The sequence below is a fragment of the Macrosteles quadrilineatus genome, unplaced genomic scaffold (genome assembly GCF_028750875.1).
Source record: "Macrosteles quadrilineatus isolate MER2022 unplaced genomic scaffold, UCM_ALF_1.0 Scaffold_2__2_contigs__length_208266976, whole genome shotgun sequence".
Classification (NCBI taxonomy): Eukaryota; Metazoa; Arthropoda; class Insecta; order Hemiptera; family Cicadellidae; genus Macrosteles; species Macrosteles quadrilineatus.
The window spans coordinates 83,636,357-83,924,714 of NW_026542595.1; positions in this window are offsets into that span (position 1 = coordinate 83,636,357).

Here is a 288,358-nt window from a genome sequence, read left to right on the forward strand (position 1 = left end):
TGGAAGGCAAATTTTTTAACAATCTTTACCAAAATGGTGTCATAAAAAGCGTTGGAATCTCCTCTTACAATATTGATCCATACCCCATGATGATATGTTGTCTTGTCTTTTATTTATAGAGTTTCAAAAGTGTAACAATAATTTGGAATCAATTTGCAAGAAAAAATCAATATCTCAGTTAGTTCTTTTTCCAAACTAAGGTTAAACGATTTCGTTGTAATCTGGTTGAAATTTACTAGATTTTACATGACTTTCAAATATTTTTTAATATTAACTGTTTTCGTGGAATTTGGCATCAAATATTTAACAAAGCTGCCATTTTTAAACGGTTTAAGAGTTTTCATTCATATTTTGCACAAAAATATTGGTCAACAAGATAACAATTTTTTACGGAATTTCAACGCTGTAGCTCAAGCAGTTAAGGAACTATGAATGTTTTTGTAAAAATCACATACAGACAGATAGACTGAAAACGGAATGAGATAGGACACATGTTATATTACATTTTTCATTTCTTTTGACATGCTGAATAACGTGATAAAGTTTGTTCATAAGGTTGCAAGACACCCTGTATATACTATCTCAGATCCACAATATGTTGAGTAAGTTCACTTAATTTCACAGCTTTGCGGGGATACCTCGTTGCTTATCAAAGTTGAATTTGTGTAGAACTTAAAAGTATAAAATTCAATGAAATGCTATGTGTAGCTTTTTGTTGATGGTTTGCGTCGAATAGCTTATACTATGATACTCTACGATGAAGGTAATGTTCAGCTCAGACATAGACAGTTCAAAATACATTCGCGTATTCTATCTGTAAAGGTTGAAGCAAAATATTACAAACAATTCATTCGTTGTATGGCCATGATAAGAAAGGAAACAGTTAACAAATTATGAATAATGGTAGTAACCTCCTTGGTGATAAAATTGATGGATTGCGGAAAAAGTAATATTCAAAGCTGTCCGTCAACTGTCATTGCCGTTTAAATAAGGTGAGGTAATTTAATTCATTTATCAGTATCGGTCTAACCAGTTTTTGAATTCATTTCCTTAGAATATAATTTCATACTATTAGAATTAACTTGATCGTTATTACTTTACACTTACAAGGAAGAATCTATAACGGCCAGCTTTAATTAAAGTAGCTTATTTACCCCAATACTTGAAGTTAAGTTTCTCATGTCTATGGTAAATACATTATTTGAAAAATAGTTATTCTCAGCTTTAAGTTTTCAACCCGAAAGAATAATAAACAATAACTCTAGCCTTATTTATATTCACACTACAATACACCCTTGTTGTGGTTGAACCATAGATAAAACATACTCCTACTCCCTTAGTAGATTTCTCATCCTAATGGAACAGCTGAAGACAATTTTATTGTTAGTTCTGTACGGTTTATGTTAGAGGTCGTGTTTTGTTTACAATTTGTTTCCCGTTAATACAGTCATTTAAAACCTCGTTTAACCAAATAATACGATCTAATCATAAACAATAAATTGTCCCCTAGTTATTTAACCAAACAGTAAAGCACAAATCAAGAAATTAACCCTAAAATAATAGAAACAAAATTTCGTCGACACTAGCGCCAAGTGTGGCGTACATGAACTAGACATGAAAAACGAGCTTCAAAATTTACAATGGGATGAGAAGTCTACTTGTGTTGGTTAGTCTATGGTTGAACTTTCTGCGTGTAGTAAATTAAAACCATTTGGACATATAAATATGTCCAGTCAGGGAGGTGCGTGTTTCCTTACCATTCATACTACAATTAGTCACAGCCAGAGAAAAGGTAATAACGTATGTGTTTTAAGTTACACATAGTCTCCCAGGTAAAAAACATAATGTATTATAAAGTATATCAGCAATGGGTGAATTTTATTAATATTGTATTCATTTTGTACTACATTGTGTTCAGTTTCTCAATAAACCAATAAAAACTATGTAATATTTAATATGCATGCTGCTTAAATATCGAATGACACTAGCACAAAATGGGATTTGTTGGTAAGATCCTTTATACAAAAGCTGTAAGTAAATAATTACATGATTAATGCCTGCAAAAAAACTTGTCCTATATTACCTTACATAGTGGGCTTCCCTACACTGATTATAGCAAGCCAAGTAGCCAATTGCTGCATTTACTTACTTTTGCCGCACTCCAGTATTCCAACCAAACAACGCAAAACAGTTTACTTTTATTACGCAAGTAATACTTGTACGCTTAAAAATAAGTTGGCAACACTTAAAGATACGATTATGATCAGCTGGTGCAGTGTTTAACATTTCGTTTAACGCTTGGATTTAACCTAACCTATAAACGTGTTGTATAGTGTTTGAAAGTTTAATTATTATTTATAAGCTTTATCGAAACTGTAGGAAAAATATAAAATGTAACGCGAGTTCAAAGTGCCTTTGCTGCACTCGAGAATCTTTCCACACTCGCCTGCTGCGCCACTCGCCACACTCGCTTTTCACACTCGTTCGTAAACATTTCTCTCATTTGTGCAGCAAAGTGCCACTTATACTAGTTAAAAAAATAACTATTGTGGAAAAAACCTTTCAAAGTTTTCATGTTTCATATTCATCACTCCAATGGCGTATTTGTTCATCTAAAAAATATACTACAAACTGGGTTACAAAATTCTTATTCCTTGCAAGCTTCTAGTAGTTCAGTTGCACAATAAAAAAATCAAAATACGTATCAAATGGTGAAGTATTTAAGAGGTTGTTAAATACTTAAAAGTTAATTTTAAGGTTTTGATTTTATAACTTATGAAAAAATAATAAATATATTTCTGCTGCTCAATAAAATATTATATGAAATTAAAATGATTAAAAACATAACAATAAACAAAATACTCATATTGAAAATTCTTAATAACTAGTTTTTTTTCGATTTGAAGCTATTTTTGATGGTAAGACAAGTTTGAAATTTTTATTATTTTGTTGTGCCTAATATCGAGTTTTTATCAAACAACATTTTCTTTGGAAAATATTTAGAACATTTTAAATATTAATTGAATTAGAAACAAAATTTGAACAAAAAAAATTGGAAAAACGAATATTGTCATTAAAATAAAGAACAGAACATAAGCCTACATTAGAGCCTTGCCTACAGCTGATGTAGTTATTACTGTCACTTGGCGTTGTACAACAAGAGGTCATTTCCCCCCAGAAATTGACTGTTACATGATTGCCTGCTACTACAGCTGAACGGCCCTCTTGGTTTAAATTTCCTCTTGCTATTTTTAATATACTATAAGTTATCAGGTCCACATTGCAACAGCAGTGAAATGGAACAAAGTTACATATAATGACAAATTGGAAAATTTCACTTTTTTGTTTTCACTATTACAGATGACATAAATAATGACGAGAGTAGAATTTGAAATTAAAGTAATAACTGTGATAATAACGTGCTACTTGTTAATAAAAGTAAAAATGTGTTGTTCATTGTGACTTACCAACATTCAAATAATCCATCTACGTCATCATTATATCCTGAAACAGAAATACACGGTTTAGATATTACAATTAGGCTGTAGCTATTTTGAGTATTTGATAACTAAATAAGGCAACCAAACCATTGTTTTCTTAGTATTATTTACATATTTCTATTGTGTGGTAACTATAATAAAAATTACTTGGGAAGGATTGACTTTTTAATCAAATTTCAATGGGTATGAAATGTGCCATCAAGACAACAAAATTCAGCTTTTCGTATTACATACCAAAGAGAAACCTAAACATATCTGCCATTGATTAAAAATCAAACTAAGTTAAATCGTACCACTTTTTTATTTCCAATCGTTAAACACTATGTTTGGTAAAGACTCACCCATGGTGGTACAATACAACAAATCCAAACAAAGTTATCAAAGTTTAAGAATAGTTGGCAATAGGACGAAAGGATTTAATCTTAAATCAAACTAAGCTGTCGGTGTCGTAGTACCGTGTAATTTAATTGTAGCTCTTCGCTTCAAGGAGGATCTACTCATCAAGCTTCAACTGAATAACAAATCACATCAGCACCTCGAGGAGAAATACATGTTCCAGGTACGTGTTTGAAGGAAAGGATTGGGTTGTACCGTCTTGAGTAGGAATATCTGTGTTGGCTACTCTGTAATTTACAGCATATGTTGGAAATTATCAATCTAAAATCTTTAGAATTAAATCTATAATAATGTAATGTTAAAAATTCGAGTAGTACCCTAGTTAAAATAATTAGCATTGCTACCATTTCCAAATTAGTAAATTGGTAGCCATTATACTCGTAAAAGTTATAGTTGAATTGTAGTTTCTTTAAAGAAAGGTTTGTGAGGTAAGAAAGGGTTGTTGTCAACTAGGGACTCAAGTTGAAAAATAAATTATTATAAAACTCATACACCATTAAAAACATCGTTGTTAGAAGAAGTGGTTGACTGTTGGATACTGAAGTATCATCGATAGTCAAAAGTTTTATTTAAGTAAATAACACATAAGCTAGTAATGCCTGTGGTATAGTCCTCAAAACAATCTTCAAAAACATAAATTGAATGTTTTGATTAGATTTTAGTAAGTTTTATTAAACAAACCATTAAACGATTGAAAACAAGTCGTACTTGCAACCGGTGTAAACGCATTTATGTTTATATCTACCATATATACACAGAAACACACAGGTTTATGGTACAGTACCCCCGATAAATGCCATATTTGGGGAAAATTTTATGTTTTGAAATGTAACTGGGCATATATGTGTAATAGCTACATAGAATCATATAAGTACATGGTATAGCACCCCCGAAAAAAGTCATTTCTAGAAGAAGGTTTAGGTTTTGGACAAAATAAATAGGATATTACAGATTTCAAATCCGGGTTTTCTTTATGCTCCTACGTCCATTTTGGCTTTTATAACTGTAGTCCACGAACTACAGCTCACCTTAACCTATTCGCATTTATAAAGTGCTAGTGATTTGGGTAATTACGGTATTTGAACCCAAATCCTAAAGATATTCCAATTTTAATCCAGTTTGGATGACACCTAGCCTATTTTGTGCGACTAAAACACAAAAAAGTCGATACGGAACGTAAAGTGCTTAAACTAAACTCATACGGGAATATTCTTTGTTCGAGATTGAGTTTACTGGTAATCATGCTTTAAACATTCAAGTGATCTTAGTTGAACAAAATACTAAGATTTTTAGTGGTAGGTACCAAATATCTCAAAGTAATACTTAATCCAAAAACATTCTTTTATGATAACCTCAAAAGCCATTTCGACAATGGCTCTTAAAGAACTGCTGCGAAGAATTAGTTAAGTTTGTGGCTCAGTCGATAGAATCACGGACTTGGGCCAAGGCAGCGATGTCGTGGGTTTGGACCCTGGTCACTGCCACTACTGTTTATCTGAGTTCACCTTCATACTGTACCGGCTCACCCCTTGCTTTTCTGGATACGTTTCGTGCACAGATCTGTGATCCATGTGGATGGGTAAATTCAAGGTTAAAAGAGGCCACCAACCTGTTTTTAAAATAAACCACTATTAGTAAAATAAAATTGAAGAGTTAGCAAAACAGAGGATTAATAGTTGAGAATTTGAAAGAAAACCTTGGATCATAGAGAGATAAATTACTGGGGTTGACACGGGAAACGCTACAATCAGGAATCACATAAACAGGTGTAACACTATCAGGCTGGCCATTTCCCGCCAACAATAGCTGTTGTAGCCCGCCAACAGAGACGATTAATCTTGTATATCACACGACTGCTAATCTGTTTCGTTCAACGGTCTATATGTATGTAATTAATATGAAACTATTAGAATAGAAGTGTATAGAGTCAGTTGTTTTGAATAATACAATAAATTACTCAGGCATTAAAAATTAGCTGAAACTGTAACCAAACCACTATTTATGTAAATAAATTATATTTTGATGTAAAACTCGTTACAGTTTAATATTTACTTATTTGAAGAATTTTATTTATTTATTGGTGTTCGTAATCAGTAAATTTAACCATCCTAACCTGTTAAACCCAAATCATAAGTATCGTCCTTATTTATAACGACCAAATCCATCTTTGTATGGTAATCTACAAAAGAGGGTTGGAGCTATGGCTGAGTAGATATACCTACTGACTTCCTAACTAGAGGAAGGTCGCCGTTTCGAGCTGGAGTTGCTCTTTTTGAGTTCGAAACTGTAGCCGTTGACCAAACTACAACTATTTAGTATTTTTGACGTAATTGAATGTATACTTAAACAATTTTCATAGGAGTAATTTTAATGATTACTTAAGAATACTTTATATGATACCACAATAATAATGACACCCATAACTCTTGCTAGTATTAAACTTATATTAAACGATAATAAGTTTCCGATGTCTGGAGATATGTACTTATAATATATCAGGCACCCAGTTATAGCAAATGAAACAGTCCTTGTTGTTCAGGGGGTGATAACAAGAAGGCGTAAACTGATGTTGAATATAAGCCTGTTTTGGAGCTTGAATATGTACTTTTGAAACTTTCTCAGACGGACAATACCTACCTATTTAAGAACCATCGTTTTGTCTTAGTCAAATTCACAAGCTCTTCTGTTCACTACAAATAAATTCGGTCAGAACTCTGATTACTATATTGTCGTATAATAAACGTCATAATTTATGAGAATTCTTCCAACAATATTATGCGTAGTAACCATCATTGAAACTTAACATGTTTTCCCAACTGCGGTAGCTGATTCGTTTGAAAACAAATATTTAAAAAAAAACTTATAAGTATTATACAATTTTGCTTATAGATCTAATTATCCTATGAATCGACTGAAGACGGTTTAGGATATGTTTAAAATAAAATTTAATATTTGTTTCTGAAAAAAAAAAAAATGTCGGTAGTCTTTTTTAACCTTGAGTTTGGACGTGGGCTTCAGAGACCTCTCCATGGAATGTATCAATTAAAGCTAGAGGTGAACCGGAGTAGAAAGATTACTCATCTCATATATTTAAAATTGTCGGAGCCAGGTCAATACAATATCCTAGTTCCACATTCCGTCGGAAAAATAATTGCATAATTTTTATAACGAGGATATAGAAAATATACAATTATGTATAAAGTTTACAAATTAATGACCCACTTGCATAAGCACTTCACTTTTAAATACGGGTTTCTAACACAATACATAAAACAATTAGTTTATAGTGTCGTGCTGCTGGTGTTATTAAGTTAAACGCTTTCAACATGTGAGATCTTGAGAACGATAATTTTTAAACAACCAGCGATTGAGAATTAAAGTATTTGAGCAATTGAGAATGTCCAACAAGGTTCTTTGAAGGGAATTGTTTAAAATTTGTAAACTACGGTATCTTTGGTTAACTTTTATGATACAATCATTGCCAGTCTTAAAACATGAAATTATCAACGTATAGTTGATTTGGTTTAATTTTCCAATGATCGTTAATCTATACAGGGTGTCCCGGAACTCTCTACCAATATTTTAGGGCATTGTTCCTGGGTAAGAAACATATCTAAATATCATATTTAAATTGTCCGGAAGTCCTTATTTACTCAGATAGCCGCCATTTTGTTTTTTTTTCACTTATTAATTTTTTTCTGAAAATTGGTTAAACATACGAAGTTGAAACTTTGCACAAACCTTTATGACAACTAGACAAAGCTACAAAAAAATTATGACGATTTTTCAAATTCATAAAACAAAATGGCGGCTGTTTAAAATTTTGTTTCTTAAATTACTCGAAAACCGTTGATTTTACAAAGGTTTTACAAGAATAACTTTTTTAAGGCAATTTTATTACAAATCGATCGACACCTTAATCTTTAAGATCAGACGAGTATTAACTGAGATATGGCAGTTTTAGTGATACGTGACCGCCGGATATTAGTTGCAGCGCATGCTGAAAGCGGTCACGTATGACTAAATCTGCCATATGTCAGTTAATACTCGTACGATCTTAAAGATTAAGGTGTTGATCGATTTGTAATAAAATTGCATCAAAAAAATTATTCTTAGAAATTTTTTGTAAAATCAACGGTTTTCGAGTAATTTAAGAAACAAAATTTTAAACAGCCGCCATTTTGTTTTATGAATTTGAAAAATCGTCATAATTTTTTTGTAGCTTTGTCTAGTTGTCGTAAATGTTTGTGCAAAGTTTCAACTTCGTATGTTTAACCAATTTTCAGAAAAAAATTAATAAGTGAAAAAAACAAAATGGCGGCTATCTGAGTAAATAAGGACTTCCGGACAATTTAAATATGATATTTAGATATGTTTCTTACCCAGGAACAATGCCCTAAAATATTGGTAGAGAGTTCCGGGACACCCTGTATATAAAGCCAAAAGTACCCATGACTTTTGGGAAAACTACAAGTCACACCCCCATAAACCATATACTTAAAATGGTCGTCATGACGAGAAACCTTGCGCAAAACTATCCATTATGCCCTTTAAGGTCGTAATACTTTTCTATAAGGAACTTTCCGTATATTTAATGTCAAAAGTACCTCAGCTGTACTTATTTGTTTGTTATTCTTTCAATTTATTACCTTATTAAAATCAGGTGTGATTATTTGTTTAGTTCTATTAATACTTATGAAGTCAAACGGGGGATAACAGCTAGTTGAATTAATATAGATTTGAAATGTACATTAACTACCTTGACATGTGTTGCAAACCCCTGTGATGCAATCAAAGCAACTTTTCTTAACTTAGGAACATATTAACGTGTTAATTTTCATCCTTTAGAATTGACCCAACATCTTTGTACGCTAACGCAATAAGGCCAATAATATTTGTATGCCTTTCTTCTCCTTTTTCTACACTTGAAAGATAAGACTTTACTCACCTTATACATTCAAATGTACTACCTATCTACAAAAGGGGTTTACATGCAAAAGTGATTTCAAAATAATAACAAACAATAGTAGTACAACATAATATACTCGTATCCAAAATAGTTATTTATAAAGGAAAACTTTCCGAAAAAAAAACAAAAAACGGTGGTTTTAAAAATTATTTTAACAGTCCTATAAGCTTTAAAAAATATACTTTTTCTATGGAAATATAACGGTTGTAGAGCAAAAGATAACACGTTTTAGGATGCAAATTGAGCAATTAAAGCGATGTTTTCGCTACAAGACCATTCATTGTAAACAATTTGTATGGAGTTTGTAAGCTTCTTATGCCTTTGTTCCTTTGTTGTTGCTCTCAGAAAATATTATAGTCATAACTTTACGTTTATAACAAATACAAGTGTAAAAAAAAAAACGGAATCAAACATTACTAAAACATTATTAAATGTACAACATAGTAACGTATTACTGAGATACGTTAGATTTTGACTTTTATAAAATACCGCATGTATTCAAAATGTAACACTTACCTTCAGATTAAAAGTCGTAAACAATTTTGGATTCAGAAATAAACAATATTTATTGAAATTCTTTTAATAATTCTACCTACACCTTCATTTATGATTACGATCATATTTTTACCGTACAAATATTTAACTATGGTTAGCAAATAACACAAAATAAGTGTAAACAAAATTATTAATAAATACGAGTACTTATGTTCCAAGTTCATTACTAGTACATGAGTCATTATTTGTAACGATATTGATGAAAAAATAGAATTTGATGATTAGGAAAACCCTAAATAAAAAAACCCCTATAAGCTCATAATCTATGGATATGTATCGTCACTAGTAAGACGATTTAATCACTATTTTAGAATTGGAAATTTAAAAAGTTATTGAATCCCTATCCGCCAAATGACTGAAATGTGAAATAATTACTAATTAGTGTTGTTAAAATCAGTTTTATACATACATGGCAAAAGAATAAGTCCATTAGATTTATTGGTTATAAAAAAACCATTAAACAAGCAACCACAGATGCACTAATGACAAACAAGACATTGATAAGCTTTATCATCGAATGTTATCGTTATCCACATAGCATCGCGTTTGTCATGTATCATGTATTTTGATTGATGGCATCCATTTACTTGTTTAATATAGTTAAGTATATTCCCGAACAGTAAAAATAAACTGCTATTAACTTGGCTGGACAATTTTGGTTATTGAATTGGACACCCCTGATGAATAAAACGCTCGTCACCCGATATATCTTTAAATTTGTATTTGTGGTATTAATTATTTGAACACTTGTAATTACAATTCAGTAATAATATTTTGAATTATTGTATATAGTTGTAAGGTTTAAGGAGATAAATTATTTCATAACTTATTGTAATGCTCACCAATTTTCTGTTTCATGTCTAGGTTGATTATCTTTTAGATCTTACAAGTTTGCATGTAAAGTAACTGAGATAATGATGCAAGGAACGGCACGTAAATGTAATGAGACAAGTACGTGATTCTCCATAGTGAATCGTGCTTCACTCACGTTCATACTCTGCTCTCTCTGTCTTAGAACATCTAACATGGTTTCAGATCGTTGAAAAAATACAAAATTAAGTCCCTATTAGATAGAAGGACATCCAATACAAAAGGTCTTAAACAACAGATAGTCTGAAATATTTAGTTTGTTTCCAAAATTGTCTTATAGAATGTTGCAAAAAAACATTTTATTAAGGAAGCAATTCGAGTGATTTAACTGTTTTGGAAATGCTTTGAATAAATTTCAATGAATCTATCTATTCAAGTTGTTCAAGTAAAGCCTAAAAATGTTATTAATCTATTTGCCCTTTTATTCGATTAATTACTATGAACTTTTGCTTTTTATATTGCTGTCCAACAAATATTCTTGGTTATAAAACCGTAGTAAAAGTCTGTCAGATGTGTCATTGCAAAATACAGCAATTTGATCTCATTCAAAGCTGTAACATTAATTCATCGGGGTTTCATTTCAAACAGCTATGATGGAGATGGAGTGGCAAAGATTTTCAAGGGTTTTGTATAGAATTGTTACCACCAGTATTTAAAATTTAAGCCTTTTTTTATTGATGCCTAGAGATGGATAAAATCTTAAACTTAAAAGGAATACAACAAAAGTATTGTTTCTGTAGATGTTAAGTTATTGTGACAATTGCACCGTTGAGTTAAAGATGAGTTCTAAGGATTCTGATATTACATACGACAGCAAAGTAATTTAGATTCTGGTTTTCAACCTAACACTTCACAACTCAATACGTGATACAAGTGTAACACTTAAAAATAAATTACATTATAATTAAATCCTAATATAATTATTTCCAGTAACAAATACATCAAATTAACATAAATAAAAGTTATATAACAAATAAAAGAAACCTCATGATGCTAACCTCATATTGTAGCGGTCAAATGTAATTACTGGAATTGTTTGCTTTTATAGCCAATGTATTCAGAATAACAAACAAAGAGGAACAATCATTTAAACATTTAATTAAGTCCTGAGTTACAATATTGTTTCACATTTTTTTGCATGATATTATGATGTTAAGATTGTGGGTCAGATATGTTTGTCGGTTCGTCTTTGATTTGAAAATTTTTATTGAATAAATGTGTAGTTTTAAAGGTGAAAAGAGCTTAACAAATTTCGTTCCAATATCTCAAGGCGCTTCAATATGGCGGTAATTTAAAATCTTTAATGCCAAATTAAATGAAATAGCCTACGTAAATATTAAGAAAACTGTTTTCACATAAAAGATAGAGAATGTAAATCCAAATCAAATGAGACCATGTTTGTTAAAATCGGATGACAAACAACTGAGTTTTCAGTTTTTGTTTCTATATTCGGTTACGCAATTTAATAGGACCACCATTAAGAGCAATATGGAGAATTATAAGTGAGAAATGTAGCTTCCAAAATATAAGTGTATGTTTAATTTTTACGATATTATGAAGCTTCCAAAATTGAAGTTTAAAGTAAATTTATTAAGGAGAACAATGTGACAAAATGTAACACGTTTAAAATGCTAATTGAGTAATTAACGCTATGTTTTCGCAGCAAACCCATTAATTGTAAACAATTTGTTTGACTTTGTAAGCTTCTTAACACTTTGTTCTTTTTTTGCATCTCTAACTTACTGCTATCACAAAATACTGCAACTACTCTAAATATTACCACGACTAAAAAAGATTAGGCAAAATACTTGTACATTTATTATTGATTAATAATCTCAACAAGTGGAACAATTCTCATCTTTCATTATTACAATTATCTAATATTTCTTTAAATGTAGTGTGCACAGTCTTTATTAATATCTTTTATTTCTTACCAAGCCTTATCTGACAATCAATAAATTGAAAATTATGTGTCATTATTTATACAACGTATTTTGATTGACCATTACAGTTTTAACACCAAATGACCTAAAGCACATACATAATCTTAAAATAATTTAAATAATTGTTTTGTCGTCTAACAAAATATACTTGCAATTTTGCTGATTAGACCTATGCATAGGCATGAAAAAGCTATGCATAGGCACCTATATAAATAGCAGACGAATGGAATGATTCGTAAAAAAGATTTATGTTTATAAAACCTCTAAAATTTTATTCAAGCAGCAACTATTTATTCAGCGGGAATGTCCGCCAGTAAACGTTTATAGTGCATAATGCTTAAAGTTTTAATGAAGATGTTAACACGAGACTGCACTACTCTTGATGGCGTGCCGAGGCACTGTAACAATGTAAATGACATAATAAATATATTCCTCGCTTTAATAACTATTATGTAAAATATTATTTTAATGAGTAAGAACGACTTAATTGAAATGTAATGCATTTCTTCTTTTATTAAATATCAACATTATAGGCATATAAGCGTTTTTGACCTAACAGTTTTTTAATATGCTCAAATTTTAAAAATGACACCTTATCAAGTATAAAAATAAATGGTATCAGCATTCTGACACATACTTTCTTCCATAAGCTTGTCAACAACTTTTATAATGCATGGGTAAGCGGTGAGAGTAAATATGATATTTTATAGTCAAAAATCACAAAAGTTGCTACAACTTTTGAGCCATAATTGTAACAGCAATGGGGTGTTGTAATATTTTTTTGAATTATTAAGGACCATACAATATTAATTTTGATCAAAGCCAGATTTTATCCAAAAATAAGATTTTTCCGTTATTTTATGGGCTTTTATAAAAAAAATATACATAAAAAAACCAAAATTTCAAAATAATTAAAAAAACGCCTAGATGATACCATGGATTAGAACCTACACACAAAATTTCTTCGAAATCGGACACCAGATGTAGTCCCTAGATCTGTACACATCCAGACACACACACACAGACATCACTTCGAAAACCACTTTTTTTGGGTCCCCCTGGATAATGGATATATCCACTCAAAACTCAAACTCGAAAATGTTGACGAAAACAATACTTTCTCCATATACTATGGTATAGGGGGAGAAAGTAAAAAGAAGAGTGGATTTTTTCGAATGACATAAAAGTAAACTCAACGTACAAGATGTAATTTGATCTCTTAAAATAAAAATTGGTGTAGGTTAAGTGTAACCTAACGGATTTATAAATCATTCCAAGGTATTTTGATTAGAAATTTAATGTAGAATAAGTAATAAAAAAGTAATAATATGAAAGTGTGACGTGTTTTCCGGTTTACTGAAAAATAGTCAACATATTAATTAAGGTTTGCGGATGGCTCAGTGGATGCCAGGATTCGTCATCGCAGATACGAAAATAATTTTTGAGTGACTCAGACAAGATACCTAATTTCGGTAATATCTCACTATCATCATTGTCACTGTTTTAGATTGCCAATTGAGCTCTTCCAGGTTGCCTTATACAGCAACACACAAATACTGGAAGGAACGTGTTTACTTACAAAACGTTTGGTACATGGAATTTAGGTTCAGCTATGGGTGAATTTAGAATATTTACGGGATTGTCTATATCCTATCGAAATACGAAAATACGGGGTAGATATTTGTCTAATTAGAGACTAATGCTTTTCATTATGTAACAAAACGATTCTAAGTATTTAAGGAACTCATAAAACACTAAATACAAACGTTATTAACACAAACGCCCAGGTTGCTTCAGCAGCAACAAAACGATACTGGGATTGAACGAGTTAATTGTTACAAATATCGACGTTAAACGACCTACAACAAAATACACCCAGGTTGCCTCAGCGGCAACAAAACGATACTGGGATGGAACGAGTTAATAAAATGAAATATCGACGGTAAACAAAACAAAACAAAACGCACCCAGGTTGCTTCAGCAGCAACAAAACGAAACTGGGCGGAAACGAGTTAATAAAATAAAATCGGCGTTAAACAACACACAAAACAAAACATCCAGGTTGCTTCAGCAGCAACAAAACGGTACTGGAATGTAACGAGTTAATAAAATAAAATAACGACGTTAAACAACACACAATAAAATACAATTAAATTATGGACGATAAACAACACAAAACAAAACGATACTGGAATGTAACGATTTAATAGTGAATAATATCAACACTAAAACAACACACAACAAAACACAATACTCCCAGGTTGCTTCAGCAGCAACAAAACGATACTGGGAGAAAGCGAGTTAATACAACTAAATTATGGACGATAAACAACACAAAACAAAACGATACTGGAACGTAACGATTCAATAGTTAATTATCAACGTTAAACAACACACAATACGATACTGGAATGTAACGATTTAATATTTAATAATATCAACGTTAGAAAACACACAACAAAACAAAAAAACACCCAGGTTGCTTCAGCAGCAACAAAACGACACTGGGAGAAAACGAGTTAGTAAAATAAAAATATCAACGTTATACAACACACAATAAAATACACCCAGGTTGCCTCAGCGGCAACAAAACGATACTGGGATAGAACGAGTTAATAGTGATTAAAATCGGCGTTACACAACACACAATACAAAATAAACCCAGGTTGCCTCAGCGGCAACAAAACGATACTGGGCTAGAACGAGTTAATATATTTGTGAAATTGATAATTAGTTATCGTATCGAAAATAATGTAATGTATTCCTAGGTTGCTTTAGCAGCAACACGACGTTACTAGGAATCGAAGCTTCGAATGGAAACGAAATCAAAAGTCACACTCAATGCTAGTTAATTAGGCCTACCGTGCGATCAAAGATGGTTTATGGCTCCGTTATTAAGCCAGTCGAGGTTACCGTGCACGAGACGACAGTGCACGGGTCGGAGGTATGGCGTCGAATGAATCTACAAACTAGTGCAGCGGGCCTCGTCCAGACCGTGGCCAGTGCGCAGGCGCGGATCCCCTACCTCTCTTGTCGTCCCTACTCTGGCGGTAAGGACAGAGTTTGGTTGTGTGTTAGAGAGAGAGCGCCGAGGAGAGAGAGAGAGCGCGAGTGTCTGGCACTACTGTACGTTCCTGATTTGACGTGCCGACCGTCGGAAACGAAAAGCTGTAACGGTTGAGAATACACCGTTACACTCTCCGGTTACTTCGAATGAAAAAAAAAAGAAAAAGAGAAAAGAAAAAAAAAATCCGTAACTTTGTCAAAACATTTTCTTCTCTTCTAACAATAAAACAGCTTCAGATCCTTTGCGTGTGCAACGTTTTCGACATTTCGTTTAGCACCGGACAAACGGAAAATGTTTTCCCCGATTCTTGCGATAATTTCGTACGGTCCTTCATAACGGGGGGCTAATTTCCCTGCATAAGCATCAGCAGCTGAAGAGAGATGGGGTGTTTTCTTCCATACTTTTTGCCCGATCTTGAACGAAGTTGGGCGTCTCCTCAAATTATAGTACTTAGACTGTCGAGTAAATGCTTTTCTCATATTCTTCTCTACTTCTTGGAACATTTTCTGGTAACGGTCCAGGCGGTTAGCATGGAGGACGGGGGTTTCCGGATCTTCGTTTGTTGACGAAATTTCGAAGAGGGATCCATAGGTGGCTGAAGGCATCTTCAATTCTCTTCCGAGATTCAACATCGCTGGAGAATATCCAGTGGACTCATGAAAAGCGGAGTTCATGGCGAAACGCAACTCAGGTAGATGAGAATCCCAATCTCGATGATCTTCCCCAACATATTGGGATATCATTGTTTTCAAAACACGATTGAAACGCTCAGTGGGATTTTCTTGTGGAGTGTACGGCGCAGTTAGACGGTGTTCAATCTTCGCTTCTTTCAGCAGAGTTTTGAACGTTTTGGAAACGAATTGCGTGCCGTTGTCCGTTATTAACGTTTCGGGAGCTCCATATCTACATACAATGAGATCATGAAAGTTCTTCGCTACTAACTGGGCTGATGCCGTCCTTAAAGGCACTACTTCTACCCATTTAGTGTAGTTGTCTTGAATGACTAAGGCGAATCTGAATCCTCGCTTAGACCGTGGGAGAGGTCCAATTAGATCGGCAGTAACGGTTGTCCAAGGACCCTTGGGTCGGCGAAAATGCATGTGTCCCATTGGTTTGACTTGTTCAACTTTATATTGTTGACACGTTGTACATCTTCGTACGAAATCTTTGACGGTTCGCCTCCAACCAGGCCAATAATAGCGTAGACAAACCCTTTTGCAGGTTTTCAAGAAACCTAGGTGCCCTGAAGTCGGTTGCTCATGGCATTCATTTAGTACGGTTGCGATTTCTTCTTCCGTTATACATAGCTTCCACTCGGTAGTAGGGTCTTGTTCTTTAGGATGGGATCGCTTAGTAAAAAGCTTTCCATCTCGGATCATAAAGTTGGGGTGGTGATTAGGACGTTTAGCTGCTTTATCGAAATTTCGTTCGTACCAACATTGATGAGAAGATAAGGGAAGTGTATTGGTTGGGGTTACTGCATTAACTTCGAGCGAGTTAGAAGGTAACAAGTCAGCGGGATAGCGGGAAAGAGAGTCAGCAACTCGATTTTCTGCCCCTTTTCAATACTGTATTTGAAAGTCGTACTGCTGTAATTCGAGTACCCAACGTCCAAGTCTGCCGGTGGGTTCTGGTATCTTGAGAAGCCATTTTAGAGCTTGGTGGTCAGTAATGGCGGTAAAACGATAACCTTCCAAGTATGGACGAAATTTCTTGACGGCCCATACTAAGGCGAGACATTCCTTCTCGGTGACGGAAAACTTTCTCTCACTATCGGTTAGAAGGCGGCTGGCGTATGCGATAACATTCACAGTCTTATCGTGACGTTGTGTTAATGATGCTCCTAAACCTTCATTACTAGCATCAACTTCCAACACAAATGGTATGTCATATCGGGGCCTGCGAGAACTGGAGAATTGGAAAGACATGTTTTCAGTTTTTCGAACGAGTTTGCATGTTCTTCGTCCCATCTCCAAGGTTCGTTCTTCTTAGTTAGTTTGGTTAAAGATGCTGAAAGTTTAGAGAAATCCTTTACAAAACGCCTGTACCAGGAAGCCAAGCCTAAAAAGCTCCGTAAATGCTTTACTGTTTTAGGTCGGGGGAACTCCATTATTGATTTGACTTTTTCGGGATCAGTTTGAATTCCCTCGGAGTTAACAATGTGGCCCAAGTACTTAAGCTCCGTCTTACAAAATTGACACTTCTCTGGGTTAAGTTTTAAGTTCGCTTTGCGTAGACGAGTGAATACCTCTTGAAGAAGATCTAGGTGTTCAGTGAATGATTTTGAAATCAAAACTAGATCATCAAGGTATGCGAAGGCTCGTGGTTCTAGTTCCGGTCCGATAACTTTATCAAGAAGGCGTTGGAAAGTGGCTGGTGCCGAATGTAGTCCAAATGGCATTACAGTAAACTGGTACAAGCCACGTCCGGGTATCGTAAAGGCAGTGATAGGTCGGCTTTCTTTAGATAATGGCACTTGCCAGTATCCTTGTTTCAGATCAATGGTGCTGATGAAAGTTGCGTCCTTTAACTTCTCTAAAATGTAATTGATTCGGGGTAAGGGGTAGGCATCTCGCTCTGTGACACCATTTACTCGTCGAAAATCTATACAAAATCTGTATTTTCCTGAAGGCTTTTTGATTAGAACCACAGGTGAGCTCCATCCGGATTCTGAGGGTTCGATAACTCCATCTTTTAGCATAATTTCAACTTCTTCGTCAATTATTCGATGCATCGCTGGGTTTCGTGGGTAATATCGTTGCTTTATCGGTTGATCAGTTTTCAAGCGGATTACATGTTCAATAGTGTCGGTTCGTCCATCCACTTTGTCGAACAGTTCTAATTCAGATCTCAGAAAAGTTTCTAACTCCGTGTTTTCGCTATTAGTAAGAACTCTTAAGGCGGCTACATCACGAACACCAATTTGCAAATCGCCTTTACTCTTAGACTCCTTGGGAATACCTGGCGTCTTTATATCGATCAAATCAAACAACGTAATAAGGTCCATGCCTAATATAAATTCCGAGGTTGCCTGTGGTAGATAAAGAACTTTTGCTGTTTGTACCTGTCCAGCCAGTTTACATGGAAATTCAAACGCAGTACTGACTTGCACTTTGGTTCCATCAGCCAAAGCCAGCTGGAAGTTCACGTTAACAGAACTCACATGCATACGTTTTAAATGGTCATACACGGCATCACCCACTAGGGATACCATTGATCCTGTGTCGACTAAGGCAGGAAACGTCCTTCCTAATACTTCGGTGTTTAGATACGGTCTAGTGTCGGTTTTCACGTTGTTTACACTTCCATTAGTCAGTCCAAATCCTTTAATATACTCTAACCAACGTTCCCAATCTTTTGAGGTCTTTTTATTTCGCTGAGGAACAGGCGACCTCAGGGACTCTGTCCTCGCTTCTCGTTTCCCTGTCTGCAATTACACGTGGTTGTTCGAGTGTTTTCGGCTTTACAATAAAAGCATCTGAGAACTTTTGGTTTCTCGCAATCACGAAATAAATGGCCCGTTTTCGAACAATTCCAACATATCAGGTTGGTTTGTGGAGTTGGCTTTTCATACTTATGGCTGTTGGTTTGCGGTCGTTGAGAGCTTCTACCAACGTATGATTCGTTAGTTTGCGATGGGGGTTCTTGATTGAACGTCTTTGAGGCCGAACGCATCTGTTCCTTATCCGGGGTACGTTTTTGAGCATTTGGGTCATTAAATTGAGTTACTTTAGAAGTAAACCAGGTATTTGACTTTTCTTTCGGCCCATTATAGGCCGTCTCGGGTATTAACGCTTGAGCGGGACTCGGAGGAGGACGATACTCCCGTTGCGCTCGTAAATAGCTCTCATACTCTTCGGCTTGACTCATTAAACTCGGAAGGCTCTGGAAGTCCTTTCTTCGTATTATTAATTTATATTCGGGCCTCATGTTTTGATAGATACGGTCGAGCATTTCGGTTGTCGTCATCTGACCTCGTCGTCTCATCAAAGTGCTTAAGGCGGTTACGAAATCCCTAAATGGTTCTTTGAGGCCTTGAGTGCGACGTCGCACTTCTTCGTCAAGACTTAATGCGTAGCCAGGAGGAAAGAACTGAGCTTTAAAATATTCTCTAAACTCTTCTAAGTTAGTCCACCAGTGCTTCGTATTACGGAACCATAAAAGAGCAGGTCCTCGAAATATTTCCGGCAAGGCCTTTAACATATCATCGGGTTTGATATGGTACGCCTCGGTCAGTTCATCTAAGCGTTCAAGAAAGAAGATCGGGCAAAAAGTATGGAAGAAAACACCCCATCTCTCTTCAGCTGCTGATGTTTATGCAGGGAAATTAGCCCCCCGTTATGAAGGACCGTACGAAATTATCGCAAGAATCGGGGAAAATGTTTTCCCCGATTCTTGAGATAATTTCGTACGGTCCTTCATAACGGGGGGCTAATTTCCCTGCATAAGCATCAGCATATACTCGACAGTCTAAGTACTATAATTTGAGGAGACGCCCAACTTCGTTCAAGATCGGGCAAAAAGTATGGAAGAAAACACCCCATCTCTCTTCAGCTGCTGATGCTTATGCAGGGAAATTAGCCCCCCGTTATGAAGGACCGTACGAAATTATCGCAAGAATCGGGGAAAACATTTTCCGTTTGTCCGGTGCTAAACGAAATGTCGAAAACGTTGCACACGCAAAGGATCTGAAGCTGTTTTATTGTTAGAAGAGAAGAAAATGTTTTGACAAAGTTACGGATTTTTTTTTCCGGTGTATTCTACAACCGTTACAAAAGTAACGAAAAACTTTCACTAAAGATCGAATAGACAGTAAGGTAACATATCCTTGTTGATCCTTGCGTAAGGGTCTAGGTCTTTATTTTAAGAGAAGTAAGATAAGATATTAATGAAATTAATATCTTTATTGTGCGGTATAAACCATTTAAAAACAATTATATTTTAGGACTTTTATGAAAAAATAACTGCAATTAACCAAGCTGCGTACACTAAGGTTTAACATAGAAGAAAAAGTAATTTACAATTGTTTATTACGATAAGGTCAAAATTATATATTTAATTTATATGCAAAAATCTTTAATTCTATACTACTAGTAGATTTAACGCATGCAGATAACAAAAATCTATAGACGAACCCATGCTATCTCGAATATCACAATAAGTGTTGATTTATCGCTGGTAATAGTTATCCGCATGGCATCGCGTTAGTCATGCATCACAGACAATGATTGATTGCTCTCTTTTTATTATATGTAATCATTTTTTCTAATTTCAACATGGCTGTTCTATTGAGCTTTGAAGAATAATTATGAAACTTCTAGCCCCAAATACTCAGTTTAAGCTGGTATAATTGGTTATATTAGTTAATTATATAAATTATACCAACGCATAATGAAATTTTACTTAAATTAGTATTGGAGTAAAAAAGAGTTTGTAACCGGACTAGAAAGATAATCTGTCCACACGGGAGAAATTGATAGTTCTGTTTACATTGATTTTATGACGTAATGTTACTTACGTTTAAATTTATAGTGTAATTTAGTGATTTTTTTTATTTAGTGGAATAAGTTTTTGAACAAGTCTTTGAATTTGAAAGATGGTGTATGGCTTTGATTAAGGTTTTCTAACTCGAAAACGTTAAGCCTTTGGTTTTAAGTACAACCTACTAAAAGTACTTTTAATTGCAATATTTTAGTTCCAAATGCGTTATTGATGTATAGGACTATTTACAAACTTAATTTTAGATGAACGAATGAAATTAGATTATTTAAACGATTTTAGATTAAATGGAAAGGATGAAAGTAGATGACAAGCTGTTGAGACAACCCAATAACTGAGTCTTTACAAACCTGACAGTCTGACACTAAGTTGATCCTCTACAGCTTAACTCACTGTTTTTACCAGCTTAAGTCCTCTGTTAAGGTATGTGCCTCAAAATAATATAGCACGTAGAGTAAAAATATGTATTACCTTCATTGAGGTATACTGTTATTAGCATAATGTCATTTTATCAGATTATCATTATCGATTTCATTCGATAGGTTATAGACTAGACTATTGACTGCCAAAGATAACTTCATATTAAACAATAACTTTTCATTCTTAATTTAAAAAAAACTAATAGCGCAGCAAAACTGTCTATGATGAAACATAAAGGAATGTGCACAATAGACACTAAATAATCTAAAATCATAATACAATATTTTTGTCTAAATAATCCAGCAACATACGCTTATGTTATTTACAGGACAATGTGTCGTCTAAAAATATTTACTGGCCTTAACTAAGTCATCTGGTTGTTTTTTAGTATAAGATGCAAAAATCTGTACTATAGTTTCAAAATAATACAGAAATATCCAATAACAATATTATTTATAATATAACGCAGCTATTCTTATAAGGCACTCAAATGGATGTAGCATTGAACAAATCTGATTAAATAATCTGATTAAACTCAATTCAGTTAAAGTTGATTTGTTTAAGCCGTTAAAAGTAGACTGATGTTACACAATACATGTTACACTATGCAAAAGTTCCGTACTAGTTCGACCACAATTTATTGCAGAGAAACACAACTGTTGGTACTAATTGCTGTTAATTTTTAGGTATATTACAGGATGTCAGTAAATCGACAAAAATATAGCTTAAAAGTTGACATTCATTAAATACAATTTATTCGCACAAGATTCTAACAAACTATCATCAAACAGAATATACATTTGTCTTAGATATGGGTAAAATGTATGACAAGCCAAATGTATTGCAAGTGTCATGTACAATCACGCCTGGATTTCGACTGATTCATCAATCTTACTAATGACATTGAGTAACGATTATTTGGGCGTACATTTGAAGTCACTAACTATTCTGCTTATGATCGTTTTGTATATCATACCTTATTTAATCGTTGGTCATATTACAGCATATTTAGACTAACTGTCTTTAGATAGGTCATTACTTTTAAAAGCTTAAAATTATGATTTAGTGTTCATAGGTTGTGAATATGAGTGAAACAACTTGTATTACCTTATCAAACAACATTGAAAAATGTCAATGACAACGGCTAAATATATTATTATTGAATTGCACGGTTTTACTCGTATTTTAAGCCTTAAAATTTTTAACTCTGTTGGATATTTAAATTAAGTTAATGAATTAAAAAAAAAGAAGTAATTTAAGTAATAAATAAAATACTTGCAAGGTTTATTGTAAAGCGAATGACAATAAGCTCGTCTTTAGACCTCTACATTCAGAGTTGCTCATTATCTGAGCAGTATGTAGGCTAAGAGCCTGTTTACTGAAAGGCTTTGTTAACACTAGATGAGTAGTCGGCAAACTTGGTCATTGTCTTTGACACAGGCTAGACGTTGGTTAAGGCAGTGCTTCTAAAACAACCCAAGTTTCAGTATTTACTTTAAAAACATAAATACATAAACTTTTAGTTATACTGTATTCTCAATTTCAAAACTCGTTAACATCAGACAAATAAAACAAGAAGTATATTAACCAATTATTTAATTTAGTTAGTTAACCAATTATACCGAATATTAACAATTATGTAACAAAAGAAGACCATACTTAAGACTTCAAGTTTTCAACTATTAATTTAGAGTCAGTTATTGGACTTGCGATTCAATGGTCGAACACAGACACAAAGATAAGAACAAAAATTTAACCAAGCATTTCTTTTATAAGTTACCTTCCATTTACCATTTTCCTTTACAATGGAGAAGAGCATTCATTGTACGATGGTTTTATCCTCCCTGAAATTAATTATTTTTTTGTTATCTACGCATATTAAAGTTTTAAAAAATGAAATAGGTCACTACTGAGATTAAAAACATTCTTATAAGAGTTCATAATTTTTCTGTTATTTAAGACTGCTTTTTGCATACATTCAGAGTTAAAATCTAGATCTATCTGATTATTTTTTTGAAACAAATATAATCCCTTCCCTTTTTTGTTGTTGTTGGTGGTGACAATTGCAGTATATCCGGAACGTCCATTTTAAACCTCAGGTAAAAAAAAAGGAATTACAAATTTTTACATATACTTGCTTTATAACCGATACTAACGATATTAGAAATATCCTGACGAAAACATTAAAGAATTGCAGCAGCTTTTTATGAGTAAAGTAAAGCCAAAATGTCTAACTGTGATGAAGGTTTTATGTGTTCATTCTTTTTAGTAATACCATTGGATACTGTTGTATTGATATTCAAAGGTAATAAGTGAAGTGTAGCTTTCTCCTAGGAAACCATGTGGAAACAGTTGCAGTTTGACTGAGACAATCACAGTTGAGTTTGACTGTTGTAAATGTAAATGTTAGCTGGATACAGCAGAGAAAAGGGACTTGGGGTCTCATTAACCTGTTCTGTGTTGGTGTTTCACAGTCCTGGACAAATACTGTTCTCATTATGGATTACAGGTCTCTGGTTCTGAGACAAAACTTAGTAATAACATAGATAATACATAGTTTCTTAGGGTAATAATCTATTCTGGAAGTAGTGATAATTTGTAAGTAAATGCTACTTATAATGTACTTTTTTCCTTTCAAAAACTCGTCATGAAATATATATATTAAAACTGAAAAAATTATCCTATATTTGTATTACATCATATATTTTAAGTGCTACTATTTACAGTTGTTTGATTGTTTGACTTGTTTTATAGATTTCTTATCGGTAACGTATACATCTATACCACGGTTATTTCACTGAAATAACCGTGGTATACATGTTTACATGTACTGTACAAGGCTAACATTTACACAGATTCTAACTATATTTTAATGCATTCTAAAAGTAAACTTACATTTGAAATTTCGTCAGTGCCCATGGTTTTAGGATCGAGATTTTCAGTAGGTTGAAGTGTGTGATTTAGCGTGAAGACTTGTTTATATATTTAAACCTAAGGGAAGATTACATGGTATTCTATTTATATATAACTGCTGGTGCTTTACACGTGAGTATCGTAAAACAATACAAAAAATGAAATCCGATAATTTATTTGTTTAATATTTTAAAACCCTATGTATTTTCATGAGCAATTAACAGTCTTACCAAAATGCGTGCAACAGACAAACCCTTTGTGAATTAGCAATGGAAGTTGACGAGACAAAAGGGTTTATTTACACGTCACAAAACAAATGTCAAAAAATTCTGCTTCGCTGAGCTCTGCATGAGCTTTAGAGAAAACAGAACGATTTTGAAGCATCTAATTAATATATATAAATGCAGAAAATGACTCGTAAATGGTTTTTGAAGATTCTATTTAGTTTAAAAATATATAACAATATAAAGTACATCACTGCTGACCAAAGTTAAATAAGTCAATTTATAAGCCACTATAGTTTTAATAACATAACTTTTTTTCTTCCATGAGTATTATCATCAGTACTGAGTTGCAGCTCTTTAGACATAGTTCCGATAGAAAAACCTTTGCGATACTTTTTAACATTCTGGTACACATAGGATATTGAATAAATCGTAGTCTACCAAAACTTTAGGAACTTAAACCCTACAAAGGAAAAAGGAAAGCTAAGCACTATATGTGGCAAATTAAGTAAGCTATAAAGTTTCATTTAGCTGCTCATTTGTTCGCTTGAGGCGCTGTTGACAAAGAGTCAGCGTCAGTTGATGTTAAGTGGCAACCGCTCAACAGAAAGCTTTTTGTGTTATTGGGTACGGCTGAAGTGAAGGACAGTTGTTCAACGTCCATTTCGAACGAAGTACAGCGTTCAACCTCCTGATAGGTGAGGTATTAAACGTTGGTGTAATCAGCTTACAGAGAACGGGTGCTTGTGCAAGGGGAAAAAGTACTAGACGAAAAGTGAGGAACGAGTTTGAGTATCGCGTTGATATTGCTTGAGTGTCTGGAGATAGTCATATTGAACATCTCTGAACTAGTTATCGAATGAAAAAAATAGTTTAAATGTTCTTAGTTTATAACAGAAGGTTCTATTATGTTTCTTTCATTGAATACACATTTTTAAAGTTGTGGTATTCTTTTTTATCCACCCTGTATTCAGCAGATTTTAATCATAGTTAGTCCGCTAAAAGATTTTATTATTAAGACATATTTGATCCTTTTAAGTTGTAGCAAAGTACCTTAAATTTTTACTTGAATATCGAAACGTATAGTTTTCCACTTTAGATATAGCCTACTGTAATAGCACAGGGCTATTCTCGATTCCCAGTACTTTAAAACAATATCTAGTGTTATGTCTAGGTTGATTATCTCTTAGATATTACAAGTTTGCATGTAAAGTAACTGTGATAATGATGCAAGGAACGGCACGTAAATGTAATGAGGAGAGTACGTGATTCTCCATAGTGAATCGTGCTTCACTCACCGCCATACTGCTCTGTCTTAGAAACTTCTAACAGAGTTTCAGTATGGGAGAAATATCTAAATTAGTCATACCTAGCTTGTAAGTCATTCTATAAATAAGTGCAGCAAACACTACACAATCATAAACTAGTTAGTTTATTTAAAAACATGTCTAGTAGTATAACGTTTAACTACCTAGAAGAAACAAGTTGAATCAGTTCACGGCATTAATAAGGAATGGTTTTTGTTCCTAATTATTTGGCTTAGCAAGTCGCTAATAACTTTTGGTTAGCCCTAAATCTACGGAATTACTTGACAAAGCCTCGAAAGTTTCTTACTCTTAGTTAATAAGCTTATTTAATAAATGATGTTTTAAGTTACGCCCTGAAATACTGTCACATCCCTTTTTTACTCGTCCTAATTAGCCGACTTTTACGACTGAGGTGTCATTTGAAAGCTAGTAGAGGAATAAATAGTAATGAAGATGGTAATCTTCGTTATGGCTTCGCTCCCCTAGCTTGTGAATTATAGCGAATCATTTTAGTTTTTGGTGCTTTCAGAGGTCCAGGGTTGCTTACCAACTTTTGTCTAAATGGGTTTAATAAGAATTTTCATCATAAGCTAATAACCTTAATTTGATTTTAACCACAGTCAAATTGTAAACAAGAGACAGAACAGTTTACAAAAATGAATTTTAAATGGCCTTCTTTTAGATTAATTTTAAAAGTATACATTGTAAATTAGAGTTAATGATTTTGCGATTGTCTAGACACACATTTAAAATATTTTACTGTAATAAGATGGTATTTGTATTGTTTAATAGTCAATAAATATGTAGTTAACTATTTATTATACGTGGTGCTTGGTTATTATTTTTATGCATATTTACTATTATTTATTATTATGAGCTTGTACATTTCATCGTGCTATTTAACTAACATTGATATTCTAAACCCCTAGAATAAATAAAAATAGTAAGAATTACCTGATATTTCAGTCCAATTGGAACATGTTTTACTCATTAAAAGCTAAAAAATCAATTCATCAGCGCTTCATTTGAAACAGGTATGATTGAGATAGCGAATTGGTATGGTAACTATTGTCCAAGGCATGCAATGTAAAACAGCTTTTAGCTTCAGCAAAGTAGTCCACAAACCTCATGGCGATATGGTGATTTTATTTTAAGGAATAAACAACATTATGAAATTAGTGTAAAATCATACATTTTTAATTTTGTACACTACAGTACTACACACCACAGTTCACTAAAACCGTAATTGTTAATTTTTCTCAACAAAGTACCATTTTTATTACAAATAAAAGAAACTGTGATACTAACCTCATGTTGTAGCGGTCAAATGTAATTACTGGACTTGTTTGCTGTTATGGCCAATGTATTCAGAATAACAAACAAAGTGGAACAATCATTAATAAAACATTTAATTAAGGTCTGAGTAACAATACTATTTCACATTATGTTATTGATAATATTGTCAAGGATTCACATTGAACATTTGAATATCTATAATCGCATTTTAGGTGATTAAAATTAAAGCTATCTCTGACCAGTCTACGATTCAAGATTAAATGAAAAACATCTCCGTAGTTTTTCTACTTTTTCTACTCCTTTTTCTTTTTTAACTAACAATAAAATGAAGATGGAGCTTATTATGGTTTTACATAATCAAAAGTATTGCTATTTATAATAATATCGTAGATCTTGATCCCTAAAAGACGATATAACAACATTATTATATAACATTATTAACATTTGACAGCGAATATAACTAAACAATAAAATAATAGTAAAACATTTATAGGGAAAAATCTGGTTGATCTCTTAGTTGCATGAAACAAACAAAAAACATCAAAATACAGTGTGTAAATTAAGTATTGAAACAAATCTGTATTTTTAAAACAGAAATCGATAGAAATATTCTGTTTGTGGCAATAATTGTTAACAAAGGTTCCGCAATTGTTTACATCAAAAATATTTTTACCCCCCCCCCCCCCAACAGGGTAGGGGGTAGGGGATGACTTACTTTTTTCAAATAGGAACCCATATTGTGTGACCCCTCACTTTGAAGGACTTGTGAAAAGAAACACAATGAAGCAAACCCGAGGTGGATATCTCACCCCTATCCAAAATAGCAGGTATTCAAAAATTTGATTTACTGTATGTGAAAAAGCACCAATTTCACAAATAATACTAAATTAATTTTAAAAATACAGATTTGTTTCAATATTTAATTTACACACTGTATGAACTGTATAACTGTTTGAACATGTATTGGTAATGTATTATAGGTAATAACATGAGTTTTGGCTATGTACTTTTTTACCTTCATTACTTGGTAGGATGTACTCTGTATATCTTTCGATCAAAATTACAAAAGGAAGTTATTGAATTAAAAAAAATAATGATTCAATACATTGATATAAGACTCATATTTATTCCAATGTAAGTACACTAGCAGTTTTAAACGATGAGTTTACAAAACACAATCAGATTGATCAACTTACGTATTTGCGTTATCTCTAAAATTACAATACTCATTTTTCATCGTTGATTTATCGTTGGTTATGGTTATCCGCATGGCATCGATTTAGTTATGCATAACAAAATATGATTAATGGTTTTTTATGATTGCCGTCATTATTTTTTTAGTTTATCTTGCCACTTGTATTTAACATTCCAACGAATAGTGTAATTTTACTCAGGATTTCAAGAGGCTAAAATTGTTAACTGCACTGTAACTAAAACATACCTTTGTTTAATTGCATAGTGATTTAAATACGAGTATGTATTATTGTACTAAGATGAATAGTAACTGTACTAAGGAAGCAGCTATTCAGTATGTATACATAGCTAAAAGCTAATGTTATTAACACTAACATTTTCAGCGTTTATGCAGTTGTTTCAAAGTATAACACGCTTAATTATACTAATTTTGTTATTAAGATAATTGTGATCCCTTAATGACTAAGATGTTGCGAACCATCCAGATTAGGTATATTAACATTTAAATGGATTTGTTAAGTATATACAGTATAAGCCTACGTTGTATAAAATAATTTACATTTTTGAACCCAAAATTTGTTCTTCTTTCTACAAACTATACTGTGAGATAATAATTGATCGTTATTATTACTGGCCGTCTTTTTAACACGTATTTTTATATGTAAAAGTACCGATTTTACTGCCACCTAAATTATTTTTGATAACTTGGCTGTAAGCTTTTATGGTGCCAGTAATTACTTTGGTGCACTTCGTAAATGCATCTCCGTAATCACATGAATAGTTTATAGCTTGTATATTTACAAACTAACCAATGTATCTGCTGTTCGGCAATTTACACCAGAATCTGTGAAGTAAATATTCACATTAGAATTGCAACGTAACTGTCAAATGCAAGCTCTGTATCACCAGGATTAAACTCAAAAATATAAAATTAAGTTTTTTTTCGTTTCGTTCACGTAAAAGCACCATACAATTCAAAAAGTGGGTGAATGAATCGAAAAGAACAAGATGAAAGTAGATGACAAGCTGTTGAGACAACCCAATAACTGAGTCTTTACAGACCTGACAGTCTGACACTAAGTTGATCCTTCTCAGTTTAACTCACTGTTTTTATTAGCTCAAGTCTTACAGTGAGGTATTTGAATAATAGTGAAATATTTTATATTCATGCAGTATTTTTTATACAAACATGTTCTACATTGAATGAGGTAGACATGTTTTATCATCTTCATTCAATCTTATTCCGCAGGTAAGCTACTGCGGTAGTCACTGTAGGACGATATAATTCTGATGACATAAGTTCCGTGATGACAATTTTTTTTGTCATTAGTTAAATGAATTATGAATAGTTGTTAATCATTTTTGTGGCCACATTTATAAAATATCACTGTCATATTGTATTCACACGTTTTATGGGTTTCTGTGAAAATTCTAAATAAAAAATTAGAAAGTGGTTTCCAGAACATTGTCATCCAAATGTAATACATATATGATTACGTCACAGATATGTGTAAAATATATGACAAGCAAAAGTTATTGCAAGTGACATGTACAATCACGCCAGAATGACATCTAATTTATCAATCTAACTTATGATATGGAGTAACGATGACGTAGGAAACTAAGCATTTGACATCCCAAGCAATTTATATTGTAAATTCTAAGCATAATGAAATTATAGGTTGCACTTGGTGTAACTGAAATGAAATATTATTCTTATTATTTACAGTCAATATTTTATGAAGCAGTATGTAGCTAAGGTGTTATGTAAAGGAAGCTGCAGTGAGCACATCAGTAGCGATGTCTTTATCACCAGAGTTGCTCGTTACCTGAGTAGTATGTAGGCTAAGGTGTTATGTAAAGGAAGCTGCATTGAGCACATCAGTAGCGATGTCTTTATCACCAGAGTTGCTCGTTACCTGAGCAGTATGTAGGCTAAGGTGTTATGTAAAGGAAGCTGCAGTGAGCACATCAGTAGCGATGTCTTTATCACCAGAGTTGCTCGTTACCTGAGCAGTATGTAGGCTAAGGTGTTATGTAAAGGAAGCTGCATTGAGCACATCAGTAGCGATGTCTTTATCACCAGAGTTGCTCGTTACCTGAGCAGTATGTAGGCTAAGGTGTTATGTAAAGGAAGCTGCATTGAGCACATCAGTAGCGATGTCTTTATCACCAGAGTTGCTCGTTACCTGAGCAGTATGTAGCTAAGGTGTTATGTAAAGGAAGCTGCAGTGAGCACATCAGTAGCGATGTCTTTATCACCAGAGTTGCTCGTTACCTGAGTAGTATGTAGGCTAAGGTGTTATGTAAAGGAAGCTGCATTGAGCACATCAGTAGCGATGTCTTTATCACCAGAGTTGCTCGTTACCTGAGCAGTATGTAGGCTAAGGTGTTATGTAAAGGAAGCTGCAGTGAGCACATCAGTAGCGATGTCTTTATCACCAGAGTTGCTCGTTACCTGAGTAGTATGTAGGCTAAGGTGTTATGTAAAGGAAGCTGCATTGAGCACATCAGTAGCGATGTCTTTATCACCAGAGTTGCTCGTTACCTGAGCAGTATGTAGGCTAAGGTGTTATGTAAAGGAAGCTGCATTGAGCACATCAGTAGCGATGTCTTTATCACCAGAGTTGCTCGTTACCTGAGCAGTATGTAGGCTAAGGTGTTATGTAAAGGAAGCTGCAGTGAGCACATCAGTAGCGATGTCTTTATCACCAGAGTTGCTCGTTACCTGAGCAGTATGTAGGCTAAGGTGTTATGTAAAGGAAGCTGCAGTGAGCACATCAGTAGCGATGTCTTTATCACCAGAGTTGCTCGTTACCTGAGCAGTATGTAGGCTAAGGTGTTATGTAAAGGAAGCTGCATTGAGCACATCAGTAGCGATGTCTTTATCACCAGAGTTGCTCGTTACCTGAGCAGTATGTAGGCTAAGAACCTGTTTACTGACAAGGCTTTGTTAACACTAGACGAATAGTCGGCAAACTCGGCCGTGTTTGACGCGGGTCAGACATTACTTAAGTCAGTGCTTCTAAAACAACACTAAGCTTTTGCACTTACTTTACAAACATACTCAAACTCCGAGATGTGTTTTAAATTTTATTCATCAAGTACACAATTAATTGGTTAAAAACACACAGATAAACATACAATGTATTAAATTAGTGATTATGATAACTTACAAAGCTTAAACGGAAATAAACGGAAAATAAAAATATCCCCGCCACAACAAACCTTTCAGTTTTACACTTTTTACTTTCTCCCCCTATACCATAGTATATGGAGAAAGTATTGTTTTCGTCAAAATTTTCGAGTTTGAGTTTTGAGTGGATATATTCGTTTTGGGCCCCCCTGGACCCAAAAAAGTGGTTTTCGAAGTGATGTCTGTGTGTGTGGGTTTGTAGGAGGCATGAGGGAGGACGCCACGTCCACTCTGAACGGCACCACCGAGGACTTGAGCACTACCGAGGACCTAAATCAGAGTCCTCGGTAGTAGGTCCTCGCTTCCGCCGTTCTGAGTTTAGTTCTAGTTCACCTGATTCCCGCTAGATATCTCCACGATGAGTATTTGCGCTACACACAATAATCACAAATCCACACACTCTGTCGGTTGGAGATATACGGCAACCACTACAATAAACGCTCTATTAGGGTGTCATTGCTTTTTTTATTGTTTTAATTCGTTTATAACGTGTTTATACATAATCCTTGATACCCTGTATATTGTATTAAATAAATTGTTGTCCCTATAGTTGATTTATTTTGAATTACTAATATGTAATTAATTAAATTCACCGATTCCTCAACCACGTTATTTATTTCTTCAAGTATTCAAAACCGTTTTGAGAACTCCATTATCTCATTTATAATAGTCCAAAAATGTTTTACTGGAATACAATAAAGATTCCTTTTGTCTGCAATTTCTATACGATTAGAATCTAAATTGAAAGCGTAGGTTTGCAAATAGTGTGCTTATTTATTTTGCCTTGGTTCCGGTTTTTATAATTTTAGGAATTCGCGCATTTGAACATTGTGTACTTTTAAATACTATGTTAAGGGTTAACCAAATTATATCTATACTTTGGATTCACTATTAAAATTGTCTATAAATACGTTTGTGTTTGTTATTGATAGTAGTCACTGTAATCTTTGTTTGTATTGTGTGAAATTGTTTTATCATAATATTTTTATATGCATACCATATTAGCTAAATTACTAAAATTGGGGTCATATTTTGATTTGTTTAGTAATTATTTACAGTCTAGTCATATGCAAAATAATGTTTGTTTTGTAAATGCAATAGTTTTAATTTATTTTTTGAACAATGTTGGAAATGTTTAGAGACAATTTTACTGCAAAATCCTGCCTGATATACTTAGCAATGGATGACTCATAATTTTATGTCGAAAACTACACTTGTTTATGTATGCAGATATATACAGATTAGTTAGTTAATTGAATTTTCCTTGAATATGACTTTAGTATAGGTAGGCTAATAAAAATGATCAGAGTCTACGTAGCTACAGCAGGCGAACGTTATACTTTTTGTTGTTCTTAATAGTTATAGTAAAATATTGAAGATTTTTTTACTGAAACCTGGCTGTGTGGCCAATTTAGATCAGTATATATCATCCGTGACCAGACTTGATCAAGTTTGATGAACACATTTGATCATGACTGCCTAAGTGTTTGATTCAAGTTTGATCGACATTGAAGAGGTTGGTCAGAACCTGATAAATTAGTCTTGATCAACTACCCTACTTGATCAAGGGTATTCCACAACCTTGACACTGACGGGAGTGAGTAATGTAGGCCAGTCTTGAAATGAAATGAAATGAAATGAAAAATTATTTATTTAATCAGGCAAAGTTAGGGCCACATGGCCCTCTCTTACACTTAACCTGTAAAGTAGTCTTGCACCAACGTCAACGTCCGAACGTCTCTGTTGTGCATCACTCGGTATTTTTTATGTTACAATTTTTTCATCCAAGTTGTGTAAATTATTCTTTGAAGTGTTATTTCATTTTCACTAAAACAACACTAGCGTTATCAACAAATTATATTCTTTTCAAAAATCTGTGTTTTTCTTCATACCCATTAATTACCTACATTTAGCTTAATCAATAGGCCTATAACTCCAAATCAATTACGAAAATATAATTTCATGGTGCGTCTACAGTTCAGGGGTTTTAGTACAGTTTGGTCGTTTGACATCGAATAACTCATATAAGTGGCTAAACGTTTATGTTTGTAATGGGAATACATTGACAAGTTTCTAAGCTAAAATCGACTGTTTGGACTTCTCGACGTGGAAAAATCTGCAACGGGTGCCGGTTTTATTGCCTGTCAGTCAACCCCCTTCAAGACTACTGCCTTTTTCTAGCGCCAACTCTAGCTAGACGAGGTCGAACTTTGCCGATCGGAGCATCGGAGCCGACGCGTACAACCGATGAGTAACCGTGACCGAGGTGTCAAAACATATCCTCCCCCTTTTAAAAACTGAAGATCAGTGAAATATGAACTAATCTACTTAGTTTGAATATCCTATATCCTATATACAGGGTGAGTCACTACTGAGTGCATTAATTTTAACAGCTTATTCTACTCGTCTAAAGGAACAAAAAATGTACATAAACCCTTGTCTGACCTTTACCGTTTGGCTGTTATGACGTAATTTGTGATTTTTTAAATAACATGAATTTTTACTGTTAATTTGACGTTATGCCAAAGTAAACACGGCACCAAAGTAACAAATCGTCATACAGTGTTTTAAAACTTGCTTTAAAAACAAAATTTATTTTTAGTAAAAGTTTGTTTAAATTGTAAGCCTAAAGAAAGTCAGTAATATGTTTGGTATTCTATTATCCAATTAAATAAAAACTCCAAATACAATGGGTCTCAGATTCTTCCTTTTATCTATGTGATAAGCAAGCTCCCAACCATGTGTTGCTAAGATTATAGTGTTACATGGTCATAGCGTGAGTCATCACTCTAACCAACTTCCCAAATACCAACAAAAGGAGGAGGTTCTTAATTCGTTTGTGGCAATGTTTTTTTTTATGGATGTTCAACAATTTCTCTGTGATTTTTTTATTGATCAGTGTGGTTTCACCACCAAAATAACCAGGAGAGTTTGCCTTTGGTACCATAATATTTGTTTTGGTAAAAATGCTGAAAACCACAAATATTTAACATTTATTTTGTTTATATTTGTGCATAGAAGGCAATAAATAATAATAATATTCCTACAACTGTAGATTGAAACCATTTAAATGAAGCTACAGACAGTTCCTCATGAAAAAGTTGCTTCATATTGATTAATAAAAAGCCTGAATGAGCTTGTAACTGATATTAAACTATCTGATGAGCGCTTATTATGGCGTGAACATTTAATCCTAGCAAGCACTTCAACAATTGCTATTAAAAAAATAATTCACCCCCTACCCTCTACCCTATTGGGGGGTTAAACAATATTTTTTTTATGTACAAGATTGTGGAACCTTTGTTTAGAATCAATGCCACAAACAGAATATTTCTATTTATTTCGGTTTAAAAAAATACAGATTTGTTTCGTTACTTAATTTACACACTGTATATTATTAATTTGATTTACCCGTGCGCTTAGGTTATGGTTATATACAGGGTGTTGAAAATGTCTGGAACCAACATTATATCTGGTGAGTGGTTAAAGAAAAACAACTGATATTTTGTGTACGGATATACTATAGTTTTACCTATCTTTTGTTGCCTTATGCAATTTTTTACCACTTATAGGGAACGTCCTGTGGAGGATGCAGTAAAAAGTTTTAATGGAAGCCTATGGTAAATGATACATCATTTTAAAGGCCATTTTTTTCTGAGTAAGGAGCCACAAGTTTCATCTCAAAAGGACCACCCTAGCAAAAATGGCGACTGTTTGAAGTTTTTGAAAATAATTGAAAGATGTTGCTATAATTAAATAGCAATGGTTTAAATTTCAAACAGTCGCCATTTTTGCTAGGGTGGTCCTTTTGAGATGAAACTTGTGGCTCCTTACTCAGAAAAAAATGGCCTTTAAAATGATGTATCATTTACCATAGGCTTCCATTAAAACCTTTTACTGCATCCTCCAAAGGACGTTCCCTATAAGTGGGTTTTTTAAATTTCAAACAGTCGCCATTTTTGCTAGGGTGGTCCTTTTGAGATGAAACTTGTGGCTCCTTACTCAGAAAAAAATGGCCTTTAAAATGATGTATCATTTACCATAGGCTTCCATTAAAACTTTTTACTGCATCCTCCACAGGACGTTCCCTATAAGTGGTAAAAAATTGCATAAGGCACCAAAAGATAGGTAAAACCATAGTATATCCGTACACAAAATATCAGTTGTTTTTCTTTAACCACTCACCAGATATAATGTTGGTTCCAGACATTTTCAACACCCTGTATATCATATAATATGGTTGAACTGTATATATAAACTTTTTTAACAACGGCCTACCAGAAATACTATATTGAGACTGTTATTTGGAGGGGAAAATGTCAATTACCTAATTTGCTGTTTACATCATAGTCCTCTTGACATTTGACCTTCAACACACAATTTTAAGGCTGAAATAGTAATTCGAAAACTTAAAGTGAGATTCATTTTATCTAAATATAATTAAGTCTTAGGAAAGGTGGCAGGTTTAGTGTCGATTGTAGTAAGTAAGAATATTCAGTAATTTCAAATAAAACTGTTCTAGCTCACCGCTTCCTTCACGGTAGAGTTATCCTTTTCACCTGACGATAACTTAAAAATAACGATAAAAAGTGCACCATGTTTTGTTATTGGGGTAGGGTTTGAGACTATTTAATTTGAATTCTAACACACAAAAAGTTTGTTTCAATAAATAATTTAGTTTCGCCGTCTTTTTAACTCTGCAGCCTATACGGTACATTTTCGAAAGTTGAAAAACGCCAAAATAAAATTCCTCACATACTAAAAAATAAATTTTGACATACAGATCAATACAATCAATACTATTAGGGTTTACAATAAGTTCCATTAAAAATTATATTGGGATATTTTTTAGGGGTAGGAGGGAAAATGCTTTTACTCACAGAGGTCTAGCCTGTGGTGTGAGACTCCTGAATTTATCAGACTACTCACTAAAAAACCTCCTCTACTATGTTGGACACAGACCTAGAATTTTTTGTCACATTACTTCAAGTAAGGCAAACATGTGACCTAAGCCCTCAGGGCTCTCACCGTTTCTGGCATTTAGATTCTTTATGACCTACACCGCATCCCAGTCAAGGTCGAGCTTCTTGGCGCGGAGAATACCTTCGATGTAATGGACACACATGTCCAATTTTCCTCACCCTCCGTCATTATCGGTATGGCCGTGTCCACCGACAGCAGTCCTACTGACTGTTGAGCCTCCAGGCGAGGCCTTTCCCAACGCTGGCAGTGGAAAAAAGTATGTTCCACGTCATCGGGAATGCCGTATATGCAGTATATGCAATCAGGTGACTCTGTAATACAATTTCCAACTCGATTGTGCGTGATGGGGTGGAAAAGAGTGAGAAATCCATTTACCAACCGAGTATGACTAATACATGGCTAGGTGCAAACGAATAAGGAGGAATCAAGATGTCAACTACGCCTCGAGACAACTGTGAAAGTGCACGAAACTTAAATTACGGTTGGATAGCAATGTAAGCTTTGGAAAGAGAGTAATTTGAAGTTCGCAGAACACTTGTCGCCTGAGATATGTGCGGGTGTATGGATGTCAGGCGGAGCGGAGAGCGCTGAATTGTTTATATAACACCTCACAAATGAAAAGGGGTGGGTAACTGCCAAAGACAATTGTGGAACGATTTAGGCATTTATTAGAAAACTACAGGACTCCTACGACCTGAGTGACAGACGAGGAATCGGAGGCATGTTTGCGGGAGCATATGCACGTTCGTTGTGGTAAAGGCAACAGTGGCGAAAAACCATAGGTGGTTACGGTCACTGTAGCCGAAACGGAAAAAAGACAAATATATCGATGTGCTGATTCAACTGAATAAGCAGAGAAATAAGGAAGACGAAGATGAACAAAGGTATCAGCAGATGGCCTGACAAACCAAGATTAACGAACCGCGGTAAAATATTATGTGCGAATACAGTGTTGAAATCAATCAACACACAGAGAACATTACATGACTGTAACGTTTAGAAAATCTTTATGCTAGTGCAGTGATATGCTTACCAACATATATAGATATTGTTCTATAGACAGAGAATCAAGGTTAGATGGCTCCGGTTGTGGTAGGGCCAATGACGAGCTGATTGTACTAAATAAGCAACGGAATAAGAAATATAGAGGGGGAATCCCGTTGCACAAAGATGTTGTGAGGACAGAATTACACACGGCTGTTCAGGAGACGAGACAGTCCCCTTAAAAATGTATGGGATTTATTTGGGAAATTCATTCTCCTACAAGTGTGTTACTATGCCTATTTTGTCAAACACAAGGCTGTTAAAAGGACACTAAATTGTACCTATAGGTATACAAGGATGTTAAGAAAACTGTCCTCTTATCAGCACTGAATATGAATGTTGTCCCCTTAACATCATTGTGTAAATCTATACAGTGCGATTGAAAAGATCCGGAACAGAAAGGTCAAATATATTTTTGACCTTTAGAGATAAAGGAATGACACTTTGTAAATCAATCATAACTATAAATGTCTCCTTTTTCAAGCTATTATTACATTTTTCCATCTTAAGGGGGACGGCGTACGAGGGCCAAGACGAAACTCTCAAATTGCAGCATAGGTAAAGTTTGTTATAAAATTAAAGGTCTTATTTAGTAAAATACCATACCACAAACCCGAACTCAAACGTACAACCAAGTCAAAAATGCCAGCCGTTCACAAATGTCCAATCTGCCATTTTGAATCTTTGAACGCCTACCATTTTTTACTCAGCAATTGTTTTGAGCTAAGGTTTGCGGCATTGTATTCAACTAATAAATACCTTTAATGTGATGTGCATATCAACCTATGCTTACGTTTATGATTTTAAATGAAATTTAAATAAACAATTTACAAATTTAAATTTACCAATTAATTGTGGTTGTGGCGATTCTTTGTCACGATTCGAATACTAACTGAAGGGGTTTTCAATAGGAGATGGAGCAAGTTATTTAAGTAATATTAACTCGTACCAAGTACAGGAAATATTGTATTCTGTGAGGTAATAAATTATATTTTGTACAGTGCGCAATAGTCATATTAATTATTTTTCATACTCATTTTTTACCCATTTAATAAAGTTACATTTTAATATTTTGATGGCACCACCACACTAACACAAGTAGACTAGACATCCCATTGTATATTTGGTAGGTTTTTTCGTGTTTAATTCATGTTGGTGACACTGAACTTTCGTGACGAAGAAATGTTGTTACTATTATTTTAGGGTATTTTGTGATGTGTACTTTACTGTTTGGTTATATAACTAGGGTAAGAGTTATTGTTTACGATTGGATCGTTTTATTTGGTTTAACGAGGTTTTCAATGACTGAAATAACTATAAACTATTTGTAAACAAAACACTACCTCTACAGTCCACCAGACTGAACTAACACCAAAATACTTTGGCTGATCCACAAGGATAAAATATCTATGGGAGAATGTTTTATCCATGATATCACTCTGTTTAACTGAGTAGGATGAATTACTGTCGTAAACCTTGGAAATAAACGGCAATTTCGATGGGTTTCACAGATTTTTTTATAAATAAACAAACTAACTATACTTAGGCCTAATGGCAAATAACTCAACAACTGTTGGGTTTAGAGAAAAATTATAAATACTGTACAAAAAATGTGTATTTTTGGATGGACTACATTGCATATTGATATTTTACTAAAAACACACTATATTACCCACCCTGTAGCAGCAAACCTAGGTACTTATTAAACCTAATTTTATTTGTATACATTTAATAAAACATCCAATCAGTAAAATTGAAATTTGCTGAGTCTGCAGGTTAAATGTGGTGGAGTTGTTTTACTCATTATATAAAGTTAAATTTTAAGATTTTATAGTTTCACACTATTTAACTAAATGGGATGAACTGTCGTAAACCTTGATAATGACCATCAATTTTCACGGGCTTAACCTATTTTTTATCAATAAAAAAAAAAAACTAAATATACTTAATCACAAATACCGTAACTCAAAAACCGTGGTGTTTGGAGAAAAATTATAAATAACAAAAATGTGTAGTTCTAGACGGACTACATTTTGTATATTTAGATTTTTCCTGTATGTCTAATAATAAAGTCACTATAGCCAAAAGTACAGAAATATGACGCTATTTTCCAATATGGAGGCTGTAGCACAGCTTCAATTTTAGGGGACTTTTATTTAGTATGTTCAAAAGGAAGGTATACCCAACATATGTACCAAATTCCTTGCTTGTGATAATTATTTTGGGTTCAAAACCTATTTTTATTGTACTAAAATGATCAGCTGACTAACATTCAATATTTTAGATGTTATAAAAAACAAACCTTCATTCAAAGTATCTGCCTTAGAAGAGGGTTTATCGAAAAACTGATAATTTGAGGGGAAGTTTCATTTATATGAACACCTTTTATTCAAGTATGCGGTTGATAGGTTTGCGGCTTACGGTTTTTAAGTTCAGATCCTTGTAAGCTTTATACACTGTATATAGAGTTTACTGTTTGGTTTTCATACTTTACATGTTCAATAATATGAGTTCATTAAGTTCATTAAGTCATTAAGAATGTGATCTTTTATTAAAACAAAACAACTAGAGGCGAGCAATCGTTGAAGCAAATGCCTTGGGCCTCTCAGATCCATCTTATCTATGCGATAAGCAAGCTCCCAAACATGTGGGACTAGCATCTGTTGATTAGTGTTACATTTTGGTCATAGAATGCTAGAGTAAAAAACAGACATTGGACTATTTAATTATTACAGTAAAAACTTCAAAACTAATACATTTTTTAGGTTATGTCCTCTATATAAAGATCAAATTTATATTGATTGTACAGTTTTTGTTGATGTGATTTGAAAATTTTAATAAAACTATAACAAATGTTTGTTTGTTTATGTGGGAAAAAGATAGTAAACAATACTTTTTCGCTACATTACTGTGAAATCACCTGTTTTCATGTTGATCACCTGCGAAAATTCTTCATTACATTGTTTACTAATCCAACAACATTTTACGTTGTAAATTTGTTCAACTGTTTCAATTTGCAACAACCAAACCTGTACAATCAATGAGGTACTCTTTTGTATTAGTTTTAACGTGATCCTAACCTTAGTCAAGAAATATTCCAATGTCTATTTTTATTAATTTAACAAATTATTAGGCTTTATAGTGTAGCAAAAAGTAACACTTGAAAGTGGGTCATTACATTCTCAACCATAGTCAAAGTGCTCGATAAATCATGTGGTCTCAAATATGTAATGACTCACTTTCTACTCTTCTTATGAAATACTAGCTGAGTACTTGCCTTCGTACGAAATTGGCGTATAAGTATGGAATGCTTATTGCAGTTATACTCGTGCTTTGCGTTTGAATTGGGAAAGGACACGGATTCGTTCTTTAAACTTACTGTATGCCATAGTATAGCACCTCTACCATAGATATAAATAATTATTGTTCTACTACTTACTGCACCTAAACAATAGAAAAAAGTTAAGTCCTCATAACTGCCCTTTTCGCATTAGTTTGTGATGCTATTGAATATCATAGAACCAACTTGTGTAGTCAAAACAACTGAAAAATTCTTTAATTCCTTTCAAATATGATTACTCATAAGGTTAACATGGGAAACCCCAGAGCAACTGGGGTGGATCCCGAGGGCAGTTTGAAGACGTATATGTAATACAACACGGCCACTAATAGAAAATATAATATGCCATTATGTTTGTTTGTAACCTCAAATGTGATATGTATGAACACATGATCGCACTGCAGATAAAGAAGTTCATTGTCAAAGCTAGTCCACCATACCTTAACCGCTTCTAGCTAAAAAAGAAATTCAACTGTAATGACAGTTATACGAATTACCAAGGAAAATGTAAACAATAAAATCATAACATATGGTCATAACAAACCATCTAATACTGTATATGGTATATCAGTAGTTTAACGACCATGACCACGGTATATCTGATGTGCTTCAAGACCTCACTAGCGTAGTCTTATAAACCATACTTTGGTCCTCACTTATGACCACTTGAGTGTGTTGAATATACAAACTATGCACGCTGCTACTGAGGTCTCGTATTAACGTCCTCAGTAGTCAAAATGTGAGTTCGTGGGTCACACGAACTCCCAACGGCGAGACCGAGGACCTAGCGTAAGGTCCTCGGTAGCGCACGTTTTTTGGCAGTCCGCCTGAGTTCTCGATTGTTGTATCCAGGGTTTACAGGTCCTCGCTAGCGTGCAATAAATAACAAGTTTTGAAAGTTAGGTGTAGAGATTAGATTTTTTTTTACAGTGATAAGGTAATGGAGGAGATTACAAAAATATATAGAACATGGCAAATTTATATTTTATCCGTAGCTAAACCAATGGATGAAAGTTGAAGTCCTCGGTAGAGTGATAAATGCGCGCCAAGTCCTCGCTGCTGCCGTTACGGGTTTGTGTGCACACACGTCCTGAACTAGGGGGGTCCTCATACAAAGACGTGTGTGTGTGTCTGTGTGTCTGTGTGTCTGGATGTGTACAGAGCTAGAGACTACACCTGTGGTCCGATTTCGATGAAATTTGGTATGTAGGTTCTAATCCATGGTATCTCCAGGCGTTTTTTTCATTTGTTTGAAATTTTGATTTTTAATGGGGATTTTCCCATAAAAACCCATAAAAAACCGGAAAAATCGGATATTCTCAAAAATGGCCCGAACGATTTTGATAAAAATTTAGTATGTTGTAGCCCTTTAAATTCTGAACAAATCCCATTTCTGTAAAAATTACGGATCAAAAGTTATGGTAAATTATGTTATTTTCCCATAAAAATCCCATAAAATAAAGAAAAATATGATTTTAGACAAAAAAATCCGTTTTTATTTAACATAGTATGTTATGATTCTTACAATTTTGATAGTTTTTCTTATTTCTTAGAAATTTTTATTTTTAATGGGTATTTTCCCATAAAACCCCATAAAATGACGGAAAAAAAAGATTTTCCCAAAAATGGCCGGAACGATTTCGATAAAAATTTAGTATGTTATAGTCCTTTATATTCTGAACAAAATGGTACAAATCCCATCTCTGTAAAAATTACGGTTCAAAAGTTATTGTAAATTATGTTATTTCCCCATAAAAACCCCATAAAATAACGGAAAATCATATTTTCCCAATATTGGCTCGAACGATTTTGATAAAAATTTAGCATGTTATAGTCCTTTAAATTCTGAAGAAAATCTTACAAATCCCATTTCCGTATATTTACTCTCACCGCTTACACTTGATAAAGGTTGTTGACAAACTTATGGGAGAAAGTATGTGTCAGAATGCTGATACCGTTTATTTTAACTTTTACGTAACCATTAGGTGTACAACGCATCAATATACTCTTTTTAAGCTTTATGAAATATTTCATAGTGCAAGATTTCATGTTTTGGGTGGTCAAAAATGGGAAAACCAATTTTGACCATATGAAACCCCCTTTCAGTCTTGATCCCGTGGTCCAACCTTGCTTTTCGCAAACCTTTTCGAATAAAGGTTTGCACCCAATTTCATCCAATCGGACCATTTTTACCTGAATTATCGCTCTAACGGGCGTATGTATATCATTGTGTATAAATAGGTCTTATCACCCCATATTACCATAATATACCGTAGGTCCCATATTATACGACATTCGCTAAAATAAACATAATTTAAAATATTTATAATAGTTTAGTCTACTTATAAATGGCATTTTGGTAATCCTTAACTGGTTTGAACTTATTTTGTGTAGTAAGTATGCTGCTGATTTTCAAACAGTAATTGATACCAAATTCAATATTTAATAACAAATTTTATTATACAGTATTTACTACGATAATTTTCATATGACAGGGTGAGAATGCAGTATGACACATTCTCTTGCAATAAACATAAAATGGTACACATATACTCGTTAATCGTCTGGAGCTAGAAATAATGATATATGGAATATCCAGATTTAAACAAAAACAGCTGTAGCCCTTTAATTGAAATTAAAATATTTTGTTTAGGTCTACCAACTTATGATAAATGAAGCATTGACAGTACAATGCAGTTATACGGTTTCATAGTTTCAGTCTGATTTAGGCATACTCAGTGCTACATGAAGTGTAACTCAATCTTAGGAAACCATGCGGAAACAGTTTCAGTTTGACTGTTGTAAATGTAAATGTTAGCTGGATACAGCAGAGGAAAGGGACTTGGGGTCTCATTAACCTGTTCTGTGTTGGTGTTTCACAGTCCTGAACAAATACTGTTTTCATTATAAGGTGTAGGTCTTTGGCTTTCATATGAAGGCCGGTAGTATTCTTTTGAAATAGTAGTGACATTTTGTAAGTACCATACATCATAATTGTAAATTATACTCCAATTGAGTTAACCACTATTATTGAGTGAGTCGTTTCTTTAATAAAAAAACGTTTATATAACAAATATGCTGTTGCATCACATTGTTTTATATAATTTATGTGCTAATCTTAATAGTTACTTGTATATTTTACTATTTTACTTTGTCTATTTATTAGTTACTAGTCTATTAGTTTTATAGCCACAGTACGCTATGTCACATTATACCATTGCCATTTCACTGAACTAAAGTACAATTACTCTGTTATAACCCTTCTTAAAATTCATCATTTGTCTAAAATTTTAGCTGTGTAAACAAAATCCCTCCGTATTACGTGTGATAAATTGTGAATACTAATGAATATACTTCTTTTATTACAAAGGGAAGCTTACGTGATTCAAGATTAAATAACTGCGAACGTTTAAGATAAGAGTTTCGTAAATAAAAAAACGAAACAATATACAATGTAGTTGTTAATATGTTAAATCGCTTAAGGGAGTATGTGTTTTCATGAGCAAAAACCATTCATTTACCAGAACGCGTGCAACAGACAATTCTTTGTGAAATAGATCCATGACGAGACAACAGGGTATATTTACACTTCACAAAACATACGTTAAAAACTTCTGATTCGCCGAATTGTGAATGAGTTTAAGAGAAAACACAACGTTTAGGAATCATAACACTAATAGACGAATCAAGAAAAAGTTGATTATTTTTAAAATCCTATTTTTGGTTTAAGCAGGTGATACGAAATTATTAAAGAACACGACAACTGCTTGATAAAGTATGACTGAGTCAATGTTACTTGTCAATGTAAGATATTCTATAATCAATATAGATAACAGCTCTACAAAGATAAATTACAGTATAAAATATCATTGTTACTATTTATTGACATCTTAAAAGGATATAAGCAAACTCCTGTATGGTGGTGCATAACATGTTATCGTTATCTGCATGACATTGAGATTGAGTTATTCATGCATAACACTACTTATTGATGGTTTATTTTGTTTAATAAGTGTTGTTAGTCAACAAAAAAAGACTCATGAAAAATTCACTACGAAATAAAATAGAAAATTATATTTCAAAATAACAAGAGTTGGTTATTCAATGAAGATTGTAGTCAATTTAAAATAAATATGAGAGTGGAATGGAAAGGGAGTGTATTGGTTTATTTAATAAAACTCTATGAAATATTTACAATGGTTAAACAGCTAAATATTATGATTATAGAGTCATATTACACCAACCATAAAGTAAATCTGCTTTGTTACAGCTTTAATTCAACTCTGAAATTTTATTAGCTTTTAGTAAATAATCTTCTATAGAGTTAGATTGTTTGTAAACTGATTATATATCAGAATAATATCTAGTATTAGGTATAAGCTGATTAGCTCTTTCAGCTCACAGCTTTGCATGTAAAGTAACTGTGATAATGATACAAGGAACGGCACGTAAATGTAATGAGATGTGTTCGTGATCTGTAGTGGATCTACCCCACTCACGTCCTTGGAATTTAATTCTACTAACAATTATTTTCAAGCTAATAAATCATTTTATATTGTTAAGTTCTTATCTGGCGATCGTAATTTTAATATGGCAATCAGAAAATATATATTTTAATTTTAGTTTGTGTACATTTCCTAACAGTGTTTAGACTAAATTACGTTTTGGCAGGTAAGGCAACTCCTTACGTTTTCAAGTAATTAACTATTAATCTACAGTTACCTATATACTCTATTCAAACTGACCTACCTAATGATTTTCCTTTTTTACCACGCATTGATTACATTTTATATATTAAAGTCGTTTATTAGTGTATTCAAGTGGTGTTATCCACAAATGTGTTATGTTTTTTTCCTAGACCAGTGGACTCATAACATGGTTGTGTTTAGTTAAGTTTGTTACATTTAGTTGTTAAGTTAGTTACATTTTGTTTATGTATATTCTTTTTAGTGTATGCAACATATAAAATGTCATCAATTTTAGGGAAAACATAAGGTAGGTTAGGTTGGATAAGTTAGTTAGGTAAATGAAGATTAATTGTTGGTAACTTAAAAAAGCTAGGAGTTTCCTCACCTTTTAAAACCTAGTGTAGTAAAACACTAAGTGCTAAGATTAGAAGTCTATAAACTAAAATTAATATAAATACTCTCCATAATGACCTTAAAAACACATTGAAATAAGAAGTTCATTTTCCAAAGGCATTTAGTAAAATGTTCCAAAAACATTGCAACTAACCTAGTAACAGTTAAAATTAGTTTTCAAAGCTAAATTTTTTCAAAGTTCTAATGAACCTATCAATAAAACTTTACAATTATAACTGCCTAAAAAAGGGAAAGTAAGCAACAAAAGCTTAGGAGTGAATTATGTTACTTGTTGTCAAAGAAATGATCCTATGATCATTATTATAAACACATTGCACTAGTGTAGTTCTTATTCTTAAATCTGTTACATTTATAGAAAATATATAGTAATGTAAACTTTTAATACTATCTAGGTAGTGAACAAACACTTTAGCAAGCCTTTGTATCCGTAGAATCAGTGAATCAATATTCAATGCATGAAAATGTAAAAAGAAAAAAATGCCAGATGTTCGTGTCCAATTAGTGCTGTTTTTACTCATTCAAAGCTGTAGAATCGATTCAATGGGACTTCATTCAAAACAGATATGATTGCATTGGAAAACTGAAATGGCATCGATTGTCCAACCTTTGAAATAGACATTTCATGTTTTGTATTACTCAAGTATAAAGCGTAAGTTTATCAAATTTATCAATCAATCAATACAGAACTGTACTTTTTCACAAATTAATAGCGTATCTGTTCCTTACAAATCGCATTTAAAAAATCCAAAAGCTTAGTAAAACAAGCATTTGTGTATGTCTACTATTAATATTTGGATTGTTAATTGTGATGAAGTATGTCATAAAAAAATGAATACATTCCTATTAAGAAAAATTCATTCTTTATTTTTGGATTCTTTTGCGGTACCAGTACGGTAATTTATTATATCTATGAAAACTATTGCAACTATTCATATAATGTACATTCTTTTGATAACAAATTTGTTTAAAATTTAAAAACGACATTGCAGTTTAGACAAGAGCTTATTTTATTCAGACTTAATTATTATTGGACATAATTATTACTGAACCCAATTCGGGTTGAATAGATCTGCTTATGTGTTTAGGGATTACAATGTACGAGGCCTTTACAATGTATTATATGCTTTAAACTGTATAAAATATGTTAGGTCACTCAATACTTATTTCAATAAACTCTAATTATGGTGCTTTTGGTGCATGAGATTTACCTAATATTTTAATAATTCATATTGTTTTGTGTGGTTTCGGAGGGAAATTTCAAGCAGACACATTACCTTGTATAATTATAATGGTATATATATTTCATTCAGTTTACTACTGGTTTGAAAATACTAGAATTTGTAATTGTAACACGCTTCCATAAGACAAATGTAAATATTTTTTCAATTACCTAGGAACACATTTTTATATTTTGTTATTAAATTATTAACTGTTTAGATTCCTTAATTAAACAAACAAAAGTAAAATCCTAATGATATTTAGCATAAATAGTTCTCATAAAACTAGGAGATATCTTTAAAAGTGTGTTTCTAGCATAAATAGTTAACTCGCTAGTATTTCAGTTTTATTTTTATTCCAGTGAATAAATTAAGAACACATAGTTGCAGAAGAAAAACCTTTTATTTAAGTAAAGCTGTGATGTAATGCTCACATTGTTGCGGTAAAGTAATTACTGGAATTGTTTGCTGTTATAGCTAATGTACTCCGAATAGAAAACTAAGAAGCATTATTTAAACAAGTAATTAAGTTATGAGTAACAATATTATATGGCATTGCATGTAGCGTCGCTAAATGTGAGTAAATAACTAAAATCATATTGATTTCAACGTTATACGGCGTATGTTTAAAGTTAGAGTAACCTTTACCAATTTTACTGTACCGTTAAGATTAGAAGTTTAAGTAAGCGTATTACAGAATGTCCTTTCGTAGACCAATTTGTTCATGTAACTAAAACTTGTGCACCGGAAACTGAACAGTTATTTGTAAAATAGCTTTGACTTAGCAAAAACATGTTACCATTTATGGAAATCATTATGAAATAATGTATAGAATTACATTATTTCAGGACTTTTCAGTTTTGTTGTGGAAGCTGCTAGATGTTTATATTTATACTTGTTCTACAAAGGGTGAACTACATATTCGTATACCACAATTTACAATGTATCTCAAGATATTCAACTTTGATCTTCATTTTATTTCCCTGATTTTATTAAAATGTATTCCTGATTAGTTTTACTAAAATTATATCTGAACCTAAACCCATTTAACTAGCAAACAAACAGAGTAACCTATCAAAAACTTCTATAATTGTAATAAAACTCAAATGAAAATTTGCATATCTAGTATACAAATGTAATTGTTTTAGAAAATTTGCAAATCCTAGTTGAAAAATACCAACCAACTATAGTTAGTTATGACTGCGTATACAAAAGCCCCCCCCCCTCCCTTGCAGCTAGCTGCATTTTCCAGTTTTTAATTAGACTTACATATAAGGCAATACAGACTCCAAAATATTTAAGATTCTTATCATCTAAATCAATTACTTTCTTGTAAATATAAAATAAAAGCTTTAAGCATTGTATTTGGAATGTTCTATGCTGAAGTTTTAAGTGAACATTTAAATAATGAATTCACTAAAAGTAACAAGCTACAGAATGCAAATTGGGTAATTAACGCAATGTTTTGGCTGCAAGACCATTCATTGTAAACAATTTGTATGAGTCTGTAAGCTTTTTACACCCTTGTTTCTATGTTGCAACTTTAACATACTTTTATTACAAAATACTGTTTTGAAATTTGGTTTCTTTGTAGAATTGTTAAAGTAATTCGACTAATTTCCTTTTTGTTGTTGCAGATAAAATAATACTTACGAAAATTATAAATTTATAAACTTATAAATTACGAAATATTATTTTGAGTAAACAAAATACAGTAGCCAATCAATATACTTAGAGACTGGCGAAAACATAAGATAACAAAAATTAATCCTACCTTCAATAATAAATATTAATTGCTTCTCGAAAGTCTAACCACCTAGAACGTGGAACTAAGGTTAAGTTAAAATATTTCTTCAGTATCATAAATTCTATTTTGAATATTAGTTGGCAAGATTAAACAAAATCACAAGATAGAAAGAATGTTTAAAAACCAAAACCACGTGTAACTAGGATCTAGTTTACTAAGGATCAGCTAATGTTGACGTTAATATAGTTTATAAAAAAAATTCAAATAGACATGGTTGATTAATAAAAAAGGGGGAAAATAGTGCCTATTTTACCAACACCAAAAAAGGATTTAACATTTTTTATAACGTGTCCTATTTCTTTTCCCAATTCCAAAAACCCTTTTCAGTCTACCTATCAGAACTAAAAGTATATGGCTTTTATAAAATCATAAATTTGTTACTTTTAGTCTAAAAATTAAAAACCTATCTATCACTTTAAAAGTAACACATTTTTTAATTATAACAACTTTGCACTACCATCGAGCAGAAACTGGATATTCAGCTGGAATGACCGCCGGTAAACGTTTCTAGTGCATAATGCTTAAAGTTTTAATGAAGATGTTAACACGAGACTGCACTACTCTTGATGGCGTGCCGAGGCACTGTTACAATGTAAATGACATGGTAATAAATATATTCCTCGCTTTAATATAGGTCATTAAATATAATAATGTTATTTCAAATAAACAAGAAAAATTTTATATTGTTTTAACACCTTCAAGGTCTTTGAAACTACCTTATATAATACAAATTTATTAAGTGCCAAAACAATTTAATAATCGTCATTTAATAGTTTTATACCTCGTCAAAAAGTAAATGTATACATTGTATTACGTCCTGTTAGATTTTGGCAATATGTTCATCCCAAGATACTTATTCTTTAATCTAAATGTATAATAATTTCATAATTCAATCTAGTCTATAATTTAATTGAAAACAAAAACAATAGTTTTAGGTAGTTTCAATACTGTTTAAACAATATTACAAACAGCCATAAAATATTAAAAAAAAATATTGTGAGATATTTCTTTGTTTGATTCCAATTCATTAACAAAAGGACAGTAATAGGATCTAGATGTCAAAAATAGAGTTAGGGGAAATGACAAATCTATCTAAATATTAATTGGCATTTAGAGCATTGTATAATGGACCTATATTGGTGTTAAGCTTTAGAATATACAAGAGAGTATGGTCTTTAGCCTTATTGGTAACCCAAAACATGTAATTTCAATCTCGTATTAATCTAGTAAACAAATCAATATTTTGTTAAATTTAGATAACACAAACGATCAGATTGAACAACTCTCGTATTTGTGTTATCTCTTACATCACAATACGCGTTTTTCATCGTTGATTTATCGCACGTTATGATTATCAGCATTGCATCGAGTTAGTCATGCATCACAGAAGATTGATGACTTGGTTCAGACGTAATGTCATTAATATTTTGTAAATTTAACTTGACAGTCCTTTTTAAATAATTATGAAATAATTGGCGCATATATGATCCTCCTCAGCTTCACTCATTGTACTGTTTATATTTCCGAGTTCAAATAATAAATACAGGGAAAAACAATTATCTAGACAAATAATGTCATCAGCACTTGACACACTCTTGGTTTTAACCCCGGACTACAGGACATACGTCATTATACTGCAGGCCTACTGATCAAATATGTACTATCATGCCTTACACTTTTAAACATCAATGGTTTCGTGTTTTGTCTGTAAATTGTACACACATTATTTTCTTTAATAAAATAAGAAATGAATCAAGATGTAAGTTGATGAAAGACAAGCCGTTGAGACAACCCAATAACTGAGTCTTTACAGACCTGACAGTCTGACACTAAGTTGATCCTCTACAGCTTAACTCACTGTTTATAACAGCATGACTTATGCTTTAAAGTATACTGTTACACTCTACAGTAGGAAGTGATAAATTAGTAGGAAACTCTAAGACACACATCACATGGTTGTTTGCAAGGATAAACTGACAAATGTGTCATTCGCCTGTGCATTAACAGCTCGTCGTCATTACCACTTATCCTTATACTATGCGCTTGTGATTCACACGGCAAACCAAGTTTAACCATATACAAATTCAGATTGATTTGACTTGTCAAGAGTACATTTCCACCTGGTTTTTCTAAAAAACCCTTATCTTTAGAAAATACAACAATGTGATCTTTTTGATCAATTTTACGAAAAGATAACAAGTTTTCCTACAGTTACCTAGCATGTACAAGTTCTCTCACTGATTTGAGAAAGCAAAGTGGCCAATTCGCTCATGACAATGTTAACATTGTCTCTCACTAATTACTTTGTCTCACTCCAGATTTGCATCGTGAAGGCACGAAATAGTGAGCGCGTAACATGCAGACAAGGTCGTATGTGCGCGAAATACATTGGCAGCACTGGCTGTAAATCAGTTGGTCAGCTGTTGTACTGTAATGCTACTTTCACATTAAATGTCATATTGCCTCACTCGAGAGAAATTCTTACTCACGAGCCGTAGGCGAGTTTCCCTTTGCTCACTAGTTGCACAAATAACTATTCTTGTGAGGTTTTGACACTCGATTACCTTTTCAATGGTCACGTAGTTCAAAATTTAGTAGAATTAACCGTTAAGTATTGTAAGATATTTGATTGGAACAAAGGATTTCTCTCTTATGTACACTAAAGAACGCTCAACAGGAAGGGATATACAATGCTACTGCAACTCTGATTTTGCAAATGACGTTGAAGAAATTAAAAAGTATCAGTGGCTAGAGGTCTTATAGTACAACATATCACGGATGATATCATGTCGACCATCAAGGGCCAGAGGACGGCAAAAGGGATGATGCATCTCTTCAAGAGGACGTACGGAACGACTGGCATTGGAGAGCAAGTACGAATCACACAGGAACTGGGACTTTTGTAAAAGTTTATTTAATCAGTTGTGTTTGTTTGGATTTGAATTGGATTGAAGAATTGTGGGGGATTGTTGAAGATCAATTATTTACAACATATACGACCCTTAGCTTAGTATTTTAAATGCAAAATACATGTTTCATAGTTATACTCATACATTTAAATTAGGATAACTTTATAAAATTGGCTAATTTCTCTGAATGTCATCAATCACAGTATACCGGCATTATCAATCTACGGTCCAAACACAACAAATTAAATTATACATGATATATTTGTAATTAATAACAACGAATTAATTATATGTATGATATTTAACTTGCCTCTGAATGTTTAATTTTTTATAGTCTAGCACATATTAAGTGTGTGGATACCAATCTAACACCTGTACATTAAATTTATTAAAGAATGTAAAAAACACCAGAGAAATACATGCAAAAGCTAATTCAAGAAGTTTAAAATAAAAATAAACCTAGAATACAAAGTGTTTTTAGGGTTAGTGTTTCTGAAACATCTGAAGGATTTGGACGGTTATTGATTCACAACGATGATGGAAGTTGTTGTGAAATGTTTATGATAAATAAGGTTAAAGTAAAGACTTAAACCGCTATGTTTACATAGTCATGCTAGTTAGAGATTTATTGATTTAAATAAATTGCATTCAATCCAGTGTTATCATTTAATGTGTCAGCAGTTAATATTAAATTGGACTATGAGTTTACCATTTAGACTCCTTCACGTAAGTCTAATAACATGCTGCAAAGATCTATAGTAGTTTCTGACCACAGCATCTTTTACTTGGCATTCATGTCATCAACGTATCTTACGTTTTCAAAAGAAATATTATTCAAACGTATTTTATGTTTGATTGCAGTCCCAGATATTAGTGAACACATGACAAGGCTAAGGCATTGATTACATATGACGTGTACAATCACGCCTGAATGACATAGGATTTATCAATCTCACTAATGACATAGAGTAATGATGACGTATGCAATTTGACGTCACTAATTACTCTGCTTTTGTACGTTGTGATTGTCTTTGACGCAGATCGGTCATTACGTAAGTTGGTATTTGTATGTTTATGCATTCATTCGAAAAATATATAAGTATTTAAATGTAAAATAGTACTCAAGTGCGCAATCGTATTTTGGCAAATATCCAATATGGCATTTATTTTAAACCAATTCTAAACTTTTTTGTGACAATGGATACGTGTAATCTCCATACAGAGTACCCCGTGTAACCTAGTATGTTTCAAAAGAAGTTAAAAAATTTGCATTTGGATCCTGTTTTAAATGCAAATGAATAAATTGCTTGCTTCTATAAATAAGATTCATACCTGGGAGAAAAACTAATTAATTTGGTTGTACATTTAAAGAATGGTTATAATTTTTTGTCAGTTTATTTAATATCAAACTTAAAATATTACTCACTATTGTCCCGCATCCGTCACCAATCTAAAATTTATATGTCGAGTTTCTTGTAAAATACGATTGTGTGATAAGTCAAAACATGATGCGAGAAATGAAACAAAATTGGAAATTTAAAGAAAAGCTCCCATTAGGTCATTAAGTTTACTTTAAGTACTGTGTCTGTTATGTTCAGTGATATATGAAGTAACTCAATCCTAGGAAACCAGGCGGAAACAGTTTCAGTTTGACTGAGACAATCGCAGTTGAGTTTGACTGTTGTAAATGTAAATGTTAGCTGGATACAGCAGAGGAAAGGGACTTGGGGTCTCATTAACCTGTTCTGTGTTAGTGTTTCACAGTCCTGAACAAATACTGTTCTCACCATAAGTTGCAGGCCTCTCTGTCCTATATCTGAAGACAATAGTATATGATTCAAGCTAGAAATATAATTACATTATCCTTACCCTAAAATAATTATTTATAATAATAAGATAATACTATTGCAACGTTTTAAACTATTTCAAGTAGACTATTTCTTACAAGCAAGGTTGTTTTTATTTTTTAATAGTTTTATTTTATCGGCCATATGTAATTAAAACCACACATTTAAGTGTCTCTTTACTATGTATACCTGTAGAATTCCACCTCATTAAGAAAGAAAAATTCAACAAATATTTTATATTTGTTACTAATCATTCCTAGAAATAGAGATTGAACTTGAATATTGGAATTCAAGCAGAATTTCCTAGCGCCACTCATCCTACACTTATATAAACAAAACATCACATTCATACTTGGCACAAAATACCTACCTTCGTATGGTCACCATTTCAATTAAAAGTATTAAATGTTTTGAAACATCGTTTATTATTTCTAAATTAATGTAGTACTTTTAATTACTTACAAAGATGCCAGTTGTTGATTAGAAATAAGGTGTGTATTGTATAACTACTACAAACGCCTTGATAAAACACAATTTAAATAGTTTTTATCCTCATACGGATTATGATTAATAGGTTTCTTTTTATAACAAGACGTGGTTTGATCCACGTCCCAAATTAGTATTATATTACTTTAATTCTTGAGAATAATATATATTTCTAATTCCTACAATTATACATATTTTTAAATTAAATTTCTTTAAAAACTGCTGATATTTGAACAATATCGTCATAATATTCTTTAATATGTAGACATTTAACAATTGGCTATGAATACTCTTTACCAGAACGCGTGCAACAGACAAATCCTTTGTGGAACACGAATGGATGTTGACGAAACAAAGGGTTTATTTACACGTCACAAAACAAACGTCAACAACTTTTGCTTTGCTGAGCATTTCAAAAGCATTAAAGATAACACAACTTTTTGAGCCCAACATTGACGCACACTAAGAATAATGGTCTAATAATTTAGTTTACTAAAGGCAATTTTAGCCATCTTAAATGGTCGCACCATTTGTTCTTGGCAACATTGAAGTTTAGAACTATATTTTTGGGTAGGGTTCTAGTTTGGTAACAAATCTTTTAAAGCGTTACAATCACAACGACGATCCGTTGCGTTACAAAGCAAGAGGGATAGTGTAAAATAGTACCTAGTAAGAAAAGTTGTCAATCAATGATCAGTTGATTGAGACAGCGACACACACTTGATTACATTTGATTGAAAGGCGAGTAAAGAATTGAGTTTAGCTTTGTAGATTTTTAGTAACTATGAACAGCTGTTTCATTAATCTAGACAATTTTAATAAAATCCCAATGAGCAAGGTACGCTGAGTCAAGTTTGCAACCACTAAAATGCAACTGTTTAATTCATTGTGATTAGCCACCAGGTCTGTTTGTTTTATACATACCAGTTCTTTCACCCAAGCTCTGTCTCGTCTTTATCCACTGGAGAGGACAAGGCGGAACTTGGACAAATAATCTGGTAAACATAAAAATTACAGAATATTTGTATGATCGAACTGACAGTCTCCTAAATATAATACATGGCTCTTCACCAACCCTGCCATTTATTTCTTATTTACTATCGGACTGTTATCTTTTCGCACTTACTACTTTAGGCTATCTCTTTTTTCTAATCTTTGGACGACGATGAACTAAAAATAAGTTCACATATTATTTGCACTAAAATACATTACACACTATTGAAAATAAATAACTTACTTACTTACTTACTGCCATGGTCACTTGTGGCCAAGCTGGTACTTGGCCTCGCCAACACGTTGTCGGCAGTTCTCTCGGTCCTCCGAATCTTCATCTACTAGTCTCATCTATTCCTTGCAAGGACATCAAAGTAGTTTATTTATAGCCATCTTGAAAAGCTTAACAATTGTACTATATGAAAAATTACTTACAAACATATTTGTTTCCCAAACATTCAAATTAACTTAATTCAAGATAGCTACTACATTGATGTCCTTGCAAGGAATATATTTGAGTTACTGTAATATCCAATTTGTAAAGCGTGGAACAGAATGAAGAAATTTTAAAAAAGAACAAAATAATATTAATGTAAACCAATTCACAAATAATTAAAGTTTGAATCAGATGTGATCAAGGGAAAAATAAAAACATACCAAAATAGAAATAAAAATAATTTCAGTTGAATCACTTTTTTACTATCTTACTCATAACCAGAAAGGAACTTTGTTTTAATTACCAACTGGTGAGCTCAGAATTTCCTAAGACCACTTGCGTTTAGGGTTTAGCCTTCAAATCATATGTAGTGATTCTGACCTTTTTAGCCCTATAGGTAAAATCGAATTAATTTTAGGTGACCACTTCAAATAATTGTGGAGTCTTCAAAAACTAGAAATCATTCATAAAATGTAAATTAGTCCTATGAATTAGGGGCCCTATTGATTTACTTGGATTTTTCTACATTACGGAAATACATTAAGAAGTAAATCATAAGCTCACAGTCAATATTTTAAAGCTGATAATCATTCGGTATTTTACAAATATTTTCATGTTTTTTTATAACTCATCTTCCGTCCAACTTGTTGTATTTATGCCCTAATAAAAGTCTTGTCTCGTTAGTTACGGTAAACGTAATGGTTACATTCTGATTGTACCAACAGTTAATGTCCCTACCCATTAGCTACAACACAATTCTAATCTGAACAACCTCGACAGCCAACCAACTCAAGCAATCAGTGGGCCTACCCTGAACTAACTGATAAACTAACACAAACTAGTGTTATGTGTTTGCTTTTCTATGTTGCACTAATTCTAACAATCGGATAGTGATGATTTTGTTCACTAATACAGCCATTTTAAAAACCAGCATACTTATATTGTTTGGGTATAAAATTAAAATTCTATAGTTCTTTAGGTAAAGCATTTGATTAGTTTGAATAAAAATATATATTTGTTGTTTATTAAGTGAATAACAATAGGAGAAACGCCTACACGGAAGACAGTATCATTCCGATGATAACTGAAAATAAAGCACATATTACTTCATAATATAAAAAAAAAATTGATAATGAATAAATTATTATGTAATTTAGGATCAATGGATGCACTTATCAATAAGTAATCAATAAATCAATAAATAATCAATAAGCCTCCACTTGTTTTTTTAACTTGCTGGATTGGATATTTGGGTCAGCATTCCCAAATTCCATGGTTACGAGCGCGTTGTTCACATTTAAACTCATTCTCATTTTTAAAAACTCCAATTTTGTACTCGTATTTCTTTTGTTAATTGGTTCAATAAATGTTGGAGTTTTTTATTACTACTGAAACAATGAGTTAACTGTCACTCAGTATTTTATTTAAAACTGAATACATTTTGATGGTCCTTTAGTTGGAGTGGAACAACTACATGTTTTTGTGTCTGGTTCATTCAATCAAGTTCATTCATAAGAGCTTAATATAAAATTCCATGCTTTCAAACTTGAATTGTAGAAGAATGAATGTGTATTTTACAATAAGATACCATTAAGTATTTTGCTCTTATATTTAAGATAAGTGAGATTGTTTAGCCTATATAGTACGAACAAACTACTTGTTTATTTAAAACCATCGTCAGACCCATAAGCCATTTTGTGTACCTTATGATTTTGAATGCTCTAAATTAAGACATTACATTAAATATGATATAGTTAAAAGAAAATCTGAATAATATTAAAAAAATAGACTTAAAATTATAAACTCACGAGATGAATAACATTTCTACTTTCCATCAAATCTTTACTAAAGGTAGGAGATAGAAGTATAACTTAGGTTCAGTAAATATATTGGGTGGCAGTCAGTCGAGGAGGCTACATGTATTTAAAATTACCCAAGTCCTAGAGACATGGGAAGAGATGCGCCTGAGACAAAGTGCACAGCCGTTTGTTTATTCATTAAAATAAATGCATGTAAGACTGTTCCTTTTCAGTGCACACACTAAACGTGATTTTTATTATATTATGGCATATTATGGTTGGATTTAAATCAGATATTACCTTTTTTACATTTTTAATACAATCGTAAAAGATAATATTTTCCACACAGAAAAATCATAGTTTTATAAATTGTACGTTTGTTTCATTAACAATATTACATGTCGTGAACAGAGAAATAATTGATCCATCTATTAATACCAATTGTTCTATCAATATCAGTGGTTTGATTGTATCTATCTATATTATTAAAAGAATTTGTCGAACCTTTGTATTCAGCAAATCGACCTCTAAATATTTATTTTATGCGTATATTGGGTATCAATTTAAACTAAATCAATAAATAGGGTTACCTTCGTCAATCAGCTCATAGAAGTTGTAACATTGTTACGGAGCATATAGCTGACTGGAGTCCAAGTAAGCTACTTGCTCTTGTGCGGATATGTGTAATCAACAGGCCTGTTTAGTCAAAACCCCCGTTTATGTTTATGTATGTGTACGTCGCGTGTGACAGTTTGTGTTTTTGTATATTAACGACGCCACTAAGGCTGAACGTCTGATGATGGCATGGATATGCTGAAACGGCCGTAACAATGTTACAACTTCTATGAGCTGATTGACGAAGGTAACCCTATTTATTGATTTAGTTACAAGATCAGCTCAGGGGCTAAAAAATATGGATTTTAATCAATTTAAAGCTCTTATCCTCTGTATGTTTTTTTGGGTTTGGATTATATCCCGTGAATCCCTTTGTCTAAAGGCTTTTAAAATATCACAGTTTGTGATGAATTCTGTTGTCAATCATCTGAACCTTTTTAAGATTACTTTTGTTTACAATTTTGTTAACATCCATACGAAAATGAGGTTATCGTTACAATTGTTGATGTTTTAGTGAAATCGTGTAGTATACCGTGAATATTGTAATGTTATATTTGTATAAAATGTAAAGAAGAAAATGACTTGCATTAGATTTTGTGTTTTGATAGGATTTGCAATAGAAGATTGTAAATCAATTAAAATATATCACGGATTTTGCATCGACGAAGTCGCGCCGGCAGCTAGTATGTTTTAAAACAAATACATATTTTCAATACCTCTTTGGACACACGTGTAAATGTTTGCAGTCTTAGCTAAGCTTAAAACAATAGAGAGAAATGCATCAACTGCAAATGTCTGCTACTGACAATTCTATCCACATGTAGTCATGTTCAACACAAATAACTGTACCTATGGAATAGTGAAAAACAAATAATTGAGTTTTTGTTACGACTTCAGAACACTTTTTTATCAAACTTCCAAAAAAATCAGAATTGAAGGTATAAGAAATTGTAACATTCAAATTTTTCACATCAACCTTTCAAACCAATAAATCACTAATCTATACACCCAATAGAGAGGTCTTATTAAAGTGCATTAGTTTAACGGATACATCCTTCGTCAAAGAAATAAAAACTACATAAAGCTTGATTCTTTATCTTAGGATGTATCCATAAACCTAAATAACTTTTATTAGACATATAAATTAGAAGTAAATATTCGTGATTTATTGATTTGAATGGTTAAAGTGGATGTAATCTATAGGTTTTGTCATGATTCTGTGATATGACATGCTAGTTACGTTAACAGCAACATTTACACAAGGTGTGATATTGCAGTGATTGTTAGTGATTGATCGCTTTCTGCTACATGTGTTGTTGTGATTTGTCATGTTTCTGTGATATGACATGCTAGTTACGTTAACAGCAACATTTACACAAGGTGTGATATTGCAGTGATTGTTAGTGATTGATCGCTTTCTACTACATGTGTTGTTCTGTTTTGTCATGTTTCTGTGTTATGACAAGCTAGTTACGTTAACAGCAACATTTACACAAGGTGTGATATTGCAGTGATTGTTAGTGATTGATCGCTTTCTGCTACATGTGTTGTTGTGATTTGTCATGTTTCTGTGATATGACATGCTAGTTACGTTAACAGCAACATTTACACAAGGTGTGATATTGCAGTGATTGTTAGTGATTGATCGCTTTCTGTTACATGTGTTGTTGTGTTTTGTCATGTTTCTGTGTTATGACATGCTAGTTGCGTTAACAGCAACATTTACACAAGGTGTGATATTGCAGTGCTTGTTAGTGATTGATCGCTTTCTGCTACATTTGTTGTTGTGTTTTGTCATGTTTCTGTGATATGACATGCTAGTTACGTTAACAGCAACATTTACACAAGATGTGATATTGCAGTGCTTGTTAGTGATTGATCGCTTTCTGTTACATGTGTTGTTGGGTTTTGTCATGTTTCTGTGTTATGACATGCTAGTTGCGTTAACAGCAACATTTACACAAGGTGTGATATTGCAGTGCTTGTTAGTGATTGATCGCTTTCTGCTACATTTGTTGTTGTGTTTTGTCATGTGTCTGTGTTATGACAAACTAGTTACGTTAACAGCAACATTTACACAAGGTGTGATATTGCAGTGCTTGTTAGTGATTGATCGCTTTCTGTTACAGTACATGTGTTGTTGTGTTTTGTCATGTTTCTGTGTCATGACAAGCTAGTTACGTTAACAGCAACATTTACACAAGGTGTGATATTGCAGTGATTGTTAGTGATTGATCGCTTTCTACTACATGTGTTGTTCTGTTTTGTCATGTGTCTGTGTTATGACAAGCTGGTTGCGTTAACAGCAACATTTACACAAAGTGTGATATTGCAGTGCTTGTTAGTGATTCATCGCTTTCTGCTACATGTGTTGTTCTGTTTTGTCATGTGTCTGTGTTATGACAAGCTGGTTGCGTTAACAGCAACATTTACACAAAGTGTGATATTGCAGTGCTTGTTAGTGATTCATCGCTTTCTGCTACATGTGTTGTTCTGTTTTGTCATGTGTCTGTGTTATGACAAGCTGGTTGCGTTAACAGCAACATTTACACAAAGTGTGATATTGCAGTGCTTGTTAGTGATTCATCGCTTTCTGCTACATGTGTTGTTGTGTTTTGTTATGTTTCTGTGTTATGACAAGCTAGTTACGTTAACAGCAACATTTACACAAGGTGAAAAGGCTAGTGCGACGTTGCCACATCGCCCGTTGACAACACTAATTAAAGCACAAAAAATTAAAGCAAAAAAAAATATGTATAATAAGCAATATTTTCAAATCAGCTGATTATTAGATTTGGAAACACCGCACGGTTCTCATCGGTTCATTCAAAACCATGTGGTAAATAGGGTCCTCCCTCAACTGCAAACTTACGTGGTCCCGACTGTAGGTCAAGCCCCTGTCACACGGAGCTGGTTCCAGCAGCTAGTTCTCGCTGCGAGAACCAGCAGCTTTTAGTGCTAGTTCTCCAGCGCGCTAGAACTCCTGTCAGACGAAGCTGGAGAACTAGCGCTACAACTTACAATCTTTGACTATCAATAGTCAATTTTACAAGTCTGGGGATTTAATTGGATTTAACTACACACTCCGTAGGTAATAAAAATGATGTTGGTATTAGAAGTGATGTTTTGTCAATTATCAGCCATCATAGAAATAAAAAGTGCCACGAAAAAATAAAATATTAATATATAAAAACACTATTATTTTGTATCTACTACGGGCATGTAAATTACCGGTAACTAATTAAAATCGAATAAGTTGTGGTAGGCGTATAACAAAATGATTTTATCTTTCATCAACACAAAAAAAAACACATTCATCTAATTGATATATGTGAGATGTAGAAATCGTAACAACGAGAAAATTACGGCAATGTATGAAAAAACTTCTAAACGTGAAAGTTTAAATTTATTCTTGATTAGTTTAAATGTGTTAAATTCATTTAAATTCATTTATCTTATTGCGAGAACTAGCTCGATACTGTCAGACAGAGCTGGAATGGTGGTAGTGGTAGAGACTACAGCTGGGTGGTCACATGACCTGATAGTGACTCTTCAAGCGCTTGTAATATTAAACCGTTTAAAACCTCCAGCGGCTGGAGATACCAGCTCATGCGAGTGTTTCTAGCAGCTCGAGAATCAGTCACACGATGCTGGTTTTCTGCTGGTTCTAGCTGCTAGCTACTAGCGGCTCGAAAACCAGCTCCGTGTGACAGGGGCTTTACTCCTTTGTAAACTCACCTTGCATTCATTAACAGTTTAAAATACATATTTACATGTAGTTCGCTGTCCTTAAGTAAATATTAACGATAAATATGTATAGGGTGAGTTTTAAATGAGTTCCCCCCTACTTTTTTCTACATTTCAGATATCAACTCCGGACCACGTCAGATCATTGTAGAGTAGTAAGTACTTCATTTTGACTGGGTATACATTTTTGGCCGCCATCTTAGATCCACCATATTGGATACAAAGTTTTTTTTCAAATTTAAAGGTAGGGTTGTGACCCATCGTTTTAAACTAGATTTTTATGCTGAATACGATGCTGCAATCCATTTTTAAAAATCTTGATCCATTCTATTTTATAACATTATTTTTAGCCCATTTTAACATTGTGCATTTAGAAACTTAACTAAGAACATAATCGCAAAATAGTGTTAGATAAAGATAAGTATACACCACATAATATATATAAATCTTTTTCTAGCACTATTTTGCGATTATGTTCTTAGTTTCTAAATGCAACTCTGTTTCACGTGGTCCGGAGTTGATATCTTAAGAAATGTAGAAAAAAGTAGGGGGGAACTCATTTAAAACTCACCCTGTATACCTTTTTTTAATATTTTCTACGGAAAGCATTATAAAATTTACAAAAAAATATATATATACATATAATAATCACATTGAATTGTTTATCCTAGGATAAAAGGTTTTATTTTGTAAAGGAAATTTGTTCAACTATACGGTTGTATATAGACAGTTCAGTAAGCGCAAATGGACACAAAACAACTGCATTACTATTCCAATCAAACAACCTGATGATCGTGCAATACAAGATAGTAGTCTACGGAACTGTTATTACATCTCCCTACATTGGATGTTATCACCTAACTATTGCTGGACTCTACTTAAAACTCGTGTTTTATTTTATGAGATCAATGCTATTTGAAGTAGTCAAGCGACTGCGATGCCATTAAATTAAAATAATATAATTATATACTTTTATCCTAGGATAAAAGGTTTTATTTTGTAAAGGAAATTTGTTCAACTATACGGTTGTATATAGACAGTTCAGTAAGCGCAAATGGACACAAAACAACTGCATTACTATTCCAATCAAACAACCTGATGATCGTGCAATACAAGATAGTAGTCTACGGAACTGTTATTACATCTCCCTACATTGGATGTTATCACCTAACTATTGCTGGACTCTACTTAAAACTCGTGTTTTATTTTATGAGATCAATGCTATTTGAAGTAGTCAAGCGACTGCGATGCCATTAAATTAAAATAATATAATTATATACTTTTATCTTATGTTTATGACGTGTTAAAATATTGCGCTTTGGGTTAAAACGGGAATGCACCCCCAGGAAAAATAGAAAGGAAATACATATATTCATATATATAAATGAATCTCCTTTCTATTTTCCTATATACGTAAGTGTGAAATATTTTTTTATTAGATTGTAACGGAATTTGGTTCTTACGCTTTCAATGTGTCGCTTTCTTAATTGATCGCACATTTATTGATATTCGGTGTTGTTTTGTTGGTTGAAGCTTTTATAGGGGGAACTTTATACTTTTATTTTACATACTACACGATGCGTATTGAAATTAATATATAAAAAATATAGAAAACAAATGTTATCTTTTTAAGTTAAGATTACTACTAATAATAAACTTGTCATAAAAGGGTGGATTATAGAATAAAGGGGATAAAAAGGTTACAGATTTGTATAACATTTATATGACGCAATTTAGCTTTATTATCATAAAAAATGTTTAAATATTTGTAAGTGAATAATAGAAAAAGATTAATTGTAAAATGTTTCCCCCGATGGAATTGTAAACGATGAATACGTAAGTGGATGTTGAGCCTATTGTAACTGACGGATTCTGCGTACTGGAGAATAAATAAGCTTAAAAGATTATAAAACATTTGTTTACATGTCAAACACTGTCTGCTGTTGAAGCGTGACTCGCAGTTTACATTAAGTTTATATGTGTTTTGTTCATTCACTCATAATAACTCATAAGTAAACATGTTTAGAATAACTGCGTTTTTACAATGTAAAAATGTAATTTAGTTTACTAAGCATTGTAATTCAAGAGTTTCAGAAACTATTACATTTAAAACACTAACAATGGAATACTCTTCAACATTAAAAATATAAACGCTTTTAAATCGTGGTGCCGTAAATTTAACTAAACAATTCCGAATCTTTAACTATACAAAATTTACTGTTCATTGTTGTAGATTGGATGCGTGTAAATAGGTCAACTACTTATCTTGATATTTAAAATATTATTTAAACTCATATTACAATAGATCTCGTCATACAACACGTAATAAAATACACTGCAGTGAAATACATTATAAATAAAAAGTAATAACAATCAACAGGAACAGAGTTACTGCTCAGTGCCTAAGAGAGTAACTATCATTTCCCGATAGTTTGCTATGGCATGTGGATGTTCCTATTTTCTATATTTAATGTGGCTTTAAAGTTTTATTATACTTCCTTTAGATATACGAAACGTTTCCTATCCATAAGCCAATCAGGCGTTTCTATTGCAAAATTATATCGTATAGTGTATAAGATATTAAACAGTTATAAAGCCATCAAGTGGAAAAAGTCTTGTAATAACGATGATTTCCAAAATAATGTATTAATCCTTGCAAGTGTACCATATAGATATTTTATCTATTGCAATTCTTATAAACACTGTACGCTCGTCCGTTTTTCAATCTTTGATACTTGAAACTGGGTTTTACAAAGGTTTTACATAACCATCTGCTTCCAATTGTCAGTTGAAGTTGATTTCATTTTGATGGGAAACAAATGGCTCAACCGATCAGATTGACAATCCAGTTTTTGTGTACATGACAATCAGGAAATGGTAGTTTACTATATTATATGAACTTGGTTCGTTTATATTATATTTTAATTAGAACTAAGCTGTTTATCAACCGTAAGTTTATAATGCTGTTAAATCTTATAGCCAATTGTTGTCGTTGCTTACAATTTTAGAAAGTATCTTAATTTTCCAACTGTGAAAAACTGTTTTATTTATAGTGAATTTAAATAGCAATTTGTCTTGCAATTTCAAATTGATTTATGTGTATAGTGTTCCTAACAACTTTAATCTTTAATAATGTTTTGCTAAAATTATTTATATATTTCAATATCGGTATGTCAAAAAACAATTTCGTTAAAAAGATATGATGTACAATCTGAGACATATAGGCTTAATTAATCATCAAGTAAAAAGTATGGATAAAAGAAAAGTATTTGGTATTTCTTCATGGCCCCAGGTGTTAAATATGAGGAAGGGGCTATTTTATTATCTATTTAGTTCTGTTCTTTAAAAATGCACCATTAAATGATGTTTACAACTTCTACGGATTGTTCTCCTATTAGATTTTATTGACCTAATAAAAGGTTTCCATTGGTCATCACACGGATGATGGACAGAGTGAGTAAGTCATTATGAAAAATGTTAGAAAGAAAATTTCTGAAATGTAAAATTTAGGTACCAGGCAAAATTTCGGTAACGTGTTCCGTCTAGTACGTATTAGTAACTAAATACGTTTGATATTGGAAACAAATATTTACACTCATTTAAATACGAAAAACTGAAAGTGGATATACAAAAATATCCTGCATTAAATTGCACATGATGTTTGTTAAAATGGAAAATACTCTAATAGGTGAAAAATAAACAAGTTAACTGTTGTATATTATTAGGTAATCGTTATAGTTCCAGGCAGAAAAAAATATATTCAGAAAACTAAATCTATTCACACGTTTTTTTACTACCCTAAAGTCTGTTTCGTAATGCGAGTATTATTGTATTGATATTTGGTGCTATAAGTAATTAATTTTCTACCCACGTTCATAAACAGGAATAAATACTTAAATACACATTTTCTGTATTAAACATCTGTATTAAACATTTTTACACTGGAAAATAAGAACTTGTATACGCAGAATATCCTAATACGTTTTTATAAAAGAATTTTGGCATCTGACACATGCTTTGAAGTTCATGCTTGACACATGCTTGAAAGGGAGTTCAGAAAAATATGTTAAACACATGTCACAACAATCTGTGTGTTGATTTAACATGTTAAAATTCGGGTATAAAAACCAGATCGTTATCTGTTGTAAAATAGGTTTTGGTTTTTTGACATGTTTGTACAATTTTTCCAGAAAGATTTATTGTTAGCCTTTATTTTTTTTAGTGCTATATTACATAAAAAACTATTTAAATTTCGTTTTTCTATAATCCTTTAGTATTTAGGTTAAAAATAATTTTTGATGTTTTAATTTTGAACTAAAACTGCTACTTCGTAATTTATTAAGTGGCAGGTTAAAAACATCTATTTATCGAAAGGTACTTGCGTATGGGATAAACCGAACCCCTATTGACCTCTATCAATATAAATTATTGAAAACAAATTGTCCTAAGGGGGCCAGTCACAGCTCTACCTTTGTAAGCTCAAACTGCATTAACCTTACATATGAGTAGACGACGAACGTTAACCATAAAATTTTTAAAACTCATAAATTTCTTTTTCTTTCACTTAGATAAACGAAAAATATGCGTTGTTGCGTTTGTTTAGAAAACGCCATTTGTTTAAACATCTTGAAATGATTAGAGTTCGCATGCAAATTATTATATGTACTTTTGATGCAGTGATAATATTTTGAAGGTGACTGGTTCAAATAATCTATGTCTTATTGATTAATACAAGATGCTATCTTGGCCAAAACCTAAACAAATTGGTAAATTAAAAATGGTCCAAAACTGTTCTTGATCATTGTGCTTTTATTAATAAATTAAAATGATTCTGTCTAAGGAATCCATCGACTTAAGTCCGTAACAAAGTACACAATAGATTTCAACCCACAAAGCTACAAAGATTTGTAATCCCATTAGGGTTTAAATACGTCCAGTTGGGTCCCCGCTTTATTTTGTAATGCATTGTTATAATAATAAAACTAATAAGCCACCATGTTAGGTTTTTTAAAGATTTTCTTAAGTTGGATGAACCATTCTAATAACAGTTTCATTAGCTCTAAATTTCTAAAAGTCACTCTAAAAGTGGTTGAATAAGCCATAGGATATTTAACAAGGTAACAGCTCTAAAATGTAAGCAACTAAACAATCTTAGGTACAAACTATGCTTGTATGAGGAGAGAATGTTAAATATTAATCAAAACCAAACATTAGCCTACAAGATTGCAATGTACAAGTTTTTGTTGTGGAACACTGTATTTAATCAACGTTAGCCTGAGGCAGGTGAGTAAGTTTGGTGTTATGTTGTCGTCTGTTATGACAAGCTGGTTACGACGACGACGACAGCTGTGCAGGGTGTGATATTGTGCTTGTTAGAGGCTGATTATTGTCAGAGATGTATGGTTTATAAGGCAGTCAGTAGAGGCATTATATTAAAAGTTGTATTTGAAATAGGCTTAATTAAGATTTTGCACGGTTGTATCGTAGACTAACCAACAGTCTCGTGTTTTAATTATTCACCATTATCAACACACATGAATAACAGTAACAGTACCGGTAGCGAATTTTAAAACTATACTTTGAAACCAGTGTTTGAGTTATAATATTGATAAGTTCATTTTTGTTGAGGTACTTTCATAATTTCTGTTTACTATACAGTACAATGTTTTATATATTTAAATTGTATTTTATGGCATTGCCTTTTTTATTGTGAAATATTTTAATGTTTCCAATACAGTAGAAATAAAATACAGGGTGTTCATTTGAAAACTTTCCATATCTGCAGTGTGCAAAGGTAAGGCTTTTTACACTTGTTTGTTCTCATTTCCCCCTAATTTGGACATGCCAAATCCAATAAAATTATTTTCAATTTCGAAAAATGCCCCAAAAGGGCCCAATTTGGGGGGTAGGGGTGCTTTTTGAGAAATTTTCAAATGTAAACATGGGGTGTGTGATACATCAATTTAAAGGTCTAATCACCCCGACTATTTTGGTGCAATAAAAATGTAATTATCTTTAACCGTATTTACAGGGTGGGTCAAAACGTTTTAAAAAAGGACTTTGAAGTTAAGTACCGTATTACCCAAACTACTGAACGGAACAGCGCCAAATTTCTTTCCAAGCTTATTCTTGATCTACTCTTTAAGATAACTTGTAATAAGGGCATTTTCCATGTTATTTTCTCATTTTTAAAAAATCTCAAATTTTAAGAATAAAAGAAAGCTGAAAACTCAAAATTTTTAAATAGCAAGGTATGACAAATTTTATACCACGTGAAAGGTCCTTTTTTAACAAACATTTTACGCATTTAAGTTTTCTTTCTATCTCTTATCGTTTAAAAATCGCAGTAGAAAAACTGAATTTTTCATAGTAAAATTGTAACTAGTTTTCTAATAAAACAGCCAAAATTCGTCTCTAGACGCACATTTAATGGTCCATTAACTGAAGGAAACAATTCATAATTATTGATACCCTGATTAACAAACAAGTCATTACGTTTTACTTTGTGAAAAACAGGTCTTATAGCCAATGAGGACAACCTACATGTGGACCGCATTCTTTAGTACCATTGACTAGTCAATGGTAGTACTAATTTCAAAAAGTACTATTTTCTGTAGTATCTAATCGAATATGGTGTACACTTAAAAATACACTTTATTTTTACTTATTGGGCAGAACAAAAGTGTTTTAGGATAACTGCAAAGTGCTTAACAATAAATATCCAGGTAAGACCTTAAGTCATAAAACTGTAAATGATTTAGTTAAGAAATTTCTGAAACTGGCTCAGTTACCAATGAGAAAAGAACAGGATGAAGGGTCCAAGATGAACTGACACAAGTAAAAGTAGTTGATCAATTTGTAATTTATCATAATACATCGTTGAGCAAAGTGCAATGTTTTATGTTAGAAAACTAGTTATAATTTTACCATAGAAAAATCAGTTTTTCTACTACAATTTTTAAACGGTAAGAGATAGAAAGAAAACTTAAATACGTAAAATGTTTGTTAAAAAAGGACCTTTCACGTGGTATAAAATTTGTCATACCTTGCTATTTAAAAATTTTGAGTTTTCAGCTTTCTTTTATTCTTAAAATTTGAGATTTTTTAAAAATGAGAAAATAACATGGAAAATGACCTTATTACAAGTTATCTTAAAGAGTAGATCAAGAATAAGCTTGGAAAGAAATTTGGCGCTGTTCCGTTCAGTAGTTTGGGTAATACGGTACTTAACTTCAAAGTCCTTTTTTAAAACGTTTTGACCCACCCTGTAAATACGGTTAAAGATAATTACATTTTTATTGCACCAAAATAGTCGGGGTGATTAGACCTTTAAATTGATGTATCACACACCCCATGTTTACATTTGAAAATTTCTCAAAAAGCACCCCTACCCCCCAAATTGGGCCCTTTTGGGGCATTTTTCGAAATTGAAAATAATTTTATTGGATTTGGCATGTCAAAATTAGGGGGAAATGAGAACAAACAAGTGTAAAAAGCCTTACCTTTGCACACTACAGATATGGAAAGTTTTCAAATGAACACCCTGTATAATTTGTAATGTAAAAGATTTTATATTTAAGAGACACTACATGTACGTGAATAAATTGCCAAATATGTATTGAGGCGAAAAAGACATATTTTTATCAAGTTACAATGAAACAAAACATTGATTATTATTGTTTTCTCGAAACGTCGAAAGGGTCCTTCCACTGAATTGTTCGTCCAGACAAGAACAACATTCGCCCTAGTTCATATCACTAATGAAAGTTCGATGAATATACAATTTATGTAAATTACAAATTAGAAATAATGAAATAGGCTAGTCAAATAAGAATTTTTCCAGGAATTAATTCCCAGCAAGCTGGAAACGGTTTTAATACCTTCATTTGGTCCCAAATAATTGTAATCCGAGTTTGCACCCTCCTATGAGGTGAGCTTCAACTACGGCAGCCTCAAATAAATGAACATTTGGCACTTTTTTTCAGTTTTTTGCTCGTAGCTCAAAAACTATGAGTCGGATGCAAAAATCATCCTTTTAATTCAAAGAGGATTAATAATTTAGAAATAGATAATTGATAATTCCAGAACTACATACTTTCTGTTGGAATTCACATCAATATTAGATTAAATACTATGTAAGTAGGTAAAAGCTTTAAAAAACTTTAAATCAGATAGCTATTACTTTCCACACACTTTTATTTTCAATTTGAACTCACAACATTAAGCCTTTTTGAATCTTAGCAACGAAACATCAAGTACAAAGAGAATAAAATATATAACAGCTGATTACAATTATTACACTAGCTGTTTATAATAATCTGACAACTTCTAACACTATCTTTGAAAGGGACAGCACAACCGTGACTATTTCCTTCTTCATAAGAAGAACGAGTGGGGAAATACAGCTGATCAAGTATTCCCAGCTGTTTGGAGTTTTATAGTACAATATAGCATTGCTACTTGACTGTCATCAGTTACTTTGGTAGAGATGTTGTGTATACGTTGTTTACAAATAATTGTGGGCGTTTAATAATATTTGTATTCATGCAAAAACTGTTCTCTTATCTTTATAATATTAAGTCGCGTGTTTAACATGTTCAGATATGAACAATCCTGAGTGTTTAATTTGTGATTGACCGTTACATGTTGAAGCCTCAACTGTTGTGAAACAACAAGGAATAATAACATTGACAAAAAGAAGTATAGAAAAGAAGGACAACAAGCACCTTCAACTCCAAGTTCTTACGTCTATTGGCGTCCACGAAAGATGCAGGAAAGTATATTCAAAAGAGAAAATATATGACGAAGAAACCCGTATAAGGCGTAGTTCTAGAGCCGAGACTTTTGATTTTAAGAAGAGATGTGTGCTCAGTCATGCTCAAATTCAGCACCGCTTGAAGATGATGGCGTGTCCTACATACCAAACGCCTTAGAAACAGAAAAAGGTGAAGACAGTCTCTTTGGAGATGATCCCAATAAAGATGGAATTGACAATCCACCGCAGCTTGAGAGCTTTTTAGACAAAGGGCCGTCAACATCTAAGAAATTGCGAACATGAAGGCTGCCTCATTTATTGATTTGTGCCTAATTATTTATATAACTGGCTTTTAATAGCGTAATTGCCCATTAATAACTAACAATATGTTTTTTTTATTAATAAACTTATTACTGTAAACTTGAAATGTGTAATATTTTTTCTACACCTTAAATCTTTACTCGTCTTGTATAAATAATTGTTCTGATTGTTCATATCTTTTCAATGAAATATACTTTCCACTCACAAGGCACTCAAACTTAACTCCTCACATTTACACAGGATGTGCAGCCAAGAGGAAGAGAACAGTTTATGGAAACCGATTCTGAGTTTATGCAAAATGAAGTATTTCAAAATAAATGTGGTTTTGGAAAGTCGCAAAATGTACGTTTGGAAAAATTATGAAAAATATTTATTTCTAAATTAAGATATCGGCTATGCTACTGTACCAAATGTGAATATATCCATACTCATTCTACGCAGAATTTAATCCTTTTTGATATTCAAAGGAGGTTGTTTTTGTCCGGTGCGCTATTTTCGAGCAACAAGCAAAAAATTGTAAAGTACTAATTTAATTAGTTTTAGGCTGCAATAATATAAGCTCAACTCCTAGGATGGTGCAAACTCAGATTACACTTATTTGGGACAAAATGGAGGTATTAAAACGATTTCCAGCTTGCTGGGAATTAATTCCTCCAAATAAATTTTTATTTCTAATTTTACTGGCCTAAAACAAAATTAGACAAAACATTGAGTCTGTACGAAGAAAAATATATTTATAATAAGCAAAATATGAAAAACAGTTAGTGCTGATCATTACAAATCTGTTGTGTTAATGTAGTGAAAGAGATAAAAGATAAAACCACATTAACCCGCTGACACTGCAGCGCTAATCTCAAAATGAATTTTGTATTTTGGTGCGAAAAACTTTCGTTGTTTGCAAATGTAGGCCTCTGAACAAGAAACTTGTGTTATAGAATCTAGGAAAAATGTTCATTCCCACCTAACTTTACTACAGTTGATACAAATTCTTACTTAATTATTGCTTCAATAACGTTTGCTTGGTGTCCAATCTGTTAAAGGATTTGATTCCAGAAGTCCAGTTGTTTTTATACTTTATTGATAGACGAACCATGGTGGATATAATTTCTCTTATCTAAGACGATCACATATTTATTTACAGAACCAAGATAGATTTTTGATCTTATCCATCCGTATTAAACCTTTTTATAAGCGTCTCTTATATTTTAACCTAGAATCATCACCTTTGTGTTCAACAGTTTAACCTCCACAAAACGATGTTAATGGAATTTTGAACACTTTGAACTCGAACGTACTCTTATATTCAATGATTATATCATTCATATTCTGTGCATGTTTTACCACAAATATAAACATCCATATGCTGAAACTATCCTATGAGTCTTAAAGATCAATTTTGATTTGAAACGAGTATTCAATGGACCCAACACACTGTGATGATTTGTCCTTGGTGTCACCTTGTCTGCTTGAGAAGTGACTGAAATATAATTCACCTATCCCGTCAAACTATACCTGAGCCTTACACCGTATATTTTACTTGAGATTCTTCCCCCACCAGCTCTACCATGGTGAAATACATATAAGTAGCACCAGAACTAACCAAGACGGGAAAAGAACCGAATCCTTACTCTTCAATACTGTCTCCTGGCCAAAGTGACAAATCCACCAAAAAGCCCCAAAAGATTATAAATATAATAATAACGCGTTCATTTAGATGAACTCTGATATAGACTACAGAATTTGAATTAGAGCTCATTCTTACACCCATATTATGTTATTAAGTTAACCTTAAACTTCTAAATATTGACTCCCTTGCACACATTTATAATAAAAACAGATTTAGTTCTAATATATCAAATCATTAACTTAAATCCTATAATATATTTTAAAATGCACAATTGTAACAAAAAACCACTGTGACCAGGAAAGGTAATTTATTGATGACAAATTGAAACCGTGTTTTGTGCCTCGGCAAAGGCAATCTACATATCATTATACGAGCTTCAGTTTGGATCATTAGATGCTTCAATATTATTAATGTTCTTTTTATCAAATGTTTCCAATTTGCATAGAGTAATTAAATGAACTTAAATAAATTAGGCTACCTACAACATTGTTTTGATCTTACTTGATCGTTTGCAGTTCTCTTAGTAGTTACTGCAGTACTGTTATATGCCTGTACAAATCGAGTTTCCCAATAAGTCAGTTATAAATAAATAGTCAATAAGTATAACTAGAATGCTGTGAGACCTAATGAAGAACGAATTATTATCCATAGGCTTAATTAATGCTAGCCTTTGTCCGTGAAAATTTGTTGTTAAAGCTTATCACACATTTCATTTTAGTTTAAATTAGTTTTTAAGAAATATCTGTAAGTAAATAAAACTCATTCTTAGTAAAAAATATTTATCCTTTTGCAACTGTTTTGTATATATTACAATGAAAGATTGTTAATGTCAGTTTTCATTTAGGTTATATTTTTTTAGTAATAGGTCAATGAATTCATGACAATGGTCACTAGTTCTTATAACCGTACTATTGTAAGCCAAATGCATTAAAGTATAAAACCTTAAAACGTTAAATTTATATCCGATTGAATTTATATTGTAGATCATTAAAGCTATATTAGAAATTCAATATATCATTGACATAAAGGTATTTATTTGGTATAGTAGTACTTTAAGAGAAACATTAAAACTCAATGGTTCTAAGGTTCTGAAACTTGGTAGATAATGTTTCTGGATTGTGACTAAAGATAGAAAAGAGGGTTATTAAGCTTGTAAACCTATCTATGAAACACCTGTCTAAATGTCAAAGTTACTTTATTACCTTTAAAAACTCAAAATATCATTTTTATGTTATAACACAAGACTCTACAATTGTATGTAAGAAACGCATGAGTATTTAACTCTCATATCATGTGTACTCTACCCCATAAAGTTTGCATTTTTTATCTTCTTGATGAATACACCTTTATCTTTGTAATAAAAAATAAAGTTATTTTATACTCATTCCCATGCGACCGCCAGTTTTATACAAATCGCCTTTTGTATATTAAATTATTAAAAATACATTTTTACTATTTATAACTGAGCCTGCAAAAGGTTTTAATCAAATAGGGAATGCGAGTGAGGAAGACTTTGTGAGGAATTCTAAGATATGTTTGCCTAAAGTCAAAGACAACAGCCAAGTTTGCCAACTACTCAGTGTAAGATAACATAAGATGTCCAGTAAACATCTTATAGGCTTCTCACTGATGTTCTAAAACTTAGAACCTAGTAAAGAGTTAAATACAAAATACATTTGTACCCTTAGCATTAATCTACTCAGTGCTAAACTGTATTATATAACAAATGCAAAGGAATGCCGATTGTTTGACTCATTAACAAGCTGACTCATACTTCAATAGTAATGAATAGTATCTATTATACAACATTCGAGGGGCCTGAAGTAGCTCCTTTCGACACAAGCTCTGAGTTTACTTTAGGTAAGCTCAAAGTCAAGTTTCAAAATCAGAAGAAAATGTACAGCTGATTTCCTTGATTCCAGCTGATTCCTGTTGTTTCTATGAACCGTTTTATCCTTACGACACATTTAACTATTTTTGCTGCTGCTATATCTAAAAGTACATTTTATCACTAGGGCGTAAAGTGAATTTTCTGTGCCACTCCTACGATCGAGTAGCCAGTAAACCATTGACGAAGCCAAGGTCGGAAAATTAACGAGGGTTGAAAAAAGACACTTTTAGCCCGTGTGATAAACTTTGTTTTTCGTCATTGCATCAATAATCAACAAACTGAGATATAAAACGAAAATAATTGCCATTTAAAGATAACATCTCACAACGACTTCCAGCTTGTTTTCAATTTTGTTAATGCAAACAAGCAGCTATTTAGTAAGCGATTCGATCATTTCATCTATTATACTTACTTTGATTGTGTTATTGTACTTTATACAATAGATAATAAAAATTGTATTATTGGCTCAATTATACTACGCATAAGCCAAAATATTGACAAGAATGCTACAATAATCTAAAATTATACCTAATCAATAAATAACTTTGATCCATGATACAATCGAAATTTACAATTGTGTACAACAGCTGAATTTTCCACCCTATGGACTAAAAAGGCTTTTTATTCCTTAGGAAGTAAAAATGCTGCTTTAGACCAGCAAAGCATGTATAAAAAACGGCTGTTTTTACTGCAGTAAGACGAAACAGATTTTATAAACGGTTCATTACCTATAAAACCCTTTGAGGTAGAATTTTTTCCCCATTTTTCAGCGAATATAGTTTGTCATTCCAGTAATCAGGAAAATGGTGTTCGGCGACTTATACTCGCCATTTGGCCGCAGAGATAAACTTTTTTGATTTTTGATAATTTTTGTTTCTTCTTTTTTTTGGGTCAGTATAGGTAGCCATTTTTTGCAGTCGGGAAAAGGGCGGGCGGCGACCTATACTCGCCATTCGACCTCAAAGGGTTATATTGTATAGTTATAGGAGCATTTTCTTCCTACATTTTCCTCGCATTAAGACTATGTTGTCTTAAAGTAAAATCTCTAAAATAAATTGCTTTCAAATAAATTAATCCAACATCTTTTGTAGTTTATATATGTTTTTGATGACAATTCTCTCAAGCTAAAGAATTAGCAGGAGACAAACAAGCCAGTCAAACTGACGAAGACGACCAGGAAACGGCCAATTGGAAATTAACATTTTGGAAATTTCCATCTTAACTCTGATACTTCACCAGTGATCCAGAGACTAATTGTGGACCTTTGATTGAGTATATTGTAGGAAATGGAATGCAACAGAATATTCAAAATACTAACCCCAAGAAAAAATTACACATGGCTGAGCCAGGGTTAAGTTTTTTTATAGTTATTGTATTCCATATAAATTTTAGCAATATCGTTATTCATATCTATTTTACATAGCTTTATACGGCATCAACCCATTTTTTATATCTGTGTCTGTCGGTAGTAACATAATCCACGTGTTGTTACTGATTAATCACTGGTAGGCGACGTCTCTCTACAACATGCAACGTTCAACGTATTTACCTATGTACGGTAATCAAAATGTATTTAATAATAATGTTCATTTATCTAAAGAACTATTTTTGTATACAAGTGAGCTTTTTGAACATAAACATACCAACAACAACAAAACATTTAAAAGAATTATCGTTCGGGTAAAATATAAAACAGTAAAACACATAACACAACGTTATTAGATTATTCAGTGACTAATTTTAGAGTAAAAACTGTTGCATGAAAGACAGTGTTTAACTATTGTCCATTCATAAAATTTGGGCGGCTTAAGGGAAGGTTTCCTGCCCCCCCCTCATTGTTTAACTTAAACTGATCAGCTGTCTGTTGTTTCAAAGTTAAAGTGAGGCGAAGGAGGTAGAATCGCTTCTCCTCAAACCACCTAAATTTTGTGAACGGAGTGTAAAATTGGATACGTGCGTGAATATATACCCACGATTCTAGTATTTGTCTATCTACTATACAATCTTACTGTTGTTCGTAAAACAATAAATTTCTTTATCTCATCTCACTAAAGATATTGATAATACATCAATATATACTGGCTACACGTTTAGTACTAGAACAGATTCTTGACGAATTGTAACATATTAGCCTTGTATTATTTATTTTGGATAGCTAAAAAAGTCATAATACACATATATTCAGCAAATCTATTATTTAAAAATAACCTTTTTGACAAAGGCACAGTATTTTTCAATAAAAACCTTAAATTATTCATGTAAATCCACGTACGTTCACGAATACATAATACATAGGTAATAGGGTTGACTATTAATACAACTATTAATTCTACTAATTCAGTATCCAATAGTCAATGGTAATAGGTAATCGTAATAATGGACAGATAATATACATTTTCTAGTAAATTAGGTAAATGTGTGTTATAGATGTTTTGGTTAGCTGATTAAATTAATAAATAAATGTCTCCATCAATACATAAAAGTAATCACTTTGAGCTGCAAGCTGTACATAGAAATATTATTGGAATGCTGTTGAAAGCAATTTGATGGTAATATAATCCATTACGAATATCAATAAGACCAATAAATAAGAGTACCCGGAATTGATATTGAAATAATTAATTCCAGTTAGGATCAATATAGTTGAAATGACGTACAGCGTTTCATTGAATGAAACTACTATTTTTAATTGGAGCTACATTGTACAAATCAAACTAAGTAATGCTGCAATAAAATGTGCATTTAGCCTACAGAGATTATTGAGGGATATTAATTTTATTACATTTTGTATGACATCTTTGCATGTAATACTATGGTGTTGCATTAACCTTTTGTGTAATTTATTGTCAAATGTTGCTTTCTATACAGCTGTAAAATTATGTTAATTGAAATGTCTTTAGTTCAAATGTTTTAAGAAATCGCTAAGACAGCAAAGAGAATAGAATTGATTTTCTTTGTACTTTGCATGATAGTACACTAAGGTAACGAGATCATCGTGTATTCAGGTTTTTAAACAAGTACTTAAACCAGGAAAACAAAACAGTAATACAAACACAGTGACCTCATTGCATAATACAACAATGAATGAACATTCATTAACTTGAATCTAGATTTTACTATCATCAGGCTTTTGGATTTTTTTAAAGTGAAGCCCATTCTACATTTTTAATGTCTTAAATAACGTTTAATCTAAATCTACAGTTGTTAAGCAACGGAATAGAACATTTTCTCAGGTCCCCACAGCAATTACTACGAACAATGTATACATATTTTCATATCATGAAACTATAAATCAAGTTGTCTTGATTATTTACTCCAATTATGTATCTTTTACCTAATGAAATAAGAGTTTACTAATTTTTCGGTAATGATATTTTCTGGAATAGAAAACAACCAATATTGTGTATAATAGTAGTAATATAAATTAGCGAGGAAAACATAAGGCCAAAAGGCTACAGGTAGATTAAATCACCAATAGAACTCTTATTACTCTTGTTTAAAGAGGCCTTTTGTAGTTTATTAACTCTGTGACATGAAGTGCTCTCAACTGCCTTTTCAACCCTAGACTACAGTGGTCCTCTAGCTATGAGGGGGATAATTCATCTGGATTCAATTATTTCAATACTGTTTACGTTTAAAATTTCTTAAGTATGCGTCTTGTACTTGAACTTATTATTATACATATCCCATGTGGCCACAACAATTTCAATAAATTTGATGGTATAAATTTGCGATACCGCTTCTAGTTAAATTCATGAAACAGTCGAAAAATCTTGATTGAATCAATAAATGTAATAAGAACCTAATGTACATATTACACAGAGAATCACTTAAAATAAAGACAATTAATAATTTTACAGTGAACTTTAGTTTTGTACTTGTATTATTTTAATTACCAACTGTATTTTTTTCTAGTAGGTTGTTTTTTGTCAGGTATATAATTAGTTATAAGGAAGTAACTAATAAAGTTAATAATCTTAGGCGATCTAAAACATCGAAACGATTATTGGTTGATGATCGAGCACTGGAAACTGTAGATAGAATTATCAGTGTGTTCAAAAAGTTACGAAACATAAATCTATATTCAAATTAAAACATTGTTCACACATCTACTACAGACTATACACAGACTTCCCAAAAATGTGTCCGTCAAAAATAATGACTATCAAAGCTTTTTAAAAGGCCCTAATATTGGAAATAGACACTTGTGTGTCATTAAAGAAAAGTGAATGAAACAGCGCTGGCTTTATTAGACACGCCATTTATTTCCTAACAGTATGAAATGAACTGTCACTGACAGACACAATCACTGATTCCGCACAACATGTTCTCGTACACAATCATCCTTGCTGGAACTCGTAGGTTTAGTTACGGCCACAGTGTTTAATAAAGCTGATATACAGGATGTCCCAAGAAGAGATGCGTTTTATTTTATATCACTAGCCCATTTATGCACAGAAAGCTTTGCAACTCTCCACGGTTTAAAAAGTATGTTCTGAAAAGATTTCTAACATTTCCAGCTTCATAAAATTTGTAAGAATGATGAATGATGAATGATTTGAATGGAATGATAAAAACTTTACCAATTTACTTAAGTTTGTGTCACAAATAGAACTTGCTAGAACGCAGTAAACAAATCAGGTGACAATTCGAGATAGGAATCATCCTTGGAAATAATTTTGTCAAATTTCAAATATTACCTTTTGTCCCAAGTTGAAATATTCACAAAATATTTTCAAAGCTAATTCATATATTGTGCAATGTTCCAAAGATTTTGTGTTTAAATAGGATAGTAGGCTAGTATAAAATAAAACGTCTACACCTCATCGTGGAAAGCCCTGCATAAATTGTAACCATATGTTGTTTCCATTGTTATAGTATTAGCATTGTATAGTTATAGTATAACAATGTAATATTAAGAACACCCTGTTAAAGGAATTTGAACTGGTACTATTTCTATTGACCTAGTTAGCTGATTACAGACTGCTTTTTAAAAATACATCTCAAAATTATAACATTTTCTATAACCAGTCAGCAGAACTTATATAGATCAGATATTGTTAACGATCCTATGTATATCGCAGTGTATATTTCAAACAAAGGCAGATCACAAAACAAACATATTATTGGACATCTGCCAACTCACTGACATAGACAGTGGATCCCTTGATTGATTTTGTTACTTTGTGTTTGTTACGAAAATACTTCATTTACAAAAGATTGAATTTTTACGAATGATGTATATTTTTTTTCTTTTATTTCATTATTTGTATCCCAATATAATAGTGCAGATACAAACTCTTTACGGAAATAAAGAAACTTAAAATTTTGGATTAGCGTAAAAATGTATGTAAAGATGGGAATAATTCAGAATACAGGTATTTCCTAAATTTATCATTCACCAAAATGTTCACTAATTTATGAAACTAATTTTAACTCAAGCGATTGAAATCTATATGTTTTGGTATGGATAAGTAGCTTTACTAATTTACATTCATGAAATTACCAACGCAAGCCAAGTTAACATTTAAAATCTGCATAAAACGTTCTAACTTACAAAAATAAAAGAATAAACTAGAAATTCTCAACTGAAAACTTCCATATTTTTAAGATAGTTTTTGAGTTTACTAAGCCACGACAATCAAGTTTCAACTATCAAAAATAAATCGCTGCAATGATTGACAGTAGGCTATTTTTAGATAAGTATTTAAGTTGATTATGTATATAGTACATTAACAATTAAAACATAGGTTTCTCTTACTCAGATGTGCATCTTTAAAGTAATGGTAAAGAGGTGTTTTGTACATTCGTACAAATATGTCGAAGTTATATTGATTGATTTAAACTTACTCTAATAGCATTGCAGCCAGATGGTGAGTTTAATTATGAGTTTTATCTTCATTTCCCACTATTTCTAACTAAATATCTGGTAAAAAAACAAATACTCATTTCAACAGAATTTGGCCTACTTGTACACATACTCAGTAAATGAGTACACCAGTGGTAATGAGTCCAGATTATTATAAAGATTTCAACACATATTAAAATAATCAAACAAAACTGAGCACTCTATCTTCTGACTTAGTATCAGAACTCTACCATTTATGTTCACATAGTAAAATGAGGGTGGCTGATGTTTTCACAGATCGAGCAATGTCTGTGGTAAACACTGAAGCACCGTAAATCCCAAACAATAACTACTAAAGTTGGCTTGGATTTATAGCCAGATCCGGAGTCCACTATCAGATTGGTTTGGGACTGAGACTCACTTTAGTGTTCAACCACAACCGTATACTATAGGAAGTGACACGTTTTCTTATCATACTGCATGTAAGAATGTTCAAGTAGCTTTAAACTAACTGTAAAGATCGGCATATACTGTATTCATTTGAACGAAAAATTCACTATTACCTATTGGCAGTTAAATATGCAGTTAATTACATCAATAACAATGTAAATTGGAGAACTGAAAGTTGGAAACCTCCATGTTAACTGATGTGCAGCAAACTTTGCAGCAATTAAATGTTACAGTCAAATGCAGCCACCTGAAAGTTTCACATTCCAAACAGTTGTATCCTGTTAGCATCAAACGACATTGAAAAGATGATATTCATTATTTAGTCATTATACGCTCCCAGACCAGATTTATTCTGTAGTATCGAATACTTTGAGGATTTGAAATATATTTAAACTTCACAGAGACGAGTTGAAAAAAATCTTATAAAGGTTAAATATTTAAACGGTACGGGTCATGATTCTATCGATATTTTGATGGTTAGAATTTTACACTGAGTTTAGTTTGTAAGGTTGGCAGTAAAAAGAACATAATTTACAATAATACAATAATAATAATTTAGGAATCAAAAGTTTACGCTCAATATATAGTTTTATAATACTTTTAAAATTAATTACTTCTACGATAAACATTAGATTACCAACTCAGTTACACTTATTAAAAATAGATGAATTGAAAGTAAATATGGATAGAGAATAAGAGGCGCATGACTCTTAAAATATTGTTAAGCCGTGTTATTCTTGTTTTTTAAATGGTTACGTTTCAGATTGTACAAATTACAAACTTAGTTAAGAGTGGAGAAATGTTCAAGTCTCTTCAATCAATTCCACGGTGTTTAATTAACCATATAAACACAAAATATTCTAGCACAAATTGAAGTTGCGGGTTCTTGGTTTGAAACAATTCATTTAAACTTCTTAATGATACTCATGTACAATGAATAGATATTTATTTCCAAATTAGGAAATTTTTTCAGCGGACGACCAATAAGATGTACGGATATAAAAATTTGCCTCAACTCGACGTTTGTAATATGTGCCATGTTTCCAGTTGTTACAGCATATGTAAAAAGAAAAAAGACAGGTGGTATATATTTGATTATATGTTTTAATGAACAGTGATGAAAATTATAAAAAAAAATACTACCAAGTAAAATTAGTTAATATTAACATACAAATGAACATAAAAACTAGAAACCTACCTTATACTGTTCACAGGTTCCTGGCTCATTCCTGAAACATAATAATAAATTTAGAAAAATGCAACACATTATTAATAATGTTTTAATATTTTTACACATTAAAGACAATTAACAACAATTTATGTTTAACTATTTACCCTTTAAATTAGAGTTTACCCAGCTTTTCTAATAATTTAAAAAGTTATTCGTGTTAATAGTTTACTATTACGTCCTTATAATGAGTAAATTTTGTTTTATTTTACTTTTTAATTAAAAACATGACTATAAATAGCACGTGCAAAAAGGTTTGGCAACTGTAAGACGATTTTGACCCCTTTGTAACATACTATATTCTTTATATTTGGCTGAAATCATGTAATAGTTGCAGCAAAAACCTTTTGGAACAAACGTGTCTTTATCGAATCATGACGATAAAACAGCAGGTCATTACCATAAAACTATATGGTTATGACGATCTCATAGTGTTTCATGTTTATAAACTATTGCAGTCACAATTTTGTACTTACAGCGTACAATCACAGTGTGGGTAGTACTATTTATAATCTACATAGTAAAAGGAATTTTAAAATTGGTCTAGCTATACAACAAACGTTTAATTATTTGATATAACTAATTTTTATCTGTTTGCTTTCATATCTTAGCGATACAAGTATTTACACTCAAATTTACATTGTTAAATGTAACTATAATCTATTTAGGTTTAATGAAAAGTCTATCACTATTACTTTGTGATCAAGCTTCACTGTGACGTAACTGTGTGTTAGTTACTTGACCGGTGGAGAAAAGTAGTATATTACAAGAAGTATATTATTATGACAGAAGTATATTATTAAATGGAAGTTCACGTTAAAGGTTGTGGAGTAGTTGAAATTTATTCTTTGTCCAAGGCATGAAAATATTTTTGCATTTTTTACTGTAATTGAAAACCTACCACGTACCTGGGTTAATGAATCCGTAAACTAAAAGAAAACAAAGTATTGCATTTCCAAAACATTTATTTTTAAAAGAGGAGAGAGTTGTCTTGGGTTGTTTTGTAATGAGAAGTCACCGGGGTAAGCAATGATGTTACTTCCACTGGATTCCTTCGGTTGAATGTATTAATATTCAAAATGAATAAAACGTGCTTTTCAGTGTAATAACTGAATTTGTTGTTCAAGATATCTGGATTTTTTTATAACAACACAAATAGTAAATTCATACTCGTACCAGTACAAACTTGTTCATGTTTTTATTTGCTATCTAGGTATAAAAAGGAATGCAGAACTCAGTTACCACGTTATAATTACGAATGATGTAGCATATGTTTGATGTTATATATATGAGCAAGATTGAGATTTTTAAATGAAACCAGTATTTTGTTTTTTTGAAGAATTATATTTACGAAGCAATGCAATTTAGTATTTCAATTTTAGTTATATAGGAATGTGTGATTTTTTTAGACAGTAAGAAAAGATAGATTTTAATTTGATACATTTAATTTTAAATTGTAATTCGCTTGGTTCATATAAAAAAGTTTGACGCAGGAATTTTCAAGAAATCTGGTTAATCTCATATAATTACTGCTATTGCTAAAATAGATGTACATTATTATTGACGATACCAAATATGTAGTGAATAATGTAATGATATTGTTTTATCATGTAATTCAGCTATATTTGTATCTTTTATTTAGAAAACATAAAAAAATATAGACGTGTATTCAGTATTAACAATACCTGCTGTAAAAAGTAAGAAACAGCCTTTACACTGCGTGAACCTAACGTTAGAAATCAGGCATTAACAGCTAAGGAGCGGGAAATTGAAATATTATAAATGTATGGTGGCTGGCGCTGTTCTCTGTGACTTTATGGCGGGTAGAATACACCGAGGAGAATAACAAACAAAATCGTAGTTACGGCGGTAAGTAGACAGTTTTAACAATGTTTAACAATTGACCCAAAATCTTCCTCATTTTTACAAGTTTTTTTTTGACGGAATACGAAATATAATTTGGATTACTAAAATTGCTAAATTACATGTTTTTAGCTTAATTTCTCAAGGACGAAAAAGAACAGTGTGGTAGTTAGGGCCATCTTTTCTTTTATTTAGTTATTCACAAGAATGGCACACAACACATTTCACTTTATAAACACCAAAATACAAATTTTGTTTCCAATGAAAACTACTAAATCAGCTTTCATATAGGAAAATCTTTAAAACATATGTAGTATCATAAGTGATTTATTATTAGTGTGAAAATGGTGTAAGCTAAAAATATCATAAAAAGGATTGGTTTTAGCCTAAATCTGCTTTAGTACTTTTAAAAGCGGGTAGATCAACAACATATATTAATTTGTTTTTAAACGTGTTGTTTTAGATAGAAAGTGTTCAAGATCTTTAGCTTTAAAAAGCTCGGTTTTATTGATTAATATATAAAAAAATTATCCAACTTGGTATTAATGATGAAACACCGATCATATGGTGTATTATTTTTGTTGCCGCAAAATTTGAATTTAGACTCTGGGTCGACAACAAATTTGAGTGTCGTTTAAGCATTGACAATGATTCATTGTGCAAATGAGGCTAAACAAATTATAAATGAAAAATCTACAAAAAATATCAGCAATTAATTATTTTGTAAGCTATTTATACTGTAAATCTTGCTTTTGAAGGATTTTACAAGTGCAATTTAAAGTCTATGTGTAAAACTCACATAACAGCTTGAAAGGTTATAGAAGTTGATGAAAAAAGCCTTGGTTAATAGAGAAATGATTGGGACACAAGCTAATTGAAATAACCCCTTCTTTGTCACAGTAATTTCAAAATTGTGCACAATGTAAAAAGTCAAGGTTACATAAGTATTCCTTTTTTCAAACCGAAATGCTATTAATTACCTGGAAAACAAAAAACTCTGCACACCCCTCTATATAGCATTAAAGTGCACTTTTTTAGGCATCCCGATTTCACCTGAAACCAGAAAATTTTTGGGAATTTACAGTTAAAACTTTGAGCTGCCCACAAAATAGCATATTTCGGGGCTTTAAATAAAATTGGGATGCGAACAAAAAGTGCACTTTTAAGCTATATTTTTGCAAAGTTTGGTTTCCCTGGTGTAGCCCATTAAAAAGTAAATAGGGAGTGCCCATACTTTTGCCAAAACCAAAATTGATATAGATATACCAAATGAAAAAAGTCCAGAAGTTTTAGACCAACATAAAAAAAAAAACTTTAAATAATAACATTTTAAAGGTTTTGTTACTGGTGCACAGTTCGTTAAATGTAATCGTACATATGTTAGAAACTATTGTAATTAAAGCGGTTGTTTTCAATGTTAAAATTAAAGTAAGTGTTGATGCAAGGGTAATTGCCACATTGAGACTCACTGACTCGTGCAACTGTAGCAACCGCCTTTGTATGCGGCGTCCATGCTTTGTTACAAACATGCATTCTGTCCAGAGTTAACGCGAGTCTAAGATGAAAACATTGTATTCTAGACTGGGAGGTAACACCCGTGCAACAGTAACAACCGCCTTTGTATGCGGCGTCCATGCTTTGTAACAAACATTCATTCTGTCTAGAATAAACGCGAGTCTACGATAAGAACATTGTATTCTTCATTGAGCGATTCAAATAATCATCAAAACTATCGTATTCTTCAGTTAGGTAAAAAAGAAAATATTAATATTCTTTGTTAAACATGAATGACTGTTTGGAAAGTGATATGAATTCATTGTTAAATAAATACAAGTAAATCAACGTTTGATAAGAAAAATAAATATATTAGGTAGCGTTTACATGTACTAGATGGAACAGAAAAAGTGTTTTGGATAATACCGATAAGAATTTATTTGCATTTTGTGTAGCACATTTACATTTCAAAGAACTATTTACACCTAAAAAGGATTCTTTTACGTTTTACTCAACTTAAGCTGTAATATTTTTAAATATCATAACCTTTCCAAGTTTAAAATATCAAAACTCTTAAGGTATTACATTTCCTCATTAGAAACAGCCTTCTTTAAATATCTCTTTAATTGGAGCTTCCTTTTGATAAGTAAAACAAAGGGAATCCTCTTGACATTTGACATGTATCTTGACTAAGGACCTTTCTTTGGAACGATGCTTCTTAAAAATAATCTTGCTTGAAGTAACGGAATTGCCACTGATTCTTTTTTTAGACTTATCAGATGCAAACCTCCTTAAAAACTTATGCTGTTTAAATATTTATAAAAATCTAATCAAAGGCCTTGGTGAAAAAACATTATATCGCCATTATAGACGGATGTTTACCTGAAAAGAGCAAGAGCTTGTCTTAAAACTTAACAAAAATATATGTGATTCTAAACACATGAGTATATATTTAGCTTTAATCACGATGACCCATATCGTGTATGCAATGTCTCCTTCACTGAATAATTGAAACAGTTTTAAAATTTGAGTTAATTGGTGCCCTGCACCTGCATACCCTATTTTAGTCAGAGACAGATTCGCAGCACCAAATAAGTTGAAACAAATATTAATTATATTATTTAACTACTGAAAACGTTTCTACAAAAATAATAACGTTATTTTGAAAAACATATACTATTACATTAGTAATAATCAAACATCTACAGATTAACAGATTGGACGATCCTGCTCGATAATGGATAGCTAAAAAAGTATGCCATGGCTGGTAAAATTAAATATTTTCATATTTACTATATCTAAGTGCTTGCTAATTTTTTCAACTCTAAAACTTTTAGGAAACTTTCAACTTATAAAGGTTACAAAAGTAGTGTACGTATTATATATTAATTATAAATAATTTGAACTATAGCATAGCTAACCCTTAATCAAAACCTAATATATCGTTTAGTTGATTGGATAAGCTGATAAAGGCTATAAACAAATGTTTTCGACGAATTATCAAAGTAATTACTTTTACTCCGGTCAGTGCAGGGAAATAAAAAGTATAAAATAGTTTTTTAAACCTTCCTACACTGCGAAAGTGAATGAATTCAATACAGGTAATCCATTACGATTATTAGATGGACTAATAAATAAATGCATCTAGTATAAATTTAAAATGATTACCTCCAGATCTAATCAATATAAGAGATGGTTTTTCGCTAAAATTGTATTTCACAGTTTGTAACTAAAACATATATAAAGTAACACCTTTTATTAGTTAATTGAAACATGATTAAATCAGAACTGTGTGGGCATACAGTGTAATGATTTACAGTATATAGTAAAACTGCAACTGCAACCCTTGGTACCTATGTAAGGGTAATATTAAATGCAACTTCCAAAGAGTTTTATTTGTAAACAAGCTGTATCCGCGGGCTTTGCCCCGTTTAACTTCATAAGTGAGCTCGTTCCCATGGCTCAATCACGTTCTGCTTGAAGTTCGTTCGCTACGCTCACTTTTAGGTTGGAGCTCGTTCGCTGCGCTCACTTGCCTTCAGGTTAGCTCGTTCGCTACGCTAACTCGCCTCCAGGTTGAAGTTCGTTCGCTACGCTCACTCACCTTTTGGTTGCAAATTAGCTGTTGTCATAAATGTAAAAGAAATAATAGTGCTGCACCCTGTTGGTAATCCTTGTAACTTAAATGCTAGTGAACATCATAGAACAGAACCAACTTGTTTAATTGAAACAGCTGTTAAGATTCATTAATTCCATTTAAATATGAGTACTCAGAAGGTTAACATGGGAAACTCCAGAGCCAATGGGGCGGAGCCCGAGAGTCCGATCAGAATAAAAACAGCTTAGTTTTCCTATTTAATGCCTAAAGAATCAATGTACCAAATTTCAGCCTCCTAGGTAAATGGGAAGTAGGAGAATTAGTGATGAGTGAGTGAGTGAGTCAGTCAGTCAGTCAGTCAGAGAGGGCTTTGCCTTTTATATATTTAGATAATGTCAATTGAACTTCTTTCAGATATATGGTTACGGTAATAACTAACACTTTAACGTGATATCTAGTATTTGATAATGATAGCGTATGCATCAACTGGGTCCAGATAATTCGGTTAGAAAAACAATACAGTAGGCCTAATACTAGTTTGAACCCTAATTAGTATTCTAACAAAGGCTGCTCATCTTCCAAGCTTACATTAATGTATGAATGTTTGATAGGATGTCACATGTTTACTCAACTTTGCAGAAATTAAGCCAATATACCAGAGATGGGCATTGACTAATTTCATTTTGAAACTCTTCTAGTGTTAGCTAAACGCTAAGGTTGTCATGCGATTCCTATGAATACACAATTTTAAAAATACTATAAAATTATAAACCAACTGTAGGTTTATGTTGTTTAATTCAGTATTTAAGAATTAGGGTAGATAAATGTTCCTTAAAAAACAACCATAGTGAGCAATTTATTTCATTCCTTCACTATGATATGTGAATAACCTATGGGTTAAAAGTAAGTACACTTTTGAGTAAGAGTATCTTTGCAAATTAAATAATTTAGTTACGGTATTTTCAAACCAGCATCAGCGCCTCTTATACTCCATACTAGGCTACTTAAGGAATGTTTATAACTTCTTGCCTGAATAAAATAAAAATAATTTTATCTAACAGATAGGGATAAAATAAATTTGCTTCTAAATGTAAATGATGAATGTTATTACATACAACCGTACTTAAGGACCACATAGTACTTTCCCGCGGCATCTTCCCGTTGCAAATTATTGGTTAAAGTTTCTAATTCATGACTCGTAAAATCTAAAATCAAACAAGACAATTTTAATATTCAGTAGAGCGGTTGTATATAAAGGGTCGTATAAAAGGTATGATGTTGAATAGCAAAATGGCTACATGTAGAGTAGATTAGTAATACTGTAGACCTCTTATCTTAATAGACTTGATGTAGTTTAGTAACCCTATGACACATAAACCACTTTGTCTGTTGTCTCAGCTATTAACTTAAATTACCATCTTGCTGTCATTTGGAGAGTTTAACTGTTTAATATTATTTTTATTCCAACAAATTTAAAGCTCATGTTTCAGACATGTATATTATAATGTAGTATGACTCAGATGAAAAAAAGAGTTGATGCTATAGTAAATTATACAGTGTAAGTTGTTAAGTAACGCTGTATTTTAGTTATCTAGAAACTAAAACTAAATGTGGTCCAAATAATGTTGATTTATTTTTAAGATAAGTTGTTATACTGTATCTAATGACTCTAATTAATAAAAGTAAAGCTAAAAAATCATTACTTTTAACCTATTGTGTTCATAGATATTTCATGTTTAATACATAAAAATGTGAATACATCACAGTTAAAAGTTACTTAACGTTTACCACATATACAGATAATTGATTGTATTGTTTTAACAATAATATGTTCATCAAAATTTTTTGTCGCAACAGTAAATGAAACAACGCTGGCTTTATTAGATACACCATTTATTTTCCATCAGTATGAAATGAACTGTCAGTGACAGACACAATGACTGATTCCGCACAACATGTTCTCGTACACAATCTTTTTTTATGAAAGTGTTACAACTGAAAACTTAAAATAGCAAATATAAAATTTTTCTTGCGAAATAAATTACAAAATTTCACATCACAGTTACATGAAATAGTTTTATAGTAATCGGTGTTAATAGTTGTAATGATGTGAAAGTATTATTAAACTGATAAGGCGTTTTTAGAATATCTTAAGTGTTTCAAAAATACATGCAATGTTTGTGGTAAACACTGAAGCACCGTAAATCCCAAACAATAACTACTAAAGTTGGCTTGGATTTATAGCCAGATCCGGAGTCCACTATCAGATTGGTTTGGGACTAAGACTCACTTTAGTGTTCAGCTACTACCGTATACTATAGGAAGTGACACGTTTTCTTACATAATGTACTTTTTATTTGATGTATACTAAGTTTCAATCCCATTACGTATATTGTAAAAATGAATTTTATTCTTTACAGCTGCTGACGTTACCTTTTCAATTAGTTCATTGTACTGTTGAGAATTCATTAAGGTCACGTTTAATTTATTTCATCGAAATGTAAAACAAAGGGCTGAGCTTTGGGTAGGAACATCTAAGTTAGCTAATATACAACAACCTTAAAACCAATTAAATGTTACAGTCAAAGGCAAAGTACACGGACGCTGCCTGAAAGACTCACAGATTGAACAGTTGTATTAGTTAGTATCAAACAGACAGGAGGACGAGAAGATTTATTAGCTTATGAGTTTACCGAAACACTATCTGACTCCTGCTCCATGCCCTAAAGTAAAACCCCTGATAGGTAAAAATATTATTTTGAACATTTAAAAAACAAAGCTATAGAGCATTGTAAAATTAATAGTCTTATACGATTAATTAATAATTAATAATCAATTAATAATTAATAATCAATTAATAATTAATAATAAATTAATAATTAATAATCAATTAATAATTAATAATCTTTACGCAAAAACGAATCACTAGATGTCATTGCTACATTTTGTTTTAATTCAGGTAATAAGGATTTTATTAAAGATAAGAATGTCTTAGTCGCAACCTATACCTAACTGGTTATACTGAAAATTAAATACTATCGAAATCAAAGAAGTAAAACATATGAATTTTTTTATATTTCATTTTGCGTGTGTATTTTAAATTTGATCTTAATTATTGTTATAGCTACCAATAAACATCCCATATATACATATCTTATATTATTCAGGAATTACTTATAGGCCTATAGATTGTTATAGGCCTGTAACTGTAAAAGTAGCTTGTTGATACCTTAATCATTTCCTTACTCTGTACTCGTAAATTATTTGTAGAAACACCTAAAATAGATTAGCGTTGTATTTAAATGCTAAATTAATTCATCCTATTCACACGAATTATGTTTACTAGTTCCTGAATGATTCATCAAACCAAATAATAATTTATTTTACAACTCTCAAATATTTAGAATAATACCATATATTGTGTACAAAAAAATACACTAACAGTGTTAATTTAAGGGAAAAGTTTCATTTCAGAATGAAAGGTCAATGTCTAAATTGAGAAACAGAGCTTATTCCTGATTGCAAAGTGTACCACGAAATTGCATTAATATTTTATCCCTTAGATACACCTGAGTTAATAAAGTATTTGCAAAAGTTATTTTTCCACTGATTAATTTATATCCCAGCACGAATATAACGTTATTAAATTACTGACATAAAACAGTTTATGATTACCACAAACAACTACCAAGTTTCAAGCAAGCTAACAGTGCTTCATGTGTAGAAACTATAACATTCCTAATTTCTTTATTATAAATATACTTTTATAGAGTAGGTAAAGTCAGTAATAGTATACTTAGTACTAACCAATTGTGTTATGACAATGCATAAAAATTACATATTTCAATCGTTTTAAGTACTGGAATTAGTCAGTTTTACGTTTGAGTATGGGAAATTTGCTTATTGTTTGTTGTACTAAGAAAAAGAAGACTTTAGGATTGAAATACGTTTATTGGCTGAGTTATGTATACGAAAGAGTACAAAAAATGAGTTGTATTTTAAACATAGATTTACCCAATAAAGTTCAATTTTCGTCCTTGTATGTGTCTATATGATTGCAGGTTGATAATAAATGTAGGCTATACGAAAACAATTACATACAAGATATTTTTATGAATTAAATCACCAAACACCAATTACTAAATACCAAATATGATTGTGTTAAATAAAATTATAGCTACACTGGTATAAATTTGTATTTAAGTTTGAATATGTATGTATGTGAAGTTTGTTGTTGTTGATTATGTGAATATGTTTGTCCACTTGAGCAGAAAAAAACTTTATCAGTATTTGTTCCAGGGATCAAATGATCAATACGTAAACACTACAATGCCCATTTAAAATGTATTCAAAATATTTGTAAATCCTTTATATTATTATACCTGGTGATTATACCTATGAATTTTTCTTAAGTAGTATATAACTGAAAGCTATTCCCACACTTTTTTTCAATTATGCGCATGATACTATGAATTACTTCTGGGTAAGTTAAAAAATCTAACTTAAATGTATGTTTACGTATACTGTAAATAAAACATTGGTGAAGGCATATCAAGTTTTGTACATTAACATTTTTTTGAAAACACATCACGGACTGTGTTTGTTATCTCTACAACAAAAGCAAATTAAATATAAAATTTCCAAAACATTTATTTTACAGAAGAGAGTTGGTTTTGTAATGAGAAGTCACCGAGGTAAACAACGACGTTACTTCCACTGGCTTCCCTCGGTTGAATAAATTAATATGTAAAAGAAATACGTGTTTCTACAATTTAAAATCTAAAACGTACTTGATATGATCTTGATATAAAAAAATACATATTTATTAAAGGCATATATATAAATACATATTTATTGTTACTATATAGATTTATGGTTTGATCTAACAAGACTATTTCTAGTAAAATCTACTAAAGTAATCATATCATACTCTATTATCCTAAAACTACTGATCAAATCAAAGCAAGCAACAAAAATGTCACTGCATGTATTACAAGTTAAAAGACCAGACATAAACCTCAAAGAAATGATAATATCGTACATTTATGGATACTGTCGCTGTTCTCTATGACCTATAAAATTGAGTGTAAATAGGATGAAAATAAGAAAAAAATATAGGAAATTGAAAATACCATTCAATGTTGGAAGTGTTTGTTATATAAACATAAAAATACTTTTTTATCATAGTATTAAATTAAATGATTAAACTAAACTTAGTTAATTTGGTAATTTGTTTCACTATTATTACAATTAAACATTTAAATATTGGTGTTGTGTTTTTATTTTAAACTAGCTGTAACCCGCGGGCTTTGCCCCGTTTAACTTCTTAATTTTCAAGATGATCTCGTTTGCATGGCTCAATCACGTCCTGGTTGAAGTTCGTTCGCTACGCTCACTCCGGTCAGTTTGCTGACAAAGAAATGATATTGACTAGTTTCTAATGACTTTTACGTACAAACTATCTAAACAGTGTTTTGGTTTTATAAAAAAATGCTGTTGCAGAAAACCTGCACTCTGAGCGGCTGTGTTTAGTTAAATGTAAAAAGGTCAGTTTAAAGATTATTTACAATTACATCTACAGCAATACCAATATACAGCAATATCGGCTCCATAAGTAATCAAAGTTAGTGTTTCAAGGTGTTTTCAAACGATCATTCAAAGGCTCATAGCAAATCAATGGTATAAAAAGGTATTAATAGTTGTATACTAAGAGAGCAAGAAAAAGTTGAAGAAATTTGTAATGTGTGCATAAAGAATGGATCAAAATAGGTTCCTGAAAATGTGGATATATAAGTGTAATAAAGTAAAATACATGTAAAATTTTTTTTTGAACCCCGGTCTTACCACGAAGACTAAAGCAATAGTTACTTCCCTAAATGAGATCTCTCAATGGGATCAAGTTAAGTATAGTTAATACTATAATACATTTGATATGTTAAAACAACCGGGTGTAGTTTTAACGCTTAAAAAAAAACTTTACATTTATTTATAGTTTTGATTTTATGCAGCTTGTAAAAACCTGGAATAAAGCAATTAATTAATACCCGTTGCTGATCCGTCCACTTTAAAGTGCGAAAGCGCATTACAGCTAAATAAAATCGTCCTCATATAACGTAGAACATTCAAAACCTGTAATTATGCTGTAAAGCTTTACAATAACGTTACTACATTATAAAATTACTTTGAATAAGGCGTATTGTGTGACTTTAATGGTTTTACGGATGTTTTGTGATATAATCCATGTTTTACAAACTAATTTTTTGAATAAAATCAAACAATATCTAGATTCAAGTGCTTATAAAAATACTTACTTTGAAGTTACATTTTAATAATATATTATTTAGTAAGATTTTGAATTAAAGTGTAAATAAGTTTAAATTCATTTGCTGGTATATCATAAAGGTGATATTACATTCATATGTATTTTTTTACAGTTACAGTTTCATAAAAATTTCCCTCAACCTAACATGTTGTCCTTTCCCAGTATGAAAATTGAAAAAGAAATATAAGATAGTTAATAATTAAAACAATGGTTTCCTATGTTAAAATTAAAGTAAGTGTTGACGCAAGGGTAATTGCCACATTGAGACTCACTGACCCATGCAACAGTAACAACCGCCTTTGTATGTGGCGTCCATGCTTTGTTACAAACATGCATTCTGTCTAGATGATTCTAAGATAAAACTATAAAATGACAAAAGGTATAAAATTACATGATTACTGCCAGTGTGATCCTGTTAAGGATAACAGGATCACCCTGGTAGTACTCAGATAATTTTAATAGTTTGTTCTGTGGTCCAGAGACAAAACAACTCAAAATATAAGAAAATACCGGTATTCTAGACCGGGTGGTAAATATTTCATAGCTGTAACTAAATATGCAATAGTTAAAATGTGAGAAATTATTCGTATCCATGAAAATAAATGAGGGACAGTGACAGTCATAGACAAATGGGTGGACATATTTTACTGACGAAATAAATCATAACAAAAGATAAAAAATGTGAGTTTATTGGTAATCGATTTTAGCCCGCTATAAAAATGTCCCTAAAAATGTGTTTACTTTAATGGTAACAGTTAAATTAACCTAAGCTATAACTTTTTTATCCATGTTTGCCTCCTGGATTGAATAATAATAATAGGATAAATACCTTGTATACGTCCTCAATCCAAGTCGTCTTTTATAATTACTATAAATTCGGGGCCAACAGCCCCATTGTCAAATTTTCTGTCTTGTTAATTACTGTTTATAGCATTGGTCACCGTTGAAGTACACATATACACATACACTGACACACGAAACATTTATATTTACACGTAACATTGAAAAATTATACTTTTTGGCCGGCCTAAACAAAAGTGATTACATCATTGTGCGGACCGGTACACTGTGTTTCTCATTTCAGTATACCGGTCCGCACAATGATGTAATCACTTTTGTTTAGGCCGGCCAAAAAGTATAATTTTTCAATGTTACGTGTAAATATAAATGTTTCGTGTGTCAGTGTATGTGTATATGTGTACTTCAACGGTGACCAATGCTATAAACAGTAATTAACAAGACAGAAAATTTGACAATGGGGCTGTTGGCCCCGAAACTATAGTCATTATAAAAGACGACTTGGATTGAGGACGTATACAAGGTATTTAACCTATTATTATTAAGCTATAACAGTTTATTAACATTTATTAGTTTACGAACATCTTTAGGTTTTAAATATCTTCATTATAAACATTATTTTTCATGTTCTAAATTCAAACCTCCTTTTAACTAGTTAAAAATAACAATAATCTTCACTTTCATAAATCTTGATTTTTGATTATCCGTTTAAAAACATGATCTTACTTGAAGTTAAGGAGTTAGCAAAACCTCTTTTCTAAAATTTTTGTTGAATGCAAGTAATTCAAGATACTTTAAAAAATAACTGACCGAATTTCGACAAAACTTACTCATTGATTTGTTCACAGATCACCAAAACAAATTTGTTTGGAGTGGAATGTATTATGGTAACGCCTCGTGATTTAGCAAAGTGATTTAGATTTTAAGAATGCATTTAAGTTGTTCATAATGTTAATATAATTGTTATTTTGTTTGTGTACTCATCAGTTTTGGATATAAATCCGTACTAATCAGAATAATACTTATCTAAAAGTAAAAATCTAAATATATAAATTATATTCCGTCTTTTTACAGTTCTTGAAAAGGAGCTTACATTGATTGCTATATCTGAAAAAAAATAAATTTATTTAAAATAATTTCGTAAACCCTAAACATGTTTGCTTCTTTGGGCGGTTTTAGCACAGTTTTAAATTATCCAGTTTACTTTGCTCAACCGCACTTAATTACACATTCTTCAATTACAGAGACCTTGGCTGGATCAATACTTTATATGGAAATGTAATATGAGTGATCGCGGCATTATAATCTGCACAAGCCTCCAACCCAGAGTTATCAAGCTAATTATGCAAATAGCGCAGAGGGAAAATGTCTGCAATTCATTTTGACCAAAGCTGATTACCAACATATTTTTCTTCTGATAACTTTTTAATATTTAAAATTTCCCAACCATCCTGTTAATTTTGGAATTACAGTTACGGATGTAAACATTATTTTCTCTTTGTAGACTTAACAAGCTTCTATGACCGTACTTCCTAGCGGAAAAAAACTTACATACTCCTATTTCTAAGCATCCTTCATTCTTCTTACAAAGTACAACACGAAAAACAAGCTGGTTTTTTAATAACTAGATTATTATATTAAACTCTTAAAGGGAAATTACCTACATTAAATTTATTACATATTATACATATATTAAATTCATTAATGAGAATAACATGGCAACTTTGGAAGCCAGTAGAACGGAGTCCTCAAAGTGTTTCAAAACAAAGTAGTCATATGTCGATCTGTGGAACATTTCCTATATTCCTTCCAGCAGACGCACAGGCAGCACTTGCCTATGTCTGCTGTATTTCATAAAACTAATCAAATTAATTAATATAGAAATGATCTTTTCTATTCTTAGTCTTAGTTTATATTTTGTAACTGTAGGTATATTTTGTAATTAGAAGTATGTTTCTTTTCTGTATACATTATGTGTAAATAAACATATATTTCATTCATTCATGTAAAAATTCAACTCGATTAGTCAGTAGTTTTTACTTAAATTACAATGTGACATATAAAAACACACAATATAAGGTTTAGAAAAAACGTAACAAGAAACGTAAAAAAGAATTTCTGGGACAAAAATATTTTAAAAGAGCGTATATTATTTTTTACTTCTCCACAATGAACTTAAAAGTGAATTAAATCGAGTTACTATAAATTGCTATGACATTTCTGGTTACCTTTCTTTAAGATTACTAATATTTTTAAATTTTAATCAAAGATATCGGTTTTAAAACATGGGTATAATCAATTTATTTTATAACCAGTAAAGTTACAGTTTTGACTGTATAAAAGACGTAAATATCTATTAAGGAAGTTCGAGCTAATAAATGATTACGACGAAAAAGATTAAGTAGAATTTAAATTTAAAGCTACGGCCTTTTATGTACATTGTTGTGAATATATAAAACATATCCTTCATCAAGCAGATTGAGATATATCAGTTATAAGATAGTTAAAGTTGTATTTTATTTCGTTTTTAAACATTTCATATTTACTGGATTCGGAAATAATTTGCATTGTCAAATGTGAATTCCTAGTTTATACAGATGTATTATACATTCTAGCCTATTTAAAATTATAACCGTTTTCGTGTATTTCTCCACAAAAATATTATTAATTCTAATAACGGTTGTCTTTGTGTGGTTTATAATTGTAATAATTATATAAATAAAGATAAAACACGCACACGTTTTGGTTTTAAGCATAAAACCTTAAGTAATCATTTTTAATTTTGTATTTGTATATATTCTTTAATAAGAATCAAGATTACTATGCTCAATTTGAAATAAATTCTCTAAACATTAGTAATAAGGCTTATTGTACATAATATTTATTAGTGAATGATTTGGCTCGTTTAAAGTATAAATTAACCTGTTTTATATTTAGTCGGCTTAAAACTAATCGCAAATTCTGTGCATTTATTCGTTGTAACATGATCCGTGTTCTGCAACTGATTGATCACTTGTACGCGATGTCTATCTCACCATACGCATTTATATCCCTGCACAACATGCAACGGTATTTGATGCACTTAACTGATCTATTTTTGTTTGAAAACCGCCAAATGAAGAAAATTAATGTATTGGTTTAAATCTGACAAAAGCATTATGCATGGATTTGTATAATGAAATCTTCGGCAAAAGATATAAAACTTTATAAAGCAAAAATATCGCTAAAACAAAACGATGTATTTGTTTCCATGAATTTTGTTGATTATTTAACATGGATCAATTCCTTGCTTTGTAACGCATAGCGAAAAAATAATTTATTTCTTAATGTTGTATTTCATATTTCTTTGGCACGACTTTTCTACTGAACGAAATTTGGCAAGCCGTTAGATGAATGAATAAATGTAATCCGACATATAATTGAAGTAATCTCTCTGATATCGGATCAATGCAATATATATATATATATATATATATATATATATAATCCAATGTATGTATGTTTGTTTGTTTGTCCTTTATGGACTCCAAAACCGCTCGACAGACTGTAATGAAACTTTCAGGCATTATTAAGCACTATTCAAGGATGGTTTGTGTGAAGTTTGGTGCGGATTCGTCAAAAGGGCTCCGCCCCAGTGGCTCTGAGGTTTCCCATGTTAACCTTATGAGTACTCATATTTAAATGGAATTAAAGAATCTTAACAGCTAGTTCAACTAAACAATTTGATCCTGTGATGTTAAATAGCATTAAAAAGTTAATAGGTTCACCAACAGGAAGAAGCACTATTATTTTTTTAAATATATGACAACAGCCAATTTACAACCCAAAAGTGCACGTAGCGAACGAACTTCAACCTGGAGGTGAGTCAGGGTAGCGAACGAGCTAACCTAAAGGAAAGTGAGTGCAGCGAACGAGCTCCAACCTAAAGGTGAGTGAGAGTAGCGAACGAACTTCAACCAGGGCGTGATTGAGCCATGCGAACGAGCTCATCTTGAAAATGAATGAACAATTGACATAAAACCACATTAGGACAGGACAACGACTGTCGGGCCAGCTAGTAAAATATATAATAGCTAATTTCTTTATTTCTAATCTTACAGAAGTTATTGATTTTAATATGACGAAATAAATAATAATCAAATAAATTATCAGACGCAAAATTAAATTAGTTGGTATTGGGTTTTTAATTGATAGTTGGCTAAATTAAACTATTACAATTGACATAACGCCGAAATAACACTTTATATACAGTTCTATGTTAAATTCAAAGTTGAAGATTTATACTTATTAAAAACAAATTAACTCAATACAAATTTACAGGAAACTTACAGGGACTGTATTAAGTTTTTATCTGGCCCTTTTAAATTAGAATATTTTGGAAACTCAATGTAAATATAACATTAAATTATCCAACTTCAGCTAAAGCATATGTATTTACAAAGATCCTGGATCAAATATTACATAGTCAAAATAATTGTGAAAAATCTAACTCTTATGAAGATATTATATGTTTATATAGGATAAAGAAAGCTTTCTTATATCTTTCATATATCTTATATCTTATCATATATCTTACATTTGGATACTAAAAAGCTAGTTTAGTTTCAAAATAGGAAATATTGCTCCTAGATAGTTTATGAAGGGAAAGATAATACAGTTATACAAATTCAGTAATGTTACGCTTATACTATATAAGTTTATATTCATTATTAAAAAAACTATTTAAGTAAATATGGATGACCACAGCAATGTGTTGAATATTTTCGTAGCTTAAGATAGAAACAATGTCTCGATCTTTCGCTGTGAAAAAATAATTATAAATATGAATATAAGTATACTTGAGTATAAGTAATAAATTACCATATAAGAGGATTTAATTTTTTAACAATATTTAAAGTTGTTTAATAATCTGAAGACAAATTAGATAAAACCACTTTACTTTTAAGTAGTAGTGTATGTAATGAATATTCTCATATTGGAAGGCAAAATGGCCGGAGTTAAGCAGATTAGTAATAGACCTCCTACCTAAAGAGGCCTGTTGTAGTTTATTAGCTCTATGACATTAAGTGCACTCGTCCGACCTTTCAACTCTAGACTTCAATGGCTCTCTTGCTTTAAATGGGAGGATTTCTAATGAAATTATTACAATCCCGTTTCCATTCATACAAGTCCCATGCAAATTATGAAATCGTGTTCATGTATTTGTTGTTGTTGTCATATAGTTTGAGTATGCTTTATATATTCGGAAGATGATCAAATGTAATTTGGTCAAAAGTCTTGTGTTTTATGGACCTTCAAACTTTATAGTGCACCTAAGGACATGATTTATTCATAAGATAGTTAGCTATAAGAAAATTACTAATACTGTATTAGTAATCTAAAACATCAAAGCTTGCAAAATAAAATAAAAGAAACAAGATCATTTTTTGTTAAATACTGATACGAATTTTCTCTTCTTTATTGCATTTTAAATAGTTTGTAATCAAATAATTTATGTGGAAACTTAACATATTTAGAACTAAAATGTATACTACTGTGTTTAGTATAAAAAACTAATTAATTTGTTCTAATTAATTTGCCTGGTTCACAAAATTACGGCGTGAGATTTAATTTCAAAGAACAAAACAAATATTGTCGATGATCATTGTGTAACGCTTGATGAATCAGTAAATGAAACAACGCTGGCATTATTAGACACACCATTTATTTTCCATTAGTATGAAATGAACTGTCAGTGACATCCACAATGACTGATTCCGCACAACATGTTCTCGTACACAATCGTCCGGGCTGCATCTCGTTACCTTGGTAACGGCCACAAAGTCTAGTTTTACTGATAAACAACAGGGTAGAAACTATTAAAAAAAAATAGGCTCTAAATATATTTTATTTGCTTCCGGGTTACCATGATTACGTTACATTGTAATAATTCTTTCAACGTTAATCATAATAATTGTTAGATATTACATTTTAATCATATTATTTATCATAACCAATTTGTTGTTTTTCAATAAAATAATTTCGGACTGTGATATATATTAAACTATATTAACAACAAATTTTAAAATTAACACTTAATTAATATTTTAAAGTTTTTATTTTACGAGGAATATCGCTAACATCGTCAGGCACAGCACAACAATTCGGCTAAAATTGCATAATTTTATAAAAGATTGCCTTTTATATATTTAGATTGTGGTTGTCTATAAGTTTAGTTTTTTTTTATTTCCTTGTAAGAATTAGCTATGTCACGTCATTTATTCGTTTTACAAGGCATTTCTTATTTTATTTTGTGATGTGTCTGAAGATGCCAGCGAAGTTGGCGAAAGGCCTCGTAAAATAAATCTATTATAATATTAATTAAGTAATTTTTTTTTATTTATTGAAATTATATAAAAGTTCATCGTAAACATTATATCCTTAATGCTTATTACTGAACCCGAATAAGTGATAATGTTGGATGAGGTAGGTATAATTAGTGACAGGTTTGAGTTTGATCTTGTCACTGTTATTTATTCAAAGTTCACAAATATGTCAAATAACTGTCATTAAAAGAAAATTATTCACATGCTCCGATAAAAAAAAGTTTTAAAAAATCTAATGCCTTTTCGGCTTATTATTATGATCACATTGCAGTCAGCTTGGCACAATTAGATCAATACTTCACAAAAATGATAATTCTGCATGGAAAACATTAATAAATACCATTGTTTGTATCTAAATTACGTTTTGCACAAACAAATATTTAGTGGCCAAATGCTATAATAAACATAAATTAAGTACTGTTTACAGATAATGTGCATGGCGACAACGTATATTAGAAACTAAGCCAGATAACAAAACCAGCAGATTATTGGACATCTGCCAACGCACTGACATAGACAGTGGAGCCCTTGATTGATTTTGTTACTGAGTTTCGGTTAAAATGCCACATTTATGAAAAATATATCCTACCTACAATAAAAGGTTTGCATTTGATTTCATTATAAGATTCAACTCTGTCACCTCATTTATACTATTTACGAGTTATTTACTATATTACTGATTCATACTAACCTAAGATGTTTTGCTAAATACTGATTTTGTTAAATTGCTCTATAACAAAACTCGCTTAAACCATTACATAACTTAGTACTTGGTAGCCACCCTTATTAGTCAGGTCCCATTAAAAACTTCCAACGCTACTCAAGTAAATCCTAGTATTTTGACAATTTAGACTTTTAAAATTAAAGTTTAAAATATTTGCCATCATGCAAGTCAGTAACAACTTTATTTGGAAAGATTTACAATCCAACAGCGTCAAACTCTTATAACATTATTCAAACCCAACTGATACTTAGAGAAAACTGTGTAAACAAGAATTGTGAAGAGGTTGCGGCATTATCACTTAGATAAAATCCATTAGTGACTTGGCAGGGATCGAACCCGGGACCTCAGGGACTGAAGCCCCGCTCTCTAACCACTACGCCAGCTCGCTCCCCATAATCAATTTTAATAAGTTTAGTCCATTAATACGTATGCTATAGTGCAAAGTGTAATTAATAGTTCAATTCTGGACTATAGTCAACTGACTAAAGTGCAGAACAGTGTTCAGCAATCGTTAACCTACTGATTACCGACCAAGCGTCAACATTATCAGATTTCAGTAAAGCAATACAAACCATATAATATATTTTCACACTGATTAAAACTTCTTTACTTGTAATTTTTATGTTTTAGAATTCGATTTATATTACAATTTAAAAGACTTGGAATTTAAAATAAATACTACAGTCGCATGTTTTTACGAAGTGATGTTTGTGGTAAACACTCAAGCACCGTAAATCCCAAACAATAACTACTAAAGTTGGCTTGGATTTATAGCCAGATCCGGAGTCCACTATCAGATTGGTTTGGGACTGAGACTCACTTTAGTGTTCAGCTACTACCGTATACTATAGGAAGTGACACGTTTTCCTACATAGTTTGGATGTACATATATTTAAATCTAAAAACAAATGTGGTACAGTTAAGTAAATACAATTTGAAAATCATAAATTTATTTTTACTATGTTCTACATTAAATCTTTGTTCTATTTTCTACATTAATAATTTATGTTTGATTTGGAAATCAAGAAATTTAATAAATCAATAAATAAAAGAGAGTCAAAGTATTTTATTTTGACAATTTTAAAATGACTATGAGAAAATGATTTTGTCGCAATTTTTTAATTACAAGGAACATAAATGAATGAGCGTACAGAATGCACGTTTGTCTAAATCTTTATTATCCATCTCATTATTTGTTACTAGCAGAGCACCCGTCCTTCGTACGGGTTTGGCATATAAGTATAAAAAGTTTTTTTGCACTTATACTCAATATTTACGTTTGCAATGGGGGGAGGACACAGTTTGATAAAATTTGGTTTAAAAATTTACGGTATGATATAGTATAACACATCTACCACTGCCATAATGTTCTACCACTGCACCTAAACAATATAAAAAAATTATCATCAAACATTCGCACAATATCACACATTATTCATTAAATTAAAAACTCAAACCTAACTGTAAACCATCCTACTTTGACAGTTCTAATTGTGCATCACAGCTTTTTGTTGCTGCTTGGTTCAAATTAGCTGTTGTCATATATGAAAAACAAAATAATAATAGTGCTGCACCCTTTTGGGAAACCTTACAACTTTTTAATGCTATTGCATATTATAGAACCAACATGTGAAGTTGAAACAGCTGACTAAACTCTTTAATTTATTCCCTTAAATATGAATACTCATAAGGTTAACATGGGGAACTACAGAGCCACTGGGACGGAGCCCGAAAGGATTTTTGAGATAAGAATATGCTAATCGGGAATGTGAGCTATTATCATGCTAAATTTCAGCCCAATCCGTCCAGTAGTTCATTCGTGACTGAGCAACACACAAAAACACACACAAACGCACAAACTCACAAATTTTCTGATTTATAATATTAGTAAGACTATGACGATTAACGGGACTTAAATTCAGTTTAGCTCAAATAAGTCACCCTGTCTTGGGTTTACTTGGTTAATAAGTAACACATTCGACTGTATTCAACTTCGTCTATTGTGAACAATGTTGACAACTTTAACATGAGGGTAAAATATTTAGTTCTATCAGTAGTAAAAGCTAATATACAACAACCTTTGAGGCAATTAAAAGTTAGGTCAAAGGTAGAGAGCTCAGATACCTCCTGAAAGACTCTCCGATTGAACAGTTGTATTAGTTAGCATCCAACATCAAGAGGCCTTCAAGGTTTATTAGTTGTATGCATAAAATCTCTCCCTCAAAGTTAAGTTGTCTTTATCAATATCGAGTTAATCAAGATTTAAAAAGTTTGTCTTAAATAAAATAAACCGAAACAAAAACCTTTACAACTCGATATCTAATAAAAAGATATTGAAATGAAAACTTTTTAAATGTCAAGTCTAATTGCAATATTATGTTGTGAGTATGCAACATGAGTTTCAAAGAAAGACACAGGCATTGCTAAGATATATTATTTTGTTCCTTGTACGTTTTACGCTCATCCCAAATCTTTCCCAGTAAAGTTTGCAATAATATTGCGGTGCCTGATAATAGGTAATATTCTGTTAGGCAATAGTTTAAATTGACGTAGCTTGATATTGTTTACAGATTTCACATTATAATAATCTATATCTATACTATTATATAAAAATCTAATGGTGTCTGTCTGTATGTGTATTTCTAATAGGTACAAAAACTACTGAACCAACTGGGCTTAAATTTTACAAAAATATAGTTACCATACCAAGGACCATTATAGGACTATTCACACTTCGATACTGACAGTGGGCTTTGCCCCTTTGGCTTTAAAAGTTCTGAGGTGAGGATTTTAAAAGTAAATATTGATTGGTCTCCATGGTTGCAATGAGAATACTCACAATGTTTACATTTGATTTGACATTTCAATGTAAACAAGAAGAACTGTCAAATTGCATATTTCACATTTTAAGACAGCTGATCCAATGAAATTTAATATAATATATCATACAATTATGTTGTTGGTTTATTTAATCTAAAAATTAATCAAAGATCAATTATTCAAAAACTATGTCAATGATTATAGAAATAAAAAAATATTCTAAAAGCATTGCTGCGTCAACTCAGGCTGTACTTATGATTTTTAAGGTGTCTTAAGTGTTGTGAAAATAATATTATTGATATATTTTCATGGAAACAATAAGAAAATTCCAATGTATAGATGTTTTATATGAATTTGGAGTCTACTTTAAATAAATTCGAACTGCTTAACATGTGTTAGATTAACTTAACACATCTTTCACATCACATTGTTTTTTATATGTATATTTAGGTAAATTTAGTGATTGTGTTTTGCTAAACCTATGCTTAAATTAAACTAAAGAATATCACCAATAACTAAATTGTATAGCGTTGATTTAAATACTCTTATTTTATCTTAACATTGCTTTCAGTTCACATTTACTTTATTTGATAAATTTATTATTTGTGTTTTGCCACATCACTGATTAAATTAAACCAAGGAAAATATAATAAAACTAAGCAGTACACAGTGTTCTTTTGTTTCTTAAATCAATGAAATATCTGTTACTATGTTTACTTAATGGTAAGTGTGAAAATGTAAAGGCAATAGACGATGGAACTGATTAAAAGAACTGGTATGATATTAAGTTGTTTGTTGATATTTTTGTAGAGTAGAATCAGAGATGCAATGAAGCATATAGTACTGTATTTGCTATTACATTTTTTTGTCCTTGGTCCTTGATGCTTTGATAATCATATTAGTTTTGTCTGCTGTCTTTAATGCTAAATTATTTGTTTAACATTTTTTATAGTACAGATATAGTTTATTTAATATTTCAAAAGACTATTGATAAGGCACAACAATATTTCTAAAGATTTTAACAGCTGACTTAGTTTTGCTAATGGTTTTTTGTGAGTGAAGAAACTGAAGATGGAAGGATTTGTGATTTATGAATAAGAGTGAAATTAAAAAATGTTCATTCAAATTTAAAAATTAGTATTTTTGCAACTTCAAAATTGAAATTTAAAATGTCAAAAATAAAGAAAAAAATATGTAACTAAGGGAGATGAAGGTAAATCGTGTATGTGAAAGTTTTATTCAAAGATTTGGTCAGTTTTTCTCGTATCAGCCTACACAAGATTTAAAATTAGTTAAACCCAAAATGGTGGTATCCACTACTTACCAGATTTAAAAGTCATAACTTAAACGTTTCTATTAAGGCCATGAAAGTTGAATTTTGTTTCTAAAAGCATTGGTGGATGTGTAACTATATTATATGCAACAGATGTAAAGATAAAAATGTTTCTATTTTGCGCCCTCTTCCCGTTGCAAAGCACGGGTACAACAGCTAGTACTTAATACAATAAAGGTTTTCTCTGTTGCATTTATTTTTCAGCTGTTCGACTTAACAGGTTTTAATGATTGATGTGTCATTTTGAAGCTTATGAACTATTAGAGAGACAAATGTAAAAAAAAAACTTTTTCTTTTGGGGCATCACCCCCTAACGTTCGATTTATTTTGCTTTCAAGGATTCAGGGATGCTGACCAATATCATAGAAAAAAAATTAAATATAATAGACTGTCAGCCATGCGGCGGTTGCCATGGTTACTATGGTTTCTGGCGTACACCGCTGGAAGTACCATGTAGTTACGTAGCGCGTTCACCGTAACTACATGGCGCTCCCAGCGGTGTGCGCCAGAACATATGGCAACCACAGCACGGCTGACGGGCTATATTTAATTCTTGTTGTCTATGCCAATGTTCTTTAAAACGGTTCAAATGTGTATTAATAGTTGATACTTTAATTGAATTTTTAACCAAGGTCAGATCATATACAAAAGACAAAACTGTTTATGAACATGAATTTTAAAATTGTTAAGTCTTTGATAACTAACCTGATTGAGGTAGGTATATTCTTTATAGTGTACATATAATATATAAATATTTAATTTATTGTAAATTATTAATTTTATTTTCCTAACAAATGTCTTAAACAAAGATTATCTTTGAAAAGTAAAAGGTTATTGAATTTTTCGTTTTGCTTCGGAAAAAGTTGTAAATCCTATTAAAATGTGCAATTCGGGCATGGATCCTCTCATATTAGACACAATATTGTAAAAATAAACCAATGTTCTACAAACAACTTGAATAGCAAAATTTGAAACCTCCATATATTGTATTAACTAATATATGTTAAATATTGTTTAAAATTAGGCCTTGTTTATCATAAAAATTTCTATCAAAAGACTACTACATTCTAATATCGAATTATTTAATCTAATTTTAATCTTGTGAAAGTTAACAAAAATGTGTGCTTAAAAAAATTATCGATTTAAAATAAATAATCATTGCCTTTTACAATAAAAAGACTTGTGAATTAATTGTAAAACGTTCTATAATTGGTTGGCATGGTTCCACTTGAATTTGTAGAAGTTACAGACTTTGCGACAGTAATGGAACGTTCAGGTTCCATCTATCATTTTCTCGATGCTATAGGAGACCGATTGACACAGATATCCTAGCAAAAGTCTAGTTTGTGAACTACTAGTTCGAATAAGTTTAGTTTAACTTCTCTTGTACGTACTTTGTTTTTTTTTAGCTACGTTATTAAAAATCAATATTAGTTTCCTTATACAGGGTGAGTTTTAATTGTCCCCCCCCCCAAATTTTTTCTACAGTTTTTCAAATATCAATCCCAGACCACTTCCAAACTTTGTTGGGTAGTAAGTACTTCATTTTGACAAGGTGGTCATTTCCGGCCGCCATCTTGGATCCGCCATATTGGATGCAAAATATTTTTTTCAAATGTAAAGGTGGAGTTGTGACCCATCATTCCGAACTAGATTTTTACCCCGATTACAATGCCACAAACCGTTTTTAAAAATCTTGATTTATTCTAAAGTTATGAGGACTTTTTAAAACTTTATTTTTAGCCCATTTTAACATTGTGCATTTACAAACTAAGACCATAATCTCAAAATAGTGCTAGATAAGGATAAGTATACACTACCAGTCATTGTTGACTCATTTTCACTTGGTTATGGCTGATGTATTTTTTCCGGCCGCCATCTTGGATCCGCCATTTTGATATGTGATTAATATTTTTAAATATGAAGGGGGTGTTGTGACCCATTATTTCGAACTACTTTTTTAAGCTAAACTCAATGCCGCATTCTATTTTTCGTTATCAAGTTTTATTTTTGGAATATTGCAATTTTTTGTTAAAAATGTCAATATTTCTAAATCAAAATATAAAAATGAAAAATTAATCATGGAATTGAGTTCAGCTTAAAAAAGTAGTTCGAAATGATGGGTCACAACACCCCCTTCATATTTAAAAACATTAATCACATATCAAAATGGCGGATCCAAGATGGCGGCCGAAAAAAATACATCAGCCATAACCAAGTGAAAATGAGTCAACAATGACTGGTAGTGTATACTTATCCTTATCTAGCACTATTTTGAGATTATGGTATTAGTTTGTAAATGCACAATGTTAAAATGGGCTAAAAATAAAGTTTTAAAAAGTCCTCATAACTTTGGAATGAATCAAGATTTTTAAAAACGGTTTGTGACATTGTAATCGGGGTAAAAATCTAGTTCGGAATGATGGGTCACAACCCCACCTTTACATTTGAAAAAAATATTTTGCATCCAATATGTCGGATCCAAGATGGCGGCCGGAAATGACCACCTTGTCAAAATGAAGTACTTACTACCCAACAATGTTTGGAAGTGGTCTGGGATTGATATTTGAAAAAATGTAGAAAAAAGTTGGGGGGGGGGACAATTAAAACTCACTCTGTATAGTTTTTTATAGATTTTCAACAAATTAAAAATACTTTCAACACCCATTTATAAAAAGACAGATTTTTTCAGAATGATTTTGAGTGGGTTCAAAACAGCATAAATTTCAGCATTTATATATCTTTTTAAAGACGCTATATAGTCAAAGATAAATTTATCATTTGAGTATTCGTAAAATTACAAGATCAGTAACCAAAAGTTCCAGACCAATTATAAATATTAAAACACAACATACCTTACGCATGTCACTAGTTCCTGGTAAATCCCTGAAACAAACAAAAATATGTTTTGATGATGTCTAACATGACTTTAAATAACATATAACTTTATCCCATGGCAAATCGCCATTTTTCTCTCACTCTATCCATATATTAGGTTGAAATATGATTTACGAGCTGTTCACAGGCGAATGGGAATAAGTAGTGTCAGATTGCTGATACCGTTTATTTAAACTTACATTAATTAGGACATGAGTTTAACTGTTTATACTGTACTAGCTGAACCCGGCAGACGTTGTCTTGCCTTTGACTATTTTATAATTTAAGTACCGTAACGTTTAATTGTCTTATTGTATATGAAGTGCTTATAACTAAATTAAAATACGTTCGACAACTAATGAAACACATATAGTACAAAGGATAACCGATTTGTTATTATTGCTCTTATATTAATGCTAGGTTATGCTAGCTTAATTATTAATGGTTATTTTCATTCATGGTTATTAATGACAGTATTTTTAAGATGATCTCGTTCGCATGGCTCAATCACGTCCTGGTTGAAGTTCGTTCGCTACGCTCACTCACCTTTAGGTTAGAGCTCGTTCGCTACGCTCACTCACCTTTAGGTTGGAGCTCGTTCGCTGCGCTCACTTGCCTTTAGGTTAGCTCGTTCGCTACGCTCACTTGCCTTCAGGTTAGCTCGTTCACTACGCTAACTCGCCTCCAGGTTGAAGTTCGTTTGCTATGCTCACTCACCTTTTGGTTGCAAATTAGCTGTTGTCATCAATGTAAAAGAAATGATAGTGCTGCATCCTGTTGGTAATCCTTGTAACTTTAATGCTATTGAACATCATAGAACAGAACCAACTTGTTTAATTGAAACAGCTGTTAAGATTCATTAATTCCATTTCTCATAAGGTTAACATGGGAAACTCCAGAGCCACTGGGGCGGAGCCGATTGGACGGATCACGAAATTGATGGTGTATAAACCTATTCCATGAAATTCTACACGTATGTACCAAGTTTCGTGGCAATCGGTTCAGCGGTGTCTGAGTTTATCACTGCCAAACACACACACATATATATATATACTAGCTGACCCGGCGAACTTCGTATCGCCTAAGTTATAAGTTTCCCCTAAGACAGACCGATGGAAAGAAAGTACCGTTACGTTTAATTTTCAAGATGATCTCGTTCGCATCGCTCAATCACGTCCTGGTTGAAGTTCGTTCGCTACGCTCACTCACGTTTGGGTTGGAGCTCGTTCGCTACGCTCACTCACCTTTAGGTTGGAGCTCGTTCGCTGCGCTCACTTGGCTTCAGGTTAGCTCGTTCGCTACGCTAACTCGCCTCCAGGTTGAAGTTCGTTCGCTACGCTCACTCACCTTTTGGTTGCAAATTAGCTGTTGTCATAAATGTAAAAGAAATAATAGTGCTGCACCCTGTTAGTAATCCTTGTAACTTAAATGCTATTGAACATCATAGAACAGAACCAACTTGTTTAATTGAAACAGCTGTTAAGATTCATTAATTCCATTTCTCATAAGGTTAACATGGGAAACTCCAGAGCCACTGGGGCGGAGCCCTTTTAAGAATTTCGAAACGGGAAATAGTTTACGTCCGATTCGCATACCTACAGAATTTACACACCAAATTTCATAACGATCGGTGAAGTCGTTCCGGAGGAGTTTGCAGACAAACACTGTGACACGAGAATTTTATATATTAGATATATATATATATACAAACATCCACTTTTATACTTATAGATGCCATACTAGAGCCTATTTTAAGATTGTAAAGCGTATAAACTAGGTTTAAAGATATTTAATTCCGATATGTACTATATCGTTCTACATTTTTTAAGTTCTGAATGCTTAAGTTATCCAAACACAAAATTATGAAAAAAACTATTATGAAAAGGAATTATAAAACGGCAAAATTATCTTAAGGATTTTAAAATAATGTTATAAAAATACATCTATATAGAGCTTTTATTATGAAACAGTATGTGGTCACCGTAAACCACAATGCTACATGCGAACTAATATTGTTTCTGTTTGGAGACTATTGCATCATCAACTTTTTTCTTAGAAGTAAGTAGTATGTAGTCCAAACGTGGCTGCCATTTTTTACTCAATAGTTCTTAATAATTATTATCGCCAGAGACTGGGACGCCACCTTGGTGTGCATTTGAACCAAAATAAGAGCGAAAAATTAGTTTAGAATGCTGTTAGATGATCTGGTAGCTTTATTACCTTCTGCCTAAGATCAGCTGTTTCATCAGTCGGGATTATTTATTTAAAGCCCAATGACAGCTAGCTGATCCCAAATTAAAACCATCAAAAAGCCCTTGACTTTTCTCAGGATCAAACCGTCGACCTTTTAATTACTAGACGAATACTTAAACTGCTCAGCCACCCAGCCAGATCACGAAATGTCTATCACAAAGCAACTAAAGGTGTTATGTGCGTTTGATATTGCTTAAACCGCAAAAAAATAACATCGAACTGTTTGATATTGCCAATAACAAAATAAATTATTTTCTAAAACGAATCTTCCAAAGAAAATTCGGAATGACTCTCCTTGTCGTAACATTATTCGTTGGCCGAGGAGGTTTCGTTGAACAGTCACAACGTGCTCAGTTGAGTAAACTCCGACAATGAAACGCATTTTTACTTTCTCCCCCTATACAATAGTATATAGAGAAAGTATTGTTTTCGTAAAAATTTTCGAGTTTAAGTTTTGAGTGGATATATCCGTTTTGGGCCCCCCTGGACCCCAAAAAAGTGGTTTTTGAAGTGATGTCTGTGTGTGTGGATGTGTACAGAACTACAGACCACACCTGTAGTCCGACTTTGATGAAATTTGGTATGTAGGTACTAATCCATGGTATCTCCAAGTGTTTTTTTTTTAAATTTTTTTGAAATTTTAATTTTTAATGTCAATTTTTCCATAAAACCCCATAAAATAACGGAAAAATCGGATTTTCTCGAAAATGGCCCGAACGATTTTGATGAAAATTTAGTATGTTGTAGCCCTTTACATTTTGAACAAAATGGTAGAACTCCCATTTCTGTAAAATCACGGTTCAAAAGTTATTGCAAATTATGTTATTTTCCCATAAAAACTCCAAAAAATAATATAAAATAGTATTTTCGAAAGAAATCGGTTTAGATTGAAATTGGTATGTGGCAATACTTATAATTCCAAACAACATAGTGCAACCCCCCATTTCTGTAAAAATTATGGTTCAAAAGTTATTGTAACTTATGTTATTTTCCCATAAAAACCCATAAAAAAACAGAAAAATGTATTTTTTGAAGAAAAACTTATTCTGATTGAAACTTTTCTGTTATGGTCCTTATAATTTTAATCAAAATAGTGCATCCCTTCATTCCTGTTAAAATTACTGTTCAAAAGATAATGAAAGTTTTGAGATTTTACCTATTAAATACCACAGTTACTCTAATCGCTTACCCATGAAAATGGTTGTTGACAAGCTAATGGGAGAAAGTATGTGTCAGATTGCTGATACCGTTTATCTTGATTTGTACTAGCTATTTAATAAACAAGTCTACCACGTTTAACAGTATCTAAGACGAAACAGAGCAAAATAAAAAAATCTTATCAGCAATCTGACACATACATTCTCCTATCAGCTCATCAACAACCCTTATCATGGGCAAACGGTGGGAGTAGCTATACTACTATATGAGGAAAATCACCAAAGCTACAATACAATTCAAACCTGAATATTTATAGCAATGGGGGTTGTACTATTTTCTTTACAGTTAAAAGGACTATACTTAATAATTATAATCTTTTGAGTAATTTTATGTTTATCCTATTTTTCCTTTATTACGTAGGGTGTTATGGAAAACTTATTGTAAAAATTAAAATTTATAAAAATTAAAATAAAACACCTGGAGATAATATCGATTAGTACCCACATGACAAATGTCATTAAATTTTGACCACAGTTGTGGTCTTAAGCTATGTACACACATCCAGACGTACACACATAACTTCAAAAACAACGAATACACCCACCAAAAACTCTAACTAGAAAATTCTGACGAAAACAATACTTTCTCCATATAGGTACTATTTTTTTTATATATATTATTTAGTTCTATTATAAACAGGTTATGGTATCTATAACACCATCTTAAATTTCAGAATATCTTATGGAGACATCTGCTTTGATATTTACACACTTTGTTTACTTTGCCTTCCGGATAAAAACTATGCAATTACACATGTACTAAATAATGGGAAGTTATTAAGATAAGAATCATTATATCAATGAAACATACAACTGATTTATGTAGTACAGTTATGAATGACCAGGTGGCGTGACCAACTACCGTTAACTAAACTCTGCCAAGTCGTGGATTGCGACGAATAACTTAGTAAATCTAAAAACGTTGACTGCACCATCAAAACCTATAATGAGCCATTTAAAACGTGGCAAATATGTTTTTTGTGGTAGGAGGGGGTGAAAAAGTAGTTTATGTCAACATTGTTTTGATTTGTTATACCATTTACCAGAAAGAAAGTTTTAGTTCGAAAATGTTCATGATGTAGTGTATAATGTGATTTGGTTTAATCTGGATGTATGATAACTCCAAATCTTTATGTCAATTTATAAAAATGGCTGTCTCGTTGTTTGTTCTAAATTAAACAATTTTATACATGATGGTAGGCCGAAGTAAAAAACAATCCTATTTAAAATCATATATAGCACCCTTAAGTTTCTCTGAGCTATAACATATTTATGGATTATATTACCGGTTTTCAGTCAATCATTATGAGTGTATAGTGATTTTGTTTTATTTCGGCTTTAACATAAAATTTGCTACGTACTGATTTATTATTTACAAAAGTGCCTGTAAATAGCTGAATAATTCTAAACAAAATAAACAGGTTGTCAGTTGGCGGACGTAATTTCATGGTTTGAGCAAGTTAAGGAAATTACATTGTCATTTCTGGTGTAAAGTAACCTTCCACCTTTGTTATTTTTCCGTCCGGTCGTCTCAAAAGGCTTGACAGCAATCTTAGTCTGTTTAGAGAATCTTAGCACAGCATGTAGTAATATTGTTTGCAGTAAATGTATTTCTTAAATTTCATAGCGTACGGCTAATCAATTTCGGTATTTTATTTTGTACATCACTATAAGTAAAAACCGATTTATCAAACAATCTAAAAATTTGATAAAAACGTCTTTGAAGCTATAAATTGTAAGATACAAAACGGTCTAATTTGATTCACATACAATCGGATCGATAATCTAAATAATGTTTCGGTAGAACACTGCCATGGTAAATGTTTGGTTAGAACACAAAGTTTAACTTATCACTCAAATTGTTACTTTGAATTTGTTAGTTTTATATTTTCGTAACTGTTTAAGCGCACAACTATTCTTTATAATATTTTGATAAATTATTAATTTCTCAAACAAAAATCTGTTTATTAATGCAAACCATATTTCCTGTTTCCCCACCTAATAAGTGCTATAAATACCTTTTAAAGGAATTGACAATTAACTACAAATAATGTTTATTTTTACTGATTAACCTTAACATAAATTTAACTTGCGATTGATCGTATACATTTAATCTATTATGGAAACGAAAATGATGTGTAAAAGAGTAAACCATTAACATTAGGTATAAATAAATATAAATAATCAACTGAATACAACCATAATTAACCATTGTTACTGTATTTTTTTGTATTAGTTGTGTTCGTTAATCAACTATTAGATGTTATTTTTAAAATTTACTAACTCAAGCTGAGTCAGCTTCCGTACACGTACTCATCATGTGCGCGACAGGCCTGTCTTTCGTTTTTTATGTTTTAAATGTTTGTTATCGTGTTACGTGTGTGTATCAAGTTTGACGACGCCAAATCCAGTGGATGTGTGTATCTGAGGATGGCATTTTGATGCCGAAACGGCCGTAATATATACGGAAACTACGGAGCTGTGACGAGGTAATTGTACAATTATATTATAGAAATCACTAAGACAATTTGTTAAAAAAAACTTTTAGAACTATTCCATCAATACTTTGTACTCGAGTGTGTTTGTATGTTTGTAGTTGTTTTCAATGCTTTGTGTCTGTGGATTTACTAGCTTGGCACTTTCTCACGTCCTATATCATTTATAATCTAGTCAAGGGACCGAAATATTACTTCCTAATATGTAAAGCCAATAATGAATTTCACAAGAGTAAGGATCTAAATATTTATGTTTGCAGCTTGTGAAATGTGAAAGGAATTTCAGGTTAGTGCATATTTCTTGTATGTTCATCACGTTAAAAGGTTATTATGTTTTATATATTTGTCTAGTGTAATACCTTAAAATTGAGTAAGTCCAAGTGGAACCTAGTATTTTGCGATTAACTTATTCTTGAATTAATAACCCAATTAGGACTTAATTACTGTTTCCTTGTTACAGTTACTTTAGATTTATAGCTGGATTTAGAGTCCACTATCTGATTGGTGTGGGACTGAGACACACTTTACAGCTTGAGTTGCACGACCCTTTAGGTGTTGCATCAATCATAAACTCAGTGAAATGTCATACTTGCGATTATAAAATTAACAAATAAGTAATTCTAAGTCAATCAAAGAGTAACTTTTTATTTAACACTGAGTTCAAAATAAGGAGAAAATGGTCAGTAAAAATTAAATTGTCAAAAAGTTAAACATTTTGTTAATTTTAAAATTGGAAGTGGTCATTTCAAAATATTTGTTCAATGACATTTTTATCGATATAAAGCCACTATCTTTCAAAACCATAATCATAAACATGTTCGGTAACAAAGATTTGATAAAAATAGGTAATATTTATATGCTTTTTGGGTATTACCACCAATTTTTCATACAGTTGAATTAATTTTAATAATTTAATTACAGTCATTAAATATAGAGTTTTAATTGAAGCCATTCATCTCCTGAAATAATGCAAATTTAACTCTAATCCATTACTTATCAAACTGATTAGGTTATGTCCAACGATTATTATTACTTAAGCTTCATAAGTGTACGCAATATCATTATATGCAAACGGACTGCTATTTTATGCGGTTTGAAATTTACATTTATGTTATTCAGATACGTAGGAAAACAAATGGAACGGATAAAGTTTTATATGCAGTACGGGACTCATGTTTTGTGAACAAATCCCCTACTGATTGTAAAGGCAATGTTTATACTGACAAGGGGAGTTTATTTCACCAAAGTGCATACATATTTGCTAACATTAATAACCCCTGTTTGCATTTTAAATGAGCTGTGAATTAATTTTACAACTAAAAGCCTTAAACTACCATTATGCTTATTGATCAATCAACTTTGGGTTTAAATAACACTCATAATTTATAGCGAAAATATTAGTTCTAAATCTATTAAATTACTGCATTATTTGTCACATTCACTTACTTGATCACTAATACAAATTATAACTGTCTGAATTCGTGCTCGAATCTATCTTTCTATGTGGATATTTTATAGTTTATATGGTTAAAATGTACGACATATTTATGGTATTTATTTTTTTATCTGTATATCAATACTACTTTACAGGCATAATACCCATTTACAATGCAGCATTAAAGTTTAAGTCTATGCAAAAAGTCCATGCAGTCTCCTTCTTAGACGTAACAACTCAATTTACATAATATTTAATATTTATGTAACATATCACGAAATTAAGTAACAAGAACAAAACTTTTACAGTGTATGCTATTGAAAAAGAGTACAGTTTTCTGTGCATAAGCAACATGTGCGGAAGTATAGCAACACTGATCCGGAGGCTAGTCTGCACAGTCCACCAAACGCGCTGACTAACCAGAACTGCTCAGTGCCGTATAAAAACACAACACTATAACAATCATTCAGTCAGCCAACACCCACAGTACACTCCTGCGGAATAAAATCAAAGAGCAGCCAAACGATCACATAAGACTAAGTCTTAGATTATGTGATCGTTAGAGCAGCCAAACAAATCAATATCAACACACTCCGAAATAGAGTTATTCTGTTATGTCATTACGTTGACAGGTGAATTTGCAGAAACTATCGTTTTCAAAGGAATACCTTTCCTTCAGTCTGGTTGCAAGCAATGCTTGTCAGGTAAAATATATAAGGAAACAATCTAGGTGATATATTACATATTTTCCGGACTTTCTGGACATTCCGGAGTTTCGGAATGACGGAGTTTGTGGACTTATAAAAAGTATATTAAGTATACAATATTGACTATAGCATTATATCAATGGTTATATCATGATTTTATGATTTCATCACAGTGTATGTCATTAATAAAATAGATTCTTTTCACAACTATAAAGACATGCTAACGGGAAACAATTTTATGGTGTAAAAATATACAAAGATGTTTCTTTAGGGCATAGCCTATAGCGAGGCATTTCGTAGTGCGGATATTGAGTCATTCAGCTCAACTACAAATGTGTAATATTATCCTGGCTATTGCAAAGGTATAACATTCCCATGACACGACTATCGCGTTTATTTCTATAGTAGCCATTAGCCAGTTCACGGTAAAAGCTATTTTCATAACATTTTATGCGACTATTTATAAGACGTAATGAACCAGCAATTTTCTGCAGTAACATACTGACTTTGCTGTATATTATTTTAACCCTCTAACACTAAAATTTCCTCGCCAAGTGTTAAGGGAATATTAGGTATAATTGAATCTTTCATAAGACGCAACAAGTCAAAATTAAACTAGTTCTAAATTACCTATGTGCGACTAATTGCACCGATAGTAAAAGATATAACTAAATTTGTAAATAATCAACACCATAAGTACAATGAGACTAAACTTACAAGGTTATTAACACGTAAATCAAACCGAACCAGAAAGGAATCTAACATAATAACATCCCCAGTAAAATAATATAATTTCAAGGAATATTGCATTTACTAAGTAAAACGGCATTCAGTTGTAGACATCCCTCAGTATTCTAAACCCTTACTACTACTACGACTCTTCGGTGTTTTTATTTTCTATTCCTTAATTGTTTTAACATTTGATTTTTGTTTTGATATAAAAAATAAATAATACCGATAATTAAAATAACCACTGAAATTAAAGTCATATAGGATATCAAAACGGAGACTCAAATGTCAACAAAATTTTTATTTTTATTTACTTGTAGGTCACTGTTCGTCTTAGAATATACACGAGAGTCAGCCCTTCCGTTTATTATTAATTAATAATGGCTAATTAATGACTAATGCTCTTTCGAAACATTTACAAAAGGATACATTTATGTTAGCATTCATTATAAAATATAATATATATACTGTATATAGATTTAACCGCTTAAGGTGATGTATAATTTGAACATTAAATAAACTGGTAGAGATATTTTTTTAATACTAGTCTTTATAAATAATTTCATTAGTAGACGAAGATTTAATAAGCAGCTTTGGCCAAAATTGTTTGCAGACTTCAAGCATTTCACTTCTGTGATATTTGCATAATTAACTTAATAACTCTGCGACGGAGGTAGCTACAGATTACGCTACTGTGGTTATCCTTAAGGTAATGACCTAGTCTCTATAATTTATAGGCCTTTTTGTTAGGGCTTAGCTTGTATTCAGGTATTAATAAAATTACCAATTACCTAATACAGAGGCAACATTTTAGATAGATTTAGCAAGAAATACAGCATTGTTTTACGGAAAGTAAATAAAAGAAACGTCCTATAACACTTAAAACATATATTTACAATTATACTGTTACTCACAAGACGGCAAATATACAAAAAAGATGGTAAGTGGTGATCGATTTTGATTGGACCCAATAGGCGAATCCTACATTAGGTGAATAGGATTCGCCTATTGGGTCTGATGATGATTGGAGTGTCAAATAGAAATCGATCACCACTTCCAATATATATCCCACCAAGCGTAAATATATGTTTTAAGTGTTATAAGACGTTTCTTTTATTTACTTTCCGTAAATTTAATAACACGTACAATGCTGATCAAGAAGTTATGTAGCATTTTTTTGTATTTAATCAAAATCCGCCGAACTTAAGTTCTTTATTACATAATTATAAAACATTTCTGACATTGTTTTATGTTTGACTTTGGATTCAGCAATTAGAAATTGAAATTCATGAAACCTAGTATAATTCTATGAATAGGTAAAAATATAGATGGAAACATGCTTTACTTTATAAACTAAAAAACTTACGATTTATCGTAGATGTGCTAACATTAAAACCAGCTAAACAGTAAAGTTTATCCTACTAAAACTGTTTTCTAACTCTACGTTTACCATTATGCCTCACCTAAAGCTTTTCAGAGCATCTAATCCTACCTTCTATTTAATAATTTTTAAGTTGTGATTCCCCTTATATAGTAAATATATCAATCCTGTTACTGTGACGAAAACAATTAAGTTAAGGTAAAGCTAAGTGCCAACCATTATTATAGTTGAATATAAACACATCAACTTTTAAATTGGTTCTTATTTTCCCCAAAGTATTTTACATACAATAAAAGCTATAAAGAACAGTGTCAGTCACAATAAATTTGTAATATTTTAATTTCCACATCCTTAGCTGTAAATTACTGGTTTAAAACGTTGGGCACACACGGGTGTCATGCAGTATGTTTATTAAAAGTGTTACTACCATTAACACTAACATACATTACATAAATATACATATACATATATATACATATACATTAACACTAACTCTGCCTTCAAAATGATAACAAAGATTTCTTAAAACTACTGTAATCAAAATTGTAGCTGTAAAATAGAGTTTCTAAAAAGTTTCATGAAATACCAGAAACGATTTGAAAACCTTTGAAAATCTAACAATAATTTTCTTATAGCTAAACATATGTTAACTTTTGTTATGTAACTGAACTTGGAATCGCAATGCATCTTTCCGTAAATAAAACTCAACAAAAAATAAATATAAATTATAAATATATACCTACAGCTTTGTAACAGTAAAATTGATTAATTGTGGTATTAACTCTTTTTTTACAATTTACACATTTTATATACGAATTGAATAATTTTATTTATATTACTTCAGTCCTTGATTACTTGTTTTTTTACAAACAAGTTTAATTACTTGGCATATTGTTATATTCAACCGAGGGAAGCCAGTGGAAGTAACATCGTCGTTTACCCCGGTGACTTGTCATTTCAAACCAACCCAAGACAACTCTCTCCTCTTTTTAAAATATTTAGAAATTTTAATTTTAGTTTGCTTGAACTGAAATTATCCATTAACTAAGTAACCTATTATTGTGATGAAATTAGAATCCTTGAATATTACTTTAACTTGTATAAACTATGGTTTGTTACATTAATTCAAAACTAATGTCATATCGTACAATCAAACTCTTACCTAACTTCCATTAAACTTATAAATTGCTATGAATTAAATTTTAAAATTTTGTCTTTTTAGAGTGAATTCTGGTAAAATAAAGGAATGTCATTACTTCTCTTGTACTTCGTTTTACTACGGTAAATTGATTTCCACCACTACTTAACGTTCTGTTAAGTTTTTTGAAGTTGACCACTATATTGAATAAAAAAACTATTTTGTGACTACATCCTAAACCATATAGAGCCTTTAAAGCTTTCAGATTTGAACAAAATTTAATTATTCTTATCATGTAGACCTTACATTAAAAAAGTTAAATTAACTATGAGTCGGAAAACCTACCACTATATAGAAGATCTTACTTTAACTCCAAGTATTATACATTTGTAGCCATGTCATTATTAGATTATTATTGATTGAACAGTTAGAATTCATGTTTTTCGCTCCTGTGCTGTAACCTAACTAAAAAGTAGAATTTACCTTCGTTAAGCAGCTCAAATTTCGTAACTATTGCAGTCTTGCTCGAAACGAGAAAATGCCAACCAGTACCATTGGTGCGACAGGCCTGTCCGTTTTTGTAATTGTTAATCTATTGTGAATATTTGTGTGAGTTATGTCTTTAAACTCTGACATCGCTGCTTCAGTCAAGATTTCTGTCTGATGATGGCATTGTGTTACCAAAACGGCCATAATCAACAGTAACAAAATTTGAGCGTTTCGACGTGGCTAAAGCCTAATTTTTAGTAAATGAAGAATACTTAACCGACACCTGTGGAATTTCACTGCACTGTATCGTGTGATATATGAATTACTAATCCTCCTACTGACTCTCTATCTCACTATTGTTTCCTCAACACGATGAAAGCCTCATGAGAGATGCATGATTTTCAGCTGGATCTGGCTTGAGTCCCATCAATACAAAGCCCAGCTAAATCTGGGTATTTGGCAAATGGTAGACAGACACCTCGCACGTCCAACATTACTAAACCATTCGAAGATTTGCTCTGCTATACTCTGAACATTAATGCATTTTTACACAAACAACTCATACGTCACTTGAACATGGAATAAGTTATTAAACTTTTCTCTTTATACATGATCAAATCCTAACATTTTATTTTGATTAACTAGGCCAAATCAACTTATTTTTCTCTAGTATCATACTCTAAAACGGACGAGAAATATGTTTCTTTCAACTGTAAAGGATTGTTGATTTTTAAGTTCTTTTCTTCGTTTCGATTGCTGATTAAATCAAGGAAATGACACGTGCATTATAAAGCACAAACGTTAATCATAAAATTAATTATTTTATCAGTGATACGCACATATGAAATATATTTGGTTTATTTAGCTAAATTGTAATTACAATAGATGCAGACTGTTAACAATGCGATATATTGTTTACTTATGAAATTCGATATCAGTATGAGCAATAACTGAATAATATTGCAATGGAACCAACTATTTGGAATGAAAATGGATAGTTTGACTTCAAATAGTTACTGTTATTGCTAACAGAAATCAATTTGTTGCATTTACCATTCTAAACGTCCTAACCAAACAGGTTTTATTAAAGAACTACTTTCTTATACAGGGTGAGGCAATGAGAACGCCACAATTTGTTTTAGCTGTCACATGTTAATTGTTGCAATAACGAATTTACAGCTGTGCTTATAACATCCATTAAACTATGCCATTTTAGTAAATATTATGCCTGAGGCGATTAACACTGAGATTTTGATGTGGAAACCTATTTTAAAAATAGTGATTCTTGTGCAAAAACCCAGAGATTGTTTGGACCACATTCCATCCTTGGTCAACATGGCGCTGTTCCCGATTGGAAAACAATGGTGAACTGGGTAAAATTGTTTAGGATAAACGATTAAACCTAAAAAATAATGGGTGGGTGACGCAAAACTCTTTGAATACCAGCAAATGTTGAAAGAGTGCGAGTCGCAGTAACTCAAAGTCCAAAGGGATTTTCCAGGAAGCTTTTGTTGTTGAAAGCTTTACATTGGCTCCTTTTTTGGGAGGGGGGAGGGGTTGTTCTAGTAAGCTACTTGAAGTTCGAGGTTTTTCAAAGTCGTCCCACAAATTTGCTTGAACTGAAGCTAAGAATCGTCCAAAAACTAAGGTGAACCTGAAGAAATGCTGGAGGAGTATTTGATGGAGTTTTCAAATGCCTTAATACCCCCGCCGCAGCAAACCTGCAGACTTAGCGAATTTCCATTTGCCTGATTGGATTTAAACTAAAATGTCTCCTTAAAAATATCACATTTATTCCCTATTTAAACAGAATTAGTTTAATGAGTACTTAGGTTTGCTGCAACAGGGAGGGTAAAAAAGTTTTTTTTATGTATAATATTAAAAGGTGCTGTGGTTTAGTAAGAAATTAATGTATTTTCCAACTTTTATCAAAATATGTTCATAAACAAGCAAACTACAACAGTTGACTTATTGTCCTTAAGAATAACATGGGAATTTTAAAATTACAATTTTTTTGAATTTTCTCCGTAACAATTAGGCGCATAATAATGCTTCAATATACCAAATTATTTGTTTTTTAAGCTCTACAAAATGGTTTAAAAAGAAATTGTGAAACTTTGTGTTTTTAGGGTCAAAAATGGGAAAAACCTATTTTTACCCCATAAAACCCTCCATAAACCCCCGTTCCCATAGTCCGATCATGCTGGTTCGCAAACTCATTCAAGTTTATCCCGCCTTACACCTTCAAACCAAATTTGATCAAAATCGAACAAAAATTACTCAAGTTATCGTGCGGATGGACACATCTATATATATAATTCCGTAAGTCAAATTGTTGTAAAGAAATTGTGAGTGACTGGATGGCCGTAGAAGGATGGGAGGGGTCTTATTTTAAAGGTCTTGACGTGAATTTTGAGGGAAAACTATTCATTTTTCTTATTTTTTTACCATAAATTCGCAACAGAATAAAACTTTTACCATTAAAACAACATGGGGTTTAATTTGTTTACATCTTTTGAAATTAAAACAGCTGTGCCACAGATCTTGATCTTGCTATATCTTGAAACAGATCGTGCTATATCTTGAAAACAGTGATCAATACACGCATTTGGTTTACTTTTAGCCAGTCAACTATGAAATGTATACTATAATAAAACTGAAATCTTAAAGATTAATCGAAAAAAACGTCTGCATTCTTTGTTCATATTTAAATCATATAGGTCTACTCAAGTTTCATTTTTTCATGCTTTTACGTTATTGTCGTGTTAAAGGAATAAACGACTAAAATAAATATTCTGTATAAATAATCAAAGAGTCAAAATTAAATCTAACTTCTGTTTTGTTTTTATTTTTAAATCATATGTTCAAGTTTATTTTAAATGGTGTTGTTTTCTTTATATTTCTACACATTTTAAGGTTAAGGTAGTGTTAATATATACAACTAAAATAACCTATAAATGTAATTGGTTCTAAAATAGTGTATTTGCATTCCTTCGTAAGTAAATATTATTTTAGTGCAGTGAATATACAACGTAGAGTAATCATATTCGATCATACTTTTATAAAATCACCAGGGATTCAAGATGTTTTGGTATGTAGGCTGCTGGATATATATTCTTTTCATTATAAGTACTGTAATTAATATGAACGCCAGGGGTAGACCACAAAGGCGGGGAATTGTTCATAGGAATGACAGTCCCAGTGCGCGTAGGAGAGCAAGAGTAGATAATGACGAACTTAATCAAGGTATGTTACAACCCCTTTTTAGGAGACCCATGGTAGACGAGAGGAATGTAAATATTCATGATGCAGGATTACTGGACCAAGAGTGCATTCAATGTAGTGCTCTTCATTTTAGAGAAGAACTAACGGATAATCATTTTATGACATGTTGCCATAACGGACTTATTAACCTTCCTCAGCCAAAAACTAATGTAGAATTTAAAAATTTGTTTGAAGAGAGCCCACAACTGTATAAATTCATTCGACAATACAACAGTGCGATGGCTTTTGCTTATTTTTCAGCCAGTAAGAAAGATATTCCAGGAAAAGGACCATACTGTTTCAAAATTCAAGGACAGATTTATCGTTCAATCTCAGATTTGCTGCCTCAACATGATGAAGACCCCGTGTATGGCCAATTGTACATTATTGACACATCAACAGCAACAGAAATTCGTCAAAGGCGTCGAGAAAATAGTGACTTAAAACCTGAAATATTGTCAAAACTAGCTGAAATTCTATTAGAATATCTAACTTATTTGCACAAATTTACAAAAGAGCTTCGGAAGAAATGGTTGTACAAGGTGTGTTGTTATTCATATGTGTTTATTAACATATGGTGTTAGAATATTATTTGTTTAGTTTTTGTTGGTAAACATTCTGGATCTTGATTTTATTGTAAAAACTACCTAATAAAGTATTTGTCTTATTGAACTATATTTTAATTTAACTTGCGATAACACTACATGGTGGCAGCGGGTTTTTTATTGTTTTAGCAATACAGTACATAAAGATGAAAGGTTTTAGTGTTCCTTCCCCAGAACATTTTGATTTTAAAGGAGAAAACTGGTCTAAATGGAAAACCCGTTTCTTGCGCTTTCGTGCGGTATCTGGGCTCACCAATGAAGAAGAACCATATCAGGTAAACACCTTACTATATATGATGGGCGAAAAGGCCGAAAGCATATTTGAATCATTTAATTTGACATCTGAGGAAAGTAAAAGTTTCAAGACTGTTTTAACAAAATTTGATACATATTTTGCTCCTTCTAAGAATGTAATCTATGAGAGGTACATGTTTCATACTAGGGTTCAACATGAGGAAGAGCGTGTTGAAAGTTTGATTCATGATCTTCATGAGATGGCTTCTAGATGCGATTTTCCTGCTTCTTATAAAGATGAGGCTATACGAGATCAACTTGTTGTAGCGATTAGAGACAAAAGTTTATCTGAAAAACTACAAATGAATGCAGATCTAACACTTAATTCTGCTGTCTCAAATGTTAAGCAAGCCGAATCGGTTAAAATGCAACAATCATTGATGAGGTCCGGGTCTTCTGAACATGCACTAACTGCAGATAAAGTCACTTCAAGGACTTGGGGCACTAAATTTGCTCAGAAACCTCCAGTTGATTCCAATTCGTCCAGTAACAAATACTACAATCAATGCCAGTGGTGTGGTAACGCTCAACATGAACGACCAAAATGTCCTGCCCGGAATATTTTCTGTCGAAACTGTAACAGGAAGGGCCATTTTGCTAAATGTTGCCAGTTCAAAAATGTCAAGGAAATAAATTCAAATCCTCTTCAAGATGAAGTTATTAAGAATGACAAATTAGTGGGGTCTATTAATCCTCAAAAGAATCCTAAAGCAAAATGGTCAGCTGAAGTTAAACTAAATGGAGTATGTATTCAAGCTAAGATAGACACTGGAGCTGACGTTTGTGTTTTGCCCCAATCACTTTATAAGTTGAAATTTTTTATGTACCCACTAAATTCAAGTAACAAAGTTTTAATTGGGCCTAACGGATCTGTCCTTAATATCTTAGGCGTATTCGAGGGTACAATCCAGTACAAGAATCAATATTGTAAGTCTCAGTTTTATGTAATATCTGGTGCTGATAGAACCCTTTTGAGCAACGAAGTTAGTGAAAAATTAGGTCTAGTTAAAAGGATGTTTCGAGTCAACTCAACTGGTTCATTTGATCCCTTTACATCATACCCTGAACTTTTCAGCGGTCTTGGTGATACAAAAGCTCATTATAATATAAAATTAAAGCCAAACGCTGAACCGTACTCTCTCAAAGTTCCAAGGCGTGTTCCCCTACCCTATAAAGATGCTGTAAAAAAAGAACTGGATGCAATGTTGGATAAAGGTGTTATCGTGAGAGTAGACATTCCGACTGACTGGTGTTCACCTCTTGTCATTGTCCCTAAAAAGGACAATTCAATAAGACTCTGCGTGGATTTTACTAAACTTAATGAGAGTGTTAAACGAGAACTATATCCTGTGCCTTCTGTAGACTACACTCTGGGACAATTAGATGGTGCTAAGGTGTTCTCGAAACTAGATGCTAACTCGGGTTATTGGCAAATACCCATAACAGAAGAAGCTTCATATTTGACTACTTTCATCACACCTTTTGGAAGGTTCAGATTTTTACGACTTCCTTTCGGGATTTCCACTGGTTCAGAAGTATTCCAGCGTCAAATGTCTGAATCACTTGAAGGGCTTCAAGGTGTTGTTTGTCATTTCGATGACATAACTATATACGGGAAAGATATGGAAGAACACGACAAAAATTTGCATAGTGTTTTGTGTAGGCTCCAGGAAAAGGGCTGGACACTTAATAGATCAAAATGTGTGTTCCGGCATGAAAGCATCAGTTTACTAGGTCATCTTGTAACTAAAAATGGTATTAAGCCAGATCCCTCTCGTGTTGAGGCTATCCAAAAACTCAAGACGCCAACTAATGTTAAAGAACTAAGGAGAATTCTAGGTGTTGTCAATTACGTAGCCAAGTTTATTCATAATTTGTCGACCATAGTTCATCCACTACATGCTTTACTGCAAAGAAATACAGAATTTGTTTGGGGGCCTGATCAAGACGAAGCTTTGGAAAAGATTAAACTGTCATTGATGTCCGAACCGTGTCTCGCTTTATACAGCATTTCTAAAGAAACCTTCCTCTCAGCGGATTCCTCGTCATACGGTATTGGAGTTGCACTACTTCAGCTTCAAGAAGATGGAACTAAACGTCCTGTGGCCTATGCTTCGAGAAGTTTGACATCAGCCGAACGTAATTGGGCTCAAATAGAAAAAGAAGCTCTAGCAATTGCATGGGGGTGTGAACGATTTGAACTCCTCATTTTAGGGCTGCATTTGCATATTGAGACAGACCATAAGCCCTTGCTCTCCATATTCAAGATAAAGGACTTGGACAATATTACTCCCAGGCTTCAGAGAATACGACTCCGACTGATGAGATATACATATGATATTACCTACACGCCCGGTAAACAGTTGATTTTGGCTGATGCACTGTCTCGAGACACAGAGAACTCTGAAGAGGAATGGGAACTTACAGAGGAAATCCTTGCTTATATACAAAATATTGACACTATCCTACCATCTGTTTCGGATGAAAAGTTGCGAGAAATAAATCAAGAAACTATGAAAGATGAAACTCTAAAGCATGTGTCACAGTATTGTGTGAAAGGTTGGCCAGAAAAATCTAAGATTCCAGAGGATGTATTGCCCTACTGGTATCATAGAGAAGATATAAGTGAGCAAAATGGTATACTTCTCTTTGGAAGTCGTATTATAATACCAAATTCTCTAAGAGCTAATGTACTAAGAAGTATTCATGAAGGACATCAAGGCATAACAAAGTGTAGATCTTTTGCAAAATTGACTGTGTGGTGGCCTCGTCTTTCTCAACAAATCAAAGAACTAATAGAAAATTGCAAGATATGTGCTGAAAATCGCGCTACGAGAGCAGAGCCGCTGATACCAACCCCTTATCCGGACAGACCTTGGCAAATAGTGGGTGCCGATTTGCTGAAGTGCAAAGGTCACTGGTATCTCTTAATCTCAGACTATTATTCTAGGTTTATGGAAATTGCTAGACTAAATGACTTAAAAATGGGCACTATAGTAACATATACAAAGTCCATCTTCGCACGTCATGGTGTACCTGAGACAGTGAGAGCAGACTGTGGTTCTCAATTTGACTGCTGTCAATTCAAACAACTTGGTCGTGATTATGGATTTAAATTGATTACATCAAGCCCAAAATTTCCACAAAGCAACGGCTTCATCGAAGCACAAGTAAAAAACTTTAAGTACCACTTAGAAAAAAGTGATGATCTCTACAAAATGCTACTTATGTTAAGAGCAACCCCTCTAGAAAATGGGAAAAGTCCAGCGGAATTACTTTTCGGGAGAAGGATCCGCACTTATGTTCCAATAATGTCTGATCAACTAAGACCCTATCTGGTAGACGCTGAAAAGTTAAGGGAAAAGGAAGAAGCAAGAATTGATCGTCAAAAGATTTATTTTGACAAAAGACATGGAGTCAAAGAATTGCCTACTCTACCTGATGGAGCTCAAGTCCATATAAAGGACAGGAATCAAGAAGGAACTATATTAAACAAACATCCTGCACCTCGATCCTATATAATTCAAACGCAAGATGGTTGTTTGCGGAGGAACAGAAGATCACTGCAAAGATTTAGCTCTACTATGCCTTCAGACCACTCTCAACCAGCACTGCAGACCAGTCCTTCAGAACACCTCAGAAGATCAGAACCTTTCGATCATCCTGCAAGGAAATCGCAGACAAAACCCCAGACAAAACCTTTAGCGAATCTAAGAAGATCAACAAGACAATTCAAACCTACCCGGAGGTTCGATCTTTAAAGGGGAGATGTGTTGTTATTCATATGTGTTTATTAACATATGGTGTTAGAATATTATTTGTTTAGTTTTTGTTGGTAAACATTCTGGATCTTGATTTTATTGTAAAAACTACCTAATAAAGTATTTGTCTTATTGAACTATATTTTAATTTAACTTGCGATAACACTACACAAGGTGACAGTGAATTAGAACTCAGGTTTGTAGACAGGATAAATATGGATCGTCGTAGGTATAATAAGCCTACTGCAAATGGAATTGCAGGCGTCTTCAATTCATCTGAAGGCGAACCTCCAATTATTTTTTAAAATTCCAAACAGGGAAGCTTTTATTTATCCTCATTAACCACAAGACCAATGCTATCTTAGTAAACCAGTATTTATTCACAAACAATGATATGTTTGCTGCCTTTTCATGTTAAACCACTGGAGTGATTCAAATTATTTATTGAAAATGACATCAACAAAATCAAACAAACAAAGTGGTTAGGCTGGTTTTTACACAAAAGATATGGTGTAGGGATGCCTATTATGACACATAGATAATGTTAATCTGAGTTTATTTAAATACCGGAATTGCAATATGTTGTTTTACATTTGAGATTTTTAGGGACTTATGTCCCTACAAGCCACTAGTATATATATATATATAAAAATTTGAACGAATGGTGTTTTTGGCCTCTGGGGACATCAAAATAAAAAAGTAAATCGGTCCCGGGCTTAGGTCTTACCATGAGACCTACGGTAATAGCTACTTCCCTATAGGGAAATTCGCTAAAAGGAATGTCAAGTAGGACAAGGACGTCACTTGCAGGATTTTGTTCTCAATAAATAGAAAAATGACTTTGTTAAGTTAAAATGGCAAAAGATAAGCTGTGTTTTGATGTGCTATTTATATCTATAGGGTGAATATTATTGAGTTTGTACAGCTTATAAATTGGGGTGCTTTCATTGCCCCACCCTTTATAAACTATTTGTTAATTAGTAATGTATATGTGTTTTAAACCTTATTTTATAGAGCGTTTCGTAGTAAATACATTGATCTTTAGATATTACCCATTTAAGCCTAGGCATGTAAAAAACTATGATATCGGTATTTGCTAATAAAGTGTAAAAAAATACATCAAACCTCCTTTATTTGTTAAGAAGACGTTTGATGAAGAGTTTGTAACTTTGAGTTCACAGTAAACTATATCTGAATGAGTAATATATTTTTAGTCAAAATGTTTCAATACATCTGTGTAAGGGTTATCAAATGGGTTTCTTCCACTTAATTGTTCTTGGACAGCGTTTTGGGAAAGTTAGGGTAAATCATTTTTATTTATTTATTTCGACGGCAATCCCAATTTTAGAAAATAATACATTGTAAATTTAACCTACAAATAAACACACTAATAACAAAATGATAGGGAAGTTAATTATTAAATGCTGTAACCGATCCACAAGACAAAGAAATAAGAATAAAATATTATAATAACGATGTAAAATGTTTACGTGGTACGGTAAACTTTCCCTTTTCATAATCAAACCCAGACTATATAAGCTTGTTGAGTTGGTAAATTTGTTTAAAACCATATATGGAACTCATAAAATTAATTCGCGTTTTCAGTAGTCTCTAGTTACTCGCTTTTTACCTTGAAAATTAATGCTGCTCGTGAAATCTTCCAGTGTCATTCTTTAGAACCACTAGAATCGGACATGAAAATTTAATAATGTAATAATTTTATTTACAAATATCAGATATTTTTATTTTCTGATTACTCAATTTATTTTATTTTAACGACGTGCTCTAATAATATGTAAAAATATTTTTTATGAGTTTTTTTATTTTATTTAAAAATTACTTTTCGGACATATATTTGCACTTTTCATGCTCCAAATTTTGAAGGAACAGTCCCAAAAGTGGCATTACAAAATGTCAACCCCAGAAGAAAACAATTTAAATGGTGCAGGACGTTTTTTATGAAGAAATTTTTAACACACGAACTTCATCACCAGCACTATCGATCAGTGCAATAGCTACGACGTTGGCACCGGGGTATCTACAATGGCTTCTACCTTGGATACGTTGACATTCTATTAGCCCTCCTTCACCTAAGTCATTTATCTATGTCATCCGGTAATGGACTATCTTTCGCCAATACTTCTGGTAAGTCAAACCTGAATACCAAAATATAACGATTGGAAATTAATTAACAAAGCATTAGGCAGTTGTGTCTCAAAACATTTTAATGCACAGTGTTTAGTTGGTATCAGAAAATCATTCTCAGTAATTCTATCTTGCTGACTGTAAGCTTAAAAATACTTTACTTATCCTTTGCCCTATTGATAATTAATATTGATATGATTTCACTAAATAAAAGAGACTAGTGTACCTGTTGCTCAAATTGGAGTAATAGCAAAATATTTCTGGCGTGTTTTTTAAACGAATAAAAGTCATAATTTCAGATGACTTTAAAAGAGTCGATTTAAAGATTATAGCTCACGATGTACATAACAGTTTTATTTATTTATTTTATTAATTTTTTATACATGATTAGTTTTAATTGAGACCTAGACCTGTAAATTTACAACAGAAAACACTTTGAATACCATTTAATAAAACATTAAAATACACTATATTTTGCTACAGCTCTTTAACCAATAAACAAACAAAAAAACGTTAAATAAAAAAATTGCTGCTAATTTTAAGGGCTACAATGTGGTTTGTAATGGGACCCATGTTGCCTTTTGAAATTTTCGAGATAACAGCTTTTGAAACTTCAAAAAGTTTGAAAATGCGTCACATAAGTAAAAATATAGGAAAAGGGTTGAAACCCGAGTTTTTGAAAGCTCATTTAGCAATTAAAGTGTTATCAAAATTTGAACCCCCCACAAAATTCCACCTCTTTGCAGTGAAAAGTAGTTCAAAGGTCTATTTTTTGTACGTTTTTGAACACCAAATGATTTTAGATCATCAATGGTTTGCCTCGCGAGAAACTCTTAAACATAATATGGAATCAATTGATTAAGATCATCAGAAACTATAAACAAAATATTTTATAATATACATTTAAACTAAGAGGTGTAAAATATTGTTTGCACGGTAAATGTTTTACTTTATCGTTACTTTATCCTTTCTCCGTTTTTTGTAATATTTAAACCAATGGTGAAATATGTCATTTTAAACTCTTAACCATACTCGTACATTATTAATTAAGACCATAAAGAATAGTAAAAGTAATTACACTTAAAGTAAAACGTTTATTGAATTTAAGTATTGAAACAGTAAACGGAACTATATCGCAGCGTAATCGTCATTGCTGTAAACCACCAGTACATAATTAATAGAGCAAATGTTTGTGCATACATATTGCCGATTAATACATCGTATCACCATACAGCAATCGTCGCTCCTCACAATTAATCTGACTACCTTATTTAACAACAGTACTCTCGCAAAATCGCTCTTGTAAATACTTAATCTCTTTTGATAATCTTGATTGTGTTTTATAAGACATAATTTATTCTTTATTCGCTAGTAAATTCAGTAAACCTCTTACTTACAAACTGAGTCTATTGAAGGGAGACGGTTCAATGGACTTTACAAAATACAAATTAGTCCATTAGTCTAACAAGGTCCGGTGTAACCTGAGCTCACTTATTGGCTCTGTTAGTTGACCAGACCCTTAATCTTATCTCAGCTCTGCACTCTGGTACATACCGCATATACTTAATTAATAAAACTAATACTAAACATTTTCAGTAAATTTTAAACGGACCATTTCAACTATATTCATATAATAAACTTTTTTTAAGTGAACGTATACTACAAATAATTTACACCCCTTTTGATGTTTTTTTCAAAATTAATTTGTTTATTGACGTGATAATATCAGAATTTTATGTGATATTAAGTTAATACAACCAACTCTAGGACGAGCAATTCCTTCAAACATAAAGTTATTTAGTCAAACGAACTAGTCTAACACCTAACGTTTCTAACTAAGATAATTCATAATGACTAAGGTTGGATTTTTAAGTTTTAGAGAATGCTTATAGTAAAGCCCTGAAATTTTTCTGTATTAATGAACTGATTTGTACGTTAAAACACATTGCATCCCCAAAATTACAATTCATATTCTTTGTAGAGAGATGGATTTTCATTCCTTAACATATTCAAAAATTTGTATGAGTAAACTTAGCAGGCAAAAATTTGTATGAGTAAACTTGGCAGGCAAAAATTTGAGTTAACTGGAACCGGTTCTTATATTATACAAAATAAATACTTTGTATGGATTAATGAATATAAAGTAATTTGTCATAAAGTTCATATAAATATAAAATTACAATAATTATTTTAATGTTACATATAATATACATGTAATTATATTCAAAGTCTTTGAGATGAAAAGTAAATCACAGGTCTCTGACTCTATAACTATTTAGATGAACGAGATTTAGAGAACAGTTTTAATAAGGTAATTAGGCTCTATTTTTTTTTACCTACGACCGTTTTTTAAAGTAGCCGTTTCAGTACAGTTCTTAGAATTGAAAAGTATCTCATAACAGCATTGTTTACATTCATAACAGTATAGTTTTACTCATAACAACATGGGTAATGGACCAATGAGGTTCAAGGATTGAGAGAGGAGAAGCAAAATTGTAATGATTCGAAATTCAACTAATCAGCTGTTCAGGCCAATTTAATTGTTGATTGGTGCAATTAGTATTTGATACAATGTTTCGTTGCATCAATGTCAGTGACAATTAGAGGTTATAAACAAAAACATAACCTCTCTTAGAAGTTATGAGTAGTGATTTTTAGTAATTAAAACACCGTCGTAGGTAAAGTAGTGTACGGAACTCGCGTAAATAGTGTTAACGACACTCGTAGAAGTTTTTAAGGCACTCCCCAAGGCTCGTACCTTAAATTTTCTACTCGTGTCGTTAACACTATTTTTTTTCGCAATCGTTGCGTAAACTACTATAACACAGGTGTATTATGCTGTTTTAACATTCGTTATTGAATCCAAGTCTTTAAGTGGTAATTATAAGGATTAGTTTTGTTTGTTAACTAAATAAGAAGTGCACGCACAATAGAATTTTAATTATATGATAATATCCTTCATCTTAATAAATAGAGGGAGTTTTTGACTAACGTGTCATCTTAACATTTACTAGGGTAAAGAAATGAAGGTGGAAGGTTATCTAAGATTTTCACTAAAGTCCACAGCGTGAAATTAGTGCGTTCCACCGTCAACTTTGTACGTAGTGTTGTGAGTGTAAATTCTCCTCCTTAAACCATTTCCAGGCTATATCTCCATGTTTACAAAAGCATTATTTTGCAAAAATATGTCCCTCGCAAGAAAAAAACTAAGAAAAAAAAATATCCTCGTATTCATAATGATTTTATTTTTGGTGTGTTGTGGTATCCGTAGAATATAACAACATATAACTTATTAAACTAAAATGCAAGAAGGCCTAAAGTTATAATTTAGAAATAATTTTTATTAAAATGTATTAAGAGGAATATTGAATATGTTCAGGAAAATAGATCCTCCTCGTACAAAAAAAAAGGGAAAGGAAATTGTGTTTTGCATGGTTCGTGCCTCACGCCAAAAGATATTGAGGTAAGATAGGTTGTCTCAAGTTATCAACTCAAACTACATTTCACTGCAAATTACCGCTATTTTGTGCCTTATCTTTGGGAATCGGAAACATTCTTACTATATACGAATGATACATATATATATATATCTTGATTAGTATAATTTTATCAATAAACCAAATCAAACTGTTTGATGGTTCAAACCAAGATTTTATTTTTGTACAAAGGTTATTTTTTCATGAATCTCCATGGGAATGTGTAATTTTTCATTGTAAATGTTTCACGCATGTTCAAGATATATGAAACTTTGGAAAACAAATATTTACAAAACAATTTACATCCGTACATATTTTATTGCCTGGATCTCTATAACGCTCCTTTTGTTAATGCTTACGGCTATACTGCCGTACGTAGTGGTAGATTAATCCTACCAATGTATATACACTTTTATAAATGTCAAAGGACAACAATAGGGAAGATTGAATATATAACTTAACGAAAATATTAAAACTGATTAAAATATATGAATATAGACGAAGGCAAACAAAGGAAACACTCAGATATACGGGAATCTATTTCACTAAGCTCCCTTACAATCGAAATTCAACATTAAGTGAGTTTATTTATAATGTTTAGGTTTTAGAAAAACGGATTTGAAGCACTAAGCCACCTGTTTGATGTTTCCCTAATAAAACTACGACATCGGTGAACACTTAGTTTTATTTAAAAACCCAATGAGCTAACCTAGGGTTTCATAGTTGGGCCAAGTAACTAATTGTTATCAAAGTAATAATAACTTGTAATTTGTAAGGTAAATAATTAGTAACTAAGACAACAATCTTCCTACAGTATAAATAACTATTTTTGGGCGAGTAAAAGAAATTTTAACTTTATAATAAAAAGTATTAACTACTCGTTTCAATCAAACTTTCGATTACTACGGCTGTAGATTATTCTTAATTTACAGCTATATTACATGTTATGCAATCACGTTTATTTAATCTATTTCAATATAATTAATAAACAATTATTGCTTAGATTGCTGGACTATATCTCAATATTATCCTTGTAAAACAACAACATGCTTAAAGCTTCAATAATATAATTTTATTCAAGAGTTTGCTGATTGATTATGTTCCTTCAGTTATAAACGAACTACTTTAATTGCAAATTAATTGTGTATGTAAATTTAGCCATACAGATACAGACACATCTCATATCTACCATAGAGTGTTATTTAACATCTACAGGACTTGATAATGAAGAAAGATGATTTTATAAGCTACTGAAATTCAATGCGTGTAATTAAAGCGTTCTACTGTTAACTTGCACGCTTTTTTCCTACTCCAACCTTAAAAAAGTAATGGTTTTCACAAGTTTTGTTTTAAAACACACTTTATTCTGTGGCAAGCATTACACGTGGACACAAAATTAATTTATGACACGTATTTTAATTTATTTAGTTATTAGATATTTCAAATGTGTAAGTAGGAGCTTTTGAAAAAAATATCCGTTTCAAAATGTACCTAAATATGTTTCATTCAAGGATTTTCATCTTTAATGAACATATACTAATTTGGAAGATGAACCATTCTAATAAATTTAGCGTGAAAAATAAATGATTAATGTTTATACTGAAAATACTGTAGTTGATTTAGGTTGATTTGTGGTTAGCATATTGGGGTTCGGATTAGACATTATCAGTCTGTATGCTTGTGGACAGCCAATTAGGACTTGCAGACGACCCACCTGTGTCACCCCAATGCATGTGGTCGCTTTAATTAGGCTTCATGCTTGCATTACTTTGTGTGATCTACGTGATTTGTGTGTGTAAATATATGAAGGAACATTTCCGTTGTCTTAAATGGCAATTAATTAATTGTTAAATTAAAACATCGGTAAGTAGTTTTTGACTCAAAGATGTATATATAGGTAATGAGTTATATACAGGGTGCGGCAAAAGTCAGCGTACCGAAAGTGCAGCTAAACTACTGCTAGTATTAAACATAACCATAACAGTATTATTGTAAGTATCTGTAAAGAAGCTGCTCAAAGTGACCAAACTCCAATGTCTATACTCATGTACCACCTTTGCAACACTGATTTGCTAATTCTTTTACATGGTTGTGGTGTGAATATAGCATCAAAATGTTCCGTTGTGAATTCTTTTAAATGTTCTAAACTTTTAGGTTTCTCCGAAAACACGTTTTCTTTTAACAAACCCCACATACTGAATTCGCACGGAGTTATAAGTCTGGAGACCTAGCAATCAATAGTTCCTCTTCGTCCTATCCATTCCATAAAGTTAGTATTTAAACACTGATGTATACTGTAGATTGTTAATAGAACAAGAACTACACTCACCAACTCCACTTCACTTTCACAAGCGAAATACTGACAAAACAAAAAATCCTCGATAAATAATAAACTAAGGCAAAATAAAACATGATTTGACGTTAGATTAGATGAGGAGTGAAAGTAAGAGATAAAAATAGCGCGAGAGATAAATAATGACGCTCACCGGTCAGCAACGGTACGCTGACTTTTGCCGTACCCGGTATAATGAGTAATTTTCTTGTGTCAAGATTACTTGTGAAATACTGAGGTAAGATTGACGGTTTGGTCAACTAACAGAGCCAATGGCTGAGTTTAGGTTTCACCGGACCTTGTTTCACTAATGGACTAATTTGTATTTTGCAAAGTACACTGAACCTCAATCGTGGACTCACAACTTTAACAATCACTAGTTATAACCGCAAGGTTAAATGGATAGTCTGGTAGGACTAAATACTTTAATAAATAGGAAAATAACTTACAAATATGTAAGTCATAATACACGTTTTATTAGCAAGATGGAAATTTCCAAGTAATCCCAGTTAACAGAGACAATCCCCGTATAGTAACTATATATAGTAATTTGCAATACGTATGTAAATGCATTTACACAATTATCAATGTACTTGTGGTTTATAGCAATAACGATTATGCTGCGATGCAGTTCCAATTATTATGAACATCATTACTCATTTAATACACATACAATACGCGTATAATAGGCTATTTATCATTTTACCCTAGATTATTTTTTGTTTTGTGACGTTTCTGCTATTCAAAATGTTCAAGAGAATAGTGTAAGTCCAAGTGCTTCTTCCTTTGTTTAGAAAAATAGAAAAACTATGTATTGACAAGAACCAAACTGGGCACTACAGAAATTAAATAAAAACTCTTGTAAAAACCATAATACTAGGCACCATCCTTTAACAACGACCTGTATTTTGTATAATTTGAGACCCAAAGTAAGCTGTAGGTTACATATCTATTAATATAAATATTCAAAATTCGAGTAAATATGTTCGTCTTTACGTTCTAAATACAATATTTTGTACGTTCAGCTTAAAGAAAAACAATGTCAAATAGGTCAATCAGGGCAACCAATGGTTCTGAGGAGGATATAATAAACGATTGAAACTTTGATTTGGTAAGAACTGGTATGTGAATACTTATTAACAGATAAATAACCAATAAGACAACACACGTTACGTATCCCTTTCTTTTTACTTTCTCCCCCTATACCATAGTACATGGAGAAAGTATTGTTTTCGTCAAAATTTTCGAGTTTGAGTTTTGAGTGGATATATTCGTTTTGGGCCCCCCTGTACCTAAAAAAAGTGGTTTTCAAAGTGATGTCTGTGTGTGTGTGTGTGTGTGAGTGTGCGTGTGTGTTGGGGAATGATACATTGTGAGATCCGACGTATGGTTACACACCAACAACGTGAGCTCCGTTTTCAATGTGAGCTCCGACCCCCCGGAGCTCGGATTGAGAAAGCCTCTGATTCGTTGTCCTAGTGACTTCGGCATCACGGAAATACCCGAAATAGCTCGAACTAGGTCGGAGCTCATTTTACTGCTTTTTACCAAAGTGTGCGAGTGTATAGCTTCATAAAATCGACACCACGTCGCGCTACGATCGCGTTTACACTCTTTGATGCACACCAACATGGTTCCATACAGTCAATGTGAGTTCCGCTATTGTTCTGACTTCCGCTCCTCATTTAGATGTTTTCAGCGCGTTATTCTCGAATTTCTAGTGCCAGAATGCGATCCAGACTAAATCCATGTCGTGTTTATAGGCACTGAGGAGGGGGGAGGTAGCTTCGCCGTCAGCATAGCATTGTTGTAGTCTGTTGCGTTCTCCAGCTGTGTTTACCGCTGAAAATTAAATAGTCTTTAATTTATGATAAGGATAAATTACATAAACCAAAGCCTTCTCTGAGGGTATAGTAATAATTTCCCCGAGCAAAGCTTAGTACCCTGGTACTTATTTATTATTCAAGTCGCTCTACCAATTCTCCAAAACAGTAATCAATAGTCAGCCATCTTGAAACAGCTGTTCCGTCGTCTGTTCTTTAAAATGCTCAATTGTATCCACAACTAACTGTTTACATTTCATTTCAGTATTATGTTTTGTTTTTTTTTTCGGGACGTGATTTTTATTTCCTTCCCGATTGTTTGGGGTAAAACAACTAGGTTAAATTTTATTGCAGATATCAATAATATTTAAAACAAGCATCGTACTAAAAAAACAATTATGTATAAAAACTAAACAAGTAACAAGATCTGTTGTTGACTAAACAAATTTAATTTTTTGTTCAATTAACTATGAAACATAAATCTAATTATAAAACACCACATGCTAACCTTATATAGACATTTAACGTGAATACAACACGAATACAACTACATAAAAAAACTTGAGTAAAGTCTTAAGGCCTGATATATGGTTACTTGTAAAACAGCAGTAGAGTTTAATCAAGCAGGCCCAATCCTAAATATTTTAGGACATGTGCCTATCACAATGTCATTATTTTTGCATGAATTTAATCCTCAATTGTGACATCATTGTGAAGATCTCCCGTGATGACGGAGCCACCGTGACCATGTTCGCGGCGCTATATTCAGTTGTCCAGTCGTCTCAGCAGTCAACACATCTCGTAATATCGGCGCCTGATCCATAACCATAGATCTCTATATAATACAACAAATCTGTATTATATATATGTCCACAACACACCCCTCACATAACGCACGCTCGCGGCCGGATCTTCAACATGTCCCCGAATGTCCCGCGGTCAAAGCACCATCGCTTGTGAGCACGGTGCCATCATCAACATTTCCCGCGTTCACGGCACCATCGCAAACACTTCCCTCGCTGCCCACGCTCATGGCGCGATCGTCAACATGTCTCATGGTTGTGGTACCGTCGTCAACATGTCTCACGGGCGTGGCACCATCGTCAACATGTCCCTCGCTGCCTACACTCATGGCGCGATCGTCATCATGTCTCACGGTTGTGGTACCATCGTCAAAATTTCTCACGGTCGTGGCGTAATCATTGACATGTTTTGTGGTTACGATGCCATTGTCAACACGTATCGGTTATGTCGCCGGTCACGGCATTATCGTCAACATGTTTTGCGGTCATGGTACCAACGTCAACATGTCTCGTGGTTACAGTGTTATCGTCAACGTTTTTGCGGTCATGGCGTTAACCGTCAACGTATCTTGCACTCACGGTGCCATCGTTGACATGTCTCGTGGTCACGGTGCTAACTTCAACATACCTCGTGCCACAGAAAACATATTAAGAACGTTTTCTGTGCTCGTATGGTTACTTTGCCAGGATAAATATCTCCCGCGATTACGGATACATCATCGTCTCCTGGGTCCGCCGAACCATATCGTGAAATTCTCTCGCAATCACGGAAGTGTCATCATCGTCACTCGCGACGCAGCGAATCCTTATTTTACCAAAATATACTTGACTATTTTCAAAACAATAGCTTCAACTTCGTGTAGACTTTATAGCCTCCGATTTATTTTATACAACCTTGAACATGGGCGAATTTCTCTCGTTTGTATTATAACGCAATAACAGAATATGTCTTATTCTTAATTCGGGAACAAACCACGACTAGCTACCTCTAGTGAGATATAATCGTAGGCACCTGGTATAAAGTGTTCAACATATTGTTTAATCTAAGCAAACTCATAAACATTCAGTACTTGGACAGGTAAAGGAAATATGAGTGAGCAGAATACAGGAATGTCCCGTTAACACGTTATTCACACGTTACTCCAAATGGACTTCATAAGCAATTTCTTAGATTTTCCTTTGCAACAGGCCATCCCAGTTATTGCAGTGTCGGGTCACTCGGGTCAGTCCACTTTTGTGATATTGCGAGAGTGTGATTGACCTCCAATTTCCAACCTATAAATATTGTTTAGGTTTTACGTAGTAATAAATCGCAAAAAGGACAACTCTTAATTTAATCCGTATAAAACTAAGGTTCAGCTGTCGATAAAACTATTTTTTCTGAATTCTCAAAAGTGGTGGTAATTTAGGCCTAATTTGTTTGGTCATCAGTTTATAACTCATTAAAATGTTTTTATACAAAACAATCCAAATCACTGTTTTGTATGATATTGGATACGCTTTCTTCAATTCTTTGCTGCAAACGTAACTTTTCACCACATACCAATAATGTAACGAGATAACACGTCGTCTGAAAACAAATGTCAATCGGTTGATCTGTTCCTCCTACAAATTCTAACTTTACACTTATCAGCTATAAGTAATTTACAATCAGTGACGTGTTTTAGAATCTCTTGCAGTACAATTAATTTAGTGACCAATTTTACACATTCTATTGGTACCAGGACCAACTTTCTAGTTGGTCCTGCATTGGTACACTGTGTTTGAAAAAAATTATTTTCGGTCCAAAGTACAGGTACAATGTGCAAAAAAATATAATTTTATAAAGTTTATAGCAAGCCTACACAATCACAAGATTATTAAAATTTTTAACGCTTAATTACGTCAGCATATCTTAACAATGTGTAATTATATTATATTTGGTAATATTATTGCATGGAATACTTTTATATTTTATATAATATATATTTAACTTATCCAAAATACGTAAAAATGAAGCTAGCAACCATAGGAGATAAGGCCTGGATAAATCAGTACTTGACTGACTAACATTTTTAAGTTTACTGTTTGGAAATAGTCAAATAATGATTTTGAAGTCAATGACGTTATTGTAGCTCTCTGTGAACTGAAAAAGGAAAAAGGTCCGTTTTTAAAGAGTCGTTTCAGAGCCTAGTTCAGCTCATCTCTACATTCTCACCCCTATTTGTCCCTAACTTTCTTTCTTTGTCCGCATCTTTCCTTCGCTCGAAAATCTCGGTTGAACATAGCAAAAAGCGATGGAAACCGAAGATATTTGGAGCTTGAAATTTTTTACCCTACTTTTAATGTGTTATTATTATTATTAAACCCATTTAAAAAAAATTGCTGCTAACAGTTTTCCAGCAAACGCCATTTTTACCCAGAAACCAAGGTTTTAAAATTCGTAAAAAATAGCAAAGTGCCGAAAATTACCAATTTGTGGGTAAACCAAAGTAATCTAACCTAGCTTACTCTAACCTAACCTAACCTAACCCATGCTTAGATCAGCAAAGTGCCGAAAATTACTGATTTTGGGTAAACCCAGCTTAGGTTAGGTTAAGCTGAGTAGCTCAGCTAAAGGTTATAATATTAGGGAGTCCTTGGAGGCTAGTGGCCATCTTGGATAATTTCAAACAGCTGCTGAAGAGCGATTTATCGTCCAAAATATTTTTTCAAACACCAAAGTGATTATAATTTAACATCGAGTATACTGTGAGATTAGAAATGTTCTTTGTAGTTTTTTATTGTTCTCCAAGGGAGTCAATGAAAGCTAACGGCCATCTTGGATTTGTCCCCCATAAGAGCAATGTTAATTACGTTAATTTCAAACAGCAGCTGGAGAGTTATTTACAGTCCAAAAATAGTTTTTCAAACACCAGAGTGATTGTAATTTAAATATCATTTCTAGTATATTGTGAGATTAGAAATTGTCTTTGTAGTTCTTTCGTTGTTTTATGAGTTAGAACGTCTAGGCTCCAAGGACTCTTTTACACTCTTTTATTGACACTTACCAGTCAAATGTGGCGATATTAATGATTTTCACGATAACTCTTTTCACGATTTACAAACGTGTTTTTCGTGGTGAAATATGTGTTTGCTAAAAAAGTGCAAGAGGAAAAGAAGTTTGAAATGACTCGAATAATAATAAAAATATGCTACCATTAAAAGGAAAAAATATTTTTCGAGCGCTTATAACGCCGATTTCTAAAGCTTTTCTCGATTCTCAAACGTGATTTTCAGGGTGAAATAGTCGTTTCCCCCTAAAGTGCCAAAGGAAAAAGTGCTTAAAATAGAAAAAATGCGATTTAACATAAGTAGTGCAAGTTCAGTATTGCCTCCTGGATTTCACCAATCACGTATTCAGACCCTAATTCCAAAATTTAGTTAACCTTGCGCTGGATTTTGAGATAAATATTGCAAACCCACAACACCACATTTTAAGGGCAACGATGTAGTTGCTTAAGGGTCGCAAGGACCGTTCCAGTTCTCCCTTATCTTTACCGCATATCTCTCTTATCTCCAAGACTACAGACTCTGCGCAATGAAGGAGGGTCTCGTGCCTATGCCTAATCTGATGAAGAATGAGCAAGAGCAATCGTACATTTGTTTTATAATTGTGGTGTAAAACTTTTAAATTTATGTTCAAATGTTATTTAATTTCTTGTTATGTGAGTTTGAATTTAGTATGGAAGCCATTTCAGAAGAAAGTATTAAAGTAATTTGAGATGTTAAGATTATGAAGAAATGTCATTTCTTTAACAGAAATACTTAGATAACTTCTCAAAATGACTTCTAAATTGTTATTTATTTTGCTAATGCAAACAAGCATCTGTTTAGTAAATATAATTAAATTATTTCGTTTATTACGATTGTGTTAGTGTACATTACTATCGATATGTCGAACTATTGACAAGAATGCCACATTTAGCTACCCCATTCAGTTTTTCATATTTAAAAATCATATCTTACAAACAGAACTTTCCAAATTAAACATCAAAATTATCTAACTGACCTTTACCCTATAGAATCAGGAATCCCCAAAGGAAGCGTACTTGAACCATACTTCAATATACATTCCATATTACGAACCATTCCCTATACATCGGACCTACCAGAAATTGTAAACACTATGGTTGCCACATTTGCGGATGATATGACCATTTTATCTGTCCACGACAAACCGGTTCAAACTACAGCAAATTTACAGTTAAACTTGGATAAAATTTCACATTGGTTTAAAACATGGAGGTTCAAAATTAATGAAAATAAATCAGAAAATTTACCCTAAATCTGGCTACATGTCCTCCAGTATCCATGAACAATATTCACCACCATTTTATTTAGTAACAGAAATCAAATACTTGGGCATGCACTTAGATGCAAAGCTTAATTGGAAGGCACATATCTGGACTAAAAGACAATATCTAAATTTAAAATTAATTAAGCTTTTGTCTTCTTGGATCTAAATCAAAACTTAGTACACAAAATAATGTTACTTTGCAGAAAAGTTATAAAACCAATTTGGACTTATGGGATCCAACTTTGGGGATCATCAAGTACCTCAAACATTGAAATTATTCAACGATCCCAATCAAAATTGTTACGTAAAATTGTCAACGTACCTTGGTTTGTTACCAACAGAACACTTCATAATAATCTTAGAATTCGAAAAGTCAAAGAAGAAATTACAAAATCTAGTGGAAAAAGATTATCAAATTGGAAAATCATTCAAAATCGTCTTAAATACAAAACAACTTTTGCAAAACTTATGACAGCTAGCCTGACCATACTACTGGAACGAATTACACGCGGTTGGTACCAAATGAAGGATATTTTCCTGTAGATGTGATGAATCCCTTTATAAATTAAAATAGGCTCAAAAATAAACACAAGAAACGAATTTAAAATTAAAAAAATAACTTGGGACGTATGGGTTGTCATGTAGGTAACGAAATAACAACTAAATGTAAACAGAAAATGAAACCAAATAGAAGAAATTCCATTTAGGCCTACATGTCTTATTTACAGCATAGGGCATAGGGTAAATATAGATAAGTTGGAAAAATACATACTTTTGGTCAAGTTTCCGACCACAGGGCGAGCTCTCATCTGGCACTAAATTTATTGGACAACCACAACATAATTTACAGACTGAAGCTACTTACGATATTAAACCTTCCATTCAGATTCGGCTGTGTTATCAAAATTCTCTTTGTTAGCTAGTGTTGAGAGTGGTAAATCTCTATACTTTTAATGTTGTATTATTGTTAATGTATTTGCCTATTTTTCTACTTTTGAAACAGACTGTAAATTAAATAAAGTTGAAACCCGATTAAGCTACAACCCATTTAATAGTATATTTCGTACCTAGGGCCAAAAATAAGGTTTTGCCGGCTCGAGATAGTTTTTAAGTTCTCGACTTCGTTTTGATCGAGAGCTGCAAAACCATTTCGGTCCGTGGTACGAACGCTATTTTGCACCACACCCTATTGCCACTATTCACCTCTATAATAATGCACACTGATGGTCAACACAACTACAACTTTAAGGTTATGCGAAGAAATAATTCGAGGAATCAGCAAAAATAAAAATGAATAGTTGCTAGGCAACGGTGACAATAAAATAATTCTATTGCAATGCTATGGATACTGATTGTGTATTTAATATGCATTCATGTTTTAAGTAAGTAAGCGATTTTGCGGCCCTAGGGACCTGCTCGGTCCCCAAATAACGATGACAGCTGGCATGGCCAGCAAAATGTAACTTTCAGCACAGATAATATAACCCCTACTAGTAGGGGTTATATTATCTGTGCTTTCAGCCAGCAATTAACGCATGTAAAACCACTAAAACATCATCGTGTGGTGAAAAAGATTTATACATACTTTCAATACATGCGATTGCATACAATCGAAGCTCACAACTGAGTTTAAATCAGCTGATTTTCACTTCCTAGGGAGAAAAGAGTGAAAAGACCTACTTATTTAAGCTCTTTAAATACGGCTGTTTTTGCTGCAGTATGACTCAGCGTTTGCAGTATGCCGTATGCCTCAGTGTTTTAATAAATATTTTATAGTTAATTTGTCGATAGTGTAATGCAGGTTAATCTTATATAATTCATTACAATGACCAACCACCAAACCACATACTTCAGATTCAGTTAAGCCTAAAACTATTCAAAGATCCCGTGGGTGATAACATAGGTACCAAAAAGATATTTTTATAGATTTTAAGATGAAAAATTAACTGATGAAGAAGCGGATGAAGCAACAGTCTGATCTAGAGTTAAGTTTACAAGAACAGTGGGAATGAAGCTAGTAATGCCTCTCACATTGAACAGATCCAAAACTGGGTTCCTAGGCAAGACTAGCAACTTTCCGTAGAACGAAGACGAGTATTGGTGTTAGCTTCGAATTTACCATTCCCGGAGCTCACATTGAGCATACACCATACCGGAGCTCACAATGAGCATACACACTTCCGGAGCTCACATTGTGCATACACACTGCCGGAGCTCACATTGAGCATACACACTGCCGGAGCTCACATTGAGCATACACACTGCCGGAGCTCACATTGACCATACACACTTCCGGAGCTCAGGTCGACTTACATACCGGAGCTCACATTGCATTACAAAATCCAAGTTGTAAATTTTAATCAAACCTTGAGTTTTAAGTGTCCACAGTTAAGTACAAGACATCTTTTAAAAAAGTGACATATATTTTCTTTAAATAACCTCTCCTTCTACCGGAGCTCACATTACTGTGTAATACCATGGAGCTCACATTGGTTGCCAAACGCGTATGTGTGTGTGTGTGTGTGTGTGTCTGTGTGTGTGTCTGTGTGTCTGGATGTGTACAGAGCTAGGGACTACACCTGTGGTCCGATTTCGATGAAATTTGGTATGTAGGTTCTAAACCATGGTATCTCCAGGGGTTCTTTTCATTTTTTTGAAATTTTGATTTTTAATGGGGATTTTTCCATAAAAACCCATAAAAAACCGGAAAAATCTAATTTTCTTGAAAATGGCCCAAACGATTTTGATAAAAATTTAGTATGTTGTAGCCCTTTAAATTCTGAACAAAATGGTACAAATCCCATTTCTGTAAAAATTACGGTTCAAAAGTTATGGTAAATTATGTTATTTTCCCATAAAAACCCCATAAAATAACGAAAAATAGGATTTTCTAAAAAAATCCGGTTTTAATTTAACATAGTATGTTAAGGTCGTTAAAGTTTTGATAGTTTTTTCATTTTTTAAACTTTTGCTTTTTAATGGGAATTTCCCCATAAAACCCCATAAAATAACGGAAAAATAGGATTTCCCCAAAAACGGCCCGAACGATTTTGATAAAAAATTTGGTATGTTATACTCCTTTATATTCTGAACAAAATGGTACAAATCCCATTTCTGTAAAAATTATGGTTCAAAAGTTATTTTTATTTATTATAGTTATTTCATTTATCAAATGTTATTTTCCCATAAAACCCCCATAAAATAACGGAAAAATAGGATTTTACAGAAAAATGGCCCGAACGATTTTGATAAAAATTTAGTATGTAGTCCTTTAAATCCCGAACAAAATTGTACTAATCCCATTTCCGTATATTTACTTTCACAGCTTACACATGATAAAGGTTGTTGACAAACTTATGGGAGAAAGTATGTGTCAGAATGCTGATACCGTTTATTTCCTTTTTTATAATTTTTATCATTTTTTGGGTAGTGAACTTGGTCTACAATATACTACCTTAATAGGTAGGCAAAAGCTACCTACTTAATTATTGTTTAAGGTAGAGTTAAAAATAATAACCAGCAGATAAATTAAAACTAAATAACTAAACAAAAATATATATTGGGCGTGATCAAACGTTATGAAATATTAACGGAGAATAATAAAATTTAAATTCACTTCAAGAAACTAGTGCAGTTTTTTCTTTTTGTGTATTTGCAATTACACAGTTTGCTTGGTGATATAGCAGAAACAAATGATTTTTAGGAATGAAAGAATGATAAACAAAATAAGTAAATCATTTAAATACCCTCATTTTGCAAGAGAACATATGCAAAATAAGCCTATGCATTTGTGAGGAGCGACGATTGCTGTATGGTGACACAATGTATTAATCGGCAATATGTATGCACAAACATTTGCCCTATTAATTATGTACTTGTGGCTTACAGTAGTAACGATTAAGTGGCGATGTTAATACAATTAATTATGAAAACGTTTACGGTTTAAATAGCTGAAACAACGACAAAGTTATACTTTTTATTTTACCTCTGTGAGTTTATTTTGTGTGTGTAAAGACTCTCTTAAAATTCTACTGTTTTATAAGATTAAGAGTATCCTTAAAGTCAATTTATTTAGCTATTTCTTTTTTAACCACTTTAAAACATTATAATTTTAATTAAAGCCAGCTAGATTTGATTATAGCCGTTATTTGTTTAAATTATGAATTTTAAAAGGTAGTTAAAGATTATATGCAAACAAGCCTTTTACCTTTTCGTACTCGTATCAGTACGAAAAGTACTCGTATCAGACGATTGTTAAAAAAAGACTATTAAGATAAATAGAGATTTTAAGGAATTTAGATGAGATTGTGTTTTTTTTATTACGAGTCAAATAATGAAAGTGTTTATTTATATACACTTTTATCTAGTATTAAATACAATTTATTAATAACAATGTACAATTAATTAATTGGTTGGTAAAATTTATTTACGATTGCTAATAAAAACACCATTTACGTTAAGTTCAATATGAGTTAAATAATAACTTTTTCGCTACACTATTGTGAAATGACATGCTTTCGTTGCATGTTTATCACCTGCGAAATTCCATCATCACGTTGTTTACTACGGCAAAAGAATGTTTACTATGCGAAAGTAATGTTAACTATCTTTTTTGGATTTTGCCGACGTAAAAAAAAACAAAGATTTGTTATTGTTTTGTCAACAGTTTCAATTTTCAACAACCAAAACTGTACAACCAAAGTAAATATGAACTTAAAAATATAAGGCATAACCTCGAAACACTCGCACTTTAAAACATTGTCTCGAATATGTAATGACTCACTTTCTAATCTTGTTATGAAATATACTATTACTGTTGTAATTTTATTTATAGTGTTTGTTTAGACTACTTGAGGTCAAAATGTTGTCAAATAATTAACGCCAATAATTTACGCCAATTTGCCATTCATATATGTACAATATAAATAAATTGTGTATTTCAATGATAAATCGAGTGTTATGATGTCAGTGGAAAATTGTTTATTGAAATGGACTCGTCAACGTAAAAGAACAACTATCACATCCTTAGTGGCTTGTAAAATGTCTATCTACCATTTGCCAAATATCGAGATTTAGCTGGGCTTTGTATTGACGAGACTCAAGCCTGATACAGCTGACAAGCATGTATCTCTTATGAGGCTTTCATAGTGTTAAAGAAACAATAGTGATTTAGGAAGGAAAGAATCTCTCATTTTGGGTTCAAATTATTGTAGCCTATATTTTGAAAAGTAAAGTTATCTTGCTGAAGGCTATTTTAAAGGTTGTTTTTAATTTTAATTCTTTTTATAATAGGATTTGCAGTGTTTAAGCTTTAATAAACCAACACTCTGTAAGTCTAACTTTGACGAATATATTTACGGTATACTCGAAAATGGCCAAACCAAAAATTAAGGTTAGCAACTTACGGAATACATAATCATTTTGAATGGATTTATGTTTTTTTTTCATTACAGAATTATCGTAGGAATACTTAAAAGATAAATTCGTCCTCAATAATTAGTTTTTCTCAACATTCAACTAGTTTTCTCCGTGTCGTATGCCATTCTTTTGAATTCACCTACACACAATCGTGGCATGGTTAACATTTAGGCTATAATGTTAGCTCAGGTGTCCTCAACCTTGACCATGCTCTAATGACCTAACAAGTAATTCACTTGAGGTTTGAAAACAATATATTTACGATTCATAATGAAAAAGTAGCAAGTTGGATAAGTCCATATTGGGTGTATTTTGACAAAAAAAGGGATTGACACCATTGTGCCGTTGAGGGTGGGAGCCGTCGAGGTTCAAACTGTTCGTTCTGCCAAGTATCTTGGGGTCATGGTAGACAGCAAGCTTAGCTGGCGGGATCAGATCTTCCGTACAGCGGACAAGGCCGCTAGGGTGGTTTCTTCTCTTAGCCGGTTGATGGCCAATGTCGGAGGGCCTCGGTCCAGTCGTAGAAGGCTGATAATGTCTACGGTCCAGTCTGTACTCTTGTACGGTGCGGAGGTGTGGGCAGACGCACTAAATAAGGAGGCATACAGGATGCTGCTCGCCCGAATGCAGCGTCAGGCAGCACTGAGGGTAGCATGGTAGCATCTGCCTACCGAACAGTGTCCGAGCCCGTCGTCCTGGTGGTTGCTGGAGTCATCCCCGTCAAACTTTTGGCGGCGGAGAGGAAGGCAATTTACCGGCGCCGTGTGGAGGACGAGGCATGAACAGAGGAACGCACCCGCACCTACCAGCTGTGGCGGGAGGGCTGGGAACAGGAGACACGGGGACTCTGGACCAGGCGACTGATACAGCAAGTCCAACCTTGGGTTGATCGGCGGTACGGAGAGGTGGACTTCTACCTCACCCAATTTCTGACGGGACACGGCTTTTTCCGGTCGTACCTGTTCAGGATGGGAAAAACCGTGTCACCCGACTGCATATACTGCCCAGGCATTCTCGATGACGTGGAACATACATTTTTCCACTGCCAGCGCTGGGAAAGGCCCCGCCTGGAGGCTCAACAGTTAGTATGACTTCTGTCGGTGAACACAGTCATACCGATTATGACGGAGAGTGAGGACAATTGGACCTGTGTGTCACATTATATCCAGGGTATTCTCAGCGCCAAGAAGATCGACCTTGACCGGGATGAGGTGTAGGTCATTAAGAATCTAAATGCTGGAAACGGTGCGAGCCCTGAGGGCTTAGGTCACATGTTGGCCTGACTTGAAGTAATGTGACAAACAATTCCAGGTCTGTGTCCAACAGAGTAGAAGGGTTTTTTTAGTGAGTAGTCTGATAATTTTCAGGAGTCTCACACTACATGTGTGCGTAAAAGCATTTTAACCTCCTCTCCCTAAAAAAATATTGGGTGTATTAGAAATACTAAAAGCCTTTTTTTTCATGAGATCTTTTAGTATAGCCTACGAACAGCTTAAATTAGAATTTCATAGCTGTTTTAATACACATGTTATTAGTTTTGAGTAAAAAAATACAAAAGTAATACACTTTGAAGAAATTTAAATCTAGTTTTTAATTTTTTATAAAATTCGAAAGTTTAATCAATTACCGTTTAATTATATTTCCAATAGTGACAAACGAGCTGCTCCCATAATAAAGTTAAAGTGGGTAAAATCTAATGAGTTAGACAACTCATAAGTTTTCAATGCGAACGTGATGGAAATATTTACTAGTAGAAGGTTTTTTTTTACTAAGGCGAGGGATTTTCTTAGACTTTCACTCAATTTCAAAGCATGTAATTGATGCGTCTTACACTGTGCGCGTTTACATTCTGGTAACATTGTTTATTTGCAAAATTGTACGTTATGTGAAGCACATGTTTTCTAACATTTTCACACGGTTTTACAAATTCCAAATAAAATCCATACGTGAGCACTGCGCAGTTCACAATATGAAAAATATCCGTCACTTTTATGTGGAAACTACCATCCGAATTAATGGCAATCCTTTTCTGAGTTCTTAGAGAAGACTTGTGGTGGAAATGATCTGAAGGTTTTTTTTTTGTACTGTCACCTCATTAGACCAAAGATCAAAGTGGGCTGAATTATTAATTCTACGAATTTGTCTAGTTATTAAAACCAAAAATAAGGAATTGACAAGTTTCAAAAATAAATTATCTTTGGAAAAAGGGAAAGAAAATTGTGTTCCTGCGTAGGCCTAGTTCGTGCCTCACGCCAAAAGATATCGAGGTAGGATAGGTTGTCTCAAGTTATCAACTCAAACTACATTACACTGCAAATTACTGCTATTTTGTTGTGTAGCTGTAGGGCTCTAGAGCTCTCTTTAAATTTATTTAAAGTTTTGAGCCTTTTTCCTAGTTACCAAGAGTTGTTGGATGTTCAACTCCTGCTGGTTACAGCCAAAATTTACAGTTACCTAACTAATGGCTGTCTAAGTTCACCAAGGGGCTTATATGAAATTAATAGATATTAAGTTCATTTATTTGCTGAAGATGTACTCCACTTTGTACACAGACTTGATTAGTAAGAGATGATAATTATAAAATGTGTGTATGGCTATAGCTTAGCTTTAATAATATGTTGTTACAACAATTTAACTTAGATAATAACACACAGTACAACGCTAGCGGTGCAATTATTCTAATGAATATTGCCTAACGCAAACGATCAACAGAAGTAATATCATTACTAATTAACTGTTATTGTAATTGAAACAAACGCACATGTTTACACGGATGGTTAATATTGGAGGGATTTCTAAATACTTGAATGTATACTATCGTAGATATTCAAATAGTAATTCAAGTTTTTATTGTTAATGATCTCAAATCAACTATACAAATATATCTCATTTTTTACTATAACAAGTGTAGATTAGACTTAGAAAGTGGATGAGATAAAACTCTGATAGTGGCAATAGGACATTTGATGAAACTTAAATACCAGAGAAAAGAGTAAAGCATTAAGAGGTGAAAAATAAATTGTTAGTCCCGTCATCAAGAGGCATTCGATGTTCAATTATGAAAACGTTATCTCTTTACAGCAATGTTAGAATTGCCCTTGGAACGAAACCCGTTTAAAGGGTTTACTTTGAATATTTATCGTAATGTGTTAAAATTGCAGACTAAATATTTACTCATTTTTACTTTTAATAACAGCTTAATTTCAGTTACTGTTTTAATCAATAAAAACTTTAGGCGGAGTGAAGGTGACTATTTTTACAATAAGGTTAAATACCTGATAAGTCAATCATTAGGTTCTTTCATTGTTAAAAGTCGTTACAGTATAATTTGTTTACTTATGAATAAAAATATAGTATTCAAAATTGTATACATATTAATTCAAGGGAAAGGAAAGTCATTACATATCTTCGTTTACACAAAGGACAAAGATTACACAAGTGAAGCAAGCATGAAGCCTAATTAAAGCAACCACATGCATTGGCATGACACAGGCGGTCCATCTGCAAGTCCTAATTGGCTGTCCACAAACATGCAGACTGCTAATCTAATGTCTAATCCAAATCCGAATACGCTAACCAAAACTAATCGTAGTTTGAGTAACCACAATTTGAACGTATCACTGTAAAATGGGATGTCTAAAAAGATCTAAGAATAAATCCTAACTAATATTTCTAAATACGTACCGTTGAAATAAAAATGTAGGATCACATCATTTTATTTCAAAATTATATGTAATTTATATATTGTTCATATTCTTAGATTCAAGATTCAACTAACTAATATAATTATTTTTAGATAATCGTTACAGCCGTTATTTTTTATAAAACCAATAACTTACTATCCAAATTAACAAACAAACAAATATTCTGCTAATCGACTCCTGCTGATTTTTTCAACCTGCGGAGAAAAGAGCTACTTTAGACGTACGTCAGTTCGTTACGTTGAACTATTCACAAAAATGCAACAATACGCTGGAACTAGTAAAATCAATCTATGCATACTTTCGATTCATGTGTTTGATTAAAATTGAACTCTAAAAACAGCTATTTTACTCCTTAGAAACTAAAAAGGCTACTACCTAGAGAGTAAAAGAGCTACATTAGACCCGAAACGCATGTATAATTAAAACGGCTATTTTGGCTGCAGTATAACGGATTTTGTTACCATTATCCAGCAGTGTTCTCCAGATGAACAAACATTAGCACATTAGTTCAGTACACATCGCTAAAGAGCATATAATAGTGCTTCTTGATCACTGAATACAAATAGCAAGATTTCTTGAAATGTAAGAATCAAAATGAATAATTTCGAGCTCTGATATTCAGTGAAACTATCTGTATGAGTTACACAGTTTCGAGTAAAAAATAATCTACAACAAAGAATGTTTTTGTAAGAAGCAACCATGTTTACAAAAAGTTATGAATTTACAATAGGCACTATAGTATAGCGTACCTATAATTGTTGCACATAGCAGTAACAAATGCAAATGCATTTTATATCATACACATTTTAAAATGTTAAGACTACTTGTGAAAGGCTGAGGTATATTGGTGGTTTGGTCAACTAACAGAGCCAATAAGTGAGCTTAGGTTTCACTGGACCTTGTTAAACTAATGGACTAATTTGTATTTTGCAGAGTTCATTGAATTCAATAATCCCTCCAAAGATGGAATAAAAAAAACAACCGCTAACCGAAGGAGGTTTATTTGTCCTTGTGATTAGCACAAAGGTTAATAATACACAAGTATCATTATTAAGTTAACGACTGCTTAGTATAACCCAGTTAATAGGAAAATGGACAACCACTTTATAGTGACTGTATGTATTAATCTGCGTTTTGTATGCACAAACATTTATACAATCAACTATGTACTTGTGGCTTAGAGCAGTACCGAATGTGCAGCTATGAGTATTACTTATGAACATGTAAACTGGTAAGTGAAATACATTGTATTGGATCTGCTGGATAGTCTAAGAAACTTCCTCTCCATCCTGTTTCTACAGTACAAGATAAAAGTGGGTATCACTACACACTTTTGGGTTGTGAATTTGACCAAAGATGTTTATAGTTCATGTAGTTATAGTTCGGTAATGCAGAAACAGAAATAAATGTATACAACTGTACGATTTCTTATAGTAAAATACAGAAAAATTATGTACATTTGCGCGGTCCAACTTTGGAAATATTCTCTGAGAATAGCTATGGCCTAAGAATATTGAGTTTAATTTTAAATAATTGCAAATTGACAGCTCTTGCAATGAATTACAATTGCAGCGTCGAAGGCAGCTATTAAAAATCTACGTGTTTCACTATAACATTTATTGGCGACACTATGCAGAATGAACTTTGTAAATCGACTGAACACTACATTTTCAAAATTCCCGACTAAAAACATATTTTTTTATTGTTTATCGATGATTGTTTTTACAATAATTAATTTGATTTTCCAATTTTTCAGAAGTATTCGTAACAGACAGTCGATTACCGGATGACAGAGATTAACGACAGAAGTAAAAGAGGCCTAATAGAATGTCAACATGGGGTCCATTGTAGCTACGCACAGTACCAACGGAAAAGCTATGGCTTATCGATCATGCGTGTAAGGTAATTGTTGTTATCATTTAATTAAATAAGCTTATGTCATTATATTATGCGTGTATTATGGAGAGTTTAGTTTGAGTTTAAATATTTCGTATCTTCCAAATATATCCATAAAAAAGCAAACTACAAAAGTTTACTTTTAAGCTCTTCAAAATAGTCTAGAGAAAATTTGGGAAATTGTAATTTTTGAGGGTAAAAAGCGAGAAAAGTAATTTTTACCCTGTTAATCCCCCCATAAAACCCCGTTCCCAAGTTCCGAACATGCTGGTTCGCGAACTCGTTCGAATAAACGTAGGTTTACACGTTTGTACAACATTTCATCGAAATTGGATAATTTTTGCTTGAGTTATAGTGCTAACGGACGCACATATATATATGAATTTAAACGGATGGTGTTTTTGGATTCTAGGGACATCAAAATGAAAAAGTAAATCGGACCCGGGTCCAAGTCTTACTATGAGACCTACGGTAATAGATTATTCCCTAAATGGGAAATTCGCTAAAACGTAAAATTTGTAAAATTATTTTGGTTGTAATCCTTAAAGATAACTTATAACAAACTGTTTTCTTACGTTTTCGTCACCTTTAGCCAAGACACGCAGACGGTCAATCACAATAAGAGCTTGCTGTCAAGGTAATTATCTGTTGTCTGGAGTAATCAGCTGTTATTTGCAAAACACTCGTTGTTCACGTGACGAAAGATTACTATATTTTTAATTGACGAGTTTACTTAGCATATTATACATTAAAAACAGTGGTTTGGACTTTTACAACTATAATTATCTTTAAGCCATAATATATTTATAATTTTACATTCCATAAAAAGAATCACTGGTTACAAAACTACATAACAATCGAAGAAAATCTTGGCATTTTTGAGAACGAGCAGCAGAATAAAAAAAAGTACAGTAGTAAATTTTAAAATGGAGGGTAAGCAATATTTTTTAGGTCCATTATTAAATAATTTACAGCACACACCAGTTATAAAAGAACGTTTTTTATTTATACATGTTCTAAATTAACATATGCATTAATGGTTCTAAAGTGGTATAGGTACAGCGGTACTAATATATTGAAATTTTAATAGGCTATGTTAGTAGTTTAAGTAACAGCTGGTATAAATCAATAACAAAGTTGAAATCATCTCGTATAATCTAATTTCACCATTCTCTTCCTGCATTTGTAATTATACTACAGTATGCAAGTTATTCACGTATTGGGTTTGATGATGATTGGAGTGTCCAATCGAAATCGATCACCACTTACCATCTTTTTTAGCGAATTTCCCATTTAGGGAATAAGCTATTACCGTAGTACTCATGGTAAGACCTGGACGCTGGACCGATTTTTTTTTTTTGTTTTGAGGTCCCTAGAGGCCAAAAACACCATCCGTTCAAATTCATATATATATATATATATATATATATATATATGTCCGTCAGCACGATAACTCGAGCAAAAATGATCCGATTTTGATGACATTTGGTACAAACATGTAAACCTACGTTTATTCGAACGAGTTCGCGATCCAGCATGATCGGACCATGGGCACGGGGGTTTACGGGGGGTTTTATGGGGTAAAAATAGGTTTTTCCCATTTTTGACCCAAAAAACATAAAATTTAGCAATTTCTTTCCAAACCATTTTGTAGAGCTTAAAAAAACAAATAATTTAGTATATTGAAGCGTTATCATGCGCCTAATGGTTACGGAGAAAATTCAATAAAAAAATGTAAATTTAAAATTCCCATGTTATTCTTATGAAGAATAAGTAAACTGTTGTAGTTTGCTTGTTTGTGAACATATTGTGATCGAATTTGGAAAATGTTTTCATTTCTTACTAACTATTCACATTTTACAAAAAAAAAAAAAAACAGTTTTCCTACAGTTACCTAACAATGTACATGTTCTCTCACTGATTTGAGAAAGCAAAGTGGCCAATTCGCTCATCAGTGAGACAATGTTAACATTGTCTCACTCTAATTACTTTGTCTCACTCCAGATTTGCAACGTGAAGGCACGAAATAGTGAGCGCGTAACATGCAGGCAACGTCGTATGCGCGCGAAATACGTTGGCAGCACTGGCTGTAAATCAGCTGGTCAGCTGTGGTACTGTTGTATTTGTCACTTCACATTAAATGTTATATTAAAAGTTCACTTCTGTGTAAAAATAGGTTATGTTTCTTCACAAATTTATTTGTTTTATGGTAACTGTAGGAAAAGTATAATGTGCAACTCGAGTTCAAAGTACAATTGCCTCACTCGAGAAACCATTCCTCACTCGCCTACGGCTCGTGAGTAAGGATTTCTCTCGAGTGAGTCAATTGCTCACTTTTCTCACTAGTTGCACAAATAACTATTTACCCTCCCTGATGCAGCAAACCTAAGTACTTGTTAAACTAATTCTATTTAAATCAAGAATAAATGTTATATTTTTAAGTAGACATTTCAGTGCAAATCTAATCAGTCAAATGGAAATTCGCTTAGTCTGCAGGTTTGCTGCGGCGGGGGTATTTGTATATTTACCGTCTTGTGAGTAACAGTATAATGGTAAATATATGTTTTAAGTGTTATAAGACGTATCTTTTATTTACTTTCCGTAATTATACTACCACAAGAAACTTCGATGTTTTAGTAAAGGGATTCTGGTTGTCCCAAACCAATTTTCTATCCATACAGTTTTTCAATTTAATTTATAATAATTTAACAATTTTTATTTATTACACTCCAATGCTACTTTTGTTTAGCCACGTAACAGCAATATATTTTGTTGTTTCCAAAATTAATATGGGAAATAATAGTTTTATAAAAAAAAGAATTATTATATCTTGTGACTTATTTGTATTTAACCTCAACATCGATAGAAACTGTTAATACATTATTTTAACTTTAAACTCTCGAACATGTGCAAATTCTACAGACGTTGATAAGCAGTAATGTTGTACGGTATTCAATAACGGGGGCCTCTTGGTGCTGGCATATTGAGCCGTATATTGGCTAGGCATTCTGTGCATTTATTAGCCATTCACAAACATTACTACACCAATCTGAGAAACTGATTCTAACATAAAGCAATCCTCAATCATACTTTATACATGGATGAATGAATAGAATTAGAATCAAGATATGCTAAGAATATTCATGTTGGTAGTATTATGTCGCAAATAGGTTTTTAGATTTTAAAGGAATCATCGCAGTAGGTAGAATAAAGAAAAAAATTGAAATAGAAACATACTCATTACGTAGTAGTCAATCAAGATAATGTTGCATTACTTATGTTTAGTACGGTATTGAAGTTTTAAAGCCAAATAATAACAAACCACCGTTTCTGGGAAGAAAAAAAAGACTAAGTTTTTTGCTTAAGTTTGCTATACATACAACACATATTGAAAATTAAGGGGTTATGTATTATAAAGTTATGGAGAACTATATTAAAAACTGTGGTGGTGACTAAATAGAATCTATTGGAATTTTTTAAGTCTTTTATTGGCTTGTAACTTTAAAATTAACCCTGACCCTGATATGTGACCCTTTAACCTATAATGGAATTTGTTTACAAAAAATAACAAAATAATTATCTTTATGTGTTTTCATGTGCATTCTTTTCAAATGCCTCATTCTAGATTCTTTTTCGGGTTTGGATCTTTGACTATTTTTATGGTCTTGTTTTATTTCAGGTCTACGGTTAGCTCGATCATACAAAATAATACATACGACTGTGCCGTGTGTATGTGCTCAATGCTCAACGGCACTGTTTAATTTGTTGTGTGGTTGGTACTACTGGCTGCGTTCTGCTGGACGTTCATCGGCTGACATTTTGTGGCTCCCGTTTCTCAGACTTTGGGTTTGAGATTGTTCCAAGGCTACGGGGTTTTCTTCCGGAAGAGTTTTATTTTGTGAACCCTGAAGTTTTTAGTTTCATAGATCGTTTCGCAACTGCTCGGAATGGAGCATTTCTGCGAGTAGAGTTTTCATACCACGGGTAAGTTGAATTCGCCAGGCCTAGTCCTCGCTTATTTCATTTTGTTTCATTTTTCACTGTTTCACTATTGTTCAGAAATGTTTTATAGAGTCATTTTGATGTGTTTTGTACTGTTTTCTGAGAGTTTCGAGTCCACTAGATAACACAATGTGCATGCCTCGTTGAGTTAACTTGTTCAGTACAAGTGATATTAAAAGTTGAGCCAATTTTCATGTTTAAGGCTAAAAGACCAAGTTAGTAAAGTGTTAACATCATTTCTGTGTAATTTTTTGAGTCTTTTTGTGTAATTTTTGTGTTTAACTGTGAGCTGGTCTGGACCCAATCACTTTAAAAGTTTCTAGGCTAGTTATATTTTTGTTTGTGCTAGTAGCCTTTGCTAGCCTAAATTTTTGCTCTGGTCAATTACAGTAGCCTAGCCAAGATAATAACCTTTTAAATTTCCATTTCATTTGTTCTCAAACTTGTGAATAGTAAGCAAGCACATTCATGCACTTTTATTCATGTGAGATCATGTTACTATTCTTTAGAAAACCATGTTTGATTAGGCTAGACACTAGAACAGCTTTTGTAAAAATGTGGTCGCTGACTGCAGGTAAAGAGAATGTTTTACGCCCTTTTGATTTATTCAGGCCTAGTGCAAACTGAATATATGGACTCTGAGACATGTTAGCCCTAATTAGGCCAGGTCAGTGATCTATACTTTGTATCAGGGTTGGCGACTCCACCTGAAGCCTGCCACCATTAGATGCTGACTGACTTAACATGAGCATTCTCCTGGACTGCACCGCTGAGACTGATGCGCCGTGCCACTGCCAGTCCTCGCACTGCCACTGCGGTACCTGCTGATGGAATTACCTACACATCTAGGCCTACGCCCACTCCGGCCTAATGCCGTGCTGCCATGTCTGGGGAGCGGCCATCCTGTACTCGGCCCTACTTCTACTTCTGCTTCCTGGATTTCAACAAGGTTTACGGTCAGGTCAGTCCAGCCCTTTTGGAGAGTCTCATGCACCTGAAGAAATCTAACTCCACATCAACGTTTTCATTTAACTTATAAAATAAAACCTGTAATCTTTTTACCTGCAATTTTATTAATTAGGCTTTCATTCTCTAAATTTAATTTAACTTTAACTTTCATTCAAATTTTTAAATTCCATTCTTTTAATTCTGTTTCACACCCCTTGATTGAGGGTAAAATCTTTTTTCTTTCTCCCTTGACAGTTATTTTACCGCTTGGAATATATTTTTGGAATATATTTTATAGTCTTTGCGAGGCGACCACATTTGTTGATAGTGTAAATGTTTTCATGTTTGTAAATGTAAAAATTATTTATTTTAAATGTAGGCCTATTTCCTGACGCCTTGAAAATCTCCAGAGTGGTACCAGTTTTTAAAAAGGGATCTCATGATAACTTGTCTAGTTATAGACCTATAGCTATAATTCCCATTCTGGCAAAGGTGTTTGAGGCTGTTATGCTGGAACAACTGTATGAGTACTTTGAAGTGCATCACCTGCTTGTGCCTGGGCAGTACGGCTTTAGGAAGGGCAGATCCACTGTTTCGGCAGTGGACTCCCTTCTTCAGGTAGTGCTTGATTGCTTTGAAACCAAACAAAACACTTCTGTCTTGCTCTGTGATCTTTCACGAGCTTTTGACTGTGTCTCTCACCAAATTCTTCTTATGAAACTTGAAAGATATGGCCTGCAGAGTGGTGCACTCGACGTACTCAGATCTTACCTTAGCAATAGACAGCAGATAGTATGTTGGAATGGTAGAAATTCCACCCCTTTGGCAGTAAATCATGGTGTCCCTCAGGGCTCCATATTGGGCCCTTTCTTGTTTTTGGTGGCCATTAATGACCTCTACTATGAAGTGTCAGGTAACGTTATTATTTATGCAGATGACACTACCTTGTTTGCCAAAGATCCTGACTTGAAGCTCTCAAAAACCAAAGTTGAGGGTTTTCTTTCTACTGCTACTGCCTGGTTCAATGTTAACAAACTGATCCTCAATGAATCCAAGACTCAGGCAATCACCTTTAGCTTGGGAAAGTCTGCTGAGTGCACTGACCATGTAAAGCTGCTGGGCTTTACTCTGGACCCTCACCTTGACTGGGGAGATCATATTGAGTCGCTGTGCTGTAGGCTTAACAGGGTTATATTTTTATTGAGAAGACTGAGTTTTTACCTGCCAAAAGATTTTATACGTGTTGCTTACTTTGCTTTTTTTCACTCTATTATTGTCTACGGAACGAGACTCTGGGGTCACTCGCCTAAAGTCAACAAAATTCTGGTTCTGCAAAAGAAAGCGATGAGGGTACTTAGTGGAGCCCAGGATCTCGCGCACTCCAAACCACTGTTTCTCCAAAACAAAGTCATGACTGTATATAATGTATATATTTTTCAATGTCTCCTAGAAATTAAGTCCAATGAAATATACCTACCTAGAAATCAGCATGTACATAGCCATAACACTAGAAATAGGTTTGATATTTTCACTGTAAGGCACAGACTGAGTAAATCAATTAATTGTTTTCCTGTTACAGGTTGCAAGTATTTTAACCATCTGCCTCTTGAAGTGAGGCGTTTGCCTTTACAAAAATTCAAAGCCTTTCTAAATAATTGGCTCCTAGAAACACCTTTATTTGACTCTAGTGAGTTTCTTAAGACAGAGGTCCACCTGTAATTAGGTAATGCATGGTGTGTGCTTTTTTTTAACTGCTTTTTGATTTTATTTTCTCCAAATGTGCATGGTTTTAATCTGATTTATTTAACTTTTTATTTTGTATGCTATTTGACTTAAACTAAGCATGGTTTGATTTGATTGTTAACCAATCTCTGATGATGGTTTATTTTTATTTACTGAATTATGTATTGACATAGCCTATTATGTAATGTTTAATGGCCAAATAAACAATTTGAATTTGAATTTGAATTTGTGTTGTCATTGTTGGTCCTCCACCTCAGCAATATTGTACCGGAACCCCACCATTGATTTTGCGCTTCCAAGGGCTTCACCCTTTTAATCAATGGAGTTGGGAATTCGGTCACACGACCCACCGATATTGAGTTTAAGTAACAATTTATCATAGCCAATGCATTATTATATAGTTCCTACTAAACGTTTTGAAATGTATAGCATTCTCTGTTTGTTCAGTAAACAATTTCAGTATGTATATCGGAATTCCTATTTGTGAAGCAAGGCCTTTTTCATAACTCTTCTCAAACGCATGAGATTAATCACCATTCTCCTTCTCCTGTTTGCAATATGTATTGTTTAAAACCACTGCATTTTCCATTCTCTCAAATAAGACTTGTACTGAGTACAACAAAACTATGTCTACAAACACATGATTATTTTATTTGCACAAAATCTAAAGGTTCACGCTTGAATGTTAAAACAAACCCAAGCTGGGTCACGATTGCAATAGTATGTGTCCAATTTGTTTAACTTAACTTCTTCTGTTTGCATTGTTTTATTACTAGCAGCATTTCTGTTATTCGTATGACTTAGGAAAACATATTCTCCATGTTAATCTCATAACCGAGAAACAAACTTTAAGGGCTTATTGTGACTTTCAAAATCACAAACCATATTGTAAAACAACGAACAGAAGCAATTTTTTACTCCTTCGATGTTTAAATCGATAAGATATAATGATGGAGTTGCGTTTATATTATTTCTCCATAAGAAATGCACTATTACTTTGGGGGCCTGTCTATTTCCAGTACATTTTTAACAACTTCCGAAACATCAGCTACGGTTGACACTAATGATGGGTCATACGACATCGTCAGTTCTGTTTCTCATTTTATCTCCTACATCAGTTGAGTCAAAGGAGTGAGTGTCCCTCACAAAAGAGAAACTTGTCCAGAATAATGAGAACCGGAGATGTTAATGGTTCTCTCGTTCCGAGATCGAAGATAAAAATAAATGCAATATGAAAATGATTTTTCGTCCTACTTTATCAAAAACAGCCATTTTTAATGCAGGACATTATGTTTTACAATCGCTTACTATAAAGGTAAAGAAAAAATATTGTTATAATATATGTTATATATTCTCCTGTATAACGAGATGGATGTAAAATAGAGCTGCTTTGTCGCTCTCCACATTGTGATATAACAAGTTGCGTGTACATTTAGGTCGACGTGTGTCATTGTCCTGTATAACGAGATGGAGGTAGAGAGGAGCTGCTTTGTCACTCATCTCATCGTGATATAACAAGCTGCGTATACATTGTACAGGTCGACGTGTATCATTGTCCTGTATAACGAGATGGAGGTAGATATGACCTGCTTTGTCACTCATCACATTGTGATATAACAAGTTGCATGTACATTGTATAGGTCCACGTGTGTCATTGTCCTCTATAACGAAATGGAGGTAGATAGGACCTGCTTTGTCACTCTCCACATTGTGATATAACAAGTTGCATGTGCATTGTATAGGTCCACGAGTGTCATTGTCCTGTATAACGAGATGGAGGTAGATATGAGCTGCGTTGTCACTCATCACATTGTGATATAACAAGTTGCATGTACATTGTATAGGTCCACGAGTATTATTGTCCTGAATAACGAGATAGGACCTGATTTATCACTCTCCACATTGTGATATAACTAGTTGCATGTATATTGTATAGGTCCACGTGTGTCATTGTCCTGTATAACGAGATGGAGGTAGATAGGACCTGCTTTGTCACTCTCCACATTATGATATAACAAGTTGCATGTACGTTGTATAGGTCCACGAGTGTCATTGTCCTGTATAACGAGATGGAGGTCGATATGAGCTGCGTTGTCACTCATCACATTGTGATATAACAAGTTGCATTATTGTACATTGTATAGGTCCACGTGTGTCATTGTCCTGTATAACGAGATGGAGGTAGATATGCGCTGCTTTGTCACTCATCACATTGTGATATAACAAGTTGCGTGTACATTGTATAGGTCCACGAGTGTCATTGTCTGTTTAATGAGATGGAGGTAGATAGGACCTGTTTCGTCACTCTCCACATTGTTATATAACAAGTTGCATGTACATTGTATAGGTCCACGCGTGTCACTGTCCTGTATAACGAGATGGAGGTAGATAGGACCTGCTTTGTCACTCTCTACATTGTGATATTTCAAGTTGCGTGGCCACTTTGGTCGAATTACCCTCCATTTAAAAGATATTGGCAATAATATAAGTGATTTTCAGATTTATAGTGGTTTGAAAATACTGAATTATATACATTTTTGTTAAGCTTTGTACAACTAAATCTAGACTTCTACCGGACCGATTTTGTTACTTAATTCATCGTTGGAAAGCCTAATTTGTGTAGATTTGCAAATAATTATGAAAGTTTGATTTTATTACATATTTGAGGTAAAACAATAACAAATAAACAATATTACATTTAAAATGCCTTTTTTTCCAAGTTTATATTTGTAGCCAACTTTAGGCTGCCTTTTTTGAGTATTTTCCAGAAATACATAATAGTAATTTGTAGGAAATTTTATTCTTTATCAGAATATTACCTTACACTTTGGTCAAACTCCTCACCATTTCAAAGTTATTTGCAAAAACGTTAAGCAACCTCCCAATTTATAATGGTGATAAAATACTGAACTAAAGATTTTGTACAATTAAATCTACAGTTCTACCGATCCTATTTTATTAATTAATAGGTCATTGGAAAGCCTAATTCGTGTAGATTTGCAAATAATTATGAAAGTTTGAAAGTTGAGGTTGCAAGCAAGACCGTTTGACGGTCGAATCGATGATAAAGAACTCTTTTTTTTGGGTTGTTCGTGATTCACCAGTGTGCTTTAGGTAGGATTATTAAGATTGGAATCATAATCAATAGCTCAAATGAAAGCTGGTATTTCACTAAAGGTTTTTAGACCAAAACATATAGGGTAATGTAATTAGAACTGCTGGAATACATCTTTAATTGAAGTAAAGTTAAAAAATAAATACAATTATTATTATTATTATTATTATTATTATTATTATTTTTATTTTTATTTTTATTTTTTTTAATACATTAGATAAATTAATCATGATGCTTGATGACAAATATATGCTTGCATAGCTTAATTTTAAGACGAAAATTATGAAAATCAGGCTGGTAGAAGAGCCAAATGAGCTCGATAAAAAATTAACTCCCATAAGAAATGTACAGGGACGCATTTTATGCATAACTCGAAATATACGTCAAAATGAATGCGGATGATTGATGGCAAATCTGTGGTGCGTCCATACCTTTAGGCCAAAATTATAAAAATCGGTCGGGTAGAAGACCCTTAACCCGACTCAGAAAAGAAAAACCAATTATTTTTATAGATGGCAATAATTGGTTTACCAGTATGCATAATCTAAACATACGAAACATGTGTTAATAATTTAACAGCTTATTGTTATATTGCTATTTAATTTATTTTTCTTTGATTAAATGTTGTTGTTAACAATTTGCATTTGTGTTTAGAGTGAGTTACTTATGTATGCGATTCTAATGTAATGTGCTTAATCTGTACCATTAATATTAGTGAGTAAAGTGATGTATGGATTTCACAACCATTATTTTACTAGAGACTGTTGTATTTAACCACAACGGGCTTTGTTGCTAGTAATCATATAAATTATAAGTGTTGTAATATTTTGCTATGATTTTGTTCCCGATTTACGATTTACTTAGCTATTGTAATATAAGTTTCAGTATTTCTTTGCTTCTTTGCTACATTATTGTCTATAACAAATCTATACACGAATACTATTGTATAAATCCATTTAAAATAGCCTGACAATGTTATTAGGTTGTAGATTATACTATCGTCTACTCAACAAGTATTAATGTTTATAAATATTTTATACGTTTATCAATAGATCACCATTCACCCCTAGTGGTATGTTAGTGAATATGTTTGGTTTCGAATATCTCTATTTTCTGCTGTAATATATAAATTGTGTCTTTCAATTAGTATGTTTGTAAGTATACCAATTTAATAGAATAATGTAAGTTAACGATACATTATCAATGGATACTAAAACTGGTTCAATAAACATATGAATGTGATTATACCATTTTCAGTTTACACATGTTAATTCAACCTATTTAATTACTTGTTCATATACTACACTAATGGGCTGGACTTAACTCTCTTCCAATAAATGCAAATTAAAATAACACCAGAGAAACATTAAAACGCTTTTAGGGTAATACCGCTCTGTGACCCGCAAACTTCAACATCCTTCTTTATTTTCTAGTTTGCCTTCAACAGAGGCACATTTCAAATTGGTACAAACTATTCAAATACTGTTAGTTTTAAAATGTAAAATGTAAATCAAAACACGTTGGTATTTAAATCCAAGATATTTTATTCCTTTAGTCTTAAAGTAAAAGGTTTTTGTAGGAAAAAATATTTCAGCACTTATAAGTAAATGAATTTTCAGCATAAAAACATAAGTGTATATTTATAGCCTAAACTATATGAGGAATAAATTTTATTTAATGCATTACGCACATATTTTGTTTTTGTAAACATAAAAGCAACTTGATATTCAGGATTCATTGCATGTGAACTTGATTTCAACTGACAGATAAATGACGAATACATATTCAATTGCTGACCCCGTTGAGTAAAACTAATGACTTAATTGCATGCAATAGAACTAGGTTGAGTATATAAGATGAATTATTCATTACAATTTGTTAGTGTGTTTATAACAATCCACTTATACCCATTTCATGAGGCTAAGGCTTACCAACTATTAGGTAATAACTAGAGAAGATAACAGCCTAACTATTTACACCTTTTTAGGATTATAAAAAAGAATAGCAGAAATAGTGTACAGCTAATATCAGTAATGTCACAGTAATGATAGTAATGCATTACTATTTAGTGTGTTAGGTATTAATTTATTGTATGGTGTGAAAATTGTTAAAGATTTAAAATCAATTCGTTTTCAAACTATTAAAAAGCAATGTGATTTGAATGTTTAAAAGTATTTTGAAAGGTTGGTCTGTTATTGTAAAAATATGCAGCATGTTAAGAATTTGGATCTTCCAAAATCATTACGTTGATAACTTTCATGAGTAATATTTGGACTACGGTGAATTAATAATCTGCTTTTTGAAATTATTTTCGTTCTATAATTTTTGAGTTAAAACCTTTTATAATTGTCTAGTAAAGGGTTGTATTTAGTTCCTTAATGAAGAAATGCAAATTTGGACAACGCCAGAGGAAGGGTAATACCACTCTGGGACCCCTGGCCTTCTACGTGCCTCTTCCTGTTCTTGTTCACTACTCGGGTAAAGCAAAAGACAAATCAGGGCGAAAAGAATACATTGTTTAGAATAAGTGAGCAAAGTACAACTTTTGTAAACAAGATAAAAATTGTTTCAAACGACACTTTGAGCACGAAATACACATTTGATTTTTTCTGTGGTTTTACTTTTTTGGGATCTAAAAAAATATCAATTGCTCAACATACGTACATTTTCTGTCCTAAGACGCTAGGCTCGAGTGCGAGATTGTTTTTCACATTACTTCAGGCTAGACCTAGGGGTTCTGGCATTATCACTTAAAATCCATTGGCGATTTGGCGGGATTAGAACCCGGCACCTCTTAGACCGAAGTCCCGCGTTCTAACCACTTGACCAGCTCGTTCCTCTAAACGTACAACATTGAGGTAGGCCTAAGGATTTTTTGACTGAGCTGCTTTTTTTCACGAATAAACAATGCCAAAAATAAATAAATAAATGCCGTTACCAACTTCAGAATTCGGCAAAGGAAAATATTCTCCGTTTACATGCAGTTTATTTTTTCCTAAATATAACTTTATTTTTGTATTACACCAGTAGTTTTTTATTCATAAAATTTTACATGTTATAACTAGTATATTTTACATTATGTTAACATTCCTAATAGATTTTTATTCACAAAAAAATATTTTTCAAAAATTTCTTATACTCCGTTTGTTTTAGTTGCCATCTGAAGTGAAATAAATTAATGACCAAAGTAGTGTTCAAAGTAAAATACTGTATTGATAAAAAAGCTCTTTTTAAAACTCATTTGAGTGAACAAAATGCCATTTAGTACCAAACATACATTTTACTTAATAGTGCACTTCACAGAGTAAAATGCAATTATTAAGTACGAAGGGTGTAAGCTACAATCATTGTAGGTATTATTTGATAATAATTTATGGTGATCTGGTTCTTATACGATTCTATGTTGGTAATGACAAAATTAAATGTTAATACTGTATACATCGGTACATATTGTCAACCTACATTTTTCATTCCTTAACCATAACAATCATCACTTAAGTCTTTATCTCAGGGTAGGGACATCCAACCACAATAGTCTGTGATCACACCCATTGTCAACATTTTGTGGGTCAAAAGACACAAAATTAATTAATTAAGCTTATGCACAATATGATTTACAGTGACCTAAAGACGTAAATATCCCGTTATTGGCAAGTTATCACTTTAAACGCTCTTTTAAGCACGGTCAAAGTTGTTAGCAACAGACTAAGTGATAATGAGAAACAAACAGATGAAACTCGAGATCATGACTCACCTCATCGTTAGCTGAGGCCGTCTCTACGTCTTAACACTTCTGTTTACGTTGCTACTGTTAGTAAACTTCGTTGCTCTTGTATCATTGGATTGGATACAACAGCTTAAACATGTTTCGGATATTTTTTGGGAAATATAAAAAGTTTCTCTTTCGAAATGCCATTTATTCATTAATATCCGTGCATTAAAAAAATAAATATAATTGTGGAATCTCAATAACGCATTTTATGGTAAGAAATTATTATAATATCTTGTATTTCTGAGAAATATAAATGCAGTTTTTTTTTCCTTATTCGTAAATTATTCGTTAGTGTCTAGCAGAAACAATCCGTAGAATCTCTTTAGCTGTTAGTGTTACAAAATGAACTATTTAGTAGGTAAGTGTGGTGATTATTAACGGTCATGTTAACCACCAATGTCAGGGAGTGGCCTCATGATTCTAGCACCTACTTGTTATTTATTTACTTCCTGTAAGTAATAAGTTACTGTTTACTCATTTTATCATCAGACTTTTTTACGTTTTTAGAGAATCTTTTTGGATATATTTTAAATTACTAATTCTCCTTACGTTTATTCAAAGTGTTATCATAAGGATTATAATACGTTTTCAGATCCCTTAAATTATTTAGTATTTTAGAAGAATTTGTTGATTCAGATGTTTTGTAGGGTTGGTTTTTAATTCTAAGAATATGGAAATATATTAAGCATACCCCGGGGCAGTATCCAAAGAGCATGTAAATTTACGTTTTAATCAAATTTAAAACGTTCAGCTGATAAACGCATATAACGAATTTAAAAAGCCGAAAGGTGAATCACACCAAAGTAGTATCATAGACTAACCCGTATGTTTTATCTATGGTAGTATGTAGGGAAATGATAACCATTTTAAACAGTGATAAGCATGACTAACCTAAGGAAAACACATTGTCAAACGTTTTGCGTGAATTAATCTTGGTCAGACGTTGCCGTTGCGATTAAAGGCACTGTAGTGGAAAATTGAGACTTTACAGTACTGTAAAGGTTGTTTGGCTTGAATGTAATACACCGCAATTCCCTTGTAGTTCTTTTTTTTTCTTCGTGTATATACTATCGTGGAAAAAATGCATCGTTTATCTATTCATTAAAGTTTCATTTAATAATAGTTTTTTGTCGCTCAATGTAAAAAGACAGCAATAAATAACATTGTTTAAGGATTAAAAACTTAATGAAACTATATCAATCAGATGACAATTTTACTAACAAAAATCCGTTTGTTATTGAAAAATGTTACAAATAATGAAACTCATGATCGTTTCAAGTTAAAATCAATTTAGGTTAATAGTTGGGTAATCAGAGTTTGATGAGTGATCTCTTTTATTACCTAACAGGATAAAAATTTAAAGACTCTCTTTAAATATAAATATATAAAAATTGTGGTAAAACCAATAATCAATTTCTATGAGAGAAGAACGCATAAAAGAAAGGCAATGTGACTGCTCATATAGTGTCAAGTTAACATTTCAGTATGACAAAAAGTTTGATTCTGAATGTTGTTCGGAGAAAATGAACATTTTATTTTATTTAACCAGCATAACAACACACTTGAAAGTTAATTTATTCACCTGTGTAAATGATTTTCCATCTTCAAGAGGCATAATCTAATTTGTATGAAATAGAGCCAATACAGCTGTAATTGTGGCGTCGACCACTCAATTTAATAGCAGTACCCCAACTTTACTACTTTTAATTTTAAAACTATAAAAATAATTTTAGTAATATTATCTTATTTTGTAGATAATATTTAAAGATATTTAAGTATTGATTTTTGACATTATTTTTTTAAATCAATATAGATTTCGTATTTTTAATTAATAAAATCCAAACATTTTTCAGAGGCAATATAATTCAATTAATTAGTGTTTTTACCGGGAAAGTTGTGGGGTAGTTTTGATGTTTTCCATTTCTTATGTATTTTGGGTTGCTGAATCCGAATCTGAGGTTTGCCAACAAAATTTCTTGACGCAACATTGACAAAAATGAGAAAACTGGGAAAAATATTGTATTTTTTGAAGTTTTTGTCTAATAACTCAGAAACTGTCAACTTTTTGTAATTAACCTAAATTATTAAAATTAAAGTACTCAAAATGTTCTATAAAATGTACCTTTAAGATTTTATCCTTCCATGAACCGTTTAGGCTCCAGAGCCATTTAAAAATTTTAGAATTTGATATGAAATATGAACTTTTTTTCCATCTGCATCTGTGCAATACATCTTGAACAGCTGCATATTTAATATCAGCTGTTGTTATTATTTTCGTTTCGTTAAAATCAATAAATAAACTAGCCAAGTAGACCATATTTTCTATAGTTAGGCCGCTTAGATAGCGACCTGCGCGCTAATGGTAACCAATGCTAGAGGAGGATCTAAGCGGCCGAACTAGTTGTGCGTAAAATGGCTTTTGAGATGTGTTTTATTTGTGATAAAGAGGTGTAAAATGACGAAGAGAATGTGACAACACTGTGCTCGAAAAAGGGTTAAAACATTTATCGAGTCAAGCAAAAATAGGAAGGACGGTAAGCATGTCAACATTTGTAAACTATCTGTAGTAAAGGTCCATGAGAAATCTCGTAAACACTATAATAACGAGAGAATGATTGCTTCTCACTTAAAGAGGATGAAAAAAGGTACTGAACATTTACAAAGGCGTTCTTCTGAGGCACATTTTAGTTTTAAGACTCATTGCTTCCTGTGTGCCTCGTAATTACACTTGAGTTTTTGGAAGAGCAGAGGAAAAAGAGAAGAAACCACAATGTAGGATACCAAGTCCGATCTTTTAAAGCAAAGGAAACTATAACAAAGAGAGCGGTAGAACGTGGTGATGAATACGGACGATCTATAATAAACCACCGTTTACTTGTCTCAGATTTGGTTGCCTTTAGTGGTCATAATCATAGTTTGTGTTTGACAAAGCACAATCGTCTCAAGAGAAGAGAAAAAGTGGGCCATTTTCCAATGATGCGGAAGAAGTTGAATGATGTTTGGTACCATCAGGCGTCAACAAATGAACAAGAGGAAAGACTCCGAGATGTTAAGACGGCTGCTGCAATAATTGTTGAGGATATCCCTAGCCAGGTTTATGAGATAGAGCAGTACCCTCCACCTGACAGTTTTTTGGAAGGGAATGAGGGGCTTATCCCTGAAAGTCTCAGTACAATCATGGAGACAGTTGTCCTACACAAAAAAAGTGGGGACCATGATATGTGGAGGAGGAAGAGGACAGCGCTATCACACAGTATTTTAGCATTGAGGCCCAGATCATTTGTCTCATCACTTTTCGTAGGGCTGGCGGTGTTGAGAAAATTGGTTGACGTGGTTTCTTCATTGGGGCTTTGTTCGTCTAATTCTGAAGCTACTCGTATGGAAGCATCAGCAATCAATAGTGATCCACTGAAAGTTTACCAGTCATGCTTTTCACACCAGGTGTATGATAATGCTGATTGCAATGTACATACTATTGACGGATACAACACATTTCACGTCATGGGTGGAATTTCCTATATTGCACCAAAAGAAGCAGTGGTCACTAACCAATCCATCCCACGATTGAAAACTATATGATTTACTTAAGATTCAGCAAGGCAAGGGTAAACTGGTACAGTTCAAAGGTAAAGTTTATGGATAAAAAACAGTGGCAGGTGTCAGGATCTGAACCCACGACATCACTTCCTTGGACCCGAAGTCCATGGACTGGACCACCGTCTAACTTCTTTCTCTACATTTCTATATTACCTAAAAAATTATACACTTTAAAAATTATGTTGATTTTCATGACACGACCTTTCATCAGAATACTATGTTTTTGATCCTTAACTCTGTGTCACTACTCTTAAGTAATCAAGATACCTTTGTCAGCCGGTGTGTCATGCATTCCACTCAGGACGTGCCACTTAGCCCCAGGTGCAAGTAAAGGAAGCAGTAAACAGTTTATGTCTCACTGTGGAGCGCGTGTCGCCCACTCCATAGATATCTGGACCACCGATGTTTGAGAAACTTCACTTCAATAGTATTACTTCTAGTTAAATAAGAATGTTTAGCTAGTGTTATACGATGTTCTAAAAAACGGAAAACTAGGGTATGATAATGAAATATGATTTCGTTTATTAATATTCATCGGCCAAATTTTAATTTTGTAAATCCTTCAAAATGGTGATGTTTAACCTGATATATTAGTAAATGTTTGGATTTGAAACAACACTTTACATTGTATTATTCATTTAAACGCTGACGAAACCTGATTACGAATAATCTACTGAAAACTTTTTTAAATAATAAATGCGTTTGATAACTTTTGACAATATTAACATTTGAAACAGTTTCGTGAAAATAAATAGCACAGTTGTCAGAAAAATGTTTTAAAATACAAATCTGAAATGTCAAATCACAAATAAAGATAAATGGTAATTACAAAGATCATTTACTTCCATTATTTTCACAAAGTGTTATCAATCAAATTCATTAACACGATCAATGGCTTGTATTCATGATTGGGTGATCAATAATTAGTCTACGATTACGTTTATCGATTTTATGGATTTTATATCTTACTAGCTGTTTGCCCGTTCTACGTACGGGAATCTTGTAGTAAGTTGAAACCTTATATTCAGAACAGGAGTTGGTTTGCATATTTAGTGTGCATTTTTCCAGACATGCTAGCAAAACTATTACTGTATAGGAATACATATAAACCTTCGCAAATACAATATCTGACAGTTTCAAAGCCAAAACGAAAGCTACGCAATTAAATGTCACCCGATCGTGTTAGTCCATATTTTATATCTAATGATAAAAGGGATTGCTTTATAGATCTATGAGGCATAGCCCTAAGGTAGGCCTGTAATTGAAAGTTACTTTTGACACTGGTTAAAAGTAGTTAAAATCCTACCTCAACCTCACTACTGCACACTTTACTTTACTACTTTACTTTTAAAAAGCGGTTGGCGGCCTCTTTTAACCTTGCATTTGCCCGTCCACATAGACTAACCGCCCGTGTGTGGAACGTTTACAGCAAAGCAAGGCGGTATAGTACAAAGGTGAACTGGACTGATAAATTTTAGTGGCAGTGACCAGGATCCGAACCCACGACTTCGCTGCCTTGGGCCCGAAGTCCGCGACGCTACCGACTGAGCCACCGGACCGACGAACGACCGACACCGACTCACTAATTCACTTTATTCGGGTTGAAATTTTCATTAACAAAGGGGCTCTTGTCTTTTCCACGAAACACTGAGAAATAAGGACATTAATGCGTTACCAACAGACATACACACAAATAAAAAATTGAATTAGGGGATTTGCTACGCTTTAACTAAAGCAAATTACAAACCAAATAATTTTTTGAAAGTTTTGATAGTGTCATCAAATTTTATGATAATCGTCTTTAGGCCTAATCAAACTGTAAAATTGGTGTGTAAATCCGTTGGCAAATATACAAATAAGTAAATAAATACACAGTCCACAAAACATTGATACGTTATCAGCGCCAAGCTTTAAAAACTCATGATGGTTTGAAAAAAAAATCTTTCACTAATGTTTTATCATTTTTATAGCATAAACTAACATTTTGGAGTCCAGACAGAAAATGCAAAAATTATACAGTAAGAAATCAATTAAATTTAATAAGAAATAAGGTGCAGCACTGACGATAACTATAGTTGTAAATAGTTATGTGTTTGTACGTAAAAATGATTCTTAATGGTACCACCGGTAAGTAGCAGTACCAAAAACCAACGTTTACATTTAAGAAAAGAACTATAGTACTTACAACCAATTTAAACTGTCCTTCTAATCAAACTGCATTATATGTGTTAATCCGTTGGCAAATAAATAAATACACAGGCCACAAAACATGTAACATGTAACGTTAACAATATAAAGCTTTAAACACTCACTATGGTTTGCTCAAAAAAACTTTTACCTAATGTGGTGCAGTACCAAATTTATTAATATCCCTTGGTTTTTTTTTAAGTTTCCATTGTAAAAATATGTTACAACTAGTTAAAATAAAAAGGTTTTTTTCTCATCGTGTATCACCCAAACCCCTATATCCAGTCACCCTTGAACGTCATAACCATACACTTTCAAGAGTTACCTGTGATTTACTTAACCATCATTGTATACAGCCAATGCTACGCCAGACTGCCAAAACTGGTAGGTTCTGGTTCACTGCATACGGCAATTGCCTGCCAGTTAAATTATAAATATTTAACTCAGAATTTATATTTTCATTCGACAGATGGTAGATTAAATTTATGTATGACAAAAACCCTCCCTTAAAAAAAGTGTTTAAAGTTAAAATATAAAGACTTAAGCTAAATTATAGACTTAAGTTCATACCAATGCACTTCTGTGGTTATTAGTCTACTCATTATATTTACTCTTAGTGGACTGAAATAATAATACGTAAATTTATGAAGTAAGCATTATTTCCAATAAGTACGGATATGTTAAGCTCTATGTTTCTTAGTGTAACACCTAGAGTAATGCATAATATGTATAAATCACATACTTTTCGTCGTGAACTTGTTCCTTTTCAAGTTGATTAAGAATGTTATTTTACCGTACCGATAAAGCCTGGGATCGTACTTCTCATTACTTCAGGCTAGACCGAAAGGTTGCGGAAATATTACTTACGTAGATAAAATCTATTGATGATTTTGCGGGATCTGAACCTGAGGCCTCAGGGACCGAAAACCCGTGGACCGAAAACCGTGCTATACCACTAGACAAACTCGCTCACTTTGATTGTAACCACCTAAATAGTACTTGTAAATAGAACCGTCTATGCTTCGTAAGCACTTTTCTCACCTTCAGTGGCCCCGACTAGTAATCCCAGTAAGATTCATTCCGCTCATTTAACCTTTACGGCACCAATTTTGAACCTACTAGGGAGACAAATTGCTTGGACAATATTGTTGTGAATCTACCAAAGGAAGATTACAAAGTGTCAGTCAGAATTTTTTTTATCTCTGACCATCTGTCAGTGTGTCTGAACTTCTCAATCTTGAATCATAGTGTTTCATCTATAGGCCCTGTTTATAGAAGATGTTTTAACACCGCTAATAAAGAGAAATTTGTGTCGGCAGTTCTTTCATCGGATTGGTCTTCACTAGTAAGTCCTGATGCTCAAAATGGATCACAGCAGGTATTCAGACTATTTAACCACCTTCATGTGCTGACAGAAGAGTGTTTCCCTCTCAAAATAGTTCGTCTGAAGTGTTCAAATAGGAATACTGGCAAGTCAAAGTGGTTTTCAGATGAGCTGTTTGTTATGAGAGAAAATGTTGTAATGCTATTTGACAGATATAAAATATCCAATCTTGCTACTGACAGAAGGGCTTACATTTCCTGTAAGAGGGTTTATAAAAAAGCTCTTGAAACTGCTAAACTCAACCACAATGTTCAACTCATCGAGTCTTCGAGCAACAAGTGCAAGGCAGCGTGGTCACTCATCAGAGGAAGCGTTCGTAAACCAGATACCAGCCCCTCCCATAGTATTTCTCCGGATGACTTCAACAACTTCTTCATCTCTTCAGTGGAACGGACGGCGACCTCGGTGTCGGCATCAGCAGCAGCATCCAGCAGACTCGTGGGGAATAGGCCTGCCCCTCCAGCTTCATTTGTGCTCAGTGAAGTTTCATGTGATGATGTCTTCCATGTGGTGCAAAGGATGAAACCTTCTACGAGTGTCGATGCTTATGGTATGTCATCTCACCTACTTAAGATAATATTAGCACATATCCTGTTACCACTCACTGATTGTATCAACTACTGTCTGCTTTCTGGCATCTTTCCTCCAAATTTAAAGCTTTCAAAAGTTGTCCCCGTTTATAAGAAGGGCCCGAGGGACAGTCCTGGTAGTTACCGCCCTATATCTCTGGTTTCTGTTGTGGGAAAAGTGCTCGAGTCAGTTGTCAAAGTGCAATTAATGAATTATTTAGAATCGTTTGGGTTACTTTCAAATTGGCAATTTGGGTTTAGAGCCGGCAGATGCGCCACGGATGCCGTTAGGTGTCTAGTACAGTCTGTCTTAAACTCATTTGAAGGAGGAGCCCTTACTCAGGCGACCTTAGTTGACTTGAGTAAGGCATTTGATTGTGTTCCACACTCCTTACTCTTCAACAAGCTTGACTACTACGGTATTCGTGGCGCAGAGCTGGAATTTTTCAGGTCATATATGTCAGAGCGCAGACAGTTCGTTGAGATTGGAGGGATGAAGTCCTCTGTGAGGAATGTCACCTCAGGAGTTCCTCAGGGCTCGGTCCTGGGACCTGTGCTCTTCCTAATAATGATAAATGATCTGGACGATAACTTGAGCTGTAGATCCCTGATGTATGCTGATGATTCAACTTTCATAACTAGTCATTGTAGTATAAAGGAACTCACTCAATTATCTTCGTTAGTTTTGAATGACGCAAAGCACTGGTTTAATGTAAATGGGTTTAACATGAACTCAGACAAAACACAGTCAATTGTTTTTAGGCTATGTGCAATTCCCGACAATGAGAAACCAATGCCTGTAAGCGTCAACCTTTTAGGTATAGATCTAGATTGTGGTTTAACTTGGGAGAATCACATAAAAAGTGTCAGTCGTAAGTTGTCCAGAGTATTGTTTCTGATTAGGAGGCTAAGAGATTTTGTACCACCGCAGTATGTAAGATGTGCCTATTTTGCATTTTTTCAAAGCCATTTGCTGTATGGAATATTGCTGTGGGGAAATTCAACTCATATTAATAGTGTATTAAAGATTCAGAAGAAGGCAATTAGGCTTTTAACTAACTCTAGGCGGCACGCACATTGTAAACCTCTTTTTAGGTCAAAACAAATCCTTACAGTTGTAAATCTGTACATACTTGAATGTGTAATGTTTGTAACGAGCAACCCAAATCTGTTTGCACAAAGAGGTGTTTTTCATACTCATCAGACAAGAGGCAGGATGACACTTGATAGGCCCTATACTAGATTAGCAACTGTTCAGAGGAGTTTCTGCAGTGTATCTATTAAAATTGTAAACGCCCTTCCTAACACCACACATAAAGTTGTTAGAATGGCTTATGGACCATCCCTGTTATGACTTGAATGAGTTTTTTGTAGAAAGTGCCAACATGATATTCTAGTCATTATATTTATTCTGACTGTCATTATATTTATTTAGTATTAATCTTATAACTCTATGCATGTTTTTTTCTATCTATTTAACTGTACAGCTATTTATTTATTGTAGCGTCTGTGATATGCAAGCCTTTCTATTTTGTATGCTAAAATGTGACTGTGATAATGTATCGCTATTGTTTTATATATGTGTCTCTGACGAGGTCTATTGTAATCAATGATTATTTAATGACCAATAAAGTACTTGATTACTTGATTAATCATAAATAGTTTTGAACAGAAATAAACAAATGTGTTCCTTTAAGATTGATTTTAGCCCAAACAAATAAAACTGTTTGTATGTAATGATGATATAACTACCTATAAAAAATAAATATAACTACAGTATAGTAAAGGAGTAGCACAACAAAGTTTTAATTGGTCTAGACCGCAGGCGTTGGCAGTGAAGCAAGCGGTTACCAACGGAAATATAGCAAACGCTGAGCAGCTTTATTATCAAAGTACAGCATACACGATAGTAGACACTAACACAGCGTAAAGCTGCTCAGTTAGAAAAATATTTTTTACATTTTAGTCTAATTAGTTTTGTTTGCTGTATGTATATGTACACTATCCATGCACATTTCCCGGTCCAAAAGCTAACTATGGGTATAACTGTAACATATTTAGGCTAATAGAGGCCTATCAGCTTATCATCATCATGCATAACAGAAAAATTATGGTTTAAAATGATACCTAAATTCGCTTTCTTACAAATATAGAATTGACTCCACTCACCAACTGCAATTAAATAAATTAAATTCAATGAACAGTGTTTTATAGTTTAAAATATAAAAACTGTCTAATGAACAGTCTATATCTAAGGCATTTTGTCCTTTCACTTAATTCAGCAGCCAAATCCTTAAATGTAAACATATCAATGACCAAAATTGTCTAATGCCCTTTACATATTCGTTCCTTAGGCACGCCCAGAAGATAAATTTAGACTGATTAAAGTGATTTTTTACCTTCTTTAATAGCTTATAATTATATTTTTCGCACATTACTCCAAATCCTCGTGGGCGTTAGTTTGAATTCTGTGATTTGTAAGAAAAGGAAACATGTATTATGTTATAAAGGAAACATGTATTATGATGATTTTGGTATAAAGTTTTATCAGACATTCTAAGACATGTCGAACTAAGTATCCGTCTTCTGGAGGTATCAACTGATATTAGCGGAACAGTAAAGTTCACAGGGGAGGGTAATTGTGATATTTAAAACACGAATCCACCTAATATGTAATATAAAATAAACTAGAACGAGAATTAGTAAAAAAATATGAGATTTCTAAACCGTATTGTTGTATCTACTATTTGTTATTTAATAAAATATCATTGGTTTGCAGACTGCATAATGTGGGGTAGTACTTTATATATTTTAAATTTGTGTTCACCAAAAATCATATGTTATTTCAATTATTTTCCTGATGTTTTACTATAGTAAATATGAAAACATTGTTCTTATAAAAGGTTCACTTTACACCATTATAATGAAATAATTATTCTAAAACTAATTATCGATTATTAATACATGTATTTTATAGTGGCGATAGGATAGGATGGGTTTTAGAAGTAAAGAAAACAAAACCCATTACAGAACAACTTTAATATAGCAGTTATTATACAGGGTGTCCCGGAACTCTCTACCAATATTTTAGGGCATTGATCCTGGGTAAGAAACGTACCTAAATATCATATTTAAATTGCCCGGAAGTCCTTAGTTACTCACACAGCCGCCATTTTGTTTTTTTCAGTTATTAATTTTTTCTAAAGAATGGTTAAACATACGAGATGGAAACTTTGCACAAACATTTATGACAACTAGACAAAGCTGCAAAAGAATTATGAAGATTTTTCAAATTCATAAAACAAAATGGCGGCCATTTAAAATTTTCTTTCTTAAATAACTCAAAAACCATTGATTTTACAAAAATTTAAAATGGCCGCCATTTCGTTTTATGAATCTGAAAAATCGTGATAATTCTTTGGTAGCTTTGTCTAGTTGTCATAAATGTTTGTGCAAAGTTTCAATTTCGTATGTTTAACCATTCTTTAGAAAAAAATTTATAACTAAAAAAAACAAAATGGCGGCTGTGTGAGTAACTAAGGACTTCCGGACAGTTTAAATATGATATTTAGTTATGTTTCTTACCCAGGAGCAATGCCCTAAAATATTGGTAGAGAGTTCCGGGACACCCTGTATAAAACTTGTTATTCCATACAAATACACGGTTGTCGAGAAAAACTTAATTGCTAAGGTCGTTCAACTACTAAGGTGATATTTTCTTTGATCCCTGAATAATATGGTTAATGCCTGCATTACTTTAACAAAAAAATATAGTTTTAGTACGTGACTCATTTGTTAGTAGCCAAAACACCGATTGAATCTGTATATTCATTAAACCTTAAACTCTAAAATATGTGAAAATTCTACAGACTTTTATAAGCAGTAATGTTGTACGGTATTCAATAACGGAGGCCTCTTGGTGCTGGCATATTGAGCCGTATATTGGCTAAACATTCTGTGCAGTTATTAGCCATTCACAAACATTAATACGACTAACTGTGAGATTGTTTGCAACATATAGCGATACTCAATCATACTTGCATTGATAAACATTCAAAAATAGAATTAGAATATGATAGTAATATCCATATAAGTCGGTTTACGTGATAAATAGTTTTTAGCTTTTAAAGGAATCATTGCAGTTATGTTGTTCTTATAAAGAACAAAACATTGAAATAGAAACCAACTAATACGTGGTATTTGTACAATGTTACCTCAGGAAATATGTATTAGGTTATCATTGTGTTAAAGTAACAGTGTCTTAACCTACATGGTGTTTTGAAACTCTCTCCCAAAACACAGTGGTCATGTTCCTTAGGTTAAAACAAACAAAAAAACATATAAACATATGCCCTATCTCGCTTAGTTTTCCATCCGTCGGTGTGTATGTATTTTTACATGACTTCCTATAAATTTAGAACCACTTGAGGTGTCACCTTCAAACTTGGTACGTGTATGATGACTAATAGGAACTATTCTTTTGCAAAGCTTCAAGCAATTTAAAAATGGTGGCAATTTTAATTTTTCAAAGCTTAATAACTCAAAAACCATAGATTTATAAAAAGGTTACAAGAGACGAAAAGGATGGAGAATTAATTCCCTTTACAGAAATGTACAATTTGTATAGCGTCGTAACACAAATAAGGGAGAACCATTAATCTTAAGTTAAACAAAAAAAAAATGGGCAAATGCAATAAATGAGCAGTTATTACCTTTATAAAGATGAAATGTTCTCCTTTATTTGTTTTATGAACCTATAAATATTGTATATTTATGTAAAGAAAATTAAATTTCGATCCTTTTGGTCTCTTGTAAACTTTAAATCGTAAATTTTTTGGGTAAAAAAATTAAAATGAAACTTAATTTGTTGAAAAGAAATCCCTATTCGTCTTCATACACGTACCAAGTTTGAAGTTCGCACCTTAAGTCGTTTCAAAGTTATGTGAAGTTATGTATAAAATACATATACAGAAAAAGGACGGACGAAAAACGAAGCGAGATAGGACATATGTTTATATTGTATTTTTGGTATGTTTCGACTTAAGGAACATGCCCACGGAGTTTTGGGAGAGAGTTTCGAAACACCCTGTATAAGTTTTAAGTATCAGTCAATCAAAAGTCAATCAAAATGAACTATACCTTCTTGTGATAAAAACTGTATTCCTATATTCACAATAAGTATTACAAAGACCATTGTTGACGAGTCATCAGTTTCAACGTTCTTTTAAGCACGGTCAAAGTTGTTAGCAACAGACTAAGTGATAATGAGAAACAAACAGATGAAACTTGAGATCATGACTCACCTTAATCGTTAGCTGAGGCCGTTTCTACGTCTTAACACTTCTGTTTACGGTGCTACTCTTAGTAGACCTGTTAGTCAATAGCGCTTTTTACTAGGCAAGTGGAAGTGATTGTGAGAGTGGCCCTAGGATTCGAGCACCTATTATTTATATTTCATGCGTAAAAATATAGAAAATATTTTAACACACACTGGAACGATATCCAAAGCACAGGCTAATTAACTCTGTGAAGCATAATAATTTATTTGATATTGATTGCCCGATTAAAAATCTACAGCACATGCACACCGAATGGTGAAACAGACCAACATTTTAATGTGGGGAGAATATTCAGCTTTTTTAATGACATCGTATATCCCAAGATAAATAAATTGTCAAGCGTTTTGCGTGTTATAATCTCAGTCAGAGGATGCCTTTCCGAGAAAACGCATTGTAGTGGAAAATTGAGACTTGCTGTAAAGGTTTTGTGGCATGAATATGACCTTTTGCATACTGATAGTGCCTTGCAATTTATATAATCACTACCAATATTTGTTATTGGAGTAATAAAATTAAAATTCCTGTATACGAATTTATATACGTAAATAATATTCCAATTATCTTATTTTTGTCATTGTATTTTTCCAAAATATTAATCATGTCTGCTCTTAAATAATAAATAATTTTTACTTAAATCGTTAATTCCTTTTTGCAAGCAATAAAAGCTAACAGTTACTTATTTGTAAGTCAGTTAACTAGTGTAATTAGTTACTACAGTAACTAGTTGTAACTAGTGGAAATGCTCACTTCAAAATCAAAGAAGTAAAAATCTGTGTTTAGGAAAGGAATACATAATTGAATTTCAATATGACTGATGACTTCATCAGTATGTGAAATGACTACATAATGACTACATTACTTAATGTGATGATGATGATGTAGAGATATTAGTACGGAATTTACAGTTCGAAGCTGAATGTCTTTCAGCAAAAAAGAAGATTTTATTTTAATTTCCAAAAATAATAAAACATATTAACAATAAGTTATTATTTGCATTTATTAAAGATTTTAAATATTCAAGAGCCTCACTCAATCTATATGAAACTGTATCTATGTAGCCGTCACGTCCGCCGTGTCACTGAATAACTAGGCTACTTGAGGCAGCAGCCATTCTGAACATGCCACTAGGTCCGTGGTATAAGTTAGAGAAGTAGTAACAGTTTGTGTTTGATTGCGAAGCTAATGTTGACCAATCTGTAGAATAATTGTAGGCAAAACATTCTAGAGATGATACATTTTTTTAAACTTATATAAAGTTAGTTTTGGTAAGTGTGGCTTGAAATCAAAGTTTGTTACGAACAATGACAACTAATAAAATAGTTTTCGTCGTTTAATATTTACTATACTTATCTAAGATAACAAGATATGTTTACAATATAAACATAAGTAAATGTATTGAATTTAATAATAACTGACATTAAAATAAATACATTTGGGTTAACTGTAGCATTACAAAGTTTTAATTGGTCTAGACCGCAGGTAGCAGGCAGTGAAGCAAGCACTTACTAAAAGAAGTATACATACGGAATGTCTCATAACATAATTATGGTAACAGACAGCAAGTAGACTTTATAAAAACTATTGTCATCAGCTAATAGTATTAGAATTTTAAATTGGAGTAAAAAATAAATGTTTACCTCTAACATTAATGAAAGAAATGTGTGTGAGAGAGATACATAAATCGGGCAATCCCCATATAATTAAAGCTCACAAAAAAATTTAAAATTTTAGCAAATTGCTGAGACCCTGGAATTGTAGCTACATCTTTCAGTTGATAATTTCAATCTTTTGTTACATTAGCAAATCATACTCAAAATTACTTATTGTGTCCTTATTTTTTGTACACATTATCTTTTCAGTAACGTTTTTATTTAATATTTACTTATTCTTAAGGAATTATCAACCCAAAAAATTTTAATACATGTTTTACTTAGATAAATAAAATTATTGTACATCCTCAATATAATAAACTATATTGTAAACAACAGATATTGTAACAAACAAATAACAAACAAATATTGTAAACTAGCAGATTTAGAACTCTTTTTCCGCACACGGGCTTATCCCTATACGGACAATATATTTACTTATTAACATGAATCCGTGTATTGTATTGTTCAATTTCTGGAAATAGACGATTTGACTTTGACTTTGATATCTTATTTTACAAGACCAGCTCTTATTTTTCCAGAATTTCATCCTCCTTTGAGCTGAATTATCAGTAAATCCAGTGATGTTTTTAAGGGTCCAGCTTCAGAGGTGTTTTATTCCTTATCAATATAAACACTCAATTTTTTCCCCGATTACATAGGAAAACCAACTGTACCTCCTCAATAGACATGATGGTATATTTGTAAAACATATTATGCATATTCGTCAAATTAGTTTTGTAAATGTAGATTTACATTAACGATATGATTTTTAAGATTTGAATCCAGCCTCTTGTCTTAGTATATTTTGGACTATCTCATGAGTTAGATATTGTCATGAATACCAAATTACTTATGGTACCGAAAAGATAGTATTAAACATTACTACTTACATAATACATAAAGGACTCCACTCACCAACTGCAATCAAATAAATAAAGTAAATTAACTAATGAATTTGTAAGTGTTAAGAACTGCCTAATATTAATGTATTGTATTCGCATGTTGTTGTCTAATTTATTTCCGCAGCTAAACCGTAAAGTGAACATGAGACAAGTGTAACAATTTGAATTGATAACAATTATCTACTTCCCATCACATCTCCATTCCTCAAATAAACAGCTACATTCAAACTTTTTGTATTAAGTCTAATGTTTAACCCGTTGAACAATATTTTCTAAATTTTTGGGGGGTTATTGATTTTAAATCGAATGTTTTACCCGTAAACAATATACAGGGTGAATCTTCTAAGCTGTCCTAAACAGATTACAGACGAACGGCTTGACATACAGGGATGAAACAAAATTTTTCCCCACTAATTCATACCCAAGGAACAACGTAAAAATGTTTTTACCATTTTTAAAATACAGGGTGTTCAAGAAACTGGGGGTCATGGGTTCGAATCTCAGAGTTTTCAAATGTAAACATATGTCATGTTATGCATAATTTTAAAGCTCTAGACTAGACAAACAATTTAGTGAAAACAGAACTCATTTATCTTTGTCCGTTTCAAAATGGCGGCCATTTTTATATAAAATATTGATATTTACAGAATACCCTGTATCTTGAAAACCACTAAACTTATTTTCGTTATATTTGAAAATTCTTAATCCTCGTAGGTTCAGCTTTAATTTGATATACAACAAGTCAACATTTTAAAAACTAAACATTTTTTCTATGATTTTAATTCTTTTTTTAGTTGGTAGCCTTGTAAATGAAAGTTTTTAAATGGCAACATATGTAAAAGTGTGTATAATTTTGAAGGTCTTGTAAAAACAAACAACTTTTAAATTTAAACCTACCGTCTATCTTTGGTCGTTTTATAGTAATTAACCAAAAAATCCAATTGCCCATATAAAACCCATGTTAAACGTACAGTACTGAAGATTAGTGGATGGAGATACACTATTCCCATAGTACTGCGCGTTTAACATGAGTTTTATATGGGCAATTGGAGTTTTTGGTTGATTACTATAAAACGACCAAAGATAGACGGTAGGTTTAAATTTAAAAGTTGTTTGTTTTTACAAGGCCTTCAAAATTATACACACTTTTACATATGTTGCCATTTAAAAACTTTCATTTACAAGGCTACCAACTAAAAAAAGAATTAAAATCATAGAAAAAATTTTTAGTTTTTAAAATGTTGACTTGTCGTATATCAAATTAAAGCTGAACCTACGAGGATTAAGAATTTTCAAACAGAACGAAAATAAGTTTAGTGGTTTTCAAGATACAGGGTATTCTGTAAATATCAATATTTTCCATAAAAATGGCCGCCATTTTGAAACGGACAAAGATAAATGAGTTCTGTTTTCACTAAATTGTTTGTCTAGTCTAGAGCTTTAAAATTATGCATGACATGACATATGTTTACATTTGAAAACTCTGAGATTCGAACCCATGACCCCCAGTTTCTTGAACACCCTGTTTTTTAAAAATGGTAAAAACATTTTTACGTTATTCCTTGGGTATGAATTAGTGGGGAAAAGTTTTGTTTCATCTCTGTATGTCAAGCCGTTCGTCTGTAATCTGTTTAGGACAGCTTAGAAGACTCACCCTTATTTTAGTTTTCATTAATAGTATACTATTTACCTAATGTCTCAATTATCTTAAGAAATATATTTTATGATTCGTTAGAACTAAAAGTGGAATACAAATATTATTACGATTAGGCTCTAAGATTTTTTCCCAATCTACTCGAATACATTCTAAATCATATTTTATGAGAAAACACGTCTGAATATTCCAGTTTGTCTGCAACATCATAAATTATCACTAAAAGATATACATTAAACTATAAAACGGCAAAAAAAAACTTTAAGTTTCATTTTACAGTCGTAATACTCGAAGTCAACTTTTTAAACACTTTTTCTTAAATTTTTGACAACGTTAGTGAAAACACGCAGACAGTCAGACCCGCTAAGAGCTAACAAGGTAATGTGTTGTGTGGAGTATTCAGCTGTTATTCGCAAAAAACTCCTTTTTAAGAATAGGAAAACTACAATATTTACAGGTTTTATATGATAAGTAGACTCTTAATATAAATTTTATATTAAGAGTCTACTTATCATATAAAACCTAAAAAACATAGAGTGTGATTGGGGTTTATAGATGAGAAAGTTTGTTGCTTATGTAGTTATGTAGTTTTGATCTTGAAACGTTTAAACAAAACATCAGCTGTCGGACTAAATTGAAATAGCTTAGCAAAGATAATCTGCAATAATGATAAAAGAGGGTGGAAGTTTTTATAAGAAAGAATATATTTTTAAATACTTGGGTCAGGACCCAGTTCTAATTCAAATATAAGGAGAAATGTTCTTATGTCCATCGGCCCAACCGGTGATAAGCGTGTCGCAAAAGTATACGCTATCTACTCGTCTTTGTTTTGTACCTATCATCACCATACTAATAATAATATAGAGCTGAAAGTTTGTATGTTTTATTTGTTTGAGGCCCAATCACATATTACTACTGGTTGGATTGCGAAAAGATTTGGCAAGTTGTTAGGTCATAGTCCCAATTACAGGCATATTGTTATCTCAAGTCATTTTTATTTGGGCTACGGCCCTGTGGTTCACGAGCTACCCATGTCTACCTTTGTAGTATTCATAATTTAAAACAATCAACGAATCTTGACAGTTATCTCAACTAAACAAATATATTTATATGGTGTTCAATGCCATTAAGAGTATTATAAGTAAGTTACAAGGATCAAAAGTAGAGTGCAGCACTATTATTTTTTTTGAATTTTCAAAATATAAAAATCTAGAAATACTGACAACACTGAACAGAATTAAGAAACAAGTTTTACCGGAAACTCTGTACTATGGATATCCATGGATATGATACTGTTTGACTAAAGATAATGCAAAACTGTAACCGAACTAAATGGATGGAATATGATAAACATAAAAAATAACATGCTAAGCCAGGGCTAGAGATATACAAGGGCTGGCTCACTCCTTTGATGTTGGCGGCCGCCGCCTGATCCTACTTCCCCTCTCCCGCCCCTCATCAGTGACGTAGCGCTGGTACATCGGCGCGTGGCGCGACGGTAGTCTAGCACGGCAGTGCATATATGTCTCTCGGCATCTACGCGCATATTTGTAATTGTGTTTAATTGTGTTTGTGGCGTTTAATTGTTTTTGTAATAATGTAGTTTATTAATGTTATTTTTAAATCTGGTTTCGTTGAAATGGTAGGCTGTAGTGTAGCCACATGTAGAAACGACTCGAGAAAGACTGAAAATGTTATATACCACGTGTTTCCGAGAAATCCGTCACTAAGGGCTGCTTGGCGTGTTAAATGCAAACGAGCCGATAGCTTTAATGTTCAAAACGGTAGAGTGTGTAGTGAACATTTTTTAGACAGTGATTATAAAGACGATTTACAAAACAGACTTCTCGGGCTGCCTTTAAGGAAAATCCTAAAAGAAGACGCTGTGCCTTCAATTAACTTGGGAAATTTAGGTAATGTTAGCTCAAATGATAAGGAAACTAGATTAAATCAAAGATCTATTAGAAAATCTGCTCTTGAAAGGATTAACATATTAAGTCCTAAAAAATCTAGCCCCCTTGAGTTAACTCCAAGTCCCAAAAAGAGAAAGTTAGACTTAGACAGTAGTGAGCCTAATGTTGCCTCTTTCAACGGTTCTAGTTCTAATAAAAATGAAGAAATATCAGAACATCAACATTGTTCAAACTGTATTAAAAAAACTAAACAAATAGAAACCTTGTCAGTTAAGCTAAATTCACTAACAAAGAAGCTGCAGAGAACTAAACAAGAGCTCAAAGTTAATACTAATAAATTAAATAGACTTGCAAAAAGCAAAGTAGGAAAAGGTTTAACCAAAAGAAAAGATAAAAACCAGGCCTGAAAATCGATCAGATACTGAAATCATAACCTTTTATGAAAATGCCAAAAAAATCCTCACAAAAAATCAAATTGAAGCTATAATAAAAAACAAAAAAAAAACAATAAAATGGAATTCTGATGACATTTCTAGGGCAGTAATCCTTAGATCAATGAGCCAAAAATCATATGATTTTTTAAGAGAAAAATTAGGACTGCCCTTACCATCTGAATCTACCTTAAAGAGATGGTGTTCCAAGTTTCAGTGCCTTCCTGGAATGCAAAGGAATGTTTTGAAAATACTTTCTAGTAACATAAATAATTTAACCGAACTAGAAAGGAAATGTATTTTGAGTTTCGATGAAATGAATGTTGATAGTAGGCTTTCTTATCACGAAGGTTTAGACCAAGTTTTAGGTCCATTTTCAAAAGTGCAAGTTGTCATGGCCAGAGGGGTGGCTTCACCTTGGAAGCAACCTATCTATTATGAATTTGACCAAACTATGACTAAAGATGTAATGTCTGGTATCATTATGGAACTTGAATCCATTGGAATTAATGTTGTAGCTATTGTTTCCGATTTAGGAGGTTGCAACACACTCTGGAAAAGTTTTTCGGTCAATGTTGAGAAACACTATTTCGAAAACCCTTTTGACACCGACAAGAAAGTGTACGTATTTGCAGATATGCCCCACTATATTAAGTTACTGAGAAACCATTTTCTAGATGAGGGTTTAAGGTTAGAAGATGGAACTCTGCTGAATTCAGATCTCTTACTGGACATTTTAAGTAAGGATAACAGCGAGATAAGGCTTTGCCACCAACTGAAGCCTGAATTTTTAACTCTCAAGGGCAACGCTAGGCAAAAGGTTGGACCAGCCAAAGCAATTTTTTCGCACAAAGTTGCAAAAGCAATTCTAGTGTTAAGTGGAAATAAAAAGGCTGCAGATTTCTTTGATTTGATAAATAGTTTTTTCGATATTATGAACAGCAAACGCCCATTGTCTCCAATTAGGTTTATAAATTCAGCTTTTGGGATCACTGAAAATATAATGCAAGAGCAAATTGAAGTCCTTGTCAAAGTTAAGGACGCTATTGCTAGCATGAGAGTAGAGGGAAAACGAACTATTCTTCCATTCCAAAAAGGAATTCTGATTTCAATTGCGTCTTTACTTGATCTATATAATGACCAAAAATCACAAGGCATGAAATATATTATGACTTGTAGATTGACACAAGATGTCTTGGAAAGTTTTTTTAGCCAGTTACGAGGTGTAGGGCGTTTTAATGACCATCCAACTCCAACTGAAGTTTGTTATCGTTTTAGAAGATTGCTCCTTTCTAATAAGTTGCCAAAACCGTCGCCCAAATCCAACATCATGAAGGAAGATGAAGGTAAAGGAAGTACAAGTTTTACTACATCCTCGTCGTACTTGACCGCTGAGTTACTTGACTCTGTTTTTAGTAAACAAGAATGTATACTGAACCACGATGAGAACACAAATCCGGTGGTACCACTCGAAGTGGACATTGAAGATGCAGGCGTTGAGCCAAATGAAGACGAAGATCTTTTCGGACTTTCGGAGGGCATAGGAAAAAAAAGTTGGGCTGAGGAAGAATCCATTGACTACATCGCAGGTTTCATTGCCTTTAAAGTTCAGAGGTTTGATCCAAGCCTAGGAAACATTCCACGGAAACACGAGGAAGGCGTGAACAAAACGACTGTTGTTGGAGGTAAGTTAATTGATTTAATATAACAATATTTTTCATAAATCGCCTTCTGTTTTATTGTGAATATCTACGCTCTTTTTATAAAGTATTGCCAAAATACAGTATATGGTTATTAATAACCCTAATAACTTCAAATATGTAAATGATTTAAATCGAGAAAATACTAACTTTTATTTTGATGTATGGAAGTTATTAACTTAATCAACAGCTTATAATTTTCAAATAAATGGAATACATTTTCGTTTAACTTTGCTTTACTCAAATTTTCGAATTAAAAATGCAGACTATATTTTTTATTTTGTTATTTCAATGTAGTACAGTTTCGAGCGTTTTTTCAGGATATGCGAAATTAATCCACCCGAGTCAAACGACATGGTGTACGTTGGGCGATTCCTTAGACGAACCAAAACAGTCTCATCCCAGTGTAAAATCTTCAACATCATATGAAGGTAAACTTACACTAATGCCAATTACCAAATAGAAGTTTCATATTTTTTTAATAGTAATTTTTCAGTTATTATTTAGTTTAATATTTGTTTAATTTAAAATGTTAAAATGCATTTCGCTCATATTTATCTTATAGGGAATTCATTAAAACGTTTGGATCAACATATTGTTGAGGTATGTTTCTTACTATGGATAATATGTAGATTCGTCATACTCATGTTATACTGTTTTTCAGAAATGAGAAATCCTTCAGCGTGGATCAATCCCAACACAGGGGAAGGAAGGTCAACGTTGCCAATAAGTGGATCTGCAGACGACATAAATGAAACTAGTTCTAGCTGGATATCTACAATATCATATGGTGGTAATAATATGTTTTCTTATACCAAAACCGTTCGTAGATTATTCATTCTTAAATATAACACAAGTATGATATGTAAATACAGCAAAAACGTTTCAAAAAGGCCATTTAAATTTATTTATTTCTGTTTATTTATGGTCCAGAAATGATAACAACAATTAAATTATAACGTAACAACATTTATTATAGGACTGACAGAAACTTCATCTGCGTGGAGAGCCACTATAAGGTGTTTTGAGGAGGAATTCACCACAATGCACGGCGAATCATTGGATGAGAAGCCCGGAATTATCCAAAGATTCCACAATATTAAAGTCAAAATATCCAAATGTGTGTCCGGAAGCTGTCCGCCTTTATTCGAGATTAAGAACCTTTATTAGACTAAGATATTTGAACAATAAAACGTCAATATATAAGAGAAAAAATATTAAAAAGAATCAAAAGTGGATTAAATTCCGTAAGTAAATCATGTTATTTAGTAAACCACTATATTTCTTTAAAGAAGATTTTGTTTTCAGTTTTGGCAGTTTTATATTATTTACTTTTTTTTAAAGTATTGAAATATGTATAATAAAATGTAAAAGATATATTGAGATTCTTTTCCTTCCTGCAAAAGATAATAAATACTCAGTATAATGGATTCGTACACAGCCTCAATGAATTCTAAAAGGTATGAATACATAATAATAAAATAAAGTAAAAATCCATATATTACGATATGGATAGCAATACGAACACAGATATTACAAAGTAACTTAATGTATCGGATCAGTAAGTACAGTACTCTTAGCCATTGCTTTACAGTCCACTTCCACCCTTAAATATGTACAAAAGTTACTTTCTTTATTTATTAAATTTGGTGTTATCCGTAATCATATTTGAAAATCAATTACTTTTATAAAATGCAGTAATACCTAGTAAAAAATTTCCAACATAGTGCTTATTCGACACTAAATGTAAGGCAATACCAACGCTCATACATGCAAAGCTATACGGTGCCGGGAGCCCGAGGTATCGCTGTGACGTCACAGCGGCGGAGTGGAGGGGAGCCACCTGGCATCACTTTATGAGCTCGCGTGGCCTAGACTAAGCAACCAGTTGTGTCACCTAATGTGTTTGGTTTACATTGCAAAACGCTGTTTATTTCTCATGATCTATAATTTTATATTTAAACCTTCTTGGGCGAAGCCGCGAGTACAAGCTAGTATATTATAAATGTATATGTTTCTCTGCTGATTTGATTAGGTTACAATGCCAATGGATTGTTTGGTTTATCAAGAGGGATTAGAACCGTAGCATTATCCATCAGTAATATTTTAATTTTTTTATTTTATTGTAGCCTCGATTGTAGCTGTAAATACATTGTAATCTTGGAAACGTTGATAAGCAATAATGTCATACGGTATTCAATAACGGAGGTCTCTTGGTGCTGGAATATTGAGCCGTATATTGGCTAAACGTTCTATGCAGTTATTAGCCATTTACAAACATTACTACGACGAACTGTGAGATTGTTACCAGTATATAGCAATTACCAATAATTCTACTTTAGTGGTAGAAAATTCAGTGGAGAAAATTCAATGCAAATCAAAAATTAATACCGTTACCGTACTTATTATTATTGAATAGTTTTTAGTGGCGAACAGTCTATCGCGTTGAAAAGATAAATCAAAGGTACTAGAAACAACTAGAACATTCAAGTATAATATACAGGGTGTCCAGCTTTGACTATGGAAAACTTTACTAGATTATTTGAGACGTCAAAAAAAAAATACAATATTGTATTTTATTTTTTGCTTTTTTGACCTCCCGAATAATTTGGTAAAGTTTGTCCTAGTCAAAGCTGGATACTCTGTATAATTATTTTGTGATATGGAAACAGTCCCGAACGGTATTTTCATTCGTCACTTTACTTAGTAAAATATGCTAAATTAAATATCTGGTTCAATGTTTTCTTGTCATAAAACCAATTACTCACTTTTAACATTACATTTTTACAATACGTACTCTACTTGAGCTGGCAAAATACCATCTTGAATCTTATTTTCAATAAATTCCCAAAAACATTAAACCTGTTAGATAACTATGCAAAAATGCATACAAACTGATAACGAATGAAGTAAATAAAATAGATACACTAACATATGAGCTTGTTTTGTCGTTAAAGATTGTCCCACGGAAATTGAAGTTTCTATTGCGTTAAAAAAATCATAGGGTACTTTGTCAAAAGGTAAAACTACTGTTCATTTTAAATACAGCCGGGTTTAGAATCTGGGCTGGGTAGCTTAGAGTTTAAAATATGCTAGCCTTTGAGCTGTTTAGGTACCATGATCCCATCATTATATACATTCGAAATATAATTTAATGGACGAAATTCCCTGACTAAGTCTCAACCTAGCCACTGAGGATGCAAGGGTTAAGATTATTTTGATTAAAAAAAGAAAATAACCAGGTGAGGGTGACGTCATTAATATTTTATGTCAACCCGTAAACTTTATGACTAACCCTAAAACGCAACCCCTTCAACTTATAATAGAGTTTCTTTACAAATTATTAAAACTAAAATTATTTCTTTGTTTCCATATACATTTTCGTATCACAAAAGTACATAAGTCAAACAGCTTCTTATGTTTTTTCCAAAGTATTTCGAAAGGATTAAAATAAACAATAAAATACTACATCTAGCAATGGATTAAGAAGAAGGAAGTAGATTGTACGATTAGATTACCTCTCTAAAAGCGAGGGTAACAGCCTATAATCAAACTGTGTTGTGGACAGCCAATTAGAACATACATATGGACCAGTCTCGGTAACGCCCACGTCATTTGCTCGCTTTAATTCAGCGTTACTCCTTCGTCCTTTTATACTATTTATGTATCTAAGCTTTTCAGTGCACTAGAATTCTTAATGTAGCTGAATTCAATACATCTCATATAACAAAGACAAAAGAGTATATGTCTAAACATTGATTGAGACCTCTTAATTATTTTGCACTTTGAACGGCAAGAAGACTTTTGCAAATGTAAAAGATTATTCTGATCCGTAAGATAATGGTTTACTTGAAAGATTATGATGTATCTAATGAATCTAGTCGGGACTAAAACATTACGCATTTATGATTTAAATCAATCGGAGTAAGGAGGAGCTTTGATAAAGAATGTTAAGAGTTGATTGCGATATTTAAAAATAAATATTACTATTATTCCATGATACTCTTATGTTTTGTTTTTTAACCACAATCTAAATGTAAGATAAAAATTCATACTACATGTCTGTATAAATTTACAGATTGTAGTTCGTATTAATTAACTGATAACATTTCAAAAATAGCTTTAGAATATATCTTAATAATTTTGTAGTGGTACGTTCGAACTAACTAAAGAACATACATTTTGTCCTTTTTTAATTGTTATTTGTATGTTTTACATTTACTAAACAAAAAAAAATTCAATAGCATAGTCTAATGGATACATACAGGAATAACTTAACATTACAAATTACAAATTTCGTTGATGACGGTTGGTGAGCAAAACATAAAACACTCGTTTTGCTATGTGAGACATAGTATAGTATATGTTTGAATAGTTAACACGATTCCAAGAAGCGGTCTGTAAAAAAGTACAACTAGGACCATCCGGACACAATGAAAGCTTTTGTTTAGACAAGTTTTTTTCATCGTAAAAATATTTTTATGATATATCATTTTTAACAGACAGGTTTGTTGATATCGACACAAGAGAGAACCATTAACATCTCCGGTTCTCATTATTTTGGACAAGTTTCTCTTTTGTGAGGGACACTCACTCCTTTGACTCAACTGATGTAGGAGATATATAGAGAAACAGAACTGACGATGTCGTATGACCCATCATTAGTGTCAACCATAGCTGATGTTTCGGACATTCTTAAGACATTGTAAATATGTTAATAAATGTCAACAATCATGTGTAATATGTCTTAAAAATATCTTTTTAATACTTAAAGTAATATAATCTCACAGATACGTTTTTATAATAACCATTTAATATTCAATCTGTTAGCTATTATCAATAAAACCCCTTATTGTTATTCAAATAAATCAATTACAGGCTGTGTGATTTAAAGATCAATAAATATGCTTCAATATTCAAATTGAAAAAAGTTTAATTGTTATAAGCTTTAGATCAAGCTTTCTTTTGAAATGTCAACTGTGTTTTTGGCTAAATAATACAGATGTTTATGTTCAATTGAGTGTTCATAGTCAGTTACAGCTATGATAGGCTATTATGCCACTTTTAATCACATTTACAATCAAAGTTTTTTTTTCTTGTTCAATTTACCTGCTTATATCAATAATTTCTCGCTTACCTTCACTAAATTAGGCTCCAGTTAATAAGGAACCTATCATTGTGTAAAAAATTTCCAAGGTGTCTTTACTCGCAGACAGTTCCATGAAACCATGTGACCTACTCAGGCAACTAGCCACACATAACAACATGAACGGTGTTATGTGTTGCTTCGTTAACAGGAATTAAAAGTAGATATTTCATTTACGTTGTAGCGTATATTTATTTATTCATATATTGAGGTTTATGGACGAATTTTAGTTTATCATAATTTGTTTATGGGCACTATTAATTTAAAAATTAAAGCAACACGTTTTAGATTTGTGAACATCTTTTTACCGTTCAAAGTGGGGAATCTTTATGATGCTCTAAATATCATTATGACTGGTCATAATCTTTGTTAAATGTGATTTTTTACACTAAGTAATTGAGTGCACTGAAATGTTTGAACTCATAAGAAGGTTACGCTTAATTAGAGCATTGGCTTTACAGACACTGGTCTATGTCTATGCCCTGATTGGTTGTCAGCAACACAGGCTAATCATAGGCTGTTGGTCTGGCTTCTAGTATTACCATCTTATAATGTAATCTTTCTCCATAAACCTATCTATGGAAGAAATTACCTTGACTGAATCAATTATTACAAAAAAATTATATATCTGATTTTTCCGTTTTATCGAGTAGTTGCGATATCTATATACAGGGTTAGTAAAAAGTGTGGAGACCCCCTGTTATTTTTTAACGGCCCATACTAGAAAAACTAAACTCGGCACACCTTTCTGGCATGTTATGAAGTACTTTTTGGGCATAACCGTCACTTGGTGTACATCCCCAAAACGGGGGATTTTGGGGAAACTAAAAAATTTCAAATACAAAGACCCATCAAGTGACCCCACATTTTGGAGGTCCTGGTAAAAGAAAACCAACAACGCAAACTAGAGGTATTTATCTCAATCCAGTAAAAAATGGCAGCCAATTGAAATTCTCAGAAGTTTAATTTAACTTACAGCTTTCCAAGTCTGGAGACCTGCTGTAAATTTTGTAGCGGCTCACACTAGGAAAACTGAACTCTACACACCTTTTTGGCATGTTATGAAGTACTTTTAAAGCCTAATAGCCACTTGCTTACCAAACCCAAAATGGGGGATTTTGGGGGAAACTCAAAAGTTTTATATGATACGCCCCATCGAGTGACCGCTCATTTTGAAGGTCCTGGTAAACGAAAACTAACAACGCAAACTAGAGGTTTCTTTCTCAATCCAGTAAAAAATGGAAGCTGATTGAAATCTTTAGAAATTGGAAATAACTTGCAATTTTATATTCAATTAGCTTCCATATTTTACTGTGTTAAGATAGAGACCTATAGTTTGCGTTGTTACTTTTCTTTTATTATGACCTTCAAAATGAGGGGTCACTCGATGGGGCTTATCATTTAAAATTTTTGAGTTTCCCCCAAAATCCCCCATTTTGGGTTTCGGAACTAATGAGAATTTCAATTGGCTGCCATTTTTTACTGAACTGAGATAGAGACCTCTAGTTTGCGTTGTTGGTTTTCTTTTACCAGGACCTTCAAAATGAGGGGTCTCTTTTTGAAATTTTTTTAGTTTCCCCCCAATTCCCTCATTTTGGGGATGAACGCCAAGTGGCGGTTATGTCCAAAACGTACTTAATAACATGTCATAATGGTGTGTTGGTTAGTTTAGGTTTTCTAGTATGGGCCGTTAAAAAAATAACAGGGGGTCTCCATACTTTTTACTAACCCTGTATATAAAGCTCAAATACCACTGACTCATTCACTCACTCATCACGAAATCTCAAAAACCATAAGACCTAGGAACCTGAAACTTGGCAGGCATCTTCCTTTTGGGTAGTAGACGCTCACTAAGAAAGGAATTTACTCTCCGACCTATGGGGTCCACCCCTCAGGCTCCCAAAGTTACCATGTTATCCTTATGGAGAAAATAATTCCCATTTAAATAGAACTTTTGTTTATCTAAACAGATGTTTGATTTTAAATAAATCCACAAAAACATTTAAATGCTAACACATGGTTTTCAGGAATATTCTGTCAAAAAGTTAGCTGTACAATGTAAACAATGTGTTTAAAAAATGGAGTTATATTGTTTTCATGGATATGGCTGTAGAAAATGTAGAAATTGATGGAGTAGCAGTTCCTCACCGACTCATCAAGATCAAGGGGGATGGTGCTTGCTTATTCTCCTGCATATCATATTTGGTCCACGGCACGGCTTCATTAACGTTTCAAGTGAGCACAGACATTGTGCGACATGTCTCTAACAACTGGTACAGGCTGAAGCCCTACACTTTAACGACAAGTCAAGTTCCATACAATAGAAAAGAAAAATATGTTTCTGACATGTCTAAACCTAAATTCTATGGTACTCTTGGTGAACTTATGGTGGCTGCAGAGGTGTTTCCTTATAGGTTTGAGCTGTATCGTGATGGGAAACTAATAGCCTGCTGTGGAGAGGAAGTTAAGGGGGTTAAAAGACTTAAGTTCTCTGGTGATGACATGTAAGGCCACTTCGATGTACTTATTCCTTACGAGCATCCCACCAACATTGTTTCACCAATGACTTCGTCCCCCAAAACTCTTCAGCTTTCCTGTCACAAGATAGTTGCTCCGAACCTGTCCCTTTTCAAATTGGATTTTCGCAACTAAACCAATTTCAAGTTGTTTTACCTGAATCTGAACAAGTTGAGCCTAACCTTCCTGAATTTCATACTTTGAACGAATAATCTACAAAACAAGTTGAACCTAACCTTTCTGAATGTTATACTTTGAACCAAGAATCTACCTTTATTCTTAGTTCTTCTGAGTTTACTTCAACATTGAGTTCAACTCATCAATCTAAAACGTAGGAAACGTTTCACACATTCAATTCACAAAAAGCAAATTAGGAAATCGGCTTCAAAATACCGTCAAACTCACGTAGAAGTCAATAGAGAAGCTAATAAGAAATATAGGACAAACCACCCTGAAGTTAACAAAAAGGAAGTTAATAAATATAGAATGTTCCACCCTGAAATTAACAGAAAGGTGGTTAACACATATACTAATAATCACCCGGATGTCCATAGAAATGCTTCAAAAAAGTACTCAGAAAATAATCCTCAGATTAATCGTGTAGCAGTAGCAAAGTACAATGAAAGACAGTCAAGGGAAAGGTTGCAGCCATGGACAATGAAGAAACATTCGGCCTACAAGTATGACCCAAAAATTTTATATGCAAAAGACGTAACAGTCGATATCGGACAGCGATCAACTTGCAATTGGTGTCATGCTGTAAAGTGGAAGGACGAGAGCCCTGGCATGTGCTGCAGTAACGGGAAAGTCAAACTTTCCCCCTTTAAAATATGAACCCTTGCACCACCTCCTTACTCACAGACATCCTGAGGCTGAGCATTTTCTAAAAAACATTCGAAAATACAACGGTTGTTTTCAAATGACGTCATTTGGAGCAAAAGAGATTAAAGAGGGACATTTTATGCCAACATTTAAGGTACAGGGCCAGGTCTACCACAGAATAGGGAGTTTGATGCCTGGCTCACAACAGCAGCCGTCTTTCCTACAGATATATTTTGTTGGTGATGACAACCATGAAAGAGACATTCGCTGTGGTTACTTTCAAAATGTCAAGCCAGCGTTGGTGGGTCAGCTTCAGAAAATTCTTCATGAAAATAATAAGTATATCAAGGGCTTCAAAGTTGCTGTTGAGTCTGTTCCCAAAGATGTTCATGATTTCCAGGTAGTTATCAGTGCTGACCAAAAGCCTTCTAATACTCACAGTAACAAGTACATAAAATACACAGTAAAATAAGGACGTTACAACGCTCCTTCTACTAACGAAGTCGCTGTCTTGATTGTTAGCCAAGTGTTTGAAAAGCGAGACATCGTACTCCATAGCAGGGACAACAAACTGATACGAATTAGTGAGCTATATTATTGAGTAGTATTTTCAAGAGTAAGCTCATCTGACAGCCTGGTTGCCCTTCTGCCAGAAAAAAGACTAAAAATGTTGTATAAAAAGAGGTACTCAGCACAAAAAAAAAATTAACAACATCAACGTTGGTAGCCCGCATTTAACTGGAGGTGAGTTTGAGTTAGCAAAAGGCATACATTACTACTAGCTACTTAATATAAATTAAACTATTTGCAAACAATCCAATTGATTTATTTAAATTATTGTAAGAGTGAAATCCTTTAGCTTAAAGAAATTTTCAACTTTATACTTAACTTTTGCTAATTTAAGTTAGTCTCATTATGATGTATTTAAACCGTAGTGAAGCACGGGTATTTCAGCTAGATTCTAATAAATGCAATGGTAAGTTTAGGACTTAGAACACCATAATAATAAGCTTAAGTTTTTTTTAATCAATTTTCTTTTATTCCACTCTATCGACTATTGCTTTATTTTAGAAACTAAAAAGTGAAACTGAAAGGGAGAGATGTTATAATAAACAGTGCTTGTTTACTTTTCTATGTTTATATTATTAATGTTAATTTATTGTGATTTTATCTCAGTTGAATAATATACTTTTTCATCGAGTCTAATGCATTTTCAATAATTAATACACGGTATTAAAACAATACCGTAAAATGAACATAGCAAATTTAAACTTTATCACAACTAGTATCCATGGAGACATTACACTATCTTGAAGGCTCTCTCAAACGATCATCACAAACACAATTTCGAAAACAATTTTCTCTTAACAAAAGTCCCCTTTTTGAGTAGTAAACTAGAGCAGCATGAGTCGTATTCGTCCGGTGTTGGTAGGTGTGGATGTAGGGATCGCTGTAGGCTGGGTATTGGGTAAAGTATTCAAGAGACCACCTCCGCCACCTCTTGGAGGTGTCGGGGTGTTGGTTCCGCGAGTACTTGAGTCTGACATACATGTTCTTCTGACATAGGTAAAATATATTTCTAATTACAAGATTAGTACCCATATGTTTCGTTCCTACAGTTCGTTCCAACCTTCCTACAGTTTCCCTCCTCCTACACCTCCACCATCCTGGCGGTGGGGCTTGGGGGGGGGGGGGGGGTGAAGGATGGTGCTGCACGGGGAGGAGGGCCACTGAACAACAATGACGTGAGATGTGCAGCACTGGAAAAGTGGAAAAGTCCCTAAATGTGGAGAATGAGCCCTCTATAGAGGATACGTCAGCCTGGATAATTTGAAAATCTAAAAGATAGAAGAGTACAGAGATTCAAAAATCATAGGAAGAAAAGCCACGAGCATAAAAACACTTCCATTCAAAATAAAATGTTCACTAACACCGAGTCCTTGACTTAAGTGTTAAAAAATACTTTTCACCACACTATGATGATTTTGGCTGTATTACATACGTTAATTGGTGGCTGAAAGTTAAGTTTTGCTGGCCATGCCAGCTGTCATCATAATTTGGGGACCGAGCAGGTTTTTACAGGCCGGGGCCGCAAAATCAGCTGTCCGCTTACTTACTTAAAACATGAATGCATTTTAAATACACAATCAAAATCCATAGCATTGCAATAGAATTGTCTTATTGTCACCGTTGCCTAGCAACTATTTACTTTTATTTTTGCTGATTCCTCAAATTATTTCTTCACATAACCTTAAAGTTGTATAGTTGTGTTGACTATCAGTGTGCATTATTATAGTGGTGAATAGTGGTAATAGGGTATAGTGTGGTGAAAAATAGCGTTCGTACCACGGACCGAAATGGTTTTGCAGCTCTCGATCGATTTAAGTTCTCGACTTCGTCTCGAACTTAAAAACTATCTCGAGCCGGCAAAACCTTATTTTCGGCCCTAGGTACGAAATATACTATTACCTGAGACAAATTTGTTTAAGCTATCATTTTCAATTTAGTTCTTAGAATGGAAAAGATCCACTTTACAGTATTGAGATTACTATACCTACGACCATTTTTTAAAGTATATAAGAATTTATGAAAAAATTATCACCTAATAAAGTTAAGAGTTTTTAGGACAAAAATAAATAGTAAACTATTAAATCAGGTTAAAAATGAAACACTTTGATTGATTTCAATTTTTGGTTCAGAGAGTAAAGTTTTAACTTATATTTTGTGATCCTATATTTGCCGGACGAGTAAGTAAAATGGCAATAGATACTTAGAGACGGTAATAATTTTTAAGTTAAGGATTATCATGTTTGAATACGTGAAAGAACAAAATGCATGTACAACATATTAAAATTAAACATTGTTTACATTTTATGAAGATACAGTTTTTGAAGATACGGTTTATTTATTTTACTACAATTGGTGACTTCTATGTTTGTAAGTAGCAAAATTTGAAAACTAATGTGTTAAATCGTGATTATTTTCTATGCATGATGATATTGAGATTATATTAGCCTAAAAGGATTATAGCTATACCAGATGTTAGAGTTTGAATCTTTTAATGTTCTTAGGTAATGTATTTCTAAATTAACAATACTAAACGAAAATGCGAAATATACTTAACTATCTAGCCAAATTTAAATCTTTTTACTTCCATGCATGATGTACATTGATCCAACGCTTGCTATATATACTCCAGTTTTGTTAACCATCGGCTTGGCTGCTGTCGTCAGTGGTCTAGACCAATTAAAACTTTGTTGTGATACTCTGTAAAACTTTATCCATACTGTAGTCCCATTTAAGCCTATTTTTACAGCTCATTAAATTTATTTTAGTAAAACAAATTGATTTGCATTCGGCTAAGATAACATTCAAACGTTTGAATAAGAACAAGGCAGATATGGTTCCATGTATATGTACTAATTGGATGGTTGCAACCAAAGCGTTACCCTCAACAATTTTAATCAACTGGCAAAAGGACAAGTTCACGGCGCAAATGTATGTTAGTTATACAGCTATCGAATTACTTTATTTCTCTAATCTCTATTTAAGTTTGAAGATTTTCGTATTTGTTGAAACTTTTCATCAACAAATTATAATTATTACTTTCTGTTAAAGAAAATGTTATACATAATAACCAAAGAGATTGGCAGTGTGCAGTTACATCACTTTTAAGACACTGTATTTGGAACGATTATGTTAAATGTCATTTTTTTCTTTACACACTTTTTTAGAGTTTTCAATTAAATGTACCAAATCCTGTTAAATAAAGTTAATAGTACATTTAATTGTATGATACTATTAACCTGCAATAATCGATTGCAATGTACCAGTCATACTAGATTTGCTAGTGTACATTACAAATAATGGCTGGCGTAACATTGGCTTTATACAATGATAGTTGAGTATTTCACAGCCAACTCTTAGGCCTCTCACCCACTATACGATTTCAGTCGTACGACACTGTGTCGTACGATATTATTATTGTATGTGTGGTCCTCGCCCACTATACGACACTTTATCGGATAAATGACCAGTTGCTCGGTAGCCGTGGAGGAGTGAGTTTGTTGCGCAATATCTTAACAATGGTTTTTTGTCAAACAATTGATCCGTTACGTTTTGTTGCTATGTGGCTGCTGTGGCGCAGAATAAAGCGTCGTAGGATTAAGAGGAACTATAGGATTCACCTTATTAATTAAAGTAGGGAACACACAGGATAATTTCAAACTCTTTTTGATGAACTTCGGCGTGATGATAACCAGTCTTTTTAACTACTTCAGAATGTCTGCTGCGTATTTTGATGAATTACACCAGAAAATAAAAGCTACAATTGCTTACCAAAATACTAAACTGAGGAACTGCATCATTTCTAAAGTCTAGCTATTACGTTGAGGTTAGATTATATTATATATTTGATACGTGTTTGAACATGTTTTGTATTGTTTTTAAATATTAATACTATTTGTTTAAAAATATAATCTGCAAAAAGTAATACTTAGGTATTTAAGACAAACTATTGAACACAATATAATTAATAACAATGGTTATACAAAAATTAAGGAATAGTAAAAGTCGCATTGTTTTATTAATTCTTTTAAATATTTGCTTATAAGTAATGCAGTACATTAAAATAGTATGAAGAAGAAATATGAACGAACTGTCAGGAATACAGACAAGATCAAAATCACGCAAAATGTTAGCTGAAAAAGACAAAAACTAAGCGATATATCAAACATAAACAAAAAATAAACAAGTATGAATTAATTGTAAAAAGTATATGCATGATCAAAATTATGCAAAAAACTATTTAAAAAGACTAAAACACCATTTTAAATGACAAAACTTAAATTAGCGAAAGTCATGCGAAGTGAACAGTTAGAAGGCTCAGCGCGAATTAGAATTAGGACTTGGGGAGGACGCACGACATACGATAAAAATCGTATAGTGGGCGAGCGCCCATTTGATCATACACACCACTGCGAGTTAGACAGTCGTACGACAGTCGTGTATTACAGTGGCAGTGGACGACTGCATCACGACAGTTTATCGTAGTCGTGAGATTATCGTACAGTGTGCGAGCTCTCATAAGATCCAATGGTTCACTGTTAAAATGTTGTCGTTCCGACACAGTGTTGTACGACCGAAATCATATAGTGGGCGAGGGGCCTTAAACGTGTATGGTTTTGACGTTCAAGGGGGAAACACAAGTACATCACAAATTCTGACACAAACGTAGTTTTATCTAAAACATTAGGTTAAAGTTGTTAAATTTTATCCAATGTCATTTCTAAATCTGTACATTTGACATATTATTATATTTTTCTCCTATTTAATTTGTTTGAGGATGGTCAATTAATCCTTTTACAAGGTTTATTTAACTAAAACAATTCTAAATATTGATCCACACTTTTGCAGATTAATTATTAATCAGTTAATTTCGATTACAAACAATCGTTTGATAATAATTTTTAGATTAACTGAAGTAAATGGTCCTTGTAATTACCGTTAAATTGAAAAATAATTATTCGATATTTCCAAGCTATAACAATAAAACAGTATTAGTAGTTATACAATTAGGACAGTAATTTTTTTCTGGAACAGTTATTTATCTAAACCAAGTTCAACGAGTTCAAAAATAAATAAACTTAAAACTTATCAAACAAATTTATACGTAAAAACATTTTTCGGTTGATATTTTTTAATCGAGTTTTGGGTAAGCGATAAAAAGAGTTACAAACAACTTAAAATTAACTTAAAAAAGTAATATTTTGTATAAAATATAATTTTAATAAATTTTAAGGTTAAAATAGTCAGTTTTAATAAATAAGAAAATTGAGATATACCAACGAGTTTAATTACTGAAATGTGATTTGATTTTTTCAATAGGCCTATACCTAAAATTTCAGTTTTAAATATCATGTACATAGTATGAAGCTAGCAAATAAATATTTTACAACTAGAAAAATCCTATATATTAAAACGAAACAGGGTTTTTTTTATTTCACGATTCTGAATCTACCACTTGACGGATTTTCTTAATTTTTGTGTTAAAAGAAAGATAATTTTGAAAACTAGGGAATGTCGAAGCCATTATTTTAGTTTAGGGTTTCAGTTTTTTTGAAATTAAGTTTTGAAATTCAAAAAGTCTAGCAGCCGACGCTAACTGTATCCAATAGTCAATGCTAACATTCTAGACTAGCTTTTGATATAATACCATTTGCTTATCGTAACAGCTGTAAACATTCAGCGTTTGTAACACAAATTCAGCATTTGGATCAAAATGAAATGACATACGTCGGGTTGATTTATTTATACTATGTATAATGCTATAATCATTGATACATTTATTTATTTGGTAAGAGACTAAGAGGATGACATATTATTTAAATATACATAGTAAAATACTAGATGTTATAATTTATGTTTTGGAACAGTCTTTAAAATCTTGGGTTGGTTTTAGTTTAATTTAATTAGTTTCAACTAACAGCTGGAAGGATATAAAACTATTCTATGGAAATATGAGGTTATTTTATTTATCCTATGATTATGTCATTGATTATAATTGATTATATTGAGTACAAGGAAAAATGTGGTTCGGATTCCACTATAAACTGTAGGTCCCTTAGTTGCCATTAGCTGTATGGGCTATTAATTAACAGCTGTTTCTAAGGAACATGTCGGTCTTAGTCACTAACAAGACTACAAGATCGCGCCACTCATCTTCACTCATATTTGGGTTAAAATACGCACATAGTGGCGTCCCCATCTTAAATAATTGATATAATTGATTGATTGATATATAGGAAATAAGTAAGATTATTAGAGATGAGTAGACCATAGAGAAGGAAGGCCATTACTGTATACAAAAAGAGGCTGTGCCCACGAGTCTTCAAAGAAAAGCCTATGCAAATTATTTTACTACGCGATGTTTTGAGGAAAGAATAATAATATTAAAATGTTTACACGTTTTAATTAATCTTGGCAGCTTTTTGTTTACAATACATGTTTGACTGCTTAAACTTGTTTTAATAAGGCATTGAAACATTGATGTTATCAAACAAGGAGAGCATGGATGATCAGGAAAAACGAGTTTAAATTACTATCACAACCTCTGACAGGTTTTTATTCAGAGATAAACAGATGGATGAAATAGATTAAACACAATGTTATCATAGACCTAGGATACTGCAAGTAGACTTACTATCCTTTTGTGAAATCTAAAACGTTGTTTGGCGTGTAGGCGTCTAGGAGGATTAAACATTAATTAATGTTAAATGTTTAGGATTAACATTAATGTTTAATCCTCCTAGGTAGGCGTGTGTTCATGTGGGGTTACGTTTCGGTGCGCTGATGTTGGCATTTTATTTCAACTAAATATCTAATAGTTTGAATATATGAATGTATGGGTAGTTACGATGTATATAGATTCAATGAGGGTGGGTAATTGTCACGGATATTAGAACGGATAACCGTATGGATCATGGTGGAAGGAATTACGTCACTAGCCAGAGACTAGCCTACTATAGTTCGGCCGCTTAGAAAACGACCTGCGCGCTAATGCTAAACCAATGCTGGAGGAGGTCGCTTTCTAAGCGGCCGAACTATAGCATGTTTACTTTTTTAATTCCCTCTAGCAAGCTAATTTTACAAATTAATGTTATTTTACCTAAACAGCTGTTTGAAAACAAACAATCTGTTATTGTTTTTACTTTTCTTTGTTTACTTATTTACTAAGCAATTGATGCAGTGAAGTGGACTGTTAAATTTAACATAATGCATATTTATCGTGTTATTTATGTAGTTTCTTTATTTATACTTACTTGAAATTGAGTACAGTATGAGTAATTGTATTGTGGTGATAATAATTATAGAAGAGGAAGGTGATAGAAGGATGTGGAAGGGCAGAAACCTCTTAAGCTTTCAGTGGCCACTGAGGTAAGTTATGGTGAATTATAGTATGCGATAGAAGGTGGGAAATGTATGTTTTATTGTAAAATAATCAGATTTAAAATGCATATTGTATAGGCCTATAATCGGATGAAAAGTATTTGTCATGCGACATTTGTTTACAAGATGATCTTCACATTGAAACTGCCATAAAATATGTCTTTATACGTGTAAACTAGCTGTTCTGAATTATACACAGTTTAACCTATGGTTTAATTGACTACTCGATTTCCGTACGTAGGACGGGTCAACAGCTAGTTTACTATTAAAGTGAATTTTCCCAAACATTGGTTGCCCAAATATCCATAGAGTGGGTGACATACAGCCTGCATACAAACTGTTTACTGCTTCTTAAACCTTCACCAGCGGTTTAGGTATGGAATACAAGACACACCTGCTGCCAAAGAATCCTGGTTACTTAATAGTACCGACACGAAGTTGGAAATTTAAAACAAGGTGCACTAATAAAAAATATGACATCACGAAATGATCAAAATAATACAGAATCTTAGGCTGTTTAGTGAAAGATAGTGTGCCTAATGTTTGAAAAATAACTAAGTAATATTGATAATTTTCTTATAAAGTAATATGATGGTAACCTAGTATATGAAATGTGCTGTTATTAAATCAAGTGATCAACGCAACCATAACAGCTAAATTGACCTTGTTTCATATAAATTAGGTGTATAACTTCTATGGAATCAATGACGCAAATTATGGTGCTATGCTGACATGTGTCAATATGCGAAAGAAATTTTTGTTTTTCCCCAATCGACCTTTCATCACTAAACCGTCGGAATCCAAATTAAATCTTTACTTCGACACGATCACATTGTTTTATCAATACTATTAGCATGTTATTACATTTTTCTGTTAAAAAATTTGACAAGAGCCTTTAAATCTGTACCCAACCGATTATATAAGAACATTTTAATTTCTTGAACCACAGCTTTCAATTCAAATAAATCATACATATGTAATTATAACGTAAGAATTGTGATTAAGCACACTAGTATGCTAATGTTATTAATTACATATCTTGCTTATTTCGTTACTCACAACATAAGTTGGCAAGATTTTTGAAGTGCTTATATTTTGATTATATTGTAAGTGCTCTTATTACTAGTTAAAATTCAAATTAATCCCAATATAACATGTCAATAAGTTGATAAACCATATGATAATACTTAAATGAGTTGATAACATCAAAATCAAACAGTTTTATTTTGGTTTAAATCGTTTAACGCCTTATTGCTTCATCCTTTCGTATGAACAAAAATTAACCTATGTTTTAGAGAAAGAGATAATCAGCAAATAGCTTATTTTACATTGTTCTTTAGGAATACCGCAAATAAAAATAATTAACAGTATTCCATAACGCAAGGAGATTGCGAAGGATTATATTCTTGCCACAAAACCTTTACTGGAAGTCTCAATTTTCCACTACAGTGCGTCTTCTCGGGAAACCAACGTCTGACCGAGATTATTTCACGCAAAACGTTTGACATTGTATCTATTTTTGGTTATAAATTCTCATCGAGTTTAAATTTGATAACTTATCCTTGCAAAAAGAGTTAGGTTTAATTTACCTTTCCTTCGTTATGCATATGATATAGATTTTGAATAAATTAATTGATATAAAACAATTTATATTATTAGTAAGAGAAATTAGCATGCTCTTTGGATATGTCTCTAGCATATCATACATGGAAAGAGTAAAACATAAAAACATATCAAACGTATGGGTTTTGTCAAATATTTTATTTAATAAATAAATATAATAATTTTTAGTTTAAATTAAAAGCTTGCCCAAAAATATAATTTGTCCACGTATTTGGATAATATTGGTCCACATATTTCCCCTTGCAATTTTCCTTGTGATCAGATCCCTTACAATTTTATAAAATAGTAATAATACTCTGCGATTATTGTAGTTTTGCCTTTATTTTTTTTAAACAAATTGTATAATTACAAAGTATCCCTCTTACTAAAAGATATTTCATCCGGTTGAAGACTGATCTATTTTTCCTCTATTTTGTCTGCTGTTTCACTTAGTCATGAACAAGGAAAGATAAGAGGAGGACACGTAGAAAATTGCATTATTATGTTAGCTTTTGTCATAGTTTATTATGTTGTTACCTATTGCCATAGTTTATTATTGTTAAGTATAGTAAATTTATTGCTGTTAATTATTTACAATGTTGTCATTTTTTATACTTATTTACACTGATTGTTATTGTTTAATTTACTCTAATTGTTATTGTTGTTAATTATTTACACTGTTTGTTGTTATGGTTTTTAATTTATTCACAATGTTGCCATTTGAAACTTTATTCACACTGATTGTTATTGTTGATAGTTATTTACACAGGTAGTTGTTATTGTTATTAATTTATCCACAATGTTGTAACTGTTGTAATTTCAACTAACCTGTTCACCAACCACCACCACAATTTCTTACGTATCCATACAATGTTTTCTTTTGTATTTTTGTATCTTGTTGCATGTATGTCACTTGTATTATTTTGTAAAATGGCGATTACCGTCGAAATGAATAAATAAATAAATAGAAGGCTAGTGGTCTCAGAGAAGTATTACCCTAAAAGCATTTTAATGTTCCGTTTGCATTGTTGGACTTTCCATTGTTAAAACATTATTGAAGTATGTGCATAGTTCATATTAAAACTTAGGTAAGGTTTTGAAACTGAAAAATAACTTGTTAAAAGTTGTAATCTACAAATAGTTGATACTTAACTCTTTCATTGTTCAAATATTATTGATAAAAAATATCATATATTTAGTGACGTTTGAATGTTTTCAATTATTTTCAAATACAACGCGGACAATTTTTGTATATACAATGTTACATTTGAATTACATTGCTGGTTTAGAGTTTCAGAAGTAATTTATTTAAAAGCATTAATATTATTTGCTGCAATAACTAGTGTACAACAATGAAATATTGTTGTGTCGTTCAACTAATCATTGTTGTTGACTATTTTTGTTACAATTTGAAAATATATTTCTGCAGTTTAAATAGGTAGGCTTTCAACTCATCTAGTGAAACAAATCGTAACCCTACTGCTTCATTACTATGGTTAACAGTTTGTTTTGAATACAAGAGCTAATTGTGATGAATAATTCATTGTTATATTCAACCAACTACTATTGCAAGCTATTAACGTATAACATACAATTAAGTGATATCTATTTTACATTTACCTGCCAACTCAAGTAACACAAGCAATGGACCCTGAAGTGTGGTATTCTTGTTTACAGCAAAATATAAACCAGGGTTAAGTTCATGGTGTAATTTATTTACCTAATTTAGTCATCGTGCCATTAATTGATTACAAGATTTTTTGTTGGTTTTTAATATTTTCAACCATTAAAACACCTACAATTACTGACAGTTGAAGAATGTATCTACTTAACGCCTAACACATTTAGCGCCTATTTTATTTCCTACTATTTTATAATATATAAATGTTTTATATGAACTTTTTATCAACGAAAGTCCAAACAACACTTAACGATGTGATTTATGACGTTGGGGATGTCGGAAGGTGACAACAATCGTTGATAAGTACGAGCCTGTGTGGAGAGTGACAAAGCGGCTCATCTCTACCTCCATCTCGTTATACAGGACAATGACACACGTGGACCTGTACAATGTACACGCAACTTGTTATATCACAATGTGGAGAGTGACAAAGCAGCTCATCTCTACCTCCATCTCGTTATACAGGACAATGACACACGTGGACCTATACAATTTACATGCAACTTGTTATATCACGATGTGGAGAGTGACAAAGCAGCTCATCTCTACCTCCATCTCGTTATACAGGACAATGACACACGTGGACCTATACAATTTACATGCAACTTGTTATATCACGATGTGGAGAGTGACAAACTAGCTCCTGTCTACCTCCATCTCGTTATACAGGACAATAGCACACGTGGACCTATACAATGTACACGCAACTTGTTATATCACAACGTGGAGAGTGACAAAGCTGCTCATCTCTACCTCCATCTCGTTATACAGGACAATAGCACACGTGGACCTATACAATTTACATGCAACTTGTTATATCACAACGTGGAGAGTGACAAAGCTGCTCATCTCTACCTCCATCTTGTTATACAGGACAATAACGTTTTAGGACGTATTGTACATGCAACTTGTTATGTCATGTATATCTATAAATATAATAATATATGTTTATTTATTTTATTAGAAGTAAACATTTAGAATTGTTCATACTGTAATAGACTTTAAGTTAGTTGAACTTTTGTTCCACAACAGTTATAATCTAGACATAGGTTGAGCTAAAAATCATAAAACGTAGACAATCACATTTTTATTAACATAAAAATTAGAAACTAACATCTAAACTGCTACTTGAATGTTACTCTTGTATGTCCTCTAAATAAATGGCTGGTGCTGTATTGTAGCGAAACAAAATTTATCTTTTCTATAGTATAAATGAAACCAAAATATTAAAACTACAAAATAAACATTTAAAACTACAATCATAACAACGAAAGCTCTTACAATCTTTTGGTCTTCTGTATTAAAACTGAACTATTAGCGAAAATGTAGGGCTAAAAAAGCCAAATTGTTTTAAAATTATTAAAGGGATTGTTGAGTAAGCAGAAAAGTATTTTGATAAGGTGATTATTTTAAAATTTGTATTACATTGGTGCTAAGACCAAAGATTGAATATTTCCATAATATATATGGAAGAAAAAAGAAAGTAGTCTAATTTTTATAGCACAAATATTTTTATAAGTAATAATTTGTGGGTGAATATTTTTCAAGCAATTCGTTTACGTATACTGATTAGTGTTTTACTTTTAAACACCATAAAGATGCTCTTAATTTGACAAATTAAACCATCAAATTTAATGAACTACAATATACATTCAAATTATTTAGCAACTAATTATTTATTTATTCACAATGGCGATTCATCAATATAAAAAAAATTACAAAACTTGATGGCAGCAGAAAGCAATATCCAATTACTCAGTGTATTTTTTGTTTAATTTGCATGAATAATGATTGGAAAACGCAAAATTAACTATATCTAACATAAACAATGTAAAATTCTGCCTTAACAACGTAACAATCATAATCGTAATGTGATTTTTATTATTTTCCATTTATATAAGACTTATTAAGACTCTACTCTTGTGGAGAGTTTAGTAATTTCCATGCTATTTCAAAGACAGCCAAAGTTGTTAGCAACAGGCTTCATGATAATGAGAAACAAACAGATGAAACTTGAGATCATGACTCACCTCATTGTTAACTGGGGCCGTCTCTACGTCTTAACACCTCAGGTTTATACTGTAAGTAAACTTGGGCCTTGGTCTTGCTTCTTGTACCATTTCCCATCCCCTATTTACTCATACAGTCACCTCAAAAAAGTGTATCATTTAAATCTTGGAACTTTTATTTTGGCCAAAATAAGTTATCCATAAATTATGCACTTTTTGAGTAATTAAATTTCAGCTTAATTTTTACCTCTTGTTTAATTTAAACGGTCATTAACTTATAATCTGTAAATGTGTATATGTTTAAATTGCACTATTTACTAGGCAAGTATGAGAGGATTTAACGATTAGGCTAGCCACAATGCCAGAAAGTGACCTCAGAATTCCACCACCAAATATAATCATCTATACTCATTTCGTCATTAAATATTTTCTCTGAGGATTTCATGATACCTTTTATTACCTTTTAAAATAACTGATTGTCATTAATTTGTCATAAAACGCGTATAAGCTACACAGTTCATATTCCACAAAGATTTGTCGGTTACAGTTACCTAACAATGTACATGTTCTCTCGCAGATTTGAGATAGCGAAGTGGCCAATTCACTCTAATTACTTTGTCTCACTCCAGATTTGCAACGTGAAGGCACGTTTCTTTACCAATTTATTTGCTTTATGGTAACTGTAGGAAAAATATAATGTGCAGCTCGAGTGCAAAGTGCAATTGCTTCACTCGAGAAACAAACCTTATCACAAGACGTAGGCGAGTCCAACCTTACTCACTTTGCTCACTAGTAGCACAAATAACTGTTAATATGAGTAGTTTTTTTTTCAACCAACCATAATTATAATTCTGATTTGTACAATTACAGTTATACTAGTGGCTTGTAGGGGCAGTAGCCCCTATGTATATATTGTAGTAACTATTTTGTACAAATTATTAGTCCCATGGGTTACCCTACCTTGATTATCGTTTAACATTGTTTTATATTATAATATGTATAATATTTATTACATACCTGCATAATGCATTTTGAGGTCTGCTCTATAAAAAAATTACAAAGGATTTTTCATGCGGTGTGTTTATGATATAAACTTTCTAATCATAATACAACTCAGGACAATTTTCAATGATAATCTTCATGACTATTAATTAAATGAATATAAATTTCTTTGAATATAGACAAATTCACTTAGATAAAATAGATGGGGATAAATTTTTCAAATAAATGCTAATCTTTGTGAAAATTTCCCTTGTAAACTTAAACGGCATATTAGGATCTGTGGATATACGTTTTATTTTTGGCATGGAAAATATGTTCCATTTGCCTACTCCAGTAATTACTACTAACTTTAGACTTTTTCTAGTAATACCTAACACAACCAATCGTACTCCATTAACTAATCCAGACCCTAGCTTCATATTTCTAATGAGCATCACTATTGAACCAACTTTTAAAACTAATTTGTGTGGTGGCATTCCAGATCGTGCAATTAAATTTATATAGTCAATTGGTATGTTCAACCTCTTTTAAGGGTTAGTATACATATTACAGGGCATATTACATGTTACCATATGCTTTAAATAAAGTTAAACCACATGTTTTAATGTAAACAAAGCAGACATGACCTAAATTCCCATGTTATTTAAATGTAAATTATTTTATTCCGTCACAACCTTTTGGTGCATAATTAAGAAAAATGAATAATTTTCCCCAAAATTTCATGCCCAGACCTTTTAAATGAAACCCCTTCCAGCTTTCTACGCCCTCCCGTTCGCTCACAATTTCATTGTAAAATTTTGGGCTTACGGAATTAGATATATAGATTCCTGCGCAGCATTGCTCCGATACTCATTATTTACAAATATTTAGTAGTTTTAAATCATTTTTTGTGTTTTTAATACTTTGTACTACTGTTTATCTGGGTGCTTTGCGTTAGTCCTATAGCTTCGAGACACAGGTTACCTTTGGCAGCAGGTGTGTCATGCATTCCACTGAAGTTCCACTAAACCCTGGCACGGTTTAAAGAGGCAGTAAACACTTTATGTCACGATACAGAGCGTATTCCAGTCTGTAGAACTGTTAGTTGTGGACGACGAATGCTTAGGATTATTCATTTATAGTTCAATAAGAGTGATATGCTAATTTAGTAAGATTTACAGTAACCTTACGTTAGACTACATTAATTAAAGAACATAGTCTACTTTTTAAAAAGCTTTTGTATGGTACTGAAAAATTTTTAGGTTTGTTTTATAATATTTTTATGCTGTGTCAGTGTTAAAATTGATTCAATTTACTTGGGTGTTATAATTTTAACGCACATCATTCAAAAATATCATTATCCAAGGCTTGGCCTTTATCGGTTATTGTTTCATCACATGGTAATACGAGCAGACAATTTCTTGGATGATTTAAAGGAAGCTTAACATTTTGGCTAAACACGGTAATTTTCAAGAATAACTTTGACACATAAAGACCTTAAACTTAAAAAAAAATTTACAACGGATTTTAGTAAAGTAACTATTTTAAAAAGCTCGTTGTTTACTATTGATTAACACTTGGGGATAAAATTTGTCGTCGCTTTGATTGTAACCAGCCAATTATTACATGTAAATGGAACTGCCTTTAGCTCGTGAACGTCTTTCATCAGCTTCGGTAATCACAAAACAAATTATACTCTACATGTTCGGCTCGTATGGTCACATTGAACTTTAAAAATTCTACCACACGTGTTTAATTATTAGGTTTTGTAAACAATATTTGGCTTACTGAAGAAGGTTTCACAAAAGGTATCAATAAATAAATATTTTAAATCTGTTCATTAAGAGTTCTTGGTGGGAGTTAGAACATCTAAACTCCAAGGGCTCTTAACTATATCTCGTTACTAATTTTGTTTGGATACATCTTTTAATTCGTTCTCTAGAAATCAGTTGAATAATTTAATAAGTCAATGTCATTTAACCGAAACTAATTTATTGTTATATGTAACCGCTTTGTATTTTATTGACACATCGATCAACCCTCTAAATTTAATTTAATCTTGAAAACCATTCAAAGTTCTACAGACGTCAACCAACAACCATGCTGTGAGGTATTCAATAACGAAGGCCTCTTGGTGCTGGCATATTGAGCCATATGGCTAAACATTCTGTAACTCACATAAACAACTCACATTGTTCACTAGCATCCAAAGACATTATTGTGTTGAGCCAAGTTACTGTTTGCTACATATATAAATAGTCAAACTACTTCAATTCAGAGGTAAATAGACTAAAAACACAACGAACTACCATAAATATTAGTTTTTTCGTCTCAAACAGTTATTCTTTTCTTAGCGGATGATAAAGCAGCTAATAAAAAAAACAAAAAAAAGTTTCAAGATATTCTATAATTTCAGATGTTTATGAGACTGACATGACTAATGACTCATTTTTAGCTAAATATTATTACAAACCAAAAGTTATGTTATGTAAAGTCAAAACAAATTTATGGTACAAGGTCAAGCTTATGATTAATAGAAATAATTTAAAAATATTATAGCTTTTCAGAAATTAGGGTTGCTTTAATTTGAATTAAGTTTTCTACGAAAAAATGAAAAGGAAATTTAGCAATGAAATGTAGAAGACATTTCCAATAAGATAATTCCTTCAATTTGTTAAAATGACTTAATGAACACATTTCTGTATGAGTGCGTCACCAGGTGGGGGTGACGCCATTAAGGTTTTATGTCAACCTGTAAACTTTATGACTGTCCATGAAATGTAACCACTTCAACTTATAATGGCGTTTGTTTAAAAAGCAATGACAATAAATTTTTGTAAGATGTTTTCCTAGAATGGTTTTTAAATCTGTTTAAGTTAAACTAGTGCTTCAGAGTTTTAAAATATTCATTTGGTTGTATAATGAAATACCTGCCGTAACCGTTTTTCGCACGAGGAGAACAAAGAAATATTGTTGCACTCTGTTGTGTAGACTTGTTAATTTCTAAATCTATTGAACATCATGGAACCCATCTTATTTGCTTAGTTAAAACAGCTGCCTAGTTTCTTCGATTCTTTAAAAATACGAATGCCTTAAGATAAACATGGGTACCTCAAGTGACACTGGGAAAGAGCCCAAACATATTTTTGAGATAATAAAAGGGTAATATGTTAATGGGATATATGAGCTGTCATCATCCCAAATTCCAGCCTAAATTTACCAGTAGTTAATGTGTGAATGAACCCCAAACAAACGAACAACTGCTTTAAGCTTTGTGATATTAGTATGATGATAAGAATAAAAGTATTCAACTGTTCAGAAGCAAAACATCCCATTCATCCCTAATGATAATAAACACTCTTTAATGGGACAAAACCCTAATAGAATCTCTTGGTGCACTAAAATAGAGCTTTAAAGAAACCCTCTTGTCAATTCCAGAATTCTTACGGTTTGTGTTTAAGAGATGTAATGATTGGGTGGTGTTTTATATGCATAGGTAGATGAAGTCACTGAACTAAAGTCATTGAAATGCTGTAGGTCTCTTTATACATGATTTAATAGACAAATCAATGTATCAAGTTTTATTTTATTAGTATACATCTCTTTCTATAAACAATCAAGCTATTTTTTATAGGTAAAGGTAGACAGTGTCACCAACCAAAATATGTCTCTTTTGTATCATACGGACAAATCAAGGTATCGATTCTCAAAAAAACAGTTGTTAAAATATTATAGTATTTCCTTATATGGATTGGTGCCCGTAAATAGATGAAATCCCTAGAAGCCAGACAGCAACCTATGATGAGTCTGGTTTGTGGACAGCCAATCAGGACACACAGATGGACCAGGCTCTGTAGCTAATGTGGTCGCTTTAATCAAGCGTTACTCCTGCATATAATCTATGTATACTAAAATGTCAGTACACCCAACTTATTACTACGGGAAAATGTAATTGTGCAGAGATAAATTGTCTATGGCCGATTTAAACTATAAATTACTCATTTTTACTCCAAATCACAAAAGTTGCTTACAAATCTAAAACGACTCAACACTTCAAGAAAATTGTTGTATTAACAACATTACAAGTTAAAATTCACGTAGGAAATATTTAAAAATCCTAGGTTTGCGAAAAAACATGTGTTATAAAATTTAAACCCAACACGGTTAAAACATATTTCAGTAATAAAAGTGATTCTTTAAATGTTAGAACAAAACTGTATTTTTTTATCATAGAAATATGTAAACATAAACATTTTACAGATGTTTCAGATAATTGTTAATACTAGTGTACCTGTTGCTCGAATTCGAGCAATTGCAAAGCATTACAGGCGACTCAAAGATTATGGAAATACTCACGATCTACACAACAGTTAGATATAATCAAACTCTTTTGTAAATATCTTATCTTTTTTCAAAAATCTGATCTTGTTTTTTTTTTAGTGTTTTTAGTGTAAAAAAACATTATTTCTATTTCTTCTACTTCTTTTTCTATGTTTCCATTGTTTGCAAATCGGTTATTTCAATGGTTGCTCAAGAAATGTAGCACAGTGTTAATTCAGTTTTTTTTTAGCCTATATCAAATCGTCCAGGATTTCTCGCTCTTTTCCATTGTAATAATTACACCAACCCAAGTTTCGTCTACAGATGCAATATGCCAACGAATATCACCTACGTACAATCTCCAAGAAGTGGTAAAAACGGCAGAAACCAACCAATACAATAGATATAAGTTAACTCCATAAGAAATAATTTCAAAAGTTACTGTGATATTAGAATTTTCCACTGATTTGGTAATAGAACATTATATTGCAAAACATGACACGATGCAGAAGGAAATCAATTTTAAAATCAGAAAACCCCATTGCAAATACTGTACTTCATTTTGACAAATTCAATAAATCACAATTTAAATATAACAGCTGTTGCATTAAAAAGTAGTGTAGAACTATGCATATGGTCGTAATGTAAACAAATCTGAAGAGGCAACTTTAAAGGATTCTGGGGCAGAACCCCAAGGTAATTTACCTCGTTCTTCTTTTGATGGCTCATCTACATACCAAGACCTTTCTTTAGAGACCCCTACCAAGTTTCTACACCCAACCGTTCTCTCAAATTAGCTGTGACAAAAACCCCGTTTTCCTCCATAAGAATAACATGGGATGGGAATTTAAAGGCCACTGGGGCAGAGCCCCAAGGGAATTCACCATGTTTCTCTTTTGATGGTTCATCTACAGACCAAAACCTTTCTTTAGACACCTCTACCGAGTTTCTACGCCCAGCCGTTCTCTCAAATTAGCTGTGACAAAGAAAAACTGTTTCAAATTAATATATAGATTATTAATTACTAGCAGAGTACCCGTCCTTCGTACGGGATTGGCATGTAAGTATAACATGCTTAATACAGTGTTATACTCAAGCTTTGCGTTTGAAATGGGGGAGTACACAGTTTGATAACATTTGCTTCTTTAAATTTTTGGTATACTATAGTATTACACATCTAACATAGCCATAATGTTCTACCACAAACAATAGGGAAAAAATTATTAAATATTCGCAAAATATCACAAATTATTCATGAAATTAAAAACATAAACATAACTGTAAACAGACAGTTCTCATTGCATTTTTTGTTGCTGCTTAAAATTAGTTCAAATTAGCTGTTTTCATAAATAAAATAAAAATAGTGCTGCACTCTGTTGGTAAATCTTATAACTTTTAATGCTTTTGCATGTAATAGAACCAACCTTTTTAGTTGAAACAGCTGACTAAATTCTTTAATTCCATTTAAATATGAGTACTCATAAGGTTAACATGGGGAACTACAGAGCCACTGGGGCGGAGCCCGAAAGGATTTTTGAGATAAGAATATGCCTATATGTTAATCGGGAACGTGAGCTATCATCATGCCAAATTTCAGTCCAATCCGTCCAGTAATTTATGCGTGATTGAACTTCAAAGAAACAAACACACAAACTTTCACATTTATAATATTAGTAAGATAAGCTAGGTATAATTGAAATATATTACAACGGTTGAATTAGTTTTAACTGTAATATTCTTCAAACTAGTGTTATTCGTACGTTTATAATTTACGAAACTAAAATACTTATAATGTCAATAAGGCATGTAAATATACAACAATCATTTATGGTATTTTTATATGTCTAGACTTTCATTCCGGTATGTTTTTATTTCGTGATGGCATTTTCAATGTTAATTTTTTTTTGTTAGCTACTAATCACATAAATAAAATTATGCACAATTTACTAAAAAGAAGTACTTGATATGTTGTTACCAGAGGCTGAAGGTGAGTTTTGATGTAAACTCGAAATATACCTCCATACTTTTTTAGTAAATTGTGTATAATTTTATTTATGTGATGAGTAGTCAACAAACCAAGATTAACATGTCTAGACTTTGCACGATCTTGGCCAGAAAACACATAATACTGTACATTTTGTTACGTGTGACATAGCACAGTAATGTGTGTGTATGTGTAATTGGAAACAGGATTCCAAGGAACGGTCTCTGATTAGGGACTACTAGGACCATCCAGACGCAGTCTCAAGCACCTTTGTAACTGGATTTAGGAAGTGATTTGTGAGAACTACAACCAACGGAACAGTAGTAATGTAACATCAAATTTGTAAGCATGTACAATTTGGATGTAATCCAAATGAAATAACGATTCTTAAAACTATAAACGCGAAACGATTCCGAAGTTATTATTTTACAGTTTGTTGTTAATGACATATTGTTTCAGTTGATTTAAGGTGGATTACAAATAATAAGTAAATAAATATAAGTATAGATTTTTGACCTGAACCTGATTCTATTTTTAAGGGCAAAGAATGACATAATAATTACAGTAAACATATCTGAGAAATGTATAGTTGAAAAAATCTGGAGTAGCTAAATTAAAAAAGCAAAAAATAGAAGAAGTGAAAACAGCCATCTAGGCCTAAAATATCTGTTGGTTTTTACAATCTTTAAAGAAGTAGACATAAAAAGTGGAACATAATTCCTTCATTTTAAGCTCACTTAAATTGTGTTCAAATTGTTTCTTTTTTATATTTTCAAGTGATAAAAAAATCCAACAAAGATTTAATTTACCTTAAACATTTGAACATGTGTTATGTGTATGCTGTTAGCATACATTAAAAATATCTTTCAAGCTTGTTATTTATTCTTCCTCGATTAAGCAAGATTATAGTTGTCGAGCCTACAACATTGTCAGTTATATTTCTCATTATATCTCCTGCTTGAGTGAGATGAGTCAAAAAGAGTGAGCGTCTCTCACAAAAGCGAAACTTGTCCAAAATAATGAGCACCCTAGATGTTATGGTCCTCACTTGGGCAGATATCGAAAAACCCTTTTTAACCTTTTTACACGAGCTAAAACAGAAAGAGAAGGTGAATTTGTTGTCAGATAAACGCTATCTTATGTGAAGGACATTTAATTTCAAGCTCCAATAATATCTGACATGTCTCTTTAGTTCTCTCAGAGATTGTCTAAACTGAAGTTACTATCAATGTTCTGCAGTTAACTTACAGGAGATGTTTCCCTTCAAATTTTGCATGTGTTCCCAGTAACAAACATTGATGTATAAAGTGTTAAATAGCGATTTCCTTATCCATAATCTTCTATACATGCAATTTTCACAAGTTGTTTTTAGAAGTTTTCTTTCAGAATTTCACTAACACATTGCAAGTAAGGAACTAAAAAAACTGTATCTCATCGTAAAGTTTAATTGTATTGTAAATTGTTTAAATTATAATCGATTGAAGATGCCTTCTTCAATCAATCCAACGAGCCTGAGAGCACCGTATGTTGGTGTTACAATTGTGCTATTTACTAGGTAAGTGTGAGGAGAATTAACGATCAGGTTAGCCACCAATGCCAGGGATGCTATTTGAAAAAAATAAGTCACCCCCTACCACCTACCCTGTTAGGGGGGTAAAAAAATATTTTTCATGTGAAAAATTGCGGAATCTTTGTTAACTATTATTGCCACAAATAGAATATTTCTATCTATTTCGGTTTTAAAAATACAGATTTGTTTCCATACTTAATTTACACACTGTATATACAAAATAATACATTCAAAACAGAATACAAACATTTTATGTGAACAGTATTTAATTATTTATGTGATTACTTTTTACATTGTCAATAACTGCTATATTATAATTTACGTAAAATATGATCGAAACAGCTCATGTCAGTGCTAACCACTTATTTGCAGTAAATGTCATCATTTTCTATCTGGGGTTGGCATATAAGTATAAAATGCTTATTGCAGTTATACTCAAGTTTTGCGTTTGCAATTGGGGAAGGACACAGTTTGATAAAATTTGGTTCATAAAAATACGGTATGATATAGTTTAACTCATCTACCATTGCCATAATGTTCTACCATTGCACCTATACAACAGAAAAAAATAAATTATCAAACATTCACACAATATCACAAATTATTCATATAATTAAAAACTCAAACCTAACAGTAAACAGTCCTACTTTGACAGTCCTCATTGTGTATCACAGCTTTTTGTTGCTGCTTAGTTCAATTTAGCTGTTGTCATATATGCACAAACAAAATAATAATAGTGCTGCACCCTGTTGGGAAACCTTATAACTTTTTAAGCTATTGCATATTATAGAACCAACCTGTAAAGTTGAAACAGCTGACTAAATTCTTTAATTCTCTTTAAATATGAATACTCATAAGGTTAACATGGGGAACTACAGACCCACTAGGGTGGAGCCCAAAAGGATTTTTGAGATAAGAATATGCCTAAATGTTAATAGGGAATGTGAGCTATCATCATGCCAAATTTCAGCCCAATCCGTCAAGTAGTTTATGCGTGATTGAGCAACACACAAACATACACACAAACTCACAAACTTTCAGATTTATGATGTTAATAAGATTATATTAATTTTAATGCTAATATGAGTTGAACTTTTTAACAATATAATGCTTGTGATACAATCTTTGATCAACCTCGCCGTTTTACACCCCCATGGCATTGTTATTAAGTAACCAGGCTACTTTTAGCAGCAGGTGGTGTCATACAAATCTCTGAATGTGCCAATAAACCTTAGGCGCAGTAAACAGTTAATGTCTCATTGCAACACGTATGTCAATCTCTAATTACCAAATTTAGGAAGATCGCCTTATTAAGACCTATTCTAGTTGAATAAAATAGATGAGCTAGTATAATAAGATTTAAAAACTAGAAACCTCTTTTACTAGTTGGCAACGTAAAAAATACTTTAAATGTGACGATAATTTTAATCGAGGGTGAAACACAATGTGTAAAATCTAGAATATCTTACAGCAGTTACAAGAAACAATTACTTCTACAAAGCAAAATCAAACTAATTCATTTACATGGATGATAGCTTGTAATACAGATTCACTGATTATTCATTAGTTTACAATAACAGTTATTGATATATTTGAAATAGGTTGGTGGAACAAACTGTGTAATCAGATGTTTAATCATAGTTCATCTTAAAAACACTATTAAATTGTAGTTTAGTCTTTAAAATGTACCCTTCCTGGAAAGCGTAATATAAAAATTAAACCCATAATGTTTACACTAATATACTTGGCAAATAAGCGATTCACAAAGTAATTAACAAAAATAAGAAACATCTCGATTCGAGGTTGTAAAATGATTGGTCTCCTGCTTACAGAAATAATGTTTTAACCTTGAACGTCCAAACCATTCACTGTCAAGAGTTGGGTGTAAAAAAAACTAAACATTTTTTTCAAGTTCTAAATTTTATTGGGCCACTTAACTTTACCAACTACAGCTAATTTAGCTACCACCCACCTAAGGGGCAGCCAAAGGCGATTTATTGTATACAGTCAGTGCTTGTAGAATGTGCACTGCCAAAACTGACTTGATCATTGCATATGGTTATCGGCAGTTAGTAACATCTTAAGGTAAAAAGATTAACTCCATAAACTGTATACTCTTCATACCTATCATATAATCTCTCAAGCCTCCTTTAATCCAGCGTGTTACGTAATACATAGGTCATGTAAATCAACTTTCACTAATAAAATTGTTAAAGATTACTTGATTGTATGCAACTAGCATTGAAATTCCAAAGTTTAAACGTGGTTGGATACACATATACAGAAATGTTCAGCCTTACTTTAAAAAAAAAATGTGAATAGTTCAAATGTTGTTATAGCTAATGTTGTCTAAACATACCCATGTTTATTCCTAAATGCGTTGCTGTAGATATTTGGCTATCTATAAACCAATAATGATTCTTGTCAATAGTAAAAATGACTACTTGTTCAGAACTTTTAGTGTTTACTTTAAATTGAAAGGGCTGAAAAATAGTTTCGTCCCCTTGACCTTGATTGTAACCAACCAATTAGTACATATAAATGGAATTGCCTCTACCTCGTGAACGTCTCTATCAGTTTCGGTGATCACAACTTGCTATCACAATACTTAAAGTTTAAATTGAAATTTATTATTTTATATAAGTAGAAACTTGTAAACTACTTCAAAGAAGCCGGCAATTTCTTGGCTTACATTCTGAGTGTATCTCATTAAGCAAAGCCTGTTGTTAGGGGTTAAGTTCCGTATGGACCCCATATTAATAAACAAAAAGAAAAATCGAACTTTAAACAATGCTTTTCTTAGCCAATACGTGGCGATACCGTTAAAATCAAGGACACTTATACAATATTAACATTTTAGTAAGGTCGCGTAAAAAGGTAAAATAAAGTTAATTACTATTCTAAATAGATTTGAAAATAAATAACGCAACTCTTGCTATTCTACAACTAATCCGTTTGATAATGGAGAAGGGCAAAGTGTCTACACCACAGCCATTAAAGTATTACTGAAGACAAGCAATGCATAGTAAGAAGGGTTACAAGTGGCAATAGCTATGCTTCCTTTAAGCAATGTAAGCTATAACTAAATTTAAAATTAGTTGAACAAAGTATTCGTTTTCATCCTAAACACTAAAATGGATTATCAGAGTGTGTCCTTTATACGTATATATAGGTTTTTATAACATTTGTTTTGGGCTGTCACATTGTATTGGGTTGAATAGATAATACAAATAATAATAAATAATAACAGAATTATTTAACAGTTACAAACGGTTCACGCAGTAAAACACAAATTTTCAAGCCATAAAAATAATGTAAATATCTTTTATTCCAACTTAACTGATAAATTTTCATCAAAGTTTCTTGAGGAAACTAAATCTTGTAAATGAATGTCACTGTTCACTGTTGATACAAATATTGGTACTTCAGTACCAAATTTCATGATATGACTATATAAGATAATAGACAGCTTCCTAGAAATTCCTCGTTGTTTATGTGCAACTGTTTTGTTTTAATAAATGTTTCCACTCCCCTTTTACACAAATCCTGATATCACAAATGGGCATGTGTTTTATTTCATTAAATTAATTATTACTCAATCAAGGGCAGCCGTTAATTACAAATATACAAATGTAAATATCAACATACATTATCAAATAAAAAGATGTTGTAGCTGTACAATGAACTTCTATATGTATTCCTATACAGTAATAGTTTTGCCAGCATATCTGGAAAAATGCACACTAAATATGCAAACCAACTCCTGTTCTGAATATAAGGTTTCAATTTACCACAAGATTCCCGTACGTAGAACGGGCAAACAGCTAGTAGTAAAATATATTCACTAATTTTGCGGTCCCTAGTGGTACATATAGGTATAGTTTTCACCACAATGATGAAATTATACCTTGCTCAAATGTGTGTGATATAATACAATGTGCGAAAAGTATAAAAGATATTCCTGATTAATCTTTGGTTTACCGCCACCACCACGAAAACATTCCCCTGACAGCTCAGTATAAACGACTTCCGCTTACACGTTCTCTGTAATTAATTCAGTGTGTAAATTTTTGAAGACCTTTTAATCTAGAGGTTGCTGTCTTTAAATAGTCAATAAGAAAACTGAAGCAATTTATCGGAAGGTTGCTAGGTTTCATAATTTTTTAATACCGGTATTTAAGTTTTAAATAATTACCGCAAGTAAAAATAAATATGTCGACGATTGACATATATGCTACTATCGTTCATACTACCATTAAAAATACATATTGATATCTGTCTGACAAGTATGACATAACTAACCTAACTGACTGATTATCAAAACCGTAGAACTCAAGTTTTCTAACCACTATAACCTATTAAACATTAATTTCTAAGCTATAAAACATCATGGTTTATAGTTTCAAAGGACATATCATAAAAGCTGTTAATAACCTTTTTCTAGATTATTACCCTACCTTGAATTATTACCTTTAAATTGAATTATTTAGATTTTTAATTGTTAGTCAATTCTTAATTCTAAAGATTTTAATTGACTGCCATATTTTACTGGGTTAAGATAGAGACCGCTAGTTTGCGTTGTTAGTTTTATTTGACCACGACCTTCAAAATGAGGGGTCACTCGATGGGGCTTGACATTGTAAAATTTTGAGTTTCCCCCAAAATCTCCCATTTTAGGGAAATACACGAAGTGGTGGTTATGCCCAAAAAGTACTCAATAACATACCATAAATGTGTACAGAGTTTGATTTATCTAGTGTGAGCTGTTACAAAATTTACAGGGGGTCTCCAAACTTAAAAAGCTGCAAGTTAAATTTCACTTCTGAGAATTTCAATTGGCTGCCATTTTTTATTAGATTGAGATAGAGACCTCTAGTTTGCGTTGTTGGATTTCTTTTACCAGGACCTTCAAAATCACTCCATCCTTCAGGTCACTCCATGGGTCTTACCATTTGAAATCTTTGAGTTTCCCCAAAATCCCCAATTTTGGGGATATCACCAAGTGGCGGTTATTCCCAAAAAGTACTTAACATGCCATTAAGTTGTGCCGAGTTTAGTTTTTCTAGTATGGGCCGTTAAAAAATAATCCGGGGGTCTCCAGACTTGTTACTAACCCTGTATACGTTAGTTAAAAAATATTAAGCCGTTCCGGAAACTTTAAACACACTGTATTACAAATAAATAGTGAAGAAAATAGTAATTCCTGTTCACTTCCAAGGAAAGCGTTTTACAGTAAAGAGTAACCCTGCTCAACTTCATTGACCGTATGGCAGCCATCACAACAAGCCTTGTCTGACAAGCGCCACGTTGCCGCACAAACCAAATTGGATTTTATTTTGCCCTTATCCGAAACAAATTCTTTTTTACAAAATTTGAAACCAACAAGTCTGTTATAAATAAGTAAAGTGGCTGGCCCATGTAAGTCAAATGATTCTTAAATTATTGCTCAGTTGTTTATTTACATTTGACTGTTATTGCTTTTTAACTGTCCATTTAAATTTTAGTTTGTCATTGGCGAATGTATCAACAGATTAAATATAAACAAATACTAATACATGTAGTAGTACAACATGTATTACTACAGTATTACATATTATTATTATTATTATTACATATTATTATTTAATATACTAACTAGCTGTTACCCGTCGACTTTGTCCAAAATACATTAGAGTTTTATTATGAACCGGCTGTTGTAAAACCCAAAGTTGTGACTTCACTACGGGCTAACATTCTTCATTTGAAAAATTAACTGCTTTTCTACCAAGAGCTGCAAACTTCTCATTATGGAACAAAATTATAATGTTTTTTTAACAAGATACTATTCCCGTTCTTTCTCCTTTCACTTATAGTTATACCCTTTAACAAAAATAGCCAATACTACAGTTTAGTTTTCTCATAATTTTATTGAACATTGTTAGATAGGCTATCTTAAAGTAGGATTAAGTAACAAAAAACCTCAATTTTGTGACATAATGATCTCTATTTTTAAAAACATTTAGTTTTGATGTTACAAAAATAAATAGATATAAAAGTTTGTTTTAGCAGGAGCAAACATTAAAACATGACATTTGATTAGCTGTCATGATATTATCACTTTCTTGACCAAAATATGTATGGGAATCGGGCGAGTAGCAGGTTTGCTTTAATATCACCCTATATTATTTTTTTAAGTGAAACTATCGCGATATTACTTTAGGTTGGCTAGTGGTAACAGCAGCAACGAAAGATAAAGGTTCATAATACGAAATTTGCTATGTTTTTTATGAAGTTACGTGTTTTATTTAGTCAGGCTGCTTTACCCGTGCTTTGCAACTGGGAGAACAAAAATATAAAGTGCAGCACTCTGATGTTAAACCTTGTAAAACTTTTTAAAGCTATTGACCATCAAAGAACCTAACTTAATGGGTATTATTTGAAACAGCTGTCAAAATGCATGGATGCATTTAAAATTTTATTTCACATAAGGTAAACGGAAATTCCAGAGCCACTGGGCTAGAGCTTCAAGGGAGTTCAAGAACGTGAATGGGACATAAACCTTCCCGGGAGTGTATAGAACAATTTCCCAAAGTTTCATCACGATCGGATGGCCAGTTTGGTAACGCATAAAGAACAAACAAACGACAAACTACATACAAACATATCTTACTAATATTATAAATGTGAAAGTTTGTGTGTTTGTTTGTTTGTTTGTTTGTTTGTTTGAAGTTCAATCACGCATAAACCACTGGACGGATTGGGCTGAAATTTGGCATGATGATAGCTTACATTCCCGATTAACATATTGGAATATTCTTATCTCAAAAATCCTTTCGGGCTCCGCCCCAGTGGCTCTGTAATTCCCCATGTTAACCTTATGAGTATTCATATTTAAAGGGAATTAAAGAATTTAGTCAGCTGTTTCAACTAAAAAAGTTGGTTCTATGATATGGAAAAGCATTAAAGATTTACCAACAGGGTGCAGCACTATATTTTTTTTGCATTTATGAAAACAGCTAATTTGAACTAAGCAGCAACAAAAAACTGTGATTCGCAATGAGAACTGTCAAAGTAGGATTGTTTACAGTTATGTATATGTTTTTCATTTCATGAATAATTTGTGATATTTTGCGAATCGATAATTTATTTTTCTCTATTGTTTAGGTAAAATGGTAGAACATTATGGCTATGGTAGATGTGTAATACTATAACATACTGTAAATTTAAAAAAGCAAATTTTATCAAACCGTGTCCTCCACCCATTGCAATCGCAAAGCTTGAGTATAACTGCAATAAGCATTTTATACTTATATTCCAACCCCGTACGAAGGACGGGTACTCTGCTAGTATGTTTATATATAGAGAATAAGTAAATTCCACACACCATTCGCAAAAGTCATTTATAAAAAGAAGGTAAGTACATATTTATCAAGTGTATTCGAATTTATTGGGGTTTTATAGGGAAATGTCCAACCTCTGGTCTTGTTACCATGTAACGTTAACCTTTTGTAGAGAAATCATTCATTATTACCCGATTGACAATTAGTTGGCATCTTGAACGGAATTGACTGAAATATGAATCAAAACAGAAAACTTCAGACTTGAAGGCGAGCACTATAACAACTTGGCTCACCAAAAAGCATATATAGTTGATATTGTGATATTGTTATATCTAACTAACAATCATGTTGTAGACAGATCTACGATGAAACTGAACATTAACCAATATTAAAGATTGATCAGTTATAGAATTCAACGAATTATTTTATTTGTGATGTATAAGTTTTTAAACATCCTTTAATTAATACGGAGAGTAGCGATTTAAAAATACAATTATTATCCTGCACATTTATATAATGTTGTATGCACTATATTGTTTTAAAATGGTAACATGATGGGATTGAATAGTTTTACCTTCTACACAAAATAGGGCGTTAACAGTTGATGTGATTTTATTCAACTTATTTCATTAAATTCTATTTGCCTTTGTATGACTTCGTTGATTTTAGACCATTTTTTGTCGTAAATGCCATGTGTTTGTATAAAAAAAGTTGTAAATAAGGAAATTGAAGTGACATTCATAGTTTAACTAATACTGTAGTTTGTATCAGTTATGTATTTAAATTAGTTATGTTAAACTGTCAAAAAATGTTAAAAGTGTAATAGTAATACGCACCACTTTGTGAATACTAACACTAGAAACAAAAATAACTTGGTAGCTAAAAATATAACAGATGATTTAAATGACAATGCTTTTTGTCGCAACTAGCAACTTCAGTTTGTTCGCTCAAACCTGTTTAAATCCACAAACGTCAGGTAAGAATCAGAACTTATATCACTGATTTAGTTTTTGTCTATATTTCTCAATTTAAAAATCATAACTGGAATAAATATAAATTGTTTTGAGTAATTTAGCTACATGATTTTTCAGAAAGAATATCTGTTTCAAAATCATTACACGATACTATTTTTTCCATTTAAATTCCACCCAACTTAGTAACATAAATATATTCTAACATTTATATGTTCTCTACTAAAATAACTCAATACAAAACTCAAAAATATTAGTAAAAAACCGTTATCAATTTTTTTATAATTATTTACACAACTATAAGCTAATTGTATTAACACATTGAAACTATTACTATTACTGAACTAAACATTTCTTCGTGCAGTGAGAGCTGAATGCAATTAGGTTAAATAAAGGAGGTGGGATTCAATTCCTGAAAAACAACACAGTATTATACTGCCGCACTTTCCTAACGAGTCCGGCAGAATAGATAACCACGTCCCAAGTAAACTCAAGAACTTTTACAAACTGCATTTGTACAGTACTAACTTTATTGCAATAGTATACAAGTTGTAGAACTGACTTTTACAAGAATATTAATCACGTCCAGCCACCACTTTCCAGGTGACAAAGTAAAAGATAGTATTTTGACGTGACATCCTGTCTCCCAACTAAACAAAGTGTGTATTTTAAAAATTCCATTAGTATTAGTTCTTGCTTTTCGTCTTTATTATTTTTTTTATAAAAGAGGGTTTGAACCTTATAAAGTTCAAGGTTTGTATCACATAAAGCAAAAGTAGAGTGAACACAATGTCCAATCCTTTTTATCAACGTTTAAACAAGACTAGGTATAAATATATTCATCAATAAATTCCCCAACATACCTAATATAAAAATGGCCACAGAAAAAATTGTCTACACTAACACCATATGAATCATTTTCCATTAAGAACAGATGTGAATTCATTGATGCAGTGAAAGACATTAATCTGGAAGATCAGGAATGTTTAGTGTCTTTTGATGTAGTTGGAATTTACCCAAATGTACCAATTGAAGTAACTTCAGAACTGATCAAAGATTGGCTCATTTCAAATAATTTATCAAAATTAGAAGTACAAGAATACTTAAATTTGATAAATCTTTGCATGTCTCAAACAACGTTTGTTTTTCAAGATAAATTCTACTCCCAAATTAATGGTACGGCAATGGGGAATCCTCTTTCATGTTTTGTCGCTGATATATTTATGAGCCATTTCGAGATCTTGCCAAAACAATTATTACCACATTTTCCCAGAATTTGGATTAGATATGTTGATGACATATTTGCTGTCTTTGACAAAAATCAATACATAAAAATATTTACAGACCAAATTAATAGAATATATCCAACAATAAATTTCACGACGGAAAAAGAATTAGACGGAAAACTAACATTTTTAGATGTAATTGTAATTTAAGCAATAAATAAACTCGAGTATGACATATACAGAAAGAAAACACATACAGATAGATATATAACCAATGACTCAAACCATCCACCATTTCAAAAAAGGGCTGTTTTTCATTCAATGATTCATAGATTTCTCAATACCCCTTTAACAGAAGGAAGATTTAACAAAAAACTGAAATATATAAAAAATGTAGCGACTTTTAATGGATACACTACAAAATTAATAGACAACCTGTTAAGAAAATCCAAATTAAAAAGAGATAAAAATCAGAGAACTACCCACATTTCAGGAAAGAAAAAGGAAAAGAATTGGATTAGTATAACGTACAATTCAAAAAATTTCAAGTAATATTAAGAACATTTTCAAGAATAAAACATCACAAAATTTAACTTTCAGACCTATTAACCTACTGAAATCAAAATTAGGCAATCCTAAAGAAAAACCATCAAAATTTGACATGTCTGGAATATATAAAATTAATTGTAATGATTGCAATATGAAATATATCGGCCAAACAAAAATAAAAATTCAAACCAGGTTCAAAGAACACCAAGCTCATGCAAAATACAGAAGACTTGAAAAGTCAGCCCTTGCTAGCCACAGTATTAATACAGGACAAATTTTCAATTCGGGAAACCTTAAACTTTTGAAACAAATTATAAAACCTCAACATCTTAATGCATGGGAATCTTATTTTGTAGAAAAAAAACAGGCCAAAATTTTTTGTTGAATAATGAAGACGGCCTAATAATTAACTCGGAATTACTTAAAATAATTACATCAAGAACAATATATCAAAATTTCAAAAGATTATTTTTTCATGTGTTTCTCCAATATCCTTTGCATCATCTGTTTTAAATTTACTTTATATTGATTATTGTAAATATTTACTTTTTGTACCAGTTTGAACACAGCCTGAAGATGGAAACATAGTTTCCGAAAGCGCTTGTGATTAAAACAATTTATTATATATTGGCCTTTTTAAACTTTTAAAATTAGTTATACATTTCATCAAGACCAGGTATGTTGAGTCTATTTATCAAGAGCTATATGCTTCGTTGGGAAATTAAAATGTTAGTGTATTTAACATGTAATGCAAATTGCCTTTTAAGCGGGTGTTAATGGAAGTTTGAACCATTAAAAGCTCATACGCCCTAAAATCAAGAGTTTAACACTACGCTTTAGTGCCCATTCCAAAGGTTGTTAATTGATAGGCTTTTATGTAAGTTTATGCAGCAGGATTTGTTTCCGGAAAAAAAGTTATTAGCGTATCCAGACGGAATTTCATTTATTTTCATTATTCGAATAATTATTTCAAAAGGAAAAAAATGTCCCCAGTACATATTGAGAGCAGCTATATTTTATATACTATTTAAACAGTTGGTAAATCTATATTGTTGCTATTATTATTCTCGTATTTAATTTACCTGACTCAAATGGACAATCATGTAAAACATGTTTAATGTTTATGATCACACTTTGTATTTTTTCTGTGATTATAAAATTCCGTTTTTGTTCTAACATTTTAAAGTGTCACTTTTATTAGATTTAAAAGTGAAATGTATTTTAGAGGCAACTAGTGTAACATTTTAAATTATTCATAAACATTACTACGGAATAAAAGAATGAATTTCACATATAATCATGACAAAAGAACTTTCTACAATTCTATTGAAGTTTTGTTGAATAAAATGCTGTACTTCTAAACATGTTCAATGAAATTACATATGCATTAATAGAACCCAACACCTTCCATTAAACCAAAACGTAAAAACATATTTAAATTTCGATTTATTTGATAACAATTTAGAATATTTACTTTGATCCATACGTACAGGCATTGGCACAGTCAATATATTCAATAAGTACATTAGATTCCAACAATAATTACAAATACTAATTTAACAGTAACGATACATAGAGGTGAACAATAAAAACAATAACAGTCAATAACATATAATTAAATTCTAAAGTTAATTATATCAGGACATGATCAAAGGGCGAATATCAATATCGATATCGAATAGTAAACTATATCAAGTATAGATGGTTTAAAATGTAGTTATATTGGTTATAAGATATATTTAAAAAACATAGTTAATATAGCTTTTTGATGACAGATTTTTTATGTGTTTGATATTAGATATTTTTTATTCCTTCTCAATAATAAAATCTATTTATGGCATGATTCCCTTAAGAATTGTTATGATAAAAAGGTTTTTACGCAACGTTACTCAATCTTCTACTGATAAGGCTGGATCATGTTGTGGCGCTGGGACAGTAAAGTTTACACAGGAAGGTGACATAAACTGTTTATAGCCTAAGCTGCTTGCGAGGTTAGTGAAATAGAAAAACACTTTTCCCGCAGCCACAACTAATAACTCCATAACCTCAATCACACTAACAGTGTATAAGCAAACAATCGCATAAACATTTGGTTATTTTATCATACTGTATTAGTTTCTTTATGCCATCAACATCTTAATCAATAAATTTCAAATTAGTAGACGTTTCGGATTTAGCATAGATTATTAAGTTACATTAATCATGTAACTTAAATTAGCATAATTAATTACTAATATATTTTATATCTTTGTGGATCAACAGGATGTCATAATATAACCTCCTCTAAAAAACCTGGGATTTGAGCTAAAACAATAACTTGAATTTATTATATCAGAATAATTCTGTAATAACCAAGTTTTGTTGTTCTAGAGTAGTGCCGATATCCCCTTATCATCAATATTTCATAAGGCTTTAGAAATGTGCGGGCCAAAACGGTTATAAAAACATCGGACCAATTGCTGAAGGCCATAGTTGATCACTCATAAAACGTTATTCACTTAAGTAATAAAGAAATTATTAATAAAGTTTCTAAAGTGTTTGTTAAAAGAATTTAAGTTTGTGATAAACTCTACGGCAAGACAATCGCAAGAGATTTTGTGAGGGTCTTGGAATTGCAGGACTATGTGTGCGTTGTGGTGAGAGAAACCACATCGCAAAATCGTGCGACCGTGAGATTAACACCCTACTTAGAAGTCCATGCAATAAGCGTGGTCATATCTCGATAGTTTGTAGGCTATATCAAGTTTGACAAAATATAAATCATCGCAAAAGTAAATACAAAATGTAATAATAAACATTACATGTGAACTAACATGTCGAGGCTTAGTACTAGGTTCACTTATATAAGAATACTTTAAATTTTACCATTTAACTTTTAATTTATTTTATTCTATTTATTCTTTTAACATTGTATCGACCAAATTGATCTCAAAGCATTGAAACTTTCATTGTCATCAGCGGAACACTGACCGTTACCATTATACTGTAATTTTAACGATTTGCATTCAGCGTCGTGGTTGCATCTCGCTTGAATAAATATGATTCAATTACGTTAAAAACTATAACAAATTTAAACTCGTTTCTTCCTCAATGCATTTGTTCGTTCAGTCGAAGTTCTCATATAGATTACCAAGTCCATCATCTGTATATTATTCCAGCCCTTTATTTATTATTCCATCCCTTTATTTATTTATGTAATGTAATTAATTAATTGTAATGTAACTAATAATATAAATAAGCCACTGGCGTTTTGGGCCATTAAAAAATAGTCTACTTATTTGCCTCAAGTTTGATACAAACCTTTACTTAATTTCTAATTACGATGGCGTAGAAGGGCCCATAGAGTTTTTTTTCTTTTTTATTCTGGAAAACCCTGTCTTTTGTTCTCAAAATTTAGACTTATAATTATCTCAACATTTTGACTTTTATCTCACAATGTATACTTGTATCATTTAATTCTACACCATCGTCGTATTTAGTGTTTTTACAACTGAAGCTCAATTACTGTTTATTTAAATCATCAGGTTTTGAGTGTTAAATTACCACCAAACTCCGTAGGTAGGCTCCCTATAACGTTAGAGATGCATAAATTAACTGGAGTCACTACTCTCTGGTTGAACGTAAGAGAAAAGCGTGCTGTTTTCTGCATCATAGCCAGAAAATGTGGGGGGTAGGAGGTAAACACCCAGGTTTGTTCAACTCCCTAGAACATTAAACTAAAATGTTAAGCAAGAATATTTAGTATACGCAAGTTTGCACACTAAAGTATAGCCAGCTGCAGGTATAAAGTCCCGCACGGGCTTAATATTTTCTAAACGACAACAGATAAATCAATAAGATTTGGTACATCAACACCACACCTAAAAATCTACTTTTTCAAGGAACTAAGAATGTTCTGTCATATCATGGGGGACGTCCCGCAAGGAGTCAGAAGGAAATCTTAAATAGAAGCATAGGTTGACATGTACATCAAATTAAAGACCTTTACTAGCAGAATATAATGCCGCAATTTTGAACTCAAGCGGATAACTGAGTAAAAAATGGCAGCCGTTCAAAGATTTCTTAAATCTGCCATTTTGAATCTTTGAACGACTGCCATTTTTTACTCAGGCGTCCTTTTGAGCTTGAATTTACGGTGTTGTAATCTACTAGTAAAGACCTTTAATTTGATGTGCATGTCAAACTATGCTTCTATTTAAGATTTCCTTCTGACTCCTTGTGGGACGTCCACCATGATATGACAGAACATTCTTAGTTCCTTGAAAAAGTAGATTTTTAGGTGTGGTGTTGATGTACCAAATCCTATTGATTTATCTGTTGTCGTTTAGAAAATATTAAGCTCGTGCGGGACTTTATATACACCCTGTATATTTGTAGTAAAATCAATATATTGGGTCTGTCGGGATAAGCTTTTGCCCCGGAAACGAATCCTGCTTCATAAACCAACATAAAGCCTATTAATTTAACAACCTTTGGAATGGGCACTAAAGCGTAGTGTTAAACTCTTGATTTTATGGCGTATGAGCTTTTAATAGGCCCAACTCTCATTAACACCCATGTAATGGGCAATTAACATTACAAGTTAAATTCACCAAAATCCTAATTTCCCTTAGAGGCATATCGCCACGGTAAAATTGGCCTTACATTTCTGATAAAAAAATATCGTTTTAACGACAATAAAAGTAGTAAGGTTTTAAAATGGTTCTGCCACTAAACAGATTACACATTTACACTACAAACATAGAAAAAAACATAGAAACATATGGCTGAAATATGTGTTTTCATAATAGATAGTGTAATAATAAAAATAAAAAACACATAACATTAAAAACTACGCAGAAATATGTTTGCGTGGTTTGGATGAAATTCAATCTTGCCAGTTAAGATTTGAAATTGCAAAGAATATATAAAAAAAATAATTATGTCATAAATCCCAATTCATCAAAAAGGAAGGTTTAAAACAACTTTCTGTTTAGATATAACGTTTTTCACTAGATCTCACAAACTTAGTGTAAATAGTATAACTCGATATGAGCACCATTAACGGCCTAACGGCTTAATTATAAGAAAATTTGACCTCTTCCCAGGTTTTGGTCAGTACTTCAGGGGATGTTGCACCAAAACATGCGACTATTCTCTGTCGGAGGTGATTCAGATCCCGAAACTGCACCAAGTAGACGCCATTCTTTACTGCTCCCCAAAGGAGTTAAGTCACAGTTTTTGATAGTCTTGTTCTTCATTAGAGTATTGTTTTTGAACCGATAAATCCATCCTATTGTTCTAACATTAAAGTAGGGAAAGGTAAATGAATGAGATTAACACAAACAAGTAAAGAACACATCAGAAACAATGAACAAACAAATATGATTAATAAGAACACAACATGATTAAGACATAGAACAAATTACATAAGAAAATATATTTACAATAGCCCGGAAAGGGCCAATTTGGCTAAATTAGCCTGACAGCTGTTGTGCTATGGCCAAGTTGATCGTATTGGCAGTCTTCTTTGACTCTGAAGCGTAGTAATCTATTACCACTTCTTTGGCCTCTTCAACAAGATCTTCCACAAAAGTGGGAACCAATGCAACAGTATCTTGATAATAGAGGCCCATATTCCTGACACAAGCAGCTAGGACTGTGTTTGCCCTATTGTCAGGGATTGTTAGGAAATCCAGGAATGCCTGTGGGCGAGCTTCATCGTCTCTCAAAGTCACATTTAAGTATGTGAGGTAATCTAGAAGTTTTGCACCCAATATGTAAAGGTGCAGGTCTGAGGCATTTATTCTGCCTTGATGCACAGGCATAAAGTCCCTCCACTGGTACTGATACCAGGTCCCAGCAGCCTTTTGTAATCATCCATCCTCTCTCCCAAGCCCACAACCTTATGGATAAGTGGAGACTGTGGCACTTGATCCATACTTCCCTCTCATTCTTCACTCTCTCTATCTCTCTCTCTCTCTCGGATAAATTTGTGAAGGCACGCCATGAAGCGCTGTTTAGTTAGAGCTGATTGTGATACATCCATATCACCTTCACCTATGGCGAGTCTGAAAGTGAGGAACTGAACATACTTCATTCCTGCATTCCTAGCGTCTTGGATCTCCCTCGTCAAATTCCTACCTCCTACCACTAAATTCCTTAGCTAGTTGACTGAGAGGGCTCGGAAACCTTGTACATTTGACCTGTATATATTGCTCAGGTTGATTGGGTTTCTATTGTCATTTGCCTCTTCTTCTTTGGCAATCTGAATCAATGTTCCATTTTGGCAAGGGACACCGGAGAAAAATTTGCAAAGTTACGAGCATTTGAGCCTTGCTTTTAGGTAGGAACAACCACCTCCACTATAGCCTTTCTTGCACCCGCATGATATAAACTAGAAGGGAGGGGGGGAGCAGCTTCGTTCATCATTGTTATTGGAACGAGACCCTGATCTGTCTTCTTCCTTCCCCATTGAGTTGCATCTTTTCCACACCAAACCACATCTGAACTTGGTGATAAGTTCGGAAGGCGTGGAATTTCGCACCATCTTCTGTTGGAGGCAAACAGGTGAGGTCAACTTTAGAAGAAGCGGCTGTTTTCACAAATAATTTGTAGCACAGTCTCTGGAGGGTATCCTCAGTTTAGTTTGCTCCATACATACCTACTAGACACTTCGCTCCAGCATCTCAGATGACTTGGTTGGTTGAATTAGGTTGAAGGAACACTTCAGCTATGGTGATGAGTTGAGGGTATTTCTGGATTTCAGTTTATTCTTCCCATACACAAAAACGACCTTAGAGCGTCCATATCCAATGCGAAATACGGAGAAGCCGGGCTGGGGGATAGAAGAGGGTGGTGGTTCAATTGTATTCCATATATTTTCGTGTATTAGGGCCATTTTCATTGCAAACTTCCAGTTATTGTAGTTGGAAACTCCTTCAAGCAGTTCAATTCCTATGTCCATGTCTCTTTCTCCCGTTTTAAAAGATACTCCACTATGGTGAATGATACCAATGATAGCAGAAGCAACAAATAGAAGGAAAATAGTTATGTTGAAAATATCTTACTTTCAGGATTTACAATGGCAAAATTTACATTTACAAATTGTAAAAGGCCCATAACCTAATAGTTAATGTAATAAATAGTCCAGAAATATAATGGAAAACGTTTTTATACTGAACACAAATTATTAATACATCTTTTTCACAATTCCAAACCAAACCATAACATACAAAAGGTAAACAAGACAATAAATATTTGATCAGGTGATGATGTAAAGACAAGATGAGAAATATTACTTCTCTAACATGGCGGAGTCTCCGGAACACGCTTCTAAGTAACGCTTGTCCGAAACGCTTGGGTTCTAAGTAGAGGACTCTAAGTAGAGTCTAACAGAGTTCTCTTTTTATAGAACAAGTTTGTTATTATTAGCAGTGACTTAAATGTCAGTACAAAAAAATCAACCTTTTCTACCGAATTCGGGTTGAAAAATAAAGTGGTTTCTAGGATAATGTGAATACGTTGTAGCCAGGCCAACTTTGGTTTCGTCCTAATACAATAGAACCTTCCCTAACACCGTCAGCACGTATACCTTTTTACAAAAAGTATAACAATATTTTATTTGTACCTTAGCTGCTCATTTATGACAATCTTTCCCAGTGAGAATATCGTTCAAAGATCCGAAAACATAATTTCATGCGGTCCCTAAGATCAAGGAGACTTAGTTTTCTCTCAAGCTTATAATATCTTTAACAGAACTAGAAGTCGTACAGTTGTTTGTGTACCAGGAGCAAATGGATGTATAAATAATAGCAGTCTTATTATTCTTTAACTTTTATTTATTTTCTGAATTAATAATGTTTATAGTTTTAATTTTCTTTAGCGAAATTTATAGAAGAAATCTTTATGATATAATTACAAACTGTGCCTAAGATTTTAAAAACTTGATATTTGTATCCAGGATTATAAAAATGTAAAAGTTAATATGATATACAGGGTGAATAAAATGTCAAGACCCCCCCCCCCCCCTCTAATATTTTTCAAAGTAAATATACTAAAATATCCTTTTGGTGGTCGTGCAATATTAGCAGGAAGTTTCATTTTATTATTATGAAATCTTTTAGTATCCCCAAATATTTTAAATGTAAACCCCCTTCAAGTAACACCTCATTTTGAGGTGTTTACAAAAACTTAAGGAATGGAGAAAACTAGAGTTCGCTATCTCTTTTCTATCCAAAATGGTAGCCAATATTACCATTACGAACCAATTTTACCATTGATTTTTCACAACATTTGACGGGCTACCATTTTGGATAGAGAAGAGATAGCGACCTCTAGTTTTCACCATTCTTTAAGTTTTTGTAAACCTACACTCATCTCCATTCATACTTGGCTTAAAATACCTACTTTGTATGGTCGCCATTTGATTAAAAAGTAAAGTATAACGTATCTATAATATTATAAAATATATTGCACCGTTCCGGGACTTATCAATCACACAGTACAGATTTTGTACGTTATGAACGTTTTGTCTGGTGTCTATCTCTTGTAGGTTTCACCGGATATTACAGTGTTTTCAACGTACGTTGCACATAGCCTCGTAGGTGAGAGCTCCATTTAGGTAATGGCCTCTCTGGTCTGGACAGTGTCTCACGCAACACTCTCACGTTAATTGTTTAACAACATAGCTCTTAAATGTTGGTTTTTCGTTAGTGTAAATTATAGTCCTTGCTATTAAGCTATTAATCTATACTTATTTAATATGCAAGCAGGTTTTTTGTGACAATTACTCCTCCGAAACTACTGAACCAATTGACATGTTTTTGTTGTCATTAAAAAGAGCGTAACTTGAAGTTGTGCAGGAAACTTTCTTTTTAGGGAAATAACAAGAGAGTGAGGCCCTGGAGCCCTTTTAAGTTTTTTTATTTCTCCGTAAGATTAACATGGAAAACAAACATTGTTATGAAACTCCAGATGTTGTCAGAAATTAAAAGTGAGAAGAAGAACATATGTTAATTGTAAAATTGTGACAGAGAGGTTATGCAGAAAATCAGGTAGTTAATGGTTATTTGGTGCTATTGACATAAAGACTGAAATTTGTAAACGTACTGGCGACAATGGGTGATACCATGCAGACTGCATTATCATTGACTAAGACCAACATGGACAACCTATTGCGGCTATAAGTGGGAAATATTTGAACGATACACTAAAAGGCAGATCAGCTTTTGAAAAAGGATAAAATATTTACAATAAATTTTGATTATATTGAACTGTTAAGTACATTGTGAGTATTATCATTAGTTACGTAATCTTTGAGTTGACTCTCTTATTCAAACTCATCGGAATTTATGACTTATATTTGTTCTTAAAAAAGTTATTTGTTTTTAAATAACTCCTTTACTTCTGTGCACTAAAAGTCAAACTATTTAAGAATTCCGTCGGATGGTTTATGTGTTCTACATCATTTTCATCAACTATTTTGTCATAGCTGAAGTAAGTTTGTAGACACCTGAAAGCAACTCCATGATTTTATTATTTATCTTTAGGCAATCTTCAATCTTAGGGATCAATTTTACCCAAACAACTATTTTGTTAGTCAGACAACGTTTCCTAGATCGCCATGAATGTCTTCAACAATGGACTAACCAATTGTGGTATCTCAATCGAAAACTGTCGAAGATCGTGATCTTCTGAATACGTACAGTTTCCGATCTTTTTAGAGATTCAACAAACGCTACTTGTCATTCCACTGCTCTTTTCTTTTTACATTTTTATTTACTCGTCAAAGAGCTATAACAGAATAATTTCATATGCAGAATTTTTCTTCCAACGGCTGTAATATTGGGTACTATCGGATACAGGCTGTAATATTGGGTACTATCGGATACAGACTTTTTTTCAGAAAGAAGGTAAAATGAGGTCAGTAACGGGTACATGATATCCCATCGAATACACAACAACTTAAGGTGATAGCTTAAAAATAAAACTACGTGTAATTAGTAGCTTCATCTATTCGTTCATGTTTTGTGTTTCACCTTTACACACACACTAAGCCTTTTGGCTATTTATATTTGAGACCATGTTTCACAAATGTAAAAATATCCTCTCTTAAAATATGGCTTCACACACGTTTAACAGGGTTAATTACATTCAAGAGCAGATTGTTTGTATCACCCTTTGACAGGAGATCGAAGAACAAACACTTCGCCGTAATATACTGGAGTTTCCCAAGCCTCTTAACATCATTTTAGACCCATTCTTTTTTATTCGCCTCTTTACAAGACAACGTGCAAAAAACCGTTGTGAATTGTGAACCGTTGTGAACATTAACATTTCTGAAATTAAAATTAATTAAACAAATTATGTAAAATTTGTTTTCTATAATGATTGTCTAGTACAGTAGGTTGTATTTCTGCCTAATAAGTCAAAATTGAAATTATTATAGATTTTCTCCTGACATCTTTACGTTCATTTTAACTAATAGTAGTATTGGACCCTCTATTGAGCATTGGGTCTAACGCTATTATGTGTTTAATAAACCTATTCCGAAACTAAAGTAATGAAGGGTGAACGTTGCTTATAAGATTTTAAGATTTATAATATGTATAAACCTTGACTGTATTATTACTAAGCATTGAACAAAATGAAAATAAATATGTCATGGTATTAGTTGTACTTTTCCTCAAACATGACAATTTAAATTAAATCATGTATAAACAGAATTATTGAGCAATGTTTTCTTTTAATTGAGCAATGTTTGTCTTACAAGCTTTAGTGCAACTACTGTAAATGTTGTTTTTACCTATTAAACATGACAATTTAAATTAAATCATGTATTAACAGAATTATTGAGCAATGTTTTCTTTTTATTGAGCAATGTTTGTCTTACAAACTTTAGTGCAACTACTGTAAATGTTGTTTTTACCTCTTAAACATGACAATTTAAATTAAATCGTGTATAAACAGAATATTGTACAACAAATAAGTAATTTGAACTAATTTTAAAATGAGCAACAGTTTTATTAATTAAACAACAGTTTTATATCACGTTTTAAGTGTAAATTAAAACGTTTCAAGATCATAATCTGTAGCATTGCGTGACGTAGTTCAAGTAGAAAGAAGAAGCTGTTACCGTCCTTCTTTTATCGGTAAATGCTTATTTACCACCAACTGAACTACCCTACAACAATAGCGATATTTCAACGCCAAATTATCATGGTTGTGGCTGTGACAGGAGGTCATTTGTCATTTGTTTGTTAACTCCAAACTCATGCAAATTAAGTAATATTATTAAAATGGTAATTGATATTTTGCTAAGGTTATTATTATTTAGTTAGGTCTATCACTCAAAAAGAAATAAATTATTTCACTTACAAGTGCTTTCTCTTATTACCTGATGCATTATCTATAGCACTCCTCACACCAAATAAACTCCTTAAAGCTCTTCTGAGTAGCATTACTTGATACTTGATACTTGAAGTCTTCATCTTTGACCAGCGTTGCTGGATTGATTGCGTCAATGGTTTGTTTGGCTAGACGAGGTCGCTTAAGTTGTCCTCGAAGAACTCTTTCAATGAATAATATGCTCTACCAATGAGCCAGGACTTAATTTTGGTCTTGAAACTATTGTCATCCAGGCAACTCCAGCTGGCAGCCTATTGAACATCTTGAGGGCCAGGTGGGGGAAACAGTCATTTTTTTGTCAGTCTACAGTACGGGAGGTTTAATCTGATGCCATGTCGAAGATTCAGGCCATGTATCTCCGCTCTTGTACAAAAGGTTCACAACTATGTGGGAATGGTTGTCAAGAAATTCAATGATGAATTTGTGATCAGTTTTCTGAAGAAGTATACTGCCAATTTATTTGTTTTCCCTGAAAAGGATGATATTTCACATGTTGAACTGAGTGAAATTGTGACGGTATTAGACTCACCAATTGTTAACAAACGAGGACAGTACCGCTTTGATGATCTTAAAAATCATAATATTTCAGCTTGATCTTTGTACAATTCAATCTAAAAAATTGACAATGTATCTGCCATAACAAATGTTTATGCCCCAGTGACATCATAATTTATTTATGCCTACAATTCATTATTTTCTACAAATATATATGATTTGTATTTTTATGACACATCAACAAGCTAAAATATTAGGTATTATATTGGCTAATAATATTGTAATAGCCTAATATTTTTATTATTTATTAATATATCTAGCCTATGTTAGCAAAATACCACACAAGATTTATATTTAAAATAAATAAAACTATTTAAAAATGTATGTATATTATTGAAACCACAATTTTCATCATGTCCGTGGCATAGAACATCATGTCCGTGGACTGACAATTTCTAAAACTTTAATTTTACTCAAAAAAAAATCATAAATGATCTTGACCTATACTAGAGTTATAATTATACAAACAAATTTGACCTATCCCCCAATTTATAACTTTTTTTAAATTAATGAAAAACAAAAATTAAAAAGTTTTTTCGTAAAACTCGACCACTTTGTGGAGAATGGCCCACGTAACCTCTAATTTTAAAATGTGTGTAGTTGTAAACAGTGCGTTGTCGTAGGCCACTTCACCTGTACTCGGGCTTTTAACGCTCCTTCATCATTCACGATGATCCGGCTGTTGAGATGAACTCGCTCTCACTCACAGGCAATACTTGTACAGCTGGCAACACATGTCACAACTACCCATGATAGCTTTAATCGGGGCGAACAATGAATAAGTGTATGATTGTAGAAAACCAATTCCATGACTTTCGAATCCGATGGAATAAAATTACATTACGTAGTAAAAACCAAATATAAATCAAACAATTTGTTAATGGCATAAAATTAATTATAAATAAATACAATTTAATAAATACTTAGCAATAACTATTTAAACATATCTCTTAAACCGATAGTAAGGTACTAATAAAGAAATGTATAATCAACATACAATGTAATTCTTAATTTTAAATCCCACGAATTCCAAAACAAAATGGAAATAAGAAGTAACGTTTTAAATATATATTTTCTACATCTTATGCAGTTAAGAGTAATGACAGGGGTCTTGGTAAACAACTACTTATCTTAAGTTGTTAACGCTTTTTATGATAATTACCATATTGGAAGTTCCATAGCCAGTCATATGACAACCGGTCGAGAATGGATAGTGAGTAACTCTTTCTATTGTGTAGTGTATGTACATTATAACCTCCTTTACTTTGATTAAACTGTGCGGATATTATACTAGTAAACTGTGTGAACATTTTTAAATATAAATAGTAATTTAATTAGGTTAATAGCAGTAGTGTATTATGAGATTCGTAGCATTATTAACACTACTTCATGAAATAATAAAAAAGCACTTTGAAATCTACAAAAATCAAGAACGGATTACGAAACTATACCGCATTCATTCATGTACATTCATGTCATTCATTGTACTAACAACGATGGGACCTAGTAACTCCTGAAAGTCGACAATCTTGGGATGCACTAAAGAAAGCTTGAGAATTACAAAAAAATAAAACTATTTTAGCCATCATTAAAAAAACCAAAGACGGATCAGTTCCACCAAACGTGTACTATCATAGAAAATGCAGAAGCCGTTTACATTCAGGTGACGGCCTCTCTGGTCTGGACAGTGTCTCACGCAACACTCTCACGCAGATTCAGCGTACGTTGCACATAGCCTCGTAGGTGAGAGCTCCATTCAGGTGACGGTCTCTCTGGTCTGGACAGTGTCTCACGCAACACTCTCAAACAGATTCAGCGTATGCTGCACAAGCCTCGTAGGTGAGAGCTCCATTCAGGTGACGGTCTCTCTGGTCTGGACAGTGTCTCACGCAACACTCTCAAACAGATTCAGCGTAAGCTGCATAAGCCTCGTAGGTGAGAGCTCCATTCAGGTGACGGCCTCTCTGGTCTGGACAGTGTCTCACGCAACACTCTCACACAGATTCAGCGTATGTTGCACAAAGCCTCGTAGTTGAGAGCTCCATTTAGGTGACGGCCTCTCTGGTCTGGACAGTGTCTCACGCAACACTCTCAAACAGATTCAGCGTATGTTGCACAAAGCCTCGTAGTTGAGAGCTCCATTTAGGTGACGGCCTCTCTGGTCTGGACAGTGTCTCACGCAACACTCTCACACAGATTCAGCGTATGTTGCACAAAGCCTCGTAGTTGAGAGCTCCATTTAGGTGACGGCCTCTCTGGTCTGGACAGTGTCTCACGCAACACTCTCAAACAGATTCAGCGTAAGCTGCATAAGCCTTGTAGGTGAGAGCTCCATTTAGGTGACGGCCTCTCTGGTCTGGACAGTGTCTCACGCAACACTCTCAAACAGATTCAGCGTATGCTGCACAAGCCTCGTAGGTGAGAGCTCCATTCAGGCGACGGTCTCTCTGGTCTCGACAGTGTCTCACGCAACACTCTCACGCAGATTCAGCGTATGTTGCACAAAGCCTCGTAGTTGAGAGCTCCATTTAGGTGACGGCCTCTCTGGTCTGGACAGTGTCTCACGCAACACTCTCAAACAGATTCAGCGTATGCTGCACAAGCCTTGTAGGTGAGAGCTCCATTCAGGTGACGGCCTCTCTGGTCTGGACAGTGTCTCACGCAACACTCTCAAACAGATTCAGCGTATGTTGCACAAGCCTTGTAGGTGAGAGCTCCATTTAGGTGACGGGCCTCTCTGGTCTGGACACTGTCTCACGCAACACTCTCAAACAGATTCAGCGTATGTTGCACAAAGCCTCGTAGGTGAGAGCTCCATTCAGGTGACGGCCTCTCTGGTCTGGACAGTGTCTCACGCAACACTCTCAAACAGATTCAGCGTATGTTGCACAAGCCTTGTAGGTGAGAGCTCCATTTAGGTGATGGGCCTCTCTGGTCTGGACAGTGTCTCACGCAACACTCTCACACAGATTCAGCGTATGTTGCACAAAGCCTCGTAGGTGAGAGCTCCATTCAGATGACGGCCTCTCTGGTCTGGACAGTGTCTCACGCAACACTCTCAAACAGATTCAGCGTATGTTGCACCAGCCTTGTAGGTGAGAGCTCCATTTAGGTGACGGGCCTCTCTGGTATGGACACTGTCTCAGGCAACACTCTCAAACAGATTCAGCGTATGTTGCACAAGCCTTGTAGGTGAAAGCTCCATTTAGGTGACGGGCCTCTCTGGTCTGGACACTGTCTCACGCAACACTCTCACGCAGATTCAGCGTATGTTGCACAAAGCCTCGTAGGTGAGAGCTCCATTCAGGTGACGCCCTCTCTGGTCTGGACAGTGTCTCCCGCAACAATCTCAAACAGATTCAGCGTATGTTGCACAAGCCTTGTAGGTGAGAGCTCCATTCAGGTGACGGCCTCTCTGGTCTGGACAGTGTCTCACGCAACACTCTCAAACAGATTCAGCGTATGTTGCACAAAGCCCCGTAGGTGAGAGCTCCATTCAGGTGACGGCCTCTCTGGTCTGGACACTGTCTCACGCAACACTCTCAAACAGATTCAGCGTATGTTGCACAAGCCTTGTAGGTGAGAGCTCCATTTAGGTGACGGGCCTCTCTGGTCTGGACACTGTCTCACGCAACACTTTAAAACAGATTCAGCGTATGTTGCACAAAGCCTCGTAGGTGAGAGCTCCATTCAGGTGACGGCCTCTCTGGTCTGGACATTGTCTCACGCAACACTCTCAAACAGATTCAGCGTATGTTGCACAAGCCTTGTAGGTGAGAGCTCCATTTAGGTGATGGGCCTCTCTGGTCTGGACACTGTCTCACGCAACACTCTCATTCAGATTCAGCGTATGTTGCACAAAGCCTCGTAGGTGAGAGCTCCATTCAGGTGACGGCCTCTCTGGTCTGGACAGTGTCTCACGCAACACTCTCAAACAGATTCAGCGTATGTTGCACAAAGCCTCGTAGGTGAGAGCTCCATTCAGGTGACGGCCTCTCTGGTCTGGACAGTGTCTCACGCAACACTCTCACGCAGATTCAGCGTACGTTGCACATAGCCTCGTAGGTGAGAGCTCCATTCAGGTGACGGTCTCTCTGGTCTGGACAGTGTCTCACGCAACACTCTCAAACAGATTCAGCGTATGCTGCACAAGCCTCGTAGGTGAGAGCTCCATTCAGGTGACGGTCTCTCTGGTCTGGACAGTGTCTCACGCAACACTCTCAAACAGATTCAGCGTAAGCTGCATAAGCCTCGTAGGTGAGAGCTCCATTCAGGTGACGGCCTCTCTGGTCTGGACAGTGTCTCACGCAACACTCTCACACAGATTCAGCGTATGTTGCACAAAGCCTCGTAGTTGAGAGCTCCATTTAGGTGACGGCCTCTCTGGTCTGGACAGTGTCTCACGCAACACTCTCAAACAGATTCAGCGTATGTTGCACAAAGCCTCGTAGTTGAGAGCTCCATTTAGGTGACGGCCTCTCTGGTCTGGACAGTGTCTCACGCAACACTCTCACACAGATTCAGCGTATGTTGCACAAAGCCTCGTAGTTGAGAGCTCCATTTAGGTGACGGCCTCTCTGGTCTGGACAGTGTCTCACGCAACACTCTCAAACAGATTCAGCGTAAGCTGCATAAGCCTTGTAGGTGAGAGCTCCATTTAGGTGACGGCCTCTCTGGTCTGGACAGTGTCTCACGCAACACTCTCAAACAGATTCAGCGTATGCTGCACAAGCCTCGTAGGTGAGAGCTCCATTCAGGCGACGGTCTCTCTGGTCTCGACAGTGTCTCACGCAACACTCTCACGCAGATTCAGCGTATGTTGCACAAAGCCTCGTAGTTGAGAGCTCCATTTAGGTGACGGCCTCTCTGGTCTGGACAGTGTCTCACGCAACACTCTCAAACAGATTCAGCGTATGCTGCACAAGCCTTGTAGGTGAGAGCTCCATTCAGGTGACGGCCTCTCTGGTCTGGACAGTGTCTCACGCAACACTCTCAAACAGATTCAGCTTATGTTGCACAAGCCTTGTAGGTGAGAGCTCCATTTAGGTGACGGGCCTCTCTGGTCTGGACACTGTCTCACGCAACACTCTCAAACAGATTCAGCGTATGTTGCACAAAGCCTCGTAGGTGAGAGCTCCATTCAGGTGACGGCCTCTCTGGTCTGGACAGTGTCTCACGCAACACTCTCAAACAGATTCAGCGTATGTTGCACAAGCCTTGTAGGTGAGAGCTCCATTTAGGTGATGGGCCTCTCTGGTCTGGACAGTGTCTCACGCAACACTCTCACACAGATTCAGCGTATGTTGCACAAAGCCTCGTAGGTGAGAGCTCCATTCAGATGACGGCCTCTCTGGTCTGGACAGTGTCTCACGCAACACTCTCAAACAGATTCAGCGTATGTTGCACCAGCCTTGTAGGTGAGAGCTCCATTTAGGTGACGGGCCTCTCTGGTATGGACACTGTCTCAGGCAACACTCTCAAACAGATTCAGCGTATGTTGCACAAGCCTTGTAGGTGAAAGCTCCATTTAGGTGACGGGCCTCTCTGGTCTGGACACTGTCTCACGCAACACTCTCACGCAGATTCAGCGTATGTTGCACAAAGCCTCGTAGGTGAGAGCTCCATTCAGGTGACGCCCTCTCTGGTCTGGACAGTGTCTCCCGCAACAATCTCAAACAGATTCAGCGTATGTTGCACAAGCCTTGTAGGTGAGAGCTCCATTCAGGTGACGGTCTCTCTGGTCTGGACAGTGTCTCACGCAACACTCTCAAACAGATTCAGCGTATGTTGCACAAGCCTTGTAGGTGAGAGCTCCATTCAGGTGACGGCCTCTCTGGTCTGGACAGTGTCTCACGCAACACTCTCAAACAGATTCAGCGTATGTTGCACAAAGCCTCGTAGGTGAGAGCTCCATTCAGGTGACGGCCTCTCTGGTCTGGACAGTGTCTCACGCAACACTCTCAAACAGATTCAGCGTATGTTGCACAAAGCCCCGTAGGTGAGAGCTCCATTCAGGTGACGGCCTCTCTGGTCTGGACACTGTCTCACGCAACACTCTCAAACAGATTCAGCGTATGTTGCACAAGCCTTGTAGGTGAGAGCTCCATTTAGGTGACGGGCCTCTCTGGTCTGGACACTGTCTCACGCAACACTTTAAAACAGATTCAGCGTATGTTGCACAAAGCCTCGTAGGTGAGAGCTCCATTCAGGTGACGGCCTCTCTGGTCTGGACATTGTCTCACGCAACACTCTCAAACAGATTCAGCGTATGTTGCACAAGCCTTGTAGGTGAGAGCTCCATTTAGGTGATGGGCCTCTCTGGTCTGGACACTGTCTCACGCAACACTCTCATTCAGATTCAGCGTATGTTGCACAAAGCCTCGTAGGTGAGAGCTCCATTCAGGTGACGGCCTCTCTGGTCTGGACAGTGTCTCACGCAACACTCTCAAACAGATTCAGCGTATGTTGCACAAAGCCTCGTAGGTGAGAGCTCCATTCAGGTGACGGCCTCTCTGGTCTGGACAGTGTCTCACGCAACACTCTCACGCAGATTCAGCGTACGTTGCACATAGCCTCGTAGGTGAGAGCTCCATTCAGGTGACGGTCTCTCTGGTCTGGACAGTGTCTCACGCAACACTCTCAAACAGATTCAGCGTATGCTGCACAAGCCTCGTAGGTGAGAGCTCCATTCAGGTGACGGTCTCTCTGGTCTGGACAGTGTCTCACGCAACACTCTCAAACAGATTCAGCGTAAGCTGCATAAGCCTCGTAGGTGAGAGCTCCATTCAGGTGACGGCCTCTCTGGTCTGGACAGTGTCTCACGCAACACTCTCACACAGATTCAGCGTATGTTGCACAAAGCCTCGTAGTTGAGAGCTCCATTTAGGTGACGGCCTCTCTGGTCTGGACAGTGTCTCACGCAACACTCTCAAACAGATTCAGCGTATGTTGCACAAAGCCTCGTAGTTGAGAGCTCCATTTAGGTGACGGCCTCTCTGGTCTGGACAGTGTCTCACGCAACACTCTCACACAGATTCAGCGTATGTTGCACAAAGCCTCGTAGTTGAGAGCTCCATTTAGGTGACGGCCTCTCTGGTCTGGACAGTGTCTCACGCAACACTCACAAACAGATTCAGCGTAAGCTGCATAAGCCTTGTAGGTGAGAGCTCCATTTAGGTGACGGCCTCTCTGGTCTGGACAGTGTCTCACGCAACACTCTCAAACAGATTCAGCGTATGCTGCACAAGCCTCGTAGGTGAGAGCTCCATTCAGGCGACGGTCTCTCTGGTCTCGACAGTGTCTCACGCAACACTCTCACGCAGATTCAGCGTATGTTGCACAAAGCCTCGTAGTTGAGAGCTCCATTTAGGTGACGGCCTCTCTGGTCTGGACAGTGTCTCACGCAACACTCTCAAACAGATTCAGCGTATGCTGCACAAGCCTTGTAGGTGAGAGCTCCATTCAGGTGACGGCCTCTCTGGTCTGGACAGTGTCTCACGCAACACTCTCAAACAGATTCAGCGTATGTTGCACAAGCCTTGTAGGTGAGAGCTCCATTTAGGTGACGGGCCTCTCTGGTCTGGACACTGTCTCACGCAACACTCTCAAACAGATTCAGCGTATGTTGCACAAAGCCTCGTAGGTGAGAGCTCCATTCAGGTGACGGCCTCTCTGGTCTGGACAGTGTCTCACGCAACACTCTCAAACAGATTCAGCGTATGTTGCACAAGCCTTGTAGGTGAGAGCTCCATTTAGGTGATGGGCCTCTCTGGTCTGGACAGTGTCTCACGCAACACTCTCACACAGATTCAGCGTATGTTGCACAAAGCCTCGTAGGTGAGAGCTCCATTCAGATGACGGCCTCTCTGGTCTGGACAATGTCTCACGCAACACTCTCAAACAGATTCAGCGTATGTTGCACCAGCCTTGTAGGTGAGAGCTCCATTTAGGTGACGGGCCTTTCTGGTCTGGACACTGTCTCAGGCAACACTCTCAAACAGATTCAGCGTATGTTGCACAAGCCTTGTAGGTGAGAGCTCCATTTAGGTGACGGGCCTCTCTGGTCTGGACACTGTCTCACGCAACACTCTCACGCAGATTCAGCGTATGTTGCACAAAGCCTCGTAGGTGAGAGCTCCATTCAGGTGACGCCCTCTCTGGTCTGGACAGTGTCTCCCGCAACAATCTCAAACAGATTCAGCGTATGTTGCACAAGCCTTGTAGGTGAGAGCTCCATTCAGGTGACGGTCTCTCTGGTCTGGACAGTGTCTCACGCAACACTCTCAAACAGATTCAGCGTATGTTGCACAAGCCTTGTAGGTGAGAGCTCCATTCAGGTGACGGCCTCTCTGGTCTGGACAGTGTCTCACGCAACACTCTCAAACAGATTCAGCGTATGTTGCACAAAGCCTCGTAGGTGAGAGCTCCATTCAGGTGACGGCCTCTCTGGTCTGGACAGTGTCTCACGCAACACTCTCAAACAGATTCAGCGTATGTTGCACAAAGCCTCGTAGGTGAGAGCTCCATTCAGGTGACGGCCTCTCTGGTCTGGACACTGTCTCACGCAACACTCTCAAACAGTTTCAGCGTATGTTGCACAAAGCCTCGTAGGTGAGAGCTCCATTCAGGTGACGGCCTCTCTGGTCTGGACAGTGTCTCACGCAACACTCTCAAACAGATTCAGCGTATGTTGCACAAGCCTTGTAGGTGAGAGCTCCATTTGGGTGACGGGCCTCTCTGGTCTGGACACTGTCTCACGCAACACTCTCACGCAGATTCAGCGTATGTTGCACAAAGCCTCGTAGGTGAGAGCTCCATTCAGGTGACGGCCTCTCTGGTCTGGACAGTGTCTCACGCAACACTCTCAAACAGATTCAGCGTATGTTGCACAAGCCTTGTAGGTGAGAGCTCCATTTAGGTGACGGGCCTCTCTGGTCTGGACACTGTCTCACGAAACACTCTGACACAGATTCAGCGTATGCTGCACAAGCCTTGTAGGTGAGAGCTCCATTCAGGTGACGGCCTCTCTGGTCTGGACAGTGTCTCACGCAACACTCTCAAACAGATTCAGCGTATGTTGCACAAGCCTTGTAGGTGAGAGCTCCATTTAGGTGACGGGCCTCTCTGGTCTGGACACTGTCTCACGCAACACTCTCAAACAGATTCAGCGTATGTTGCACAAGCCTTGTAGGTGAGAGCTCCATTTAGGTGATGGGCCTCTCTGGTCTGGACACTGTCTCACGCAACACTCTCATGCAGATTCAGCGTATGTTGCACAAAGCCTCGTAGGTGAGAGCTCCCTTCAGGTGACGGCCTCTCTGGTCTGGACAGTGTCTCACGCAACACTCTCAAACAGATTCAGCGTATGTTGCACAAAGCCTCGTAGGTGAGAGCTCCATTCAGGTGACGGCCTCTCTGGTCTGGACAGTGTCTCACGCAACACTCTCAAACAGATTCAGCGTATGTTGCACAAAGCCTCGTAGGTGAGAGCTCCATTCAGGTGACGTCCTCTCTGGTCTGGACAGTGTCTCACGCAACACTCTCAAACAGATTCAGCGTATGTTGCACAAAGCCTCGTAGGTGAGAGCTCCATTCAGGTGACGGCCTCTCTGGTCTGGACAGTGTCTCCCGCAACACTCTCAAACAGATTCAGCGTATGTTGCACAAGCCTTGTAGGTGAGAGCTCCATTCAGGTGACGGTCTCTCTGGTCTGGACAGTGTCTCACGCAACACTCTCAAACAGATTCAGCGTATGTTGCACAAGCCTTGTAGGTGAGAGCTCCATTCAGGTGACGGCCTCTCTGGTCTGGACAGTGTCTCACGCAACACTCTCAAACAGATTCAGCGTATGTTGCACAAAGCCTCGTAGGTGAGAGCTCCATTCAGGTGACGGCCTCTCTGGTCCGGACAGTGTCTCACGCAACACTCTCAAACAGATTCAGCGTATGTTGCACAAAGCCTCGTAGGTGAGAGCTCCATTCAGGTGACGGCCTCTCTGGTCTGGACACTGTCTCACGCAACACTCTCAAACAGATTCAGCGTATGTTGCACAAAGCCTCGTAGGTGAAATCTCCATTCAGGTGACGGCCTCTCTGGTCTGGACAGTGTCTCACGCAACACTCTCAAACAGATTCAGCGAATGTTGCACAAGCCTTGTAGGTGAGAGCTCCATTTAGGTGACGGCCTCTCTGGTCTGGACACTGTCTCACGCAACACTCTCAATCAGATTCAGCGTATGTTGCACACACCTCGTAGGTGAGAGCTCCATTCAGGTGACGGCCTCTCTGGTCTGGACAGTGTCTCACGCAACACTCTCACACAGATTCAGCGTATGTTGCACAAGCCTCGTAGGTGAGAGCTCCATTCAGGTGACGGTCTCTCTGGTCTGGACAGTGTCTCACGCAACACTCTCACACAGATTCAGCGTATGCTGCACAAGCCTTGTAGGTGAGAGCTCCATTCAGGTGACGGCCTCTCTGGTCTGGACAGTGTCTCACGCAACACTCTCACACAGATTCAGCGTATGTTGCACAAGCCTTGTAGGTGAGAGCTCCATTCAGGTGATGGTCTCTCTGGTCTGGACAGTGTCTCACGCAACACTCTCACGCAGATTCAGCGTATGTTGCACAAGCCTCGTAGGTGGGAGCTCCATTCAGGTGACGGCCTCTCTGGTCTGGACAGTGTCTCACGCAACACTCTCACACAGATTCAGCGTATGTTGCACAAGCCTCGTAGGTGAGAGCTCCATTCAGGTGACGGTCTCTCTGGTCTTGACAATGTCTTACGAAACACTCTCACACAGATTCAGCGTATGTTGCACATAGCCTCTTAGGTGACAGCTCCATTTCGGTAATAGCATCTCTGGTCTGGACAATGTCTCACACAATATTAATGTAAATTGTTTAACAACAATGCTTTTTACATTTAGCTGTTTGTAAGTGCTGTCTAAGTCAGAACATGGGATCGAAGAAATTTATAACAAAGGAGTAAAAGAACATAAAGTTGTATGGACAATTAATAGCCAAGCCATTGTTTCTTTTTTAGATCAACAATATATCTGCCTATTTAACATTAGTACCTATATCGTATCTTGAAATATACTTATCTAAATATTCTCTTCGTTTTCTTATGTTATACACGCATGCTGTACTAAGATTTTCATTAGTGTAAATGAAGATACGAAGTATTCTATGTCGTTACACTTAATTTTCAAACATTACTGACACACCTGCAGCAACTGTTGTGTGTTGTGTGTATGTGTGTGTGCAAGCATTACTGATTTATATGTATTGAATGAATGAATGATTAGGAGGTAATATTTAACATTTCAGAAAAACCAAATCGCTTAGTGTGGAATTAAAATTGATTAAACTTAATTTAATTAACATTTATTAGTAGATTGTATACCAAATCAGGGAATACATAATACAACGTAAACTAACTGCAGAATTTATCAAATACGTTAGTTATAAAAAAAAATAAAGATAGTTAACTTTTATGAGACTCTTAAGTGAAAGTAATCTCATTGCACCAATGGACAATTTAAATAACTCAATAAGGACAAAATGTAAATACTTGTGACTACACGTGTAGCCGTGTTTTACCAAGATGTAATTAGCGACTGCCAAACCTAGGTGATTCAAACTCCGTGTCGAGCTTTTAAAGCTAATCAATCATTCACGATAATCTAGAAGTCGATCCTTTACAGCCTCTCGCCTCCATTACTTCAGCATCAAGTATTATTCGAATGCAATACAGATCCATAGGCAGATTTCATAATAGACTAAACTCAAGAGTTTAGAACCAAATCAATTAGAACAAACAATCCTTTACTTTGGACTTATTTCAATTTTACAGTGCTTTTAATTTCATGGATAAATATACAATAAAGTAAAGGTCATAAAAAATTTCAGGACAAATAAAATATATTTTAGACTATTAGATAAATATATTAGGTATTTATTTATTTATTTATTCACATCAACGGATACACCACTTACAAAATATATGTGTTTTATTAATTATTTATTTTAGGTAGCAAGGCATTTAATAAATGCTTTAAATGCTTTATTCTTATTTGTCCAAACTTTAAATTTCATATATAGGCTGTTTTACCAGTTTGCAGGTAACAAAAATAAAACCTTAATCGCCACTGAATTTCTTTTATATTTATTTATCCTATTGGATAAGATTTTACAAGTTTAACCGTTTTAAATTATTGTTCTTTTTCTTTTCTAAACTGTAAGCAACTAAGTAATTAACTATTTTTGGTGATTTCAATTAGTAAGGTATCATATTGGTCAACAACAACGAACCAATTCTTTTGTAGAGAAAGGTTTGTCAGTTAGTTGTGTTTGAAGATAAAGAACCTATCCAGTTTAAAGTTCTTTACCGATAAGCTTTCCTTTCAATATAAAATTCACCCGTTTATCTAAGAAGTGTAAAGAGAAAAATAAACTTAAGTTTTACATCTACTATAAATGTATAGTTAGAATAATATAACTATACAATACTGGTAGTTTAGTTAGTTAATAGATTTCCGCTAAGACTTTAGTGTCATTTTTTGTATATACAGTATACATGATAGGTTTATATGATGTATGCAAATCAAAATTGTATGAACGGATCCAAGACAAATTTAAACTATACCACCTAAGCAACACGTTAAACGCGATTAAAATGGTTTGTTAGTCTCTTATTGAATGAAACGGTTATGCATTTTTTGTAAATGTGTAACATAAAGGTTTTTTTTTTATAGCAGATTTGTATCTAAATGTTTTTATTTTTAGATTGGATATCCTTAGAACTTTTGCTGAAAAAAGAACCTCATATCGAAGAAGTTTTGGTCATAAATTAATATCCCTGGATGGGTACGCCTCGTCATTACTGTGGTGTAAGGCTCATTAAAGCCCTCCAGGGGCTCGATAAACGGAATTCACTCCCCTCCATCTCTTGGTTACCCTAAAGTAGTACGTGAAAATAAAATATAGTTTTGGAAGATAACATGAACAGTCCTTTGTCTCATAGGCTAGCTAAACTTTTTTTTGCCATCTCTTTCTTGAGATATTGTTGATTTGGTATAATTTGTTCAAACATTGGTAAATCTGAAATTTCTGGACTTTTCTTTATAACGTTTTTAAATTATTCCTACAATTTTAATAAACAAGAAAATACCTTTCAAACCTTTTTTAAGGCGCAAAAACCACTGCAAACTACGAAAATATACGGAACTATTTTTTCAAGTCGCGGAGCAACACATCGCTAGCCGAGGAACGAGGAGCGGAGTGATACTGACTGGGTACTACTTTCTCTTGGGCTTCTTGAATGGTTTGTGTTACCAGCTGACCAATGATTAAATATTGATTATACTGTTCAATACTGTTCAATTAAATGGCGACCATACAGAGTAGGTATTTTAAGCCAAGTATGAATGGAGATGAGTGTAGGATGAGTGGCGCGATCTTGTAGTCTTGTAAGTGACTAAGGCCGACCATTCCTTAGACACAGCTGTTAATTAATAGCCCATACAGCTAATGGCAACTACGGGACCTGATTGTTAATTTTATGGTGATTTTGAATCACATTAAAATAAAATGATGTTTCTCTGTCATAATTTAAATAAAATAATTTAACTAAGTTAGTTGAATCTATTCTTGTTTGTTACACATTACCAGTTTGGTGCTCGTTGGATTGTAGTTTATAGTACAGAATTATAAACTATTTACTTATAAAAACAACACAGGGGCATGTTTCATAATAAACTACACATTACAAGTTGTAACTTGAAGATTTGCATTGAAATATCAGCTGATTTACTAATAATACTAGTTTGTAATTTATAAATAAACAAGCCACTGAATAGACTTACCTTAACAGAATAGGTTCATTTATTACCTCAACCTCACAGTAGTACCTTTACATATTTATAGTCCGATTGTTACGTTTATTGTTGAGTGGTAATAGTGTAAATAGATTTACACTAGTGTGTAGTGTGTGTAAATAGATTTTCGCGAGAGTGTGTTAATAGATTTTCGCGATGGATTTGTGCGGTTCTTGTGATATTTCTTTAACAACAGCCATAGAGTGGTCCGATGATTGATTTTTTAATAAGCCACAGCACCATTAAATTTTCCATTGAGTGTGACAACTGTCATTTGGCCGTTGAGCTAAACCGCAACACATTGACCTTCCGTTGCCGAGGAAGGTATCGGTTCGGCGTCAGGCCAAGAAGTGCTGCAACTTTAAGAAATCGACGAGGGAAGGTTCATTCTTTGAGAAGGCCCACTATCCACCCAAGGCTTACTTCCGTCTCGTTGCATTTTTGTTGCATTTGAAACCATCTCGCCATGATCTGATAAAGCGAGAATTCGATGTTTCCGACCACTTCGCGGTAGACTGGTACTCGTTCTGCCGCGAAGTGTTCATATTTTATGTACTGAACCATAATTGTAGAGTTGGCGGACCCGGTGAATGTGTGGAAATTAACGAGGCAAAGTTCGCCCGTCGAAAGTACAACCGGGGACGGATTGTGGAGTGAAAGTGGGTATTTGGGGGGATACAGCGGTCAAACGGCAAATCATTTTTTGTTCCTGTTGAAACGAGGGATGCCGAGACGTTGTTACAGATAATAAAGGAGTGGGTGCTACCAGGAACCACAATTATTAGTGACTGCTGGAGGGCGTATAATTGTTTGGGGAACGAAGGCTACCAACATCTGGCAGTAAACCATAGCTTGAATTTCGTCGATCCCGCGAGGTTCGTCATTCTGTTCCGAGGTTTGGTGTATGGAAAAGCCATTTTGTTGGCTATTTGGCAGAATATGTTTTTAAAAGTAGATTCCCCTACGAAAAAAGGATACACGAGTTTTTCAAGGCCGCTGCCGAACTGTATCAACTTACCAATTGAGTTATAACCGTTGATTCTCTTTATGGACAAATGAGTGTAGGTACAGGACTGCATTGGTACCGCTTCTTATAAGCGTTTAAGTGCATCTAGAAAAGGTAAGTAATTTTTTATGAATTAAACGATTATAAACTAAACTAAACTAACCTAACCTAACCAAACGTGCTGTATGGTAACATAAATCATTTTTACAAGAGAAAATGGGTAAACTTAGGTTAGTTGGGTTAGGTTTGTAATAAAATGAAACTATTCTAAACTAACCTAACCTAACCAAACGTGCTGTATGGTTACATAAATTGGTTTTACAGTAGAACAGGCGGGTGGGGAAGGCAGGTCGTGGTTTAAGTCCTTTGAAGTAAGGTTAGATTAGATGAATTAAAGTGTAGGCAAGCATTTTTGAAATCGTTTCCCCGTTCAACCAACTATTCCAAAAGATAAAAAACAATATAATGCAACACAAATAAACAACCCGATTACCTATAACCTACACTTTACCTTCATAATCTAACCTTACTTCAAAAAACTTAATGGAGCCACGAATTCTCATAACCACGACCTGCCTTCCCCACACGCCTAAATTAGACCAGTGGCCAGTCTGAGTTTATTAATAAGTGTAAAAACTTACTGTTCAACATATAACCTGTGAGTTATCGGATTAAATATTGATTTCGATGCGGTTCGATATATCGCTTATTAAATCCTTACTAGTGTCCCTGTTGCTCGAATTCGAACAATTGCTAATATTACAGGCGTTATTTTAAAACAAACTTCAACCAAGTCAGCAAATATTTGTAGCAAACTGTTTTATTAGCAAACTTATTGACTGTTTACAATTAACCTATGCTCTTCTTCTCACTTTTGATTTCTGACAACAGCTGGAGTTTCATAACAATTTTTGTTTCCCATGTTAATCTTATGTAGAAATAAGAAACTTTAAAGGGCTATCTACTCTCTCATTATTTCCCTAAAAAGAAAGTTTCCTGCACAACTTCACGCTACGCTCTTTCCAATGACACCAAAAACATGACAATCGGTTCAGTAGTTTCGGAGGAGTAATTGTCACAAAAGATCTGCTTGCGTATTAAATAAGTAATATACAGATTTCTAATCAGCTGGCAACAGAAATAGGTAGGTGCCCAAGAGCGATATGCTCCGCACATTGAGAAAGTAGTTCCGTATATTTTCGCAATTTGCAGTGGTTTCCGCGCCTTAAAAAAATGTTTTAAAGGTATTTTCTTGTTTAGCAATGGTTTAAAAACGTTATAAAGAAAAGTCCAGAAAGTTCAGAAATACCCAAACATTGAACACATACTGTATAAATATTTACAAAGACATAAATGAAAACAACTTACTTAGATACTTGGCCATGATCTTCTTTATCAATCCTAACCTCCGAAGTTGGGATGTAGAAATGGTGGTGACGTAGAAACCTAGGTCTCCACTATAAAAATAAATTGTATCGTAGGGTAAGCCTTAGATTTAATTATAATGAAATCCTCTTCAATCAGTTAGTTTTGAAAGAGTTTTAAAGTTATTGCTAAGAGATTTTTTATCACAATACAATATCAATAATTTATTTATCATTTTTATTTGTTTTATTTACAATCTGTTCGGCTTTTGGAACATTCAGCAAATATAAGAACAATTAATAACACCTTAGTTAGTCTCTATCTATCGACAGACCTTGAGTAGCTTAAGGTAAATAAGGTGGTGAAAAATAACTTCCTTTCTCAATTATGTTAAAAATACAAAATATAAAAAGAAACTTACAGAAAAGTTAAATAATGAGTTGATATGGGCCTTTGAGTGTCGCGTGTGGCCGGACGAGAGTGTTCTATACCTCAATGGCGCCCCGACCACAACTGACCCTTCACAAGGATTGTCCGCTGAGGTAAAAGAATTATGCAGTAGATAAAATCACCCTGTACCGATACTTTTAGTGTAGATTTACCTGAGAATAATTTATGTATTTGCCTCGTTTAACTCCACATAATAAAGAGGTAGACAATTTTTACTTTAAAAACTATCAACTTATGAGCATCAGGACTTTGATAAAAACGTTTGTAAGCTTAGGGAAGCCTATATTAAGAATAAATTGTATTTACAATTTTACTTTTTGTTGTTTCACTATGTATTTTACGGATAGAATCTATTAATCTTGGTTTGTTGGTTACTCATCACATAAATCAAATTATACACAATTTACCAAGTCCTGACTGGACGAGTATCTTTGTCACCGGTCCCTCCTTTCCCTCTCACGCTTCTTGTGGTGTCGCCTAGAGGTTGGCTTGTAGCGACGCTCGGCGCTGGTCCCTTGCTCAAGTATCCAAAAGCGGTCCAAAACCTTATCTAGAGATCAAATAACGTATTTTATACTTAAAGCCAGACCAAATAAGCTTTCTGCTAAATAAAATACTGTAGTATTGATTTTTTGTGATTTTGGGGCCTATAGGAGAGACGACCTTGTTCAATTAACTATTAATGACATCGAAGACAACTTGTAGGTTTTGTTGGTCCACATCCACGATGGAAAACCCACAAAACAAGATCATTTACGATTATAGATTAAGGAGTATTGTTTCAACCTTGTGATCTGTACCGAAAATATGTTGCATTGAGCTAGCCACATACAGACAATTTCTTTATTTGCTACCAAAATGGAAAGTGTGTTGCCCCTGAGCGTTGGCCTGCATAAAATCGCTGGTGTACCTAAACAAGTATCAGAATTTTTAAAGTTAGAAAATCCGAAAGAATATACAGACATGAACTAAGAGGAGCCTCATCCTCAATACTGGTAGAAAATGGTGGTGACTTGCTCACTCTTAAGAGACACGGGGGCTGGAAATAATCTACGGTTGCAGAAGGATACATTGTAAGGGGGAAAATTGTTGTGTCACAAACTGTAACAAGTCAACTGAAATGAATGCTCCCAACATCAACAGTACAGAATTGCCTAATCCTAACTCTTACCGGTATTGATTCAGATCATATGTGTAGTTAACAGACTGTAGACACCCCATCAACGACCTCATTTACAGGGTTGGACAACAATTCTGTGGTATATAATGCACTTCCAATGAATTAAATTAATATTTGTAAAAAATAAACTTTCAATGGAAATAATCAAATAAGATGACACAATAAGAATATCTCAAGTAAGATAAGTGCAAAATATTCTTGATAAGTTGAACAATTCAAAACAATTCATTAACAATTCAAAAACAGTACCTACTCCTTGTGAAATAACTACAGAAAAGAATTCACCTTTGGCTAGACATTCTCCTCACAGTGAAGCTGTTGGTAACATGTTATATCTATCTACCAGAACAAGCAAGACCTGATATAGCCTTCTCTGTGAACCTGAACAGTAGGCGTATGGAAAATCCGACAGAAAAAAAGCAGTGAGAAGAGAGTGATGAAGTATTTAGTTGGAACGTTGAAACTAAAGACTATGGAATTAAATATCGCAAGTCATCTGAAGAAAATATATTGTAAGCATTTTGTGATGCTGGCTATGCTGGTGACATTGACACAAGAAGAAGTACCACAGGCTACATAATTTACTATGGTGGTGGACCACATAGTTGATGTTCTAGAAGATAACCCAACGAAAGCGATTTCAGTTAGGCTATAAATATATTACGATATTACATGAAATTGTTGCAACCATTAAAAAAGAGGTACAACCAATCGGGTTTCAGTTTGTAAAGTGAATAGTAGCAACCAATCAGAAACAGTGTTTCTCCAGCATATTCTGATCAATAATTACTGTATAGCTGGTTTAGTTTCTATTGTTTCTAATGTATTTGAAACTTGAACCTTCTTTTGGTAAATTTTTATCAAATAAGTGTTTTGAGCTAAAAATATTGTATGCTATACAATATTGTAAAGTTTTAAAAGTTACTTGAAAAGTAGCCTACTTAAAAAAACAAACCTGGATTAAGAAGTAAGTTTAGCCTAACTGTAATGATCCTCAAACAGTCCTTACTATGTTCATGTTGATTCATAACATAAGGAGGAAATGGAACCAAATTGTTAGGAGACATCTAGTTTCTATTAGCCTAGGGCTTATTTATTTTTGAGGACCTTTTGGGTACAAACAGCAGAAAACCTGGGATAGGCTATATTAGCTACACAACTTAACATTACAGCTTAACATAACTTAACATTGACAAGTCGTTGAAGAACTTCAATAGTCAAAGTAGGCATATTTCTTTCAACTATTACCTCACTTAAAGATATACCAAAAGCTAGATTCCCCTAAAGCCGGGTTTTCCTAGACGAGGAAAGAGGAGCACGGAGAGTGGAAATAGCTATTTAAATTACAAGTGTAGTAAGAGTGAAAGCGAGTTGCATAATTCACCGAAGTGATGTAAACACGCTCTTGCGTAACGTGTAACGTACAAGATTTTACCTGACCCGACAATATACAGGAGGCTACGAGCATTATTCTTCATTATCCATTTCACTCATCTTTTAAAAGTAACGTTCATTTACAAACAAAAGCTAGGTTAGGAAAATTCTTCAAAGCATAACAATAAAATTCAAGCACACAGCTGATCTCTAGCGTTGAACGTCGTTGGCTCCATATAGGTATATTTTTTCAGTTATCCACTCAATGTTATTTAAATGGGTTTCATTACCCCACCGAGTGAGTTTTTTTTTAACTTTACATCACTCGTGAAGTGAGGAAGTCGTATACATCACGCTTGGGATAGGGAAGTTTAACATGGCGGGTTAGGTAAAGTGATTAACATGGCATTCCGCTCCGCTTCTAGGAAAAGAATAAGTAACATTAAATTTCCTAAGACAAGAGGAGTCCGCTCTCCACGTTCCTCTCTCCGCGCTCCTCTTCAGCGTCTAGGAAAACCCGGCTTTAAAGTGTTAGATTTAGTTGTTAAAACAATGAAATTTAAGACGTACAAAATGGATGATTGAGGGTTCATCGTTAACTAGATATGGTGAAAAAAAACTAGCAAAACGAAATTACATTAGATGCCGTTTGAAGGCTTTTAAAGCCGGGTTTTCCTAAGACGGGGAAGAGGAGCGCGGAGAGCGGAGGGCGGAGAGCGGAAAAGCGACTAACATATGGCATTCCGCTCCGCTTCTAGGAAAACAGTAACATTAAATTTTCTAAGAAAAGAAGAGTCCGCTCCAGCGTTCCTCTTCCGTGCCAAGGAAAACCCAGCTTAATAGTTATTTGTGCAACTAGTGAGAAAAGTGAGCAATTGACTCACTCGAGAGAAATCCTTACTCACGAGCCGTAGGCGAGTGAGGAATGGTTTCTCGAGTGAGGCAATTGTACTTTGAACTCGAGTTGCACATTATACTTTTCCTACAGTGACCATAAAACAAATAAATTGGTGAAGAAACATAACCTATTTTTACACAGAAGTGAACTTTTAATAGGCTATAACATTTAATGTGAAGTGACAAATACAACAGTACAACAGCTGACCAACTGATTTTCAGCCAGTGCTGCCAGCGTAATTCGCGCGCATAGGACGTTGCCTGCATGTTATGCGCTCACTATTTCGTGTCTTCACGTTGCAAATCTGGAGTGAGACAAAGTAATTAGAGTGAGACAATGTTAACGTTGTCTCACTGATGAGCAAATTGGCCACTTTGCTTTCTCAAATCAGTGAGAGAACATGTACATTGTTAGGTAACTGTAGGAAAACGCAATGTTTTCAATGCTACTTTACGGCAGTAATTCACTGCACCAAATTTTAGTACAAATTCTAAGTGAGTCAGTGCCATAATATGAGTAAAACCGGCACCATGTATTAGAGCCGAGAATTATGACGACGATTTAAGTATACACAATATTTAAGATGATTATGAAAAAATTCATTTTGATTGTCGTATTCTTATGACACAACTTTATGGTTTTAGATTAAATATTTAATATTTATTTAAATATAAAATAATGATTTTTATTTAAATCCAATAAATATATCATTGGTTTAAGTTGTGACAACAAGCACATTTAATACTAGATAGGCAGGCATATCGAGTAATAATAATTAGAGCGAGAACCAATTATGGTAGTCTTATCGGTACAACATATAAATGTGGAATAGCGCACCGTTTCAAGAACCGAAGGATTTGAGTAGAAAATGGTGCAAAAATGAAGCAAATAACGACAAAATTAAATTCTACCCGAGTTTATGACACACGGAGGGAATACACGGTAGGTATGCCGTTAATGGAATGTATAACAAGGTGCCGTAAAAAAGAGTTAAACGGAATAAAATTAAGTTACTCTGTCACTTCATGGAAGTGATTCACCGTGCTGTATTTTGGAACAGAAGTGACACAGTGCCATAATATGGCGAGAAATGGTACCGACCTTTAGTGCCGAAATGCACAAAGATAACGTCAACACAAATATCAGGATATTGATAAAATGTATGCTGACAAGTTTCTAATAGACGGTTTCTTATAGTTTCTACAGCAGCTAGTTGATGAACGTTTGATACGACTTGATCCAGACGGTTTATACGTGGCATTTGATTGGAAAAAAAAATTTGTTATATTTCTTCTATGAGGTTTGGCATGATGAAAGACAAAATGTGCAAATAAATCAGAAAACTTAGGTTCACCATTAGAATCCAACATCATACATTAGTGTAGCAATAAAAATAAATTATTCCATTTTAAGATTTGATTAAATAAATGTTTTACCCTTGATCTTTTGGTGAAGGAAGTCTTTATTCCTTTAGCACATTGTATCAACTACACAGAAAACAATAAGCGGAATTGCAATTCATTATCAGCTACTACCAACCAGGGGGCATGAGGTAGCCTACTGCTAATAGGTCACCAGCCCCCAATGGGGCGAAATGCACAAGGTGAGTCTCAGGTATAACTATGGGTCTAATGAAAAAATAACAAATTTATCCCTTTTTATTATTAGTATGCAAATAAACCAAATATTTTACTTTATTCCTAATAAATTTGCGGAAACGTAAAACCACTTGCATTGTTAAGCATATTTACAATGTAATTCATATTTTCTCGTTTAAAAAAGTAACAGTTGAGATGTATTTTATTTTTTAAGCGCTTAATAAAATTACAGAGAGCGTGTGAACGGAAGTCATTTATCCTAAGCTGTCGGGGGAATGTGTTCGTGGTGGTGAGGTAAACCAAAGAATAATCAAGAAGAATCTTCTACAATTCTCGGTAGTAAAACTAAAAACTACATAAATCATTGACCATTACAATTAAATGCTTTACTTTCTATTTCTTCTACTTTCTGTTTTACTAAATGTTTATGTAACACGTTCTCTGTATGGTTAAAATAATTTCCAAGAAAGCTTCTTGTTTTTAAGAGTTTAGCTACTATAAAAAAAATGTTATTACTTTATTGCTTTTTTACTTGTTAAATTGCATATGTTATTGCCTTAAATCTTTGCATATTAATAAAAACTGTTTGAAGTTTATATTTGGTTTGGCGGTGGTTGTAGTGTTCCAGAATTGGACATTTTCATTAAGATCGATGATTAAAATATTTCCACGACTATAAGTACTTTTTAGTTGTGTATTTGATTATGTATTTACATTTACCAACTGCTCTTAAATGTTTTTGAAATAGCAGGAAGACATAACATTAGTTACAATTGAAGATGGAACTGCAGGTTTTCTTTTACCAAACTCCAACTCACAAACTGTTTTGGGAATAACCATCGTTCGTCACAGTTTACAATTTTACCAAAGAATTGTTACTGTGATTAATTTTGTAATACGTTTAGTTTGACATGAAAACGTTGCTCGGCGTTAAATGTGTTCAATCGAAATTGGAATAGTTTCTGGTCGGTTTCCAGGAGCTACTGAACTAGTTTCAACCCCTGCGCAGAGAGTAATTGAAGTACAAATATTTATCAATCACATGATTTAGATAACAAAATCCACCATCCATCGGTCAGGAATTCTAGTATGTTAAATTAAAAACCTATAAATTAATTTGCGGTTCTATTAAACGGAAAACATAGCCCTCTAAACCGCTAAAGACCCAGTAATTTTAGTGAAGAATGCATAATAAGTATAATATATAATGTGTGTAATGTGTGAAGAATGGTAAGCTAATTTAATACAATCTCGGACAGATCAAAATAACTAAGGCATCAGTAAATGAAAGATTTTTTCATCCGCTGAAATGGGGCAAATAATATAAAATACCCATTGTAACACCTACCGAATGTATTTTAAATGTTTTCATACACTTTAACGTATTCTAATATCGAGATTGAATGGCTTACAAAAAGTTATTTGTAAAATAATCCAACAGATTTGTAATTGATATTTATTATTTTCTAAGGAAGTACAGTATATCCTATGTGCCTACGCAAGCGTAAAATATTTTTTTAAATTTCTTTTAAGCGAAATCCTGGCACCACATCAATTTTACTTACACTTTGGTTACTTTAAATCCATAAATTGTAAGTAGGCCTATTGAAATTATATTATTTGAACTTCTTGAACTTAATCAATTTATGTATTTTAAGAAGAAATCGAATTCAATAATATTCTTTAACAACGTTTTATTGAGGGATTCAATGCTACAACCTTTTCTGAACCAGAAATATTTAAGTGACTTACATCGGAAGCTTAACAGCATACAAACCAAATCATGGAAGAGCAGTTTGTAAACAGATTGTGAGATGTAATGCCCTATCTCAATGTGAGGCGTGTCTTCACTAAGCCTATAATGGGACTGGATTAGACACCTGACCTTGAGTTCCTGAGTCTATAGATTCTAGTCAAGCCGTAAAGTATATTTGATGATTACTTAAACATTAAAATATCTAACATGAACCTTTTTGCTATATTAGTTCCTAAATATCTATTGTTTCATTATTAAATTATATTAGTTAACATTAAATTTATAAGTTATTCAAACGGTAAGATTGTTAATACAATATGTAATCCTAGGACCTGGTATATGAGTCCACATACATGCAACCAAAAACTGTTTGAGGTTATATAATGGAAAACACCTTTTTGCTAACAACTCTCACTATTTAAAAAAACAACTCACTCTATTAATTAATACTATTGGAACAATTAGTTTCATTTTAGTTTGAATGAACAAAAAAATACTGATACTGAAAAACACTTTTAAAAGCTTATTAAGGGTTCGTGGAAGTATCAGACGATAAGAGTATTGTCGGATTGTATTTCATCCACTACAATAGACACTTCACGGTTGTTGTAGCACTTATTCCTCCCGTTATTCTATTGCCAGTAATAAGCTTAACGAATACAGTGGAATACACTATAGATGGTAATATGTATTATTATGTATTCTGTATATGACAAGAATAATCATATATCGATGTTTTTACATCAATTCATTACTCCCATATCATGGGGATTCTTTCAATACTTATTAACTGATGAATGACGATACATTCGATTTAAATAAACGAAAAATGGTGAGCAAAACTATAAAAGTTCGATTTACAAAGTTTAACATTCTAAGATTAAATGCAGTATACATAAAAGGTAGGTAAAAGGGTTCTCGTGCTATTTATCATTGAAAATAAATGTAGGATAAAGATAAACACCCTTATCACTTCCATGTGATTTTTTCAATTGAGGATGCTAAGAAATAAAAATTAACAGTAAATACACTAATAATCCTCATTTAAGCGTTTGGTAAGATTTGTTAATGTTAATTTGTGATTCGGCGGAAGTCTTTAGTCCAAAACTATTTTATTAAAACGTTAAGTTCATAAGTAATTACCGTATACTATAATTATTTTTATAATGAAGACATAACATAGTAACGAAACATTGGCTGAATAAAGTTTAAATCGCGATTTATCTCTGCATAGAGCTTTTAATACATTTTAAAATCCCATTGTTTTGTAATCGTAAAATATTCATAACGAAATTTAAATTTGAATATATTTATTATTACTCTCGTGTATAAGCATTTAATATACAAACCATTATTGGAACAGGATATGTTTTATCTGGTTAACTGAATACTGCATAGAACACGAAACATATGGCCCACATACATATTGACGTACTTTATTCATTATTTATAGAATATTACTGTGAAAAAAAGTCTTTATGCATTGAGAAAGGAAAATTAATTCTATGATAGTTAAATTAATCAGCAAAAGAGGTAAATATTAACAAGATAGAAATGATATTATTTGTGAAATACTCAAGTAAAATATTTTGTTTATGCTCAGCTCAGATCAAAGGTTTGCTCGGTTTGAGGTGTCAATGCGGCTAACTCTGAACCGTTGGTCAACTAGTGTGTACCTTGCAAACAAAGAAATATAAACTTTAACCTGGCTTCATACAGTACAATTATAATTGTAGTTTTCAATGTTGCTTTGTTAATTATGTTCAAAAAGGATAACTATCTAAAACTTAATTTGCATTATAATTTTTGGGTGGGAGCTTGAACAGTTTAATTTTGGTTTAGCTACCTAAGTATAGACCTAATTATTTATAAATATGAATAGACAATCGACGGTGTATTAAACCACCAATTTACACTAAAATTAAAATAAGTAGAATAAGTAAAGGACAAAAAGTAGTATTCCTATTGAAAACAATGACATAAAAAGTAAAATTTAGATTAAAACCAACCCACTTTACTTAAGGTAGATGGGAGGGCGAGTAATTCATGCCCATTAAAGGATTACTAAAGATAAGCTATGCATAATAACGAAGAGGCTGACGTAACTTTAACTGTGACAATTAATTGTTCGTTAAAGATTAACTTTCTAAAACGAAGAGCTGAGTAATAGAGTTTTATTTAGTTTGGCTTGAATAACTATCAATTTGACAACATTATTTTGGAAGACCGTGTTTGTGCGAAGTAGTGAAAATCATAAAAAATGTTTTGCAAAGTTAGAGTATTTTTGATTGACGAGGGGATCCGAGATTTTATTGAGAATCTTAATATGGCTCAAAACTTGTTTCCGTACTAAAACGAATCCTATGCAATATAATTTTACCTTTTAAATGGGGCTTTTCTTTAAGACAGTTATTACGAGAGTAAAGCTGTTTATTTACAGTAAATTAAACTCGACTATTTTAGATCTACATAATAATGAGTGACTTTATACCTCAATAATGTTACATTTTTTTCAAAAATACATATCTATATCTATATCTATTTATTTATAGGCAAGCATGTTTCTTTAAAACCTTTTATCTCAGCTCGTGTGCATCGCAGGGAAAATCTACGCATACTGTTAGAAAGATATTTCCTGTTGATGTGCAGAATCTCTTTAAAAATTAAAATAGACTCAAATATAAGCACAAAAAATGAATTTTAAATTTAAAAATTCACATGAGCTTAATGGGTTGTCATGCTGGTGACAAAATAACAATGAAATATAAACAGAAAATTAAAAAAAATGTATTAAATTACAATCACATGTTTTATTTACAGCGTGGGGTGAAAATAGAGAAGCCTGTACATTTGACTTACAACTAGACATTCCAAGTCAAATTTTTGGAATGACTTATTATGAGCTATAGCAACTGTTATGAGTACGACCCATTTACTTTGTCAGCAACAAAAAATAAGGAGGAAAATAGAATTTTAGACACTCATTCTGTGACTGGCTCACACAACTATGTATGTCAATGCGTGTACATTTAATATTTTTGGTCGAGTTTTCGACCTCTGGACGACCACTAGTACCTATTTAATACGCAAGCAGGTTTTTTGTGACAATTACTCCTCCGAAACTACTGAACCAATTGACATATTTTTGGTGTCATTGGAAAGAGCGTAACGTGAAGTAGTGCAGGAAACCTTCTTTTTAGGGAAATAACTAGACCTTCGTGTAGATGTAGACGGTGTAATTGCATGACTATTCGGCCTACCGGTAGGTGTAGAGTTTTCTTGGACTTGCTGTTCTTGCTGATTTTGTCTTGGCCTATTAAAATATATCATTCCGAAAAAGTTAATGGTATAATAGTTAGTAATATAATTAATTGTTGGCCTATTTGTATTGTTATCCATTATACATTTTAAATACCGGTAAAATACATACAGGATTTTACTTGAAATTTATAAGTTATGAAGTTCGTTTGCTACGCTCACTCACCTTTAGGTTGGAGCACGTTCGCTGCTCTCACTCACCTTTAGGTTGGAGCTCGTTCGCTGCGCTCACTTGCCTTCAGGTTAGCTCGTTCGCTACGCTAACTCGCCTCCAGGTTGAAGTTCGTTCGCTACGCTCACTCACCTTTTGGTTGCAAATTTGCTGTTGTCATAAATGTAAAAGAAATCATAGTGCTGCACCCTGTTGGTAATCCTTGTAACTTTAATGCTATTGAACATCATAGAACAGAACCAACTTGTTTAATTGAAACAGCTGTTAAGATTCATTAATTCCATTTCTCATAAGGTTAACATGGGAAACTCCAGAGCCACTGGGGCGGAGCCGATTGGACGGATCACGAAATTGATGGTGTATAAACCTATTCCATGAAATTCTACACGTATGTACCAAGTTTCGTTGCCATCGGTCCAGCGGTGTCTGAGTTTATCACTGCCAAACGTTTATGATCAACATCCTCTTTTATACTTATAGATTAGAGAGTGAGGCCCTAGGGCCCTTTAAAGTTTCGTATTTTTTCTCTATAAGATTAGCATGGGAAACAAAAAATGATTAAACTCCAGCTGTTGTCAGAAATTAAAAGTTAGAAGAAGACGTTAATTGTATACAGTCAATAAGTTTGCTAATTTAACCGTTTATTACAAACACAAACATTTACTAACTTGGTTTAAATGAAATATTTTCTATTTGAATTTGTGTTGGTGTAAATATTACAATGGAAAAAAGTGAGAGAGCCTGGATTAGATTTACTAAAAAGAGAACTAAAATAACACTGTTCTGTATTTCTTAGTAATCATTGAAAGAGCCGATTTGCAAACAATGGAAACATAGGAAAGTCATAGAATTTGTAGAAAACACAAAAAATATGGTCAGCTTATGAAAAATAAGATATTTACAAGACATTTTGATTATTTCAATCTGTTATGTACATATTGAGTGTTTCCATCATCTTTGAGTTGAATCGTTTAAAGTAATCAGAAATTATGACCGTAATTTGTTTTAAAATAACGCCTGTTTTAATTGCCTGTAATGCTGTAATTGCTCTGCAATTGCTCGAATTCGAGCAACAGGTACACTAGTGTAGTTTATAAATTTTCCTACACTACAATCTGAAGGTGGTTCATTCAACTAAAGGATCAGCTGCTATGTTGCAATTCACATCTGAAATAAGGGGGGCAAAGCCCAAAGCACTAAAAAGGAAATTACATTTGTTGTTTTCATTTGTCTAGATCATAAGTTTTAAAACTAGATGTACAATGCAGATGTGTACTTGCAATATTGATCGAAACAATCATAATAATCAAATACTTTTTAAAGTAAATGCTATGTCTGTTATCCGTAAATAGGATGTTTACTTCCAGTATCTAAAGTAAATGCTGCATCTCGTTAGATGTCAGTCTCTCCAATTACAGAGAAATCTTTCAATCAAACTTTCCCCGATGCAAAACCTATCAAAAAGACACATGTAACATATGTGATGAATTTAACATTGAAATCAACAATGAAACTGATGAGGAAATAAAAAAGAAAATAATTCTTCATCGAGTGTTTTATCTTGAAAGACAGGAAACTAACAGGCAAAGGCTGAATGACTACAAAAAACTGGCCGAAGAAAAAGAAAACGACAAAATAACTCATGTGAATTTGAGGGCAGATTCATGCGGAGGAAAGAATCGCAACATAAAAATAGTTTTAATGCTGAATCACTTATTGTACACTTTTCCAAACTTGAATAGTATTTTACTGGAGTTTCTTGTTTCTGGACATAGTTTCCTTCCAAACGACACCAACTTTGCTTTCATTAAGTTCGCTCTAAAAAAAGCTGGTAAGACTGTATACCGCCGTTGATGATTACATTTTAGTAATAAAGACCTGCAATAAGAAAAAAAAACCTAATAATTATTCCTCTAAAGAGTATGTCACATAATTGGTTTATTAAAAATTATTAATATTGATAACACTGATGAATTTAATCTTGAGCAAATTATTAAGGGAGCAACATAAGAATGCGTTAGCAATTAATATCGGAATTCAAAGCTACTTCAGTTAACTATTGTTAGTCACTGAACACCTCATTACACAACTAACTCCAGTAACAATGTTGGTTTGATCAATGGACATTGTTATAACGAATGATTAATAGACGTATTTTGATCTCACCTAACCTGGCTGGTCATTGGTTAGTTATTTAAAACAGTATTCTCAAAAAAGTTACCCTATTGACATCTAAATTAGAAAACCTGTAATTATTTCGAAGCAATACAAAGTTTGTCAAACTACGAAGGATGTATGTAAATTATTACTCCATCTAACTCCCGACGCGGAAAAGAGAGTTAATTTTACACAATACTAACATGGGTTCTTTTTTGTATCCACTAATACTAAAGGTTGTTTCCAACCTTATGTTATTACAAGTCTTCATTTAAGCTAAAATCGATATTAGAGAAAATCGATGCCGCAGCCAAGTATATTTCACTTTCGATTCAGTTATTGTAAGATAGGAGTTAACCTCCTTTGAAGTTCATTGACAGATGTGGGCATATAGAAAGTATTGATGCAGACCTAACTAATGTTACATATTTTTTTTGTGATTCTACGCCAGTGGCATTTTTTATGTTTTGAAAGTGGACGGTCCAAACCTTGGTCTTGTTATGTTATACTAGGTTGTTTTGTGTAATTAATATACGTTTCATCTAAAGCTACTAATTATTAGTATTTGAGTTAACTTGTACCCATTTAAATACCAATTTGACAAACGGGTTTACAAAACAACTTTTTAATTTCAATTTAAATGAACGACTCATCTCAACGTTCAACTTTTAAACTGTAGATAAAAAATTTCAGCAAACGTACGTTTCAAACATGTGTATAATAATCACATGCTCTAAATACTTCAATGAGAACCCAGATAAAGTTGATACCGTGGTTGGGAAACATTTTATCTTTATTTCATTCTACATTACATTATACGTTTCGGATAAGGAAAACGATGCAGCACAAACATCCAAACTACTGTTTCCTCATTATGAAGCTATTTCCGCACGCTACTGTTTATACATTGGCAACTCACGCTAGAAGACTGTAGCTAAAACACAATAAGTCATGAATATGTTGGTACACAATTAGATGTTAACAGTATATGGCTTGGCTCAATGTTATTCTTAACTCGTTGTTAAGCTCAAATACACATAAAATAATAACGATATAAATCTTTTAGTTGTATATCGAACAAACAAATATTTTTTCTCTTACTACTTTGTGATCACCAAGAGTGAAGTGAGCTCAGTTTATCGAGCTCCTGGAGGGCCGTGATGAGCCTTGCACCACATTAATGATAAGACGTACCCAGCCGGGGTTAACGTTTTATGATCACAATTCTTTTAGAATCTTGAGACTTCTTTCAGAAAGCACGTTTAATAATCCTGATCGTCAAAATTATATTGAAAAATCTGCTATAATTTGATATCACTTGAATTTTGAGCACTAACCCATGGAACAATGATAAAAAAATGCAATTTCTGATTATAATAAACGTTTTGAGGTTCACAAACTAAGTAGCTGCAAAACATATTTGTTATGCAGCTTGGATCAGCTACAGTGATATTATATTAGATTTAAACTAAAAAAAACAACTTAAAAACAACCTATATACCCCTTCTCTTCTATGATGACCAATCAAATGACAAAAGATTTAAATCAAGTTTGCCATTTATTTCGTTTAATATGGCAATATCTTTAGCCATAAAATTGTAATTTCCAAACTGCCTATGAAAGTGTTCTATGCATTTCGATATTATCCCTTTTAAAAAGCAACTTCACTAGCAAAAACCATGAAAAATAGTTTATTTAAATAAATAATGTATATCTTTAAACAATTTTAAATTTAAAAGATTTTATGTGAGCATTTTCACTCTTAGGTATATAAACTAATGTATCATGATGTACTCCATGAAAAGACTTTTGTTCAAAGACGTTATTCTATACACTGCCTCGATGCTGAAGTAATGGAGGCGAGAGGCTGTAAAGGATCGACTTCTAGATTATCGTGAATGATTGATTAGCTTTAAAAGCTCGACACGGAATTTGAATCACCTGGGATTGGCAGTCAATAATTATTACATCTTGGTAAAGCTCGACCACACTTACTTATGACCACAAGTAGTTTATTTTTTTCTTACAAACGACATTATCTAAGTATTCTGAAATTTTAAATAAAAAGCCTATAGCAATATCTGCAAAATATACACGAATTAAAAAAAAGGATGATTATTATCAATGTCGAAAATATGAGTCATAAGTTTTCTATTAGTCTTGAATGCTATCATATTCTTTGGGCGGCATTTTAAAATATTCGCTACCACTGACTGATATACAAAATACTGTATAGATTGAGATCCAACCCAATTAGTCAGGACAAGCCATTGTGTCACGGCAGTTTTTGTTTGACTTCAAATCAAATAGATGGTTCTAGTTGGTAAAAACATACCTACATGTATCATTATAAGTATTTACATATTTTTCTTGCAGGATTCATTCAGATTTCCCAGGAATCTGTCATGTGATTTTATTTGTTATACGAGTAATCAGTATTTTTTAGCTATACTTCTCAGTTCTGCTACGGTAAAGTATTTTTTTTTGTAATATGTATGAAATAAATTGTATTATTTTTAACAAAAAATCTGAAATGGTTTGCAACAATCTTTACAATCTTTTTTTTAGTCAACTATTAACGTAGAGTAAGTAGATCAGTATTAAAACCAATACAATATAAGCCTTTGTGTTGTCCCAGATTTGGTTTGACTTTAAGTGGTCTTACGTACTAAAAGTGTTCATTATGTTTTAAAACGATGCAAAAAATATATATCTCTAAGATAAGTTGAATGTTGATGTTGTTGAATGTTGAATGAGCTGTGACATTTAGTGTATTTTTGGTATATTTTATTTTGTGTTCATCTACGCTTTTGATAGTTTAAACGATTTAGTTAGGTAACGGTCCTAATCCATGTATTTTTATAGTACGACTTTGCCGTTTTTATTATGATATAAAAACGTGATTAATAATATTAAAATCCTCACCAAGCAATTTTTTATCTATAATAATTTAATAATATCTACCAATCCCGGAATACGGTCGTCAGAAATGCAAAGAAATAAAATAGGCCTATGTAACTCAGTAAAAAATTCCCATATTAAGGCATTAAAAAAACTTAGTATGCGTGTACAACAAAAAGGCAGAGGTTATTTGGCAAAGTATTAAAATAGGAGTGTTACGCAATTTGTTGCAAAATACGCAATATTAAAGTATAACAAGCAAAAATATTGTTGGCACAAAAAGAAACATCCTGGCGATTGCCTATAAAACTTTATGTTACACCTTTTGTTATAAATTTCTTTGATCCGCTGTGTACTAAAAACTGTTGTTTAACACTTTATGCCTCACATTTTTCATTTTAGGCTTTATAAATTCCTACGGGATTCAACGACTAAGCGGATTTTATATGTAGCAGACTCCTTGGATATAGTAACTTATAAATATCTGTGTTTTATCTTTAAATAATGTGGTTTGACACAATTGTACAGTGTTCTGTTTAGGGCTTATATCTCGTCTGGAAGCATATTTGGTGTATCACGTTTATTTAAATATAATACAGGTTTAGTATGTATCAATCAGAAATAAACAAATAAACACAGGAAACATATACTTAGCTTTTCGAAAAAGAAAAAAAACTTTCGAACTTAAGGAAAGAACGTAATTAATATACACTGCGAACTCTATTAAACTAATACGTGCATACTATTATAGAAAGTATAGTGTTCATATAGATTACGGTATTTGATATAAATAAAGGTTTTTATTACATGTAAACATTTATGTATAGTTAATGAAAATTAATGGAAATGAATGATTAAAAGAGCTCAGTAAAAATTTATTGGGCCAAAATGCTATGTGATCATTGCTGATTATTTGATTTGCGAGTTTCTTAATTAACGCTCTCCGGAGGTCTGTAAATCATCCAGTTTAGTTAGCTCCACAGGATAAACACTCCGTTTCCTGTTATAATTGCAGATGAATACCCCCTCTTCCACATTTACCAAATTCCTAAATACAACACATTATGTTATGAAAGCTCAACAAACTTGCTCCTAGAAGTAAAACCAATACTTTTTACCTTTTTTAAGGTTAATATGTATGTTACAAAACCTTAGATTTACTGTGAAAGGCAATGTTTGGTTATCGTTGAACTAAAATATCATGAACAAATAAATAAATGTTAGTGAGTCGGTGGCTCAGTCGGTAGCGTCGCGGACTTCGGGCCCAAGGCAGCGATGTCGTGGGTTCGGATCCTGGTCACTGCCGATAACATTTTATCAGTACAGTTCACCTTTGTACTGTACCGGCTCACTCCTTGCTTTGCTGTTAACGATCCACGCACGGGCGCTTAGTCTATGTGGACGGGCAAATGCAAGGTTAAAAGAGGCCGCCAACCTCTTAAAAAAAATTCAGAATATTCTTTTTGGCAATTTACTATACGATAACAAATTCTGAAAGGAGATAATACAAAAGATGGAGTATTTTATGATGTAGCTGAAGGAGCGACGGAGTTGCATTAAAGATAATAAAGAAGCTGCAGACAACAATATTGTTTCTTAGAAAGCATAAAAAGCTTTTATATTCTTATAGTCCTGCCAATACTTGGATTCCATTGTTTTCTAAGTACGCGATTTCATAATTACTGTATATCTTTTAAAAAGAATTATCAAACAGAGGTCTCAAACAAAGATAACTTAAGCTTTGCTATGTTTTTTGATTTAAACAGTTATCAGTACACTGAGGTATAGCATTATTATAGGAGAATGTAACTACACCTGATTAAGAAAATTACTGGATTTATCTTTAATTAATTAGTAACTGATACATTGTATAAGGTAAGTAATCTCGTCAAAATAGTTACAATATGGGGTTTTGTATTTAAACATTAAACTTATAAATTTTATATATTTTAAAATCTCGTTATGTGTACTTATATGCCGACAGTTATTGTGCCAAAGTTTTTACTTTTGTTCCTTGGTATTTGAAACCCATAAAGCATTTTGTATTTAAGTATAAAACATGATTTATTTACTAATTTGAAATAACAATTCTTGAAGAATGATTTATTTGGTTATTGTATGACATTAAAATAATTCTGGTCCTTATAGACCAGTTTATAAGGGTTGTAGGTCAAGAGGGTCCCATGGTTACCCAGACAAGGGTCGGTCGTAAAATATTTGGGCGAGTGCGGTCAGAGGGTCCCAGGGTTACCCCTCATTAGAGCTGGGACTCTCAAACGCCAGCCAAGAGAGGATTAACGCGCAGGTCTCTGAAATACCCCACATGTGGGGTTACTGTTGGAAATAAATTATGGTACTTTCCTGTTAAAGGGAACATTCATTATCAACGATGATTTTTTCGATATATCGATATTTTTATTTTCCGATCCATTGCAAATTGACAACAACTAACTGATCTTGTTTAGGCTAAAATAGTCTATTATATGGATTTAGAAATGAAACTGTTCTAGGTTAACCTAACATAACCAACCAAACTTGCTGGACCATTTAAAAATTCCGTTTGGGTTTGATAATAGAAAAGGCAAGTTAAACACGGAATTTTTAAATGTTTCAGCAAGTTTGGTTAGTTATGTTAGGTTATTTTTTTTATTTATTTTTTTTTTTTACGAAGGTAAACGGTGTTTTTAACGAACGTTTATTGTAGGATGAAATAAATAAATTAATCAAATATTATCAACATAGATAAACAAGTAAACTACATCTCCATAACAATAACAAAGACAATTCAAACGTCGTGTTTTTTTTATTTTCAAGCTTTTCCGTTACCTTTAGTTGTAAAACAACACTCCAAAAAAACATGTTTTAGCTTTACATATACGATTTCTCATTTGCCCGATTGGATTTTTAATTACATATATTTTAATAAAATTTTTTTTTTTTTACAATATACAACAAGTACCTAGGTTAGCTGCTACAGGGAGGGCAGTAAAGTGTTTTTTTAATACCATGAAAATTGATTAATTTTATATCAGCCTTGACACCTTTAATACTTTTTACTATAGGTAAGATTCACTTACTTTTGCCTGAAGGTGTCAGATGTTAACATATGCTGTACATGTTTCGAGATACTTACAGCTCATCTTCAGCAGCATTCTTGAATTTAAAAAAATCACATCAAACGATGTTTGTCGACTATTTACAGTTTATATACAGGGTGTTTTTTTTTAACTTGCATCTTTATTTATGTAAAAACCGCAATAGATAGAAATATGCAATTGGCGGTAATCATCTATTGACGTAGGGGGCACAACTTTTTTGAATTCAACGTTACATTCACATTCCCCCCCTTCCCCCCCCTGCCCCCAACTTAATATTTTTAAATAGCAAGGTACCCCTTGTGACATATCAAATAAAAGAGCATGAAAAAAGAAAATGTTTGATGAAAAAAAATTGAAAATCGGTTCATAAATGTGTTAGATATTCCCCCCTCCCCCCCGGAACTTAATTTGTTTTAATAGCAAGGTACCCCTTGTGACATATCAAATGAAAGAGCATGAAAAAAGAAAATGTTTGGTGAAAAAAAAATTAAAATCGGCTAATGAATTTGTGAGATAATCGGGGGGGGCCTTTTCCACTACCCATAACTTGTTTTTTAATAGCAAGGTACCCGCCCTTGTGACATATCAAATGAAAAATAAATTTTACCAAACATTTTCTTTTGTCATGCTCTTTCATTTGATATGTCACAAGGGGTACCTTGCTATTAAAAAAAAAATAAGTTCCAGGGAGAGGGGGGGGGGAATATCTCGCAAATTTATGAACCGATTTTCAATTTTTTTCATCAAACATTTTCTTTTTTCATGCTCTTTCATTTGATATGTCACAAGGGGTACCTTGCTATTTAAAAAAAAATTAAGTTGGGGGCAGGGGGGAAAGGGGGGGAATGTGAATGTAACGTTGAATTCAAAACAATTGGGTCCCCTACGTCAATAGATGATTCTCACAAACTGCATATTTCTATCTATTGCGGTTTTTACATAAATAAAGATGCAAGTTTTTAAAAAAACACCCTGTATACACACACGAACACACGGAAATATATACATAGAACACACACGCGTTTTGCAGTTGTAGGTACCGTAAACATGTTTGCGTACGCACGGTTAAATAAAGATAACCTCGACCGGGCGACATTTGTAGGCCTACAAATGTCGCCCAGTCGAGGTTATCTTTATTGAATTCGGCATGGAATTAACAATTCTTTGTTAAATAGTGACTAAATTTACTAAGTTGATCGTGAAAGATAGAAATGCGCTGCCCCTTGTCAACACTTATCAAACCCGAGCCTAATCCTTTCCAGGCGACTGCGGTCTGAGGGTCCCAGGATTAATGAGGGGTCTGCCTGGGACCCTGTGGCAACGCTCAGCAAAGCAGGCAAAGGGTTTTTAGGTAGATTTTGAGACTGGGACCCTCTAACCATCTCCCGATTATAAGAGGTGTAATTTAACCTGACTAACAGGAAAATACTTTTACTAAGTTGGTAAACAAGCATTACTCTTAATACTTTATACTAGAATACACGCAAAAAATCTCACGAATGACAACACTCGGTTGTAATTACTGAAATTATACGTTTTTGCTAAACCACAGTAAGCTGGAAAAATAAATATCAGTATTGGATACTAAATATAAAACTGCCTAGCCTCTAATGTATTTAAAATAAGGGGGTCTTTGTTCATAGAAACATATTGGCCAATAAAACATTAGGCCTAATATCAAGCAGGAATTCAGATAGTTTAAAATAATCTATATCACTCATTATTGCAAACTGCTTTATATATTCCCATGTAATTCATATTTTCTACATTAGTATGGTTAGTGTTTTGGCATATTTGTTTGTTATTTACAAATCAAAAAATTTCTTACTATACGAGATATCTTAGTCGATTATTCAGTTTAAGAGTATTTTGGTCATTGGTTACAGCCGACTTATTCCAGTACAGATTTTAAACAAATAAATCTCCATCGTTATTCCTCATATGAAATACTATTATTTATTTTTTTAATCGTATAAAGAGTACAATTAATTATGCAGTGTGCATCTTAAACGTATACTAGCACTTGTTTGCACTAAAAGATATTTGCTACGTTCTAATACACTTCACGCACTAAACAATACCTTGAACTATTAGTAAAGTATTACTAAATTTGCTAAACAGGATGTAACCTTTAGTTACAAAACTGTGCTGGTGAAATTAATGTGACTGTCAATTTTTCTACAAAAAATAATTTCCAAACGAAGACGCGCACTGCACCACCGAGTGAAGTTTTGTCTGCCTCGCCCCATTTACACTTATTTTAAGTTTAGATCAGTAGTGGCGAACTACGGGTATGAAGCCACTTGGGGCGTTTTTCCCCATAAGATTAACATGGGATCATTTTTTGGCCACCAAAACCAAAAATCCTGATCTTTGCCTATACATCCCCTATACTACTGTACAACTCCATTAACATTACAAATCAACATATATTTTCAAATCATGTGAGATTTGCAGCAGAACTCAAGCGCGCTCCCGGCCCACGCTTCTCATCTCCAGCGGTGTATAGTAGTATAGTTTGTCGGTGCCGTTTTTTGCGCATCGACATTTTTGGGCTAACTCCCCGCCCATGCCTAATTGCTAGTACATCTACCATTCCCCTTTCTAGTTGATATGTTGATATATTGTTGTCTATATTTCTGTCTTATCTATATATATTAGTCGTATGAGTTGTTTTTGTCTTTTGGGATATACCTCTTAAACTTGCTCTTGGGCCTATACAAGCCTATATAAATGTACAACTCCATATCTATATTGTATAATTTCAAATCCATCTCCAACACCCATTCACATGTATATTCTCAAAATCGAGCGAGGTTTGTATGCGAACTCGGGCGCGCTCCCGGCTCATGGCGCGCTCCCTTGGACATCCTTAGTGGAAATCCATGAGTTCTGGCTACTTGGGAACCCAAGCCATTTGACATACAATAAATCACCCTTTCTCCTAATTACCTTTTCTACTAAATACATGTCTTTATACTTGGTCTTTAACAACTCCTCTGTATAGAAGCCTCCCCTGATTATATTACCATTTTCATCTTTCAAGATATAAGTCACAGGCTTTGTATTCTTTACTTCTGCTATTGTAAATAGTTCCCCTGTCCAATTCGGAGTATAACCTTTACTAAAAACATGTTTATACTTGGAAATTCTCACGCTATCACCTACCTTATATCTTGGCTATTTAACTTGCACTACTTTAGAAGTCAACCTCTCATGCACATATTTACTATTCTTAATATTCACTTGGTTAGGCTTCATTCCTATAGATCTATGCACCTTAATTTTCGAATTAACTTTGGAAGTAAATCCAACCATTTATAACTCCCCTGAGCACTAAATTCCCTATATAACCAATTCTTTAACGTTCTCTGAAATCTCTCCACAATTGCAGCCTTAGTTGTAGAAAATGTGTGATAGTGATTAATATTTAATTGTTTCATTAGTTTGCTAAAATATTGATTAAAAAATTCTTTTCCATTGTCAGATTGAATGTTTTTAACCCCCTTTGGTAGAATGGTTTTAATGGCTTCTGTAACCACTAACCCTGTCTTATTCTTTAGTGGAGCAGCATAAGCTTTTTTAGAAAATGTATCTATTAAAGTTAAAATATATTTATTGCCAGAATTTTCTCTAGCATAGTTTTGCATATCAATTAAATCTATTTGTATGGTTTCGTTTATACCCAATACTTTAAAAGACCTTCTAATGAAATTCTTTCTTGCAGGCTTATGAAGTTCGTATGCAATTTCATTCATTTTTTATAACATCATCCTTTCCTGTAACTCTAAATACATCACCATTAGCCCCAATCAATAGATTATCTTCCATTCTTTTAAATACATAGTTTTCTGGTATATATGGTCTAATATCTATATACTTAAATCCACTCAAAGATGTGGGGTCAGCAACTAATAAATCAGGATTATATTACATCAAATTAAAAATTTTTTCTCCATATACAAATTTTGATCCATCGTAATGCATAGCTTGTGACATTAGACAAATATCATCCGAATGTTCCTCCTCTGGTAGATTCCTTATAAATTGTTTTTTGGCATCCCAACATTTTTCTTTTTTATCAAAAGTTATAGTTTGTTCTTTTATAACACAGTCAGTTTCATCAATTGCATCAATTTCATCAATTCCTTCTTAGCATTCCAAACACCATCTCTGATTCTAAAAATTCATAATTATTATCATCTTGTATAAATTTACCATCTTCTTTTCGTATTAAAGTCTGTTGTAAAGTGGGCACATCATCTAAACTTTCACCCTTTTCTACATTAGTAATTTTCCGTTTCTTAGCATTCCAAACACCATTCTCTGATTCTAAAAATTCATAATTTTTATTGTCTTGTACAAATGTACCACCATCTGTTCGTATTAAAGTCTGTTGTAAAGTGGGCACATCATCTAAACTTTCACCCTTTTCCACATTAGTAATTTTCTGTTTTTTAGCATTCCACTTTTTATTCTTAGATTCTAAAAACTCATATTTAGTTTTACCTTGTAAAAAGACATCACCTTTTCTAGTTAATGTCTGTCCTAAAGTTGATACATCATCTACAAACTCCCCATCTTTAACATTACCAATTTTACGGTTTAAACAATTCCAACTATCATCTTGTAAATTTAAAGTAGGTTCACTACTAGCCCTGGGTTCTGCAGGCTTATTATATGGATTATATAAACGATAAAATTTATCTATAAACATATTTTTATTTAATAAATAATTCCACTTTCTCTTAATTCCTCAATAATGGAATCTATTTCATTATCCACTCCTGAGTTACCGGCTTGGCGACTTAGCCAAAGAAGTCTTAACCTATCTACAAGCTCATTAGGATCATCCCAATAAATATAGTCTATTTTATTACCAGTCACTTGTCTCAAACCTTCACCAACAGATTTAAATAGAGGTTTAATTATATTAAGATATTTAGTATGTCTATTACTTGAAATTGGTGCACCATCTTTGTAACTCTTTAAATGTCCATTTGTAGCTTCCAAAATCTCTTTATAATTTTGCAAATCAGCCTGAGTATAGTTCTCAGGTTCTTTTAACGTTAACAATTCCCATAAACCTTTTGTCCCTTTGTAGGTTTTATTTGCAACTGTAACATCATCATTGGCAATATCAACTTCCTTATTTCCAATAAAAAAATTATTTGCTTCTCGTCTAATACCATATGTAGTGTCTGTCATACTACTTTTACTGAGGTAATTTCCTAAATAGTCTGATGCTAAAAGACCAAAATCTAATTTCTGTGGGGTGGATGGTTGTAATGGTTGTAATGGTTGTAATCTTGGTATCATTGATATTCTAGATGGAGTCATTGGGAGTATCTCCATTCGAGGCCTCTCTGATGTGATTTTCTTTAACTCTTGTAATGGCTCTAGTAAAGGTTGGAATGTTTGGAACCTCTCTTCAGCCTCTAGAAACTTGCTACGTTTTTAAGCTCTATATTTCTCTCGTATTTGATTTGCAGAGTCAACCAATTCTTGTTGAATGTTTTTCATCTTTTATTTACATTTTATTTATCTCATTTGACAAAGAATTGTACTCAAACACTTTATCATGTATTATCAAACAATATGCAGATGTATTTACTGGTACATTTTCTGCAGTTTCAATCTCTAATTTAATATCAACAATTCCTTCCTTCACTGTTTCATTCTGTCTAGAACAGTCTATTACAATTAGTGGATATTTCTTCATAAACTCAGCCCTACTAATCATAGGATCTGGGATAGTATTATAGTAAGTCTCTCTAAACCTCATAAACATCTCATAAGCTTTAGAGACATCTCCATTTTCAAAGTCGAGATTTAAATCACTATAAGGATAATATTCAGAGTTTAGAAATACTTTGAGATTTTTTAATTTACAGTGATCAAATTCATCAGTTCTTTTTCGTGCACTATTATCCCTAGCTGTTTGGAAACCAAATATAATATACCTAGGCTTCTCCAAACTTGAAGACGTCTTTACTGACCATGTATGTCTTGTAGTATTAGGATATGATGGAAGTTCATGCAGCTCTAAGCTTCTAAATGCAATTTGCAAATTTTTATTTTGCAATAACATCTTTTGTAATTGTAACTTCTCTCCATCTGATGGTATCACATGTGGCATGACCCATTGAATAGAGTTAAGTGTAATTTTGGGAATCGTATCAGCAGTGCCACTGGCTGGAGCACTAGCGGTTGTTAATATACAATTCAAATCATTTTTTGATCTTTTCAACACCAATTCTTGTTTGACATTCACTAATACCTTATTAAAATCCTCAAATACACCCATTAACAGCTCTAATGGTAAACATGTACTAAACTTGCCACCTTTATGGAACTCTTTTAAATTCGTGTCAGAATCAAATGCTACATTTGTCAATTTAGTTGTTTTATTATAAGAGCTCAATATTTTCATAAGACTAGAAATTCCTGGGTTTCTTACAATGTCTATTTCTTTACCTGCAACTTCGTATCTAATTTCATCAAATAAGAATGCAAATGCATTATTTATAAAATGACCTTTATCATGATTTTCAATTTCTCCCTTAATATACAGATAACTCCTACATGGGAGAGTTAGCAAATCTTGATTATTAATACATATTCGAATTTCATCAGAATTATTTATTGCTAAAGTATTGTGGGGAACATAGGAGTGATTTGTAATTTTAACCACACTATCGTCGAATTGGGATTTCCCTGTAACGTCTAGAAAATCTTCCATTTTTATTTAAAGAAAATTTTAACTTTAGTCCTATTGACTTTAGGAACCTAGCATTTTGTATACTTATAGATAAATTCTTATAAATTCTCATATCTTTTTTATATGACAAGTAATTGTAGTTTCTTCTCCGTTAAAGTCAATTGCCTTGTCATGTTAATCGGCAAATGTAATACTGACAACATCTAAACTTCTCTTATTTACAGGAAAATATATAATATTTCTTGGAACTTCAATAATTTTGTAGCCAGGAGGAGCTTCTGGATAAAAGCTATGTATGGTGTGTGATTTGTTGCCATTTAAATAGGACCCATTTGCAATATTACATTTTACTCTAATCACATTTACATTATTAATGTTTATTTTATTTGTAGATTCAAACTGAACACCAGGAGTAGAAACACCTTTAAATCCCAATAAAACAGACCCTAAACATGGTTTTGTAAAATCAAACACGTGGCTAGAAAGTAGTGTAGCTTTCATAGTTTTATTATTAGCTGTAAGGAAAAAGTCTGGGACTTGCTTTTGAATTTCCTTTGCAAGCTCAACCACCTCATATGTTCCTTCAGAAATTTCTATTGTAACTGGAGCATTGTGGTCATAATAGAAAACATCATCACCTTCACTAATGGTTAATTTTTTTCCTTTAAGTTGATTTAATTTTAGAATAAGCCCTTTGAATAAAAGTTTGGATTTAGTATTAATTAATGCTTCTCCATTTTTATCTATTATAACTTTAAGTTTTCCATTTAATAACCGGTTTAAATCAACTGAGATCTCTCCTTTTGGTAATGTTATTTTCTCTACTTTGTAATATGTTAAAGTATTTAGAGGTTTTTTAACATTAAATATAGAATTATAACTTTGAAAATCTACTAATCCAATTACATAATCATTATTTAATTCAATAGGAGGAAAGAACACTGACTTTAGCTCTGGCTCTGTACCCGAAAATGTTATGGTAAATGAATCCATTTTTATAAAGAAATATTTTTTATGAATGATAAACATAAAATTCCACAAATAGAATCTATTTAAATCTTGTATTTGATCGGTTGTATAGAATATTTTATATCCCTCAAAATATTTAATTACTTCTTTTGGAGGTTGGATTCCAAATGGGTCAAAATAAATTACAATATCTTTATTTTTACGATAAGCTGTCCAATGTGTGCCAGATGAACTGTCTAAATTAACTATTCCGCACTCTTTTACTCTTGGTGTTTGATTTTTTAGCTCGTTTTTTAGGTACACCCCCCTGAAGTGAGGCACGTCTTTTGCGGCCTCTAACAGCTGGTAGTTGTCCATCTTTTTTATTAAATTTTAATCCCATTCCCATTTTTGCTTTAGCCTTCATCAAATTTGTCACGGCATAAGCAGCAGCTTTTTCAGCAAGACTTGCGTCCTTGGCTGTAACTCTAGTCCAAGCTAAGTCTGCTAATCTCATGTCTGCTTTGTTCCGAGCAGCAGTATCGGGATTATTCATGTAGAATATGTCATGCTCTTTACAATAAGAGTCTAGTTTATTTTTTGGAGGTATATTTTTAGCTAGATTCTCACGTATATTCGTTCCAGGTCCACAGTACCGATATGATGGTATGTGAAGTGGGAATGGAAGGTTATTTATAAGAGTATTCAATAACCCTCGACCCCTGTAAGGCTTTAGGAATAAACCTTTGCCCTTTTTATATGTTTTCTTATTATCATTTTTTACCATTTTTATTATATAAAAAATGTCTTTTATTCAACAAAAACATAAATTTAAAATATCACATACTAAGGAGTATATACCAAAGAAGTTGGGTCTATTTCCTACCAATATTCGATGTGTTATTTGCGGTCCAAGTGGAAGTGGGAAGACGGTTGTAATTTACAATTTAATTGTAAGAAAGGAAGGATTAAAATTTACAAACTTATATTTAATATCTAAATCTTTAGAACAAGAAAAATATAAAAAAATAATTGAAATATTTAGTTTGTGTGATGAAGTGAAATTACACACGTTTACTGACTGTGAAATCACACCAAATGATGTAAAATCACAGTCAGTTTTTGTATTTGATGACATAAATAGTCCAAATATTACACAATTCTTCTCAATGGGTCGACATAAAAATATTAACTGTTTTTACTTGTGTCAATCTTACAGCAAAGTACACAAACATTTACGTGATAATGTAAATTTCCTGATATTATTTAAACAAGATGATTTAAATTTAAAACATGTATATCACAACCATGTTGGTAATGACTTTTCATTTGACCAATTTAAAAATCTCTGCCACCAATGTTGGGATAAAACTAAATATGGCTTTTTCGTAATAGACAAAGAAAGGTCAAAGAATAATGGCAAATATAGATTTATGTTTGACCAATTCTATCAAGAGGATGGTAAGGGTAAATAAATAAAAGACTGGAGTTTTTTAACATTTGCATTTTTTATATATCTACACATACAATTTATGTTTGATCAATTTTATAATGACCAAGAGCAAGAGTGTTGATCCCATCTTCCAGAATAAACCTCTTGTCATCGTCAAATGATAGTACTTTCTTGTTTATGGTTAAGGTCTGAAGATGATGATTTGTAGATTTAATTCTTGTCACATTCTCATAGTAATCTTGCCCAGTTGCAAGACAGTTCAAATAATGATGATGTCTTAGGAGATGTTTAACTGTGGCACCATCAGCTCCTTTAGCTTTCTTCACCTCTAAAGCTTGCTTGTCTTCTTCATATAACCATTTTAGAGGAATGTAAGAGTATAACTTTGGTCTTAAACCACAATATTCATACATAATATGACCATCTAATTCGTCTTTAAACTTTCCAGTGACTTTTTTATTTTTATCAGAGTATAAGAAATGGTCTTTACTATATCCAGAGGTATCAAAATAGTGTAAGTCACATTATATTTTCTTGTAAAAGTCCTCTGTAACTATAGCATACATTAATGAATCTGTATCTGTCATTAGAAATCTTTTATTCTTAAATTTTGACATATAATTATAATGGAAATCATACATTATTACTTTACTAATATCTAAAATGGTCATTCCCAAATATATCGGTTTATTAAACTTTACAACTAATTTATTTAAATGTATAGAATGTAAATTGTTATCAAACTTTTTGCTACAATCAAACCCTGGATTAGTGACATATTTTGTTAATAGTGACTCATCCTTGAGATATATATCACGAAACTTGCGTTGATTCATGATTGTTCGACCAAAGCGACTATTATTTAGCAATTTGTAAAAGTCTTTTTCGAAATCATTTTTAGCCCATTTTCGTTTTTCAATATTAAAATTAATATAGGGAGCAAGCCATTTTGATTGTCTAAATTTTAAAATTCTATGGTATTTTGTAACAACCAAACCTAATTCCTCATATTTTTGTAAAGCTTTATAATGTAAAATATATTTAGTTTTGTCATTTAAATTTGGTATTAATTTGCCATTCATTTTCTCTGGTGCTAATGGATAGTCATTATGTAAATCATGTACGCTTTTATCATATTTTAAATCAACTTCTAAAATGTATCCAAACTCATCATTTTGATTATTTTTGTAGTCTACCTCATTCGTCCAACAAAATCTATCCATGGGTAGCGGCTCGCACAACGCTGTTGAGTATAGCGAGTTACAATCTAAATATATTAAATAGACACTCTCTTGATTGGGCTCATAGTGTTCGCCCATATATTTATTGTTTGCTTTAGCATAACGTGTTGAAATCATACTCACTCCTCCTCTGATTGCACTTTCTATGAACAATTGCATGTCAATATCTTGGAATAATTGTAATTTTATTCCTGTCATTCTAAGACAGGCCTCCCATGTTAGTCCTGGAAGTGAATACATATGTACAGGGTCAAGTTTGTAATTTTTTAAACATAGGTCTCTAAATGTCTCAAACACATCAGCCAGTAGCAATACATCTGTTTTAAGATATAAATCATGATATTCTTGTAAATTATTTATATTAAAATGGGTCCATACATTTTTAGCATGTTCATATTCATTGGGAGAGATATGTTCTTTAGTTATAGAACTGTAAAATGTTTCAATTGGGGGTAGAGACTCTGCGAACTTATCTGGTCCCGTCATATATTCATAGGGATATACACCTTTACGTTGTAGTAGTGGATTTTGTATGAATCTAAATGTGTTCAAATTGGAAGCCAATTTATATAATGGAAGGGACAGAAAGTTGTATGAATCTAAAAATACTAAATCATCAACAGAGAATGATATATATTTTGCCATATCTTTAGCTATACAATTTAATTTACGTTTATTAAACTTTCCCAAATGTTGCATTATTAAATGTCCATCGTAATTTTTCAAGTTATGGAAGAATATTGGGATTTTCTTTGTTGCTTTATAGTTTAAATTACAATCATTGTGGGCAGCTCCACGGTATTGGCCATTTGAATGACAATGATCTCTCACCCTATCAAAATATAGGGGCTTTTCACAAATGTGACAATGTGTTGAATTTTGGAAAGATACCTCTTGCTCTGGAGTCATTTGAAGAGGAATATATATTGCCATTTGATTTTTAATATAATCATAAGTTTGAAATAATCTTTCAAAAAACACGTCCATAACATTTGTGCCACTATACAACTCTTCAGAAATAATTTTTGAATCTTTTACTACGACAAATGCAAATCCCGATGGAGTATGTATATTGGAGTTTATAAAGCATTCAAAATCTGCATAAATCACAAATGGGTTTTTAAGTTGATATTTATAATTTTTAAATTGTAATGTATCTTGTTTAGACATTTCCACT